Source organism: Girardinichthys multiradiatus, chromosome 7 (assembly GCF_021462225.1).
Source record: "Girardinichthys multiradiatus isolate DD_20200921_A chromosome 7, DD_fGirMul_XY1, whole genome shotgun sequence".
Classification (NCBI taxonomy): domain Eukaryota; kingdom Metazoa; phylum Chordata; class Actinopteri; order Cyprinodontiformes; family Goodeidae; genus Girardinichthys; species Girardinichthys multiradiatus.
In genome coordinates this window covers 40784724-41058491 of record NC_061800.1, presented here as the reverse complement: position 1 = coordinate 41058491, position 273768 = coordinate 40784724, and the positions used below count along the sequence as shown (strand labels likewise).

The window sequence follows — 273768 nt, the reverse complement described above, 5'->3', positions numbered from 1 at the left end:
CATATTTCAAATGAATGTCCTATACAGTTAAAACAATTTATTTTATTGTTTTATTTTGATCCCATAAATACAATCAAAATTGGCAAATATGTATGTAAAGCACTTTGTTCCACCTCTTCGTCTTCCCTTAGACAATCATATAATTAAGTAGCCAAAATAAAAGTTATTTATTTTATACAATAAAAGATACTGTCTAATAATGTGGTGAAAAACGAGTCCACATTTTATGAAAGAATAACATTTTGGTGTTTAACCCTCTCATGACCAAACCTATATTCACTAAATTCCATCTGGATTTATTTTAGATTTTTTTTTGGAGGGCTGTAAAACTTCTAAAAATGTGCAGTGAGTGACAATCATGATCTGCCTGTGTTAGGGGTTTTGAGTTTGAGTTCTGCTTACTTTTTCTGCACTCCTGTTATTTATGTTTCAAATTAGATTCATTCTGGTGTTTAGGTAGTTGTTACTTCCCTTGATTTTTTGATCTGGTTCCTTCCTGTTTATTTTCTAGTTTCATTGTTTACGTATTTGTGTTCACTTAGATGTTTTCTGTTGCCTCCCTAAACTCCCTGATCATCTGTGTTAATTGGCCACCCTCCCTCAGCGGCCTTCAGTCTCTCTTCATCCAGCTGTTTCTGTTAAAAACTTATTAAAGTCCTGTTCTACTCACCATGCGCCTAAAAACATGATGCGCTTTATGATAGTGAGTGCTTCTGCCCGTTTTTCCAAAACAACCTACATTTTTGATATCTGGCAGTTTTCAGTGTTGCTGTGTGTTTCTGACCATGCAATAACTGTTTAAAAGGCAAAACAATAAAACCCATGCCAAATCCTGTCAGCGCTGATGGGAGTGTTGAAAGTGAACGGATTTACAAAAAAATATGCTAACATTGCTAACAAAATAAAAATACAGAAATATCTTTTTCAAGCAGGGAAAATTTAAAAAGTTTGTTTTTTTCTGCTCCTTGCATCATATTGTCTGGAGATGATACATGGCATTGTTTTGGTGTGTGAACTGGTGAGCTGGTTTATGTGCACCATCTTTTTGGTCTTCATCAGCGAGAAGAGTTGTTTGCACTGCAGCGAACACGCAGAGCATTCCAGCAGTTTGGAGTCATGCTTCTTACCTTGGTTCATCATTGCCTGGCAATGAAAAAAGTTTCTGTTTCTGACTTTTGCCATCATCTGCTTGCAGACTCCTGTCATGAGCCACCAACAGCTGTTACTCTGAATTGTGGGATATGCAGAGTGACTGGTATGAGCACTGTACGAGTTGGCCATTAATGTCAATTATAAAACATCTTATGGGCGGATACAATTGTATTGTGTGCCAAATGTGGCTCACGGGCCTTGAGCTTTTAAAACATCTCTTGAAAGATGTTTTAAAAGTATAATTAATGGCAGATTTTGACTTATAACTAGTAATATATTGTAATATATTGGCTTGTATTGGAGTGTTGATGGAGTCTCCTCTGTCAATCTTTATTAGCTCTACAGTAACAGAGTGGGCTACATTAAAGATAACAGTTTTTATAACTTAATCACAAGAAATAAAAGTCATAAAGGAGATAAAGTAATGCGCAGGAATGGAGATTGTGCTTTCTCTTTCTTGTGTCAGAAGCAAGACCATAAATTAATAACTAAGTTAAATTTGTTGTGTCCAGCGCCTGAGTAAAGGTCAGAAAACTAGAAACAAACCTTAAAAAAAATCAAATTTGGCTCCATGCTGCAGGATTTCTTCCTATTGTTGTGGAGGGGTTTCTCACAGACCCTGAACGGTGCTGCATACGTCAAGCATGTTGTCCATTATGTATCACTGCATGATGTAAGCATAGGCCCTAGAACTGGAGCCAAGAAATGCATTTAACAATCGTTATGATAAACCCAGTAAATGATGCAATTATATTGCCCAGATCAAAGACATCAGGACCTCACCCTGAAGCCAGGTCTTATGCAAAGGCTTGTCAGTGAGTACCAGCTTGTTGCCCCAAATCTGGACCCTACCTCCTGCATGTGGTGGGGATCAGATTATTTTGCTGGGTAACAGCCTGCAGCCGTTCTCTGGTAAAGCTTTTAAGTTCCTTTAGGTTTGAAGGCCTTCTAGCATCGTCATTCATTGGCAGTTCATGCAATAAATTACCAAATGGATTCAAGCCAAGGTCAGCCAGGAACAGTCACTTTGGACTTGTGGAGGTAGTTCTTCACCTGCAGAGATGTGTTTTCTGTTCCTCCTTTACTAATGGCCTAAATCATATTCTTTATGTCATGACATATGTCTTTGTGTCAAACATGAAGGCTGTATGAATGAAATGGGCTATGGCTGTAAAGGTTTTTGGTCTTTGGAACCAACTAACTTTCCCTTCTGTTTTCTGCTTTTTTTAAGAAACACACAACACCACTGGAAATAAAATTGACTAAAGTGAGAAATGACAGGATTTAACAATCTATTGTATTGTTAAATTTCAAAGGATTTAATACCTGACCATGTTCAAAACTGTGAAAGGGAAGGGAATTTGGTCCCATTTACAGTCTAATTACAGAGTGGCAGAAATATGGGAGATCAGGTTTAGTACAGATAGGGATATGCCTTTGAACTAAAAGGTGTACACGTTCCTTTTAATGCGTAAGCAAGCTATTTGTGATTTAAAATTGAAACCATGACAATTCAGAACTATTTTCACATTTAATACATACATCCTGTTCAGTTTAACTTCAAAAGGAACATATCGTTAGCATCATAACTGCCTAAGTCATATTTTGGCTTATATGACTCAGCCAATTATGCTATGAGGCTAACGATATCTCAAAATAAGTATAGGAAAAGAAAAAAAAGCTGCGGTAACCAGGTTGCATAAATGTACAAGCTATTTATAATATATTTACCATGAAGATACGTTGAAGATAGTCATCAATAAGTTGAAACAATCTGACATTCAGCAAGATTGCAAAAACTGCATGTTGCTCCAAACTGGGTGAAAAGGATTCATAGAAACTGGTCAGACAGGCTGCCAGTAGGCTGAGAGCAATGTTGAATGAGCTGCTGGAATTTCCAACAAGTTCAGGTTGTCCTCTCGGTACATGTGAAAACTAATTTAGTGTAATCTTTATATATGTTTATTCTGGTAAGTGGGGTCTTTTATTAAGAAAAATCAGCCAGATTGGCTGAAACTTTTCCAAGACTCATATGATTGGCACAAAGACAACATTGTGATTTAAAAGAACCCACAGTGAAATTTGGTGATGGCAGCATCAAGCTCTCGGGTCACATTTCTTCAGATAGATCTGGATTTCTTTAAGGGGGTTGAAACCTTTATATGTCTTTTTATTTATTTATTTTTAAATGTGCCCTGTCTGGCAGAATTGTTGTCTGAGTGCTGAGAAGAAGCCCAGCAGATTTACTTTCACAAGTGGAGCATTACAGCTAACACTATAATGCTCTGCTTGATATATATTAAATAAACTTTATTGTGCTTTTGGGATCATTTCAATTGCAATGGACTGAGGGATGGAAATGAAAAAAAACAAACAGAGAAAGCCAGAGAGGTCGGGCTAAAAGGAAAAGGGAGAGAAGGAGAAAAGAATAGAGGAGATAAAGAAAGATCAAGGGAATACTACATACTTGAAGAGTGCTTCCACACATAAAGAAGCATATATAACAACAGCTACAGTTACCAAAAAGTGCATGGTACTAATGAATGCAAGATGTATTTGGTGGTAACTGAGGCACAATGTAGAACATCAGCAAGCAGATTTTAGGTTTTTCTTCAGCAACATAAAAGCTGTGTAAAGGTTTGAAATTTTAAAAATAGTCCTCAGTGAAATCCTCTGGACTGCATCATAAATCAGATATCTGCTAATTTATGATGCGTCAATAAATGCTTTTATTTGGCCTGCCAGACTTGCTGTGTCATTAATCTGTTAAATGATTTGTCATTGAAAGCCCTCCTGCAGTGTCTTTGTACAACAGTAAAAATAGTTAACATCATCAAAAGGAAGGTGAATATCTGCTTGAAGATAAAATTAATTTTATTGCAATCAGTGGAGGCATTTATGAGACGCTCCTAAAACCTGAGTTAATATTAACATTTCATGTTATAATTACAGGCTGCAGTTGGTAGCACTGTTGCCTTGCAGCAAGAAGGTCCTGGGTTCGACTCCTGGCCGGGGTCTTTCTGCATGTAGTTTGCATGTTCTCCCCCTGCATGCGTGGGTTTTCACCGGGTACTCCAGCTTCCTCCCACAGTCTAAAGAGATGGCTGTTAAGTCAAGTCAACTCAAGTTTATTTATATAGCGCTTTTCAGCAACAAGGCACTCAAAGCGCTGTTAGGTCACTCTAAATTGCCCTTAGGTGTGTGAATGAGTGTGTGCATGGTTGTTTGTGTGTTGCCCTGCGATGGACTGGTGACCTGTCCAGGGTGAACCCCGCCTCTCGCCCATAGACTGCTGGAGGCACCAGCTTCCCCGCGACCCACTATGGAAGAAGCAGTATAGAAAATGACTGACTGTTATGATTACGTCACTACTTGAGTTAGTAGTCTGTTTAAACATAGAATTACAAGGTAAACACTGAAATGTAAAAATAATTTGTTACTCTAATAGTAGCTCCTGGGATTAAACATCAAATATTACAGATTATTTGAACAGGGAAACTCATGTGATCAGAGTTAGGGTTCAACATCATATAGTTTGTCAGAATAACCATAATCTGCAGGAAGAATTTACCCCACAGTTCTCTAATATCAGTACGTGTTTATTTTTGCTGTGAATATTCATGAGATTTTTTTCCAGCAAATGAGAAGTGCTCACAATCAGACTAATCTGAATGTTATGCTGGCGCCCAGATGATTTTGACCTTTCTTGTGTACTGTAAATAGCTACCTTCCTGAAATTGCTGTTGACATTTTAAAGACACTCCCAAAAATGTTATAAAACAGGCAGTCACTGCAGGGTATTTTTATATTCTATTGAAAAGATAAACTTGATTGTATGCTGTCGTGTAGGAACCCTCCAACAGCCTTTGTGTTTTTCTAACATATTTGGACATGTGGGTATTTAACATAAAAAATCAATATACAATAGAATTACCAGTTCTGGTGAGGAAAACATTTGAAAATCCAAAAAGGAAACTCTTTTAAATCAAAAAATGGCTACAATTACAGACAGACGTATTAGTTGAACACGATGACAATATTGTTGCTTAACCTTTAGCCCTAATTAAACCTCAGACATTTACTTTGTTGTACCCCTAAGTGCTGAAGTCATAGCACAACTGTGAGATGAAAATAGCTGTCTGAGGCCTTCAAAAAGAAGGCTCTTGCAGCATTTGGTCTGGTAAGATGTCTATAGAAGTCTCGAAACAATTTGACATCAACCAAATCACTCTTCCAAAAATAATTAATACATTTAAAACATCTGACAAATATGCCCAGGCTGTCAAAGCAAATTCACGCTGAAAGCAAACTCCCCTAAAATGGACCTACAGCAGGTTTTTGCTACTGTTAGTAAGAAAGTTCATGCCTGTATAGTCAGAAAGAGACTGCACAAGTTTGACCTTCATGAAAGGTTTGCAAGGAAGAAGCCAGATTGCTAGACTGAGTTTTACCAGAGGAAACTATGAAACAAATCTGGAATAATATTCTTGGGAAAGATGATTTATGAATATAGTATGACTGTAAAATCCAGCTTTACAATTATGTGCTTCTTTTTGTTGGTTCATCATACAACCCAGTAAAATAACATAACATTTGGTGCTTGTAACATAGAAAAATATGAAAAATCTAAGGGGTACATACAGTTTTAACAGCTATCGATGAATGTTCTCTCAATCTGGGGCAATCCCACACCAGATAACACAAGGTGTCATCTAAGCGCTTTGCAAAAGGATCTGCCGTGTCAGCCTGACTGGAGTACTGTTGCTTTTTAGCAGTCATCTTTACAGCAGTAACCTCATTCTTACTGATTATAGTTTGGAGCTTTAAGATTTGCTTTTTCTTGTCTCCAATCAGTTTTATGTTGGCTCTCCTGAGTATCCACTTTCCATGCCAATAATCTATCAAGGGCAGAAAATGTTGCTGTTTCCCCCTTAAAGATTTCTTTTGGTTTTGCTTTTTTTTTTCTTTTTTTTTTTTGAATGTTGTTTACAATCATCAAATTGATTTTAATAATCGACAAAAAATAACCTGATTAAATGCAAAAAGCTGTTTGAAATGATGATTTTATTAAAAAATAGAAAAAAGCTATTCAAATCGACATGGATATGTAAAAAAAGTAAGTGCCCTCGTTGTTAATGAACTGTGATTAAACCACAATTCTTAGAAAGCCGAGTTCAGTTTCACAAGCCAAATCCAGGCCTGATTGTTACCCAACTTGCAGACATAATTAATAACTTAAATAAAGCCTCTCTGTTGGCTTAACAATTTCTAAAAGCTACACATCATCTACATAAGTCGAAAACAGTAGCTAAAAAAAGTGTGTCATTGTCACCTACCAGTCTGGAAAAGGTTACAAAGCCATTTCTAAGACTGGGAATCAAGCCAGAACTACAATTCACAACTGGAGAAAAGGACCTTAAACCCAATCACACTTTGGTTCTGCAGCAAGACAATGAACCAAAGCTCAGTAGCAAGGCCACCTCTGAAGACTCCAAACAACCAAAATTAAGTTTTGGAGTAGCTTAGCCAAAGTCTGGATTTAAATCTAATTCACATTCTGTAGTATGACCGTAAACACAGCGTTCAGACTCGAAAACTCTCCAATATGACTGATGTAAAACATTTTTGCAAAGGAAACTGGGCCAAAATTTGTCAGTAGTGAGATTAAAGACCCATTCCCAGTTATCACAAACTCTTGATGTTAGCTTTTGCTGCTAAGGGTGGCACAACTAGGTTTAGGGCAGCGACGCCAGATTTATTTTAGAGGTGGGGGGACCGTGGGGGTGTTGCGTCACACATACTCAATTTTGTCAAACTATAATATTGGTGCGTACTCAAGGGGCGTTTTTAGGGTCTTGATATATTGGGTGTTTAGTCCAGAACCCTCCTTCCTCCTGTTTCCTCTTTAAAACTTGCCCTTTAGAGTCTCTGTTTGTGTATTTTGACCACTATGTTTATTCCTCCTGTTACCTGCTGAGTGGGGCTCACCCCGGTCTCAGTATAAATGATGAGACCGGACAAGCGGTTCCCAAAGAAGACGTTTTTTCTTCAGCCTTTAGGAACCAGTAAACCCCAGACCTTAAATGGCTGTGTCTATTCTCATAGAATCTGGGGTTATGTAACCCCAGATTCGTAAGAGAGAAGCGTAAAGAGAAGCGTAAAGGCTTCGAGTGCGTAAATACGCAGTCAGAGGCACTCTGTGCAAATGAACAGGGAGGATAAATAATCTCATCAGAGCGGAGGCTGACATGACAAACCTGCTGCTGTTAACAGTGAGGACACAGCTTAACAAACTGTAACAGTCCAGAAAAGCAGGAGCAAAACATAACAGAAGGAAAAACATCAGCAGCTGGATCATAATGACGCAGCACAACAACATCCTGCGTGCTTCAAGCGGCCAGAGCAGAGGGCATCTGTTCGCTACACGGGAAAACACGCAGCGTCAGGCCAGCTGTGGTTCTCACTGAGTCCACAGGAGGATCCACCGTCAGGAGTGGACGACTTACCTCACAGTCCAAGGCCGAAGACGCTCCTTTGTGGTTTTGCTCCAGTTCTGCTGAACCTGCAGCCTCTGGATCGGGTCACAGTTCCTCCTGCAACCCATCCAGGAGCCGCAGGAGCAGCGGAAAATAAAGAATAATTTTAGATAATCAAATTTGACCTTATATGAAATATTTGGTTTTTCTTGCTGTCATATTGTTGAACACTATTAAAGCATAATTAAAAGCTTTTAAACCAACAGTTTTAACTGAGTTAAAAACAATTAAATATCAGTTTCTATATTAGGTTCATATATTTGTACCGCACGTCACTGAACTGAGATCCAATATAGCCCGGGAAATACCAAATATGTTCATGTTACAGGCTATTATTATATCACAAATAATCCCAACAACAATTTATTAAGAACAATCATTAGGCCTACATTGATACACGAACCGGTAGAATAGTGATAAAGAGGGGTGTTTTCATTGTAAATCTGATTTGTCAGATGTCATATTTTCTTATTAAAATAAAGAAAATTAAAACATAAAATGAAACATTGTTTTCCGTTTTGTCGTTATGTTGTTGAACAGTTTTTGCAGAACTTCTGCTGACAAAACAACCGTTTTTTTTTCCTTTTTTTCATATTAACCAATATTGTCTTTAATAAAAGAAAAAGTCAAACAGAAGTTCTCCATTTATTAAAAACGGTTTCGTGCGTCCTGGTGTCTGGAGAGATTATGTGACGGCCGTTCCTGACAGACAAAGCATTCAGAAAACGAAACAATGACTCCGACAGGCTGCCACAGGTCCTGATTGTTTTATTCTTTTGTTATTTCAAATATGTTCACAAGAACAGAGAAGGTCATTGCTGTTATTTTCATCTGCCTGCATTTTCTCCACATAGCGACCTGCCATCGGTGCGCACTGCGCGGTGCTGTTGCAAATGGCTGCTGCCTTTGGGACACGCATGGATGACAGACTAATAATGAACTATTTCCAGTTTTGGTGAGTTAATAACACTGCAGGTGTTATGCAAACATATTGGCATTCTCTCTTCCCAGAATTTGATAACTTGGCGCAGAAACGTCCGGTATTCCACATACATTAAGGCAATCGTGTTAATTGGACAGGGGTGTTTTTTTGCGCTTCTGATTTTATTGCCCACGTAAGTATATATATAAAACACTGCACGTGTTTTTACGGATGCTGTCAGGTTTCAAAATATGGCAAGCCAATTGTGCCACAAAACGCCACTTTTACCACGCGTCTGGTTAAAAGGTCATGCAAAAAACGCCATTTTAAAAGTCAGAGCGCCTTAAAATACGGCGAAAATCCCATCAAAACGCCGTTTAATGCGGCGTTTTAAGAGCACCCGCAGAACGCCGTAAAAAACGGCGTTTTTCTGGTCACTGAACGCCGCTTTTTACACGCGACGGCGTTCAATGTCCCGAGAAAACGCCATTTTTTACGGCGTAAAAAGTGTCACAGAACGCCGTAAAAAATGGTGTTTTCTTAAATTAAGCAATGCCCTGCCCACACTCTTCTTATCCAGTAAATTTAAACTCCAGCCATCCAATAAGAGAAGTAGAACTGCAGACCCCACTAATTTATAACAGATCAAATGTGCTGAAATGAGATCTGATGTTTCTTTCTGATAAATGTCATATATTCTCCAGCACTCAGTGTCAGTGTTTGCTTCTGTAATTATCTCAATATTAATTTTAATGTCTTTAAAATCAAAAGAAGAGACAAAATACACAATAACTGTCTGAAACAAGATCGACATGCAATTTTGAAATCCGAGTTGTAGCTGTAATACTATTCTCCTCCACCAGATGGCATCGCACAGGACCTAGTCTACAGAAACGCGATCTGTGGACATTTGGTGGTTGTAATGTTATTAAATACAGAAAAATTAATCTTGTATTCCGTGTTTGCTGTTATTTTTCTATGAACAATTACTAGAAAGATTCTTAATCTGTAAGTTGGCATGAATAAGAACCCTAAAATAGAAATTCTCTATCGCATTATTTTGTTTTTTATACAACTCAGAAAAGGTCCTAATAAAATGATCAATACAACTATCTGATGTTCAATAACACAACTATTTTTTTAATTTTTACTAATATAATGACCAATTTCCATATCTCATTACTGGAATTATCATGTTACATATTTTCAATCAAAGCAAGACAGCCCAAAAAGACATAAACCTGCAGTTCCTTCTGCGTGTCACAGTCCTAAATAATTATCCAGGCGCTCTTTATCTTTACTCATACATGTCTCTCAAAGTGCAAATACAATACTACAGTACACATATCTTTTCATCTACACATTTATTCCCTCACTTGTACATTAAGTAGGCCTATTCTGTTTTTGGTTGGTTATAATCTGGTTAAATACAGGAATAGAAATTTGTGTTGTGTTATTATTTTTCTATAAACAACTTTAGAAATATAAAGGTTTTTGTTTTGCCTTTTTTTATTTCCCACTGTTTATTTCTATGATTTATTCATGTATTGTGTATTTTTTCTCCTTTAGGGGGCAATTACTTGTTCACATTGGGCTAGGTTGCTTTTTCCCTTCATGAATACATTCATCATCTGAAAACTTGTTTTGTATTTAATCAGATAATCTTTATCCAATATTTAAATTATTTTGATCATCTGAAACATTTAGATGTAACAAAACAGCTGAAGAAATCTGTAAGGGGGCAAACACTTTTTCACATGTCATCATTGTCTTGTAAATCAAAGGGATCTGAGACTTCTTACACATACCAAAGGGGGATAATGGGGGTTCTTCTTATTGTTTTCCTCTGTTGGGATTGTATGAAATGCCAAATATGTACCAACTATCAATCTTTACTTTAAAGAACTGGGTTCATGTATACTGTCCTCAGGCCTTTCAGAAATCTGGAATGCAAAACAGTTTTATTGGGAGACGTACTGGTCCCTGTTCAGTACTCAGATCCACTGAGACATAAAGCACATCAGACAACATGAGAGCAGACCAGTAAACAATCACACGATAACACTTTATTTATACAACACTCTTCAAAACAGGATGAATGACCAAGGTGCTCTACATAAAAGCAGAAAAAACAGCTCTCACATTAAACACAGAGTAATAATTTTGGTTTTTTTTCTATCTTGAATAGTGTTTGTATTGAATTATTTATTGTTTTTTGTGTGCAGCACTTTGGCCAACAGCAGTTGTTCTGAAATGTGCTATATAAATAAATTTGATTTGAGCTTTAAAAGCAATTAGATGGTGTGTAAAAGTTCAGCATTTCAGAGACTGGTTACTCTGAAAAATATATCCTTGGGTGAGATTGAGTGCATGGTTGTTTGTCCTGTGTGTCCCTGTGTTGTGACTGGCGACCTGTCTGGGGCGTACGAGAGCTGGGGAATCAGATGACTTCCTAAACCAGAAATCACTAAAACTTGCTTAGTTAACCTGGAATCCAGCATGAAAGAAAATGTAACAAAAATGGATTTGGCCACAGAATGTGAATTTAACATCTTATAAGCTGTTAAAATACAGTATTTTTAAAACTGTCAGTTATAGATGCATTTTTAATTGATTGCAAAATCAATTTGACTTAATCAAAGTTTATGCAACTTGCATCAAAAAGAAAAAAGTTAAATAAAATGTAATGCTTGTAAATCAGTCAGATTTAAAAAGTAACTGTTCAGGCAGCGTTGTAATTTCTTGAAACGTCCTCTGGAGGGCGACAGTGTATTGTTTTCTTTGCAGACTGGCTGTGACTTTGCTTTGACCATGGAAACAATCATATATGACATAACTAAGACGGTGCTTCATAAGGATGTAAAACAAATCATTTTTCCCACAATCTTTGCAAATATTCATCGTGTGTGCTCACTTCATGCGCTCTCTCTATAACTCTGTTACTTACCCCTGAGGGCTTTAGGTTCCTCCCTCAAACCATCCCGCCTTAGAGAAGCAAACTCAGTAACACGGTCCACATAAATGAGAGCTGACAGCGCTAACACACCTCCTCAGCTCCCACCTGCTGGGCTACCCACTTCATGGTCTGCAGGTTGACCTGCCTTCCCAACAGGTCGCAGCATTAACTCACGGCAGGAGTCTTTTCTGCATGACCTCCCTCTCCTAAATCCTCAGCGACTGCGATCAACAAGGGGTCTGTTCAATATCTGAAACTCCAGAGGCTGTCACGGTGGGGGTGTGACTCGGGCTCCAGGGAAGCACATTTGTTCCAGTTTCAAGAAAGGTTTTAAGGTCAAACCGAATAACTTGCATAAAAGTTGAATGAGTTGCACATGTAGCATGCTGAGGCAGGAGTTACACCACTTTGCACAAGACAGCAGCCACTCAGATGATGTAACTTATATTCATTTTAATTACTTAATATTAAGGTCAAAACATACAACAAAACATACAACCCTTGGGTGCATACATCAACTTCAGCCTTCAAATTGTAATCGTTACAATACTGCAAAACCAAAAGTACTAGCAGTACTTTGTTCATGTGTGAAATGTAATTTCTTAGTTACTTTAGTTCAGGTGGAGTGAAATAAGAATGCACTGGTTTTACTGGGAATTTGAACATGGTGGTTTGAACAGGATCAGCAGTCATTCATTAGGAAGTTTTCTCATTGTAAAGCAGAAAACAATTAAGAGATAAATAAATAAAAATGTCTTACATTGAACTACTCTTTTATATAACTGATGTCTACCTTTGAATTAAAGAGATGTGCTGTAGATACAGAAATTTGGAGTAAATTTAGTTTTTTTTCTGAAAAATTACCAAGGGGGGAGAAAATAAATCAGATTCAAACATTAGTAAAACTGAAACTGTCCAATACATCGCTCTTATCATTATTGTCTGTTTCAAAAAACATTTGCTAACAGCCTAATGTCTGCACCTAAAGTGCCTGGCCGGAGAAAGGAAGCAGCCAAAAGGCCCATAGTAACTCTGGAGGCGCCACAGCCATGTAGGGGGCAGAGCAAACGTGTGGAAGAAGATGTTCTGGTCAGATGAGATCAAACTGATCTTTGTACCATGCATTTTTTGGAGTAAAACACACCATCCCCATGGTGAAACATGGAGGTGACAGCATCATGCTGTGGGGATGCTGATCTTATTATATTCTTTGTTTTTTAATCTCTTACAATTACAACAAACTCATCATCGCTTTTAAGGTTTTCTGTAACATCTGGAAATAAACTAATTTCAATTCAATTCAGTTTTATTTATATAGTACTAATTCACAGCACATCATCTCAAGGCACTTTACAAAGTCAATTCAATCAAATCATACAGATTTCAAGTCAGGTTCATACATTCCAATTAATTCTAACCATCAAACAGAACCAGGCTCGGTGTGAGCGGCCATCTGCCATGACTGATTAGGGGCTTTAGAGAGCAGAGCAGAGACATAAAAATAGTACAGAAGCACTAATCCAGTAGTACTTTCTATGGGAAAGAAAGTGGCTTTATCTAGGAGAGAAAGACAGCTAATCAGATCAACTCTGAGCCAGTTTTCAAGTCTAGAGTATGAAAGAGAGCACATAGAGTTAGTCACAGTAGAAGCTCAGCTAGTAGCTACAGGGGTTGGACAATGAAACTGAAACACCTGTCATTTTAGTGTGGGAGGTTTCATGGCTAAATTGGACCAGCCTGGTAGCCAGTCTTCATTGATTGCACATTGCACCAGTAAGAGCAGAGTGAAGGTTCAATTAGCAGGGTAAGAGAACAGTTTTGCTCAAAATATTGAAATGCACACAACATTATGGGTGACATACCAGAGTTCAAAAGAGGACAAATTGTTGGTGCACGTCTTGCTGGCGCATCTGTGACCAAGACAGCAAGTCTTTGTGATGTATCAAGAGCCACGGTATCCAGGGTAATGTCAGCATACCACCAAGAAGGACGAACCACATCCAACAGGATTAACTGTGAACGCAAGAGGAAGCTGTCTGAAAGGGATGTTCGGGTGCTAACCCGGATTGTATCCAAAAAACATAAAACCACGGCTGCCCAAATCACGGCAGAATTAAATGTGCACCTCAACTCTCCTGTTTCCACCAGAACTGTCTGTCGGGAGCTCCACAGGGTCAATATACACGGCCGGGCTGCTATAGCCAAACCTTTGGTCACTCATGCCAATGCCAAACGTCGGTTTCAATGGTGCAAGGAGCACAAATCTTGGGCTGTGGACAATGTGAAACATGTATCGTTCTCTGATGAGTCCACCTTTACTGTTTTCCCCACATCTGGGAGAGTTACGGTGTGGAGAAGCCCCAAAGAAGCGTACCACCCAGACTGTTGCATGTCCAGAGTGAAGCATGGGGGTGGATCAGTGATGGTTTGGGCTGCCATATCATGGCATTCCCTTGGCCCAATACTTGTGCTAGATGGGCGCGTCACTGCCAAGGACTACCGAACCATTCTTGAGGATCATGTGCATCCAATGGTTCAAACATTGTATCCTGAAGGCGGTGCCGTGTATCGGGATGACAATGCACCAATACACACAGCAAGACTGGTGAAAGATTGGTTTGATGAACATGAAAGTGAAGTTGAACATCTCCCATGGCCTGCACAGTCACCAGATCTAAATATTATTGAGCTACTTTGGGGTGTTTTGGTGGAGCGAGTCAGGAAACGTTTTCCTCCACCAGTATCACGTAGTGACCTGGCCACTATCCTGCAAGAAGAATGGCTTAAAATCCCTCTGATCACTGTGCAGGACTTGTATATGTTATTCCCAAGACGAATTGACGCTGTATTGGCCGCAAAAGGAGGCCCTACACCATACTAATAAATTATTGTGGTCTAAAACCAGGTGTTTCAGTTTCATTATCCAACCCCTGTATGTCTAGGAGAAAGCCAGCGTTTAACACTGAAAGACAGGGCAAAGTGTATCATCTGTAGAAGGTGAGCATTAAGTTGTTGGCAGTAGCAGCGTGGCCGATGTCCCCCTCCAGGAAGGTGCCACAGCTAAACATCAGCAACACCCACACCATTACACCATCACCGGCCTGAACTGTGAAGACATGGCAGATTGGATCCATGCTTTCAAGATGTTTACTCCAGATTCTGACCTTATCACTAAATCTTCCAGGTTGTCCGGTATTGTTTAATCTGATGTCAATTTGGTGTTGTTGGGCTGCGTGAACTGTAGACCCCGGTTTCCTGTTTTTAGCTGACAGGAGTGCCCCCCGGTACGGTCTTGTGCTGCCATAGCCCATATGTTTTAAAGACATTGCATTCTGCAGACCTTGGTTGTTTGTACTGGGCGGTTGTTGGAGCTACTATTGCCTTTCTATCGTCTTGAACAAGGCTGCACATTCTATGTCAACGAGTTTTTGCTGTCCACACAACTGTTTCTCATGGGATTTTTTCCTGGACCGTTTCCCATAAACCTGGGAGATGGTTTTGTAGGAAAATCCCAGTAGATCAGCAGTTTCTACAACACACAGACCAGCCCATCTGGAACTTACAACCACACCACGTTTAAAGTGTAATTCCAGTTTTACTCTGTTTATTTAAATAGTGCAGCTTTAAAACAAATGTTGCTCAAAAGTTCTTTACAGGACCAAAATATCCAGTCTATAAACAGAAATGTATTTTCACTTCAGTCCAATCAGACATAACTTTAATCCCCTTTTGTCCTTATTTCGAGGCTCAGTGTGAACTTCAGCAATTAATCTTTACCACATCTAGATGCCTGAATTGAGCTGCTGCCACGTTATTGACTAATTTACCGTTCACTTTAACAAGCAGTTACACAAGCGTACCTAACAAAATGGCTGGTGTTTTCTCCTGAACACCTACCAATATCAGGTCTCAGAACAAAAATTGTCAAAATTACTGCACTGCTTGTTTTGTTTTCTGGGCTTATGCAACAAATGCATCGACTCGGGATCATGATTTTGGGTCCAATTTCAGTTCAATAACCCAAAATGGCAGTGAAAAACCTGTTACCTACTGACTTCATCACAACAACTATTTAATTAGCAATAACACACCAAGTCATGTCTCTTTTGTGATCTCCTTTATTGTATATCGCACCAGATGGAGGATGTTTCCTCATTATGTCTGTATTAGCCTCATATGCACAAATAAATAAAATAGGGAGACCATTTGCTGCTCTACAGAACTCCACTGATACAAAAATTCAACTTGATGCTCCACTGTGGCTTTAATTAAATCCTTGCTGGGCGAGAGTCTCCCCTTTGAGCCATGAAAGGAGAATGATTGTAATTGCAAACCACAGCATCCCATTTTTTTTCTCTGTAACCTCTGCTGAGCAAACTCATGATGGAGCACCTACTCTGGTGAGGAGTTTATGTTTCCACACAAAACCTCTGCTGTTGCTGTTTTTGTTGGTTCTGTCAGTCCTTACATTTTAATATTTCTGATCCAGTTAAACATAATAATGCTTTAAAATGCAAAATTGCATCAGTTCTTGAGAAATGTGAGAGTAGGAGGTTGGATACTGTATCCACATATGAGCTCAGGAAAAGATTATTGTCAAAAGTGGATGAAAATCTGGAATTACATACAAGCAAAGTAAGGAGGATTTTTTTCATTCCAATAATAGAAATGTGATACTGTAGCAATGTTTCCAGCTGAATTAATGGAACCAAGAATTTCTGCTTGACAGATTATACGGATACATTGGATGCACGTTCATTTCAAATTAATTATTTTTAATTAAGAACAGAGAAATGTAATCAATTACAGTAAGACAACATTTTCATTTCCCTGTTTGAATTAGGATAAACCCAATAAGTAGAAGGTAATTCAGCTCTCATGTAGGAAAACATATTATTTAAAAGTGTTTAGACACAACAACAGACAATATAACAACTAGAATCCTTTTTGAAAATATGTAGCTTGGATTCGGTTGTTATTTTATTTTTATTACTGGGGCTCAGTGGGTAATATAGTCGTCTTACAATCCAAAAGTTATGGGTATAATTTCAGCTTCCTCCTGCCACATGCCAAAGTGCCCCTGGGCAAGGCACTTATCCCAAATTTGCCTACCGATCTGCGTATCGGTGTAGGAATGTATGCGTTTGTGAATGCAATTGGATGAATGTGCCTCTAGTTGAATGGTCAGTTTGACTAGAAAAGCACCATATAATTTCAGTCCTTTTACCAAATTATTGTTGTATTTTTAGTCTGTCTGTCTCTTTGCCTGTCAATCTACTGCTGATACACAGAAATGTTCCCACTGAAGGAACAATAAAGGATTACTCCGTTCACCTCGCAGTGGCAGATACATGAGCATTACCAACCTTTTTAACATCAGTGCTTATCGCATTCTTCTGCTTTTCCCATTCATCTGCTTTATAGGCAAAAAAAAACTCTGAGCAAGACGTTTGCTCATGTCTTGTCGGCTAAAGACGGTCGCAAAGGTTCGTTTTCAGATGTTTTTTGCCATGTTAGCGGAGTTTTAAACTTTCTGCAGCAGCTTACTGTTTTCTTTCTCATCCATGGTCGTTCAGGTGAGCCTCTGAAAGCAATAGGCTGAGTATCTGTGTGTCTTCAGTGCTGCTGTGTGAAGTTGCAGAACACCTAGGGGAGATAAAAATGGTTCAGTTTGAAACAACTGTAATGCAAATGTGTATCGTTAACGAGTAATTATAATTAGCAGTGACTATATTCGAAATATAAATGATGACAACCCTAAATCTAACATGTTGACAGAGTCAATATCACATATTTTTAACTGATCATGTTTTCTAAAATAAAGCCCACAAAATGCTTTTCTTGGCTCTTTTGGCTTTAGGCTACTAAACAATTTTCACATAATTAAAAGATTTCAGCAGCAAATGTCGAAAAAAGACTTGTGAACGACACTGGACATTCTTGTTTTAATCTAAATGTATAAAACAACAAGATATAAATAAAACAATAAAATGTAAGAGCAATAAATGTTTATTTTCTGGTGTTTTGTGTCTGATTTGTATATCCTCTTAATAATGAAATACACTCTGGGAGAGTTAAGGGTGAACACTGAACATTTCAATTCAATGACTGAATGAATTCTCTTTTAACATATTTTTTGTCTATCTAGTCAAGTCAACTCAAGTCAAGTTTATTTATATAGCGCTTTTCAGCCACAAGGCACTCAAAGCGCTGTACATAAGGAAAAACATTACAATGATACAGAAAATCAAACACTGAAAAACAAATTGAATGACATTAATAATCCTTGGGAGTTTACTGGTAAGAGCTGGTTCTAAACCAATCTTTCTAATAGAGGTAATTAGCTCATTAAGTCCTCTGTGGTAAGGAATTCATCCTGTGCTTGAAGAAAACTGATAATATTAATCCTTGAGGTTGCTGGTATGAGGCAGTTGTGGTCCCATCATTCAAATAAGCTTGGTCACTGGTATAAATATTTTAGTCCAAACGTTTTAAATACTAATAACGTTTGGCTTTCACTGGTATGAAATGGTTGTAATACAATCCTTCAAAGGAATCTAAAAATCTCTGGTCATTGGTGTAAAAACAGCTTTAGTCAGATTTTCATATACTAATAATCAGGGACGTGCACAGATAGACGCTAGGTGGTGCTAGAGCACCTGCACTTTTTTCCTTTGGAGAAAAAAGTGCCCTCCTGAAATCATTTTTTTTTTTTTTAACAGTGTATAGTGTGGGGCCCAAGGTAACATCTCTGAATTTAAAGGCCTATAAAGGCCTATAATACCATTGCCCCACACACACACATCCGTGTCCCGCCTCGTGTGTCTCTCAGCGGAGATGGGCTGCGTGCAGAGAGGAGAGTTGGACCTGCGCTGGTCCGGCTTACCTCTTCTCTCCTCCCCTCCACCGTCAGATAGAGCCCTGTCCTGCCGAGAGGCCGGCTAACCATCCAGGAAACAAACAAAACGAATATACTTGCTTCCTAAACTTCAGATGAAAAAGTTAAAACTTCACCTGCCACCATTTTATCTAAACAGAACAGGCCAATCAACAGCCTACCTTTACCTGCTATGTCTTCTATGGCCGCCACCAGGCGCCAGGTGAATGTCTATGATTTAACTCTTAGATTAAATTAGAAGAAACAAATAAATTCAAATCTATCTCATAGATGTCGGTATTACATTTGCTATTATGGTCCATGATGACTTCTGTTTGACTCATGTTTTTTTTTTTATTGCAAATACGGCCAAATAAGCTGGTTAACATTACAATTTATACACAACTAAAATACCTTTAATAAAGTTCAGTAAATGTGGAGCATGTAGGCTAAGTTGTATTTTCTACTGTGTGTAAAAATGAGGATGTGATGAGAATATTTTATTTTCTAAATAGTAGACATCTTATCAGTTCTCAGGACTTGTAATCTCATAAATTTGTATTCTCTAAAAATAATTTCTGTCATATATCACACTGGCTACATGCAGAAGTATAGATGATTCTTCTTATGATTATATTCTCTGATGTTGGTTTCATTTTGACTATAAAGATTTTATAACTCATTTTCTGGGTATAGTTGATTTATGCTGTGGAATGGTCACTGGTTACTCACATTTCTGAAGATAACTCATTTAGTGTGACCTACCTGGTAAATTTGGCAGTGTAACCTGCTTTGCTACAACATAAGGTTATTTGGTGCAGAAGACATTTTGTGATAAAAGTACAGAATTATATAGTCAAGACAAACACGTTGTGCTCAGTGTGTAAAAAGAAAATAAATGAAGGATAACGTAAGTTTTAAATTTGACTCAGGAAGTTCAGGTTGTGAATCAGTAATCTAACTTTAAATCAGTCTATGATAATTTTGTTGCCTTATTAATCTCAAGAATTTTGTGAAATGCATTCAAATGTTTTGAGTTTTTTTTTCCCTGGGTGGTCATTTCCCTTCAACCCACAGGACAGTTTGGTTTGGGGATGCTTAGTAATACATATAAATTATGTTCATGTTGTGCCTGTAATAAATCTCACACTACAAAGGCAACCGACAGCTCCATGTGCTGCACAGGGTGTCCTTTTTTTCCACTTGAGCACCTGCCCCCCAAAATGTCTGTGCACGCCACTGCTAATAATGAAATCTAGTCTTTTAGTCTTTTTCTTCTGGTTCAAAGCTACTGACATACGACTTGGTGTCTTCCAACCCCCTTGTGGCATAATATCTCATTACATCCAGGTTAGACCACAGGCCTGCCTGCCATTGAATATGAAAATTGCTGCACATTCAGATTAAACACCATAAAGTGTTAAACCTTTATGTGGTGTTCTGAAGAGCAGTTATTTTTTTTTTTTATATCAACATTAAAATTTGGCTGCACGATGGCGCAGTTGGTTGCACTGTTGCCTTGCAGCAAGAAGGTCTTGGGTTTGATTCCCGGCCTGGGGTCTTTCTGCATGGAGTTTGCATGTTCTCCTTTTGCATGTGTGGGTTCTCACCGGGTACTCTGGCTTCCTCCCACAGTCCAAAGACATGCCTGTTAGGTTAATTGGTCTCTCTAAATTGCCCTTAGGTGTGTGAATGAGTGTGTGCATGGTTGTTTGTGTGTTGCCCTGTGATGGACTGGCGACCTGTCCAGGGTGTACCCCGCCTCTCGCCCATAGACTGCTGGAGATAGACACCAGCTTCCCCGTGACCCACTATGGAATAAGCGGTAGAAAATGACTGACTGACATTAAAATTTGTTTTATTACAGGGTGAGGCTTTTTTCTGGAGAAGGCAGACATGTGTTATAAGAAACTTCTACAACTGCAACAAATATTCAGTTAGCCAGAAAGTCTTGCCTTATGAGCTACACACGTGGACAAAATTGTTGTTACCCCTCGGTTAATGAAAGAAAAACCCACAACGGTTACAGAAATAACTTGAATCTGACAAAGGTAATAATGAATAAAAATTCTATGAAAATGAACAAATGAATGTCAGACATTGCTTTTCAAACATGCTTCAACAGAATTATTTTAAAAAATAAACTTATGAAACAGGCCATGAAAAGGGAGATGTTAAATTAAGGTGTGTCCATTAATTAGCATCACAGGTGTCTACATTCTTGTAATCAGTCAGTGGGCCTATATATAGGGCTACAGGTAGTCACTGTGCTGTTTGGTGACATGGTACCACACTCAACATGGATCAGAGGAAGCGAAGGAAAGAGTTGTCTCAGGAGCTTAGAAAGAAAATTATAGACTAGCAGGTTAAAGGTAAAGGTTATAAGACCATCTCCAAGCAGCTTCATGTTCCTGTGACTACAGTTGCACATATTATTCAGAAATGTAAGAACCATGAGACTGTAGCCAACCTCCCTGGACGTGGCCGCAGGAGGAAAACTGATGACAAAACAAAGAGACGGATAATATGAACGGTAACAAATGAACCCAGAAAAACTTCGAAAGAGATCAAAGGTGAACTTCAAGCTCAAGAAACATCAGTGTCAGATCAGTGGACTTAATGAGAGACGACCAAGGAGAACACCATTGTTGAAAACAAATCATAAAAAAGCCAGACTGGAATTTGTCAACCTACATGTTGACAAACCACAAAGCTTCTGGGAGAATGTCCTATGGACAAAAACTGAACTTTCTGCCAAGGAACATCAGCTCTATGTTTGCAGACGGAAAAATGAAGCATATGAAGAAAAGAACGCTGTTCCTGCTGTGAAACACGGAGGAGGCTCTGTTATGTTCTGGGGCTGCTTTGTTGCATCTGGTACAGGGTGTCTTGAATCTGTGCAGGTATAATGAAATCTCAAGACTATCAAGGGATTCTAGAGACAAATGTGCTGCCCAGTGTCAGAAAGCTTGGTCTCAGTTGCAGGTCATGGGTCTTGCAACAGGATAATGAACCAAAAACACACAGCTAAAAACACCCAAGAATGGCTAAGAGGAAAACATTGGACTATTCTGAAGTGGCCTTCTATGAGCCCTGACCTAAATCCTATTGAGCATCTTTGAAAGGAGCTGAAACATGGCATATGGAAAAGGCACCTTTCAAACCTGAAACAACTGGAGCAGTTTGCTCATGAGGAGTGGGCCAGAATACCTGCTGAGAGGTGAAGACGTGTCATTGACAGTTATAGGAATCGTTTGATTGCAGCGATTGCCTCAAAAGGTTGTGCAACAAAATATTAAGTTAAGGGTGCCATCATTTTTGTCCAGGCCTGTTTCATGAGTTTATTTTTAAAAATAATTCTGTTGAAGCATGTTTGAAAAACAATGTCTGACTTTCATTTGTTCATTTTCATAGAATTTTTATTCATTGTTACTTTTGTCAGATTCAAGTTATTTCTGTGACCATTGTGGGTTTTTCTTTCATTAACCGAGGGGTACCAACAATTTTGTCCACGTGTGTAGCTATAAACTTGTGAGATTTTTGTTAATAAATGTATCTACTCCAGAATTTGAGGCCACTGCTGCGTTAGGAGGTACACCTCCAGAGGGAATCCTTCTATCCATGTCTGAAATTCCTCTATGCTTTTATTGAGATCATTATCACAGATATTGCCTCTGACAGAATAAATTTCCTTGTTTTGAGCTCTGCAGTGGCGTATCTGGTAAATGTCGGATTCTTCCTCTGAGAATCCCACTTTGCAGGCCCCTGCACAGAATAAAGCAGGGATGGAAAATGGAGCAGGAAATTGAAAAGAGAGTTCCTGTTGTGTTGTGGAGACTGCTGTGCCTACTGCTATTTTCTCGTAACATGCCAGCATGGTGGATTTGCCAGATGTATGAGTTTGTGCCCCATCTAATAACCCTAACGGCCCTTGAGGGGAAAATTCTGGTCAGAAACGTTCTGCTGTAGTGTTGCCGCTTCAAAGCTCCATTACATTTTATAGCTGTGGCACTGACATGGTGTGTAATTTGGCATCTTTGGTCCACCTTGGCTGCTTCTGTGCAGGCTGGTTGGCTGCCGCACTTCAAAGGACATGAAGGAGGATGCACAGAGCAGCTGGCATGCAGCTTGGTGTTTCCATGTGGCTTACAGAGCTCGCAAATGTTTACTGGAGGCCTCAAATGGTTTAGAGCTTCTGTTGATAATAACACTTCATTTTTAGAAGCGGAAAGATGAACTAGCACAATCTGTTTTTATCAGTTTTTAAGCAAACAGAGAAAGCCACAAAATGAGAACAAGAATAGAAAAGGATCAAATAAAGAATTCATTTAAAAATTGAGTTGTTAAATCTGATCTAGGCCTGTAAAAACTCTCCCTGAACATCAGGTGTGCACCTACACACACTCACACAGAAAAGGTATGAACAGCTTTGTCTGGAAGGTCGACTTTGTTAGACACTTTTAATTAGGCCTAGCTGTTTGGTGTGCCGCTGGTCTCCTGGAGACAATTTGCAGCAACTCCACAATGATAGGATTTAGACCTCCATTCTCCCACCAGGCCCACTCACCCTGCTGAGTAAAACATGTGCCTCTGGCTCCTCACGTTGCAAAACAAACCAACAAACAGCATCTTCCAGGCTCACAAGGTACAGATGCAATTCATTCCTGCCGCACATCCTGTGGGATAAACTTAAAGGCTTGCAAAAGTATTTTTCATATATGTAACAACAATAAACTAGCTGTGTCTTTCATGACTGGGCATGTTAAATAAAAGCATTCTCATCTTGTTATTTATGTACTACTAAATATAATATATATCCAGTGTAAGTAAACAGTACATGCATAATGTTCAGTGGGGGATTAGTTAAAAAAAAGCTGCTTCGATACATGTATGATAACAAAGAAACATAAAGAAAAATAACTTCAGCAATAATTAGTGGTGCTACTCTGACACAGCACAACACTGTATGCTGTTTACTCACAGATGTGATCCAAAGCAACAAGTTAGTTTTATAAAATAACATTCATCTGATTATTTTTCTGGGGTGCCAGGTCCTCTCCAGATCAAGTGTAGACAGAAGCTGAGTTACAAGAGTTCTAATTTTACTAAGTGAAGCACTTATTTAATCAGCGACAAAGGTGAAACCTGCAGGGAAACTGGATAAAATTTACTTGAGTGCACTTAGTTTTGTAGGTCAAAATTCAAACCAAATAGAACTGATCTGCTGCGACAACTTTTACAGCTAGAATGATAGCTTCTAAAATGTTAAATACTGTTCAGGATGTTGACATCCAATAAATAAATCACAGATGTTATTCTGGGGTGTTTCTGCATTGAGTTTGAATGTTCTCCCCATGCATGCATGGGTTCTCTCCAGGTACTCCAGCTTCATTATGCAGTCCTTAAATATGCATGTTAGGTTAATAACATCGATACAGCAAGTGAAGTCGAGATCATATTTCTAAAAAAAAGGCTGAATACAATTTTTTTTAAATTCAAAACATGTAAAACCATCTTTCTTCAAATTACATCAAACAAATCGTGAAAGGTGATCAGTTTGACTGAAGCTCTCTCCTGACCTTCTGATGATGAACAGGTGGACAAAATCCTTCAATAAAGCACAATCCTTTTTAGTTCTTGGTTTCTTCCTTCTTTGCTTTATTACTGAAATCATGCGTCAGTGAACTACTCTAGAGCATTCTCTCCCACCCAAACCTATACTTAGCGTGGAAATTCCCTTTTCCACCTGGCCGCCAGTCCCTGAATTTCCTTTTGTTGTTGCGTTCAAGTGTTAGAGCATTCTGTTAGCATACAGTTGCTGAACTCCACATCTCATTCACTTCCAGGTGTTTTTAACGGGCATTAGTGAAGAAGTTTGAAGTCTGGAATACAGAGATTATTCAGGTTTAAAGTGCCATGGAATATTTAGAAAACAGTATGAAGTTTTACTACCACAAACACTACAATTCATTAACACAAAATGTTAAATCTAAGGTAAGAACCCCACAGTTTATGATTAAAAGGAGGATTTGGTGGATGACTTTGGAAGAAAACTGCATCACTTGGATCATAGTTGTCTAAATTTAATCACTCTTGTGACACGCGAAGACCTTGCACATACATATGGCGCATATAAATTAAGAAAAACTGCAAGCTGGCACATTCACAGCAACCCTTGTTGTCTGGGGACTCTGATGGAATCCCTGAAGCTGGACACATTTGAGCTCCTGTAGCCATGACTGGCTTGGTTTAACAGGATTGTCTGGCATTTTGTTCCTTAGATACTGTTAATCCTCCTTATCCACTCGCTGCACCTGAAACTGTGGTGGAGAGATCTTCAGGGTAGCAAGCTGTTACTATCTTCTGTTGGTTACGCCTCCTTTAAACCTGTTGAGAAAGAAAAGGAAAGGAAAATATTACATTCTACTTCCTAAATCACTTTTACATGTTGTTACGTGCTTTTACTGAAAACGGACTGCACAATGGGTCTGCGTTGGTGAAACACCAACTGCACAAAAGCACAGAACCTATAGTCTGTTTGGGTACTTGTACATCCCACTGCCTCCAAGTTGGGCTTTCAGTGGCAGTGCATGAGCCTTCAGGAGGTAAGCTTGTTTGACTAACCTTCTGTGGTGTATATGAGGCATTTCTTCAGGGTCATTAACAAGTCCTGCTGCTTCTGCCCAGAATATGATTATGGAAGCTGAGAGTGGCCAGTCTAAAAATTATTTTTCATGGCACTACCCTGAGTTATTATATAATTTTGCTCGACTTTTTGGCAATGCAAAAGGGTTATCTCTGTCATTTTCTTGAGAGATAAGAATTATTTTTTTTTATCAAGAAAAGTTTATTTTCTTATTGCAAGTAGAAATTATTTTGAAGTATTGATATTTGTTATTATTATTGTTGTTCTAGCCAATATTTAATGTTATATATTTTACTAACTCATCTGCTTCAATCAAAGAACCCACAATCCTGTACAGCATCACTATCACTGTCACATGACCAAACAAATACCACAGGGCCGACCTCCTCTCCTCTAAAACTTTTCTTTCAGGGCTACCTGTCATGGATAACCTGTCGCTGCTGCTAGCAGCCCCTCCATGCAATATCCAGATCCCAGATATGCTGCCACCAGGATAACAAACAACCAGGATCTCATCATGGAGGTTTTGTGCATGCTCTAAACACTCAGGGAACTCTTACACATAATGAAGAGTACAATGTGTTCTTGATACTCCCCAGAAGACCTCTGCAAGACCCTGTAGACACCATCTACATTCTGGTGGATTTCTAATGCCGCCGTCTTATTGCAGTGTGTAGGAGCCCTTTGCACAGGATTGTCCAATATATGTGAGAAAGAATATACGAAACAAACCTCTAGAAGTGCAACAACAATCAATTTCATTTCATCATGACTCTTAAAGTTTACAACAGGATATTAAAGACAATATTTTTTTTACACTGCATAACTCTTTTGTGATATTTAAAGATTTTGCACCTTTCAGATACTTTCGGTGCTAAATCGAGGCGTAAATCCTACATTTCAGCATCTTGGTGGATTGTTTGGTGTGATGGAAAATTATCTCTGTGTTGTACAACGTAATTCAATCGATCAGTGGACAAAAAGGACTAAAACCCTGGGCGCTAATTAGGTTATCTGTGCACAAACATTCTCAATTATAGCTTTTTTCCCTTCTCTGGGTAACTGAAATCTTACAATTGAATAAGATAACGGCAAATAGGAAGATTATTTGATTATTCCTAAAGGATGCAAGTAAAGTCCTGTTGTTCTCGCTGCAATTTGTGGTCGTTTCTGCAATTTCCCATTTATTATCATGTGTGCCACATTTGCATAACAGTAGAATCCAACCCCAAGCATTTCCTTTCCATTTTCATTACATTAACTTACATTTTTTGCAAATGTTCCAATGTTGGTTTATCTCATGAAAGATAATACTGTGCTCTCTGGAGTATGTTCTGCTATCACTTCTCTGGAAGAATGGATCTTCCTGTTATAATGTGCAGGAAATCCATCGAATGCTGTCAAAGCAGTTTTACAATGGGGGCACAGAAAGGGTGTTTCCTGATGAACTCAGGTGACTCAAACATGATTTGGTTGTCAAAGTGAAGCAACTATGTTAAAATGCCTCTATTCTATTGAGTTAAAAAAATGATTTTTACCAGAACTGTAAATTATGTATTCATTTATAAAAGAGCCAATCATGATACTGCTGTTTTCACTCATCTCCCACCCAACCACCCATATGGGGCCCATTATAATAGAAAATAGAACCTACAAAGGTTTGACATGGGGCAACTGTAGGTGAAAAGTGGGACCCATTCAGGTCATAGATGTATTTGCCAGATTCAAACTAATTTTCATAATATAAATTTGTGACCCAACTACGACCTGCACATGGGCCCCGACTGGGGCCCTGACTGGGACTTTGCAGTGTAGATTTAGTGAATCTAATCAGGTCCCGTTGTGAGCACATGCCCCCATTGTACCCATGCAACTTGAGCAAAAACCATATGGGGCTCGAAATACACATGTTGGCTGAGTTATTGAATTAAACTGTAATGCATTGATATTTGTTTCATTGTGTACATAGAGTACATCAAATATGCATAGTGGTTAGCAATATTCATTGTTCAAATCTTGGTTATGCAGGCCTCTCTGTGTTGGTTTTACTGTCTGGTTGAGCCAATGTGGGTTTTCTCTGGATATGCTGACTACCTCCAATAATCCTGAATCAAACATGTTCAGTTAACTGGGGTTTCTGATTAGTTACATACATGGCTTTCCTGTTCCCCTTGTACAGCAGTGGGACTTTTTAAAAGACGATTTTAACCTGAAGAAGCAGATTACATGATACCAGAAACCGAAGGTGTGTCCAATCAAACTTTCCAAGACATGTTGGTGCAAGGCTTTAATAAGCTAGGGGTGAAATAACCTCTGGGACACAAATAATTAAAGCAATTGTCTCTCAGTAATTCTGGTTGCTGTCAATCTATTGTACTAATGCACCAGCCTCTGTACTTCTAAAGGTATAGTACAATAAGGCCACACTAGATAAACCATCTGAATGGGAAACAAGCTCAGAAAAAAGGGTTGGTTTCATAGTTACAATCAGTAAACGTGGTTAAGCTACTGATCTACCTGGAGCAGCTCCTCTTCCGTGTCTACTGAATAGTAGGAACATTACCTAATAAACCCAAATTAGATGACCTGACCACACAGGTTTGTGACCTACCAGATAGTCTCATATTGCTCAGAAACTGTTTAGCTCAGTTTTAGTCTTGTAGCAAATATACTGTAGTTGGGGCATTTGTTTGCAGAACCGTTAAATGAGAGACAAGATTACAGTCTTTAACTGCCCTGTTTTACAGAGCTATAGACAAATTTGGAACAATACTAATTATGTTGTCAGTGGAACGTGTTGCTGGGTTGAACCGTCCCATCTTTGGCTTTCTTCTACTGCGAATGTGGACAGGCTCAGTTGAGAGGATACTTATTAAATTGTCAGTGTGTTGTTTTTTTTTCCTCCAAAGAACTTTTACTGAAGGCTGATTTGTCCTGTTTTCTGATCAGATGAGTGCCAGTGTTTATGTAATATGTTTTGTTGCTGCTGCATTTGTGCCAACATCAAGTTCTTCTTCATGCCTGATGGCAACCTAGTCTATTCCCAGGTGGTTAACCTGTCCTCAGTTACAGAATACCGGGCTTAGGAGAATCGGTTTTGTTAGCCTGCAAAGTTATTAGTCCTTTGACCCTTTTTAGTTTTCCTTTGCTTTGATCTGCTTTGATCATTCATCCATCCATCCATCCATCCATCCATCCATCCATCCATCCATTCAGAGGTACCTGGAGGGAAACCCAGGCTGTTCTCAGAGAATCGCCCAGGGGAGGCACCCAGACCACATCCTGACAGTGAGCTCCTGTCAATACAAAGGAGCAGTGGATCCACTTTGAGCTCACGCCAGATGACAGAGCTCAGCCTATATCTAAGGGTGAGCCCAGCCACCCTTCAAAAGAAGCTCGTTTCAGCCACTTGTATCCAGGATCTTGTTCTTTCAGTCATGATCCATAACTTATATATGAGAATCAGAACATAGAAGGACCAGTGAATGGAGATCTTAATTTTTGACTCAGCTCTTTTCTCAAAGTAACAGACCAGGGCAGTACCCTTCTTACTTTAGATGAGGCTCAAATCAGCCTATCTGCTTCATCCCACCATCACTTGTCGACAAGGCACAAAGATACTTGAACTCCTTTACTTGAAGAGTAGCCTGACGCACAACTTGGAGGGAACAGTCCATCATTTTCAGGTTGAGAACCATGACCTCTGACCTAGATGTGCAGACCCTTACATTTGCCTAATGCTCAGCTGCAAACCACAAACAGAACCACATTATCTGCAAAAAGCAAATTTGAGACCCCGATGTTCCCAAATCAGATGCCTTCTTTTTCGTGATGACTAAGCCTTGAGATTCTGTCTATTAACACTGTAAACAGGATTGGTGGAGAAGAACAGCCCTAGCGGGGTCTAACCTGCGCTGGAAACATCTTCGCTTTGTGCAGAGAAAGAAGACACAGGTCATGCTTTGGATCTACAAGGACCAGAGGACCCTAGAAGCCTTCTGGCCACCCTGGACCCCTGCAGCAACCCCACATAATTATTGTCATAACCCTTCTCCAGATGCAGAAAACAAATGTTGTATGATGATTATTGGAGGAGAGGTCCAACCATGAACTTTGGATCATGTTTTCGCTCCAGATTAAAAACTTATGTTTTTATAATAGTGAACAACAGTGAAAATAGACTAATTTCTTTAAATATTTGAATATTTGCCAACATAAAGACTGTAATGGTTTCAAAGTAATAGCATAGGCTTAGAACCAGCTGGATAGAGTTCATTTTATTTCAGTTTTATTTCACTCATTTCATTTAAGCATAAATATATAAATATATTATTCACAAATTGAGATTCAGGCCAGTTTAAAATAAGAATAAAGTTATAAATAAAATTCCCCAAGTAAAAACAGAAAAGAAAAAAGAATCCTGTATAATCTGCCTTCTCATATTACAATGTTATTCAGTAGGTTTGCATTACGTTTCTTTCTTTATTGAGTTTATTTTAAGTAACAGGTTAACAACTTTCAAAGTCATTATCTAAATTATTCCACAGTTTAACTGTGTTTCATTACAAAACGCTTCAGCAAATTGTTTTTACACTAATTCCATTCGAGCTTTGTACATGACTATTTTTATAGCTATTCACTCTTTAAACTTATGTGACTTAATAGAAAGTAAAAAAGAAAAACATTAGTATAGACCAAAGGTGTTTTTGGACCTGATTCTTGATAAATATGATTTTTAAGTTAATGTCCATAAAGAAGTTAAGGAACTACAATTAATTTGATTTCAAATGTATGATTTTAGAAACAATAAAAAACAGAAACTTTTGGATTGAGGGAAAAAATACACCTCAAGGTAGAATGAGGCCTATTTAGTACTTACAGACTGAAGAGCTACTAAAAGTAGCCTTTCCTTTATGATTAACATATTAAGTAATTGTTCATTTTTATGCCACCTTTAGTAATTACAAGCCACTGTGGAGAGGCTATGGAGCCCCTTGTAGCTCTTGGAGCCATAGGTTGCATACTTCTATTATATGCAGTGAATCATAGGAGAACAATTACTTATAATTATAATTTTACTTTACGACTATAGTTAATTAAGTACATTTCAAAAATGTGATTAGTATTTAAGTTGTTAAACGTGCATAAATTCCAATCAGAAATATTAAGATCTACTCAGATGTGATTAACGCAAACAGTATCAGCAGTTTTATTTGTTAAACTCTGTTTTATTAGTTTAGCGGCCTGATAACATTTAAGACAAGCAGAATAAGAAATAAAACCAGAGTAGACCCAGACTGACGGGCTTCATTCATGGATCCTGTGTGATTGTTAGTGGGCGGAGCCAGCTGGCCGCAGACCCCGCCCACTACGGAAGCACGGGAGGCTGTGAGACACGTGATCGATTCAGCATGGAGGATCTGTCTGCTCAGCTGTCTGAATGAGTTTATGGTTTTACACCGACGGCTCCTGAACGGCGGCTCCGTGGATGCTTCAGGGAGCAGCGGGTGGAGAAGCCGAGCAGTCCGCCTCCAGGTGTGCCCTGTTGCTGTCTCTAAGGAGCTGCCTGCTCTGCTGTCTCTGCTCAGGTGGCTGTTGGGCTGACTTTCTTCCTCTCCGCTTCGACTGCTGCTCGAAGTTTGCGTCCCTCTTTAAAGTCAGCAAAAAGGCGCAGTTGTTGCGCAATGCGCCTGTTGGTACCGGTTTGCAGTTAAAAACAAAGAAATGTCGGCTGAAATGTGCAACATTGTATCTGCATGACTTGAATTGCGTCATTTTAAGCACCAACCTCAGTGAAAGTCGCAGGTTTTTATTAGGAGAAACTGGGACTGACCTGTTTTTACTGGTGTTGGAGCACAACGCCCGGTAGGTTCTGATATGTTTGGCGGTGAAGTTTGACAGAGGTTGTTTGGTATCCATTCCACGCATTTCTTCTCCGTCATGTAAACCCAGTGATGTGTGTGTGTGTGTAAGAGGTAGAAAGCTGTGTTTGTGTTGGGGAGCTTTGGGTGTAAACTTGTCTTCTTGCAGTGTAAACACAGGGCTGTGTCTCTGCTCCGTTAACGCTCCTCTTTAGCCTTTTACAAGCGGAAAAATGCTCCCAGACTCTCGCCTGTAAACTCCAGACCCCACAGGAACAAAATCACTGCAGACCTGCATGTCTTCAGTCTTTCTGTACTGGCTGCAGATGTTTACAGACGAAAGATTCAAACGAAGTGCAAATGAATCCAAACAATGCAGACATTTCTTTAATGAAAAAAATTAAACAACTTTAATGCTTAATCTAGAAGATCTAGTTGTTTGAATGATTTTGTGCTGCCTTGATTAAGAAAGCTATGAATCTAGGCCTGCCAGCATAGAGAGGAGGACACTTTTTTTCTGAGAAGTTGAAATCTTTTTAAAACAACATTTTTGTAGCTACAATACAAACTATTGATCTTTAATGGATCCCATTTTTTGCTTTCATTTCAAGTTTGTAGTAATTTGGACGACAAACACCTTCCACTCCAAAGCGAACTTCTAAGCACTGATTCATTATACTTGGTTAAATTGAGCTACTGCTTTAAAAGAGAGTGACCCGTGTCCTGCTGTTGTTGCTAAGCATAGACCATTGTCTAGAACAGCACACTGAAAATCTAGGAAACTGTCTTTTTCTTTTAATAAAGGAAACATGCATGACCATGGAGCAACCCTTTTTTTTTGCTGACATTGCTCTAAGGTTGTTTGTTCCTATAAAATATCGCTTGTTTGCTGCATGTTTTTTTTTTTTAGTTTTGCATTATGAAATAATCATAATAATGTGGCCAACAATCATTTTTTAACTTGATGATTTGGACGCCACTGGACTACAGTCATAGCGACAGACTGCTGACCTGGCAGTTGTCTGGCAGACAGTCTCAAGGAGTCTAAGACAGAAAGAAAGGGAATTAAAGGCCAAAGATAAAGAGAAAAAAGTTGATCAAAATCACACTAAAGGTTAAATCAAAAAAGATTAGATGAAACTTTAATTGCATCAGATGCTGCTTTTACACTTTCAACTGAGACCTGGACTGAAGGAATAGATGTATAACGGTAAATAAAACTACAAAAGGACAAAAGAAGACGCTTCTGGCCTAAACAACTTTCTCCAGCAGCTGCACAGTATCTGAAACTTAGTTAATGGATCATTTCAACCCTACATAATTTGAAGTAATATTTGTGCAAACTTTTAGAGTTTCCCACACATATTTCCTAGAAAATATGAGACCTCTTCTTAAAACGCTAACCTTTCAAGCTTCAATTGTTTTTTTAAATGTTCTTTTTTAAAATTGGGTTTAGTTCAGGTTGTTTGTTCTAATTCCATTAACAAGATAATTTAGCTCAGTTCCACTGTGTTTGGTCTGGTCCAAGCTGGCACTGAGGAGGTTTACTTGTTTGTGGACAGATTGTTGATGTTATCACACTAATGAATTCTAATGGGGTCCGTTAGTGCCACTGTTGTGCTCTGGGACAAAAAAGGTGGCGGTACTCTGTCACCCAGCAGGAATTTGTAAACAGCTCACCATACAGGATATTATAGTATCTTTGATTTCTCTCTGTTCATCTGTCTGCCTGTACCTCGATTACACGGAGTGATTTAGAAGACGGTCTGGGTGACATGTTGGGGAATCTCTCAAGTACCTGCAGCTCTTCCTACTGGTAAAAAACAAGTATAAGATGGTCAGTAGGAGCAAATTCCCTTGGGTTACTTTGGTTTTTGGACTGGGCTTTTATCCAAGGTAGTGAAGAAAAGGAAACTGGACATCAGCCAGAGATTCAGTGAAATTAGACGAGAGGAAGATCCAAGCAGTAAAACCGTCTCAGACCTTTTAATGAGCAACTATACGGAAGCTCTCAGCCTCAACTGATCTGATTTGAGTCTATGTTGAGGCCTGATCATCATTGTTAATCATTGTAGCCATCCAATAAGTTTGTGGCTGCAAATCATTCTCCCTCATCCAGCCTTTTCCATCATTTTGGACTTCACATCATCAGTAATAAACCCATTTTAGCTCCTTTGTTATTGGTTGGTGGTTTGGGAAGGTGACCTCACATTTAGTTTGATATGGACGTACAGAGCTTCCTGTCATTTTTGTTTTACCATTTTACCTCTTTCTTACAGTATTACTTTCATCAAAACTGACAAAAATCTAATCACAATTTTTTATTTATTTAATGTGATTGTTCTTTACTCCTCTGATTTTTAGAGATGAAACATATTTAGTATGTAAGGCAGTAGTGATCATCCATAAATTTGTGTAAACCGTGTTAAATAAATACAGGGCAAGCAGATTTTAGTAGGAGATTTTCTTATCAAGCAGATATGAACTGCTGATTGACATGAACATGGGTCACAAATTGTATTTTGTTTCAAATCACGGGCACCACATAGGAAGCAACACCCATCACTCATGCTAGGACTATCTTACAACTATAGTTGGCAAGCTACAAGCAGCATGTCTGTTAAGGAGGCAGGCTACCAGAGCAGATAGCCCAACTAATTAACATGCTAATATTAATGTGTTGTGTTTGTGTTACTCCTTCAAGAGCAAAATAGTAAAAAGCGACAATATGCAATAACCTACATATTTCGGCAAGAGTTGGAGTAATTGTTGATTGTTCTTTTCTGTTCTAAATAAAATGAATTTAAGGTTCTTTGTGTAAATACAGTAATACTGTATTTTCTCTCTAGGTTAGAACCCTAACACCAGCCCATGCCTGGCTTCATGTAGTTTTTTTTACCTCACTCTATCAACACTCAAGCTATTAAGCAGAAGGAGAGGATCAGAAAACAAAAGTATAATTGCTGCTCATTAAAAATCCTGACATTGAGTTGTTGTTTTTTTACCATGAAAATCTGTCTTCAGTTGTAGATGGTTGTGTGTTGTATGGAGGCTGTTAGACATTGTGTTAGTTGTTTTTTGTTTTATCAACTACAGATTTTTGAGATGTCTTGCTTTTATCACTGGTGCTATTTTAAACTAGCAGGATGATAACGATTTTTGTGCCTTCTTCATTTTAGCCTGCAAAAAACAAAAATCAAGAACAATTCAGTCCCTGGCACACAACCGATGCGCAACCAGTCCTCCCTCACCAGCTGAATTATTCATACTCAATCAAGTCTGAGAGGTTGAAGAAGTCTTCTTGGCACACATGCGTTTTCAATGATTCATTTCATAAGCTTTGCTCGGGGTGTGCTTAATTGTTGTTTACTGCTCGCTATCCGACCACATGTTATTTTTATGCCATGGAGATTACTCCCGACAGCACTTAGAGTGCCTGGGAAATAAAGTCCATTAAGAGGTTCTAGAAGCTGTTTTTCTGTCAAGCATCATGAAACTTTACTTCAGAGAAACACAATAAATCCTGTCCAGTTTAAAGTTCCAGCCTGTGGAAATGGAGAGTTTGAAGAGATGCCAAAAATGTATTTAATGACTCAGTGTTGCTCGGGGGAAAAACACCTCAAGTACTAAACTCAGATGTGCTTAGGGAACATCCATCCATTGCCCATACCCGCTTATCTGTGAAGGGTTACAGGGGTTGCTGCCTGTCTCCAGCTGTCATTGGTCAAGAGGCATAGTACACTCTGAACAGGTCCATCAGAGGGCAACACTGCTCAAACAACCATGCACACACACCCTCGTACCTGAGAGCAGTTTAGACAGACCAATTAACCTAACATTCATGTTTCTAGACTGTGTGAGGAAGCTGTTGGACCACATTAGAACCCACGCACGCACAGGGGCAACATGCAACAACTCAATTAAACTCAAAGGGCCCAGACCAGGATTCAAACCTAGAACCTTCCTGCTATGAGACAGCAGTGCCAACCACTTATCCACATGATTGTTGAACAGCACATAAAATATGAGAAAATGGGAAGTCGTTTAGTAGGTTCAGTAAAATTTGCATCTTCAACAACGGACTGGGTCATAGGTGTCAGTAATCTCCCAGTCTTCCCTCTGAGCTGCATGTTTATATTAAAATGGAGATAGTAAATGCCTGGGGTCATTGCTTACATATTTCACAAGGTTGTATATAAGTGTTTTTGAGAAATATTTATTACCTGGTTGTAGATCACTGGCTTCCAGAAACGTTTCCTTTCTGTCATCAACAAACTGAATAACAAACTGATGAAAACTGGCAACATATAATCAAAAATTCAACTAAAGTTTGCTCTCTTGTTACCTTTTCTTTGGGTTAGTATTAGAAACCTGATATCCAGGTTTTTATTAAACAGTGGCTCTTAGAAGTGGAAACAGCCCTGTTAAAATGCCAGACTTATGGAATGTATAAAACTGAGATCAAGATAAATAATTTCAAAGCTTTTCCCAACTTTAATTTGTCATATTCTCTCATTTTTAATTAACAAACAAATCAGATTGTGGGAAAAAGGTAAGAACTAAACAAGCTGCAGTGGCCTTGTTGCATAATTGAGCCCAAACAAATGCTTTGATGAAGCACCTTTAGATTTCATTGAAGCATTCAGAAAATAGCTACCATCGATTATAAAGAATCTGATTTAACCGAAACTTAAGTTAAGCTGTTCTGGCAGGATTTTCCTGATTGTTAAATTGCATCCTGTTGTTGAAGCCAGAGTTTGATCTACATAAATTAAAGATGGAAAAAGTTTTGAAATGATTTATCATGGTCTCATTTTCTTGCATCTCAAAATCTTAACAGGGGTGTGAACACTTTTGTACCTCAAATTTCTGAGTTTTCAATTAACGCCTTTGTGTAACAGTTTCAAAGTGTTTTGGCTGAAGAAAGGAGATTTGACAGATGCTGTCAGCAAAATCCTTCTCTATGAAGAGGCTAAATTATGCGACGGAGAGTAAACAAGCAGCTTTGACGTCACTTCAAAGACCTTTGCTTTTCAACAATTTCCATCTAGGAACATATCTCATATCTCGCTGTCCCAAATTCACTTTGCTGTCATGTTTTTTTTTTCTTCTTTTGTTTGGTCTGTTCAGGCTCATTCTTTCTGTTCATACATTACAGTAAAAGAGTAATTTTTTATTTCTGTAAGGACAAACCTGTCAACATGTATTAACAACATTTTCCTTCCTCCTAAAAACTCTTTCACAATCACCCTTTTGGTGCTACACTCAGTTCAGTTCAAGTTGTTTATATGATGTCGACTCACAACATCAAAACTGGCTCATTAACATTGGATAAAATGGACTTGAGTCTGGTCCAAATTCAATTCAGAATCTAGTTCAATCCAAGCATATAGTCAGATTCAGATCTAATAACATGTACTCCAAATCAGTCCAGTTATAATACTGCCAAATTCAGGTAATAAAATAAATACCAGGTGGTTAAAAAGCTGCCTGTTCAATGAAGCCGAAACGTTTTAATAGTCGTTTACTCTGTGGAAAGCCTACATCCCGAGCAAGCATGTGGCGACAGTAGAAAGGAAATAAACTACAGTGGAACGAGGCGCACTGAGCACAGATTATTAAAGACGGGTTTGGATTTGGGCGCAGTAATGGTTGTAGGACTTGTTTTATGTTTTTTGCCAATCCCAGCAAACGAAAAAAAAACGGTGTTGCTAAATTCGGCAGCTGGAAACAATCGTAAATTAAAGACTACTTCTCTATTTATTAATAGTTTCAGTGACCTTGCAACAACAGCACTGAACAAAAAATTATGGACAAACTAAAAAACACACAAACGTAGTCCCTCACACAGATAAAGTCTCTGTGGATAAAGATCATGTCATGCTCTGCAGAGCATAAAATAATCCTGACTTTCTGTAGAACTGCACAAGCCGTAATTGTGACACATTCTCGACATGTGCATCAGACTCTCATCAGCTGATCAAAGATAAACCCATCTCGACTTTAGTTCCCTGAACTAAACTCCACAGTTGCTCTTGTCTAAATGTCCGCTTCCTCAATCTCCAGCTGAAAGGTTCACTTCGTGTTAAAAAAACCACTGGTTGAAATCTGCATGTACTTTTACAGCTTTGGATTGACAGGTCAAACCTGCTTCTAGATTGTTTCCTAACTTTATAATCACACCCATTGGAGGAAAAAAATTACTTGATGGCCACTCAGCATTAAAAAAAAACCAATCCGTTCAAACAAGGAAACACACAATCTTAATATGTACAACAAAACAGTGATCATCATTGATCAACTATAACTCACAATAAACATAATCCCCTGAAATATCGCTCTGTATATCATCAGATCATTTTGAAATAGTATGGACTTCTAATTCTGTGATAAACTTTGGCTTTTCTCTGCTGCACAATGGATCCAAGCTCATATTTGCACACAGTATATTCTGTGCTCACTTCCAAAGTGATACATCCCAAAATGAAAGTAAAAAACCCCAAACACTAACTTTTCCTGCCATATACATGGGCGAACACGAGATGCCATCTGCTGCAACAAAAAAACTGCAAACAGTAAGCAATGAGCCAGCAGTGTAGGAAAGGGAAAAAAGGAGGGGGCACCAATGGTAATGACTGCAATGGCTCTTTATGTCCTGATTATAAAACGAAACACAATGGGACCCAGACTTGGCCAGGCGTACTTTCTTTTGGAACAAAAACAACTCGTACTCGTCATCTTCCACTTTATCCGAGACTGGGTCCCTCTTACCAGACACCTCCTCCAGCTCATCCGGGGGGAGCCCAAGGTGTTCTCAGGCCAGCCGAGAGACATAGTCCCTCCAGCGTGTCCTGGGCCGTCCCCTGGGCCTCCGCCCGGTGGGACGTGCCTGGAACACCTCCCGAGGAAGGCGTCCAGGAGGCATCCGGTATAGATGCCCGAGCCACCTCAACTGGCTCCTCTCGATGTGGAGGAGCAGCGGCTCTACTTCAAGCCCCTCCCGGATGGCTGAGCTCCTCACCCTATCTCTAAGGGAGTGCCCGGCCACCCTATGGAGGAAGCTCATTTCCGCCGCTTGTATCCGGGATCTCGTTCTTTCGATCATGACCCAAAGTTCATGGCCATAGGTGAGGGTAGGAACGTAGACCGACCGGTAAATTGAGAGCTTTGCTTTTCGACTCAGCTCTCTCTTCACCACAACGGACCGGCACAGCGCCCCCATTACTGTGGCAGCCGCACCAATCCGTCTGTCAATCTCCCGCTCCATTCTTCCCTCACTCATGAACAAGACCCCGAGATACTTAAACTCCTCCACTTGAGGCAGGAACCCCCTAACCTGAAGAGGACAAGACACCCTTTTCCGGTCGAGTACCATGGCCTCGGACTTGGAGGAGCTGATCTTCATCCCAGCCGCTTCACACTCTGCTGCAAACCGCCCCAGTGCATGCTGTAGGTCTTGGCTAGAGGGGGCCAGCAGGACCATGTCATCTGCAAAAAGAAGAGACGAAATCCTCTGGTCCCCAAACCAGACCCCCTCCGGCCCTTGGCTGCGCCTAGAAATCCTGTCCATAAAAGTCACAGGACCGGTGACAAGGGGCAGCCCTGCCGGAGTCCAACATGCACCGGGAACAGGTCCAACTTAGTGCCGGCAATGCGAACCAAATTCCTGCACCGCTTGTACAGAGACCGGATGGCCCCTAGTAAAGAGCCACCGATTCCATACTCCGGGAGCACCCCCCACAGGGCATCACGAGGGACACAGTTGAATGCTTTCTCCAGGTCCACAAAACACATGTGGACCGGTTGGGCAAACTCCCATGAACACTCGAGTACCCTGTAGAGGGTATAGAGCTGGTCCAGTGTTCCACGGCCGGGACGAAAACCACACTGCTCCTCCTGAAGCCGAGGTTCAACTATCGGCCGGACTCTCCTCTCCAATACCCTGGCGTAGGCCTTACCAGGGAGGCTGAGGAGTGTGATCCCCCTGTAGTTGGAACACACCCTCCGGTCACCCTTCTTATGTAGGGGGACCACTACCCCAGTCTGCCAATCCAAAGGCACTGTCCCCGTCCGCCACGCAATGTTGAAGAGGCGTGTCAACCATGACAGCCCCACAACATCCAAAGACTTGAGGTACTCAGGGCGGATCTCATCCAACCCCGAAGCCCTGCCACCGCGGAACCTTTTAACCACCTCGGTGACTTCAGCCCGGGTGATGAAAGAGTCCAACCCCGAGTCCCCAGCCTCTGTTTCCACCAGGGAATGCATGATGGCAGGATTGAGGAGATCCTCGAAGTACTCCGTCCACCGGCCGATAATGTCCCCATTCGAGGTCAGCAGCTCCCCACCCCCACCATAAACAGTGTTGGCGAAACACTGCTTCCCCCTCCTGAGGCGCTGGACGGTGTGCCAGAATCGCTTCGGGGCCAACTGGTAGTCCTTTTCCATGGCCTCACCGAACTCCTCCCAGGTCCGGGTTTTTGCGGCACGCTTGGCTCCACGGTACCCGTCAGCCGCCTCAGGAGTCCCACAAGCCAACCACAGCCGATAGGACTCCTTCTTTAGTTTGACAGCGTCCCTTACTGCCGGTGTCCACCACCGGGTTCGGGGATTGCCGCCGCGGCAGGCACTGCAGACCTTACGGCCCCAGCTACGGGCAGCAGCATCGACAATAGATGCGGAGAACATGGTCTACTCGGACTCTATGTCTCCAACATCCCTCGGAATCTGGTCAAAGCTCTCCCAGAGATGAGAGTTGAACACATCTCTGGCCAAGGGGTCCGCCAGACGTTCCCAGCAGACCCTCACTATGCGCTTGGGCCTGCCAAGTCTGTCCGGCTTTCTCCTCCCCCAGCGGATCCAACTCACCACCAGGTGGTGATCAGTGAACAGCTCAGCCCCTCTCTTCACCTGAGTGTCCAAAACATGCGGCAGAAGGTCTGATGATACGACAACAAAGTAGATCATTGACCTCCTGCCTAGGGTATCCTGGTGCCAAGTGCACTGATGGACACCCTTATGTTTGAACAGGGTGTTCATTATGGACAATCCGTGACTAGCACAGAAGTCCAATAACAAAGCACCACTCGGATTCAGATCGGAGAGGCCATTCCTCCCGATCACGCCTCTCCAGGTGTCAATGTTGTTTCCCACGTGGGCGTTGAAGTCCCCCAGCAGAATAATGGAGTCCCCAGGAGGGGCACTATCCAGCAACCCCGACAGGGACGCCAAGAAGGCCGGGTACTCCGCACTACCACTCGGCCCGTAGGCTGAAATGATAGTCAGAGACCTCTCCCCAACCCGAAGGCGCAGGGATGCGACCCTCTCATCCACTGGGGTAAACCCCAACACGAGACGGGGGGCGACAAGCAAACCCACCCCAGCCCACCGCCTTACCCCGTGGGCCACTCCAGAGTAGAAGAGAGTCCAGCCCCTCTTGAGGAGATGGGTTCCAGAGCCCACACTGTGCGTGGAGGCGAGCCCGACTATTTCTAGTCGATATCTCTCGACCTCCCGCACCAGCTCAAGCTCCTTGCCCCCAGCGAGGTGACATTCCACGTCCCTAGAGCCAGCCTAAGCATCCGGGGATCGGGCCGCCGAGGTCTCCACCTTCGTCCGCCGCCCAATCCTCTTTGCACCGGTCCCTCACGGTTCCCCCTGCAGGTGGTGGGCCCACTGGGGGATGTTCTCGCATCTCTCATTCAGGCTTGGCCCGGCCGAGTCCTGCGAGGAGCAACCCAGCCACCAGGCGCTCTCCGACGAGTCCCGACCCCAGGCCTGGCTCCAGGGTGGCACCCCGGCTCCGCCGTACCGGGCGACATCACGTGCCTCGATTTTGTAGTCGTCATGAGGGGTTCCTGAACCGCTCTTTGTCTGACCTGTCACCTAGAGCCTGTTTGCCATGGGAGACCCTACCAGGGGCATTTAAGCCCCAGACAACATAGCCTCTAGGATCATTCGGGCACTCAAACCCCTCCACCAGAACAAAAACAAGTTGTTAAATAAACTGATTCCACTAAAATAGCCTCAAGAACTGGAATAAATAGAAGTAAAAAAGCATCCGAAATAAAACCCAGAACAGATCTTCAGAAAACATGGAGAACTGTTAATACAACTTTTAAATAAAAGTCTGGCTTTTTGGAAAAAAAATAGGAAAAATTAAGTATAACTTGAGACGTGTTAAAAAAAAAAAGAGCACAAAGTTCATTCTTTGTCTATCTCAGACTGATGAAATACTGACAAATTAGCAGGACTGATTGAATAAGAATCAAGTTAGTCACATTTCTGATAAGCCTTCAGATTACTTGATATTGTAAGTGAATTAACCAAAGAATGCCAGAAGCATGTGGTTGTGATTGTGTTTATTTCTCGTATAAAAGAATAAAAACTTTTCCTCATCTCTTTGGCATGGGATTCATAAAAATAGCATATCTAAGACTTCAGGAAGCCCATTTGTGGATCTAATTAAGTGATTACCACACATTAGAGCCTTTTAATTATCCATTGACCTCCTGAGCTGACCTCTAGAGCTCTATTGGTAATGCAGTCTGTGTTAATGTGTCAACAAACATTAACAAATCTTTCTCTGTACAGATCTAGGTGGAAAAAGTCCTTGTAGTGATAAGTGTCTATCTAAAAACACTTTCCTGTATTTCCCCTCACAGTCTGGCAGTTTGCTGGAAGGAATCCAACACTCCTGAGAGGTCTCCTCCTGAATGGGTGGAACATGATGATCACTAAATCCACCAAAGAGGTGCACTGACACCCACACTTCTCTCCTCGGCTTTTCTGCCAAGTTGGCACCAGCCTGTAAAATGATGAACTCTCACAGTCACCAAGGTAAGATGTAGAAATACTGTTTTTGTACTAAGAAATTATTCTCTGAGGCCATGTAGCTGCTGGGAAGAGCATTCACTTTAAGAAAAGGTCGAGTTTGGCATAAGAGATTTTGATGGTCCTAATAATCCAATTATAATTTGCATAGCCAATAGTGATGCTTGACGCACTTTAAACTGCTTGCTTTGGCTTTTTGACTTTTTTGGATGTTTTGACGAAGAAATATAAATTTCATCTAAAGTTTATAATAGGAGAAAGTTGCAGCTGTGTTGTACCTATTTTCTCTTGTTATCAGAGCTGCATTAGAGCTGTCCAGGTTTCCAGAGTTTCTAGTTCTTGTGAAGCTTGAAATGTTCTGGTCAGCTCTTGCCACCTGAGTGGACACAACAGATTTCTCTGAACTTTGGTTTTCTGTATTGGCCTTTGATCCTTATGCCCCCAAAAAAGCAGAAAGTAGATTTCTTTTTTTCAGGCCCGAAGCAGTCCAAATGTCATTTCAGAATCAGAATCCCTTTATTATCATTGTATAAAAAACCACTACAAAATTCAACAATAGTAGCTCATAAAGAGAAGTGCAAGAGAAAAACAAAGGTTTTGTTTTCACAAATAGAATGAAGGTTTTATAAATATCCAACAGTAGTGAAAAACTTGTGTAGTAAAGAAGTGTCCAGCTGAGGTTTGATCGGTCTGTGTTTTTTAGATTTTAAACCAGAGTTGATATAAATTTAATCAGGATTCTTTACAATAGTCCTTTACTTTAACTGTGACTCAGATGTGACCTTTAGCACTACTAGCTAGTCGTTTGTGTCTCTGTTCTGTCACTGTTTCATGTTTCTACCTGATACCCAAAATGTTGCCGCAGTGAAAGATAGTTCAACATGCAGGTAGCTTCATCAACGCTAATTAAGCTAGGTAAAGTCAATCGTTTGGTAAGCATTCAGGGACGATGGTTCTAGATAGGTTGAGCGGATAGGGTTTGACAGCAAATACTTTGGTGGATGTGTAAACCAGAAGGGATCACGAAGTAATTGGGGCAGAAAATAGTGCCTGCAGTTGGATAACTCCCCTTAGCTTGCTAACGTTAGCATGCTAATTATTATGAGTGATTTGTTGAAAATACTCGAACCACAAAATGTTCCCAGATATGATAAACTGTTAAGCTGCTTATCTCCTCTAAGAATCGGATAATAAGTGCATTCTAATAAGTGGATTTGTACTAAAACCTTTTAAGTACCATGAAGTACCATGGCATTTAAGTAGTTTTCACAAGGCAAAAACAGCTGGTTCCAGTTAAGGAGTAACTATTTTGAACCAGTTAAGGAGTAACTATTTTGAACTTGTTATTTTACCTTTGAGTGTTTGGATGCAGCTGAGCAGATTCAAATTGGGAGGCATTTTTTTAAATCTCAGGATGTATGACGTCTAACATGCCTGTTTAATGACATTTCAAGGTTTCTACTTTTACCAGAAATCTTTGACCTTCTCAGTTTTTCCTCTTTAATTGCAGCCACGACTGAGAGATTCCTGCTGTTATGTTCCTCTTAATTCCTCTAACGTCATGTTACATAAGTGGAACAACGATGTGGGCCATATTTCCCTCTTTTCATGTCCCTCCCTGTACTAATCACTTCCATGATTTCCTTTTTCTCAATTCTCACTAGCTGCTGTAACTTTGGTGTTGATTTTAACTTTATATTTACTTCATAGAAAAAAAAAGATAAGTCCACCATTACTGCAGGGATCATGACCTCTGTCTTGTAGAGGTGAAAGAGGTTATGCTTAAACTTTGTGTTAAGCATAAAGCTTTAGACCGACTCTTCTATTTTGGTACCTCAGAAACTGGTGAACAAGCTCTCACTTCTCAGTCTGACTTCGTGTTTGTGGCTCATTTTCTTCTTGTCGCCTTTAAGTTGGAGCAATACTGCTAAGCCCTTTTCCACATTTGACAGATCATAATTTCCTTTTCCAAAACCACCATGTCACAGCCCTAAAGAGCCCTTTTGTCAGATTTAGACGTGGGTGGCAGTTCCTACCATGTTGTCATGCTTCTTGGTATTTTGGAGAAGGGCTAACGGCCCTGGAGCCAGCATTAAAACAAAAAGTCTCATCCCCATAAGACCCCTGCTCCTTCTGTCCTTTGCTCATCTTCTTTCTTCAGCAGCAATAATCGCTGTCTTGTCCTGTCCTGTCTGTGCAGGGAACCTTTGTTAGTAAAGTTCTCATGCAGAGCAGAGGGCTCAAACAATGCAGAGCTGTTGCTGGAGACCTCAATTCAGGGCTTGTTTCCCACAAATGAAAAAAAAAATGTTGGGTTTTATTGATGTTTCTTTTATGCATCTTGATATTAGAGACTTCAGTAAGTTGTTGCACACTCCAGCTCTATAAACATTGTTCCAACTTTATTTAGGGGCATATTTAATCATATTTTGATGCCAGGCAACCTAAAAATGTTGACAGTACTAACATGAAATAAATGGCAACCACTCCTACGGATTTTCAAAGCAGACTCATAAATGCACTTTTTTAACCCTGTGAGAATCTCTGGAGTGTGTCCTTCATAAAACAGAGTCTACATTATATGGAGTGATGACTGTAGAGCACGATAGCACCTTGTTTTAACTCATTTTAGGACAAGCTTCATAAATTAGCATCAATCCTATTCTGAATACAACAAAGGTATCCAGACACCTTTATGCCAGACCCACCGCCTTCCCAGGGCAACACCCAAATGCCCAGTCTGCCTAGAGACAGCACCTCCCTGGCACCAGCAACCACATACCACCCAGTGACCAATGCTCAGGTGGCAATGCTAATAGTATTCAATTATAGGAGACCAAACCAATTTGAAGTTATTCTGTTGTTTTTTTCTTACAAGCAAACATTCTCTCCATAGAAACAAATTGTAATAACATATTTTCAAAATGTACTCGTACTCGTCGTCTTCCGCTTATCCGGGACCGGGTCGCGGGGGCAGCAGACTCAGCAGAGACGCCCAGACGTCCCTCTCTCCAGACACCTCCTCCAGCTCCTCCGGGGGGAGCCCAAGGCGTTCTCAGGCCAGCCGAGAGACATAGTCCCTCCAGCGTGTCCTGGGCCGTCCCCTGGGCCTCCTCCCGGTGGGACGTGCCTGGAACACCTCCCGAGGAAGGCGTCCAGGAGGCATCCGGTATAGATGCCCGAGCCACCTCAACTGGCTCCTCTCGATGTGGAGGAGCAGCGGCTCTACTCCGAGCCCCTCCCGGATGGCCGAGCTCCTCGCCCTATCTCTAAGGGAGTGCCCGGCCACCCTATGGAGGAAGCTCATTTCAGCCGCTTGTATCCGGGATCTCGTTCTTTCGATCAAGACCCAAATTTCATGGCCATAGGTGAGGGTAGGAACGTAGACCGACCGGTAAATTGAGAGCTTTGCTTTTCGGCTCAGCTCTCTCTTCACCAAAATGTTATTTTCAAAATGTATTATATTTAAACTCTTTATTTTTCCAGTTCGTAAATACTGTTTTTTTTAGCAATGCTGAGAACTACAAGAAGTATGAGGCATCTATTTGTTTCCAAATCCACCTTCATGATGTCACCAAGAAAGCGAAGTGAGGGGCAGATTGGAACTGTAAAACCTTGGGAAGTGATAGGTCTTCACTTGCTGTTAGCCTGAAGCCGCAGTCAGGCGGTCAGTTCCAGAGAGCATCTACATAGTCATTAGGTAAATCTTCCATGTGTTCAATGAAGGAACACACAACACATATTGTCAGCTGAAGGTTGGGATCTTCTGTCATTCTAAAAGCCTTTAAGCCTTTACTCCAGTTATCAATATCTGTACTGGTAGATAAATCAGCTTCCCATTTAATGATAGTGAGATTGTTAAAACTACTTCTGAAAGTTTTCTGTACGTTTTACTTTCTTAAGCTCAATTTAAACTGGGAGCTGGTTCTGCAGGAGAAGAGCCTGAAAACTGAACATTTAGGCCCTCAGTCTATGTTTACTAACTGTAGAAACCACCAGTGGGCCTGCAGTCTGACAGCAAAATGCTTTCTTGGAAAAACATATGGTTGAGTTTGGTCATTAATAGCTTGATAGGAAGTATGCCAAACTCTGTTTTAGATTTAGCAGGAAGCCAATGAACAAAAATAGGATAAATGTGATTTCTCCGAACATTTCTTTCTAATAAAGATTTAAAATAGTCAAGCCCACACGTAATAGATCCATGAAGATTACAGTATTACGTAGAATCAGAATATGTTTAACACAATGTTGAATTACTGCTAATAGGAATGTTCATCAGAGAGACAGCCTGTAGAAAGTAACTGTCTCTGTGGCAGTTGGTTTTGGTAAATATCGCTCTGCAGGGCCAGCCTAAAGGTAAAAGTATCAACAGTTTGTGTCCAGGATGTGTGGGGTCTCCAGAGATGTTAGCTGCCCTTTTAGCTGACCAGTACAAATCCTGGATGGAGTGAAGTTCAGCCCTGATGATCCTGTCTGCAGACCGGATTGTTCTTTGAAGTTGGACCTGGCCTATTTGGTGGATGAGCCAAGCCACATGGTGATGGACAAACACGGGACAGACTGATGGCACAGTAGAAGATGACCAGCGGCTCCTGTGAAAGGTTGTACTTCTTGAGTTACTGCAGGCAGTACAGGCCCTGCTGGGCCTTCTTCTAAACATTTTCTATGTGTGAGGAGCATCTCAGGTCCTCAGAAAGGGTGGTTCCTAGGAACCGAAAGTGGTCCACAGTAGATAGGTAGACGAAGGCAGTCTTGGAAACCTGGTTTATTTTGGACTTTAAGGATGTTTCTTGGTCAAATATAATTCTGTTGTGCTTATTGGTTCAGAAAGCCCATGTAATGTCAACCATGGTAAACATTTCACTAGATCCACAGACAATTTCAGTTTTGTCTCAATTTAGAATTAGAAAATTAACAATCATCCTGACTTTTAAAATATTCAACACATTCTTCATCACCTGTTTGTATTGCATTGAAGATGTTTTTTTCTTTAAAGGAATTCATGTCTTAAGCACTCAGGCTGCTGTTTAAAAGCTGAAGCTTTTCCTTTTTTAGTTTTTGATTTCTTTTTTTTTTCACTTGACCTTCGCGCCCTCTTCTCCATCACTCCCACTTTCAGTCAGTAGCTATATGAATTCACGGCGGGAGCTATCAGAAGCCTGCGGTGGTAGATTAAAGGAGATCAGTTAATGTCTGGAAAGTGTAGCATAATCTTCAAAAGGAAGTTTAACACCTGCTGGCCCACACTGATGGCGCCTCATTCTGAGAGGCCAGTCCATCGAGGAAAATGCTGAGTGTTAATTGAGGGATTTTAGTGTGAAGGTTTTAAAAGCTGGAGGTAAGGATGATTGAAGATGACGGAGGTGAAAGGCAAACTGAAGTTGAAAGGAGCACATTAGGAGAGGGATTTAAAAGAAAATGTGACACTTTTAGTTGGATTCATTCTACTTTTTCCCAAAATAGCTAGAGCTGTACAACTCACCTTCTCCAGTCTGTGTTGCAGTATGGCATAAATATTATCTTTCTGATTCATCCGTGGCTCTGCCAACATTCCTCGGTGGAGAGATGGATTGAAAGCAGTTGATTAAGACCTAAAAGAGGCCTTTCTGAGATAACAATGGAAGCTTCAGTTGTTAAATTAGATTACTGCTTTATCATTGTTTTCCTTTGCTCAGTTTTCCAGAAGATTCCACTCAAGTAATTGCATTGTCAGATGAAACTGTGCAGCAGGAATTCTTTGGAAGAATTTGAGGCACTTAAAGCTTCTTTGGGGAGAAAAACTCCAAACTGAAACGTTTTCTGCTAAGAAAAACTCCTTTCCTTAAAACATTGTAATTGGAAAAGAGGCTCTATTTTGCTTTTTTAATTATATGCATTTTGTTTTTTCTCCATCTTTCTTGGCACTACTTTATACCATAAGTTTGGATACCATGCAGAAGCTAGAAAACATTTAGTGGGCTTTATAGTCTTTACAAGTAAGGCTTTGGATACTACACTATAGCTTCTATACAGTGCCGTGCAAGTATATTCCTAACTTGTGAAACATTTTCACATTTTGGAAATCCAACACAAAGCAGTTCATAATTATAAAACGGAAGGAAGTGTGGGTTGTCTTTGCATTCTGCCTCTCTGACTCAATACTTTGTATTTCTGCCTTTCACTAAAATTACAGCAGAAGGTTTTTTGGGGGGTTTGTTTTTACCATCTTTCAACATCTAGAGACTTTTCCCCATTTTTCTTATAAACAATTGTCCAAACTAACTGATTGGACGTAGAGTGTAAATAGTCATCAGTTTTAGACTCTTGCCACAGATTTTCATTTGGATTTACATAGTTCTGGACTTTGACTGGGCCATCCTAACACATGAATATGCTTTGGTCTGAACCATGTTCTTCCAGAATTGCTACCTAGCTAGCTCTATCCATCGTTCTATCAGCTCTGGACAGTTTCCCTCTCTCTGCTAAAGAAAAAAGCATTTTCTGTGTTTGAGGGTAAGGATGGTGTGTTCAAGGTGACACACAGTGTTTTGCGAGTAGCACCTTCTTTCATATGTTTGCCGTGCCCCCTACATGGCTTGTGAAAAATGGAAACTACTAATAGCTGACATGTTAAACAGATTCTCCCACCTGAACTGTGGATTCCTGCAGCTCCTCCAGAGTTATCATGGGTCTCTTTGGTGCCTCTCTGATAAATGCTGTCAGTTTTGGTGGACAGCCATGTCTCAGTAGGTTTGTAGTTGTCCCATCGGGTGAATAGTGCTCTGTTTGGGGTATTGTTTTATAAACTAATTGTGCTAAGCTGTGTCCCTTGGTCCCAATGATGCCATTTGTTCACTAATGTTCTCTAACAAACCCTCTGAGGTCTTCAGAGAACAGTTGTTTTTGAACTAAGCTTGAATTTCACACAATAATATTTACTTGACATCTGAGTTCAAATAACTGTTGAGGATTTATTCCAGGGGTATCCGATTCAAAGGGTCTGAAAACAAATGCACACCAAAGTTTTCAAAAATGTATTTGTAAACATATTTTCTCCCACTTACACACTACTTTGTGTTGTTCTATTACCTGAAATATCATACTAGTGAAAAACTTAGATTATTTAAGGATGTAGACTGTGTCATAAAATGGGCACAAAGTTTAACATGCATGTATTCACATCTCTTGTCTGCTTACAAAATAAATTAGATAAAAAATGGCTCTGTTTCTGAGAGTTTACCTTGGCAAACAATGTTGGTAAAGTAACAAAAAAAAAAAAAATTAGAATCACTGTATTCCCATCTGGGTGGGAGGTTTCAGTCAGGTGTTGGGGCTGATCACGGGACAGAGACGAAGAGAGGGAGCCTGGTCAGGTGGGGCTCTGAGTGCGTAATCCTTCTGCTTCTATAAACCAAATAAAATATAAAGTTCACAACAGTCACACAATCTCTGCGGAGAAAGGCTCAGTACAGCATGAATCTCCAAGGGCTGAATGAACTTTTGCAGGAATTAATCCGAGTTCAAGGCTTCAAACAGAGGCCTTTAAACTCCCCTGCGTGCCACACTGTGCTAGAATGTTTAAAATGCCTCTTGGAGTTGTTGGTATCCCCTGCTGGATGCATGTCAATTAAAATAACTTGAATTCAGACAAAACGGCTTTAAATGATGCTTTGTTTAAATAAATGAATCAGGCACGTGGATATATCCTTGGAGGTTGGCTGAGAGAAATGGATAGAGAGTAGGGACGGAAAACATTTGAGGAATATACAGTGGCCTGTAAAAGTATTCATACCCCTTGAACCTTTCCACATATTATCACTTTACAACCAAAAACATAAATATATTTTATTGGAATTTTATGTGATGGAACACTCCGCTTATTTGCTCAAAGGCTGCAATAAATGTGTTGCAGAGTTAATAACAGTATTGAAAGTATACCTTTACTATTTCTGGATGCCCAGAGTAATAGGTATTGCTATAATAAATCCCATAAGCCTCCTTCACAACTGTGAGAGTGTCCATATTGCAGGCAGTGAGGTTCTCTGCTGATTTACAGTAGAACTTTTTGTTTCTTGTCTACTCAAATGATCATGATTGGGCAAAATATTTCCTCACTCCAAACCATTTTCACTTATTGCTCAGGCTGAGCAGGACTGTAGATCAGTTTGGACTATCAGGGAACCTTCAGCTTTTCTAAGCATCATCATATCTCAAATCAGTTTGCTGGTTAGGTCCACCGTAGATGGTGGGTGACTCGACTATACTGATGTTGAGGATTTCAGAGCAGCATTTTTTATCATTGTGAATCAACCAGGGGAATCAGACTTGTTTAAGTGAACATATAATATACCCTCCACTCAGCGAGACTTATAAACTCCTGCTGCTCCACCACAGAGTTTCCGCTGCCAGGAGCAGACTCTTGTGGCTTCCTTTGGCAGCTTGTGTGGGATTTGAAGACTTTTTTTATGCTATTTTTGTGTGGAAAATGTTACAGCTAGAGTAGGTATCTTTCAGAATACTGAATAAAACTGTTGCTTTTCTGTTTCATTTAAACCATAATTCACCTCAAGTGAAAAGACTCCCTCCTGTAAATGTTAGGCCTCAAAGCTGATAGTATTTATCAGGATAAAGTACACAATATATTTAACTGCAAACCGTATTGCAGTGTTGATGTGTGCAAAAGCACTATTGTAATCACTGCTTGATTGTAATATTTGGTGAGCTTTCACATTTCAATAGTTAGGCAATCAATTTCGTCTTACCAGTAATATATTTAGTCAGTTAGATGGACCTTTACTGTCTTACGACTACACCTGATATACAGTCATGTTAAAAAATTAAAACAACCCATTTAATATTTTGGTTTTACTTCAGCAGGGTTTCTTGCATGTTCAGATTGTTTCTACTCTCCCCAAAGCATCTCAGTGAGATCAAGATTTGGGATTTGACACAATTTCAGAACTTAAATCTCAGCCAGTCCTTGGTGGATTCACTGGTATGTTTGGGTCAATGTCATGTTGCAGGATCTAGTTCTGCTTCAGCTCTAAATATCCTCTACAGATTGCCCCCATTTTCTCAGGACCCTCTAATACACACAAGAAGTCACTGTTGATTCTTTGATAGTGAGCTGACTAGGTCCTGCTGCAGCAAAGCATTCCCAAACCATGACACTTCCAGCTCTGTGCACAGTTGGTACTGGGATCCTTTCCTGGAATGTATAAGTTGGTTTCATTCAAACATGTTCTGGTGTTCAAATAATTTGATGTTAGACTCATCTGTCCAAAGAACATTATTCCAGAGGTCCTGACCTTTGTCTATATGCTTGCTGGAAAACTTCATTCTGGCCTTGATGTTTTTTTCTCAAATTAATTTTGTGCATGATCTCTCCTTTCGTACAGACCTGTACTTTCGTATTTACAACAGCAACAATGAGCTTATAGGTCTCATGATGACATTTTAAGGTTTTTGGGTCTTCTTTCAGCATTTTTCTGCATGCTATCCGGACGAACCTGCATGGACGGCCAGACCTGGGCATGTTGGCAGTTGTTTTAAATAACTTTGACTTGTGGACTATTTTCCAAACAGTTGAAAGACTCAGGTCTCATCAAATTAACCCGAGACCCAGGCGAATGAAAAATCATATATGTTGACTTTAGTTTTCCCTTTTAAAACTTTAAATTTTAATCAGCTTCCGCATTAATCAAAACTAAAACGATTTTATTAATAAAAATAAAAATAAATTACATTCTAAATAGTACAAACTTAAACACTGAAATGCATCTTTGGGTTGTTATTTGGTTGTTGTTCTAGTTGCTTGTCACTCTTTGTTGTTTAGTGCTGATGTGGTTTGCTTATGCAATATTATGGTTCTGGTTGGTTTAAAAGACTGAAACAAAGAATGAAATTAAAATTGTCAGAGTGTGGTTTGCCTGGCACTCCATTTGAAGAGTCTAAACCACTCCAAGGCAGAAACAAAACCCACGTGAAACAAACACCATAAACTTTAGGAACAGTCCTGCAGTTAATTATAGCACTGCTAACTCTTTGTGAGGGTTAAATAAATGCTAAGAGCAAAAAACAATTCTTAGTTAGTAGAGAACCTAGAATGTCAGGCAACAAATGTAAGCATCATGATTCGAGAAAGTGAGCACTAAACTTTAGAGTTCACCTTTTAGAACTGAACCCCCCCCATCCGAAACAATCCGTTGCAACTGCATGACTTTGTTTGGTCTGATTTAAAAAAAAAATTAAACTGAAGGTGTGCATTTTCTCACCTTTACAGTTCTCTGGACCCAATCCCTGGACAGGGCCAGCTGTGTAAATGCTCTCTTAATCAACTGTACAGCTTTGTCAACTCTGGATCAGCACGTATCATTTAAAATCTGCTCTAATAGCATATTTTCACACATCTTGGACATTCCTTGACTTTTAACGCATAAATTCTCTAGAACAATCTGGTAATGATGCTGCGTTGATCTGATTTTATGGATTTAGGTTAATTTCTGTATCTGCTGTTTATCTCTGAAAACATGAACATCCTGCCTCTCAGTGTCAGCTGATGTAATTTATGTATATACCTTGTTTTGGACCCCACAGTGAAAAAACACAGCTGATGGCCCGGGCAAAATAAAACGTTCTGGATAATTAAGCTGTAGGAGGTCAAAAGACGCCTTTAACTCTGCAAAAGTTACCAAGGACACAAAGTACAGAAGATCCTGAATATATACATTGGTTATTCTGATGTTGAATTTTGAAGGAATTTATACAAATGATCTTTTTGTGGTTCTAAATTGTAATTTGATTCTGAAACTCAAAATGCCTTGTAAACATGAGAAGTCTGAAATGTACAGACATATATGACCCACAACAGAGACATTATCACTGTGTTTTGAATAAACATGTGCTTTTGTGGAACCTATGGATAATCAAGTGGGTATTTTTTATCTCTAAATGCCAAGTTTATGTTTCAGGTTTATTTATTGTACTGTATAAGACCTCTGAACTTTTAAACAATCAAATGAAGATAAAAAGCCTAAACAGAGAGGGTAGTTTTATCAGTTCTTGAGATACCTCAGAGAGAAACAAGAACAAAGTAAAAACAGGAGGCAAACACCTCAAAGGGTATTTAATATCAGGCATTGGAGGAATAATTATTCTGCTTTTTATGCTTTCTTTGGTGATAATGATATTTGGCAACCCAATTTTCTCTGGTCTACCATCACTGATTTATTCATGTAAGCTCAGCAGGAGATGTTATCCTATTATGATAAACTGTTTCATGTTGGTTTTAAAAACAGCCAAGTATGAGTTTTGTGGTTTCAAACTACCAACGGGTAAGGGACTGGATTAAGGAAAGAAACCAGCTAATTGTGTAATGACATCCTCTGAGAGGTTGTAAGACAGAAACAAAACACAATTCTGAATCCCTTAATCTTCATTTAATTTGGAAAACACATTGATATTATGTTGCTAAAGAGATTTAAAGTAAACTTCTGTCAGACAGTCCTTATTTAGAAAAAGACTTCAGTCAAAAAATGACAATATAAGGAAATCACAGGAAGGGTTGCATTGGGGTCATGGAATAAAGCTGTAAATTAGCTTGTTAAAGACTAACATGTCAGTCTAAAGTTTAGCCTGAACCAGTATCCTTTCATTAACCAGAAATGTTTGTCTGCGATGAGCTGTCTTTGCTACTCTGGTAGTGCGATGACAGGCAAGCACAGCCCAAAGTGAAACATATGTGTGTTCTCTGGAAGTCCACCGTCATCTCCGGCTCAAGACGGTGGAGATGATGGTGGACTTCCGGAGAACTCCCCCCACACCCCCTCTCCTCCCCATCATCACCAACACTGTGTCCACTGTGGATCACTTGTAGTTCCTTGGAACCACCCTTTCTCAGGAACTGAGATGGTCTTCACACATAGACACTGTTCGGAAGAAGCCCCTGCAGGGACTGTACTTACTTCTGCAACTGCTGGTCATCGTCCACATTGCCATAAGTCAGTCTGTCCTCTGTTTATCCATCCCTGTGTTGCTTGGCTTATCCACAAAACAGGACAGGCCCAAACAGCAACAAACAATTAGGTCTGCAGAGAGAATAATTAGGGCTGACATTCCCTCCATCCAGGACTTGTACAGGTCTAGGGTCAGGATAAGGGCAGCTAACATATCTGCAGACCCCTCACATCCTAGACACAAACTGTTGATACTTTTACCTTCAGGTTGGCTCTGCAGAGTGATTTTTAAAAAACCAGCTGCCACAGATACAATTTCTAAGGTTTCTCGTGTGTTGGTGCGTGGGTGTTTGTATGTGTGTGTGGGTGGGTGAAGTTGTGTGTAGAAGAAAGTGTGCTTGTGTTGAGTGGGTGAGTGTGAGTTTATCACCCAGAAGTATAAATGTGTCGAGAACGATAGAAGGCATGTGATTCACAGCACCTAAGAGCAGCAAAGGGCAGGTAGACCCAGTCCACAAGGCTGGATCAGTCCCAGGCAGCCAGACATAAAGCATCACCCCAGTGCCTCTTTAATCTTTAGATGCACTACTTTCTGACCAATACAATATTGCTGCTGAAATAAACGCCTGCTCTGACTTTGGCAGGAAGGCTCACACCCTGAACTGAAAGGTACACACGTCCCGAACTAAGACGGGCTTTCTGAAGAATATTTTATTTTCTAATGTACTGTTAAATGTTTATTAACCACATATTTTAATATTACATGTAAGGAATCAGTTAAAAACAGTATATCAGGTGATTTTACATAACCATTTAGGTTAGTGTTGATCTTCTTTTAAACCACATTTTCCAAAACGTGTCAGTCAGATCATTATTGCAAGCTGTATTGAAGCACAAGCATTTTATTTTTTCTCTTCAATGACCTTTCCAAGCAGTTTGTTGAAGCTGCTTTGTATAACAGCACTGTTTAATACACTTTATTCTTGCACAGCCTTTTAAAAACCTATTTAATTTATTTTCTTTTTTTTCTTTTTTGCAGACCTCTGTGTTGTTAAAAGCTTTGCACAGCCACTGCGACCTTTAGAGCCCAGGTTAAAAACATTGTGTGAAAAGCGATTGTGTGCCACCTTTTTTGCTGTTGTGAACATTTCCAGAGCCGATTTCTAAATTACTGTAAAAATCTATGCAAGATTGCTGAAGTCAGCTGTACTTATCATCAGTCAAATGGCAGGAAAATTAGGTTTGTTGTCCTCCCACTTTGTTTTTGCCAGACTTCTCCTTCATCCATTACCACTACATAGTGAGCTAATTTCTCCAGCTTTCAGAGGCATTAGCCTCTCAGATGGATTAAACAGCAGACTTAATCCTGGGAAGAAAAATGAGGTGGTACAAAGCAAGCTACTGGACTAGAATAGATATAGCTCATTGTGAGCTGTGATTCTAGACAACTTGTCCTCAGTGATATTTGGGATTTGTAAATTCTCTGTCATATATGGCTCTGCCGAGTGGTCACACAAACAACACAAAGATTAAAATACAGTCTTGAACTTTCAGATAAAATAAACTTTAAATTCCAGTCTTTTCCCACTGGCTGCACTGGAGTATCCCTGATGACCAAATGGACCTCTACCATCTCCTCGCACATGATTGAACCGAGAGCTAAAACTCTAATGAGCATCCGTGCAATGACGACAAGCCGCTCAGCAAGCTTCTGGGTCTCATGGAAATGGAAGTTGCTGACACTCTGTTTAATACACGCAAACACTGGTCCGTCCGTGGGAATGTTTATTTGACCTGACAGAGATGCACGCTCAGGAGGCTGGAGTGACTGAACATAGTGGGTGCGGAAAGGAGAAGCAACATTTGGGACGCTTCTGCAGCCTCGTTTCAGTGTATAAAGAAAAATATACTTTAATAGTTTGGCATGCAGTCACAACATCATTACTCAATGTTTAGCACATATCTTCTTTTTCTAAAAAAAAAAAAAAAAACTATTTCTTTTAATATCGTTCCCATCAACACTATGTATTAGAAATATTAGATATAAAACAAATCCTGTAGTCATGGTCTAATCCTCCTCTAGCACAGACCAGTAACGACTAAAATGTGAGCTACGTGTTAAAGTCTACCACAATTCATGAGGGCAAATACTTTGCAAAGGTATACATATTTGTTAAATGAACAAGGGGTCATGGGGTCTCTAGAGCTGCTACTTTATTTCCATCCTCTGCATCCTCCTCTATCATGCCAGCCTTCATCTCCCCTCTCACCACGGCCAGCGTCCATGACTAATTGTTGAGAAATATTCATGCTTTCAGTCTATTTATAGACACTATTAATAGATGCAGAAAGGGGCCCCCGTCCTCTTTTTGTCTGCACCAGAAGCAGGGTTTTCTACTTCCAAAGAGGCAGAAACAACATAACAATACGTACTCCCAAGTTTGCTAGTTTTATTGTTTTATAATCGCATTGAGCCAATGTCAAATTGTACAGTAGCTGGCGATCATTTTTGTACCTCTTGAATTCTCTGTGAATTTTATTGGTGGTTTGAGATGATCCAAAGTAGTAAATAAACTGTGAAGTGAAAATAAAATGTTTTGTTTTTAAAGTTTTCAAAGTAAAAGTCTGAAATGTGTGGTATGCAGTACTTAGTAGAACTACCTTTCACTGCAAGTGCAGTCCAGACACTGAGGTTTTTATCAATGCTTTGCAAAATAGTTGAAGCTCAGTTGGATTCAATGGAGAGTTGCAAATGAGAACTAGTTGTCAATTTTTTTAGCTGTTTAAATAAAGGTTAATTGAAATGTGGGCATCTGTAAACATATTTTCATGTCTTGCCACAGATTTTCAATCAACTTTAGGTCTGGACTTTGACTGGACCATTCTAACACTGAATATGCTTTGATTTAAACCATTCCATTGTAGCATCGTTGCATGTCTGGGGTCATCTTGGTTTCGTGCAGTGATTGTTTTCTGTCATACAGAACATTGTGCATGTAGGTCAACAAGTTAGGTTTTGGTGGACGCTTCCTATCTTGCAGCTCCTCCAAAGCTACCAGGGGTTTAAAGGCTACTTTTATGATTAATTCCTTCTTTGCCTTGCTTGTCGGTTTAGACAGATAGCCATGTCTTGGTAGGTTTTACCATTTTCGTATGAAGGATTGATCAGTGCTCAATCCTCTGACCCCTCTGCTCTATTCCTTGGTCATTATTTGGCTATTGGTCAACTTATTTTCTTAAACATCTGTAGTATATTGTAGTAGTATATTATATGTAACTTTTGGTAATGGTTCATTGACGAATGCAGCCATAAAATACGGTGATTAAAAAAACTGAACAGGGTAAAATTAGAAATCTGTTTTATAGAAACCAGATTGTTCTGCTTTTGAACATGGAGTGCTGTATGACCTATGTATTCTCTGAGGTTTTGATTAAAACTATGACATTTATTTTGTGCAGGAGTATATTAACAGATTTTATTGTGAAACGCAACCATTTTGGTTCATTCCAAGTTTATAACAGTAGTTGCTATTTCAGGTCAATGTTTCTGTTATTGATTAGCATTTCGTCTAGAGCACAAGGAACACAAGTTTACCTGAAAGTTTACTTTAATTATTTTTTAGTCAGAACAAATACATCAACGAGGCTTATGAGCTTACAGTTTCCCCAAATATCCTGACCTTTTTGCTTCTGTGACTCACTTAGCATGGTGCATTTGAACCCACAACCTCTCAGCTCCTGCATGGCATTGCTGAACTAATCTACTTATATGCTGGCCAAGGAAGAAACAACTCTCCATCTCCGCTGACACGGGTCCTTGCTATTGAAAGCCCTTTTGTCATCGTGACCACAACAAACAAGCGAGCCATTCTCAGCCTTGGGGTCGCTGTGGTTAGACTGCATGAAAACAAGCGTGACTATTTTAATTGTAATCAGACAGAGGGAGTACTGATGTAAAGGCTGAGCCAACTGTAGGCATCGAGTTATTGCATGTGTGTATGTTTGTGGTGTTCCACAGTGAGGATCCATTTTTCTGTGTGCTTTTCCAGGGTAAGTACAGTCAGAAGCCTGTGTTAACCTTTTATGTGAATAATGAAGCTATCATGGCTCACACTTCATGAAATGGTACTTCAGAATCTCTTAGTCAAAGGCTGTGAGTGTTGCGTGCTTAGTCATAGGTTTCATCCATCACTGAATGTGAGAGTGTTCCGGGGGGGGGGGGATTGGGGGGTTGTTCTTCCTTTATTCAGTTGCTGCTTGTTGAGCATGACACATTTTAACATTTCATCGACTGCGCAACAACTTGTTGTTACAGCAGGCGCATTTAAGGAAAGTTCAGCACCGCAATGAAGATTTTAGCAGCGTTATTATCGGTACCCCTGCTGAAGCTGTAAGAAAACCTTCAACTAAATTCATCGTCTAATATTTATACATTAGAAAAACAATCTCACCTTTAGATATGTAATTATTTTCAACATCAATTAATGGCACACTTGGTTTTAATACTCTGTCCAACTTTTTTTTACTGCATTTAATCCTCTTCTTTAACATGTTTCAAGATTTGAGCAAACTGAGAGAGTGATCCTTGACTGATCCTTGACTGTAGTCGGATGTACACTGAAAAAAAAATGCATTGGATTTACTCAATGCAATAGTGGACATTGGTTGCACACAATGTTTTTACTTTGGCAGCAGTCTATTCTGTTGTGTTCATTTAATACAAAGTTGTTATATTCAGTAAACACAAGTATTTTATGTTGCTACAAAATGATTAAAATGTGTTTGAATAAATTAAGTTCTGCAATCATTTCACTTTTGTCATTTGACTTCACCACAACTCAATCATTTTATTACAACACAATTTGATTACTTAAATTCAACATAAATTTTATATTCTAATGACACCTTGATAATGTTAGGGTTAGTTAATGTTATTTAATGATGTTAGTTAATAATGTTATTACTTTAATATCATTAACAATTTCAAAATAATTGTTATTCCAAAAACATACATTATTCTAAATCAAAAACAGATTTTAAATGTAAATCAAGTTAATTCTATTTTCAACATCCTGTTAACCACTTTCTCCCCACCAAATAAGTTGATGTTTAGAAATAATTTTGAAACAATAAAAGCTTTTATTCAATGTCTTGGAAAAAGTTAAAATGGCCCATTTTACAGCCATAATAAATGGTGTATTGATGAAAATAAATTGCACCAAAACATACAACAAAACTGGTATCTGGACCTCCACAAACATGAAATGTCACTTTGTTTTTAAATGCAATGGCTCATTAACAATTATTGCATTGGCTCATTGGTGCAGTCATTCTATTCCATAACCTGGAAAAACAGTCAAACTGGCACAGCAATACATTATAAATCATGTATTGATGCACACATTGCTCCAAAATGTACAACAAAACTGGTATCTGATCCCCTGCCCCTCCCTCCCCACACAACATTTTATTCTATAACCTGGAAGAACAGTCAAAATGGCACATTTTACATCCATTATAGAACAGCAGAGTTTGATGCACACATTGCACCGAATGTCCAGGAAAACTGGTATTCAGGTTTTCCACTGACGATAAGTAACATGAAATGAACATGTGAATGAATGTCAACTTGAAAAAAATAATACACTAAGACATTAACACTTACTGTATTGGCTAACTGTTGCAGTCATCTTTGCTTAACAAATACTAGTGGTGGAAGAGAACAAGCCACATCAGTTTTTTCAAAAACAGGGATTGGTCATTACTGATGCATTTTAGCTTTCAGGCTTTGCACCTTTTTTGAAAGTTGGGCTGCATCCAACTCCATTATTATTTTTTGAAAAACCTCAAAGGTGTAAGGAAGTTTTTGATTTCAGCTTTGGATCGGGGATCAGCAAAGTCCCATTTTTTCTGAGAGCCTCATGCGCCTTTTCAAGCTTCAACTCTTCATCATACGAAAAATGAGGTACAATGAATGTATCAGGCCATAAAGACCGTGAAGAAGTGGACTCTGATGTCGGAATCACAGCACAGCCACCAGAATCAGATGTCATGTCACGAGCAGGAGTGATGGCTGAACAGGGAAAACTAATAGCACCAGCATCTTGAGCTTCGGCGGTTGTGTATATCACCTTGACTGTAGCTTTGTCTTCTATTTCGTCCATGGAAGTTAAGTTCATAAACGAATTGTCAAAAAGCGTGTCCATGAATTGCAGACGAAATGGTTCAGAAAGTTAGCAATTAGTTTTTATCTCATTCTGCAGTTCAGGCACAGTTGTAGGAAGGCCAGTAGGAAACACCACCCTTTGGCAGCTGTCTGGCCCCAGGATCACTCTGAGGACTGCTGAGGACATCGTAGTGTTCATCGTCTGTCAAAAATTTTTTTTACGTTAAGTCAATCATGTTTTGTTCCAGAGGAATACATAACCATCAAAATCTCACATGTTCAATGAGAAGCCTGTGTCTTTGAAGGATTACTGACTTAGTGTAATATTAGTTGAACATTAAGGTCTTGCAATGCGCAAGCCGTTAAATTTGTTTCCTTACCTCATTACACAGACTGATCTTTTTAAGGTCACCATCCGCGCACACCGAACCAAATAGGAAGCCAGGGGATACTCATCCATTAGTTCACATATTTCCACAACAGCAAATTCTCTTGTTGGAGATGGAGTCAGCTCAAAAGCACCATAATGCTCACAATACCACCCACACAGCAGTTTCAACACAAAAAAAATTCTCTGTTCAAAAGCACATTTCTGCAAATTCAGGCAAGCCATCTTCAGACCCATGGATAACTATCATACCTGCCTTGTAGCTTAATCCTTTGCTGCGAACGTGTTTTGCAATATGTATGTTAGATACATCAAAATATTGACGTTTAAAAGCCTGAGCTACTTCTTTCTTTAAAAAATCTAAAGGAACAGTAGACACACTTGAGACATCCAGCATTGGTTTATCAATATTTGGTGAGGACAAGTGGTACCCAATCATGAACTGATGTTTGACAGCCAGAGAGAGGGTAACGTTTTTGAAGCAACTTGTGTGTTTAATTACGTTTTTGAAAAAACTGTGCTTTGCTTTGACATGGGTTTGATGTATGTCCTTTGTGCGCAGGCTGAAAGAACCCTCTCTAACCTCATGTGATCTAATTTCTGAAGCTGTTGCAGTACAAAAGCGGCAAACATAGGGGCCTGTGAAATTTTCAACAAAGTCCGCTATTCCATGAGCTCCTAAGTTGTCTGCAGCAACAGTCAGCACTGTGCCCTTCAGTGTTGTACCTAGTTGTGGGACAAAAATTCCATCAACTTCCAACGCCTTTAGATCACGTGTGAGTGGCTCTAAAACCTTATCATAACCATATAACTTAACATGATCCGTTTTGCAAAGAACAGCCAAGTAAATCGAGGACAAAGATGAATGAGACCCTGGCGGCAGGTTACTCAGCACCCAATACACTCCACAAAGTCTGTGGGTTTTACGGGAGGTGCCTAGGGGGTTACAGACCTCAAAGTCATCAACATACAAACCAATAGATACCCTTAACTCTTGCCGTGAAAAAAAATGTTTTGCTTACAATACAAACCATCCCAAAAAGACTTGTACACAACTTCTTCCTTCTCTGTTTCACCTTGTTTTTTGTAACAACACACTATATTATCCACAATATCTTTCCGACTCAACAGCAATTTAAGGGACTCAAGAATGGGGATGTACTGAAAGGTTCTCTTTTCTGTAGCATTTAATATATATTCCACTGGTTCCACAATATTAAAATTTGCCTTGTAATATTGTTTTCTTTGGTATGCAGAACTCAAAGGACCACCCTTCTCTATGGCTTTATTAATAGGGTTCCCTTTGCACAGAGAAGCAGTTATTTCCCCTATGATATCTCTGTCAATTTGGAGCCTGTGCTTATGAAAGATCTTAGCCAGAACACCATCTGTGTGGGCTGCTGAGACAGAACTGGTTAAGTGGTGAAGCTCTTGCAAAAACTCATCGATTGCTGTGCTTGGAACGTGGTTAAAATGTTCTAACTTTAACAAAGTGCCAGCAAATGTGTACTTTATTTCATTTGGAAGGTCAACTGGGGCATCAACACTGCAATTTGGTTGTGCATTCAAGAATGCTTCATTACTGTCACTGTCATCAATAGGGGTTTCCACAGATTCCAGTGGAACAGCATTAGCTATTGTTATGATTCCAGGCTTAAAATTTGTTATTGAATAAGAATTGTGTGTTCTGCTCTTATGGGATTTAAATGTTAAAAAGATATTCGTTTGAAAATTGCAATCAAAAAATGGGCAGGTCACCACCTCATTTTTCTTCAAGTGTGCATAAATATGAGCCCAATAATTCCTTTCAAAGACAAGATCTTTACAAGGACATAAATGGCAACTAAATATACAGCCCTCTGATTGACAATGGCCACATAAAATCTATTCAAATGAATCAAAAGTGCATTCCATGTCCTAAAATTGCATGGACAGCTTAAATGAGGACATAGAAAATGATGATTATTCCCATGATATCTATGTTTTACTCTATAATGACTTAATACTTTAGACCTGCTTGGTAAAACTGAGGGGCAGGCTTTACAGGGCCACATTCGCAACATCATTCACTGAAAAGAAGAAAAAGGAAAATAATGGATTAGTATCTGATAAGAAATCCACAACTTTTTTATTTAATAATGCATGACAAGCGGCTAAAATAAGTCTATATATCAGAGATAACAGTAGTGAACAATGAGGAGCTAAAAAGTTAATGATTTTTTTTTTATATGTTCTGTCATATCTTGAAAGGTTAGTTAATTTATTAACATACTTGAGAGGGTAGACAATATCAGGAACACTTTTTAATATAAAGCACATATGCAGCATCTATTTATCTTCCTGACAATGAAAAAAAAAACTGTTTCTAAAAGTAGAATTCATGGCACATCTTTTACATTGGATTACATAAGAAAAACTCAACTCACCACCACAAACACTAGAGCCCACAGCAAAAGACTTGACAACAGGATATCAGGAGATGGATTTGGTCTGTCAATCTGCAGCAAAAACAGCAACACAAAAACAATGCAGAGAACGGAACTTTTACCTTTCCCTCAAATCCACAATCCACCAACCCAAAAACGCTGTCGTGGAAAAGTAGTGACCTACATAATTACCACGCTATAAAATAATACTGTAACATTACGAGACATAGTTGTTTTCTAGCCAAAACCTAAACAAGCTCAGGAAACAGAACTTCGCACAGAACCTGAACTACATTACAGAGACGGATGCTGTGCGGAGGGATTTCAAAAGCGCGGGTGGCGTACAGCTACACCCGTCCTAGGAATGTAGTTATGAGTATTTGCTTCATGTCTCGTAATTTTACATAATTATACGTTATTATTTCATAGCGTGGTGAATGTGCAGGTCAAAGTGTCCACGACAGCATTTTGAAGTTTTTAGATTGTGTATTTGATTATTTTTGAGGGAACAGCGAGAGTCCCGTATCCATCCGCTTAGAGAGTACCTGATCTCAAGCCAGAGCCTTTGGTGATGGACGTCTTTTTCCCGCCCCTTACTAATATGACTGCAGCCAACGTTAAATACATGAGCAAACGAAAATGTACTTTGCAGCATTCCATTAATGGCCCCATTAAGTAATCTCTGTACTGTCGGAAAAAATGGCCAAAAACACTAGATGTGCTCTTGGTTGTCCAACAACGCTAGTCCTATATATCAAATATTTGAGAGCAGATGCTAATTTAGCAGACAGCATTAGCATGGTGAAAAACTACAAGGGAGCCACGCCTTAACGTTAATAATTATGGCACAGCTTATTCATACTAAGTCATTTTTTCTGCCGGTATATGTCCTAGTCTGTCAGATTTAACAAGTTAGGAACATCTAGTTAGGAACATAAAGTTAGCTTGCACAGAAAGAGGTGCATTTAATGGCAGCTGAAACTCTGGATATGCCCATTAAACAGCACGACAAGAATAGATCCCTTAAAAACTGGTCTTCCATGTTGCTATCCGAGAATATTTTAAACATCTCTGCATAGTTAATACTGAAATAGATTCCATACTTACTGAGCTGAGCTGCACCTCGAACCTGCTTCGCTGGGGATGTGAAGGAGTCAGATACCGTTGGGCGGGATTTTTTAAAACTTTCTCGTTTTAGGAGAGCGATATCGCGAGAAACCTTGTATTAACATGACTGATTCACTTTATCCCAAGATGAATTGAACATGTTAAAACACAAACTATGTATATTATATAGTATACACACAATGAAATTACATTTTCTTTCACTACATGAAACAATCTAGTTAAAGTTAATAAAGACGTTTACATAGATTCAACAGATGCCAGTTTCCTTTTTTTCAGTGTACTGTGAGCAGCGCATACTCTGCACACACTGTCCCTGGCTTCATAGTTGAGCGTTCCAATTTCCTATATTTCTGGTGAAAAATTCCTACATTGCCCACACTTTCTGCAATGACGGGCAGTGAGGCAGAACTAATTCTCTGTTTAGCTTTGGAAAAACGAAAGGAGGTGGTGTTAAAGGCCATTAAACCAGACTGGGGATGAAGAAGAGGAACACACTTGTCTGTGCAAAACAGAGACAACTGGTTGACCTTCTAATTAGCTTCTACTGGGTGGTATGGAGACTTGGTGACCCCAGAATACCACTCTTTAGGGGTATTTCGACTATGGGCCCCTGAACGTTGGTTTCTTTTCTTCCCACATCGTAACTTCCTGGAACCTTTAATTGACCTTGGCTGGTTTTTAATGTGCTTTTGTGTTGTGCGGTCTGAAAGCCGGGGCGTTTATCTATATTATATCCGCTGACACTAAGTGGGTCCTTCTCCGGCCGGATTGGTGCTGTTTTAACTCCAGTCAAGAAGGACAGCATGTAAGCTCCACAAGAAAAACTCCAGCTGAGATTTGGATGTACAACTGTCTTGCTGGGAGGCAACAACCGCTTTACACCCATGCAAGCTTAGTTGCTCCGCAAAAGAGGACTTCGCACACCACTGCCTTCAATTCATCTGGCAAATGTCCGCTCTCTAAATAACAAGATGGACGAGCTGCTTCTCCTCACCGGTAGAAACACGGACCTCCGTGGATCAGCGGTTCTCTGCTTCACTGAGACATGGCTGAGTGAAAACATCCTGGACCGCGCACTGCTGATGCCAGGCTTCCAGCTGTTCAGAGCGGATCGCAGTGTGGAGCTATCGGGGAAGAGGTGAGGAGGCGGAATCTGCTTTTATAAAAATGAAGGTTGGTGCAGAGACATAAAAGTGCTGGGGAAAACATGTAGTTTTGATCTGGAGGCATTTTATATAAACTGTAAACCGTTTTATTCGCCGAGGGAGTTTTTCTCGTTTATAATAATTGGCTCATATATTGCACCGCATGGCTGCACTTATGCCGCTGGAAAACATCTCGCTGAGCTGATTACAGACGTGGAGAAAAAATACACGGACTCTTTCATCATAATACTGGGAGATTTTAACAGTGCAAACCTCACCTATGAATTCCCCAAATACCGACAGCATATTAAGTGTCCCACCAGAGACAAAAACACACTGGACCATTGTTACACAGCTTTAAAGGACTCATATCATGCTGTTACCAGGGCTGCTCTGGGTTTTTCGTATCATTCTCTTATCCACCTCATCCCAACCTACAGACAAAGACTAAGAGCTTCCAAACCCAAGGTTCACACTGTTAAGAAGTGGACTGAGGAATCAAAGCAGATGCTACAGGCCTTCTTTGAATGCACAGACTGGACTGTTTTTGAAACCTCAGCCACTGACTTAAACCAACTAACTGATGTGGTGACATCATACATCAGTTTCTGTGAGGACATGTGTGTGCAGACCAAGACATTCTGCACCTTTGGGAACAACAAGCCATGGTTTACTCCACACCTCAGGAATCTGCACAGGGAAAAGGAAGAAGCTCACAGCAGTGGAGATTGGGCAGGCAGGTCAGGAACAAACAAATAAAAGAGATCAAAGCAGCCAAGAGAAGCTACAGTGAGAAGCTGAAGAACAGCCTTTCTACTGGTGATAATTCGGCTGTATGGACTTGTCTGAGAAACCTGACTGCCTACAGGAGCCCTCCCCCACCCATCCTGAACAGAATCCTCGCCGGGCAAACCGTTTGAATGGCTTCTACTGCAGACATGACAGGAAGCCATTCACACCTCAAACCAACTCCTCCACATCCCATTCAAGAACAAGTTCTTCCCAAGATGTAAACAGGCTCTTTCAGCGCATAAAAACAAAGAAAGCTGGAGGACCTGATAACGTCTCCCCATCATGCCTGAAAGCCTGTGCAAATCAACTCGCTCCGATCTTCACCCGGATCTTCAACAAGTCACTGGAGACATGTGAGGTCCCCTCCTGCCTCAAAGTATCCACCATCATCCCGGTGCCCAAGAAACCCAACCTTCCTAGGATTAAATTACTACAGGCCTGTAGCCCTGACGTCTGTGGTCATGAAATCTTTTGAGCGGCTGGTGTTGAAGCACCTGAAAGACAGGACCCCCTGCAGTTTGCTTACCGAACAAACCGGTCGGCAGATGATGTTGTTAACTTAGGCCTATACTTCATCCTGCAACACCTCGACCGTCCAGGGACGTACGCCAGGATCCTGTTTGTAGACTTCAGCTCGGCCTTCAACACCATCATACCAGACATCCTCCACCAGAAGCTCACCCAGCTCAACGTCCCAGCCTCCACCTGTCAGTGGATCAACAGCTTCCTGACAGACCGACAGTAGCAGGTGAGACTGGAGAGCATCCTCTCCGGAACCAGATCTATAAGTACTGGTGCCCCCCAGGGGTGTGTTCTATCCCCACTCCTCTTCTCCCTGTACACAAATGACTGCACCTCAGTGGATTCGTCCGTGAAACTCCTGAAGTTTGCAGATGACACCACTGTCATTAGTCTGATTCAGGACGGTGATGAGTCTGCATACAGACAGGAGGTGGATCGGCTGGTACACTGGTGCAGTCAGAACTACCTTGAACTCAGCCCACTCAAGACTGTGGAAATGGTGGTGGACGTTCGGAGAACACCACCCCCATGCACCCCACTCACCATCCTCAAAAACGCAGTGTCAGCTGTGGACCACTTCAGGTTCTTAGGAACCACCATCTCTGGGGACCTGTTCGAAAGAAGGCCCAGCAGAGACTGTACTTCCTGAGGCAACTCAAGAAGTTCAACCTTCCACAAGAGCTGCTGGTCATCTTCTACACTGCCATCATTCAGTCTGTCCTGTCTTCATCCATCTCAGTGTGGTTTGGCTCATCCACCAAACAGGACAGATCCAGACTGCAACGAATAATCAGGACTGCAGAGAGAATAATCAGGGCTGACCTTCCCTCCATCAAGGACTTATACAGGTCAAGGTTCAGGAAAAGAGCTGGAAAAATCTCTGCAGACCCCACACACCCTGCACATAAACTGTTTAGAGTTTTACCTTCAGGCCGCCGCTACAGAGCACTGTTCACTAAAACAAGCCGCCACAGAGACAGTTTCTTCCCCCAGGCTGTTTCTCTGTTGAACATTCAATAGAGTACAGAACAACAACATGCATATGTTGCAAATGCACTTTTTTATTTATATATGTGTATATTTGTATTTTGTATATATGTATATTTTTTAATGAAAAAAACTAAAACCAGAGAGCAAAGTGTACCGGAGTCAAATTCCTTGTTTGTATGTACGAACTTGGCAATAAAGCTGATTCTGATTCTGATAAAGTTGTTTGGTATTTGATTTAGATTTCCTTACCAAGCATAAGATATTTTTAGCAATTTGGTTTTATTCTGGAGGTCAAATCTATGGAAATGGGAGGATTGCATGTAAGTCTTGCAAAGTGGTGCAGAAAATTAAACTACAAAAAGATAAACATTCTTCTAATAATTTAAGGGTTGAAGATAAATGACATAAACTGTAAGTACGTGAGCTGTTTAAGTACACTGCACTGCTGTTTTTTACACAAACACTTTATGCTTCTAGAAATGGATATACATTTACTAAAATTGTTGCGCAGTTCCATTTATCCTTTAACCTCTCAAAACTGGATAAAATGTGTCTTGTGTTTCAAAGAGACTTTGCATTTCCCTTTTACTAAATACAAAACATGAGCTCATTCAACCCACATCCCTACAGTTTTACTTAGTCAAACGATTTACGTCTAATTACCGGGTGTATGCTCCGTTCTTCCTCTAAAATGCTCCATATTAGAAACCAAATCTTATAATTAACCCATCCGCTCACATGATGGTAATGGCAGTGCTTTGGCTCCGTCAGAGGCCCATGTTGACAGTTTTGACATCTTAGAGCAGCCCTCCCGAGTACTGCCACCCGAAATATGCCAGCAGTTAAAAGAAAGATGAGCTCTTAATGGACTGCTTACCACCGGGAAGGAGTGAAGAGATTGACCTTGAGGGGTTTTGATTAGATAAGTTGTCTTTTAGACTGCAAAGGTGCATGCTATGGTGCCATAGCTGCAGATGATCTTGCTTCTGTGTCCAAATTTACATTTCAGATGACTTTGACGTAATATTCTTCTTACTTTTTTCGGCACCTTTATAGACAAATTTAACCTCCGTCAGTTTTAAGTAACAATAAATGTCAGGCATTTGACAGCACAGTTAAACGAGATGAAATAAAAGAGGGTAGTAATACATTTTATAAGGTTATATAAACAACATTTGTGTGAAACTTGGCAGTCTCGGTTTGGTGCACCACTTACAGATTATGGGAAGTTTTAGATGTGGATTAGTGTTGCTGAAGCAGTTTGTTGACATCAGATGGCATGGAAACTATGAATCCACACGCACGCACACACACACACACACACACACACACACACATAGTGATGAAGATCGGGCAATCCTACACTGGGCACGTAGAGAGACGGTGGTGAAAAACAAATAAACTAAGCCTGATGTAAATATCCCCACAGTTGGACCGTTACCATAGATATTTGGTCAGGAAAGAGGATGAATAAGAGGACCGTCTGCTTATCAGTGAAAGTCCGAAATAAAAACCCACTAATGGGAACAGAATGAATAGATTCATTGTAGAACACTGAGAATGTTTAAGTATGGTGTATCCATTAAATCCCACAATCCTGTTTCAGTTGTCTTTTTCAGGAATATTTTTCTCATTGTGTGTTTATTTATTTAGCCTTTGGAGCTTTATACAGTGCCTTGCGAAAGTATTCGGCCACCTTGAACTTTTCAACTTCTTGCCACATTTCAGGCTTCAAACATAAAGATATAAAATTCAAATTTTTTGTGAAGAATCAACATCAAGTGGCACACAACCGTGAAGTGGAATGAAATTTATTGGATGTGTCAAACGTTTTTAACAAATAAAAAACTGAAAAGTGGGGCGTGCAATATTATTCGGCCCCCTTGCATTAATACTTTGTAGCGCCACCCTTTACTGCAATTACAGCTGCAGCTCGCTTGGGGTTTGTCTCTATCAGTTTTGCACATCGAGAGACTGAAATTCTTGCCAATTCTTCCTTGCAAAACAGCTCGAGCTCAGTGAGGTTGGATGGAGAGCGTTCGTGAACAGCAGTCTTCAGCTCTTTCCACGGATTCTCGATTGGATTCAGGTCTGGACTTTGACTTGGCCATTACAACACCTGGATACGTTTATTTGTGAACCATTCCACTGTAGATTTGGCTTTATGTTTTGGATCATTGTCTTGTTGGAAGATAAATCTCCGTCCCAGTCTCAGGTCTCTTGCAGACTCCAACAGGTTTTCTTCCAGAATGGTCCTGTATTTGGCCCCATCCATCTTCCCATGAATTTTGACCATCTTCCCTGTCCCTACTGACGAAAAGCATGCCCAAACCATGATGCTGCCACCACCATGTTGGACAGTGGGGTTTTGGTTACATCTGACCAGAGCACCTTCTTCCACATGTTTGGTGTGTCTCCCAGGTTGTCCTATGGACAGACTCTCCCACCTCAGCTGTAGATCTCTGCAGTTCATCCAGAGTGATCATGGGCCTCTTGGCTGCATCTCTAATCAGTCTTTTCCTTGTTCAAGATGAAAGTTTAGAGGGACGGCCGGGTCTTGGTAAATTTGCAGTGATCTGATACTCCTTCCATTTCAATATGATTGCTTGCACAGTGCTCCTTGGGATGTTTAAAGCTTGGGAAATCTTTTTGTATCCAAATCCGGCTTTAAACTTCTCCACAACAGTATCTCGGACCTGCCTGGTGTGTTCCTTGGTCTTCATGATGCTCTCTGCGCTTTGAACAGAACCCTGAGACTATCACAGAGCAGGTGCATTTATACGGAGACTTGATTACACACAGGTGGATTCTGTTTATCATCATCAGTCATTTGGGACAACATTGGATCATTCAGAGATCCTCACTGAACTTCTGGAGTGAGTTTGCTGCACTGAAAGTAAAGGGGCCGAATAATATTGCACGCCCCAGTTTTCAGTTTTTTATTTGTTAAAAAAGTTTGACACATCCAATGAATTTCATTCCACTTCACGATTGTGTCCCACTTGTTGATGCTTCACAAAAAGTTTGAATTTTATATCTTTATGTTTGAAGCCTGAAATGTGGCAAAAGGTTGAAAAGTTCAAGGGGGCCAAATTATTTCGCAAGGCAGTTACATTCTTGGACCAGAAGTAGTTTGTCATATTCATCTACAGTCTTTTTTTTAAAACTACAGCTATGCAAACTGGAAATATGTTTTGGTTTTTTATTGGTACTGTGGTGCAGATACTAGAGCTGATTTTTAATTGGTTCTTTAAAAGGTCTTGTAGTCATTCAATCCTGTGATGGTGAGTCTATCAGAGACCAGGGTGATGATGGAGCATTAAAAGCAGAAGGGAACCTTGCTCAGCTCCCTGCAAACAGTTATCCTAATATCACCAGCTTGCTGTCTTCAGGTTATTTTTAAACAGTGTTTGTGACCCCTCGTACTCGTACTCGTCGTCTTCCGCTTATCCGGGACCGGGTCGTGGGGGCAGCAGACTCAGCAGAGACGCCCAGACGTCCCTCTCCCCAGACACCTCCTCCAGCTCCTCCGGGTGGAGCCCAAGGCGTTCCCAGGCCAGCTGAGAGACATAGTCCCTCCAGCATGTCCTGGGCCGTCTCCTGGGCCTCCTCCCGGTGGGACGTGCCTGGAACACCTCCCGCGGAAGGCGTCCAGGAGGCATCCGGTATAGATGCCCGAGCCACCTCAACTGGCTCCTCTTGATGTGGAGGAGCAGCAGCTCTACTCCGAGCCCCTCCCGAATGGCCGAGCTCCTCACCCTATCTCTAAGGGAGTGCCCGGCCACCCTACGGAGGAAGCTCATTTCAGCCGCTTGTATCCGGGATCTCGTTCTTTCGGTCATGACCCAAAGTTCATGGCCATAGGTGAGGGTAGGAACGTAGACCGACCGGTAAATTGAGAGCTTTGCTTTTCGACTCAGCTCTCTCTTCACCACAACGGACCGGCACAGAGTCCCCATTACTGCGGCAGCCGCACCGATCCGTCTGTCGATATCCCGCTCCATTTTTCCCCCACTCGTGAACAAGACCCCGAGATACTTAAACTCCTCCACTTGAGGCAGGAACTCCCCTCCAACCTGAAGAGGACAAGACACCCTTTTCCGGTCCAGTACCATGGCCTCGGACTTGGAGGAGCTGATCTTCATCCCAGCCACTTCACACTCGGCTGCGAACCGCCCCAGCGCATGCTGTAGGTCTTGGCTAGAGGGGGCCAGCAGGACCACATCATCTGCAAAAAGAAGAGACGAAATCCACTGGTCCCCAAACCAGACCCCCTCCAGCCCTTGGCTGCATCTAGAAATCCTGTCCATAAAAGTTATGAACAGGACCGGTGACAAACATGCACCGGGAACAGTTCTGACTTAGTGCCGGCAATGCGGACCAAACTCCTGCTCCGCTCATACAGGGACCGGATGGCCCCTAATAAAGGGCCCCCAATTCCATACTCCTGGAGCACCCCCCACAGGGCATCACGAGGGACACAGTCGAATGCCTTCTCCAGGTCCACAAAACACATGTGAACTGGTTGGGCAAACTCCCATGAACCCTCGAGCACCCTGTAGAGGGTATAGAGCTGGTCCAGTGTTCCACGGCCGGGACGAAAACCACACTGCTCCTCCTGAAGCCGAGATCCGACTATCGGCCGGACTCTCCTCTCCAATACCCTGGCGTAGGCCTTACCAGGGAGGCTGAGGAGTGTGATCCCCCTGTAGTTGGAACACACCCTCCGGTCACCCTTCTTATGAAGGGGGACCACCACCCCTGTCTGCCAGTCCAGAGGCACTGTCCCCGTCCGCCACGCAATGTTGAAGAGGCGTGTCAACCATGACAGCCCCACAACATCCAGAGAGTTGAGGTACTCAGGGCGGATCTCATCCACCCCCGAAGCCTTGCCACCACGGAGCTTTTTAACCACCTCGGTGACTACAGCCTGGGTGATGAAAGAGTCCAGCCCCGAGTCCCCAGCCTCTGTTTCCACCACGGAACGCGTGATGGCAGGATTGAGGAGATCCTCGAAGTACTCCTTCCACCGCCCGATAATGTCCTCAGTTGAGGTCAGCAGCCTCCCACCCCCACTATAAACAGTGTTGGCGAAGCACTGCTTCCCCCTCCTGAGGCTCCGGACGGTTTGCCAGAATCGCTTCGAGGCCAACCAGTAGTCCTTTTCCATGGCCTCACCGAACTCCTCCCAGGCCCGAGTTTTTTCCTCTGCCACTGCCCGGGCTGCAGCACGCTTGGCCTCACGGTACCCGTCAGCTGCCTAAGGAGTCCCACAAGCCAACCACAGCCGGTAGGACTCCTTCTTCAGCTTGACAGCATCCCTTACTGCCGGTGTCCACCACCGGGTTCTGGAATTGCTGCTGCGACAGGCACCGCAGACCTTACGGCCGCAGCTACGGGCAGCAGCATCGACAATAGATGAGGAGAACATAGTCCACTCGCACTCTATGTCTCCAACATCCCCCGGGATCTGGTCAAAGCTCTCCCGGAGGTGGGAGTTGAATACATCCCTGGCCGAGGGCTCCGCCAGGCGTTCCCAGCAGACCCTCACTATGCTTTTGGGCCTGCCAAGACTTTCTCCTCCTCCAGCGGATCCAACTCACCACCAGGTGGTGATCAGTGGACAGCTCAGCCCCTCTCTTCACCTGAGTGTCCAAAACATGCGGCAGAAGGTCTGATGATACGACAACAAAGTCGATCATCGACCTCCTGCCTAGGGTGTCCTGGTGCCAAGTGCACTGATGGACACCCTTATGTTTGAACATGGTGTTCATTATGGACAATCCGTGACTAGCACAGAAGTCCAATAACAAAACACCACTCGGATTCAGATCGGGGAGGCCATTCCTCCCCCGATCACACCTCTCCAGGTGTCACTGTCATTTCCCACGTGGTCGTTGAAGTCCCCCAGCAGAATAATGGAGTCCCCAGGAGGGGCACTATCCAGCACCCCCGACAGGGACGCCAAGAAGGCCGGGTACTCCGCACTACCACTCGGCCCGTAGGCTGAAATGATAGTCAGAGACCTTTCCCCAACCCAAAGGCGCAGGGATGCGACCCTCTCATCCACTGGGGTAAACCCCAACACGAGACGGCTGAGCAAACCCACCCCAGCCCGCTGCCTTACCCCGTGGGCCACTCCATAGTAGAAGAGAGTCCAGCCCCTCTTGAGGAGATGGGTTCCAGAGCCCACGCTGTGCGTGGAGGCGAGCCCAACTATTTCTAGTCGATATCTCTCGACCTCCCGCACAAGCTCAGGCTCCTTCCCCCCCAGCGAGGTGACATTCCACGTCCCTAGAGCCAGCCTAAGCATCCGGGGATCGGGCCGCCGAGGTCTCCACCTTCGTCCGCCGCCCAATCCTCTTTGCACTGGTCCCTCACGGTTCCCCCTGCAGATGGTGGGCCCACTGGGGGAGTGTTTGTGACCACTCTTTACAAACCACACAGCCACTTCCGATCATCACTTACAGGGGTTGGACAATGAAACTGAAACACCTGGTTTTAGACCACAATCATTTATTAGTATGGTGTAGGGCCTCCTTTTGCGGCCAATACAGCGTCAATTCGTCTTGGGAATGACATATAAAAGTCCTGCACAGTGGTCAGAGGGATTTTAAGCCATTCTTCTTGCATGATACTGGCCAGGTCACTACGTGATACTGGTGGAGGAAAACGTTTCCTGACTCCTCCAAAACACCCCAAAGTGGCTCAATAATATTTAGATCTGGTGACTGTGCAGGCCATGGGAGATGTTCAACTTCACTTTCATGTTCATCAAACCAATCTTTCACCAGTCTTGCTGTGTGTATTGGTGCATTGTCATCCTGATAAACGGCACCGCCTTCAGGATACAATGTTTGAACCATTGGATGCACATTGTCCTCAAGAATGGTTCGGTAGTCCTCGACAGTGATGTGCCCATCTAGCACAAGTATTGGGCCAAGGGAATGCCATGATATGGCAGCCCAAACCATCACTGATTCACCCCCATGCTTCACTCTGGGCATGCAACAGTCTGGGTGGTACGCTTCTTTGGGACTTCTCCACACCGTAACTTTCCCGGATGTGGGGAAAACAGTAAAGGTGGACTCATCAGAGGACAATACATGTTTCACATTGTCCACAGCTCAAGATTTGCGCTCCTTGCACCATTGAAACCGACGTTTGGCATTGGCATGAGTGACCAAAGGTTTGGCTATAGCAGCCCAGCCGTGTATATTGACCATGTGGAGCTCCCGACGGACAGTTCTGGTGGAAACAGGAGAGTTGAGGTGCACATTTAATTCTGCCGTGATTTGGGCAGCCGTGGTTTTATGTTTTTTGGATACAATCCAGGTTAGCACCCGAACATCCCTTTCAGACAGCTTCTTCTTGCGTCCACAGTTAATCCTGTTGGATGTGGTTCGTCCTTCTTGGTGGTATGCTGACATTACCCTGGATACCGTGGCTCTTGATACATCACAAAGACTTGCTGTCTTGGTCACAGATGTGCTAGCAAGACGTGCACCAACAATTTGTCCTCTTTTGAACTCTGGTATGTCACCCATAATGTTGTGTGCATTTCAATATTTTGAGAAAAACTGTGCTCTTACCCTGCTAATTGAACCTTCACACTTTGCTCTTACTGGTGCAATGTGCAATCAATGAAGACTGGCTACCAGGCTGGTCCAATTTAGCCATGAAACGTCCCACACTAAAATGACAGATGTTTCAGTTTCATTGTCCAACCCCTGTATGTTCAGTCCTGAACGCTGAAACTACATACTCTTTGCTAGCAGGATTTGTTACACACAGCATCCTAATATTGCAAGCCCCGGCAAAATTTATAAACTGAGTTGCAAACTGGATTTATAGATTCAGCTGACAATAGCGATTTGGATCTCAGCTCTGTGCAGTGCAGTACCTACATTAACAATGTAAGGAGCATCATAAATCAGCAGAAAGATGAGACTTTTGATTTGAGTTGTTCCTAAACTCACCAGAGTTGTCATGACTGGTTTTTGCTTTTGTCTTATATTAAGCTGAAAGATAAATAATGCAGTGTTTTACCCATGATGCTCCCAACCTTTTGAATAATTTTGGTCACATAGAGCCTCCACCCTGAGCTCCTCTGGCCAAGCAAAGTGTTGCTGCTGAGATAGAACCAGAAAGAACCTCTGTTGAGGGAGCATTGGCACTGGTGTAATAGTTAGGTGGAAATAAAACCTATTGTGTCATTTAATTAGGCTGTTAGTAACACAGTGTCCAAAGATTAATTGTAAACTTGATATTTAAATCAATGCCTAAGTTAAAATGTATGTTTGTTACATAACACTACTTCATTCATGGAGTTCAGATGCCTTGTTAATGCTTAGGTACATGGACTGAACTTAGAAAAGATAGATAATTATAGATAGAAAATAATCAAATGACCAAAGAAAGATAAAAAAAAAAGCCTTCAAAAACACCGAACAACCTTTACCTTGAACTACTTAAAAGCATACTTTTTGGGGGGGTTCCTTCATGTTTTTGGTTCTAAAAATACGGTGATTTAATGAGGTGTAATATGATCCATTTCCCTAATGGACACTGGCAGCAGCATAATGGCTGCCTTTTTGTTACCACTATAGATACAATAACAAAACTCGTAAGACAGAAAACCTTTATTCTGACAATGTTTTCAAGGCATTAATAGTGGTTTTTCTTTGTATTTAGGTATGCAATCCGAGAATACTTTTATAGCAGGAGGCTGGTGCAAATGGGACTCTTGGTAGAAATCAAACACACAGTGTAAGCCAGACCTCAGCATGAATATTAATAACCAGCACTACAACACAATCCACTCAGCATCAGATTGCTTTTTAATCCCGCTGTAAACTCTTGCTAAACCCAGAGTGAGTCACTATTATTATAAATAATCTCTCAGTGTGGTTTGTGAGATGTTCTGGTAAATGCCTGGTGCACAGACACACACACACACACACACACACACACACACACATCCGGGTTTTACTATCTTTATGAGGACTTTTCGGTTACTTCCATTGACTTCCATTCATTTTCCTTGATTTTTAGTGCCTAACCCTCACCCTAAACTCACCCTAACCAGTTAATACCTAACCCTAACCCTAACAATAACTCAATTCATACCCTAGTCCTAAACCTAACCCCTATCCCAAGAACGGAATTTGAAAAAGCGAGGACCAGGAAAATGTCCTCACTTTGTCAAAATTTCCTCACTTTGTGATAAAAATACAAAAAATGGTTCCACTCAGATCACTGCAAAATGCTGATGGCAGTTTCCGTTTAATGTTTACTGTTTTCGCCATGTTTCTTTCTTTCTTAACCAGTCACTAATGGGCGGTAAACAACAAAGTAAGCCCCTTCCAGTTTCAACCTTTCACACACACTCAACCCCTTGTTTTTATCATTGCTAATTAACCTAAATAGTTTAGAGCTGTTCTTTACATGTTTTAAAGCCCAATATAGCCTCACCATTTTAAAAGTTGTTGCTTTTTGGATTTTTTTCAATCAAACAAAGAAGAAAAACCTTTCAGCTGCTTTCTTACAAGTTATTTAAAGTTTGAATAATTTGCAAATCGTTCCATTCTGCGTCTTTTCCAAAACTTTTTTTTTTCACAGGGGTTGCAGTTTTGCACATGAGCACAAGATGGAAATCTAATCTCAGTTCTAAACTTTATTTTGAAGTTAACCTTATCCCTTTATCATTGAGATTTTTACTCTAATATTTTATAGCTTCCACTGGCGACTAACTGTTTTTGTGAGATTTATTGTTATGACATGAGTGATAGTTGAACCAAGTAATTTCCCAATAAATGGTGCACTGATATTGTTTGGTTCCAAGTAACGTTCTTTCACTCTGCAACTTAGACCGCCAGCAGGTTGCTGCTCCAGAAAATGGAGGCTTGATCAGAGTGCAAGGGATGATTACAGATGATTACCTGTATTATACTAAAAACTACCTCATTGAGTAAGGATTTCATGCATCCATTAGAAAAATTATGATAATATAAGATGTGGACCATTCCTTAAATACATGCTTAAAAGAAAGCCTTTCAGGTTGTATTGAAATAATTAGAAACCCAACTTAAAATACATATTTGTCTGTTTTAAGGCAAGACATGATGTCTTCCTAACCCTAAGTTAGTTGTTCCCACATCAATCCAGTTTTGTTTATGGGGACAAGCAAACAGTCTAAATGCCGTGAGCTCCATGTTTTAAACCTCTGAGTTACTTTTACTTTTAATTACTCTACACTAATTTAAATGAAATGCTGAATTTCCACGTTAGCAAAAAGTCAGATTACCCCTACAATGACAACAATTTTCTTTCTATCATCTTCCATTTCAGGCATCTGCTGTTTATTTTACATCATGATTTATTTACACCCTAATCTATGAACACTGTAATTAGCATTGCTTATAAATGTTACAGTATCAATATTTCTGTTAGATATTATGAAAAGAGCACTGGAACGCTGACTGTTGTTTAAAACAGCATTTATATATCTTGAGTTGGTTATAATGAGGCCTTTTTGCAGGGATAACAGGAGAAATAGTAATTTATTGTTGGTAAACCTCCTGCCTGCACTACGATCCTCTACAGAAGATGAATCAAGTATCAAAACTTTAAGTAATGTGGCACCAACTTGGCTGCCTGACTGTGGCAAATACAACGTATTTGTTTTTTTTTCTTGGAACCCATTAGCTGGCTTTTACACCAGACCTGGTTTAATACTGGATCAGCTTCAATGGGAAAACATTAGAGTTTTTCTCTGTCTAAACCCATCTTTATAATTTTTCCCTGAAATATCAGGCACCTTTTAAACTGTGAATCTTCTACTCCGTACTCTCAGCTTCTCCTCAGTTATGGCCCTGTCTTGCAGATCCTGTAAAAATAACTGTTCTGGGTCATTAGGGAGTGAGGGTTTGCCCCTGCCAGCAGATAGGACTGCTGAGAACCAAACTTCTGCCCAGCAGAATTTTTTTATTGCAAAAGTATGAACATATGCTGAAAGATTTAGAAAAATCCAACTTTTAATTTGAGTAGATATATTTGGTGGGGAAACGTATCTAACATTATTAAATAATTCGTTTCTGTTGCCACACTTACTAGCATCCATAAAATAGGTTTATTTGGAGGCATTTATTAATATATAAATGTTTTTAACCCATCTAGTGAATGGGAAAATGCAATTAGTAGTTGTGTATGCTTCAATAATAAAAAAAAAAATTTATAATAAAAAAACATTGATGTACTTTATTAATGACCATAAAATATCTAGATTTCAACATAATGTTCCATCAATATAAAATCTAGCCGGTGTACAACTGGCATTTGGTTTAATTGTGTCAATTAATTAAATCATTATTTTTAGCTGTTTTAATATAGACAGAATAGACAGTATAGTGTACGAGTTGTACTTGAATGCATCCTGGAAGCACATCTGGTGGGGAAACATGGACAGGCAGACGGACTCCTTTTGACACAGTACCAGTGTGGAGGTTTCTGTTTATCTAGATGTTTTCCTCATTGCTGTTGAAAAATGTTGACATAAAGCTTAGGTTTGGTCCATCTTATCGTGCATCGTATCATCACTGTTCCCAGACAGCAGACTAGTGAAAGCTGGGAGTCCTCTGCTTTGTGTTGGTGCTGCACAGGAAAGGAGTAGATTCTGCACTTTGTAGACGTTCTTCACGTGTTCAGATTCAGAACAACGCTTTCTTTGTTTGGTCCATATGTGTGCCATACAGAAAGAGGTTTACCAAGATTTTCTGTACGAGTACATGTATTATTACACCACTAGTAATTCGTTAACCATAACTTCCTGTTTCTTTGGGCTATAAACATGACATGATGCAGAACCACTTCTCTAATATCCACTCTTCAAAATGGGTAAGACAGATGTATGATGATTTTCATCAGCCAGGAATGGTTAAACTAAACGGCCACTATGCACAGCTCAAGTATATCTACAGTGACATCAATAATTTAAAAATTATGACAAAAACAGAGTAAATTAGTGTACTGTATTATTATGCTCAAAAAATCTTAAACATCTTCTTAAATAATAAGTCCATACCCATAAAATACTGTACTGAAGTACAAGTGAAACAGTTTACTTCATTCTATCAGTTTTTTTCCTTAATGATCAAAGAAACCCCTGCCTCCTACCTAAAGCTCTGGTAGCACACAGATCCAGGAGGTGTGCCAAGAGCAGCCTAACTCTAAACACACTCGGAGCCAGAGCAGAGAAAGCAAACTCTGGGAAGGTACAGGATTGACGTCAGAGAGAGCCACATGTAAGAAATTCCTTCCTAATTACCAGAATGCCGTGGGTTTACCGTTTAAAAAAATCCCTGTCATATTCATCTTTTATTGCCCTCCCTGCTTTTATACTTCGTCTACCTTTGTGTCGTAACAGTTGTCTCTGTTTTCACAGATTAGCCAACACAAAAATTTTAAATCCTCTATTTTTTTCCTTTCACTTTTCTCCCCTTTCCTTCCATCATATTAGCTAACCTTCTTTTTCCTCCCTGCCGCTATTTCTTATGCTTCTCTGCATCCTTCCTTTCTTTTCCATTCCCTACTTGTGGCAGAAATGTTAAAATGACCCTCGGTCGACTCTAGCAGTACAGTTTTTTTCTTGTGACTCGTGTTTATTTCTGCTGACCTACTGAAGTTGGATCTGCAAATTGTATTTCTCTTTCCAGCAATGTACTGGAAGGAGAAAAACTTTCAGGCTGCCCCTTGTGACTGCCTTTTTCACTTCATTCTGTAACCTGCCTATTTTTTTATATCCTTCAACAAGCTGAAACTAAATGTTTAGAGTAAATAATATTCCTCTAAAATGATGGGTCTGTAGTGCCAGTGGGTCTGCGTTACTGTCCCTGAGAAAGCAGAATTTAGTTCAGGAGATAAATGATCAGATTGGTGACCTTATGGCAGAAAATTAGCACTCCCGTCAGTCCAAACTGCAATCATTCCCCACATTTCAGTCAGTAATTAATCCTGCAGGATAAATAGTTTTATATGGTGCCAGGTGCCTTTGGCTGATTCTCATTTCTTTGAAAAACTACTCGACATAAATTATTTAGGGCTAATCACGCTGTTGTATTTTCTTGTTACATTTGATTTTCCTACCTCACTCTTCTCTAAAGTTTTACATCAGAGTTCTACACTTTTATTATCCTCTATTCTTATTTTTAATGTTTAATAGCCCGTATCCTCTTTGTTTTGTTTTGCAGTCAAGGAAGTTAAGGGAAATGTTAAAACATTTTTTTTATTGCAAAGTTGTATTATTTTTGTTTTGTTTTACAAAAACAGTTCAGAGAAACCATGAAGCTCCCCAAAAGGCAGTAAACATATGCTTACTGGGTGGTAGAGGAGTAAATACAGGCCTAAAAAACATCTGGACCTCGAGATTTTGTTCAATATTTGAAGGTAACAGAAATATTTTCTGAACCAATTGCTGTACATCTGAATCACTTTGACTCAGTCACGGTATTTCCACGGATCACTGTACAACTGAAACAAATCACATAACCACACAGTCTGGTGCCTATTGGGAAAAATAAAGGGTAACACACATAGGGTCTGTACAAGGGCTAATTATCAACATAAGAAAAAGAGAAAAATGCTAGACAGTTATAAGAAATAGTATATCCAGATCTGCAACTGAGTAGGATGATTTCCTAGATTTTCTAGGTTTCTATTCTAGTTAATAATTTAAAAAAATGTACAAACTGTGCTTGAATATTTGTGCATAAATACACAAAAGTATGGAAAAAACTGTGCGAATAGCAGCAGGAATAGAAACAGCTTATTTAGTTTTAGTTTGCTGGGAGCAGTGATGGTTATAAAGTCTAACAGCTGCTGGGAGGAAGGATCTGCGATAATGCTCCTTTGTGCGCCTAGGATGCAGCAGTCTGTCAGTGCAGGGACTCTCGCGTTCTGGAGCAGCTTCATGCATGGCGTGGGGGACATTGTGACGTTTTAAATCACTAACCATTTAAAAAGCATTATTACCTTTAATGTGGCATATGACCATTTTATTTTTCAGCATTACTAGGAGTTTAAGCATGTGTCAAAATCAACAAACGAACGACCTTACCATGTAGTTTTAGAATGGCCTTCTCAAGTTCAAACTAAAACTGGCATCTATGACAATCTATGGGGTGATCTGAAGAGGGATGTGGACCAGAGATGTATAAAGGTTGTTTTTGAATCAGCATGTTCTTCAATGAAGTATTGATTAAAGGGAATGGACACTTCACAGTCTGTTTATTGCAACTTTATTTTTAATTTTTTCATATTTCTAAAAACCCAAAAATGTGATATTTTAACTGGGTTAAATGACACATTAGAGAGCCAGGTATGTTTGCATTTGCAGAGTTTTTGTCAGAACAAGAAACTGGATAATTGTTTGTATTCTGCTTCAGTTTTTATTAGTGCTTTACTTAGGGTGCGATTGGTTTAATGGTGAAGGACAAACTAAATAAGAATGGAGGACTGTGTTATGGTGAAATGACTCATGTGATTGTTGTGGATGGAAGTGAAATACAAATTAACACTTTTAAAGATCTAGTTTGAAAAGCTATGAACATTTTAACATAAATGCTTCAGACCCAAAAGAAAAACAATCAGTCTGAGCATTTAACGACACACTAGTCACTTTTGGCAAGTTTCCCTGAATCCCTGATCCCTGAATGTGAAATTCAGATTCTCTTAAGACCACTATGGCTAAGTAATGTGCAATTTATTACAAATAGCTTACATTATCATGACTAAGTCTTCTAGATTGTTGCATTGCCTTTTAGTTCTGTTGGTGGTATCAAGTTAGAAACGTAGAAAACTTAAAGGTTTTTGGTGAGTTTACCTTTTTTAATGATTCCTCATTAACGTAGAGTTAAAGACACAGATGTTCCTTCGATGCAGTTACTACTTTAAATACTGCCTCTCTCTCTCGTTTGCATAAACATAGCCTGTTGAGTAAAAGAAATAAATCAAGGAGCTGACGAACTTGTTCACAAACACTCTCATGGTTCAGCAGGACTTGACATGCTTGGACTCACACCCAGCTTCCAGGGATCATCGTACAATCAATACAATTATTTGGAATTGCCAGTATAGATTTTCAGCTATCCAGGTTATGGTATTCCTTATTGCTTGATTATGTACAGGAGTTGGACAATGAAACTGAAACAGCTGTCATTTTAGTGTGGGAGGTTTCATGGCTAAATTGGACCAGCCTGGTAGCCAGTCTTCATTGATTGCACATTGCACCAGTAAGAGCAGAGTGTGAAGGTTCAATTAGCAGGGTAAGAGCACAGTTTTACTCAAAATATTGAAATGCACACAACATTATGGGTGACATACCAGAGTTCAAAAGAGGACAAATTGTTGGTGCACGTCTTGCTGGCGCATCTGTGACCAAGACAGCAAGTCTTTGTGATGTATCAAGAGCCACGGTATCCAGGGTAATGTCAGCATACCACCAAGAAGGATGAACCACATCCAACAGGATTAACTGTGGACGCAAGAGGAAGCTGTCTGAAAGGGATGTTCGGGTGCTAACCCGGATTGTATCCAAAAAACATAAAACCACAGATGCCCAAATCACAGCAGAATTAAATGTGCACCTCAACTCTCCTGTTTCCACCAGAACTGTCCGTCGGGAGCTCCACAGGGTCAATATACACGGCTGGGCTGCTATAGCCAGACCTTTGGTCACTCATGCCAATGCCAAACGTTGGTTTCAATGGTGCAAGGAGCGCAAATCTTGGGCTGTGGACAATATGAAACATGTATTGTTCTCTGATGAGTCCACCTTTACTGTTTTCCCCACATCCGGGAGAGTTACGGTGTGGAGAAGCCCCAAAGAAGCGTACCATCCAGACTGTTGCATGAGTGAAGCATGGGGGTGGATCAGTGATGGTTTGGGCTGCCATATCATGGCATTCCCTTGGCCCAATACTTGTGCTAGATGGGCGTGTCACTGCCGAGGACTACCGAACCATTCTTGAGGACAATGTGCATCCAATGGTTCAAACATTGTATCCTGAAGGCGGTGCCGTGTATCATGATGACAATGCACCAATACACACAGCAAGACTGGTGAAAGATTGGTTTGATGAACATGAAAGTGAAGTTGAACATCTCCCATGGCCTGCATAGTCACCAGATCTAAATATTATTGAGCCACTTTGGGGTGTTTTGGAGGAGCGAGTCAGGAAACGATTTCCTCCACCAGTATCACGTAGTGACCTGGCCACTATCCTGCAAGAAGAATGGCTTAAAATCCCTCTGACCACTGTGCAGGACTTGTATATGTCATTCCCAAGACGAATTGATGCTGTATTGGCCGCAAAAGGACGCTCTACACCATACTAATAAATTATTGTGGTCTAAAACCAGGTGTTTCAGTTTCATTGTCCAACCCCTGTACATGGCAACTGAACTTTTCAGTTTATTCACCTTATTTTAGATTTCTGCAGCCCATCTCACATTTGTCAAAAATCCTTTGCTTTTGGGAAAATATCGTGTGGACTGACGCAAAAAGTGTCATTTTTGGAAGGCGTGTTTTCTTATGGTTTAAAATTAATACAGCGTTTCAGACAAATATTATCATACTGACGGTCTTATTTGGTGGTGGTAGCATGATGGTCTGGGTCTGCTCAGGCCTGGATGCCTTGCTGTGATTGGTTGATTGGTGAAACCATGGATTCTGCTCTCAAGCTGAAAAATCTAAAGGAGAATGTCCAACCAATGTTGGTCTGGATAATTGTTTTTTCCTTAATAAACCAAACGATTGCTTGAAAACAGTCTGACAAAAACTGATGACTTAGGTCGTTGTCTAATATTAAAATAAATTTGATCCTAAATTTTAAATGTTACAAAATCAAATAAAGAAATCTTTAATGTTATATATACTTTTTCATAGTACAGTACCACTTCTGACCTCAAGGTGCTTAAGACCTGATTATGATTCAGAAGGTATAGAAATCATTTACAAATGGACTGCTGATGCAACATGACACATTTATAGATTCTGTAACACCAGCTCTACAAATGCTCTTGGACTTTCTGAACTAATTTACAACTAAATAATAAGTTTAAGATCTCTCATTCATAACTGAAATTAAATCCTTCTTGGGGATCTGCTGCTACTCTGCTACATGCTTATAAATCCCATTCATACTTAGACCTGTGTAACTTTCATTCACTGTTTGCATTTGGAGTAAACAACATGCCGCCTGCGCTGAGTGTGGTCTATGGGAACCTGTTATATACTCAGCATAACTCCTTAAAATTGGGTCAAAAATTAACATTAAGATAATAAAATTTTGACATTTGTTAATTGATTAAGAATGATCCATATCTGCATCCATCGAACTCTTGATTTTATTCCCATCTCCTATTATGAGCCAAAACACGTCTTTAGTTTGAACAAATCATTAGAGTTTGCAGAATCACACACAGACCCATCCATGGGTATTGTATGTTGTCTCTGTGGTTCCCAACTTTGAGATGTTCACCCGCCTAATAAATGCTCTTCTGGTCCATGGTGGGACTGATTGTAAAAGCAGTTCTGGAGGAGAGGCAAGTTGCACAGCAATCGCTACAATCATTGGCTCCTATGGTAGAGATATGTCAAAACATGCTATATTGCATTATCATGATCACAAACTGAAAACATTACAAGCTTCAATAATAATGTATGGAAAATAATATTATAACACTAATATTTTCTTTTAACTGTCCACCATTCTAAGACCTAAATCTAGACAGCAAGTTGTCTCTGGGGCCCTTTGGAGAAGAAACAGGCCCACAGCATCACTGATACTCCACTATACCTAACAGTGGGCATGAGGTGTTTTTTGTTTTCCAAATATTCCTTCTTTGTTTACACTAAATCAGCCTGAAGTATTTGCTGGAGAAAAAAAACTTTTAGTTTTTCTCTGAACTAAGCACACAGCTCCAGTAGCAAACACTACACAGTTGTGTTTTTGATAGTAGGACAGAAAGGTTTTTCCCAGCCTCCCATGGTGTTTAAATGTTGTTATTGAGATCTGGTTAAATAAAGATGCCATTGTTTGCTTTTTTTAACCTCACGTACCATCCACCTGGTAGTAACATAAATGTCATTCCTTGTTCAGGCTTGTGTGTCACAGTTCCTGTTGTTAAAACACCTTTTAGGTGTAATCTACATGTTCTCTTGTCTGTCTCATTTCTAAGAGATGCTAAGAGAAATTGGCCTGTGTCAAACCTTGTTTATACTCCAAGGAAACATGGAATTAATGGATCATTAATTAAAAGAAAAAGAACTCTGAACTTAAAACAGCTTAACTTACAAAAATGTTTCAGTTACATTTATTTTTTAGGAATTAGTGTGAGTTTGGCACAAGTGATTTCGTAAAACAGACAAACAGAATAAAAAACAGTATAGCTTATTAACATGTGCAAATTCATAATCTTGCTGTTTGTCTTGCCTGTACATTTCATTGCTCAGTTTCTTTATTTTAAGAAAGTGAAAATAAGCATATGTTTGAAAACTTGTTGTTAATTTGCATGGAATAAAGATTTGTACACTTTTGGTTGCACTGGACTCCGTAGACCAAACTGCTCAGCTTATGTCAGTTTTTGTCCTTAGTCCTATATCTTTTTTTGTAGGTTCAGAGTACACCAGGAATGTTGCATTTGGGAAAAAATATGTTTGTAATATTTTCAGAATCTCGGCCACATGTGGAACAATTTTTTACTTTCCTTCTTCTCTTTGCCGTCGCATTTTCAGTATATGCAGGTTTCCAAGTATTTCCCCCTCTGCTTAATTGTGGACATTCTTAGCCTGACAGTTTAGTGCTCTGAAGCATTTGTGTTATTGTGGGTGCTGAGAGAGAAAAGGAACTTGACTTATCCGAGGTTACTTCTGCCATACAGCTGTATAAATTGAGATTCTTGCAATCCATCGTGTGACCTTTAACTGTGGTCTTTCAGATGATGTTCACATGTGATACTCGTACTAACAGAGGGGCCCTTTCTCTATGCCCGCTGATCCTTTTCCTCTCCTTCAGATGTCTCAGTTTCTTTTATTACATTTTCATACTGTTCCCGTCTTGTGTGTCAGTGGGATCTCCCATCTCCCTGTGGACTCACTTACACAGCCTGCCTGCTGCCAGACCACATGGCCTCTGTTATTGTGATCAGTGACTGTGACCATGTGTGGGAGGCACAGGGAGGGTGATAAATTATAAGCCAACATTATCTGACTTATATCAAAATGTTGACCTTTAACTACGAATGTGAGCCTGAATATAATCCTGGTGGCTATTTTATTTCATGTACTGGGAAAATATCTGCTACTCCTCAATATATTAAAAGAAGTTATTTAAAGTAGTCCTGATATGAACCAAAGATAGTTTGTCAGGAGTATTACTCCCTCTGTATGCCTTCCCTTTAGATTAGTGATTCAAAATAAAGAGGGAGATAGAGAGCTCAGAGGAGGCACAGAACATTAATTGCATTAAATGAACAAAATAATTCAGATTCATGACTCAGCTTAGGTCAAACTTGCACACACAGAACTTTGAGTGATTTTCTGATATCTGCTGAAATATTTGCTTCTGAGACTGAACAGCAGATGCAGTGCCCTGAATTGAACAGTTAGTTTCAACCTGGAGGATAAAGTTAGAAAAATGTCATATGTGGAAAAACACAGAAAATTAATATTAACACAACGCCTCCTCATCAAAGAAATAAGAGGTTGTGCACTGCTACATGTAAGGACATATAAAACCTCATCTGTGGAGAGCTCACATGTCCTAAAGCTGATTCTGAGTGAGATAACAATGTCCAGACGGATGATCTGCCGACGTTTTGAACAGCGGGGGGAGTGTGTCCACACTGACCAAACTCTCCTGGTATCAAGAAGGAGGGATACCAGGAGAGTCTGGTCAGGAGAGAGGTTGGTACCAGGAGAATGGTTGGTACCAGGAGAATGGTTGGTACCAGGAGAATGGTTGATACCAGGAGAATGGTTGGTCAGCACCGATTAGACATTTGCTGGATAGCACATTAAGAATCCAGCATTAGGTTTGCTTTGCAATGCTACTGGAAACGCTTAAGAGCGGTTCAGGCCATGCAGATATTGGAAAAGATCAAGTCTTTTTTTAATAAGAAATGCTGTATGAAATACTCGATAAGCAGTTTCAGACTAGTTTGTTTATTTTATTGTTTTATCTTTTGCATCAGTTATCTCTGTAGTCATTTTAAATGTGTGTGCAACATTTCTGAAAGTTTATGATTCAGGTGAAGCTTGCATAAATTTAAAGGTACTATCATGCAGTCTTTGCACATTGGTCCATAAGCTACCCAAACTTGCCATATATATGATAATTTTGGGGGTTAGGATGAAAGGGTTCTAGGAAAAATATGAGTCAGTTACAAGAAAGGCAAACATATTGTTATGACTTCAAAAGGTGAAAAAGTTTTTTACATATTTGGACAAGCAAACACATGTGTTGCAGGTACACATAAACAACATTGCAAGGCTAAATTACATCTTGGGGTAATAGTCTATAGAGGTGATTGGATCAAAGATATTTATGTTGTGGTCACTGTAGGACCGAAACAAACTTTGTTTGCACAGAAAGTTGTACAGTGCAAGCAAACACAGAAACATGCAATCCCAGGCCGACAAGTATGAAAAGGTTCAGTACTAAAAATAAAGTCAAGCGACATGGCTTGGAAAATGCCCACATGAGGAGTGGAGTAGCTGGTAAACATGGCCACAACATCAACAAGTGGCTTGTAGCAGAGCAGCGGTGGGAATTTACTCAGCACACAGTCCACAACCAAAGCCGTCAGTATATACCCATAAATAATTCATTTTCTGATTTGATTTTATGTTTTCCATAATTTAATTTAGTTTCTGTATAACACGTAGTATACATGGGAAGTCTAACAGATGCTCTAGTTGGTGAAAGTTAATCTGTGGATGTTAAAAATGTGAGATAATCATATTGGGTTCCAGGCTATAAACCCTCTCAGGATGCTGATATTTGGTCACAAGTAAACAATATTAGAGACAGTTTTAGGCAGGTCTGGACTTGGTGCTTTTTGACAGTGTGGGAAAAAAATCTGTTTTGTAAATGAAGTCGAACGTTATCCAAATGAATTACGGTAATTCAGTCTTTACTTAAGGTAAAACATACCAATGTAAACAATTAACACTTTCTTCCATTTTCTTTATACCACTCATGAGAATTGTTGAAGCAGAAACTGTTCTTTGTATGTTAGAAACAACTTTGCACAGGTGTAGATTTCTCCATTGATAAAATTCATCATTAAAACATTCGAGTGTCACAGAACCTGGAAGTTACAGTGTTTCATTTGTTGCATAAATTCTTTACAAAGGTTACCCTTTGTGGGAAGGAATGAATAGTAAACATACATTTTTGTTTGGTCCTATGGATATTTAGCATTTTTATCCTTACAAATAAGGACTGCCAGTAGTTATAAAAGCTCTTGATGCCACTATAAAACATAAATACTCATCGATTCCCAATCAACTTTGATAAATAAATTATCTTTTTTAGGAGAATGCATGCTATCCATTTGCTGTCACAAGTGTCAGTTGTTTCTGCAGTCAGTGACATGGATATCTAATTTTGGAGTGAATCTTCTCATATGCTGGCTTCCCCGGCAGATTATCTTGTGGTTTAGAGTTGCAGTGACAGGTTGGTGTTGCTGGCACTCTATTGAGGCTGGCTCGGAGTTTGGTTGTAGCAGAAGGACAATTTTGGTGGAGCCTCAGCAGACAGGATGGCATAGTTGGCAGAGTGGAGGGTGGCAAAGCTCTGAAGCTGATACTGAGAGCTGGTAATACACCAGACTGGGCTGTAATGGACCAGACAGGTTGGCGTGGCCCGCTGTGTTGTGAACTGTTAGTCGTGTTGAAGCTGAGTCGGACCGAAAGGTGTTTCCTGATTCACGTGTTTGATTGTGCTTCACTTTGTTTCTTAGGACACAACTCTTACAGACATCCATATACTCCCTAGAATGTGTTCTTTTTAATATGGAGGGATTCTCCTCAGCATTGTAGGAAGAGGTTTACATCCACTGAACCAGACACTCCTGCTTCCTGCAACTCTCTGAGCCAACTTGTCGTCTTGCCAGCCATCGGTAACTTGGCATCCCCCCTCTTCCTTTTTCCATGTGGTGATCACGTATGTCTATCCACAAGGAAGTCTGTCGACGCATCTCGGCCCTTACGAATAAGATGTGACACATGGAAACAAAACAAATCCCTTTCCTTCGAAATCTCACAAGAACAATTAACATTGAAAACTTGAATATATATTTAGAAGCCGTATGTGTGTTCCTTCATGACGCTGGGGAATACATGCTGAGATGCTTCCATATGGTACAGGTCACATAGGTTAAAGCATTAAAGTATCCATCACTTGCTGTTTTCCACTGTCACGGACTTGATGTCCATGTGTCCATAGAGCAGAAAAACACATTGCAGGACATTTCTTGTGTTTAAAAAAGATTGTGTAACATAAAGCACAGCCAACCTGCCTTCTAAACAACTTTAAGAAGTTATTGCAAATATGTTATGTTCCATAGCAGTTTTCTTTCTTTGTTTATTTTTTTGTGTTTTGATTAAAACTGTGGAACTCATTTTAGTGATTTATTACATAAAGAAGTATTATATTTGAAAGCATCTTTCTTTTACATTTATTTATTACAACTTACAGTAAAAATTCAATGTTTGGAAATTTTTAAACTACTGCATTCTCGTTGAGTACTGTTTTTTGGCATATTACTGGAAAGTTCAGTGGAAGGAAAAAATTGTTAAAAGAAAAAGGTTCACAAGCAAGTAGCTAAGGGGATACAGGTGCATCTCAGCCTACCATCTGCCTAACTAAGTTCTGAGTACTTACAATACCATACAATACTTGGACATTATTTTCTTTTGGTCAGCATTTTTGTACTAAAACTCCTTTTTTTGGAAAAAGGTGATTTGGAAATAGTTCCAAATCATGCATTTTCTGTAACTGACAGACAAGACGGAGGTTGATGGACCAACTTGAATTTTCCTGGATGGAGCATAGAGTAACATAGTGGTGCCCCTCCTACTGCTGATGCTGTGCACTGCCATTCAGTTTGCTTGAAGAACATTTTTTTCTTTACTTTCAAGAAAAACAAATTTGGCTGTTTGGAAATATTTATGTTTGCTGAAAAGAATGTCAGTCATGGTGTGGAAACTAAATTAGCCCCAATCATCGCTCTTAGTAAGTTAACTCTGTTTAAAAGTTGGTGCACTACAGACGGACATAATGGGCGACCTGCAGGCTCTACCTCTAATAGCCTCACCTGAGCTGAATTCACCAACTGATATCAGCTTTTCTGTCAGCCAGCTAGCTAGTCAGCTATGTATTTAATTAACAAGCTCAGTCTTATTGAGCCAGAACCTTTCATTCTGTGGTGACTGGACTTTTGCTGCATGTGCGGGGCATGGTATAAAACACTTGGGCTATTTTGTGTACTTGTACCTTCGCCATATATACCAGGAGTACTAGAGTTAGCCCTGCTGCTACTCGTTGGAAAGGAAGTACTGCCATCAAAACAAAATACGGCACAACCATAGATGTCCTTGCCTTCTTTCCAGGCATTAATAATAATGCAATATTTTAGTAGCTGTACAAAAAACAGTATTTCTCATTTAAATCATCATGTTATAAATTTTTGTTTGAAATCTTTGTGAAAATACCATAATATTATGAAACCGTGGCATTTTTATGTAACTATTTAGCCTTCCTATATATCTGCTTAAAGTGTTGCTCTCCCTCGGACTAGATTAATGATAGACGGGTCTCACCATGTCAAAGAAAATAACTTCTAAATCTAAACTTCTAAATTAACTTCTAAATCTGCAGTCAGTTTAAACACCACACGGATATCAAACAAAGGTAACTTTGAGTCTTCTTTGCTCGGTCATAGGGCCCACACTAAAGAGTGTTGTTGTCAGCAGGATCTGGTAGAGCTTAGTTTGGTGTGTTCACTGATGGAAAAATATTGGAGTTGTAAGTATTTGTCTCGTCAAATGCTCAGATTCCATTGACCCATTAGGTGCATTTTAATTTTTAAACTTAAAAGAAATGGATCTGTGAGATGTGTGGTATATATTCCCTGAGGAAACAAGAAGTCATAGTTATAAGTTCTTAGACATTCTCATCAACCTAAAAAGCAAAAGACAAATTATTAATATACTTCAGTTTCATGTATCTTAGAGCTATTTTAGGGTGCCAGTAGCTGATGCACTGCTAAAACCATTCCTAAAAGCTGTGAATGTTAACCTTTATAAACAGTTATGCTGAAAACACATAAAGGAGGATGAGGTAAGCCTAAGTTCTGCACAGTGAACTGTGTCATCCATCTTGCATACAGTAAAATGTGTTAACATTCTCCAGCCCTTAGACCACATCGTCTCTTTATTGCATTTATTCAGGCTGCAGTGCTAATTCTAGCAACATGAGGTTGAAAAGAACATTATTCTTCAACTGTGGAAGAATGTGCTTCTCCCACTCTTGGGATATTTGTTTATTGTGGTTCCCATGGAGATTTTTTCACATCACAGTGTGCTTGAGCACTGAGCACTCGACCTGCCTCTCCTGCACAGGAGTTACGTATCGGTCATAAAGCATCACGAGTCAGTGAGATTTCTTTAACCTTTGCTGCTTACAGAATATATTCGAGTATTTTCATTGTTTGAAAAATGCATCTTGCAATCTGTATAACCCGAAGTACAAATACGGGAAATGAGGGTGACAGAGAGTTAGATGCATGATGCTCTCTTACACTTCCAGCTCTTTCTTTGTGTGTTTGAGTGTGTGATTCCTTGGCCTGCCTATTGCCCGTTAAGTCTCTGTGTCATCTTTCTGCCATCTGCTGCTGCCACCTTACCAACACTAGCTCTATCATTTATAATACTTGGTCATTTCAAAACTCCTCTCCTCTCCTCTCAAACAAAAGAAGCTTTGTCCACAGTAGAAGTTTCAAAAAATGCTTTTGGTGTGCGTTTTTTGTGTACGTCATGAATTTTTAATTGTGCCCCGCCTCTCCGTCATGTATTAGTCATGGAGCAGTCTGCTTTGGCTGAAAATAGAGCCTAGCAACCCAGAAAAACAGAATCTATAGTAGGTGTGGGTATGCAGCGCAGCTCATTCAAGTGTGACACAGCACACGCTTTCTCCGTTCACATTTTTTTCCTCCCTGCAGTGTTTAATTTCCTCTTATGTCTCCTCTGATTTAGGAATAGTAATGACAATTTTCTGATGTCTTAGTAAGACACTATTCAAGCCATATTTTGTCTTTTATTTTTATTTTTCACATCAGTGCTCTCTGCGTTTAGGTAATATTTTTGTGTACAGCACACATTAGTAACCTCCAGGACCCTCTCTGTTCAAAACTGAAAGAGAATAGATAAAATTTACATTCAGCGTTTGTAACTGCCACATCTCTATTTCTATAAGTTTCTGTGTATTTTTAAGTTAATTTTGTGAAGCGTCACAAGGGGGCGCTGTGGTGTCAGAATAGACATGTGTTGGACAGAGATAAGTCAAGAAGAAGCGATCTCAGGAAGAAAATGGGAAAGAATGCAGAAAGAAAAGAGCATGGACATAAAGGTTTAAGAAAGGAAGCAAAACCAAGAAGAAAAGAAGTATTTTCCTAATTCCTTACTCAGTACTCAGCCAACAAGGTGTTTTGTCTGTTTTTATGCTGTAAAAGTAGTTTATTTACAAATTGTCTTTATTTTAATCAAGGTAGTTATTGTCTTTTCTGTGTTTTAGTTTTCACGGTGTGTTTTGAATCTATACCAAGATGGATTCAATAAATTCATCAGTTAAGAAAACCACTTGCGTCTGTCGGTACCTGGAGGAATTATAGTGAAAACTCTAACTGATCTGGGCGGGTGGAGAGCACGAGTGGGGCGGCATGATCAAAGGAGCAGCAGCCTCATCAGAGCGTGATCAGCAGTGCACAGTGTGGAGCCGTGAAGGGACACTTGAGCCAGGAGCGCATGGGACCAAAGTTATGCGGTTGAGGAGCAACATTTGAGATAAGGCCATAAGGAACTTGGACACTCAGAAGTTAAGAGTTTGTCTAAATAAAGGATACAAGTTTAAAGGTTGACTAAGTGTACAGTAAATAACGGAGGTACCTGGTTTCTGCTTTCAAGCTAATCCCAAGTTTTAAGTTTAAAGGCACATACTGAAAGTTTATGTACTTTTATTTTACTTATTTAGACTTTTTAACAGTCAAATTAATGCTGTATACTGTTTGAACGGTTTGAAATCTGATTAAGTAACATTTGGAAATATTTTGGGAATATTTAAGATGACATAATAGCTCTTTAAGTTACTCTACTAAGCTACTCTTAAAGTTTATTGTTTATTAAGCTTATAAGGTATTATAGTTTATATTCTACTTTTTTTACAACCCTTAATAAGACATTTATATTTTCAAGGACCTTATTTGCAGTTTAGACGTAATTCACTTTAGTGACAAGTTACGTTACAAGCCATTACTATGACTGAGACCGGTGACTTCTCCGTTGAGCCTGAAGTTAGTGCAGACCCTCAGTTGCAGTCTGAAGAAGAACAAGCCACTGTTCCTAATGAACGGCAAGAACAAAGAAAACTAAGGAGAAGTCAGAAAGTGAAAACGCTCACAGAGAAAGGAAGAGAAATGCAGGAGGAGAGGATTCAAGGACTCCAGCAAAGATTTAACTATAACTATGAAAAGTGGCAAACACGTGCCAAATCATCCAAGCAGCCCCTCTCTCAATCAGACACATTAAGTGAAGACTTACTTAAGGACATTATTGGTGATGTTACAGGTCTTCGTGCAGATGTTACAAAGGTATATGAAGAATTAAGTAAGCTTACCCCACCGGATCAAGTGACACGCCACAGAGTAGATCTGTGTGTGGAGATCTCAAACTTCATTGTCAAGAAAGCGACTTTTCGATTGGATGGGAAAGAAGAAAACGATCAAGATTGCCCAGATGCAGGCTCCCTCTTTCAGACAACAAACCGCAAGTTGAGCTTCTTTAACACAAGTAGGAAACTGTCTGAGCATTCAAGCAGATCTTCTGTTAAACATCAGGAAGAACGGTTAAAGATCTTAAAGCAGCACAAGCGAGAATGCAGGCGTTTGACCAGAGAACTGTTAAAGAAGAACACAGGGTAGATGTAACAAAAATCAACACAGAAGTTAAAAGTGATATACATGTAGATGAACAAGTTGCACCACAAGCTATGGCCACACTGCTAAGTGATGGTACATCAGCTCTTGTTAAAGTGCTAGGAAGTGCACTAAGTGCCAGCTGCATTCCCTTCCTGAGCCTGCAGTGTTTACTGTGGATCCCATAAGATACAGCGACTGGAAACATTCATTTGAAACCCTGATTGACCAAAAGAACATCCCGGATAAGGAGACAATATTCTACCTTAGGAGATATGTGAGTGGACAAGTTAAGAACGCACTTGAAGGATACTTCCTGCTTGGAACAGAATCCACATATGCTGCAGCATGGAAGATTCTTGACGAAAGATACGGAAACCCATTCACAATTGCAAAGGCTTACAGAGATAAGTTACAAGCATGCCCAAAGGACGGTTTTGAGCTCCGAGACTTAGCAGATTTCTTGCGTAGTTGTGAAGCGGCAATGGTTCATCTCAAGTCCTTGGAGTTTCTTAATGACTGTAACGAGAACAGAAAGATTCTTTCCAAGGTTCCAGATTGGCTCGCTGCTAGCTGGAACTGCAAGGTCATGGAAATAGAAGAACAAACAAGTCAGTTTCCCACTTTTAGCCAGTTTGTTGCATTTCTAACAAGAGAAGCTAAGATTGCGTGTAACCTGGTTACATCACTGCAGTCACTGAAGCAAGGTGAGTCTGATAAAGCAGAAAAGCCGAAGCCCACAAGACAGACAAATTTGAGCTAAAACACTGATGATAATTTCCTAAGAAAGGATACCACTAACTTTTTTACGCATATTCTGTAAAATCAAAACCCAAGCACAATCTACACAAATGCAGAGGTTATCTGGAGAAAGCTGTGGCAGACAGAGTTAAGTTCATTCAGTCAGAAAAGTTGTGTTTTGGTTGTCTTAAATTAGGTCACTATTCGAAGAACTGTACCAACCGCAACATTTGTGAGAAATGCAGCAAAAGGCATCCCACTTGTCGTCACGAAGATAGAGTCAACAATAAAGAAGGAAATAAACAACCAGATAAGTTGAAAACAAATACTGAACCAAGTCAGAACAATGAAGTTCAAGAGCAAGTTATAGCCTCGGCTACAACAAACAGAGTTGTAAGCAAAGAAAACAACACACAAACAGCTGCGATCATTCCTGTGTGGCTGTCATCTTCAGCAAAGCCTAAATAATTCCTTGTATATGCCTTACTGGGCTCGCAAAGGGACACTACATTTGTACTAAGTGAAGTTGCTGATTCACTTGGAATAAACCAAGAACCTGTCAGATTAGAGTTGTCTACTATGTCTTCTAAGACCACAGTTGTTCAGTCATGCAGACTTCAAGATCTCCAAGTTCGTGGGTTCAACTTGAGTAAGAAGATAACTTTAGATCCAACTTATACACGAGAGTTTATTCCAGCTAACAAAGCTCACATTCCAACTAACGAAACAGCCAAAGCTTGGTCACATTTGGAACACAATCAGAAATCGCACCTTTGCGAGATCGTCAAGAGTGTCATTCCAGAACTCAAGCCTTCTGTAACGCTTCAGAAAAGTGTTCATTGTGTGGACAGAACAAAGATAAGAGATGTTACTCCTTCAGATATTGTCAAGGCGCTAGAGGCACATTTCTCTGAAAAGGCTGTTGATGATAATCCTATCTCGTAAGACGATTTGAAGTTTCTTACCAAACTTAAAGGAAACATCAAGAGAAATGAAAGAGGTCACTATGAGATGCCATTACCATTTTGAGATGGCAGACCCAAGTTACCTGACAACAAAATATGTGCATTTCATCATCTCAAGTGTCTGGAAAAGAGACTTAAGAAAGACAAAACATACTACATTGACTACACAAATTTTATGAAAGACATAATCTCAAAAGGTGACGCAGAAAAGGGAAGATCAGAGTTGTATTTAATGCCTCTGCCAAATACCAAGCTGCCAAATACCAAGATACCTCTGTCAACGACCATCTGTTGACCGGTCCTGACCTGACAAATACTTTGGTGGGTGTTCTTTGTCGTTTTCGTAAAAGTTCTGTTGCATTCAAGTGTGATATAGAACGAATGTTTCACCAATTCCACATCACAAAGGCAGATCAGTATTATTTAAGGTTTCTATGGTGGGACAAGGGAAAGCTGTAACTGACACCATCAGCCTACCAAATGAAAGTTCATCTTTTTGGAGCAGCGTCTTCTCCAGGCTGTGCCAAATTCGGTTTGAAACAGCTTGCGGTGAGGATAGCTTTCCAGAGAACGCAATACGCTTCATACAGAGAGACTTTGATGGCTCGGCAAGCATTTGTACTGAGAGTGAAGCCATTTAACTTATCAAAGACTCAAAAGAGTTGTGCTCTACAGGGAAGTTAAGACTTCACAAGTTTGTGTCCAATAGTGAGAGTGTTAGGTCCACTATTCCAGTTGAGGAGCGTGCCACAGTTAAGGACCTGGATATATCTCTTAGTTTGCCACGCATTGAAAGAGCTCTGAGAGTTGATTGATTCATCACATCAAACACTTTCAAATTCAGAGTTCAAGTCAAGTCAAATCCATTGACAAGGAGAGGAGTACTTTCCAATGTAGCCTCTATTTATGATCCCCTTGCCTTTATTGCACCGTTTGTCCTTGTAGGCAAGCAGATTCTCCAGCAAATGTGTCAGAGTTTGGGATCAAGAGCTTCCAGGACATTTAAGATTCCAATGGGAATCTTGGATCAAAGATCTTTCTGGTTTAGCTGACATACAGGTCCAAAGATGTTTTGTTCCATGTGATTTTGGACAAGTCAAAAACTATGAGTTACATCACTTTGCAGACGCCAGCGTCAATGGATATGGTGCATGTACGTACCTGCGAGTCATTAGCCAAATAGATCAAGTCCATATTTGTTCAGTAAAGAGTCAAGAGTCACACCTTCTAGTGTCACAACTATCCCTCGACTCGAGCTCTCAGCAGCAGTTGTTGCTGTTAGTGATCTACTCAAAACAGAGCTTGAAATCCCAGACATGCAAGAGTTCTTCTGGACAGACGCCAGAAGATTTCAAGTGTTTGTAGCTAATCGCATTCAAAGAATCAAATCAAGCACACAACCAGAGCAATTGGCATATGTTATGTCAGAGCACAACCCTGCAGACTATGCCTCTAGAGGTTTAACAGCAGAACAACTAAAGTCCTCCGATTGGTTCACAGGATCAGCCTTTCTCTGGGAAAGGAACCTACCTGATAGAGATGTCAAGGTGGGAGAGACCAAAGGAAATGACCCGGAACTTTGCAAAGTCTTTGTGTGTACTACCGAGGCTAAAGAAGAGTTAACTATTCTTGATAGATTTGAGAAGTTCTCAGAATGGTCCAGATTGATCAGAGCACTTGCGGTCTTGAGGAAAAAGGTCAAGGAATTTAAGGGTGAAGTACAGAAGAGTAAAAAGGGAAAAGTTTAGAAGAGAGAAGAGAAACAGAACTGTTCATCATTAAACTTGTTCAACAGAAAGCTTTTGCTGAAGTAATAAACAGTCTGAAATCAAAGAAAACAGTTTAATTAGAATGACCTTTACATAAGGTTATTGGTTTGCTAGAAGCAGAATAATGTTTATTTTATTTATTTTTACTGTTCAGACTCTGTGTCCATTTGAATTTGTGTTATGGAAATCTCACTGTTAAGAGTGAGATTTGGTTGGAGTGTAACTGCCACATCTCTATTTCTACAAGTTTTTGTGTATTTTTAAGTAAATTTAATAAAATACTATTTTATTCATGTTTCTTTGCCTAAAAAAACAAAAACAAATGTCAGGACCTATTCTAATTTAAATTATTGAAATAGGTGAGCTTCACAAATGGTGGTTACTGCAAGAAATTCTGGTTTGATTAGAGGGTCTTGACGTCTCCGATTTCATTCCAGTCAACTGTGCCAAATGTGTACCAGGACCAAAATTAATAGGAATAGAGTTAAATACAAAATATTCAAAAAATTATATGGAATTGAATCACAACTACTCTTAATATTTGAGCAGTTTTTTATTTTATCTCCATTATTTATGAAAATAATACATATATAAATAAACATAAAAGGAAATAGTTTGTTTACAGTGGCGTGAATTGACCTGGAGTCGTCAGCTCCTTCTCCAAAATGTACAGGTCCTTCTCAAAAAATTAGCATATTGTGATAAAGTTCATTATTTTCCATAATGTCATGATGAAAATTTAACATTCATATATTTTAGATTCATTGCACACTAACTGAAATATTTCAGGTCTTTTATTGTCTTAATATGGATGATTTTGGCATACAGCTCATGAAAACCCAAAATTCCTATCTCACAAAATTAGCATATCATTAAAAGGGTCTCTAAATGAGCTATGAACCTAATCATCTGAATCAATGAGTTAACTCTAAACACCTGCAAAAGATTCCTGAGGCCTTTAAAACTCCCAGCCTGGTTCATCACTCCAAACCCCAATCATGGGTAAGACTGCCGACCTGACTGCTGTCCAGAAGGCCACTATTGACACCCTCAAGCAAGAGGGTAAGACACAGAAAGACATTTCTGAACGAATAGGCTGTTCCCAGAGTGCTGTATCAAGGCACCTCAGTGGGAAATCTGTGAGAAGGAAAAAGTGTGGCAGAAAACGCTGCACAACGAGAAGAGGTGACCGGACCCTGAGGAAGATTGTGTAGAAGGGCCGATTCCAGACCATGGGGGACCTGCGGAAGCAGTGGACTGAGTCTGGAGTAGAAACATCCAGAGCCACCGTGCACAGGCGTGTGCAGGAAATGGGCTACAGGTGCCACATTCCCCAGTCCTGGGCTACAGAGAAGCAGCACTGGACTGTTGCTCAGTGGTCCAAAGTACTTTTTTCGGATGAAAGCAAATTCTGCATGTCATTCGGAAATCAAGGTGCCAGAGTCTGGAGGAAGACTGGGGAGAAGGAAATGCCAAAATGCCAGAAGTCCAGTGTCAAGTACCCACAGTCAGTGATGGTCTGGGGTGCCGTGTCAGCTGCTGGTGTTGGTCCACTGTGTTTTATCAAGGGCAGGGTCAATGCAGCTAGCTATCAGGAGATTTTGGAGCACTTCATGCTTCCATCTGCTGAAAAGCTTTATGGAGATGAAGATTTCATTTTTCAACACGACCTGGCACCTGCTCACAGTGCCAAAACCACTGGTAAATGGTTTACTGACCATGGTATCACTGTGCTCAATTGGCCTGCCAACTCTCCTGACCTGAACCCCATAGAGAATCTGTGGGATATTGTGAAGAGAACGTTGAGAGACTCAAGACCCAACACTCTGGATGAGCTAAAGGCCGCTATCGAAGCATCCTGGGCCTCCATAAGACCTCAGCAGTGCCACAGGCTGATTGCCTCCATGCCACGCCGCATTGAAGCAGTCATTTCTGCCAAAGGATTCCCGACCAAGTATTGAGTGCATAACTGTACATGGTTATTTGAAGGTTGACATTTTTTGTATTAAAAACACTTTTCTTTTATTGGTCGGATGAAATATGCTAATTTTGTGAGATAGGAATTTTGGGTTTTCATGAGCTGTATGCCACAATCATCCATATTAAGACAATAAAAGACCTGAAATATTTCAGTTAGTGTGCAATGAATCTAAAATATATGAATGTTAAATTTTCATCATGACATTATGGAAAACAATGAACTTTATCACAATATGCTAATTTTTTGAGAAGGACCTGTACAACTCAAAATCTACTTCCTGTCTTTCTTCAAAGTAAGAGTCCCAAACATAGATGCAACAGCATAAAACACACAGCTTCATATAAAAGGCTCCTAATAATAGCATTAACTTATTTCCCCAGACAGTCACATGCTGAGAGCAACTGGATAACACTCGGTGAGACAGACGTCACTTAAACGAGAAATACCACTGTCTTTTAAGAAGACCTTTACATGAGATCTCATTGCTTCAATGTATTGTCAACAAACGAATAAGACCATTTTACAAATAAACATTTGTAAAATACAGTTATTTACTTGTAATTCTTTTTTTTTTTTGGCTGCATGAATAACTCCTTTACCTCAGTATTTGTATTCCTGATATAAAGATTCCAGCTCATAGTCATAGATCTAACAATGTATCAAATCCTGAACTGAAGACCCAGATCTTATCTAGGACTTTGGTATTAAGCCTTTTGTAGCTGGACATTATGCATGTTAGTTTTAGATATGTGAGGAAGTTTTGTTAATTTCTTACAGCTGTGTATGCATATTCAACTGCCACACAAGAAAAACACAAACCTTTAAACGTGTGAACTGCTTTTGAAACTGTGTGCAAGAATGGCGCAAGAATTGCTAAAAGAGCTAAAAGGCTGTTGCTGAAAGGATGGATACAATCAAAACAAACCAAAAGAATGCAAAAAAATGGCTCTACCATTCTTGAAGTAGTAAGAAGAAATACTGCATAGTGTCAGACATACATCATCTGTAGCTGTTTCTCAACTCATGCAATCTATACCAGGGATCTGTGATTAAAATCCTGCTTAGACTTAACGTTTATTACTGCTTCAGTCCTCACAACTGACCTTGTTTTTTAGTACCTTTAAGATCAGATTTTAAAGCCTGACAACCTGAAGTGTCTTTCTGCAAAATGCTCTCCAGAGTATTTTGCTTAAATCAGATGTGTTTATTACTTACTTTGAATAAAATTATATATAAAGGAAATATTTTGCCATCAGATTATGTTGATAGTTGTAGTATTCTCATTGCCATGGCCATCTAAAATACTCACTCAGTACAAACTGATTGATCCAATCCTGCCTTTGGGTTTCTTTTTGTGTAATGCACCACAGATGATTACAGAACTTAAGTGCTCAAATGGGAATCTGGTGTTTGTGGTTGCCTTTGCTTGCTAATGTATGGCTTAACAATGCAATCTGTCAACGTCTGTTTGTGAGCAAGCTTATTATTTCATCCCAGGCATGTAATAATGTCCACCAGCTGACGTTGCACATTGTTTTTAAATACCTGACGATGTATTATTCAGTGAGCGACTCGGTTCAGAATTAGCTCCCTGCATGTCAGCGTGCATGTACATTTACGTGTTCAACGGGCAGATTTTGTTGGAACTTAATGTTCTTGTTGACAGGAATGTAGGATGATCTCGCCACATCAGCCGGTCATCAGCCCACAAGCGGCATGTTTGTGCCATGTGGCCAGATGAAATGCTGATGCATCAATGATGTCACGCTCATGGACGCTGAAGACGTGCTGCTCCGGTCTGCTAATAACACGTTTCACTGCCTGTATAATGGCATAAACATACAGCCAAATACATCCTGCACCATTGGGCTGAATGTTTCATTAAATTGGATGGTGATTCATACGTACCCATGAAAATGAACTCTATTTTTAAATTGAACATCAGAGGCAAAAACACTAATTAGAGTGTTGACATTTTGTTCTCATTTACATTAAAATTGAAATCAGCTGATATGCAGCTCTTAGGGGTTAGGGTTAGTCAACAGACTGATGTTGAGTCATTCTTATTGTCTAATTAGTGGAATCACATTAGTTTAAATTTTAAATTAAGATCCTAACTGTAATCTACTAATTCAGAGTCTTCATGACTGCAACGACAGGGGCAGCTGTGCAAGAGACTGTTCTCCCCAGAAAGCAGCTAAAGTTAGTTCAGTGACAGGTTAAAAGATTACCTCCATGTTTTGTTCTGATAAATGATAACAAATGTTTTCTTCTTCTGAAGGGAATGAACCAGTTTGGACAGTTTGTGTATTTTTGATTCCACTTTCTCTTATGTTGGTGCAAATTCTCAGTCATTTGACACAGGAAATCCTAAAGAATTAAATAGGAGGCAGCTGGACTTCTATTCTAATTTCAAAAAGCATTTCACCTTATATGTAAAAGGCTTCTTCTGTCAGAGTTAGCAGATTTGTTTAGATAAGAGGTCAAATGTCCTGTTTATGTACCTCAGATCACTGTTTTTCTGCAAATCAGAATCAGCTTTATTCCCAAGTTTGTACAGAAAAACAAGGAATTTGACTTCGGTACTCTTTGCTTTCAATAATAAAGAGTATACACTGCTCAAAAAAAGAAAGGGAACACTCAGTTAGCACGTCCTAGATCTGAATGAATGAACTATTCTCATTGAATACTTTGTTCTGTACAAAGTTGAATGTGCTGACAACAAAATCACACAAAAATCATCAAGGAAATCAAATTTATTAACCAATGGAGGCCTGGATTTGGAGTCACACACAAAATTAAAGTGGAAAAACAAACTACAGGCTGATCCAACTTTGATGTAATGTCCTTAAAACAAGTCAAAATGAGGCTCAGTATTGTGTGTGACCTCCACGTGCCTGTATGACCTCCCTACAACGCCTGGGCGTGCTCCTGATGAGACAGTGGATGGTCTCCTGAGGGATCTCCTCCCAGACCTGGACTAAAGCATCCGCCAACTCCTGGACAGTCTGTGGTGCAACGTGACGTTGGTGGATGGAGCGAGACATGATGTCCCAGATGTGCTCAATCGGATTCAAGTCTGGGGAACGGGTGGACCAGTCCATAGCTTCAATGTCTTCATCTTGCAGGAACTGCTGACCCACTCCAGCACCATGAGGTCTAGCATTGTCCTGCATTAGGAGGAACCCAGGGCCAACCGCACCAGCATATGGTCTCACAAGGGGTCTGAGTATCTCAACTTGGTACCTAATGGCAGTCAGGCTACCTCTGGCGAGCACATGGAGGACCATGCGGCCCTCCAAAGAAATGCCACCCCACACCATTACTGACCCACTGCCAAACCGGTCATGCTGAAGGATGTTGCAGGCAGCAGATCGCTCTCCACGGTGTCTCCAGACTCTGTCACGTCTGTCACATGTGCTCAGTGTGAACCTGCTTTCATCTGTGAAGAGCACAGGGCACCAGTGGCAAATTTGCCAATCCTGGTGTTCTTTGGCAAATGCCAAGCGTCCTGCACGGTGTTGGGCTGTGAGCACGACCCCCATTTGTGGACGTCGGGTCCTCATACCATCCTCATAGAGTCCGTTTCCAACCATTTGTGCAGACACATGCACATTTGTGGCCTGCTGGAGGTCATTTTGCAGGGCTCTGGCAGTGCTCCTCCTGTTCCTCCTTGCGCAAAGGCGGAGGTAGCGGTCCTGCTGCTGGGTTGTTGCCCTCCTACGGCCTCCTCCATGTCTCCTGGTGTACTGCCCTGTCTCCTGGGACCGCCTCCAGGCTCTGAACACTACGCTGACAGACACAGCAAACCTTCTTGCCACAGCTCGCATTGATGTGCCATCCTGGATGAGCTGCACTACCTGAGCCACTTGTGTGGTTTGTAGAGTCCGTCTCATGCTACCACGAGTGTGAAAGCACCACCAACATTCAAAAGTGACCAAAACATCAGCCAGAAAGCATAGGTACTGAGAAGTGGTCTGTGGTCCCACCTGCAGAACCACTCCTTTATTGAGTGTGTCTTGCTAATCGCCAAAGATTTCCCCCTGTTGTCTTTTCCATTTGCACAACAGCTGTGAAATTGATTGTCAATCAGTGTTGCTTCCTAAGTGGACAGTTAGATTTCACAGATGTTTGATTTACTTGGAGTTATATTGTGTTGTTTAAGTGCTCCCTTTATTTTTTTTTTTGAGCAGTGTATATAAATGCTGACTTTTCCAATTTTTTATGAGCACTGAAAATAAAAGGTAATTTGAGAGGCTGTAGTTGGTATTCAAAGTAAAAATTAAGATTAGGTCATAAAGTGTTTCCAGTTCTGATATGAAAATATGTAAATGTATCTTTAGAAGTCAAATCAAATTATAAATGCTTGCTTATAGCATATTGTTGTCATTATGGCTGATTGAAAAGTCATAAATGATGCAAAATAGAAGAATGCAAATTAATGCCAATTGTGTTTTCATTGTGTTAAATTGACATATAAGAAATGTTTGGAAACACATCAAATTCCACACCTTTGATCCCAGTACACATGTACTCTTCAACATGGGAGTGCATTAAAAGCAACATGTGTACTTCAAAGATGAGCTGCTTCATTTGGTTATCTTTAGACATTTGTAAGACGCTTTGTTCGATACGGCAACATACATGACAATATAACAGCAAAAGTTTGGAATATTTCTTTGATGATCTGTAATGTTATTGCAAATGGGATTAAGTAACCAACATTTGCAAGGCCCTTTTCACTTGAGTTAATTACATTAAGAAGTTTGCCCTCAAGCCATTGTCAGATAAAGGGTTTCTTAATCACTCTGTTATTAAGTTGCTGTTTTTTCCTAAATCACAGACCTGCTCTCTTTCTTATCTCATAGTTTTATGAGGCCAAAACCACTGAAAGTGGGATAACATGAGTACCAGTTTAGTCTTATATTTTTATCAACCTCAATGAGCTGTTCAGAAATGTCTTCAATCAGGAGGGAGATAAATATGTTTATATGTAATAATTATTTTTAGATATTCTCTGGGTTAAACCAATAATTTATCACTTTTATTCTGACAAAGCTGACACACTTGATATATTTTCCTAAACCAAATACGCTCAAACCGAGCAGGTTCATCTGTCATCTTAAGAGGCAGAAACATTTGTTATTGTAGCTGAATCTTTTAAATGTTTAATGCTTATTGCTAATTAAATAGAGAGACAGACGAGAGATCTCCTTACACCCCATCTTAACATTAAAAGTCAGTCACACCAAACCCCTGTACCTAGTAGGTCTGCATATCAGGAAATCATGTTATACGATGACGTTAGAGAATGTCACAGTGATGTTATAACTTCAGATAAATTACTTAACTGAGCATTGTAATATCTTTCTGCTTTGGGTTCATTCCAAACATAAAATTGTTGTATTTTAATTATTATGCTTAGTTTATAAATTAGTATAAAATTTGTAACTAATTATTAACATTTATTTATTAGGTGTTTTATTAAGTGCATTGGTCTGCAGCTACTGTTTTAGCAATGAAATACATTCAGTGCGTAGTATTATTATTATATTTATAATAATAATGTTTCTTAAAGACTTAACGTCTTGTACCTCCAATATGACCTTTTTAAAAGCAGGTTCTGCATTTACACATGTAAAGAAGCCAAATTAGATTATTTACTCTCTACTCGTTTGTTAATAAAAGTTAAATCTCTTCACTTTTTGAAGAGAAAAATGCTTTTTTCAGCTCTAAGAATAACAAAATATTCAAGTACCTGCCAGAAAAAGGACAGCAGGGTTTTATTGGACTAAACACACTAAAATGCTCTGCTAACACATTCATTAGATGTGTTAGAATGAATTAACTGGGTGCCAACAGCAGCAGTGACACTCCCTCTGTGTGTTTAGTCCATTTTGACTCAGACCTCAATGAGACATGAATGACTGCAGTTGGCAAAGTTGACCTTAAAGCTACCAGCCAGACCGCTTGTGTTTTATTTTTTTCAAGAAGATAGGCCGACAACTTGACTGATCTCAAATCAATTTGAAAGATTGATGCTGCTGAAATTTAAAAATGAAGGATAAAAGCATTGAGACTGAGGATGAGGATGAGGAAGACTGATGCAAACAGATTTGAGTGCATATTAATTACGATGACTAAATTGCGCTCAGGAGGAAGTACTGTAAGAGGAGGCACCTTTGAGGATCTGAATATCGGAATCGAGCATCTGCTGCTATCTGAATACATGTGACATTAGGAGAGGGGGTGAGAATTATGTACTAAACAAACATGCATAAATACGAGCGTGTTTGCGTAGCAAGTCAGTCTGTGTGTCTATCCATCAGTCCATCCCGACGCACAGGCTAAACTGAGCTTTTTTGCCTCCATGAGCCAAAACAGCTTTCTCCCACTCTGCACAAATTAGCAGCAGCCCACGCTCCACTCACACATAACTGTCAGAGCACAGACGCTACAGGAAGCGAGGAGGAGGGAGGGGAAGGTGAGAGAAGCAATGATGGGAGGAGGAGGAAAAGTGGAGAATGGTAAAAACAGCGGAGGAGAGTGGGAGAAGGAACAGAAGTGACAGTTACTGGAGACCACAAGTGGTTTTTGTTGCTCGCAGAAGGGCTTCATCATGGATCCTTGACAGTTGTTGATTTTTTTTGCGTTTTTCTTTTCTTGGAGGGCTTCATGCACATATTCTGTTTGCATAAGTCTTGATATGAAAGGACAAAGAGTGATTCATGGTGGGAGCAGACCAGTTGGCTGTCTCCTCAGCTTTATCTTATACTTCTACTTGTCAATAATCTATGAGCACTTAAAAACCTAAGAGTGGGTTAGACAGAGAGAGCAGGAGTGGGTGTAAATGTGATGAATGGAGATTTGTGGGGGGTGGGTGGAGATGCTAAAAGCAACAGAACTGCAATTTTAGGAGGAGAGGGTCTGAAAAAGCAGGAAAAAAGGAGGAATGGCACATTATGCAAATATCATCAGCCTCATTACCATTTCAAAACTCTGGAAAGGAAATCACAAAAATGGGGAGAACCATTTCTTTGGACTAAACCAAACTCTTTGAGAACTGGTATCTCCATTTCTAAACATGCTCTGATGGGTTATAGTTGACATAATCTAGACATAAAACCTAATTGTTGAATCCTTTCATTGCAAATGCTTTCAGAATTCAGTCCCCATTTTGAAAGATCAAATGTGACACATGGACAGAAAAGCGAGGAAGTGCAGTGGAAGAGAGGAAAGCAGGAGTATTAAAAGGCCAGAGACAGAGAGCGAGGTATGTTCCAGAGGACAACTGCTCTGGAGGTCACAACGACCAGACGCTTGTCTGCCGGCCAGCCCTCCGTCGCCTCCCTCTCTTCTTGCTGAAACATGGCTGAATGCTTTACCGTAATCCCGACTTTGGCATTTTCATTGTATGTGTTTGTGTATGCTCATGTAGTAGAAACTTATTAAAAAGCTCCCCTCTGTCATTACTTATATTCTTGATTTAGGATTTTTACTCCAGTTAGTGCTCAGACTATCACAGATCAAGGAGAACATTGAAGAAGCAATGTATTTTCTGTGGTATGGTGCTTTTAAAGCATTAGGCATTATTAATTAATGTAAGAGATACATTATTTACCAATATGACCACAATGCTTACTGCATATATTGAGTTCTGGATTACAGCAGTGACACTGGCAATCCTTAACTCAAATTCACTCCTTTTTACCAATAGGAGAACACCTGTTTTGTGCACATTTTCACCATGGAGCCTTCAAGGCTGCCGACCAAGCCCCACCCACCACTACTCCCTGACCTGGCATGGGTAACCCTACTTACTGCCAGTTTGGTGTCGACAAGAGTTATTAAGCAGCAGCCACTTTCCTGTTGTGCCACAGTTACACACATAAATTTACTGGGAAAAATGAAGAACATCCTTCCTGCATTTGGAGGATTTAAGGAGGAAAGGACAAGCAAGATGTTGCTAGTTAAAAACACCTGATTAGTTAAGGATCAGCACCTCAAGGATCAGACCACTACCATTAAAACATGAGTTTCTTAAATTCGGCTGATCTGGACCATGCATATGTTTACTTATGTTTACAGCAGTCTCCTCAGAGATGCAGTTTTTGCTGCCCAATCTGGGAGGAGTTTCATACCTTTTCCAAATGATTTGAAGTCTATCTTACTGCAGATATGTGAAAAGTGGGAACTTCAGCAAATTTAATCTGTGCAATGTTAGAGAAATTGAGCTTTATCTTGGACTCTAGGTAGACTCAGTTATCATGTGACATGTTAAAGTTTATGGCAATACAATTATAAGAATCTGAACTAGTATGGTTTGGTTGGAGTAGTGTCAAGGAGCAAGCCTTTTATCTCTAAAATTAATATTGCAACTCAACTTAACTTATCTGAATGAACCAAAAGACTTCTGGAACAACATCCTTGGGACAGTGGTGGAGATATTTCATCATGTTTTAAAGAAACCGAACACATCATATCAGCACAAAAACCTCATATCAGTTATCAAGCACGATAGTGGAGGGGTAATGATTTGTTTGGTAGCCACAGGCCCTGGGTCACCTTGCAGTCACTGAGGGAACTCCTCTGTACATCAGAGTGTTCTAGAGTGGGGTCCTCTGTCTGAGTGCTATTATTCTGCTCAAAATAGGTCATCATCAGGACAATAATCCCACACCTAGCCTCAAATCTGCAACAGAATGACTGAACAATGAACAACTGGAGTGGCCTAGTCAAAGTTCAGACCTTAATCTTATTGGCAGGACCTGGAGAATGCTGTGCAGTAACAGTTATGTGAAAACCTCAATAAAATGAAGCAATGTTGTGAAGAAGAGCAGGCTAAAATTCCTCCTCAACAAGTTGAGATACTGCTAAACTGTAACAGACAACAACAACTTCAAGTTATACCTTCTGAAGATGGGCCTACAAGCTACCAAATCATGAGGGGTATTTTGTTTTTCCCATGACTCTATCTGCAGTCATGGATTCTGTCTTCTTACAGTGACTGTGTGTTCCAGCAGTGTCATGACTGTGGGTGCAAGCCTTCAAATTAATCAGTTGAACTTTTGCTCCGCTCAAATTCAGATCAATGTCCTTTGCTTCATCCTCTTTAGATATTAGTTTAAGAGGATGAGGATGCAATGTTTCTAATATTCATTAGTTAAATTGCATTAAATTGAATGAAAATAATTGAATTAGGTTTAATTTAATGAAAAGGATATCAGGAAGTGCATGAGTTGCACCCTATGAAAAAAAAACCTGCATGAAAATTTGTGGTGAAAGTAAATTAGATTCTAACAAATAGCCAGAGGAGCACTTTCTAATTACATTTAAGGATATAGACTTGCGGTGTAGTTGTCACGTCAAACCATTTAAAAAGTGACACCACTTTCACATTCTGGGTTAGAAAGTAAGGCAGAGTCTGGAGTCCAGCACATTTTGTGTTCCAGTAGAGCAGACGTTTTAACCTACTTTGTCTGCCTGGGGTCCATTATCCCAACAGATACACCAGGTTCTGAGATGGAGTTTGTCTGGATATGGTGGATGGGAGAAGATTTTTAACATGTTACCAGGTTATAAATATTGCATGGGGTCTGGTGTGTTTTGCTGTTTTTGGCTGGCAGGATCAGCTTTCACAAATGTATTGGGAGTCTGCAGAGTGGGCTATTGTTAGTCTGTGGGCTTGAACACAGAGAGTGTTAATCTGGGTTATTAAAACAACCGGATAGATCACCAAATAGTTAACATTTAGGAAAATTACATTTTTGGAACATTACTGCAGCACAAACACAAATCACACATTAACCTGGCTTCTGCTTTCATATCTATTTCTTTTTTAAATCACAGTCATATTTTGTCACAGTTTACCAACATAAAATCTCTTAAACCAAAGGATAAATAACCTTGGTTAAAGTGGATTTAAAAAAAAATATTTTAGCATTTTGCATAACTTTACCTACCTGTGTGAGATTTAATAAATACATTGGCAAAGTTAAGACTTCAAGTACTCTCTGTCTGAAACTCATTTGGATAATCTGTTGCTGATCCATCGTATTTCAGTAGTTTTGAAATATTAGGGGAAACAAACGTGTAATTCCAACAGTTACTTATATCAGACTGTTAAGTACTTTTAAACTTCAGTAAAGTTGGTTAGTTTGGGCTGCACGGTCGTGCAGTTAGCAGCACTGTTGCCTTGCCTAAACGAAGGTCCTGTGATCGATTGCCCTTCAGTGTGTGTATGCATGGTTGCTTGACCTTTGTGTCTCTGTATTGCCCTAGGATGGATTGGTAAACTGTCGAGGGTAAATCCTGCGCAATGACCGCTGGCAGGACCCCCCCCCCCCCCCCCAACTCCCCCCCAAAAAAAAAAAAAAAAAAAGAATCGTACCAATGACTAAGTTTTGTATTTTAAAATTACGGCTGATTTTATTAATCTTGTCAGAGCTAGCATGGAATACCACTCATGCCATGCCTTCCTCCTAAGCTGAAATGCTTTTGCAGAGGTGAGCTTTGTAAAGGCTTTTAAAAGCTTTACCATGACCAAATGTGTCCACAAGAATCATCTATCTATTATAGATGACTCCTTTCAAGTTCAGGCCCATTGCTTTTTGCTCGAAAGGGCCCTGACACCATCTTAACCAGAGGCTAGCATTCCCTTGTCCGGGAAAGGGAAGTTCACTAAAGACGGGCTGATAGTCTAATGGCCATAGCATAGCTTTCAGTGTATTTTACCACAGTCTCATTCAAAGAAAGAAACAGACAGTTGTTTGCCATCTTACTTTGCCTTTAAGAGTTTTCTAAGTGAAGTGAAGAAGTTCAGACGGATTGGGAAGGAGTTGGATGTTTATATATCCATCGTTTGTCATATCATGATGGATTAGACGAGTATAAACATTTCTTACAGAAAAGAACAAATCTTTGCATGAATGATGTGCAGTCACGTTTATTTACAGTCTGAATGTTATTTTCCTTATAGAGCATTCATCTGCCTCGTACAGAGCTGTGAAACAGTCTTCGCCGCCTTACAGATGTCTACTGTCGTTGCTTATTTGTCACAAGTTTGTAATTCAGATTGCCAAACAAGTTTTCATATCAGACAAAGACGAACTCAGTTGCAAACTGCAGCTTTCAAATGCAAATCTGAATTATGAAGTAAAAAAATGTTGCAGATCCGTCCCAGCATGACCAGTTTTACCACCTTAGTGGCAACAACTGCCATCAAGTATGTAAGGCAACTAGAAATGAGTCTTTTACATCCCTGTGGATGGATTTTGGCCCACTCTTTGCAGAACCATTTTATTTCAGCATCATTGGAGAGGTTTCAACTGTTTTAACTTTACGACACAACATCTCTGTTTTGATTGGACCTTTTCAAGGTCAACTTGGTGGTGTGCTTTGGTTCATTGTCCTGCTGCTTTTTCAAAGTGTGTTTTAGCTGTCGGTCAAAAACTGATGGCTAGACATTTTGCTTCAGCATTCTGGTTGAGTGGACAAGTTGTCCAGGTCCTGAATGCAGCAACACACACCCAGACCATCATACTACCACTGCCATGTTTGACTGTCTGTGCAGTGTTCTTTTTCTGAATGCCCTTTTTGGTTGTACTTTGTGGTTTTCACCTTGGAATATTCCCATGGATGCAGTTTTTACAAAGTCTTTTCTTACTTTTGAATCATGAACACTAAAGTAAGTATCCAATTTGAATAAATAACTGAATCCGCCTGCCCTGTTCAATGGTTAGGACTAATTGGAATGTTTGTACCTGACTTTTGTGAAGTGTATTGAGACAACATGTGTTGTGAATTGGCGCTATATAAATAAACTGAATTGAAATTGAATTGAATTAAGTGAGAGCTGCAGTGCTTTAGATGTTGTTCTCTGGTGACTTCCTGAATCAGTCATTGGTGTCTTCATTGAGTAATTTTGGTGGACTGCCCACTTTTAGGAAGGTTCACCACTGTTCCGTGTTTTCTCCATTTGTGAAAAATGGGTTTAACTGTGGTTGTTTGGAGTCCCAAAGTCTCACATCTTTGTAGCCCTTTCCAAACTGAAAAATTCCTTTTTTTTTTCTCATTTCTTCTTAAATTTCTTTAGATAAGCACATGATGTGTTGCTTTTTGATGTCTTTTAGCCTACTTCATACTGTAAGAAAGGTTCTGTGTAAGAGATTTCATGAATCTACTTGTCTGGCAGTACTTGGGTCAGGGTTAAAGTCTAAAAATGTGAATAAGCATGATTAATAAAGGGGACAATAATTTTTTTTCCAAGGTTCAGGTTGGTTTGGATACTTTTTTCCCTTAACAAATGTAAATTTAAAAAGTTGTTATAGGTTCATTTTAAGACTGGCAACATGTCCAAGGTACCCTACCTCTCGACCCGATGGCCTCTAGAGACGGGAATCAGTGCCCCTCCCCCCGCAGCCCTGCACAGCTTTAGCGTGTATAGACAATAGATGGATCTGAAATATTTATACGTGACAAAAGCTAAAAGGAGAAATCTGTAAGGGTGCAAATACCTTTTCAAAGAACTGGTTTTATATGGAAGAAGAGGGTAATGCCCTGATGAACTGATCTGATTGTTTGACTTGTTAGATTTGAAGAGCACAGGCAGCAGTGTGGTGTGCTGGCATCTCTTATAAGTTCAGTTTCACATCACTCACAGTTAATGGCTGTGCGTCTGCTGCGAGCCGCGCTGCAGACGGGAAAGGCATTACCAATGAGATGGAAGGAGAGGATGTAAAATATGAATGAAAGGAACTCCCCGCTGCAGGCTACAACTTGAGTAGTCTCATCTTGTCACATTGGCTGGTGTTTGGGAAGCCTTGATGTTTCAAGGTGCTCTTCGGGACTGTTAGATTGATGTTGTTACATTTATTAAAGACCTTCCATCCCAAACAGACCTGAACTATGAGACTATGGTGGCTTCAAGCAGAAATGATGGAGGATTGTTTTTATTTTTACATTTATGTTTGATACCTTTCTCACTCCAGGAGAAAAGCATGGGTCCCATTGTAACACCACAATAGTTTGTTTTGCAAAGCGCTTGTAAAGTAGCTGCTGTAGTATGATGTAGTCTTACCGAGTAAACCTAAAGTATTAAAGTAATAAAGTATTTCTAAAACACTTTCCAGTTTTTGGTGAGGTTTTCAGTAAACTGCAGTTATTTTTGGTGAAACAAATAAAGCCAGGAAATTTGAGAAAAATGTGTCATAAAATAACATGTTAGATTGAAGCATTAGTTTAGTTTGGGATTGATATTAAAGTCGAAGGGATTGCATACTGCAAATTTAATGTAACTAAGATAGTTTTGTTCCTTCAAAAAGAAATGTTTTAGCTGTGTGTTTATTTTTTGTATAGATAGTTTTGAGTTGAGTCATATTTTGTTTCTGCACTATGAGAAAACCAAAATACCAAAGTGTGCTTGTGTGTGTTTTTGGTTTTGTGTGGAAGAAGGGGGTAGTGAGTGTCTGTATTATAAATAACCCAAATTAATAATAAACGACGCAGATATTTAGAGTCTGGTCTGGATTCTTCTGAGGAGATGGAGTCTTCTTTCTCAGTGAGGCAGAAGACACAAACACAGGCAGCTGAAAACATTGGAGGTGCCCTCTTCTCCCCCCACAAGTCTGAACAGACTTGTGGTTATGAAGTGGGTGTGTGTACGGGAATGTATGTATATTACGAGTCGGACACTGCGCATTACTTATTCATCAGCAATGTCTGCCTGCTTGCCACAATGTGTATTTCAGCATGCCTTGCAATCATTATGCCACATGTATTATTTAAGGCACACGTGTGCGCGCTGACTCTAATGCAGATTGCTACATGAGCTATTTTTCCCAGATGCACTTCCTCCGACTGCTGCAAATTAATGCAAAAGTCTTCTTTCAAATGCAGTCATTTCCTTGTCTCTGAGGTCTTATTGCCAAGACACCGTCGTTCGTTCAACTTTTTTTCTCCTGTCTTTGAGTGTCTGTTTTTTTTGATGACATCGTGCCTGTAAGATCTAGAAGTTACCAAGATGTGGAAAGCAGTGATGGAGCTGAGTGATCTTTTGTAAGCGTTTCTGTTTTGGTGTCCTGTTCAGCTTTGGTTTAGGAGCCAAACCAAGCAACCAAACTGCAAATTATTGAACTTTGGAATCTGCATTTGGGATTATTCAGTCCAGATGTCACTAATCCAAGTGTCAAAGTACAGCTGATTCAAACATCCAAAAATAAACAAATAAGTGAGTTCCCCTTCCCACATGGCTGGATTGGAAACCTACCTCTGCAATGTGTTGTTCCATGATTTATGGAAAATACAAATAATAAAACTCAGCTGGAAGGTTTAGTCCAGCAAAGTACATCATTTTGAAACTTTTAGCAGCTCTGGATAGTAAAGAATTACATCTGGCTACCAGTCAAACAAGACGTTTTATTAAATGCATGCCCCGTGTCTTCTGTTGAAGTCACAGGCCAGACCTTTTCTGTAAGATCAGCCAAAATCACTTAAGATATCGTTTATCACTAAAACAATAACATTTCATGGACAGTTTATTTTGTTTTCTACTTTTGTTATAATTTGTGTTTTCATCAAGATAATCTGCCCTCCCTAAAACAAGCTTCATGTATTTGGTGACTTCACTTAAGAGATTTACTGCAGCCGTTTTCTGAACAGTTGTAGTAAAACACTTCAGCAGTATGTGACAACACTGCATTGATTCCTGGATAATTTGGCTACTGTAAAATACATGGACGCGATTTGTAAAGAGGACCAGAGCTGATTGGACTAGTCAGCTTGCAGAATAGACAGTGCTATGACATATTAAAAACGCTTATTGATGTTGGTGTGAAACATCAGCTGTGAGTCCAGTTCAGTTAAACATACAAATTTAAAAAACACAGAAAAAAAGAGAACAAAAGGCCTGTTTAAGGTCATGCCACAGCATCTCAGCTGGATTTAAGTGCAGGCTTTGACTAGACCACTTCAAAACCCTTTTTTTTTTATTCTCTTTTTGTCATAAATGCCGTTTTTTCCCAGTCTCTCTCTGATTGTTGATTGGCCACTCCTGGAAATGTTTACCACTGTTCCATGTTTTCTCATCTGTTCATTAATTTCTTGAGATCAGACATGATGTGTTTCTTTTTAGCCTTCTTTATGTTTTCAGACGGGCTCTATTGAAATGTTTTTGCGATTGTACTGGTCTGCCTGTAATCATGCCTGGATGTGGCTTGTGAAATTCAATTCAGCTTTTCTAACAATGGGGCTAATCACAGTCAATTTAAGACTTAACAAGTGGTGCGTTTTTTTTTTCTTACATAACGCCTGGGTGGTTTGAATCGCTTTTTTGCCCTTAATGACATTTGTTAGAAAAGTGAAAATACACTAGTGCGCAGTGTTTAACATACCTCAACAGTTATTGGTCATCAAGGTAACCTCAATGACAGTCCTGAACAAGTCCTGACATCTTTTAAAAGGAAGTGTTATTTTTTTGTGTGACAGGTTCCTGCCTTACCACCATTGCTCTCTGACCGTGTTTCTTGCTCAGCAACCCATGTGCATACATTGATTGTTTTTTTTGTTTTTTTTTTGTGTTTTTCTGTGCAGAGTTCATTTGGTTGTCTTCTGCTCTGCATGGCTGCCCTCCCTGGGGGTGATTCTCCCTGATCTAAAAATGAAAGATGTGTTTGCCTTTGTGTGTTTGTGTGTGCCATTGTGGTTTGGGATCACCAGCATTAGCTGTTGTCGGTGTCATGGCTGCACGGAGCTCAGTTAAGCCTTTGACGTCAATGCCTTACAACAAGCTGATAACACAGAGCTTTATCGCAGCCAGGTGTGTGGGTGTGTTGTCAGATCAAACAAAACTTGGCTTCCTGGATTCTGCGCCGTACTTCTGAAATAGCTACCCCAAACATACATTATCAGACCACCCAACATCCACATGCCTACTGAAATCAAACAGCACAAAAAGCTATGTGTTGTGACCTCACTAATAGTAGTTCTATCATCAGATCAATCGACTACTTTTCAGAATATTCGTTGATTTTAAGCAGAATCTATTCTTCTTATGTGGAAAACTCCTGAATCGTTTGTTCTGGCTTATTGAAACTTCAGTCAAACCTATCTGAGACAACTGTTTTGCTTGTTTAGCATCAGTTCATGTTAAGTAAAGTTAAGTTAATGGACTGTGGGATCATGGTTTTCCTGGACAGTCTTTTCCAGTTTGTCTTTGGGTCTAACCTGCTGATTCCAGTTTTTTTTTTTCCAAGAACTACATGCATTCTGCAAGTTCATCTATACATAAGTACACAGAAAATAAAGGGATTGCAAGATCATTTCCATTTATGCATCAAAACAAACTCCCCCCTAATCTTTGTATAATTTTTATTAAGTTAACAAAATAAGTGCAGCAAAGCCCACACTGTTGTTCCATGTATATATGGACTGGAAATGGTTGGAGTTCTTAGTCTTGATGCTTGGTCTGGCTTATAAATTGGTGCATCTCTAGAAGGGTTGGGCATTGTTGGAATTTGAACAATTCCAGTTCCTATCGATTCCCGATTCTCAACCCTTTTTTCATAATTACCCTTTTGACTGTAAAGAACACCCCCACAAGGTAAACTGATCATTTGAAAAATATTAATAAATAATGTATTTAAATCCTGGGGAAATTGTTTTTGAATTTATTGAGTCCACATTGGCTCCTGATGTTTATTGTTTTACACAACAGCACTAACCGGGCCTAGTGTAACCCATGGCTGACTAAAGTTAAGCACAGAATAATTCAAACCCCCAGCAGATTTAAATGTTAAATTATTTTAGGTCAACCAAGGAATTTGTTTCTGAGAGGACAAGAAAAAGGCATCTACCAAAGGATAATAAAGCAGTGCAAAAGATGCTCAGATACATTTTTTTAAAGTTATTTGGCATTTGTAAATTAAAATTCAATCTTTTTAGACTTATTTAATGATTTACTTTAACACTTTATTTAGACTAAATGTGGAAGGTTCAGATTATAAATGAAAACGATTTGAAAATAAGGAAGTTTTTTTCTGATGAAGCAGGCATCTCTCGAATGGTATGAAAGCAATATAAAAGAAAAATATAATTTCAGCTTTTTGTTGCATTTTATTAAAACAAATCCAGTTTCTTTAGACTGTTTTGTTTTTAATTTGTTTGGAGGATTTTAAAAATGTATACAATCTTTATTTGCATTACAGCAATCAAACACATCTTATAGTGGCTGATGCTTTTTGCATATTTCCTCTAGTGTTTTAACAATTTATATTTGGTGATGAGCTCAGGCCTTAGAGATTGGCAGGCCTCCTTGCCATCACCCTAATCTTTAACTCCCTCCAAAGATTCTCAACCACATTCAGGTCAGGAAGCTGACAGGATCACTCCACATGGTTAATATTAATTCCAGTAAGGGCTGCAAAATATAAGGAAATCTTGTGATGGCAATACTATTAGTGAATATATAGGTGTGATATATGCTTGATTCTTTCTTTCCTGTCCTCCTCGTCTTTGCTTTTATCACTGTGTGACCTGCAGCACTCTGGGTAATGTCATTTGTGTCCAATGTGATCATCTGCTGCCATGAGACTAAATATTACATTAGCATGTGAACACTAACTAGTTCATAACACTTGGAATATATTAGTCAACAATCATTACACTACAACCAGTCCTTTTCAATATGGATATTGCACTCACTGATCTGTGAGGGGTATGAATAGATTTGAGCTCAACTGTAGGTTATTGGTAGACATTGTGCTGTACTAATCTGCTGTGTCTAAACTGCAGCTTCTTGTTTTGTGACATTTGCATTATTTAAACATCATGTCATTTTTTCACAAAAATAAACATGTTGGAACTGATCCACATCACCTGTAATCAGAAACGGTCCAAATAAGAAAGACAGAAGTTTATCCCAGTATAAATTATTGAAACAAAATGTATTGTCCCACAATCATTCCAGTCTATAAAAGTTCTAGAGATGTCCAACAGGTGTGCCATCACCCTAAGTGCTTGTTGCATTCACAAAGTCTCTTTTAAGCTTTCATTCTTTGACATTGTTCCTGTGTTTGTTTCCATGTGGTGTTGGTTTGGACTTGCCACCTTGGTAACAGTTCAGTAAAGGTTTTTCCACTGTGGAAACTGTCCATCTTATCCTACAGCCTTGTGCAGACACTGTCTTAGAACAACAAAATCTTTCATCTCCATTTTGCTGCTGTTTGGGTGGACCTGAGACTCTGCTTGGTGTTTTCATTGGTTGATCCAGGTGGTTTCGGGTCCTCCTGGTTAGTGTTTGGGTTTGGCTGCAGTTAAAGTTATAGATGCGTGTGTTAAACATCAGCTGTGAGTCCAGTTCAGTTAAATATAAAAACAGCCTGAATGCTTGACAACAGGTGAAGAGAGACCACACTGCAAATGGCTTGAGAATGAGATTACAGGCTAACTTAATGTTGAAGCATTTATTAGTGGCACAATAAAGTAAAATTGGTTTCGTTTTATAATTTGAGTTTTGTCCTCTCGTTAAGAAATGACATGTTCTTAGTTAGATTATTTATGAACATGTTTTATCCGTGCAAGTCCATGTGGCAGACTCCATGCCAACTGGGTGCTTATGTTTCAGATCATCTTCTTTACTACTTGAAAACTGAAAAGGTTGAATTCTGTTTTTTGCTTTGTTTATGTTGTTTTGCATTTTCAGCTTGTAAAGCGCTGGAGAAAACTGTCTTCATATTTCTTTTCTTCCCCATGAGAATGAAAATAACCATAATCATCTGCCATTCCTCTTACATCGGAGGACATTAGCATAAACCTTTACAATCACCCAATGTTCCACTGTGCAGATGTCTGGAGTCATCGCTGCCTGCAGTAACGTGCATTTCACAACTGGAGTCCTCTCACTTCTGCATGACTGAAAGCCATCAGAAAGCAACCACTTGTCAGAATGATTAACGGCCCAGATCTGTGAATGTTTCAACAATTATACTCTCACTGAGGCAACAGCTATTCGTTCTGCAGGCTGTCCACTCTTCCAGGTTTCTTTCTTTTTTCAGTTTGAGGGAAAAATGTATAGAATAATCAATTAATAAATTCATCACAAAAGTTAAAAAGCATTAAAACAAAACTGTGTTTGAAATTAAACTGGAACCTCTTAATTCGAATGCATCTAAATAAATTTTTTTCCCCCCCAAATACGAACTCAATTATGGGCTTTTTTAGGATGTTGTTAGGAAGCCATCCAGAGCTTTAGTCCATTGCACACCTCTCTTGACCCTTGGTTTGTTGTTTAAATACAGTGTTTGAGAAATCTGATGCTTCTGTGCGCAACATCACCTGAACAAAGCTGTCTTACATGCCATAGCTCAGTACAATAACAATGTTGTTTGGCCTTTTAAAAGATTTTGAGGCATATGGTGGAGAAAGTGTCACTGAACTGATTTCTTTTTAACTCAGAGATTTCTGACAGTTCTTCCAAGCAGTATGGAATGCCAGTAATGCCAAAATTTGTCATCATTGTGTTGTGTTTTAGGCCTAGTGCAGAATGCTCTAAGATGGAGAACACTAGGATGGGTTTCTGTAAGTCATAAAAGAAGTTGTTTCACTTTACAAAAAATAATAATAATGATAATAAGGTCATTGAAAAACACCTTTCAACCATGTCCGAGACAACCACCTGTCTGACATGATTTCATGTCCCGGAGAAACTGTGTTCATTGTTTCAATGTTTATAGCAATGTTCTAATATGGGATTAATTACTCTGTTGGGTTGAAAATCACAGGTTTTCAGTGCTGTGCATGTTTTGGTGGGGTTGTGGTCAACAGGCTGGAATAATTTTTTAATGTCCACTAGAAACTGCTGTTGAAATGAAATAAATTTGTATTTAATGCACTGGACAAAATCAATTGTTTAGTAAAAGAAAAAAAAGAATAGTAAAGAATTTCTTAAAAAGCATTAAAAATCGTAATGGTACGTGTGTATATATATGTTTGTGTGTATATATTGTAATGGAATTTTCTTATCAAAGTGGGAGAGAAATTTACTCTAATAAAGAGCAAAACCAGGCTTTGTCTTTATAAGTTTTATTCAAAGGCATTCAGCGTTTGAATGACTCTGTCACTGAGCAAGTCAGTTAAGCAGAGCCACGAACACCATTTACACACAGTATTTATACCAAACATGACAGTGTTATCTCAACTTCAAAGAGTCTGTGTTTTATGGCCCTAGACCCTCCTCGGTTCAGAGGTAACAAAGTTATCTAGGAACAGACCATCGGCTCTTCCGGAGGCATCACCCTAAATGATGGGTTTAACCTCTGATAATGGTTTTACAGACCAACTCCTCTAGGGTAACAAAACACAGAGGTCAGAGGGGAGAAAGGTAAGGGAAGTTCAGAGGATTGAAAATAATTTTCCACAACAATATATATATATATATATATATATATATATATATATATATAATTTGCATTCTTAACATCTCCAACTTCTGAGTTTTAAGGCGTTCATATCTTCTGAATCTGTTCCTGTTGTGATTCATCTTGTTATTTTTATACTCCTATTTTCTAAGAATTGCTTCATTAAATTGTTCACAGCACCTTAATTTATTGCAATAAATTAAGGTAAGGTCTGCCCCTTGTTTACCAGTAAATGAACTCCGAGAATTAGTTTGCACTGTTTACAGCAATAATATATTTAGTGGTTGTAAAATGTTTCACTTGCAAGACAAAGCTGCATCTATCGTTGAGTCAAGTTCACAGCAGCTATGTGTGCTGAGTTCCTGTTGTGTAGGAGGTTTCTAAACAGACAAAAGCCAGGAATATGTGTGTGGTTGTGTGTGTGCAACAAGTAGAAGATTAAATGTGAGCAAGTGCAACTCCTCAGTCAAAACATAAAGAGGCTCTGTACAAAAGCCCGAAGTTTGTTTGGCTGAGAATGTGGCCAGAAGCTGACGCTGCCTCTTCTTTTTTTTTTTATGGTCAGTCAGTGAATTAGGAGGTAATGAGCGAGTGACGCTTGTAAAATCCTTAACATGCCTGAGACTGCCCTGTGATGTCACTGAGGGAGGGAGGGAGAGTGGGAGGAGACCAGACCAACAGAGAGAGAGAGAGAGAGAGGCAGCTGGAGAGCAGAGCAAAACACACTCAGTGAGAGGAGGCAGAGAGACCAGACGGACCCTGTCAGACATTTGTTCCTGCTTCCCGTCTACAGTGGAGTGGAACGTTGCTCTCTGTATTTCTTTCACCTAAGAAAACCTACTTTTTTAAAAATCTCCTGCGCTGATCTTCATCTACACTGTCACACCAACGTCCAACACGTGGACAGTAAAGCACAACTGATGGGTGAGAGCTTTTTCCTGCAGTTTGACTTCTCCACAAGGAGTTTCTGTTTTCATTGCTTTGCAGACTGTTGCTTTTTTCACTGCAGCCTTTTATAGAGCTTCTTTTATGCTGAAATGCTTTTATTTTTTAGTGCATATGTTACCGTGTATGTATGTTCTGTTGAGAAGAGTGTTTGTGGGTGTGCAGCTTTGAGTGGTGACAGCGTTTATTGAATGGTACTGATGTATGGACACTCAGCAGCCTTCGGCTGAATGAAGCAGATGGCTGCGCCTGTCCCTCCATACAGTCTGCTGTGCACTTATGAGGCTGCTTGTGTTTATGCCTCAGTGTGCTGAGATGCATATGAAAGGTTCAAAAAGTTTATCCAGTCTGATGTATAATTTAGGTTGGAGAAAAGTACACAGAATAGAGTTTATTTTACTAATTTCTTGTCTGCTCCCATTTTTTCTTGCTTTTGACAGTTAGATTTACGAGTGCAATTATTTAGCCAGCTGCAAATACCCGTCTTAGACACTTTTTTGAGTGTTTGAGTCAGACCTTGGGAGCGCTGGCTTTCTTTCGTCATAAAAAAAGTGAAAACAGATGAGAAGAAAACAAGGAGGCGGTGGCGCACCATAACACTTACTATCACAAACTACCCGTCCCAGGCTTTAGATGTTGGGCTGGAGCTTAAGCAGCACATGCACACTGATAGTGGAGTTGAACTAGTAGCGCACCATCATTGGTCAACCCTCTACCTAAGGCCCTTCCCATACTTCATTGTCCAACCAACCGCTGGCTACAATCCCACTAGTCACCATGGCGTTTGCTTGCCTCCATCCTCCCTGAGTACCTGGGCTTTGTTTTTTTTTTGGGGGGTGGGGGGGTCTTATGTCAGCGATCATTGTTAATTCTCAATCTGCAAGGTTTTCTGCACGCATTGTGTTGACATTTGTTCCAAGTGTATTTGAGCTGTGACTAAGTGTGCAGACTCAGATTTAGAGTCGCGGTGTGTAAACATGCAGAGATTTTTCTGTGAATGCATGGAGACCAGGAAGGCCGAGCATCTCCCCCTGGGGATCCTGGTCTATAAATAACCCTGCCTGTGTGATCCATAGTCTTATGCTGAGAGGAACATGGGATGGGCTGAGTCAGAGATGGAGTGATGGATGGACAGAGACACATGATTAGGGCCCTGACATGTTTTAATTTTACTGTCTCTGATGTCAGCTTCCTTTTGCATTTTAAATAAAAAAAACCTTAATGAAATTTACCCTAAAGGAAAGCCAGTTTCCTGCCAAGTATTGAACATATTTTGTTTCTCACATCCACCTTTACTGACTTTAATAATCTCAGCTGCTCACACACATACAGGTGCTGCCGTTTACATTCTTTTAGGGGAATCTCCGGCTGTTCATAGGGCTTTATGCAAGCATATTAATGGAAAGTTAAGTGGATAGAAAAAGTGTGTTGGAAAAATGTGCACAAGAACCACAGATGACCACAGCCTTCCAAGGATTGTAATGCAAACGCTATTCAATTGCTTGGCATAGATCCACAAGGCATAGACCGCAGCTTAAATCAGTGCTTTGAAAACCACCACAGACATATCCAGGATATGGACTACAGTTCTCACATTCCTTGAGTTAAGCCACTTCTCAACATGAGAGGATATCAGGAGAGTCTAACCTGAGCTAAACAGAAATAGGACTGAACTCCTCTTTCCTAAACCCCATAGAGGCTCAGCAATGCAGTCAAGCTGAAAGTCACTACTAAGGAAACCTCATCAGGCTGATCACCTCCATGCCATCCTGCATGGATGCAGTAATTCTTTCTAAAGGAGCCCTAAGTTAGTATTGAATCTATTAACTGTACAGTATGCAGATGTACTTTAACTTTTCTCTATTAAAAATACTTTTGTAATGTAGATTTGCACAATATGCCAAATTGCAATCATAGTTGAAATATCAATGTGTGCAATATCTCAAGGGCAAAGGGCTGCTTTTTCAGGTTTCATAAATTCACCCTGTGCATGTTGATGATATCTGTCCAGGTGGATGGACTCTAATTGCCCTTAATGCCCAATACTGAAGTATAGTTTTAGTGGAGCTCATGGAGATTGGTGGTGACATTTTTCAGTGTTGAACAAATCATTAAATCATCGTTCATTATGTATGTAATGAGACTAAGGTTCACTTTTTGAATAATTTACTGAAATAAAATAACTTTTCAATAATCTTATTTATGGAGTTGCACCAATAAACTGCATATCTGACTCAAACCGACATCAAACCTGAGTGCATCAGTTGTTATTCTGAGGTTCTGAACTGTTCCTGCAGCAGGAGTGTTTGTAATACCAAGCTCAGCACCTTCACTGTGAGTCATCTTGTGCGACCCCCTGCCCTCATATCGGCACAGCAACATTAACCTTATGTTGCTTTCACTGGGGGCTTGTAAACTGGGCTAATATGCTCCCAGGCGCTGGTCACCCCGCATGTCTGCTGCCTTCAACAAAGCTATGTTTACTGTAAATGTGCTCCTTGAGGTTGTTTTTCAGACAGTTGCGGTCTCTTCAATCATTGTGCCTAAATGAAACAAATGTGTCCAGTGTGCTTCTGTAAGACAACGTGTCCATATTTATTAATCAAACAGTTCAAATGCTGTGCAGCTTTATGTATGAAATCTTGGTTTTTAACTGATTTTCAACTGCAGATTGTCACTCTACATCTCTTATGTTTTCCTAATTTATAGTCTACCTCTTTCATGGTCAATGTTTATGTTTTTGAGTTCAAAGATAGAACGGGGAATTATTACTGATGGCTTTGGACACATGAATTTGTTTTAGATGGTGTGTTTGTCTCTGCTGGGATTTGTAAAGCCATTTGTTAAAAATTAAGCCTATTTTGATGTGTATATTTTGCATCACTGTAATACAGGCAGTGCAGATCGCTTTGTTGTTAAGAAAATAAAATTATTAGAGAAACATAGGCTGAAAGGGTGCATACCATTTACAGGCAGCAGGTTAACAGTTGCATGTAAACTCCAAGGTAATTAGAGTCTGCCAAATGCAAACATCATTTATATTGCTTCTTTTGACAGGAAGCTAGGTTTTGCATTTTTCATAAGCTTGTTGTCATAAAAGGAAAATGCCATCACCGAACTTTCAAGATGCAGTTTATGTTTTCATTCTAGCATGACAGTAAGACTGAGTGGCTGAATCGAAGATTACAACAGTTGTTTTCCAACCAGTAAGCTCCACATTTAGTCACTTCAGCATACTTGTTACCTGTTACAAAGACATTAAATAGGGATCTCACTTTGTCTCTTAACAGGCTGTTAATTAAGAAGAGGTTAGTAGACGTAAAAAGGCCTCAGAATAACCCGACATTGCACCTTTTAACTATCTTTGCCCCATTTACCCTCTCCAATATGGCCCGGACTGGGAAGTTGCAACTGATTTTGCCGATTGAAACAACCAGCAAGCTAAACCAATGTAACTACATACACGGACGTTGAACAGCTGGACAAAACGGCACCAAAATGTCACTATGGTATGTTGTGAATTTCTTAGACTGTTAATATTTGCTAACATAGTTTTATATCCCAAATTGAGGTCTTTCCTAAAATGCTGTCCACTGTCTGTCAATATATGACATTGTGTGACAAAATAAGTGTTAGCTTATTGGCATTTCGGTGTGTGTTGACACCCTCTGTCTCTATTTAAAACTTTCATTTGTACTAAAAAAGAAGTTGAGTTGCCTTGTTGTGTTGATAAAGTCAGCTAATACGGACTTCTCATCGGTCTGGCCTTAGTATAGCCATCTTAGGGATTGTGTTGCTGTACAAAGCGAGCTTTTGGAGGATCCCTCTTGCAACATTTGTTTTTATCAAAAATCAACTGGCAGCAAGTTTAGTAACTTTTTCTCTGGCTTTCATCAGTTTGAGGTGAAAGCATGTATTCTTACCTTTCTCAACTAGCAGTGCTTGCCACTGTGAGCAGTTCACCCCATCCCAAAGCACGCACAGGTGTCCCAGTCTTTAAGCTCCAGTCCCTCCCAGCTGCAGTCAGAGCAACAGATGTTCACCCCTCAAATGAATTGCATATTTCCAAAGCTGACGGCATTGTTGTTCTTGTTTTCAGTTCCTTCAAAAACAACAATGACTATTGTGTACAGATTGGCACTCAGCCTATGGGCAAACAGACAGTTTTATTTGTTTGATCTTGCTGTTTTAATATCCGTTAGCTATCTGAGTGAGCACTTGAATGGCATATTTGGACAATATGTGCAAACTATGAATGTTAGAGGTGATGAACTAAAATTAATACATGGTTAACTGAAAACAGCCCAGGTGGTTGGCACTGACAGTGACAATGACAATAGGTGAATTCTAGTGGGGAGCTCTCTTCCTTTTTACCACGTGTTGGTCAGAGGTGCTAAAGTCAAACAATTTTAAGCCTTGACTGACTTTAGTTAGCCCAGCATTTTTGGGCATGTGTGATTCAGCTGTGAAGTCTAGAGAAGTAATGTGTTCTGAAGAACAAATTCTTCTAATGTCCAGCTCTCAGACAGGTCCTAACAAGCACAGTGATATGCATCAACAAAGCACCAGCATGTCTGGCCTGGCCACACCCTTTCTTCACTCCCTGCTGTCCCGGTGGGTGGTGTCAAGTTTCCCTTCAGCACTAAAAACCTGCCCGGTACCAAAGATGTCATTGGCTACCTCAGCAAGTTAGCTGCCCCTCAGTTTGCCACCTCATTGGTCACTGGGGACAGCGAGATGTGCATGATAGGCTCAGGATGCTTTGCACTGGTTTTGGAATATTGATCACTGGCAGAGGGCTTAGCTCAGTGGAAGGTGGTTCTCCACAGAGCAGAGATTGATCAGGAAACACTGACAGCAAGTCAAGACTTTATTTGAGTTTGTGAATCTAAAGATTGCTCTCACCTTGGGCTCCAAACTTTAGTTTTGGCTGTCATGTTCATATGTAAATCTTGCAGTTGCTAGTACATGTGCTAAGGTATCGTACAGATCAAGGCTTTAAACCGGGCAAGGAGTTTGTGTTTTTATGTTTCTCTAATGCTGTGTGTGTTTGTGCAGCATTTTAAGCTGCTATTTTACTTGTTGGAGTGAAATAATCTGATTGCATCACTCCTCTAGTTGTTTGCTCCTAGTATCGCTGTTTTATGGATTATTCCTATAAAGCAGATTAAATGTGGCAGATTAAAAAACCCAACAGGGGACGGAATATAAACTCTACTTTAAGTCTTTATTCTGTGCCAGACTTCTTTTATTTTTATTATTTGTTGTTCTACAACAAACATCCTAATAAAAGGCTGTTGATTTATTCTGATAAAATATCTCATTGTCTTTCAGACCTCAGTGTCACTGACCTTTCTTCTTTAGTCTGAATATTTCTTTCATTTGAGTTTTCTGTTTTTCTATATATGGAAACACACAAAACAGAAATATTTAGAGGCAAAATATATCCACAGATTTTTTTCCAGCCTGTTCAATGTTAATCTTTTCCGAAAAGGTTTATTCTTTGGACGTATCCATAAGAATAAGAATAAGGTTGACATTATCATAGTTCTCTTCAGTTATGTAAAATAGTTGCTGTTTGATGGTTCAACCTCATGTGTTTCCACTCCTTATTGGGAATTTCAATATTACATAGAGCCAGTCAGTCAGTCATTTTCTACCGCTTATTCCATAGTGGGTCACGGGGGAGCTGGTGTCTATCTCCAGCAGTCTATGGGCGAGAGGCAGGATACACCCTGGACAGGTCGCCAGTCCATCGCAGGGCAACACACAAACAAACATGCACACACTCATTCATACACCTAAGGTCAATTTAGAGGGACCAATTAACCTAACAGGCATGTCTTTGGACTGTGGGAGGAAGCCGGAGTACCCGGTGAGAACCCACGCATGCACGGGGAGAACATGCAAACTCCATGCAGAAAGACCCCAGGCTGGGAATCGAACCCAGGACCTTCTTGCTGCAAGGCAACAGTGCTACCAACTGCGCCACCGTGCAGCCCCTATATATATTACATAGAGCATTAAATATATTCAATATATGTTCCGTGTGTTCACTGTATACATAGTTAAATGTGGATATGGATTATCTGCATATATATTATGCTCCTGATGTCGCTGATAATATTTTTAAATAAATTGTCCATTCATTGAATTTTATATATATATATATATATATATATATATATATATATATATATATATATATATATATATACAGGGGTTGGACAATGAAACTGAAACACCTGGTTTTAGACCACAATAATTTATTAGTATGGGCCAATACAGCATCAATTCGTCTTGGGAATGACATATACAAGTCCTGCACAGTGGTCAGAGGGATTTTAAGCCATTCTTCTTGCAGGATAGTGGCCAGGTCACTATGGATACTGGTGGAGGAAAACGTTTCCTGACTCGCTCCTCCAAAACACCCCAAAGTGGCTCAATAATATTTAGATCTGGTGACTGTGCAGGCCATGGGAGATGTTCAACTTCACTTTCATGTTTATCAAACCAATCTTTCACCAGTCTTGCTGTGTATATTGGTGCATTGTCATCCTGATACACGGCACCGCCTTCAGGATACAATGTTTGAACCATTGGATGCACATGGTCCTCAAGAATGGTTTGGTAGCCCTTGGCAGTGATGCGCCCATCTAGCACAAGTATTGGGCCAAAGGAATGCCATGATATGGCAGCCCAAACCATCACTGATCCACCCCCATGCTTCACTCTGGCCATGCAACAGTCTGGGTGGTATGCTTCTTTGGGGCTTCTCCACACCATAACTCTCCTGGATGTGGGGAAAACAGTAAAGGTGGACTCATCAGAGAACAATACATGTTTCACATTGTCCACAGCCCAAGATTTGCATTCCTTGCACCATTGAAACCGACGTTTGGCATTGGCATGAGTGACCAAAGGTTTGGCTATAGCAGCCCGGCCGTGTATATTGACCCTGTGGAGCTCCCGACGGACAGTTCTGGTGGAAACAGGAGAGTTTAGGTGCACATTTAATTCTGCCATGATTTGGGCAGCCGTGGTTTTATGTTTTTTGGATACAATCCAGGTTAGCACCCGAACATCCCTTTCAGACAGCTTCCTCTTGCGTCCACAGTTAATCCTGTTGGATGTGGTTCGTCCTTCTTGGTGGTATGCTGACATTACCCTGGATACCGTGGCTCTTGATACATCACAAAGACTTGCTGTCTTGGTCACAGATGTGCCAGCAAGACGTGCACCAACAATTTGTCCTCTTTTGAACTCTGGTATGTCACCCATAATGTTGTGTGCATTTTATTTTGAGTAAAACTGTGCTCTTACCCTGCCAATTGAACCTTCACACTCTGCTCTTACTGGTGCAATGTGCAATCAATGAAGACTGGCTACCAGGCTGGTCCAATTTAGCCATAAAACCTCCCACACTAAAATGACAGCTGTTTCAGTTTCAGTCCTGACTTATTTCTGTTTCTTTCCGTTTTGCTTCATACTTTGTTTACTGTAGAGCTTGATTCATCTCAGTTTTGTTGAGATATAGTAATTGTTATATTTAAAGCATCTGGCTTCAGGAGATATTGTTATCAGCTTAAACTTGTGTACCTTTAGCTCAGATTCCTGTAAAAGTCATCACATTCTGTGTGCATTATGCCTAATTTGGATGGTCGGTACAGAACCATGTACATCCTCTCAAGGCTTTTGCATCTCAGGCATCTTACCTTGTATTTGCAGTTATGAAAATAAGTTTTCTTTCTGTCACATGAAGACTAAGCCTGCATGAATGTCAGGAAATTCCTACAGCAAAACTCAAGCTGCTGAATGTTGTTGGTCCTTATGATTTTTGTCAAAACTGTACACGCATGTTGTGTTTTGGTGTTTAGATAATGCTCTTATCTACTGTGTACAAATATGACACAGATATAAATTCCAAGTAGGCCAACGCTACAAGTGACCACTCTACTGCAAACTCTAACTCCGGGTGCAGCTGCCAAAGCGGCTTTTTTCAGTGTTTTTTCCCAGGATTTGGTTCAGATGTTGGGTGTTTATTCTCCCAATATCTCTGTTATTTGTTTAGTGGATGTGAGCACAGCGGCGCTCCCCTCGCAGGTTCCCTCTGTCACCTCAGCTATCCTTCCCATGGACCTGCGTGTTGTCGACCACCCTCACCACCACCATCAGCAGCCTCCCTTCGGCCTGGTCTCCCAACCCCACCCCACACCAGCCCCCTCCACAGCCTGCCCTGCATCATTTGAGCCAGGCAACGGGCCAGTCATTGGTAAGTCCTAGAGATCCCCCCGACTGATTTCACCAAACGCAGGTCTCTCTCGACACTCTTGAAGTAAATGCGGTATTTAACACTTCCACTACAGGCCGTCAGGACCAGCACCCGCAGCAGGAACTGGTGGCTCTGAAGCACAAGCAGGAGCTCCAGAGGCAGCTACTAATTGCTGAGTTTCATAGGCAACACGAGCAGCTGTCACGACAACATGAAGCCCAACTGCAGGAACATATTAAGGTGAGGCGATAGAACAGGAGGAAATGTGTGTGAGCTGTGGACAGAGGGTGAGGTGGGATTTCTTCCTTGGATACAGCCACAGCACCACTGTAGTCAGCACCTTGTGAAGGGCAAAAGAAAACAAATGTATGTGTTCGTTTTAGAGGGTAAACCGGTGTAATTTGATCTGTTGGCAGCAGGAGAACATTGGTCCCATAAACCCACTCTATGTGAATTTTATAAAAGAAAAACTCCCTTTGGCTTTACTGGAACCACACAGCCGTGCAGCCAGAAGATCTGATCAGTTTAGGCCCAAAATAACTACGATGTGTTTTTAGAGTCTCTGCGATTTACTGTTTTCATTACTGCACCCACACTCTGCTTCATTTCAGTTGCTTCAGCTTAGATCTTTGTTGCCAGTTGTTTGTCTGCAGCATCCTATAACTCCTTTATCGTTTTTCCTCCTTCTATAACCCATTTGTGCCTCTCCCTTCCAGCATCAACAGGACCTGCTGGCCCTCAAGCATCAACAAGAGCTGTTGGATCATCACAGGAAGATGGAGCAGCAGCGCCATGAGCAGCTGGAGAAGCAGCAAAGGGAACAGAAACTCCAGCAGCTGAAAAACAAGGAAAGGGGACAAGAAAGTAAGTAGCAACTCTGAAGGATGCAATCAAAACAGCATTTTTGGAGATTCAGTGTAAGTGTGGAAGCATATGATTACTTCTCTCCTGTTCACTTCAGTGCTGAAATACTATGGAAAATGATCACAACAGGTGTCAGACAGCTTGGCTCCTTCAGCCCCTGTGTCACAGCACCTGCAGCCAAGGCACAGTAGTCAGAGCAGTCTGACCTCACTCATTCACCACAGGGAGGATCAGAATGAGATGGCCGAGGCAAGGTTAGAGGAGCAAGACGCTGAAGAGGCAAACATGAACTCGGTCTTCATGTTCAGAATCAGCTTACATGATAAAATTTAAATCGGACTGTTTTTTTTTTATTTTCATGGTGTTGTATTTCCTGAACAGTCGGAATGTTACATATTTGGGAAAAAAGCAATGTTATTCTTTTGAAGTGGGCTTATGTGGGAAATAATGAGCAGTCAATATTATACTTCTGCAGTAGAAAGTAGTCAGGGAGCTCTTAGATCTTAGGAATCATTAAAGGATTGTCCGTCAGGAGTCAAGCCCCTCAGAACAGGACAAATTCAATGAATCTAAAATGTTTCAGACTGAGCTGTGCACCTGTTCAACCAAATGTCCATGAAGTCTGTCACCTTTTGGTAGGAGACTGCTACCTTGACATAACTTTCCTGTTCAGTTCAGTTAAGTTTAATTCATTATGATTATTTTTAATTCATTTCAATTCAATTCAATTAAGGGGATTTCAGTTCAGTTTTAATTTAGTCCAACTCAGTTCCATCTAATGAAGTTCAGTTCTGTTAATTTTAGTTTCAAATCAATTAATTTCAGCTAATTTCAGTTTATTCCATTCAGTTCAGTTGATTTATTTCAATTTAGATCAGTTTAAATTTAGTTCAGCTCAAATTCATTTCAATTCAGTTCAGTTCATCTATTTTGCATCAAATAACTACAAAGGTCATCTAAGTGCACCTTACATAAAAACAGTTTCGATTTAACTCTATTTACAGTCAAGTAATGTATTTTAGTCTCAACCGTCATATTTGCATTCAGTCCAATCATAAACACTGTAGTTTGATTTATGTAAAAGTGATTCTGAACAATAGGATTTGGGCCCAATGGTAGCAAAGGGAGGCAGATTATCTGGTTCCATAATAACCAAGCTTGAATAGTGAAAGCTCTGCCTCCCAATATACATTTTGACTCTCATGAAAGTGGCACTGCAGTCTGAGCATAAAATGCTCTGTTACTGTTAAGAAGCTTTTTAAGTAATTCACTAAACTGTTAAAATATATTAATGATCAGCTGAGTCCACACAAAGTTGTTCATTTCAAAGACTATTCCTCCTCTTTACATTCTGGCTCATAAGATATTCTTGCATCTAATCAGAAATTCACTCTTTCACCTTCCCTGATGAACCCAAGAGAACTACGAGTTACTGCAGATTGCTGAAAAGATTGGTTTAGATGGTGGAAATTTAATATTTTATGGAAATGCTCTGAGTAGCTTGAATGTAATGAGAATTTGTCCCTGATTACCATTGGAAGATACTGACTGCTTGTACCTATGCCGCAGAACCTCACTTTAAAAAAGAAGCTTAAAAAACTGACACTTTAAGAAGCTGTTGTCCAAAAGAGGAAGAAAGTGGAACCAACACAGAATTTCAAACAATGTGATGAAATCCAGAAACTAATACAAGGTGTTACAAACATCTGTTTTTTCCTGTTACAAACTCTGTGTCCTGGAAATCGATTTCATGTCATTCCTAGATTTCCTCAGCCAACTTTGCCAAACCTATGCAACCAAAGTAATACTTTTTGAATAAGTCATGATTATCTGACTGCTGAGCTCCCTTACTGTACTTGGATTTACAGGTTAAACACGATCTTAAGTTGACACGTAAATACGAGTCTGTGCTGCTACGTTTATTTCCAGTAGGAAAGACGTGTCATTCAATATTCTGAGTACACTGTAGTTAATAGATTTCACCAGTAAAGTCTATATTCTGCTCTGGGCAGAGGGAACATACTGTTTGACGTCTATGGAAAGAGCTTTGGGTTGTAAACAGGAGAAGCTTTGTTAAGTACTGCACTAAATTGCATAGAAGGCAGCCTCATAAAAGCCAATTTGCTTCAGTGGGGAGGCGCACGAATTGGGATGTCAGCACTTACAGCTGCAGCATGATTTAGAGAACATATTTTAGCCCTTGTCACTTTCACATGCTGAATTTACCACTTCCTCTCTCAAGCCTGACACATCACCTCTTGTCACTCCCACTGTCATTTCCCCATAAAAGCAACCCTTTTTGAGCTTTTCCTGCTCTCTGAGATTTCCTTTGCCTGTCAGGTCTCTGCTTTTCCTTCTCGTCTCTCACTTCCTGGATAATTTGTGTGTAAAGCTGTGAAATAGGAGTGGGAACTGAGGAGAGCACTGGATGGGAATGAAGCCCCTGATTTGTGTCTAGTTAAGATGGAAGTTGTTAAAACCTTCTAGTTTGTGTCAAACACTAAGGCGGAGGTATGATTCACTAGCTTTTCTGAGGCATTCAGGTAGTACACACCCCTCCTCCTGACAATAATTCAGTTTTGCAAAATTTCTGGGTGGTTCTGGAATCATATTTTGGGTATTTAACACTACTGTTTGGCAGTAATGTTCAGATATATTTTCTCATATGCTCTTTATGTCCTGATCTACAACTCTCTGTCCAGGTGCTGTGGCCAGCACAGAGGTAAAGATGCGACTTCAGGAGTTCGTCCTGAACAAGAAGAAAGCCCTGGCTCAGCGAAGCTTAAACCACTGTCTGCCCAGTGACCCACGCTATTGGTATGGGTAAGTGTGACTGGCCACCTCTCCAGAATGTCCAAGAGGATAGTTCAGATTTGTTTGGATCACTTGTTCAGATTCTGTGAAGTAGTTAGTTAATCTGAACTAGGTGCTGTATAATAACATTGAGTAAAATTTATGACATGATCTAATTAATTTTATTTAAAACAAATCGACCTTTTTTCTTTATTTTTTTATTTTTTTTACATTTTAGTGGCACTAGTTACCTTTATTTTGTAAGTTGACCGACAGGAAACAGGGTGGAGAGAGAGGGGAAGACATGCAGCAAAGGTCAGTGGGCCGGGACTCCCGTGACAACTGCGTTGAGGACTGTAGCCTCTGTATATGTGTCGCGCTCTTTACCCCTGCGCCACCACCGCACCTGTCAACGATTATTCTCGCTACTACTAAATTATTAGAAAATCTAGATTATTACAGTTATGTTAGCTACTATATTTATTTATTGTTATTTTGATTTTGATACATCGACTCTTGTCCAAGCTACCTCAGATTTGCTACACTGACGGTCAAGACTTTATTACTCAAGCCGCAAAAAGGAAGGATGAAGCCCTGGGGTTCCAAAACCAGGGGGCAGTCCTGGCAGAATCCATTTGTGTCATACTTTGGTTAAACAGCCCTTAAAAGCAAGCTGAGTGTCCCATAGTCCTAAATCAACCCCCATAAAATATCCTGAGGCACCCAGTCCTAAGCCTTCTCCAGGTTCAACAGTCAGCCAAAAGCCTCACTGTGCATACCCTCTAAAAATTAACTTGCTTTAAATTTGGTTGCGTCAGTGGCGCAGCAGTAGAGCGCGCGGCCCATGTAAAGACAGGTTTCGGCCTTCGGACGGTTGTCCCCTGGTTCAAGTCCCGGCCATGAGGACGAGTGCTGCTAGAAAAATAACCAAACAAAGGCCACTAGTGTGGCAAAACAAAAATGATACATTGTTTTTTTTTTTTACTTTTTGCATTCATTCAAATTTTCCTTGAGTCGGTATGTGGAACCTTATTTTGCTACAGTTATAGATGCAAGTCTCATGAGGCTTGTCTCTATCAGATTTTCTTTTAGGAAGATTGAAGGTTTTGCCCATTTTTCTTTGTAAAATGGCTCAAGCTTGGTCAGATTGGATGGAGAGTGTCTATGAACGTCAGCTTTCAAGTCCTACCACAGATTTTAAAATGAATTTAGGTCTGGACTTGAGACTGGAGCTGGACAAGGAACCACATTTATCGGGTTCTCTTCCAGGATTGTCCTGAATTTAGATCCATCCATATGTCCATCAACTCTGAAAAACTGTCCTGTCCTTTTTGAAGAAAAAAGGACAAGACTCTCCACCATCATGTTTCACAGCGGATGACATTTTATTCCTCAAATTCCACGTTTCTGTCTGTCTTCTTCAGAAGGAGAAGGCGCCATGTCTTTTATAACATAAAAGTTCTCTTTATCAAGGACGGTATGTTTGATAAAGCTCTGATGGAAACCCTTTGTTGCCATGGTGTATTGGGCAGCAAAATAAGCAATGTAAAATGTTTCTGTTTATTCTCATTTGACTGTGATCAGCACATAGAGGTCTGTGATTTAGCTGCTAAAACTAGAACATAAAGAATCATTTTATAGCAAAATATATTCTAAAACTTCAAAACATTCAAAAAATTTGTCAAATCATGCACCTTTAAGAGACTTCAGCCTCTGAGTCATCATCCGTGTCATTTGAGGGGGAATAAAAGTCCCACATTAGAGAGAAATATCAAACGTAAAATCCGTTGATGACAAAGTCTCTCATGTTCATGGCTTCACAATCACAGTAAGCTGTGTGGCTCCCCGAACCCCTGTTGTGTAGGCGCCTGTCAGCTGCGTGCTTTTGTATACACATCAAATCGGCAACATCGTCGTTAGTCTCTGAGTTTAAACGACAGTGAAAGTGCTAAAATGTCTAGGCTTTTTCTGCACATCAGTTGGCGGTGATTGACAGGCAGTTCTGTCTGAGGTGAATGTTTGAAGTGGGCAGTTAGGAGAAAAAAGACAATGGTGTCTCTTGCCATTTAAAAGGGGTTGAATGAGTCAAAGATTGTGCCCATGCAGGAGAAATGAGTGGTTGTACATCATTAGTTTAATAGAGTTTTTTCACCCTGTTGGGATTCTCCTCACTTTCTGTTGTGCCCTCTCTCTCTTCATCTCTCCTCCCATCCTGCACCTCTCTCATACAGCCGAGTCAGGAAACTGAAGCTTCACTTGAGGTGAATTAGTCCCTAATTCTTTATTCATTGTCACTTTTCTTTTCCATCCCCCTAGCTGCTCACAGTTTCTTGTGTCTTTAAAATTCCTGGCCTTGAAAAAGGAGATAGAAACAGTCTTTTTCACTTCCTTATGTGTGTAGGTGTGTGTGCATGAAGTAGGTACAACTGTTATAGTAGTACTAAGAAAAGTAGTCATATTGCATAATATGCTGTATATTATTGCAAATCTTTCATTTTTCTTCGTTACAGAAAAACTCAGCATAGCTCCTTGGACCAGAGCTCACCCCCTCAAACAACACTGTCAGCGTACACCCATCCAATGCTGGGAGCATTCGACTCGAAGGACGACTTTCCTCTGCGGAAAACGGGTAAAGAAATAAGGGCTTCGATTTTTCTTTTTTTTTTTTTTTGTTCATGCAGGAAAATTGGCTTATTAGAACCCAAAGCTGAAAATATAAGTTAGGAGTTCTATTAAATAAAAACTCAATACAGTACATTAAAATGTATGGTCTGATGTGACATAATTTTAAATGTTTCAAGGTGTATGAAAGTTTTTCAAGGTCCATTCAGTCACTCTTCTTTACAAGCCTCGTTCTGTGAGCAAAATGGTTCTCGACCACCCTGGTGCCCTAAAAGGCGTGGGAAAACAATCACTCATGCTTTTTTGGACTCATCGACTCTGTCCATCTGCTCGCACTAAGGCCAGCCAAGCTGCAGCTGTCCAGCTGTCTGTTTTCACCACTGGAGGCCAAACACTGTGTACTCTGCACTGTGGCCCACCTGCTAAGATCAGGGGAGAGAAACCTCTAAGTTTGAACTTTCAGGAATTTTTCTCTGAGATATGTTTACAACACACATGGTATCATTCTTCATAGATTAAAAAAAAAGTCTGATACATAAAATGTATAAACTGTTCCTGGAAGAAATTTGCTTTTGATTTGTGTCTATTTACAGCTAGCTGTTGAGGAATCTGTATAAATAGTTAGCAGACTGATCATCTTCGGCTGACCTACAGAGATATGAATCATGTTAAAGAGGAAGTGAGTGACAGCACTCGTCACAATTGAGCACTCCTCGCGTCATGCATGACGCTTTTTCCCCAGAGTTGGTCTTTTATCTGTGCAAACTCTAAATGTGCACTGAATGCTCTGCATCTGTGCAGTGATGATGCACACAGTTTATTACAGCAGGGCATTGTCATAATGACTCTCGGTGCACAGAGGGCCACTTTGAATGCTGTGACAGGAAGTCTGCAAGGCCTTCATTACAAAGACATACTTGTCATGCTGACCTTCCTTCTGCTGCTCATACATTATTACATGCAGACATTACCCTTCCACTCTTTTAAAGTGAGCGCTAAGATCATTGAAGACTTTAATGTTTTTGATGTTCATCTGTGGGTGCAGTAGCTTCACATTTGACTCTTTCTATTTTAACCTTTGCTCTGGCTTTAAACTTAAACCATCTCAGATTTGTATAAATTTCGTTGTTCTTAATCGACAACCGGCCTCTTATGATCTCTGAACGTTTTAGATACTGTCTCTGTCTAACTAAACGTAGGATGGTAATTAGTGGTGGAAAACCATATAAAGCTAGACATACTGTTTGGTGTTATCAAGCTTTAAAGTACTTATTTGAGAGCTTTGAACAGTGTTAAAGATCATTTGCATTAATAACCTCCTTTATTTCTGGGGGTTTGGGATGTGGGCTTTACCAGGTGTTAAAATTAATTAACTCCATCCTCAAGTGTATAAAAAGACCCAACAATGTCTATCATGTCATGTCTTATTTTTCAGAAATGAAGCCTAAATGGAAGAAGAGAAACTAAGTACACCTTTGCTGTTTCTATTGTTTCTATTTTAAAAGGGAAAGTAGCATTCAGAACAGCCATTGATTAGCTAGTCATCTGCAATAGTTACCAAAACAGCAATTGTGATATATTACAACTCTTGAGCGAACAAGTGTGTGTTAATACAATGGCAAGATGAAAGACATCAGTAGTGACCCGTAGCAACTGTTGCTACGGGTCAGTCTGCCAAGGATGATAAGATTTGAACAGAGAGGACGTTTATTCACCAGTGGTTTTAAGATTGCTGCCAATCTTCCCAGATGGAACGTTCCAGCAAACTCATTCCAAGGTTAGACTGGACAAAGATGTAGCACAGAGCTCCACCTCAGATTCTACAGGCTTTAGTTAGCAGGTTAAGTGCTAAAGCTCATAACAGGACAACTAGAAAAAGACGGAACAAAAATGGCGTGTTTGGAAGGGTTAGAAGAAAAACCGTAAATAATTGAAAGCTGCAGCAACAGAGAGAAACACACAGGGAAATAAGGCTAATGAGAACTTCTGATCCGAAGCCAAATCCAGGACCAGGTGTTCTGAACTGTGGAACGTAAACAGAAATATTGCATGTGCACTGTGGCTGTCTATACCCCATATTCTCGAAACTAATTTAAGAATGTCTCTCCTCAAAATTAAAAGTGTTCCCATCCCTTAAACCACATGCTTTAATGAATTTTATGTGATAGGCCAACACCAAGTAGCACATAATTGTGAAGTGGAAAGAAAATTATGTTGTAAAAATATTCATATATCTGAAAAGTGTGGCATGGATGGGTATTCAGCCCCCTTAACTCTGATACCCCTAAATAAAACCCGGTTTAATAACCTCCCTTCAGAACGACCTAATTAGTCCACCTGTTTGTTGGATAACATTAGTGAGCAAACAGTGTCAGGAAGACAGCAGACAGGTTATGGACAGAATGGGAAGGAAAAAAGCCATAAGAATTCCCATTCTAAGTTTAACACACGTCCTGTAGGGGACACAAACATGTGGAAGACGCTGTTCTGGTCAAAACAGACTATGAATTAACCTTTTTGGCCTACAGGCAGCACAGGAGGTGTGGTAGAAAACAAAAATTACACATCGCCCTAAACACACAGTTCCCATGGTGAAATATGATGATGGCAGCATGATCCCTGAATTAAATTAGGACATGGTGAAACATTTTTGGTTGTTCTGACATTTGATAGCTGAGTAGAAAAATTAGAATTAGAACTTGATTTTAATATAATCACCGTCTACCAATTTCTGGTCACCAGTGCTTTGACCCACGTCGTGACCCGGCTCCACCCAGGAGGGGGGCTCGTTAGCTATAATCAGTCAGCTCTTGGGACATGTGATTACTTTAACTTATGTTAAATCCTCATGTTTTACACTAATCTCTTTAATATAAAACCACTGTTTATGTTCTGAACAAAATGTCCATATTAGACTAACTCATCTGTTTTTCTGTATGCATTTCTTCCTGCTTCTGTGACTAGTCCACTTATCTAATGTATCTTGCATGTACGATGTTTCTCGGAAGCTCTGCTGATGAGTTTCAGCAAATGAGCTTATTGATTTCCATACAGTAAATCTCCCTCCCTTATGTTTATTGGCAGAGCAGCAAGACTTTCCTCCTCACAACCTTAAAGGAGCTCGGGGCTTCCCCCTGTCAAACTGATAAGCAGCTGATCAATATGCTTTCTATCAAAACCAGTTTCCTCATCAGCTCTCTGTCAAAACATTCAGCAGCACTTAAACAGAGGTTTAATCTCAGCCTAATACCCTCTCTTAAATGCTTTATTGTCATGTAAGAAAATGAAATCCTGAAAGTTTTTATCATTTTTAGCATTTAGTAGAAAAAATGTAAATTGAATTCAGCTCTGTTGGGAGCTTTCCAGGCTCCTTTTACTTTGTGTGCCCCTTCAGCCATCACAGTTACAGGACCACAGAGGAAGAGGACATAAATTATCAAAATACTACTTAGTCTGGGTCATAAATGTTGCAAAGGAGGACAGTGACCTTTGCTGTAATGAAGCGCTATACCCACCCTTGCCAACGGTTGCTCACAATGTGCCCATAAAGGCTCAACAATGAAGGGGAGAGGAACTAATTCCAGAATAAAAGAGAGAAGTGGGAATTTAGAGGAAGTGAGAGAAAGGAGGGCAAAGGAAGAAGTGAAAAGGTGGGGGGTAGGAGGGGTCTGCAGCGAAATGCCAGCATCAGCAGTAAAACCAGTCTGGGCTCTCTGCAGCGAGCATGTTTGCACGTGTGCAAACTGTCGTGCTTCTGCCCAGTCGGTATTAACACCCTTCAAAGTCACTGTGTCCTGAGGTGAACGCCCCACAGTGACCACTGCCCTTCAAACACATACTTCCATGTCTGTCTCCTTCACTCTCCTTCTGTTATCCTCCTACTTTCAATAGATAGATTATCTTCTTCCACTCCTGTTTCGTTTTTTATAAACTCCCAAATATTTATTTTTTAGATTACTTTCTTGGTTCACAAATAAATAAAAATAATAATGAGCAATAATTATTGTTATCGGTAGTAGTAGTAGGAGTAGTAATATATAATGAATATGCAAACTGATTCTCAGAGAAAGAGCGAGGAGACCGATATAAATTGTTTTGGATTAAAGTTAAACCAAAGGCAGAAGGGTTTTGTGTAAAACTAAGGCTAACTTTACGAATACATTAAGTTGCAACCAGATGTTACTATGCCGTTGTTCTTGATCAGCTGATAAGTGATCTGCAAATGTGGCCACATAAATGAAAACAAACATTTTGGCAGTTTGCTGATCTGGAGCACCCAAGTGCGTGTCAGTACAAAGTCAACGATGAATTCAGGCATGTTTAAGAAGCCCATCAATCTAGAAATGTTTATGAGGCCAGTTACAAACTGTTTAGAGTCAGTCATTTTACTGTGATAAGATTATTCACAGAGGGAGAACGTTTAGCTGTTGCAAATCTTTCCTGAGTAAAGTTTTAGCTTGTTCAACCCGAGGTCAGACAATGAAAGTCAGGCCTCAGTGAGCATGTTAAATATAAAGTTCATGACAGGCCAACTTGAAAAAGAATAGAAATGTAGTATAACTTGTTTGAAAGGGTTGACATTAGAAAGCCTCTTCTCTCTGAAATGAAAGAGGCAGCGTGACTTCGGTTTGTAAAGTTGCATCAGAATGAACCACAAGACCTCTCAAACAATTTATTTTGCACAGAGTGGACCTATGTAGAGATGTATGAGGTACAGCTTATCAGCACAGACACATTATATCAACTGTCAAGTAATCATATGACCTGGGAACCTTGCAGACATTAAGTCGACACAGAACTCCAGTGTATACCAAAGTATTTTTGGCTCAGATTTGCGGCTTTCTCTTCAACAGCTGTAGCTTGGCCCAAACAGGGTCATTAACAGGACAGTGATCCACAATACAAATGCAAATCCATAGCAAAACGGCTGCAAATAAACAGAATCAGTGTTTTGCTTCAGATCTTAGTCTGATAAAGAAATTCTGTCACCTTAAACAGACCTCAATAAAGATATCTTACTGGTGTAGAATAATCTGGTATAGGTTTGACAAATCATGCATTGCAGGTTTTACAATGGTATTAATGTAGGGTGTTCCTCATGCCCAAAAATGTTAAAAAGGCAAATTCTTTCTCAGAAACAGAATAAAGGTTTGAAAAATGTCAGGTTCATTTAGTGTAGAACCAGGGTTGTCTAGTCCTCTAGAGCTGCTATCCACCAACGTTTAGATGCATCCCTTCTTCAACACACCTGAACCACCTGAATGACTTGTTACCAGGGCTTCGCAGAGCTCAAACGCAGTCAAGATTCCTTCATAAAACTATACTAAAACAGCCTTTCCATTTAAAGCCTAATAGAAATTTCAAATTAGATACCAACTTCGGTGTCACTAGCCAGCCACTTTGTATTTTCTTACTTCCATCAACCCCATTAGACTTGACATCAGAATGAGCAACATAAACCTTGCTTGGGCCACATTGACAAAATGTTTTTTATTTTTTACAAGCAACTATGTCGCCCCTAAAATGCTGGCGCCCTGGGCAGTGAGCGATGTTGTCCATTTGCAAAATGTTAACTTCTGTTGGAGACCAATTAGATCAGAAATGGTTACTTCCAAACTCCTAAAGTTGGTTGTAAAAGATTTTAACTTATGAGTCTACAGTTTTTTTACTTGCTGGTTTTTAATGTTGGCTTAAATAAATGTTGACACATTATTATCTGTGGTTTAAAGAGCCTGATGAGGAGCAGATGTTTTTAAACCATGTAATATTTTAAATCTTACAGAAAGCAAAATAAATATTGTCAGTACACTTATGAAATTCACTTTGGAAAACATCTGTTATAAATTAGGTGATCAACTAATTGAGAACATCTGGGTTATACAACAGCCAAAAACATCCTAAACAAAAAGCCAGTGCTGATTATATGTTGTGCCTGCTCTACACTGCAGATGTTAAATGTATTTTTATAAGCTGTTGTTTTTATTTGCTTATAATAAAGTAAAAAAGATTGTCATCTATTCTTTCTAATTAGTAATTATCTTTGTGGTCGGATTGTGTTAACCATAAAATATCCGACTGAATTTAACGTTTGGCAGCTTAATAAGAACTTTAATGTGGAGTTCTGCTTTTCTCATGGTCTCAGACAGTCGGGCCCAGTGCTACTAATGCATAGCATTTTTCCCTGACTGACCCATCCCTGTTAACAAAGACTGTTGAGGAGTGCACTCCACGTATCGGGAAGCCATTTTTTTTTTTGATAATAATTGAGTTTCACAAGTTCAGCTGCAGTGTTCCCCTTAAAACAGTGTATTTGCACTTGGACAATAGGTTTTCTCATCCCCTCTTATGTGAATGTATAATGAGAGCTTTGCACTTCTTTGAAGTACATAAAAACTTTGGTGCTTCTCTTTGATTGTAATGACCCAGAATAAATCTTGTAATGTTGAATAAATCACTACTGTACACAAAGAATCAATTGCTTCCACTTGGTTATACCAAAATGCTCCACCTCCTGCTCCGAGGCTAATGAACGTAGCAGAGTCCGCTTGATACGAGGTCATGGGACGAGCATTGGGTTAGCTGCGGGTCAGCCCTCCAGCTTTAACTAAGTGAGGGAAACCCGTGGGGGAGGGGATGAAACTGCTAGTGTTTGGCATTGTCTGGCAGAGAGACACCAAGGCAAAGGTTGTCCTGAAAAGGCCTTGCCCTGTCCATGACACGACTCCCAGACGTCACCTTGTGCTTACCTCTTCTGTCCTCTGAGTGCGTCTCGCGCCTGCCGCAAGGAATCTTTAACATCACCGCCTGTTTGCAGGTTTACACCCTTAAACCTGGACCTCAGCTTACTTATTCCTTATTTGTACAAACCTAAATTTTTCAATGTAATTGGAATTGTCTGAAATTAACAGTGTTCATTAGCAAAGCATGAAGGTGGCATCATTAAGCACAGGCTCAAGAAAGCTGCCATTTGGCGGCGTTCTCCATTGTTACAGTGTCTCCCACTGTCGCATGAAGATGGTTAACCTCTGCGTCTGAATCTGTTGGCTGGCACATACTCGATGGCCTATAGGGACAAGCTCATTAGCACCAATAGATGCTAACAAACAAGATCCCACTGGTGCAGTCCTGCTATCTACAATACATCTGAGCAGCAGACCAACAAGTTCAGAGAGGCTCTAGTTTTTAGAGATTTTTTGGGCTATTCACAACAAATATATATTATTAGAATCAGAGTCTGAGATGCATAAATAAATCGACTTTTCTCACCTATGTTTTACCAACATATTCAGACACATTAAAATGTTATTTATATTTAAACTGTATAGAGAAATTAAAGAAAGGAATAAGTCAGTCAGTCATTTTCTACCGCCTATTCCATAGTGGGTTAAACAATAAACCTTGAAGTATCAGCAGGAGCTGTCCAGCTCATCACAATAGAATCCACCATAAATTCTCCCTTTTACCAGAGGGTGTTTCAGAAAACTGTAAGATTATTTCTGAAAAAAATGAAGGTTAAACTGAAGATGTTTTTTGTTTTGAGATGCTGCTAGATGTACATGAGAAAACCCTCAAACATCTCACAACTGAGAGCGAGGAGTGGGTCAGACTTTCCTCAGACTGACGTCAGAGACTGATAGACGGCTAAAACAAGCCTTTCACTGAAATTATTTCATTTAAAGCAAGTGACATTCAAGGGTAGGGTGTCCCTTTTTCCTCAGCTATAAAACCCATTTCTGTTTATTTATGTAAAACAAGATTAATTTAGCTGTTAAAGCACTTTTTCAGATATATAAACATTGGTATTAGACATCAATATGTGAGAATTGTCTTGAGAAAGAACTGAATATTTATTAGGGTGTCCAATTTTTCACATGACTGTGGATAACATATTTAGAGTCATTGTAAAAAGAACATCCTCTATTTCTATTTTAGGGTTTACATATCTGGACAATAAAATATTCTGGTCAAAACAGTTTCTGAAAGAATGGTGAAACCAGAATAAAAAAAAAAACTGTAAAAACTGCACCCTTCTGCACTTTACTAAATCATTATTATTGAGGTAAAGCAGGCATTTTGATAATTTTTGCTGGTCTCCAACCTACAGGTTGTTGTTAGCACAATGGCAAGGCAGAAAGACATCAATGATCTTCCATCAAGAGAGAAAGAGATATGCAGCCATTTTAAAACTATTTAATATTCACCATGCTGTAGGTCTTGGCTAGAGGGGGCCAGCAGGACCACGTCATCTGCAAAAAGAAGAGACAAAATCCACTGGTCCCCAAACCAGACCCCCTCCGGCCCTTGGCTGCACCTAGAAATCCTGTCCATGAAAGTTATGAACAGGACCGGTGACAAAGGGCAGCCCTGCTGGAGTCCAACATGCACCAGGAACAAGTCCAACTTAGTGCCGGCAATGCGAACCAAACTCCTGCTCCGCTTGTACAGAGACCGGATGGCCCCTAGTAAAGGGCCCCCGATTTCATACTCCTGGAGCACCCCCCACAGGGCATCACGAGGGACACAGTCAAATGCTTTCTCCAGGTCCACAAAGGACATGTGGACCGGTTGGGCAAACTCCCATGAACCCTCGAGTACCCTGTAGACGGTATAGAGCTGGTCCAGTGTTCCACGGCCGGGACGAAAACCACACTGCTCCTCCTGAGCCGAGGTTTGACTATCGGCCGGACTCTACTCTCCAATACCCTGGCGTAGGCCTTACTAGGGAGGCTGAGGAGTGTGATCCCCTGTAGTTGGAACACACCCTCCGGTCACCCTTCTTATGAAGGGGGACCACCACCCCAGTCTGCCAGTCCAGAGGCACTGTCCCTGACTGCCACGCAATGTTGAAGAGGCGTGTCAACCATGACAGCCCTACAACATCCAGAGACTTGAGGTACTCAGGGTGGATCTCATCCACCCCGAAGCCCTGCCACCGCGGAGCTTTTTAACCATCTTGGTGACTTCAGCCTGGTTGATGAAAGAGTCCAACCCCGAGTCCCCAGCCTCTGTTTCCACCAGGGAATGCGTGATGGCAGGATTGAGGAGATCCTCGAAGTACTCCTTCCACCGCCTGATAATGTCCCCAGTCGAGGTCAGCAGCTCCCCACCCCCACTGTTAACAGTGTTGGCGAAGCACTGCTTCCCCCTCCTGAGGCGCCGGATGGTTTGCCAGAATCGCTTCGAGGCCAAGCGGTAGTCCTTCTCCATGGCCTCACTGATCTCCTCCCAGGCCCGTGTTTTTGCCTCTGCCACCGCCCGGGCCGCGGCACGCTTGGCCTCATGGTACCCGTCAGCCGCCTAAGGAGTCCCACAAGCCAACCACAGCCGATAGGACTCCTTCCGCTTGACGGCGTTCTGCCGGTGTCCACCACCAGGTTCGGGGATTGCCGCCGCGACAGGCACCGCAGACCTTACGGCCACAGCTACGGGCGACAGCATTGACAATAGATGCGGAGAACATGGTCCACACGGACTCTATGTCTCCAACATCCCTCGGAATCTGGTCAAAGCTAATCCCTAATCAAATACATCCCTGGCCAAGGGCTCCGCAAGATGTTCCCAGCAGTAATGGGGGCACTGTGCCGGTCCATTGTGGTGAAGAGAGAGCTGAGCCGAAAAGCAAAGCTCTCAGTTTACCCGTCGGTCTATATTCCTACCCTCACCTATGGCCATGAACTTTGAGTCATGACCGAAAGAACGAGATCCCGGATACAAGCGGCTGAAATGAGCTTCCTCTGTAGGGTGGCCGGGCACTCCCTTAGAGATAGGGTGAGGAGCTCGGCCATCCGGGAGGGGCTCGGAGTAGAGCCGCTGCTCCTCCACATAGAGAGGAGCCAGTTGAGGTGGCACGGGCATCTATACCGGATGCCTCCTGGACGCCTTCCTCGGGAGGTGTTCCAGGCACGTCCTACAGGGAGGAGGCCCATGGGACGGCCCAGGACACGCTGGAGGGACTATGTCTCTCGGCTGGCCTGGGAACGCTCTGGGCTCCCCCCGGAGGAGCTGGAGGAGGTGTCTGGGAGAGGGACGTCTGGGCGTCTCTGCTGAGTCTGCTGCCCCCGCGACCCGATCCCAGATGACGACGATGAATATTCACCATTGTACAAAGAGAAAGATTACCTACAAAAACTTCATTAAGTATTTTAAATATGAAAGTTCATGACAGGATAATTAGAAAAAGACTAAACGAGTTTAGCTTTCTTGACCCTTAAAATGATATGGCAGCATTACTTTGGTTTGACAAGTTGAGGCTGAATAAAACAGAAGACTTCAGTCATTTAGACAAAATGTCTAAATGATCTTTGGCCATAAAGCTGAGCTCCAAACACACCATATGAGCACAAACAAGCACGGTGGTAGAAGGGTGAAGATTGTACTGGTTTGTGAGCCACAGGACCGAGGCAGCTTACAGGCATTATGTCAAGAATTAGCTAAAACAAATACCAAAGTATTCTAGAGTCAAATGTAAAGCCATAAGTTCGAAAGCTGAAAGTGATTAACAATCCATTAATGATCTTAACTACAGTAGCAAATCTACAAGAGAATGACAAAATCAGTCATTGGGTAAAATTGGCCAAGTCAAAACCTTAGTGTGAAAATTAAATGCTTTGGTGGCACGTTAAAGGAGCTCTGCTGAAACAAATGTCTCCAAATCTCAATGAACTGCAGCAAAATTTTAAAGAAAGTGGGCCAGACCTCCTCCACAACCATATGAGAGATTCATACAGTCAAGCTGTTGCTTCTAAAAGTGGTTCTGCAAGGAGCAGGAAAATGTGAAGTGATTAACTTTCCATTTTGTCTCATTTTTATCCAATAAATCTTGATTTGCTATTTCTTGTGTGATTTGAACAGTTAAGGTCCAGTTTAAATAATCTTATAACTTGAAGACCATATCTTTTGTAAAATGTCCTAATATGTAAAACCCTAGAGTTCATAGAAGGATATACCCTATTTTTACCATTACTATATTACTTTCTTCATACCGTGTAGGAGGTTTGAAGTAGTATTAGGTATAGAGCTTTTCTGGGATGTTACTACTCTTCTATAAAAAGTATTTTCTCTCTTTTTTTTTTTTTTACCCCATCAGCCTCGGAGCCCAACCTGAAGCGTCGTTCATGGCTAAAGCAGAAAGTGACGGAACGCCGAAGCAGCCCTCTGCTCCGCAGGAAAGATGGACCAATCACTAGTGCCAAGAAGAGATCCCTCGATATAGCTGGTGAGAGCACTTTCTCAGACAGAGTACTCCAGAGATGAAAAATGAAATCAAGTATACTGAATAAGCTTAAGTACAGATCTAAACACAACCAAAAACTTCAAACTTTCTATGGATTTGAACAGTTGATGCTCTGGTTTTGATAAAAAGAACAAAATATCACAAGAAATAGCTGAACACCAGACTAACAGCTCAGTGAGGGGGAGCATAGTGAGGACAACGCAGGCCTGGTGATAAACATGGCAGCATAATGGCTTCCTGTGGGCAAGATGGTGAGGAAGAGAAGTGCAGCCACAGTAATTCAGTGAAGAGAACGGTAATACTGTTGTCAGGACACACGAGCCGGTGCAGCTATACATCTGTGAGCCACAACAACAACATGCTTGCTGAATAAACAGCCTATGTATGCAGAGGATCCGCTGCCCGAGCAAAGAGGCTGGTATATTTTGTGTTCTTTCTTGTATTTTAGGTTAGGTGAGATGGGATGGGCATTTTGTAGGAATAAGCAAAGAAATGTTGTTTTGGGAGTTCGTTATGATTTTATTGATGTCAATGTGCTGCATTGGTGTCCGGGGTCATGATGGATAGTGTTTGGCTTGTGTATTCTCTCACCACCCTTGTTTCCACAAAGCCTTCAGCACAATGTTTTGGCATATTTCCAAAATAAAATACAAGCAAGCACGCTAAAAAAAATGGTTTTAATACTTCCTAAAGAAAAAATTCACAAGCCCTACACACATCACACTGCAGTTTTTAGATGTTATATAGTATGAAATGTAAATAAAAATAGATTTTTTAATAAATGTTTTTCATTTTTTTGCTTCCTGTTCATTTATATTTGTGTTTTGGTGAAAGAATTTGAGATAAAACCTCAACGAGAAAAAATATTATTTTTCACATACAGCTAGGAATGCTCTTTAGCCTATTTTTATTGTACATTTTTGGCCATTGCAGGTTTAATATATTAGTTAAAAAACATTTATTTTTGAGAAACTCACTTTCAGCCTGCTTTGGTTAATGTAGTGTCCAATTTTTTGCAAATTTGCTAACTGGATTAATCTTTTTTAACAGCATGTCTGAATGAGGAAATGTTTCCTCCAGTTCTTAAAACTCCATTAAAAAAATTAATGTTTTAGTATCCACAATCCTTGGACCCAACCCAGTAGATATAAGGCAGAGATGATGTGTAGGGATGTCCCGTTCAAAATGTTTTTTCTCCCCAGTACATTTAAATATGGCATCTGCTGATAGCAAGTCTCAATCTGATGCTACCTTTAGATTATTACAATTAATGCTGTGTGTTACAGAAAAATCACGTGCTTTAAAGTAAAAGTAGAATATCATAAATCAGTATTACATTGTCTACATTTGTACTGGGAATGTGTCCCATTTAAGTCCCTCATTAATGACATTCTGGACACTACAGGATCCATTTTTGATGACAGCAATATTTTGTCCCATGCAGGTGAACCTTTATACGCTGTTCCAACACAGGGTTAACCAGGTTATGAAAGCTACTCTAATGTTCTGAAAAACACATGGCTTTATTATTTGTTTTTAAAGATTTAAATCTCTTGAAACATACAGCTAGTCTCTGCTGAACTCACGCTTTACTACTAGTGATGTTGTTATTCTTAGCAAATGCTAATCTAATGCTAGCATTTGTACTTTTTTTGTTGTTGTGACCCTTTGATAATTCAGCACATATTCCCCTGCTGCTTCCAGTCATATGTTTGCAGATGTATCTTGCAGAAAAAAATCATTACCATGCGTGATAAACATAGCACTCTGTTGTGAAAGTCATAAAATTTAAGGACTGGTGTTTCAGCTGCTTTTTGTGCAAGACCCCGCTGCTCTGACAGCTGTATAAAGTACAAAACACACAGCATCATATGACAGAAAGCTACAGCAACCAGTACTGTCACACTTCACTGTAAATGTCACTGTAAAAGGTAAAAAAATCACTTGGGTTGTTAGATAAAACCCAATTTTGCTGTGAAACCTTGTTCATGAATGAATGCACTTATGCAAGCCCTGCACACAAAAACCGGGTTTAAAACACTGGCTGCATAAATGGCAGCCACATGGGGGGCTGGTGATAAAACACATTTTGGAAGTTGAGTTTATTTAGGAATTCAGAGCTTTCAAAAATAATCTGATCAGAATCCTGATCCAGTACCGCAAAAATCACAAATTGTAGTCATAGATGTCATCATCAACGGCATTTTGCTCAAGGTAACCAATTGCTAAACATAAATGCCTGTTTAAAATGATGAAACCATTTTATATTGTAACTGAGTGCCATCACTGTAGTTATAAAGTCTGTTATTATTATTTGTTGATTTAAGGTTGTGACGTGCCGAGGATAAATTACTAAACAATGATAATATTATTAAAGCAGAGCAATCTCAGCAGATAGTCCGCAGGGAACCCCAGTAATTAGATTCTGTCTATCAGCCTGATATCCAGTGACATATTGGTTTAAATTGAATCATTTTCCAAACATTTCATACTATAATTTATAATATTTGGGTTTAGCTTCTAAAAGTCGGATTATTTCAGGGTGAACTCATTATTCAACAGTTAGATGCTTGTTAGCATATAAAACATTTGTGTCGACCAATTTCTTTGCTGTTTGTGTTACAGACTCTTCATGCAACAGTGCACCAGGCTCTGGCCCCAGTTCCCCCAACAACAGCTCCAGTAACATCCCCAGCGAAAACGGCCTCCCAATCTCTAGCAGCCCAGGAGAGGTAAACAGCATGGCTGCACATGTATGCATACACACACACACACACACACACACACACACACACTATAGTTATAGTGACCAGACAGTCATTATAATAATATTATTAATATTTATATTTTTACTTTCTATGCATTTGTAAAACTAAAACCAAGAAATGAAAACCACTGGAGGAAACAATTCTCATGACTTATTCTTCATGTTTTATAATATTTTACAAAATCATAATTTTTGTGGTTTTTGTTTCTCTTAATAAATGTTTCTAGAATAAAGCAACATTTTTTGCAGCAGGTCAGAGCAGCTGATGCACGTTTAATCATAACATCTGTAGCCAGTTCCTTTTCAGTCACATTTTCTTTGCAACATAGCCTTCGATTCTGGTAGAACTTATAAATCCAACAGTTATCTCAGCTCTGTCCCTAACCTTTATTTGATTTTTACCAAACCTAAAACTAATTGCATCAGATGAATTGCTGTTTGTTGACAGGCAGAAATGGGGAGTTTTGCATTTGTGGCATTTGGTGAACATGACAGAAAAAACTCAGATTGTTTACTATTTGGCCCGCCTAAAACCTGTCAGAGCCAATCATGGGGAAATGGGCTGGTTTGGATTAGTGTCCAACAGTTCCAAATCATAATAACATCAAATCCAATTTGGTTGCACATTCAGATTCAGATCAATCCAATTCTTTCCTCTACATTTCAGTCATGTAGTCAGATTTGGACCCAATTACATCCAGTCCTCCTATATCACAGTCAATATTAATTGGTCACATAAGGTCAGTTGGTAATAAGCTGTCCAAGGAAGGTCTGTCTGTTACGTACATATTACATTTAAAGTCCTAGGCAGTCCCGTTCAGTAAAACCTCTAGTCCATCTTCACTGTATCTCCACATTTTCTAAGGAATAATTTTAAATCAGTCAACAACTGTCTTGTCTTTTCAAAATGTTCTTATGGTTCCAGTTTGCCAGTACATATTGCAGAGGAATTTTTAAATACATCAGTGATGTTCTACGTTTTGCTAGAACCTCAGGTAAAACAAAGAGGCTAAATTGAACCCATTCAAGTCCACATTCTTAAAGGTGTACTGTATTTACCTCTTCTCCATCCTTACCTGGAGGCAACAACCTGTTTTAGTCCAAAGAGACAAACCAGTTCCCCGTTGAGTGAAATAAAATATGAATATTACGTTTTGAAAAAAATATTTTTTAAAATAAAATTCAAGATCCAAAACTGTGTTTATTTTTTTTTAAAGACTTTCTTTCATTGAATGAAGCCAACTGAGTTATTTCAGTATTTATGTAAAATATTGTACTTATATAAGATATATATAAGATATAATAGAGACGTTAACCGAAGAAGTGACCTTTCAGGGATATAATTAAAGCATCACTTTTGGACTCTTTGTAAAGACGTTTTTCTTTAAATGTAAAGAAGTACACTTGGCTGTTAGAGAAGTCAAAAAAATAGCAGACTCCTCTTTTCTGGTTTCAGTTCTCTTCAAAACAATAAAGTGAACGTAAATAACTGGTAAGGTTTCTATTAACTGAGTATTATCTGATTTATTTCAGGCCTCTTTGATTCAGAGGCTGGCTACCAGGGAGGGTTCAATCAGCCAGCTGTCTCTCTACACATCACCTTCTCTGCCCAACATCACTTTAGGACTGCCTGCCACAGGCCCTGCTAACTCTGTGAGTATACACATTCAAAAAATTAATGACCCATGCATGTCACCTACAAACATAATTGGAAAAAAGGAAACTGATTTAGCTTTTTGCTGAATTATTGGTTGCTGAAGCAGTCGTTGAATTGTATTTTCGGCAAGTGGGTGTACAGTATATCAGATTTTTGGCATTAGCGTCCCTTTCCATCTTTCTCCATCTCACTGCCCACATGTCACATTTGACCGTTCTCCCACTCCGACTGTCTGCCTCCTTCTTTTCTTCTTCGTCTTCACGTCTCTTTCCTACTCTGTCTCTTTGTAGGTGGTATCGGGACACCAAGATGGCGAGAGTCATCTGGCACTGCCAGCAATACAGCCGGGCATTCCACTGACCCCGGCTTTTCTGCCCACCTCCCACCTGCCGTCCTACTTGGCCACTTCAGCGTTGGACAGGGAGGGGCCTATAGGAGGCGCAGCTGGTCACAACCCCCTCCTCCAACACATGGTGCTAATGGAGCAGAGTCACAACTCAATGGGTCAGCAGTCATTTACAGACATTTACAAAACCTTCTTGTTCTTCATCTTAAAAGCATGCATCCTTATTTTTTTGCCATAACTATATTTGTATTTATTTCCCTGTTTAATACACATACGTGTTTTGGGTAAAATGATAAATGCAGGTGTATCTCAGTAAATTAGACAATCAGTAAAAGGTTTATTTATTTCAGTAATTCAAATGAGAAAAAGTGAAACTTTGTGTAGATTTATTCCACAGAGGGTGATAGTTTTCATCTCTCCGTGGTGGCTGTTGTAGCTCTGACTCCAGCTGTATTCCACACACTGTGAATCCCCCCTAAACTTTTGAAATGGGGTTTGCTTCTCAAGGCAGCAGTTATATATGAGGCTTCTGCGATTTTTCTCTGCCGCATTTTTTCCCTCCGCTTAACTTTCCATTCATATGTTTGCATACAGGTTATTTACCAATGAACGTTAACTTGCAATTATGTATTGGTTTGTTGATCTTATGTTTTGTGAGAAACTGACTTTTAAGTTTTTATTAGCTGTAAGCCATTATCATCAAAGTTAGCATAAAGAAATGCTTAGAGGTGGCGGTGAATTTTATTAATTTTTTTCTGAATCAGAATTTCTGACACAATATAACTTTGATGATGAAATCTTTCATTTTTAAGCACCTTCACAGTTTAAATTCAAGTATATTTGGCTTTACGATCCTGGGAGGAGTTTTATTCCATCTTTTACCTGGCCCTGAAATGCAGTGCAACTCAACAAGTGTTCATGCATTAAATACTTGTAACAATGCTTTTTAATTTCTCTATGTGGTTGCCGCAGTTGGTCTGGGTGGCCTGCCTCTCCCATCTCCTACCGTCTCCAAGCTCGTGCGGGGCCACCGTCCACTGGGAAGAACCCAGTCGGCCCCGCTGCCCCAGCAGCCGTGTGGACAGGCGCAGGCCTTGCAGCAGCTGGTGGTCCAGCAACAGCACCAGCAGTTCCTGGAAAAGCACAAACAACTGTTCCAACAGCAGCAGCAGCACATCATCAATAAGGTATCTCACCATGTGCACTTTATCAAAAAGCATTTAAACACCAGTGCAGGACCGATTTATCAGCAAGCTGTAGTTGTGCAGCTTCAGTAAATTGCTGTTTCACTGGTTTTTAAAGGGACCTGGACAATATTCCATCACTTCAACTTTCTTTGTATTTTCCTCCCAATCAAATTAGTTCTCCAGGCTCTCTGAAGTGTTCTCATATTTAACATGAAGGGAAAGAAGAGACCTTTAAATGGCCCGAAGAACATGTGAACAAGACTGCATTAGCAGAAACTGGCTCTTCTGGAGCAACATTTACCTAGAATTAACTGGAGGCTTTTACACGACACTATATGTACAAGTGCATTTAAATCACCTGCAAAAGATTCAGTTAATGTGCTCGATCTTATCTGCCATAAGCAGGATGAATCAGTCATCAATCAACAAGTCTTTAGTCTGTTTTTATTTTCTGTGTGCCCGTGTCCCTGCATCTCCTCGGTACCGTGGCAACCCTGCGTGAGGAGGAAGCTGCCTCCATATAAGCTCAGGCAGGAAATATGACTCAATGCATCACTGTGGAAGTCTGTGTTTGTGTGAGGTGTGATCAGAGAGATGCGGCGTAGCAGAATGGGTATGTGTTCTAATGTTCCTCAAGGAATAAGCTCCATCACATGTTGTTCTTTGGCTGCATGGTGCTCCCTCTGCATCCAGACTCAGGGTTGTTGTGGTTCAACCTAATCAAGTGAACATCAAGTGCAATTTAAGGTTGTTTTTATGCAGGATTAAAGGGTCTCAATGCTGTTTCTCCACGCTCAGATCCACCTTAAAAAAAATCAAACATGTTTAACAGCGATTGAGGTCGGATTGGGTCGGTTCCTCTCACACACTTGCAGACTCCACTCTTCACCTCCTCTGACACTAACTGGTTTTGTTCCAACTTGCCCTGCCGTCTGACTGCAACTCTGCAGACTGATGCAGACTTTCCTCCACTGGGAAAACTGGAGTTGGTTTGCATTGCAAACTGTCCAAACTGTGTCCCTTATGTTTCCCAGAACTTAAAGCATAACTCATCCGCATCCTTTCTATTTGTAGGGGCACAAGTCAAGGTAGCAATAACAAGGGGTGTTGGGTTAGGAGGTGGGCTGTGGGACTAAAGCAGTCGATCCCGGAACAACCTTCAACATGAACTTGCTTTCCACCATTAATTACAAGTGAGATTGATGTGCAAGTGCAGGCCTGTTAGAGAGATGAATATATTGAGTCAACGAGTGTTAAGTGTTTGTGTATAAAATCACCTCCTCTTTCCCCTGCATGCAGTCCTCATCTTCCAGCTTATTTAACAGGCTTATTTAATGCCTGCCCCCCTTATGCTTCATATCCCAGCAACTATTTTGTCCAGTGGGGCAAAAAAAAAACGGGGGTTGGATGAGAAAAAGGGAACAGAACATGAAAGAAAAGAAGAGTGAGAATCAGTGTGGCAGCACTGGTTGAATGTTTTTAGTTTGTTTGGAGAAAGGGGACTGGGATGAGGCAAGAGCCTGTTCTCTGACGTCAATAGACTGTTCCCTGGGCATTATGCCAACCAAGTGTGTGTGTGTGTGTGTGTTTATGTGGATGTGTATGCGATCCCTGCACACAAACTGGTCCAGTCCAATCATGACCTGCACATCAAGGTTGAGTTCTCTGACGACAGCGACGGGGACAGCTGCCACAACAAGATTACAAGATTCCCCCCTCCACAGTTCCTGCAGTTCGCTCCTTCTTTCCCTCGTGCCCCTTAGCTCAGTTTTCTGAGTTCAAACAAGGTGACCTTAGAAATCAAATTACAAACAGGCAAAAGGATTCCGTCAGAGGGTGAAGAACAAACAATTGACTTACGCCAGAAACACATTTGCCTTTAATTACTTCTTAGGAGCCTTTCCTCGCATATTTTGTCTGTTTGGAGGATGTGTTTTGCACGTCCTGCAAACATTTCATATAAACAAGACAGAGTATGTAACTGCTAAGATTCTTGAATTTGCTGAGTAAACTACACCCTGTTCTAGTTTCCCAAACTTCACCTCCTGGGAGTTCTCTATATTCCGACTCTAGTATGCCCTCTAGTGGACTTTTCTAGTAATAATTGGTGCACAGAGGGGAACACAAAAAGGCTCTCAATCGAACCCGTGTCCATGAATCTGAGGTTATAGAGAAAGTTTATTTCTGGGTCTGGGGTTCAGAGTACAGAACAGGTTTATCTCTGTCTGTTTAATGTTATGTTGATTTAAACTCAAGGTCTCCTGTGTTTTTGTACTTGGCCTCATCGATCAGCTATTTTTGGATTGGAAAGATTATCGGTGGACACGTAGTTGTTATATATGTCTTTTTTGATGCATTTTATTGTCAAATATTATCTTACATAAAAAGGTATATTTCGTTTTTTGTCAAGAGATCCACTTTTAAATAACGCTTGTAACTTTCTTTTTGTAGCTCCTTACAGATGTTTGAGGGAATTTTTTCTCTCCAGGTGTACCAGGTTTATTTCAAGCACCCTTAAGACTAAAATCGGATCCAAACCTTACCTCTCTTGTCTCCTCATTCTCCAGATTATGTCCAAGCCCGGTGACCAGGTGTCAGTTGCAGGTTCCGGAGCCTCTGTGCCAGGTAGGCAGCATCAGAGTCACCCAGAGGAGACGGAAGAGGAGCTCAGGGAGCACCAGGGTCTCACCTCATCTTCGTCGTCGTCATCCACTTCTTCTGGGCCAGAAACAGGGTTGATACGGGGTCTGATCATTAAGCAGGAACCTCCAGACCTCCAAGAGGAAGAGGAGAGGGAACAACTGGATCAGAGGGAGAGACAGCCTGAGCAGGACTTCATGTTCAAACAGGTGAGATATCAGTGGGTGTGACAAACTTATACTCAAAGATGGAAACTAAGAAGAGAGAACGTCACAATGTAAAATGTTTTATCTGCATTTAGTCCGAAGCCATCATTGTTCAGACTAGTTAGTGTCTTATGATGGGAGATATTTGGTTGATCTTAATTGCAAAATGATTGACTTAGATATGATTATGACTGTTCGGTTTTGTTTTTTTAAATCAGAAAGAGTGATTTAAATGTCTGGTCACTAGAGAATCGGAAGAACTTTGAAAGCTGCTATGTGCTACAACAAGGTTTATTCCCGAGAAAACTCATTGTGGAGAAGATGAACTGTAGAATAAGAAACATTTCCGAACTTCAGAACACTTGAGTGTCAAAATAGCAAGACAGAACAATAAACCCACTCAATTAGTCAGATAATATAAATATAAATCTAATGAGGAACATTGGAAATATGATACATGCTCAGAATATTACAGAACTAATCAAATTTTACAAATATAAACAAGTACGACCAATTAATGAGAAAACATGGATAAAAATAAAGGCATCAACTAACGTCCGAAAAAAATAAATAACCAAATTGTTACAAGCAAAAAATATATATATAAAATCTTAGGAATTGACATTAATACTTTTAATTCAACAAACATGTTTCCTCTAACTGGAATTAATATTAACGTTTTCAAGTAGTCAACCAGATTCCCAACTGATAGAGAATGTGTGAAGAGAGTTAAAGATAAGGGTGATGGCAAGGAGGCCTTCCTGCCTCAAAACCTGGAGCTCAACACCAAAGATACAGGTCCTTCTCAAAATATTAGCATATTGTGATAAAGTTCATTATTTTCCATAATGTAATGATGAAAATTTAACATTCATATATTTTAGATTCATTGCACACTAACTGAAATATTTCAGGTCTTTTATTGTCTTAATACGGATGATTTTGGCATACAGCTCATGAAAACCCAAAATTCCTATCTCACAAAATTAGCATATTTCATCCGACCAATAAAAGAAAAGTGTTTTTAATACAAAAAACATCAACCTTCAAATAATCATGTACAGTTATGCACTCAGTACTTGGTCGGGAATCCTTTGGCAGAAATGACTGCTTCAATGCGGCGTGGCATGGAGGCAATCAGCCTGTGGCACTGCTGAGGTCTTATGGAGGCCCAGGATGCTTCGATAGCGGCCTTTAGCTCATCCAGAGTGTTGGGTCTTGAGTCTCTCAACGTTCTCTTCACAATATCCCACAGATTCTCTATGGGGTTCAGGTCAGGAGAGTTGGCAGGCCAATTGAGCACAGTGATACCATGGTCAGTAAACCATTTACCAGTGGTTTTGGCACTGTGAGCAGGTGCCAGGTCGTGCTGAAAAATGAAATCTTCATCTCCATAAAGCTTTTCAGCAGATGGAAGCATGAAGTGCTCCAAAATCTCCTGATAGCTAGCTGCATTGACCCTGCCCTTGATAAAACACAGTGGACCAACACCAGCAGCTGACACGGCACCCCAGACCATCACTGACTGTGGGTACTTGATACTGGACTTCTGGCATTTTGGCATTTCCTTCTCCCCAGTCTTCCTCCAGACTCTGGTACCTTGATTTCCGAATGACATGCAGAATTTGCTTTCATCCGAAAAAAGTACTTTGGACCACTGAGCAACAGTCCAGTGCTGCTTCTCTGTAGCCCAGGTCAGGCGCTTCTGCTGCTGTTTCTGGTTCAAAAGTGGCTTGACCTGGGGAATGCGGCACCTGTAGCCCATTTCCTGCACACGCCTGTGCACGGTGGCTCTGGATGTTTCCACTCCAGACTCAGTCCACTGCTTCCGCAGGTCCCCCAAGGTCTGGAATTGGCCCTTCTCCACAATCTTCCTCAGGGTCCGGTCACCTCTTCTCGTTGTGCAGCGTTTTCTGCCACACTTTTTCCTTCCCACAGACTTCCCACTGAGGTGCCTTGATACAGCACTCTGGGAACAGCCTATTCGTTCAGAAATTTCTTTCTGTGTCTTACCCTCTTGCTTGAGGGTGTCAATAGTGGCCTTCTGGACAGCAGTCAGGTCAGCAGTCTTACCCATGATTGGGGTTTTGAGTGATGAACCAGGCTGGGAGTTTTAAAGGCCTCAGGAATCTTTTGCAGGTGTTTAGAGTTAACTCGTTGATTCAGATGATTAGGTTCATAGCTCGTTTAGAGACCCTTTTAATGATATGCTAATTTTGTGAGATAGGAATTTTGGGTTTTCATGAGCTGTATGCCAAAATCATCTGTATTAAGACAATAAAAGACCTGAAATATTTCAGTTAGTGTGCAATGAATCTAAAATATATGAATGTTAAATTTTCATCATGACATTATGGAAAATAATGAACTTTATCACAATATGCTAATATTTTGAGAAGGACCTGTATATAATCAGAACACCAGAGGAAATAAGTTATGAGATTTATTTTTAAATGTAAATGAAAACATTTTTTTTTCAAAATGTATGTTTTTCACTGGTTTTATCATTTTTTTGAAGATTCCCAGGGGAGTTAAAAATTGTTGTTTATGAATGGATGGATGGAAAAGTAAATAAGTAAATCCGTTTTTAGGACTCAATGAGAAGCTAAATAGGAGAAGTTTGCCCCCAGCCTCCCTCCTGTCCTCAGGAAGGCCATAGCAGAGCCATTGTAGCTAAAAGATGCCTTTATGTAGGTTTTTGTTTTACCTTTCAGGAATGAATGATTCTTGTCTAGGCAAGCAATGTAGTGCTTCTCCTTTAAAGCTTGTGAACATGGTGGATTGAAAACTTCACAAATATTAACAAGTCCCATTCCATCCGCTTAGCATTCAAACGGACATTTGTTTCCTCTCTTTCCAACATTAATTCTGTTAAACAGCACAAACAAAGCAGTACACCACAGCAGCTGGAATAGTAAAATTACAACACACTCCTCCTGTTAAGTTGTCCTCTGACTTAAGCAAGTATGGAATATAAATACTGCACACCCACACAAACTACTGTTGTACCCTGTCATCAATGTTTCCTGCTCAGCATTATTTGTTCTCGGATCTCTCCAACGTACGTTCCTAATCTCTGTATTACTCAGACTATTTGTGACCACGCTCCCAGGCAATCAGAACAGGGCGTCCTCATCTGTCCGGCCCATCCCTGTTTTCTGTTCAGCCAAATTCAATCAGGCACTCCTCTCACTGTCACCATGGCGCCCGTACAGTAGTGCAGGCAGACACGCCCATCACTGCGATGCAGCACTTAGGCTGAGAGCGAAAAAAGGAACAAAAATGTTCACATGAGGTGAATATAGATACTTTTTAGTCACTTTCATCCAAAGCTGTTAAGTAATTTCCGAAGAAATGTTGAATGATCGATGGTTACTCGATTCTTTCCTTGGTAGGCATTCACACTCTCATCAAACATGAAAATCCAGGGGTTATAGACAAACATTATTTGGGATTTTGCTTGTATGTAGAGCTAAAAACTTGTTTTGTTACAAAACAACAGAAAACCTCTGTGCAACATTAAACGGTTATCTGTAATGTGAAGGTGTATGGTGCCCCCTTCTGGTATGAGACATGTATTGCAGTCCAGCTGTCATGCAGAGTCTATAAGAGTGTTTCTGTGTGTGAGAGCAGCAGGCGATGCTCTTAGAGCAGCAGCGGATCCACCAGCTGAGGAGCTACCGAGCCTCCATGGATGCAGCCGGGTTACCAGTCAGCGTTGCTGCACATCGTCCTCTGTCCAGGACTCAGTCATCTCCAGCCTCTGCTTCCTTCCCCATTGTAGTCCAGGAGCCTCCAGTGAAGCATCGATTTACTACAGGTCAGTAGGAATACACAGTCCCACCTAAATACAGTCTCTAGGGTGTTTTTGTATCAGGACATAAGAAAAATCATGTGTCTAACCTTTAAGTGTACAAAAACACAAACAATTACAGTATAATGTTATAATGTAGTCATCAGAAAGGAAGTCAAAAAGGTAAAGTACTTGCTTTCTGCTTCAACAAGATTTAAAAAAGGGAAAGTAACAGCCAAATGTTGCTAATTAAATGCATCAGTTAACCAATCGTCATCAGTATCACAAGTTTTGAAAATAAAAAATCCCAGTAAATTTCCCCTGAGGTCAGGCCGTGCAATGCTCAGAAAAATCCCTACAGCTCCACCTCAGACTCAATTGTCCTCTGTTAGCTTGTTAAATATTACATTAAAAAACATCTGAACCAGCGCGGCTTCATTAAAAGAAAACCTCTTCACCCTAACAACAACATGGCTGCTCAATTTAACTTTGCAAAGTTGCATTTGCATTTGAATAAACCACAAAGCTCCTGGAACTATGTGTTTTGGACCGATGAGACCAAAGTAGAGAAGTTTAGCTACAACGCATAGCTTCATGTTTGGAGAAAAGAACCACAACATTTCAGTGCAGAAACCCCTAGATAGCTATGGGGTATGGTGTTGGAGGTGTGATGATTGGGGCTTTTGCAGTCACATGACCTTGCATCTTTCAATCATTAAGGCAGCCATGAACAAGAGCAGTGGACTAACATTCCTTCACATTCAAGTGAGAGGGACTAAAAGCCATAAAGAATAACACTTATGGCTGCTAATGGCTTTTTCTACACATATTGAATCTGTTTTGTGTTTTTGTGAACTTAAGGGTCGGTTTAGATTTCTTTTACAACCTGGTGAAGACCAGAGGAGTTATTTGTGTCCTGATATGTAAAAACACTGGAATTTATTACTTAATTGGTGTCATAAATGGAGAGTATTTTATGCCTTTCTTCATGTTCCAGGTCTAGTGTATGACTCCTTGATGCAGAAACATCAGTGTATCTGCGGCAACGCCACTATTCATCCAGAACATGCTGGTCGTATTCAGAGTATCTGGTCCCGGCTGCAGGAAACGGGCCTCAGGGCTCAGTGTGAGGTGAGTCCGATTTTGGCCTGAGGAACTAGAAAACAATCGGATATGTATATCAAATATATATACATGCATCACATTATTGACTTTATGTAATAAAAACTTAAGTTTTAAATTAGTCTATCTTTTCTTTCTGTTATTTTGGTATTTAAATGGTGTATATTGTGCATTTTAATTATTAATAGTTTTTAGGTTATTAGTTTTTAACATGAGAAGAAGATGACAAGGATGATTGTATTGGAGTGAGGATGCTTTCCAAATAGTACTATAAAATTTCTATTTTGCCACATTAGGCAAAATTTGCCACATTAAGCAAAATTAAACAGAAACAATTTAGATTTTTTTTTTTAAATCATGTCGATTAGCAGAGACAGAGCTGCTGTTACAACTTTCTACCAGAAGAGGGCAGTGTTAATCTGGTTATCTGACATTTGGCTTTAAGCAGGATACCCCAACCTACACACTTTAAAGTTTAGGTTTTAAGCATGTTACTCTGTATTTCTGATACCATTTAGTCATATATTAATTGATGCTGCACATATCTGCTTCTCATCAAAAATCAAAGGTTCCATGTTCAAACCCGATTCTTGCTCTCTTTTCAGTGTATCCGTGGTAGGAAGGCCTCACAAGAGGAGTTACAAATGGTCCATTCTGAGGCCCACGTCCAGCTGTACGGGACCAACCCGCTGCGACAGAAACTAGACTGTAAGACATGCATCTTCACCAGTGCATTCAAACACTCGTTCTGCTCCTGAACCTGCAGAAAAGATTGAACCTTAGTTTAATCTAATAAATTACTGGTGACTGTGTCACTAAAACAAAACAAAACATTATTATTGTGGCTAAATGTAATACACTCAACAAAAGGTCCTGTAACTTTGTCAAATTGATGCTAATATACCACCACTACATCTTAGATGCTTTTAATCCACAGTTTCTGCTGAAAGAATCTGTTTTAATGCTTAAACCACCCTGAAACAAAAGGCCCAATCTAATAAAGTGGTGGATGTGTAACAATAAAGTCAGGACCCTCTAAAGCTGTTAAGTTAAAAGTCACATAAGCTGCTTTGTCACTTAAGTCTGAGCTCAAAGTGCAGATGGAGCCAGAGAGGTTGGTGTGTGTGAGATTAAATACATTTATAATCCAGAAACCGATGGGGCAGATCCCAGTGGTGATCTTAACTTTCATACCAGAGGAAGAGTTCAGATCTTCTTACACGGCTTTATTACCAGATACTCTGAGACTGATCACATCGTTGGGATTAATATGCAAACTGTGATTAAAACAGCAAAGTCTGCTACGAATGATAGAAAACGTGCTAATGTTTAAACTACTACATGTAGAAGGGTGAAAATAGCTTCTACTTATGATGTTAAAAACATGAAAATAAACGTACCTTTTATAGCCACAGCATTATCTCAACTTGAAAACTGTAAAATATTGCTTAAGCTGAGTACATTTATCATGTGGGGTAAAAATCACACATTAATAAAGACATTTTCTCCTTTTAACTAACTGGGGCCACACTCACTGGCACCCCTAAAAGTTTATGTAAAATAAAAGTAGCTAAAGTTTTTTAAATATTTTACTTGATCATTTGACCAGAGTATCAAGAAAACTTTTGAAAAATCGTACATGATTTCTCTTCACTCTTCAAAACCGGAAAGAAAACACGACATTTAGGTCCATAGGGAAATGGCTAGAAAGGTGTCAATATCTACGATCAGGACGACAATTAAAAAGTTTCAAACAAGGGGAACTGTGACAAACAAGGCTGGATGAAGACCCACGTTTATCCTGTGACGGTACCATCACAAATTACAGGTTGCGTTTTCCAGTGTGAGTTTATGGTACTGCATTAAAAAGGCCTTTTTATATATCTTTACCACGATTGCCAGTAAGTGTGGGGGTGCTGTGTACCAGTTACTCTGACATGCAGAATAAGGGTTGTTGAAAGAAGTTGTCGTCATTCCCAAACATTTGTTTGGAGTACAAGTAAATTAGCCGATTAATCTTTGTTTATTGACCTTCAGTGACAGAACAGAACCCTTTCTGGTCTAATCCCAGAGGAGACCCTTGATTGTGAGGTCAATGAGATCTTTATTTCTTGCCCTGTTCAAATTAAAGCATCCACCCTGTGTACTCTTGCTGTTAGATAAGGTCAGAAAGTCAAATGTGACGTTTTAGCGGGTCATGTGCTCATTTGGGCCTTTGTGGCCCAAAACTTTCCTTTTCACCTGCTGACCTTTTTCCTTTTTACCCCCATCTCATTTCTTAAATCCATTTATTCTCCTTCAGGTTCTGTGAACCCCATGTTTGTGAGGTTACCATGCGGAGGCATCGGGGTAAGTGACTCTACAAACATTCGCTGTCTAATTAAAACGTTTTAACTTGCAGTATGTGGGTGATGTTTCTCTCTAACTGGGTTTTTAAGCCATGCCACTTGATTTAGTGGACAGGCTGTCATGTTTTTGCAGAAGTGTGATCATCTGATCATCAAGTGCTTGACTCAGGAGTTCAGCAAATAGTTTCAGTATCATCTGATATTAGTGAGACATCCCAGCAGCCTTCGCCCACGCTCTTCTCTCTCTGCCCACGGATTCAAATATGCTCCAATTTGTGTCTCTCACACACACACACACACACACACACACACACATATAAAACCACCGCCCTCGAGGACTAGAGGCAAACAAAAGCTGTTACTTGCCTTTCCGCTGCATTTAAAATTATAACCAGATGTTTGGAGCTCTGTGTGCGTGTGTGTGTGCTGGCGGATTCGGTGATTGTGTTTTTGTGGATGTTTGTGTGTTCTCGTGGTGATTTCGGTGCATGTTTGCATCTCTGAGAGTTCTCTTTTTAAAACCAAAATAATCAAACTTTATATTTCCTGTTGTTTTTTTCACACGGTTAATAATTTTAAGGCCTATCAAGCCTAATCGTACCTCCAGGTTATCTCTTGCTAAATTTCACTTCCTCTATACTTTGGAATGAAAAGGGAGCTGAAGAGTACCATGCTGCTCTGCTTTTTATAATGGCAAATGGGATCAAATTGTTGTCTTCCTGTAATACACTCACAAGTTATGCACACAAACACACATATGCTTACAAATGAAAGGTGGGCGGGGGGGGGCTGAAATTAGTCTGTCAGACTGCAGAGATCCGTCGTTTCATTATTCCCTCTCCTTTAAAGCTCTGACACAGCTTCCCATTTCAGCTTTTTCCTGCACAGTTATCGCCTCAATTCCCTGCTGAAAGCAACATCAACATGGGAAACAATAAATTGTCTCCTTCATTCATGTTCAAAACAGCATCATTACACTGATTTGTGTTTTAAAATTCACTTCCCTTTTCTCTCGCTTGGTTTCTCACTCAGTCATTGTCTGGACTAATAACACACACAGTCACGCTGCTTCCGTTGGCTTGAAGAGGGAAAGTAAGAGCCAGGTGCTGCTGTTTGAATGCACATGATTTATTGATCATCATTAGTCCGATCACCTCTATAAAAGCAGGAGTTTTGATATTTGTCTGGTCTGAAGCACATAGCTGTGTGTGAACACAATGCCAGGATGGAAAGATATCAGCAATGAATTTAGAGAAGCAATTTATGCCACCAATCAATCTGGAAAGGCTTATGAAGCCATTTCTGAATACAGTATGATGATGCATCCAGCTCACGAAAACAGATCGAGAGAATTAGACAAAATTTCAGCCATTTTCAGAACATATTTTTTGAAGAGCGTGTGGCGTGGCCGATGTCCGTTGTCTTTTGCACTTGCAAAGTTGCATCTGAAAGAACCAAAAAACTCTTGGAATCATTTCCTTTGGATAGATTAGACTAAAATAGAGATAAATCTAAAAAACAGAACTCTGACATCTGAATAGAACCGGTTTGATAAGTATCACAAGGCACAGCACCATGGGGTGTCAGCCGCCGCCATTGAGGGTTGTATCAGAACAAGCAGCTAATATCAGATGTCAAGTAAGGTGTTGGTCTTCTAATGGTTTGGGCTTATACTGATTCTAAACTCAATATGAATATGACTTTTATCTGTGTAACATCTTAATCGAATGGCTGATGTTGGGTCATGCAAAAAATGCTTCATGAAGAACAGTTGACCAAAATTTCTCTTTAACATTTTTAGAGAAAGACAAAGCTGCACAGAAAATTACTGCTTTAAATCATTGCTGCTGAAGGCCATTGAATTATGGGGTCAATTAAATTATTCCTATCGCCAACATGCTTCATTCACTTTGCATCCCTTAGATTCACCCAAGCAGCTCCACTCTCTTACTCCTTCCTGTGTCGTGTTTCTTTAGACCTCAGTAAAGGCTTCACAGTTTCATTTCATGACAGTGTCTTTCGTGGCGCAACTAAAAAGACCTGCTTTTCTTCTCGGTGGATGTTATTATGGAGCAATCATCCACACTTGATGAGGTCCATCACTGGAGATGGGAGTAAAGACGGGCCGACCGGGTTTAGGGCTGGCCGCTGATTGGTCGTGTGACTGAGCAGCTGAATAAATGGCAAAGATTGATGTTTAGCAGAGGCTATTAACTGTATGGTAAAGCTAACATAATGAAACTGGAAGAGCTTACATCGGATGGTCTTCGCAGATCTTCTCCTTCTGCCATCTGCACGTGTGACACGCAGACCTTCTGGTTTCTTCTTTTCTTCGCCCGCGTCTTCACTCTGTTTATCACCCGCTCCATCTGCCTGCAGTATCTACCACGACTGATGGAGGGAGTGTATATTATCCTCTGTGCAGCCCTGTGTATAATCAATCACCGAGCGCATTGTGCTCCACTTGACTTAAAAAGCTTGCATGTACATGCGTGCGTATAGTGGCTGAGAGCCAGGTGTGCCTCAGCATTAATCAGTTTTGACCTCTGAATCGCCAACCTGAGGCTTAGCGTCTTCCAACACAAATGTGCTGCACGAACAATCAAGCTGGAAGACTTTTTGTTGAAAAAAAACAAAGTAAATAAATCCACCATTTTATAGCAGTTCTCATAAATATGTTCACTGTACAGCACAACTTCCAGATTTCTAACTCATTTTGTGGTTTATATATATAATGAAACCCTAGCGGTTTTTTTTCCATTTAAGCAACAAATATTCTTGAATTTGTGTGTTTGCAGGTGGACAGCGACACAATCTGGAATGAGATCCATTCGTCTACAGCGGCTCGTCTGGCCGTCGGCTCTGTGGTGGAGCTGGTTTTCAAAGTAGCGGCAGGAGAGCTGAAGGTGTGTTTGGACTTAAGTTCTGCCTGACTGCTTGCTGGTGCTGGGCCTCATGCTGTGGTATGGTAGTTATGGTAGTTTACAGATACATGTTAGTAGGGAAGATGATAAATTTAATACATTTATTTATAAATAAAAATTCTAAGTAACATATTGGAAATACAGGAGTTGGACAATGAAAGTGAAACACCTGTCATTTTAGTGTGGGAGGTTTCATGGTTAAATTGGACCAGCCTGGTAGCCAGTCTTCATTGATTGCACATTGCACCAGTAAGAGCAGAGTGTGAAGGTTCAATTACTAGGGTAAGAGCACAGTTTTACTCAAAATATTAAAATGCACACAACATTATGGGTGACATACCAGAGTTCACAAGAGGACAAATTGTTGGTGGACGTCTTGCTGGCGCATCTGTGACCAAGACAGCAAGTCTTTGGGATGCATCAAGAGCCACGGTATCCAGGGTAATGTCAGCATACCACCAAGAAGGACGAACCACATCCAACAGGATTAACTGTGGATGCAAGAGGAAGCTGTCTGAAGGGGATGTTCGGGTGCTAACCCGGATTGTATCCAAAAAACATAAAAGAAGAATGGCTTAAAATCCCTCTGACCACTGTGCAGGACTTGTATATGTCATTCCCAAGACGAATTGACACTGTATTGGCCGCAAAAGGAGGCCCTACACCATACTAATAAATTATTGTGGTCTAAAACCAGGTGTTTCAGTTTCATTGTCCAATCTGAACTTTACAATCTGAAAAGCAATACACACCCAGCTTCATATTTAACTGTTAATTTGCAGTCACATTAATTTTACTCCAACAATGTTCTAAAATGTAAAATAAAACTGGTCTGGTTCCGGATGTGAGTGGTACCTACATCTGAACAAAGATGTGGAAAATGTTTTTCTAAAAAGCCCTGTCTGTGTCCAGTCTGTCCAAGTATAACCAGCACCAGTTACATTTTTCTCTCTGTTGTATGAAAACTGTACTTCCTGATTGTTTAAATGCTAGTCCAACTGTTTCAGCCTAAATATTGTTTTTTGTGGGGTTTCAACAGTTTGATGCAACGAAGAAAACAAAAAGGCATTTTGCTAAGAGTCTTCAAATGCTTATTTAAATGCTTAGTTATATAATGCACTCTCTTTGTGCACCTGGGGTAACATGGTTTCAGCATCTTTTCAGAATCTATGCTGCACATAGTCACACCATTGCTCCATCATTAGCCCCTTCCAGACAGACATCCCCACCCTGCGATGCTGCACCCCCCTCCCAGCCAGTCTCCAAGGGTCTGTGGGAGGGGCTGCTTACTTTTTGAACCCAGCAGGGAGACCCGCGCGCAGGCTCTGCAAACGCCAGCAGGCCCTACTAACAGGCCTGCTTTATTAGTATTACACCGAGGCCACCTGCAGAGCAGCTGACGCACAGAGTGTTAACTTAGCACCAACACACCGCAGACTAATGACATTCCTGAGAGTGAGACAGTAGCACGCCATGCGGAGACCCACATAGTTCTTTCCCTGGGACAGAGATCATTGAAACCTCGCCTTGTGGGTCTGATCTGTTCTTCTGCTCAGCGCTTGGCGATATCAGATTGAAATGAAATGGAAAGTTATGTTTTTCTTGAAAGAGAAACGGCTACATTTGAAGTTCCAGGGTATGGACTAACTTGTGTACACACATTCCTACTTAAGTTTTCACTCAAATGTAGATGGTCCTCCACAGGCGAAGTTCCACCTGTACCAACAACTTCTCTCTCACACACACTCAGGGATTCACCTTACATCTGTCGCTCTCCATGCCTATTCCCTCGTCTCAATGTGGCGATTTATGCACTGGGAAGCAACCCCCTTCCTTCTTTTTCTCACATCTACTCCAATATTCGTACAAATGTTAAAATGCTGATGTCCTGCAACCAGCTGAGGAACTTGTCGCCACAGTCATCATCCGACTGGCTGCTAATGCCCAGCAGCTGACTCAACATCATTAGCCCAACTCGCCTCGCTATGCATCAGCACAAATGTCTATCTCCTGTCCCCAGTAAGCAATGCGAGACTTCCACAACAGTTGAGTGGTACCTCCAGAATTTGACCCAAATCAGTCTGTGCTGCAGTATGTTTGAATGCATACATCTGCTCTCTGATGAGCAGTTGGAGGCCATCCCTCTAAATTTTAAGGACCGTATCTGTCACATCCTGACCACCTTGCTTCTCCTTCCAGAACGGTTTTGCTGTTGTTCGACCACCTGGACACCACGCTGAGGAGAGCACACCCATGTGAGTAGTTGTCATATTTTTTGAAAGGAAAAACAAGGGTTTGGTTTCATATTTTAAATATGATAAAACTGTCTCGTTTTTAATTTGTAGGGGCTTCTGTTATTTCAATTCTGTCGCCATTGCAGCCAAGCTCCTGCAGCAGAGGCTTAATGTCAGCAAAATCCTCATAGTTGACTGGGTGAGTTTAACCTGCAGAAACAGTGAGAACAGTAGGTTGTTTCTATATGGAAAAGTAACCTTTGATCGGCTCCCTACTCAGGATTTAAAAGCTGTCTGTGCTGAGCCCGGTCTACTTGTGGGGAATCTCAACTTTGTATTTTAAAAGAGTAAAACTTCTGCAGCATTCAGGAAGAATTTGTTCTCCAGTTCCGACCGTCATTGTTACTCTGATGCATCAGCAGCTGTCAACAGAAAACATGTATGTAAAACACAGCAGCAGTAAAGGGAAGCAGCTAAAAGGCCCACTGTGCAGTAAAGTTTTACTAGTCAGGGTTGTCCAAATTTATTTTTCAGGACGCTTTCTTGACATACATAGCAAGAGCAAGGGCTTAAAACAACACACTGTTTAACCTGATTGGCTTCCTGCTTCTTTATTCGCTGCTGATTCACCGCTCAGGTTATCTGTCACTGCTGAGGCATGAACCGTCCTCATTCTTGGGTTGTGAATTCTTGAGAGGCTGGATCTTTGGGGAAAGTAAGAGCATTAACCCTTCAGCTCTGGTTTTCCATATGATGTGACATTGCTCCTTATATGGTAGTGCACCTGTAGTTTCATAAAAACCTTTCTCAAAAGCATCTCGTTCTGCCAGAATGTTTTTAAGTTTAACAAACAGAGGAAAGGTGCACTGTGAGTTACGGGCAGTAATGTAAATCACTGGTGGCACTGTCACAATTTGTAGCTTTTCTACCACTAAGAGATAAAGAAATATATATAACATGTCTGATGATTGCTAAGTACATTTTTACCAACTTGTGCAGGTCTTTTATAACACTTCATTAATATGAATGGAATCAAAAACAGCACTTCCTTCCCACTCTTCGGGTCAGATCCTCTCCTTTCAATAAAGTTCTGACAAAGGCCACCTCCTGTCCAGGAGCGTAACTCCTCGGCTGGCCATGGTCATTCCCTAAAGCCCTTTGAAGGTCCCTTTCATTTCCTCTTTGTCTGTCACAGATGGAGCGTAGCCTCGTTGTCATGCTGCTCGCCTCCAGCTGAAGGGACATTTTTCAGAATCTTGTGTTTTAATACAGAAGATGAGATCATTTAACCGATGCCATGTTGTTGGCGAGAGTGAGCAGCTGTTGAAGAGTTTATTGAAGCCTTGTGACCATTTCAACAAGCCACAGCTGAAGTGTGGCACCTGCTCTCTCTGGTCTTTAGTTAGTCCAACTGTAGGTGCAGCAAGTACTTGACTATTGAATGCCCACCAAGCTCTGCAACGTGATCCTTAAATAACCCATAACCCATCCCAGAGAAGGTGGGAACTACCATGGCAACCGTTCAATAGGGTCCTTGGTCCACACTTATTTTCCGCTCTGGTGAAGATGTTAAAAAAAGTCTCAAATTAAGCAATTTTTTCAGCTCCCACAGAAGTAAATATTTTTATTTTATTTTAATTTCTTTAAAGAATATCATTCACAGTTTATGGTTTTATTTAAACAAGTGTTCTGGTATTCAAAGAGGTTTTGTCAATCATGAAGTCTAACAAGTTTTCTAGGCTCTTTAGAAGATAAACAGGCCCACAGCATTACAGATCCTCCTCCATACTTGACAGTGGGCATCTGCCTGGGTCGAGTGCTATTATTAGTCATTGTATGATGGCATATCATTCATGTCATTTCTGTCACATTCACTGTTTTATGTTTAACCATGTTCATTATGTTTCCCTGTCGCATGTAAATAAATGAGTCACAGCATTAAAGGCTGGATATTTAAAAATCTTCATTGTGAGATTATGGTGGTGTAATAAAAAATTATTGTTATAATAGATTTGTTTAAGGCCTTTCTTCCCAGCATAAGGATGCCAGCTAGATTCTTTTAAATCTGTTATTATAAGTGATTGTTTTTTTCCACTGGAGTCAAAAAGCTTTAACCTACACACTTCTCATTCCAGGATGTGCACCATGGTAATGGCACCCAGCAGGCCTTCTACGCAGACCCCAGTGTTATGTACTTATCTCTGCATCGCTATGACGATGGGAACTTCTTCCCAGGCAGCGGCGCACCTGATGAGGTCTGTTTTCATTGTCTTCGCTGTCTTCTCTGTCCACAGGTTTCTTTAGATTTCTGCTCATTAAATCGTGTTTATGCTCCACAGGTGGGCAGCGGTGCAGGTGTGGGCTTCAACGTGAACATGGCATTTACTGGAGGCCTTGAACCTCCCATGGGGGATGCAGAGTATCTAGCTGCCTTCAGGTAAATCCTTGACATTACCTTCAACTTTACTGAGTTGCTTTTAATTTTTTTTTCTTGGATCTGTTTCTGAGAAAAACAAAGAATTGCCAGCTGTAGGATTTAGTATTTTTGGCACTGGCTTTAAAAAAATCACCACAAGTTATAAATGAATGATCTGCTGGGAGCCGTTGAATAGGCAGGGGGCTTGTCCTCGTGCCAAGCCTGACTTCTATTTGGACACCTGACGGCTGCTAAATATAAAACTTCTCCAGCTCACCCTGAACACATCCACACATGCAGACACACACACACACACACACACACACACACTGTAGATGTCGCTTACCCGTTTTGGATTCATGCATCTTGAAAGCGGCGGGACTGGAATCCTTCCAGGGCTCTTTGAAGGCGAATCCATGTTCTCAGCTGTGCGTCCATCTGATCTGAAGCCGAAGCATCAAACTGACCGGCCTGACCGTCTTATCACAGCCTTCTGCACGCAATCTCCAGGAAGCACACCTCAGCCTGTTGATGCACATCAGAGCCCTGTTTGCTCTCACTCACCCGCCTTTTCACTCTTCCCTTTCTGTCTGATCCCGGTCTTTCAACCCCTCTGTCTGCATACCATCTGATGACAAGTGATATATTATGTAATTTATACTGCTGACATGTTTGGAACGCTGAAGCTAAAAGCTATTTTGGGTTACCATACATTTATGTTAATACCAAATCAATGAGGAACATTTAAAAAAATTAGATAAAAGAACATCGGCACTAAAGGTTTTCTTTTGAAGTTTGTGTTACAGACAGGTTTTTGAATTTTTATCCAAAAGTATTTATACCTCTTAAACCGTTTGCATTTTTTCATGTTGCTACAACAAACTTCAAGGTATTTTATTAGGATTTTATGTGGTAGACCAACAGAAAGTAGCTCAAAGCTGTGAAGTGGAAGGAAAAGGATACAATTCTTTCCAAAAAATCTAAAAAGTGTCTTGACACCTCACTTTAATAATACCCCCAAAGAAACATTAGAAGTCAACTAATTAGTGTGTGTAATTTATTGTTGGTATAAGTGCAGCTGTTCTGTTTCTGGCCTCTGAGGTTTGTTAGAGAACATGAGTGAACAAACAGCATCATGAAGACCAAGTAACACAACAGACATGTCAGTGATTACTTACCGAGACATGGCTCCCCACCTAACCTGGCCGGCTGGTCGCAGAGAGCATGAATCAGAGAAGCATCCAAGGTAACTGGTGGCACTGCAAAGATCTGCACCTTCAATGGGAAAATCTGTCGACATCTTAACTATAAGCCGTGCTCTCCAGAAATCTTTATGCAAGAGTACCAAGAAAAAAAGCCATTATTGAAAGAAAGGCGAGAGAAGTTCTGTTCGCAGTTTACGGCTAGCGAACATTTGGAAGAAGGTGCTTAGATCAGATTTGAGACTGTGGCGGAGGTTCACCTTCCAGCAACACCATGACACTAAACATGCACAGCTACGATGGAATGGTTAAAATAAGAGTACAGTCATCTATTAGAATGGCCTAATCAAAGTACAGACCTAAATCCAATTAAGAATCTTTGGCAAAACTTGAATATTGATGTTTACTGGTGCTCTTCATCCAGTCCGACTGAGCTTGAAAGAAAAAAAAAGAAAGAGAAAGGTCGTTCTTCAAAGTATTCACTCAGGAAGACCTAAAGGGGTATGAATACTTTTGTGATGCTGTGTGGAAGCACAAACAGAAAACATGATACTTTCAATCCATTGTTTATCTGTGTATCTCGACTCTCCTGCTTCTTTCCTCCCCCCTCTGTCTCCCGGATGGGGGTGAGTGCCCTGCAGCCGGCACCTCTCCATTCCTCTGCTGGCCTGCGCCACGTTGCATTTACAGGGAATCAAGTGTGAGCCTCCAGAAAGCACAGAGAGAAAAAAGATAAGAAAATTGGTCCTAATGAAAACCAGAAGCACCGACTCTCTCTCCTTTTTTCTCCCCCTCCTCCTCCTCTCTTCCAATCTCCCTCTTTACCATGAACTTGGCGAGAAAAGAGAGCAGGAGAATTAAATTTAATTCAGAACAGCTCTCTGCAGCAGCAGATGACAGGGCTTTGAAGTGTAAGCGTGCGTGTGTGAGTTTTTCACTCTCTTCATTCTTTCTCTGCTTTTTTTTTCTTCTTTTTTTATGAACGAAGAGGGAAAGCCTTCAACCTCTGCCGTTTAACCTTTGGTTTGCTGGTTTGATGCAAACTTGCATCTACTGGACAGTTTATGTTTCCTTCAGACGAACTTTCAAAGGGTGGAGGAGGCTGAACGTATCTGATAACGTTATGAAAATATAACTTCAGTGATGTCATGATCTTTATGTCAGCTTTGACTGTTTTTATAACCTACACCCTGCTGAATTGATTTTTAGGTTTGTTTTTCTGGGTTGTGTATCCAATTACTAGTAAACATTATGTTTAACTCTCTATCCACACAAACACAGGCCTCAGATAACTAATGCTTACCTGTTGCTGGGTAAACCAAACAACACTAAACAACAGATGACGCTGCATAACTGACAAGTGACTCTAATCACAGTAAAATCAGATTGAAAGAGAGCCGACTGCTCTGAATGTTGTAACCGTTTTTCTCAGGATGTCCCGTTGCTTACGCCTGGGTCGTAAACTCTCCCCTCCATCTTTTATTCATCTCTGCATACATAGCCTCTGATTCACACCCAATTAGTGCTCCTCAGAAACCACTGGCTTCCTTGTTTTGCTAAGCTTTTAATTGATTACCACGGCTTTTTATTTCTTTAAATGTCAGGATATTTTTCTAGAGTTTGGGGTGGGGGTGTTTGGGCGAAACAGATGACACCAGCAGTATTCTCCTTCAGAACCAGACCTGTTTCTGCACATTGCTCAAGGGTGAGCGAGGAGGAGGTGTGGAAGCCCCTGGTGGTTTAGGTGTCCTTGGTAGTCAAGGTTTTCCCTTAACAGCGTCTGTGGCTGACTGCCTTTATTAAATGCGGGGTCCTTTAGGGCTCATATCCTAATAGACCAAGGCTGTGGCTTTATGTGGGCTGATTATTTCACATATCTGCAGAACTATCATCAGTTTTGTGTGTGTTCTCTTTCCAGATAGTCCTTCTCAATGAAACTCGTTTATCTCCTAAGCATGACGTCTAACCCTGAAATGTTGCCACATGCTCGCTGGAGCACAGTGACGCATGCGCTGCGTGTATCCCTGCTGTCTGGGACTCCCGAAAACCTTGTAATGCTATCTCCTGCCTCTCCTTTCGCCAGCTGTGTGTATGTTATAGTGTTGTGTTGTGATGGAGGGTGTGCAAAGCTCAGGGCTGTAATTTGGTGGTAAGCAAGAGATGGAAAACCCTGTGGCCTCCCGAGTTCAGGGCAAGCTGCCTGTCCACAGCCAGCTAACCGGCACCATGTTCCTGAGGTCAGCAAAGTGCAGGGGACCTACAACAGAACCTTGTGGTACTCCATCAGTCAGAGACCTCATAAAAATGCTGTTTGCCCAAATATCCCAGAAACCTAAAAAAAGTGAGTAATTCCACAGGGAACTGGGGAGAGACTCTTGTTTTATTATCTGGAGAGGCCGGCTGTTCATGAGCCAAATCATACCTGCTAAATTATGTTAAACCCACATGTTTCTAAAGGGTCGAATACTGTTGCTCTTTGGTTTTTAAAAGTTCACTGGTTTGAGATCAGATTTTATTCTTTCAGGGCCCTAAATAAACTACTCTGGATCTACTTTGCATCTCTGGATTTCCAATAAAAAAAACACTACAATACCTTTATTCTGGCAGTTATGGCGATAACCTGCCCATTGACACCAAAATAAAGACAAAAAGATTTTAAAGTAAGCTCAAAAATTGCACAAACACAACTTCTTCCAAAGCAATCATAGCTTGTGTTTTCTTTTACAATATTTATCCTTCCTTTTGTATAATTAAAGCCTTCATCCAATGTTTGACGTTTAAGGGAAACAGAATCAGGACAAAGTGAGACAAGTTTGGAAAAACCCAGAAAAACAATTCTTTTGTTGTTTGGGTTCCTAGTACAGTAAGTGATAGAAGCATGCATGAAGTGTGCCTTTGCATAATCTCTTCTGTTAATCTCTGGGTATCCAGTCCGTACAGACACACCTTAGACTTAAAAATCATTATTTATTCGAGTTTGTTTCTCATCATAAACTCAGCTTGGAAATGAATGGGAGGTGCAAAGCAGCAGAAAATCCTTAGTGATGTAGCTACTTGTAGGAGCTGTCCACACTGACACTTAGATTTTTAGATTGTTTTGCTCCGTTTGGTGAGAAAATATTAGACAGTGCTGCCGTGGTTTTTTTTTGGCTCAGACTACCGTAGTTTTTTTGACTCGCCGAGCCATTCACTTCATGTTCCACTGTCTCACTGCAGACTATTTACTTGCAGTGTGGACGATTTGGATGTCTTAATTCAATATTTGCATATTGAATAGGCACCTCATGTGCCAATCCATATTTACACTCTGAAAATCTTTCCAGAGATCCCCAGATCTTGGGGGAAAACTTCGAGCATGCTCTCAGTTAGTTTCTGTGTCAGAAAATTGGAGTGTCTTTTATATTGTTTTCCATAACTTGAAGGAATTAATGAATGGCATGAATAAATAGTAAAAAGTTCTAAAGAAAATACAAGTTACATTTGTTTGGAAAGAAACTTTAAGGATCGATGGATTCATTGCTATTTCACGCTGTCTGAATGGGAGTCAGTGCAACTTCTGGGCTGTTCGATGCAATAAAACATCAACATAAGAGAGTAAATGTGTTTTGTAACATCATGCCAGACAGGGCAGACACTTGTGATGCAGCTGCTGGTCACTAATGAGTTTTTAAAATCATATTTTTCTCACCAGTAACTCATTCTGGGTGTGTATAATGATTAAAGGGAACAACTTCCGTCACCTAAGCCTGTCTCTACTGATGAACAATCCAGGCAAGAGGAAGGAGGTCTAATTCTGGACATGTATTACAACTTTACTGAATTTCCAGGGGATTTAATAAGACCTACCAAGCTACTTATGTTCTATAAAATATATATTGTGTATCACATAATAATGCAGTTTATAAATTACAACTTAGAACTATACTCCTTTAAAGAAAAAGGATTAAAAACCACATTGTAAGCTTTTACTGTTTTAAATCACCTCATAAATGTAGTATGTAATTTAAATAAATAAATTTAAGAAGAAATAATAAATTACCTAAAAGTTCAGAAGGTTTTTCTATGTCTTCTGATAGCGCCACCCTCTGGCTGGGGTTGATATAGTTACGGACCTTCTTCTCCATTTACGGTTGGTTCTGTTCACTGATTTTCAGTGAACAGAACCAACATCTTATTATTCTTTAACTTGCTTGCCATGATGTTTACACAACTAAATGGCGTAAAAAAACGCTTTTTTTTGGTGCTTATTTAAAGCTTTTATTGGACCAGACACGACAGCAGTTGCATCAGGTTTCACCAAAAGGACGTGTGGAGACTGTGCTAGAGTGAAGTACCCCAATTTATTGAATTCATCTTTGTCCAGGATCTTCTTCTGTCGAACTTTGACACTTAATGTTGACATAATCACAACCTATTAGAACTTCATACCACATTGATGCAGGTTAAAAAAAATATCTAGACACTAAACACTGATAAATTGAGATTAGTTTAATATTTCTTTGCATGTACTCATAATGCAGCCTCTTTTCTTCCAAACAGGGTCACCATAGAAACCTCCCTGGATTTTCCAACCACATTTTGCAGTGAATCATTGCACATTTTCCCCACCGTTGGGGATTATTTATTTATTTATGTGTATTGCGCCTGGTGTACACGGGCACTATGTGCTAACCAGTTGTTTACCGAATTAGGTTTATATACAAACAGCCGTCAATCACCACACCCATGCAGTGTTTGAGGCATCATACATAATTTGCAAACATATAATTACATATGTCCTTCTGGTTCTGCTTTTGACTTGACCATGGGGTTTATTCCTGCCACCAAATTTCCAGACTTGCCACTTCAAATAGGATGTGTGGTAATTATTCCTGTCACATTACTGTACATGCAAACATACTGAGTGGATGTTTGGTCTGAGGAACATGTAAATAAATGAAAGGTAAGGAAAGGTAACAGAGCACAACCTTTTTAGTTTTATTAGAAATGTTTTTCAATGATATTCTGAGAAAATCCAGTGGATAAAACTAGAGAAAACCAGCTGTTGCTTCACAGATCTCTGAACACCATTTGCTTTCATGCAAAGATAAACTTGCATGAAAGGTAAAGCAGAAAGTTTACAGCTTTAGAACATGCCATTCACTTCAACGACACATTTTTCTTACTGCAGAACGGTGGTGATGCCCATCGCCAACGAGTTCGCCCCAGATGTGGTTCTGGTGTCCTCTGGCTTCGACGCAGTTGACGGACACGCCCCACCCCTGGGAGGATACAAACTGACAGCCAAATGTAACTATTGATTATAATAATAACTGATTACTTTACTAAACTGTACTCTTTGTCAACTAACACTCTTAAACCAGTTTTGATCACCACTGAGTTACATTCAGCAAGGAAACACTCATTGTGTGCAGCTGATTTTTTTCACTGGATATCCTAAATAAGAGCAGACGTTCTGGTTGTTCAAGGGGCTGAAATAGGTGGTTTACAAAGGATTGCAGAAAGAGGAGATGGGTTACAATTTGGGCAGAATGAAGTAAAGCTGAATGGATTTATTCATCTCTGCTCCTTACTGAGAGGAACAACATCAAAGGCTGTGACCACAACTAAATGCAAAGCTGTGTTTATTAAAATTAAACCTGGCTCATATAAGGGCTGGTTCTTGGCCTTCACTTACTCCACAGAGCTCTCTTTCCCCATTTCTTCCTCTCTCTCACGCAGTGACTCTTTCCTTCACCATTTTTTGTCTTTTTGCTTTAATCAGAATCCCAGAGGAAGCTGGAAGCTCAAAAGCGGGTCTCATTCGTTTCATTTTTTCTTTTCCTTTACTGTGATTTCCTTTGTCTTCAGGCTTCAGCTACCTGACCAGGCAGCTGATGGACCTGGCCGGCGGTCGCTTGGTGCTTGCCCTGGAAGGGGGTCATGACCTCACAGCCATATGTGATGCCTCTGAAGCCTGCATTTCTGCTCTGCTCGGCAATGAGGTAAAAATTGCTCACCCGCCTTTGGTGTGGGAATATTGACGACTAAAATTTGATGTGAAATTATTCTCAGATGATGATCCCTATTTCAGACATTAAACTGGTTTTATACCATCTTAAAAAAATATTCATACCCTTTTTCAACGTTTGCTGCAATAACAGCTACAGATCTTCTAGACACTGAAATCGTGGCCCATTCTTCTATGTAAAATACTTCAACATGTCAATTGGGATGTAGAGTGTCTAGGAACATCTGATTTCAGGTGTTGCCACTTATTTTCAACTGAATTTAAATCTGGACTTTGACTGGACCACTCTAAGGCATGAATACGCTGTGATCTAAATCATTCTGTTGGAGGTCTGGCTGTTTTGTCCCGACGGAACGTGAACGTTCCCCCCAATCTCAAGTCGTTTCTATCTCCAACTGGTTTTCTTCTAGGATTGTCCTTATTTAGCTCCATCTTCACATCAGAAAAGCATCCGCAAACCATGATGCTGCCTTCTCACTTCAACACGGGAATGTTCCAGGGTTCTTTCTCTGCTACATAGCGCAGTCCAAAAAATTCAGTGGTTTCATCTGTAGAACTTCTTCAACGTTTTCTGTGTCGCCTACATGACGTGAAGCTGCGGAACTCTGCTGCTCCTCCAGAGTCTTTGTCTGCTTCTCTGGTTAAATATCTCTTTGTCAGACAGCCTGTCAGTCTTGGTTGATGGCCATATCTTGTTAGTTTACAGTTGTACAAGAACTCTTTCATTTTCAGATGATTGGAGAGAGCTCAGAGAGATGTTCAAAGCTTGAGATATTTTTTTAGAACATAACCCTGCTTTAAACTTCTCCAAAACTTTCTCCCTGATATGTCTGCTGTGTTCCTTGCTCTTCATGCTGCTGTTTATCCTCTAATGTTCTCGAACCTCTTAGGTCTTCACAGAGCAGCTGGACTTATACTAAAAATATATTACACACAAGTGGTTTGGGATTTACCAATTAGGGGACTTGCAAAGATTTTTTTTATAAATAAATAAGAGGACCATGTGTCATTTTTCTTCCATTTTACAATTCTAGACAACATTGTGTTGGTTTATCACATAAAATACCAGTGACATACATTAAAGTTTGCTAAAATGTGAAACATTTTAAGCGGTGTGAATACTTTTGAAAGGCATTTGTTGGTTGCCAGATCAGGTGTTCAAAGCTGGTCAAAGACAACAATGTTTTAAATAAATTAAATGCAGATTAAATAATTAATCTTGATGCCTAACTACAAGAGAAAGATGAAAAATAAATATTAGGTGATTCTGTTGTACAGATATAAAAAAAGAAAAGAAGAAAAGACCCAGAAAAAAATGTTCCTATTACTGGATTAGCGGTCCCCGTTTGATTTAACCACATCTTGTCCTCATGTCGTCTTCGTCTTTCTTCACCACCACTGAAACAGGACATCAACACACACACACACTGCGCGTCAGAGGGCGAGGATTTCCAGGCATAAAGAGTAATTAAGGGAGTGTGTGGGCCGATCTGTGGCCCTCAACAAACATTGGTGCTTAGTGACGCAAAGCAGAACTCTTCCTCCTTTAAGCTCATTTATTTAGATGCTGGAGGGTTTTTTGCAGTTCGTTCTTCTAAAATATGTAACCTTATTTATCCTTAAAATGTAGTGTTGAGAGAGGGAATTTTAAGCTGTAGAAATTTATGTTTCTATAACTATAAAAGTTTTTTTGTGTATGTCAACTGTACAGGTCCTTCTCAAAATATTAGCATATTGTGATAAAGTTAATTATTTTCCATAATGTCATGATGAAAATTTAACATTCATATATTTTAGATTCATTGCACACTAACTGAAATATTTCAGGTCTTTTATTGTCTTAATACGGATGATTTTGGCATACAGCTCATGAAAACCCAAAATTCCTATCTCACAAAATTAGCATATTATTAAAAGGGTCTCTAAACGAGCTATGAACCTAATCATCTGAATCAACGAGTTAACTCTAAACACCTGCAAAAGATTCCTGAGGCCTTTAAAACTCCCAGCCTGGTTCATCACTCAAAACCCCAATCATGGGTAAGACTGCCGACCTGACTGCTGTCCAGAAGGCCACTATTGACACCCTCAAGCAAGAGGGTAAGACACAGAAAGAAATTTCTGAACGAATAGGCTGTTCCCAGAGTGCTGTATCAAGGCACCTCAGTGGGACGTCTGTGGGAAGGAAAAAGTGTGGCAGAAAACGCTGCACAACGAGAAGAGGTGACCGGACCCTGAGGAAGATTGTGGAGAAGGGCCGATTCCAGACCTTGGGGGACCTGCGGAAGCAGTGGAGAGAGTCTGGAGTAGAAACATCCAGAGCCACCGTGCACAGGCGTGTGCAGGAAATGGGCTACAGGTGCCGCGTTCCCCAGGTCAAGCCACTTTTGAACCAGAAACAGCGGCAGAAGCGCCTGACCTGGGCTACAGAGAAGCAGCACTGGACTGTTGCTCAGTGGTCCAAAGTACTTTTTTCGGATGAAAGCAAATTCTGCATGTCATTTGGAAATCAAGGTGCCAGAGTCTGGAGGAAGACTGGGGAGAAGGAAATGCCAAAATGCCAGAAGTCCAGTGTCAAGTACCCACAGTCAGTGATGGTCTGGGGTGCCGTGTCAGCTGCTGGTGTTGGTCCACTGTGTTTTATCAAGGGCAGGGTCAATGCAGCTAGCTATCAGGAGATTTTGGAGCACTTCATGCTTCCATCTGCTGAAAAGCTTTATGGAGATGAAGATTTCATTTTTCAGCACAACCTGGCACCTGCTCACAGTGCCAAAACCACTGGTAAATGGTTTACTGACCATGGTATCACTGTGCTCAATTGACCTGCCAACTCTCCTGACCTGAACCCCATAGAGAATCTGTGGGATATTGTGAAGAGAACGTTGAGAGACTCAAGACCCAACACTCTGGATGAGCTAAAGGCCGCTATCGAAGCATCCTGGGCCTCCATAAGACCTCAGCAGTGCCACAGGCTGATTGCCTCCATGCCATGCCGCATTGAAGCAGTCATTTCTGCAAAAGGATTCCCGACCAAGTATTGAGTGCATAACTGTACATGATTATTTGAAGGTTGACGTTTTTTGTATAAAAAACACTTTTCTTTTATTGGTCGGATGAAATATGCTAATTTTGTGAGATAGGAATTTTGGGTTTTCATGAGCTGTATGCCAAAATCATCCATATTAAGACAATAAAAGACCTGAAATATTTCAGTTAGTGTGCAATGAATCTAAAATATATGAATGTTAAATTTTTATCATTACATTATGGAAAATAATGAACTTTATCACAATATGCTAATATTTTGAGAAGGACCTGTATATGAGAAACTGCAGATTCTAGCAGCCACACATACACAGACAATCTGCTTTAATTTAACATAAAACTATGCTAAACCGGTCAAGCCAAAGGAAGTCATGTGAAGCCGCACAGACAGTATTTAAAGAGGGAATAATCAGACTAACATCATGTGTAGAAACTGATCGCTCTGATGATTTGCTGCAGGCCTAGCTGTGTACACCGTCAGAGTTATGAGGGAGCCCTCTGTAATCGCTAAAGCTGTTTTCCTTTGCTGAGTGACTATTATGATTTATAAAAAGGCATAAACATTTACAACTGTTCTGATGCTGTCATGTGGCCAAACATCAATGCTTATAATGGCCATGTCACATCGAAATAAAGCCCAGAAATGATTTTTTTGTTTTTTTCAGCCTTCATTTTACACCAAACTGTGTTTATGTGAATATAACAAGTCAATTGCACAAGACCTATTAACAAACATTAAGTTATAAATCAAATTCCATTATGACAACTTGCTTCCCTCCAGCAGATCTTTTGAATTATGTTTTTGACATTAATAATAAAAATAAAAAAATGGTCCCATGCTGGAGTTCAAGCCAAACAAACAACAATAAAGGATCAAACTCCATAAATCCTTAAAACTGGAACATTTAGATCATAAAGTAAGACTGGACTTACTTTGCTATTTTGGCTTGATTGTTTTATTATATAAAAATATTCATTTGTGCCAAACCTGTTAAAGAATCCAGAACTTCAAGGATCTGCCTGCAGTGTCATTACCTCACTGCTTAGTTACGCTGTTTAGGAACTTTGCTGCTGTATGACTTCCCTTTTAACTGGGTTAAAAATATATTGCCACACAGAGGGCCCTTCTCTTCGCGACTCTTCAAATTAGGAAAGACAGGAGAAGATGTCCTCTTAAAAGGGGTGTTTGAATTTCTCCTTGGATAGTTGCTTAGTTTAGTCGGGTGTGAAAGCTCATCTCAGCTCTGCTGGACGCCAAACAAGGGAGGACGTGACATATGATTAGGGTATATGATCAGGCATATATGTGTTGTAAAAACCACCACAGCCCATCATGATGTTACCCTCCCCACTGTGTAGCCTCCTGCCTCACCTTCCTGTGATAGCACACCAAATCATTTCCTGCCCAACCAAAGTCCCAAAGACTTTCCTGGTGAGAAAACATCCTGAAATCAAGTTTTTCAGCAGCAAACACTTTAAAGGGATACAAAGAATGAATATGTGGAAAAATCCCTCATGCCCACTGTTAAGTATGGTTGAAAATCTGTGATGCTGTGGGCCTGTTTCTCATTTACAGGCTGTTGAGACTTACAGATGCATGGCATCAGAAAGTCTTTAAAATCCCAGGACAGGACTGAGTCTTTTAGTAGGCTAATAATCCAAAACATATGACCAAATCAATGAAATTACACAGAAATGTTTCAGCTGACACAACGATCTTTCAAGGCCATCTCAGTCTCCAAACCTAAATCCTAAAGAAAACCTATGGGGTGAGCTGATGAGAGGACCCAGGACTCTGGATGATCTACAGCAGGGATGTCTAAAGCCTGTCTTTGAGCCGGTATGCTGCATCTTTTAAATCTTCTCTGGTTCAACACAACTAAAACATATGATGGCTCTTTATCTGGCCCCTGAACATCTAAATGACATGTCAAGAAGATCATTTCAACCAGTTGTGTTGGAGCGAGGTCACATCTAAAACCTGTGGACCACCAGCCCTGGAGGACTGGAGATGGACACCACTGATCTAGAGAAGTTGTGCCAATACTATTGGTCAAAGATGCTCTCCATTACTGTATGTTCCAACCTTATAAAATGTCACTGGAGATAAGGTGTCCAACAGGCTAAAGGGGAGTTTATACAATATTAATCAAATTAATGGTTGAATTTCTTTGTGTGTTTATTGTGGGATTATTTTTGCACAAATTCAACCAGGTGTGCCTAAAAAAGGTTTCACTGTACTTAGAGACCTAATGTAATACCTCTGCATACTGCTTCAGTTCATGACAGCACAATGACATCTGGAAAGGCTTCAGAAACTCAAGGACGCCTTAGAGGGGCTGTTTCTTTTGCTGTCACATAGTTCAGCTGCCTGAACCTCCAGTTTGAGAGACTGGATTCTCGTTAATCACTGCACCACACTGCAGCCACGTAATGAAGTATGCCAAGGGGCTTTGCTTCTAATGTTTCAGCAGCCTGCTGGTCACTTCTGCCAACAAGAGTTTGAAGGAGGTCCCTGGGTGGGTGCCATATTGAGCTGAGAACTTGAGAATGGGCAGGAGGCAACAGGGGGCATTCATTCCCCCTTCCCTGCAGTGCAGTGCTCTCGCCCACATCTGAAAACGCTTACCCTCACACCTCTACCAGCAGGGTCAGCCCGGGTCCAGGGTTCAGATAGTTAAAGGAAACAGAGTAATCATTTGAAGTTGGGAAGGAGGAAACTATTGTAATTCAGCAGCTATATAATGCTGTATATGTGCAAGGTGAAAATGTTTAAAATCAGTATTAAGGCAAGGAAGGCTATTATTACTCAAATTAATATTAATGTGCATTTATTGAGGTTAATGTCTAGTTTGGCATTAAAAATCTTTTTACAAAATCATGAAAAATTGTGTCTTTTCCTGAGAAGTTGTCTAGAGAATGTTACAGAAATTGCAGGATTCCTGGTATTGATTGCAGTCCAAGGTTTTCCTGACTTGTCCAGCTGGGAATAATGACATCAGCTGATTGAACAAAACCAGATCTTTTAGTTGTTTGGATCTTTGATTGCTAAGGGCGACAGTAAAAAAAAAAACAACAACTTAAATATCTAAATCAGATTGAATCAGCAGGAAGAAAGCATTTTTATGCTCTCCACTAAGGTCCATGTAATGGCTTTGGAATGTTGCTGGGAAATGTCGGTGCAGTATGAAAATCCCACTCTGTTATATTTGTTTTGATCCATTTTTGTAAGAGTTGCTATTTGAGGCTGAAGCACAACTTTAGTGTGTGTGGCTGCTACCTGGACAACAGCTTTTAAACATGTCCGCTGAGGGAGTTTTTCCTGCAGAATAAGCCTTAGTTCTGGGCTAGATGTGTGTGTGGCAGTGCTGGATGGGTTCAGACATTAAACCACAGCTGGATGAACTGGTTCACTGTGCTTTTGTTTATGGTGCATTGAATCGTCTGACGCTTTGTATTGTCTGGGAGCCTCATCGACCCACAACATTACCGCAGTAGAAAAACAAATCTCCGATCCAAACATGTGGGCTGAATGTCCTGTTCTTTGTTTTACAAGTTTTTGAACTGTCAGGTGTGGTGCCATATGGTAGGTTTACATGGGAGTTTGGCATTTTTAAATAAAAAGATTGTGATTAGAAGTGTAATGATCAGAATTTTCCGCCTGATTTCCAGTCTAAGCTTTGACCTGCTGATGCCAATTTACATTTTTACTTAAGGACTATAAGAGGATATGAAAGCAGCATTCAGAATAATTTTTTCTTGCCTTTTTACCTTAAAAGTAACTAAACACCAAATCAACAGTTTTTGCAGATAAAATGTATAAATTGGGCCTTAAGGGTACTATCTTTATGCTACTGTGCATTTTGTTTTTTTTTACATTTTCTTGTACACTTGTTTAATTCTGCAACATTTGTCCTAAAACCATCTTAGTGCTGCCCTCTCTGCTTTGTGGTGGTCACTGCAGTTGAATTTTCCTATTGGTTCATGTCTAGGTCACAGCCCAGCGTTCAGGTATAAAACCATCTCACTCAGACACGCCCTCGTAACGAGGCAGGAGTTGGAGTTGCGAGGATTGATCATAGCGTTTTATGCTTTATGCCTTCGATCATATGCTTTACTTTAAATAATAGAAATCTACATGTAAATGTAAACTTTTTGAAAGTTTGTTACTGCTTTGAACATTAGCCCATATTAGCTATGATGCTGCTAACTGCCACTCAGAAACTTGACCCATCCTGTCTTCCACTGCCTTGGCAGCGCCTTCTTTGGGCATCACTGAGTGGGGTGAAAATCCTCCACCTCAAAGATCTATCAGTGGCGAAACTACCAGCGTCGCTCTGCTCACTCTCCATGTTTCAATATGTCACCTCACCCCCCGCTTAACCCCATGCGCTCATCCCCCTACTTGGCCACGCCCGAGTGTCTCTTGGCACTGCCCACTTTGATGGATTTTTCAAAATTTCTCTGGGGCGGGGTTATGCCTTTCTTTTCATTGGGTTTAGTTCCACTTTAAGCAGCCGTAAGCTTTCCAGATTACGTGCCGAGGCGAAGCTACGCTGCACATGTTGCTGTAAAAAGGTTTTTACTGTTATTTAAAAAACAAAATAATCACAGGGTTGACATTTTAAGCTGTCTTTAGCACCTTGTGTTAGCAACTAGTGGAATTAGCATGTGCTGTTCCATAGAGAACGCAAACCCTTCCCTAACTCTGAGATTTCTAAAAGCCAATCAGCATTTCCAAATCCAGACATGGCAGACAGAGGTTGAAAGCTAAAAAGGTTAAAGAAAGCAGCGAAGCTGTTTATCCTTCCTGTTATCTGCTACTGACTCGCTCTCTTTTGCTCTCTCAAACCCTGAATGAACCACAGACAAGTTTTTTAGTTCCCAAACAGAACCAAATCACCACGTGGTTTTTAGGTGCATTTCTAACACCACAGTGCGCTACTCCTTTCACTTAATTTCATCGGTAGAAAAATAGGTTTGGTGATCAATTTAAAATGCTGTAGACTAACACACTCTATTAATTATGTGGCCAACTAAAAAGGAGAAATTTACCCAGATTGGAACCAGAGCATCCTTTCATTCCCTCCTGTGTTGCTTCTACAGTCAGTGTTTTAAAAAATCCTAAAGCTGTTAATTATAAGCTATTAATTAATAATAAGCAATTTTTATTAAAGTTGCTTATACTAGCTTAAAGAAAATGGAGGAAAATCAACAAACTCTGCAGGCTCCTTTTGTCCACCTTCTCTGTAATATTTAATCACCAATTCAGTCTCCTTAAATAGCTCATGAATGATGCATTTGCAACTATGCTTGTGAACTCTGAACTCGGGACTAATTGATGATTGCTCGCATGCAGATGTTGGCCAACACAAAACCATGGTTGTTAGCAATTATTTGATAAACAACTAGCTAATATGCTAATTGCTGCCAGTCGTCCATGAGGTCATTAAGCGTGTTTGCTCTTCAGTTACAGTAAAACTGCTCGATTTCACTTGTCGACCTTTGGGTCCGACTGTTCCCCACAAAACAATCCAAGGAAAAACCTGCAACCCTTATCTGAAAGGGTCACCCGCTTTGCATAATGCACGTGATTACCTTGTTCAGTTAGCGTAACATAATCAGACAATTTTGGCAGCTGTTAGCATGTGCAGACGGACAAAAGAGTAAACAATGGATGCCTTGTGCACTTTTTATTTTGCTGAACAAGTGGAATTCCTCGTCTTTCCACTGTTTTGCTTAGAGCCTCCCTTAGGAATGTTTTTACCGGAGCACATTCCTCTCTCTCAGCTCATGGCTTTGCACGGTGTCTCGGTTTTGTTGGCCAAGTCGTAGATATCCTCAGAGATCATTTGAACCCAACATCTCTGTCTGACTTGCTTAAAGACTGCGATGCATTTGATGTGTAGATAAAAGCAGCAAAATGTATCGATGCCATGGATGATGTCATAGATAAATGCAGGCTTGTTTATATTAGTCCTTCATGTATTTTGTTCAAATGCATGTGCGTCTTTAGCGTACCTCCTGAGTTTGGGCCCCTGGGGTACCATGACAAGAGTCATTAAAGTTTATAAGTGTGCGACCCGGCTGTCAATCAAACTGACAAGCTGCCCCCATCCAGCTCTGCTCTGAGCTGAACTCCAGCAAACCCCGAAGAACCCCTGACCTCGCTGTGGCAGAGAGCTGAAGAAAGCTGGATCAGCATGGGCTGAAATTTTGTGCTCTTTGACTGAAAGATTGATGATCAGAGTCTCCTGATGTGGATGATGAAAAGGTTCTGCTGTCTCTCACTCAGCCACAGTTATAGGAACGTTAAGCCACTTTCAGACAGCATCCATTTAATTTGCGTCACTTTCAAACTCGAGGACCTTTCTTGGCGTCCTGTTACCAGGCTTTTAGGCTCATAGATTTCATTTTATTTCTTGTGGCAACAGAAATCCTAATTTTAACTCCTGAAAGCAACCCATTCTTTGTTCCCAAGTGCTTGATTGTATATACCTGTGATCTGTGTGACTGGAACACCTGAATTCAATGATTTGGACAGGTGTCCTGATACTTTTGGCAATGAATACCTGCAGCATTAATGTGATTCTGCTGTTTGAATAAGAGTCGGTCATGTAACAAGTAACTTGAAGGACCTATGCACAAGCTGAATGTGATCTGTTCCTAAATGCATGATGTAGTCTGCCGTGCCACAGCAGGATTAAAGTATCCATCTCGCCCCCGAACCGCCTTGTTCCCTCGGCCCCCTGGACCCCTCCCATACACTGTTTGGTTTAATTAAAATAAAACTTTCAGTCTTGGCCAGGCCAGATCAACCGTCAATGACTTTTTCCTTTTTCTCTCTGGCATCCTGCTCTCTAAATGTCAAGCCAAACCTTTTTTCCTTCTTTCTAACTCTGCATGTCTCTCTTTACATGTTTCCATGTTGGCGTGCTATTCCTCAGAGGTTATGACAAAGCAAGAACGGGGATGTGTGCCGTCTGTGGTGGAATGTGGAGCTGAATGAGCCTGTGTAACGAAACGGGATGAGAAAGTGTTGAACGAGCAGTCGGCCAAAGGGGAAATTAAATCATTCCGGGTTAGGAAGGCACTTTGGGGAATAGCTCTTGTTTGCTCTAAATTGTGGCTTGGGAGTTTTTCGCAGAATTAGCCGTACTCACAGAGGTGTATGTGTGAACTGGTTGTTTCCAGGTTTATGCATCTGTGTTTCCTTCGAGTGGGACTCAGAACAAAGCACTCAGTGTAGTTTGTGTCAAAGAGTAGCAAAGCTGTTGAGGAGTGGGAAGAGGCGTGCATCTGCAGGCGGGACTTTTTTTTATTGTGTCAGCAGCTTGAGATTGTTCCCAACCTTTTGGATTGGCTTAACAGTGGGTTGTGGTCAGCATTTCAAAAATGATCCTGTAAACCACAAGGGGACCGCGTCGGGTCAAATGGGGTTTTGGAGAAAACGTTCTGAACACCTGTGGAGCACATTCACAAGAGTATTTATCAAGCTGCAGCTATTATTTCCACAAATGAGAGGCACAAATGTTGATGTAGATGTTGTGCTGCTGTCTGTTCCAACATACAGAAATTACATTGTAGTAAAAGCCCCTTAAATAACGTCTGAGTTGTCTAGTTGATCCTTCAGAGAAATGAAGACATTAAGCTAGAAATGTTTTAAACCTCTTTTTTCTGTCTGTTTCAGTTGGACCCCATTCCTTACGAGGTGCTTCAGCAGAAACCAAATGCCAACGCTGTGCGCTCTATGGAGAAAGTAATCGAAGTTCAGAGTGAGTAGTCCACTCACACTAACCCAGTGGCTTATACACATCTCTAGTTATACGTCCAATGTTCTTAAACATGTGTGCCTCTAAAATCCCAGGAAAAACTGATAAAATCAGACTTTTTAGTCAGTTGTTTTAATTTGTAGTTGAAAAATGCACAGATAACAAAGCAAGCAGTGCTATAAGCAATGACATTTTTCAGTTAAAGTGAAGAAAGCTGTTTTTGCACCACTTTTCTTTACTAATGCTGATCCATTTTAAAATGACATGAACTTTAAAGCTTGTTTAGCCTTCTATGCCTCTATTTTGTGCTCCACCTGTTTCATAGCTGCCAGTTGTCTAATAAATAATTTCTAAATTACTCAGTCAAAGAAATGCTTACCAGGGAAATAATGTATATAAACTTGTGTGATTCCTTTTAACCAACCAAAAAAATCAATGAATAAATTGACATATTTTCTCCAGATTGTTTTATGAAAACTACTATTAATAACTTAGTCTTCACCATACACTTACCACCATACAGAGCAAATGTTCATGTATTTCCTAAATGTTTATGTTTTTTAAATGCCAGTTTTAGCAAAGTTGATCTGAGTTTTTATTTTTTGTGGAGCATTGTAGGAAACTTAATCCAAAAGTTGACTTTATTTTCCCCATACTATATTTGCAGTTTGGTTAAAGTACATAAAAAATGTGTTCATATGACGGAAACAAATAAAATACAAAATTCTTAATGGATTCTACCACCAGGAAATGGGGAACTAATTAAAAACAAAAATTTAAATTGTAATGGTCCTTTGATTAAGAAAAAGGGATTTTGAATGAGTGTCAGTGGCACAAAATTGCCAGAGGGGCTGTTTACTTAAAAAGGCTTATTAAAGACACAAAGAGCAAAAAAATAAGAAAAATTTGAAATTTCCTAAATACACAACATGGCCAAATTTTATGCACAAACAGAATCAACATTAAGCAAAACTAAAATAAAAACAATCTCAAAGAAAACCTCTTAGGAAGGTTAAAGTTGCACATTTGTAACATAGAGTTTAAAGGTGAAACAGCTTTTAAATGTCCGTAGACTCTGCAGCTCACATGCAGAACTTTTTATTTCATTGAACATACGTTCTCTAGATGTCTTCTAGATGGACACCGTTTGCATCGCTCTGTTTTGCTTTGCAGGTAAATATTGGCGCTCGCTGCAGCGTTCTGCCTCTACACTCGGTTGTTCGCTGAGCGAAGCGCTGCAACGCGACGCGGAGGAAGCTGAAACGGTCTCAGCCATGGCTTCATTGTCTGTCGCTAACAAGCACATCGGAAAGAGGTCTGTGGTGTGGCCTCTATATGGCTATAGGTGAAATTACATGAATGTATTTTAGTAAAACACAGTTTATTATTTAGCTCACTATAAACTCATGCAACTCTCTAGAAACTCATCACTTATCGTAGATTTCTGTTATGTAATGGGATTAGGTATCTCTGGATGATGAGATCAAAACAAGCTTGAGGCCTTGTTTTCTCTGGACAACATGAAAATAATACAAACCAAGTTTAATATTTAATCTTGACATAAGGACATATTAAAGATTATCATGAGAAAATGAGCCTGAGATCTCATAATCTCAAGATAATTAGATAATAAAACTGTTGATGCAAGAAAACAAGCACAGTCTTATTATCTCAAGATTATAAAAAAAAACATTTTATGTTGTTTTCTCAACATAATGAGATATTAAATGAAATATTAAAATTATCTTGTGAGCATGAGATAAACAACTTTTCCAGATAATGCCTTGTGCAGACATTTCTGCTCATGGCATTTGGGGTTTTATGCAGTTTATGCTATAAGCCAGAAGCACTGTAAAAAATTAAAACCAATAAATTTTTTTCACCTAGATGTTAAAGAGAGGCTGAAAAAGGCCTGAGATATTTGAAAAGCCAAGAAGAGGGATAGAAACTTTGTGTAAAACGTTCTTCCTTTCATTGTGATGTTCTCTGTTTTAGGGCTGAAGAGGAGCCGATGGAAGAGGAAGTTCCCATGTAAAAGACATGGTTAGTCTTCAGCTTCCAAGACCAGTGTTCAGCTTTGGATGGGTCCTCATCCTGCCTGTCAGTCTGGACTCCCAGTAGATTATTTGTCTCACTGCTGTCGGACCTGATCGGACCTCTCTCTTTCTGAGATGTTGGCAGGAGCTGATGAAAGTGGCACTTGCACAGGAAGCAGAAGACAGCTGGAGATGAGCTTAGTTGCACACAGGGCAGTTAACATTAATGTGTTGGACACAAGAGCCAGTTTTTCCACAGTCAAAGCCTCCAGCGCTTTTAAAAAACACTAAACTTGTACAGTTTGACTGCCAGTCTGAACCGTACCGAGACATAAAGCAGTCGTCTACTTCTCATATTTTATCTGGTTTTTTGACTTATCCAAACCACCTGAGCTATTCTTCGTGTGACTCTGCCCTAAAGGACGGATGCCTGCTTTTCTAAGGTATCCGATTGAGAGGAAGAACGGTTTTGAATATCCTGCATTTTTCCGAGGTAAAGTTACATAAATTCCAAGGATTCGGACAGTAACAGACAGTAAAGTTTGTGCCTTTTTTGTTTTTAAAAATGGTGGATCTTCTGTTGAGCTCCACTTAAAGAGCTTTGCCTTAAAAATTGTTTTTGGAATCTTTTCACTATCCACTCAGACGTTTCTGTCCTGGAAAGATATGAGCTGCCTGCGTGTTTCTGGCACATAGACTCGAGAACATTGGCATGTTTACCTGTATTATTCTGCTAGCAGTCTACTGTCTCTCCCTCCATTTCTTGAATTTTTCTCTCCTTTTGTAACATCTCGAAAGGTAGTTCTCAATCAAAAGCGGGTGATGAGTTCAAGAATATTTAAAAGGAGAAGCCATCATGTTTTTGTGGATTATGAAAGCTAGAATCATCTTTATTAGACAGTACCGCATCCATAAAGGGAGACCGTTGGGTTTTTGCTGTTTCAAACATACAGAGTGGTACACAAAGGGTTGGCAGTGACCGTTTCTACAGTAGAATCTGTGTCACTTTCTAAAAATATTGAGGGGTGTAATTATTTTCATCTGGACCAATTTGTTTTTACCGTCCCACCTGGGATTCTGTGGAGGGGTGTTCTGGAGCTGCCGTGGCCCTCACAGCTGGTTATACATCTTTAGGTCCTGGTTAGAAGCACATCTGCTCCCCAAATGTCAGGTGCTGTGAAGGTGGGCGAACATCCCCGTCTGTTCACTGAAATACAAGCTGTTCTTCATCAGTATGAAGCAGTGTACACACTAATAATGGGTTTTTATGTATAACCCAATTTACATATTAATTAGTTTACATTTCCTTACACCATTTTTTAATATCTTCAGACTGCGCCAACATTTGGTACAGATATGTTACCACTGAAACCCACAAGGGGGCAAACTATACACTCATTCGTGCCTTTAGTGGCCCCATTATTTTCTTATATATTAGGAAGATGCAGATTCTCGACACCACTCTGAGACCCAACACCACTTTAAGGCCAAAACCCTTTCTAGTTTATGCATGATGGAAAAAAGTGCTGCTTTACTTGTTCTGTTGGTTGCAATCTGCTAGTTCACCACTAGATAATTGGCAATAAAATACTCCGCTGAACCGGAAACATTTTGAAATCCAGGATTATGGTTAGTTTGAGCATTATGAATGTGGGAATATGTTATAATAATAATACTTCACACACATTCATTTCAAAACAATGCATGGTGCAGCTTTTCCATATTCATTTGTAATCATCCATCTAACTTTTTCTCCAGCTTCTGGGAAAACTACCTTTTGACCTTTTCCTGATTTACTGAACTGTGGTTGTTTTCTGAACATAGAACTCTGATCTTCTGAAGATTCCTGCCAGAAACGTCATCCATTTCATTGATTTCGTTGCTCTTCAGTGACACGATGACTGTTTGGGCACACCATTCACACTTTCTCCGTTTCTTTGTAAAGCTGTCATACTTCACAGCAGGTGAGGGTTCAAACTCTGTTTTGTAGTGAACCTTGTATGAAAACATTTCCAAGTTCATGGATTTTTTTTGGTGGGAGTGCGGGAGTGTTGGGAAATGTTTCTACTTCATAAAATTATGGAAAATTGTGTATTTACTGTCTGTTTATAGTAGATTTATATATAAAAGAAAGTATATTATATATCTATACATACTGAACACTTTGATCTTGTTTAAAAAGCAACACTGATGGTTTCTATCGGTCGTATGTGCAGTGGGTCCATTTTAACGCCATTACTGAAGGCACCTTGGCTGTCCTTGGTCACTGTTGATGTTTATTGCAGCGTTTTCTGTCTGTTTTACTCGTCTTTAACAAGTGATGATTTATCACTTTTATTTATCTGATGGGTACCACAAACACTGTTACAGTATGCCTCATGCACATATCTTTACCATTCCATGTTTATGATGCTGTATGTTTCGCTGTACTTGTAGGAAAGCTCAGATCTGTGGGGGACATTTCAATTTAAAATTCTGTATTTTTTTTTTTCCCATATTTTACTAAGATTTTTTAAGCATTGGCCTTTAGAGGGGTGTGGGCAGTTAATCCGACCTGCAGAAGATGATGCTCAAAAATCAGCTGATTTTTAGGTAAATAATCATCTAGTGTAAACTTGAAGACCATGGTAATGTTTATTAACTACAGCCAATATAAAAAGTGGATACTCCTGTTAAGTTGCAGGTCTTTCTGAGACCTTGAAAAGTCATTTACAAACTTTCTTCTACTTTAATGTAATGTACATTCTGTACAGTTCAACTGCAAATCAGATCTTTTTGATAATTATTATAATATAATATAATATAATAAAAAATTGTCGTGGGGGTACCTGCTTGCAGAAATGTGCACACCTTTAAATTAGACCATTCCAATTTATTCCTCTTGTGCTGAAGCCATTTTTTGAACATTTTCTACCACCAGGTTTGGAGGCGTTTTATCCAGGCTTGGATGTTCGCTTTGAGAGGAAAAGTATTTGAGTTGCAGCTTTATTCTTTAGTCCTGACAGATCAAAGATGCAGGAGAATGCTGTCATATAAACAACACAACCAGTAAGAAGCTGCAATGTGTTCAGCTTCTTCGGTGTTACCGTTAGCCTCTCTAATCAGTATTTATTTCTATATATTGAATACTTAATATAAAAAAACGCAGTGGATTTGTTTTGTGTTCCACTCTTCACTTTTGTACAAATTAGTTAATTTTGATCAGAGAAATAAAAACGACAGCTGAACTTTATTTAGAATTGTGAATTGTTGGCAGGTGTGAACTCAGGAAGACTGAATGCTGAAATTAAATCACAATAATGTTTTGCAGAGTATTAGTTCAAGGATCTGCACACTTATGCAATCAAGTTGTTTTTCCCCAAATACCAGGTTTTTTTTCAGTTCAACAGTTTAGGAAATATCACACATTACAGGTGGAAAATGTTTGAAAATAATAGTTGCTTTAGTTTCTTTGGGACATAAAACCTTATAGTGACTGTTTAGAGACACTGTAGGTTCACAGCATGAATCAATGCAGTTGCTTTAAAATGGTAGAAATTCACTTTGTTCTTGGCTCTGTGCTGACTAGCTCTTAGCTCGTCTGCATGGTCAGATATTTGTTTTGATCATTTATCCAAACTGGGGTCATTTAGAGAGTTGCCTACTGCAGGAAAGATACTAATTGCTCATACCCTCTTTACAAAACCCCACTGAAAATAATCTGAACTGAACCTTTAAGGTTTATAAGATCATCCTCTTTTGTAGCTTAAAATAATAATTGATGGGTCAATTTGTTCTGCTGCATTTTGTGATGATACAATGGTTCTGTGTAATCAGTGATTTGCTCATCACGATATTCTGAGCCTTAAATTTAGATAACTTTTGCTACCTTTGCAGTCATTTATTTCCTATGGTTGGATTTTAGTTCTCCGGTCTAAAAGACCCCAACAGAAGTTTTTGTCTAACTAGCAAAAACCAAAACAAATATTTTTAACTATGGGATGTCTGCTGAGTGACTTATACTTAACAAAATTTCAGCAAACCTTTTCTTTGCATTTGGACTGATTGTATTTGATCTCCAATGGCTTGAATCAAGCCTGATTCTGGGAATTAAGCTTCATGCCCTAAAAAGAAGAAGACAATAAATATTCTTTTCATTTAACCTCAGAATATGAACTCAACATTATCCTCATGTTGGGTCCAAATTTTCGAAGGGGGGGGTCGATGGGTTGAATCACAGTTTAGATGTAAATAATTTTCTATAAACTAGGAGGAGAGCTGAGAGGACATTCGCAGTAGGGCATCGGTAGACATGCATTTTTCTATTTCTCTTTTCATTCCCTTTTTAACCAAAACACGCACACTGCTTTGCAGTCTTCTGTAACTCTGGGCCTGTTTATTGAGTGCATATTGAATGTATACAGAGGTAACTGAGGTTAGGGTGAGGTGACGTGACCTCATGCTGAATCTGAGGACATCTCTGCACACGTTAACTCACTCAAGGAGAACCTTCCCAGAACTCCCGTGGCTTTCCTGCTGTTTGATGTTTTGGTTTCCCAAACACAGCCAAAACTAGCAGCGTCTGTCCTCACAGTTAGTCTTAAAAACAAAGTCCAGTTACTGAAAAGAGAAGGGAAAAAAAATCAGCTTTTCTTTTTTATTTGAATGTCCATTTATTCAGAAGCAGACCTGCTTTTATTTTGACTCTTAAAGCTCAGAGAACTGAGAGCTCATTCGGGGGGTCTGAGCGAACTTCACTCCGTTCTTCTTTTCTCTCTGCATGATGTTTGTCTGCATGCACCGCCTACCTGTCTGTCCGTCCGGGGTCACATACCAGCACTGAAGGACATTAGTACTTTCACTGTACCCAGTCTATCTGAACTGTCTTACTTCATGTTCAGGTGGAGTTTGGGTGCTTTTTACCTGTAGCATATGGAATCGTCACACCTGGACTTGTAGAACCAGTATCTAACACATACCATAGATTTGATTGTATTTATGTAGAAGCTGTTTTAGTGGGGCGCTTTGTAAACCGCAGCAACAGAACGGGATTTGTTATAAATGTGGCTAAGATGTGGCATTCAGAGGACAATTTTAACCGTTTGAGTCCAGTGATGACTGGGTTCTGTGTCACATCTGGACTTTTTTAAAGGGGTCCATCCTGATGCCCGGTCCTTGTTACAGTTCTAGTCCATTCCACTAAAAAATGAATGGAAAAGCCAGTTTTCTGTATATGACCACTGTGCTTCATAAACAAGCTGTTCCAGGTTTACACATGTATAAAATGCATTCTCTGTTTTTTTATCGGGTATGATTTTGACATGTTCTGCTGTTACAGAAATAGTACTTTTTTTTTTCTGGGAAAACCTTTACTCTAAAAAGTTGTCTTTGACATGTACAATATAAAAGTATTGTTTTTGAAAAAAAAAAAACTGCATTGTGTGTTTTTTAAAGTGATCAAAAGTGATGTAGTGAATGTGCACATCCTCACGAACCTTTATCTTTTAGTAAACGTTTACAGTGCCGTGAACAAGTATTTGCCCACTAACACATTTCTTCAGATTCAAATGTTTCAGATCCCAAAAACAGCTTGGATAAATTCAAAGCTTAATGTTCAATTTATTAAGAGAAACAAAAATCTGGGGCAAGAAGCAGGCCTGTTAAGTTCATGGCACATCATTGCAAGAAGACGTCCTGACTTTGAGTAGGCCGTTCAAGAACCTTTATTTCCTTCTTTTTTGTTTGAGGCTTCAGTTCCTCGTCCTGCTTGAGCTTAAGGTCACAAACTGATGGCTGGACCTTCTCCTTCAGGATTGTGTGCCTAAAAGCAGAGTTCATGGTTGTATCAATATGGCAAGTCATCTAGATCCTGAAACAGCAGAGCAGCCCCAGACCATCACACTACCACCACCACCAACACATTTGACAGTCGTTATAATGTTTTACGTACAATTTAAAGGGATGTAAACCTTCCAGAAAGGCACACCTTACTGTCATCAGTCCACAGAGTTTCTTCATCAAAGCCTTGGGTGCCTTTGTGTTCGTTTTGATCAGCAGTGGTTTTGACCTGGATCTTGCAGTTAGATGATTGTTTCACTAGATGAGCTGCAGATAGATGATGTTCTATGTACTTTTGTGACCCCCACTCTTGGTGTAATTTTGATGAGTTGGCCACTTACTGTTTTAAATACTTTTTAAATAAAGAGAAAAACATGCACTGCTGTCACCAACACAACATGTTTCTAGAGTAAAATAGGTGAATGAGATTTAAGCTCATTCTGAGTGATTCGTAAAGAAGACAGTAAAAGATAAACATGTCTGAAAACTTTAAATAACCTTGTATTGTCGTGGCATTACTGCACAATTTCTTTTAGGAAATACAACATTTCATTTGTGAGAAAACATTCCACACTTAGAAATAACTGGTAAATAATTGAAACTGAAGCAATTTTAATATGAAGCTTTTTTTAAGTTGAAACTTAACTTGTTGATGCAATAATTACTATGATGTTCACCAAAAGAACAATTTGAATGAGGACAAGGACCTAAGTTCATCTTATCACTATAGACTGTAAGCAGCTCGCTTTAAAAAAAAATTGCAGCAAATAATTGCATCTTGGTGTCTCCTAGACAAACATTTTTTGAGACATTTCTACACAACTTTAAAAAGAGAGCTAATATTTGTGGAGCGTACTTCATGTAGTAAATGTGGTGTAAAGAATTCCTTTCAGACCGATGCAATGCCTGAATTAAAATACTACCTTGATTCTGAAAATGATTACTTGTTTTTTTTAGAAAGTTGTGTGAATTTAATATTTCTCAAACCCAAATGTTTTGAATGTTTTTCATGCTTTTGTTTTTGGATTTTTGACTCAGATTCATATATAATTTGGAGGCAGACCAGAGATGGGTGTGTAAACATGTCATTTGCAAGGAGCTGGTACATTTTGAACAGGCACCAGTGTTACAGGCAGTTTCCATATCAGCCGACAGTAAATCAAAGACAGTGAGGGAAGGTCACTAGACATGCATTCACACAGCTATAGGAGCTCTTTTAGGATTCTATGAGGCTGGGTGGTTGTATTTCAGCAGTGGTGCTCCTTACAGTTGCAGAGGGAGTAAACAACATGGTGAAACTAAAAGAGCTGTCTGAGGCCTTTGGAAACAAGATTGTAGCAGCTTATGAGTCTGTTCAGGGATTTAAAAAGGTTCCATGAGATTCTATGCTGATGCAGCGCCTGGTCAGCTTACAATCACTAAACCCAGCACCATGTAAAAAAAAATGAACAGAACTGGAGCCTTCAACAGGATAATGGCACAAATATATCAGTAAATCCATTAAGGATTGGCTGAGAATTAAGGAATGGAAAGTCCTGGGCCAAGTCAAAGTCCAGATCTTGGTCTTACTGAGAAGCTATTTGGTGACTTGAAACAGGCTATACAGGAAAGAAATCCCTCAAACATCTCACAGCTGTGAGGAGTAGGGTTAACTTTCCTCAGCCTGATGTCAGAGGTGACTAAAAGGAGCATTTCAAATTAAGACTAGTTAGTGGCTAGGGTGTCCTAACATTTTCCTAAAATCATTGAGATATAAAAAATGAGATTAGACATCAATATGTGAGCATTTCTCAATAGAGAACAAAATATTTAATCCCAATGTTCTTTCTTGACTAACTTGTTTGATCTGTAGCTTGATAAGAAGAAACTGAGTTTGACTCATTGTATAAAACTGTCGTCTACATGTAAAACTGTTCATTTCTCCAGAGGGAAGAATTATTGGCAACACAGTAGCTGTGAGCAGGATTAGCCCCACATTTAGAGAGGTCAGGGGTCAGACCTGGTGTCTAAATAAACACCAGTGAATCCCTGTTGGTGGTGAGGCTGACGCTGAGACAACAGCCGAAAAGCAAACAAAACCAATCCAACCTTCCCTCCCCTCAAATAAACACATTCTTCTGCTTTCAGTCAAACGCTGAATTTAGAGCGTAACCATGTAAATAAGGCCGTCGCTGGCTTTTGGTTGCTTTGTCACAATCTCTGTAAATCACAAAGATTTGAGACACCACGCATCAACGAAGGCAAACGAGGAAGGGCACGTCTCGAGGTCTTTGGGTGAAAAAGGTTAAATGGAGACCTGAGGGACAATATTTACCATCCTGCAGAGCTCTGAGCACAGTAAAGCTGGGTATGTGCTCTTTTATGGTTCCTCTGTTGCTGCAGATGCTCTAACATCAGTGAGGTGACTGCCTGCCTCACCTTTAGTCCACTGTAACTCTGCCTTGTGGCACCCAACCCCGACGCCCAGGGTCAGATTCAGAGAAGAGGTGGAGCCTTCGTAGTTGGAAATTTACCCCCGCACTCGCACAAGATGTTTGCCTCATTCCCCACAACAAAAAAACCCCCAAATATCTATTTTATCTCTGCGCTGACCACAGTGACATTCGGGTTTGTGGCGGCTCTGCTCATCCTCCTGCAGCATCAGTCGTTATCAGTTAGCTCTGTTATTACCCAGCCACTTGGGGGCAGGGATCTCCCAGATGTGCTCATCACCACACGTCTTAATTGCAAGTTGGAGTAAATCCCTAAAGGGCTCGTGGGACTTTGGCCAGCTGCATGAATGACAAGCCAAACTAATTATAGAAGAGTTATCAGGATCAAATTTGGATCATCGACACTCGGAGACGTAAACAGATTCTTTTAAGTGTTGCAGCACACATCCATAACAGATTAGTCGAGATGGGTCAGACAAGGAACCAGTTAGAACTCTTGGATTTTTATTCTCAACTAAGAATAAATTTTTGCAATTTACTTTAACTGTTTTGTTTTTATTTTTTTTTACCTGAGTCTGAGTGGAAATGTGCATCAGTGACCGAGAGCACTTTGCTGGTTTTTCCACTGGATCCACTGGCTGGTCCTCCAGTCCAGTTTGGATGTTTGATGCATATTAGAACTACGCTGTGCTGAATTTGCTCATGTTGCTTCTGTGGCTGTTTAGGCTGCACTTAAACCGGCATGGACCCACACAGCCACATAGAGCTGCTGCAAACACATTACGAAATGTTGAGGGTCAGCTGAGGTACCGAGTTCACAACAGCATATTAAGGTTAGATGATGGTCAGCAGAACATGCTTTTGATTGAACCCATCTCATAACTAACATTTACACTGTTGTGGAAAATCTTCAACCATCCTGCCATGTTTTCCACACAAGGATCGATGGGACTTCAGGCTTTCTGAAGGACACTGGCTGTTTTCTTACTCATTCTTGGTCCAGTACCTGGACTTCTCTCATTCAGTTGAATCTGAATATAAAGTGCCTTGCAAAATAATTCATACCCCTTGAGCTTTTTCATTTTTTTTTTTTTTTATAAGACCAACACAAAGTAGTGTGTTGTTATGAAAAAGAATAAAAAGTATAGATGGTATTTTTTATTATTTTTTTCTACAAGAAAACCTGAATTGTGTGGCTTTTGTTTGTGTTTACCCTCTTTACTCTAAAACCCCTGAATAAAGTCATGTGCACCCATTTCCTTAGGGTATTGAATAATTTGTAAATAGTTGTACTGTTAGTTATTAGTCACCAATCTGGGGGGGGGGGGCGGACTTAGATGTGACACACAAGTTATCTCTGTAGAAAAAACAAATACTATATAATTTTCATCCTGTTTTAGACAAGCTAAGGGCAAGTGAGAGCAGCCTGTCGGACCCTGAAACAGTGCATTACAATCTTTAAGGTGTGTGGTAATAAAGGCATAAATGATTTTTACAAAATCCTGCTTTGACAAGAGGTTAAATCTCAGTGGCCTTGCTCCACCTTATCTCTCGGACTAGCTTCACCCATTCTCTCCTTCCCCATGAGAGATTCTCTTTGCAGTTTGCCACAAGCCATCAAGGGTACAAAGCTAACGTGGAAGAAGCTTCTCTGATCAGATGAGACCAAAATATTACTATTTGGTCAAAGCACATTGTTTGCCAAAAAACTAGATGGTGGTGGTGGCGGCATCGTGCTGTGGAGACAAGGAAGCAGGCCAGAGTTGTTTGGAAGGTGGAAGGAGCTAAATACAGGGCAATCTTGTAAGAAAAGCTGTAAAAGGCAGAAAAAGACTTGAGCTTCTCCTTTCAGCAGGACATGGGATTACCTAAAACATGGAGGCAGCAGTACAATTCAATAGACTGGTTTAGGTAAACACATATTCATGTGTTAGGATGGCCCAGTCAAAGTCCAGATCATAATCCATTTGAGAATCTGTAGCAAGACTTGGAAATGTATTTTTTACACTCCGTCCAATCTATAGGAGCTTGAGCTGTTCTTCAAAGAAGAATCAGCAAAAATATCCAACTCTTCACGTGCAGAGCTGGTAAAGTCTCACCCCAAAAGAATTTACAGTGCTAAGGAAACAAATGCGTGCCACATTTTCAGATTTTTGATTTGAAAAAATGTTTTGCAAACCATTGTTTATTTTCCTTCCACTTCACAGTTACGCATTACTTTGTCTAGTTCCCTCACATAAAGCGATTTGCATTGAAGCTTGTAATTAATGTAATTAATGTAAAATTTCAAGGATTTAAGTTTTGTAAAAGACATAACTTTTATCTGTTCGGCATTTCTAGCTTTGAAACGCTTTTTGTTTGGTCCTTCACTATTTCACTTATCTCATTTAAACCGCGGAATGCTCTCGTGGTCAGATGTTGGACTGAAAATGAGTAAAAGAGCCAAACAAAAACTATTAAAGACCTTCAAAAAGCTTGGAAGACTACTGACCTTATAACAGAAAACCAGCTTCTGGGAAGGCATGGGTCAAGAAACTAGGGTTGGTTTTTACACAGTTTTGTATGTTCTCTTTAGTTGGACAGATGCTGACCCTTGCAGATGTAAACGTTGAAAAGGTAGCAATGCCTGTTCACCCCTTCAGTCAGGTAACAATCACATGCAATCCATCTTTTAAATGTCAGTTATGTTCAGTAAAGTTTAAAGATCTAATCTAAATGCTGCATATTTCAAGCTCTGCCACTAGGAGGCTTTCAGCAGCAAGCCAGGAACCATAAACTATGCTTTTGTTATGACTTGAGCTAAATACTCCAAACTGCCCAGCTGAATCAGCACACTACATTTGATCTCTTTCTGACAGCTTTAGCCATCTGTTAGATCAATACTTCATCCTCTATCTTAGTTGAGTTTCTTTCTCCCATGAGGGAGGTGAAACCTACAGATTCCTGAAGTGGCGTGACCTGGGAACCTCTGGTGACCCCTGCAGTCATCACTTGTATTAATGACCTGCGGAAGGGAAAGTTGGCCTGTTATTTTACACACATATACCCCCTACCTGGGCTATAGTTTGGCCTAACTGGCAACAAATCCTTCTGGTTACATTTTCTTTTATTCTGTCATTGAATTTTTGCATCAACATATGATTTGCAATGTTTATCCTACAGGACTGTCAGGCAAGTAAACACTGCATGCAGGTTAGTCAGATTTGATTGTAATTTCTGTGTTGTTAACCTGTCAAACAGTACAGACTTGGAAAGATTGTCTGGTAAACGTTTCCCAGCTGCCCTTTGTTTAACCCTTTCTTCCCAGCTGCATTTATTGTTTCAGTCACATCCCTGCAGCACAAGTCACATTTGCTGTGTTTGTGCACACTGATATGTCATCATGTCAGTTTTGGTCTTTGATTCAACAAAAACACGTAAAAGTAATTTATTTATTTATTAATGAAACATACAGTATCTGAAAAAAAGTGAGGACACTCTTTATATTTTTGTAAATATTTTATATCTTTTCATGGGAAAACACTGAAGATATGACACTTTGACACAATGTATAGTTATTGGTCTACTGCTTGTATAACAGGGTGTGAATTTGCTGTCCTCTCAAAACAACTTAACACACAGCCATTCATGTCTAAACCACTGGGAACCAAAGTGAGAACACACCTAAGAGAAAATGTCCAAATGTGCCCAAAATGTCAATATTTGGTGTAGCCACCATTATGTTCCAGCAGTGCCTTAACTCTCCTGGGCATGGAGCTTCACAGGTTGCCACAGGAATCCTCCTCCGGTCCTCGATGACCACATCACGGAACTGGTGGATGTTAGAGATCTTGCGCTCCTCCACCTTCCCTTCGAAGATACCTCACTGATGCCCAATAGGGTTCAGGTCTGGAGACATGCTTTGCCAGTCCAGCACCTTTAGTCTCAGTTTCTTTAGCAAGGCAGTGGTCGTCTTGGATGTGTGTTTGGGGTCTTAATGTAGGAATTCTCTCTTGCAGCACAGTTTCCGAAGGCAGGGAATCATGCTCTGCTTCAGTATGTCACAGTACATGTTGGCATTAATAGTTTCCTCAATAAACTGTAGCTCTCCACAGCCAACAGCACATGACACTCCCACCACTGTGCTTGACTGTAGGCAAGACACAGTTGTCTTTGTATCCCTCACCTGGTTTATCCTTGTCTCATCCGACCACAGGACATGGTTCCAGTAATCCATGTCCTTGGTCTTCTTGACTTCAGCAAACTGTTTGCAGGTTTTCTTGTGCATCATTTTAGAAGAGACTTTCTTCTGGGATGACAGCCATGCAGACCAACCTGATGCTGTGTGTGGTGTATGGTCTGACCACTGACAGGCTGACCCCCAATCCCTCCAACCTCAGGTGCCATGTTGGACTTCCAGTGACCAGTATGAAACAGTGTGAGAGCAATAACACCAAATCTATCACACCTGCTCCCTAGTCACACCTGAGACCAATTTTTACTCTCAGCAGACACAAAATATGATCTCATATAGAGATATTACAAATGTTGTTATATGTGCCACTCAGATATAAAAAGAAATATCACTCTTGTTGTGCAGATTCTTTACAGGTATATAATTCAGCCCAGTCATCTGAAGAGTCACCAGACAAGGCTTGGGGATGACAGGATGACTTTGTATTCCAGCGTTCAGTGATTTCATACAGTCAGCTTCACAAGGCGGGGGTAATGTGGAAACAGCAGATGTTCTCTAGGGAGAGCATAAAAATATAAATCAACTCTCTGTATGGGAGGTGGAGATGTGTCGTCCCGAGTCCCCATGCACCTTCTTGCATTGCTTTGTTGAAGGGTAAGGATGTTTGATAATTAAGTACTGCTGTGTAGTTTAAGTAAAGCTGTGGCCTATTTTTTCAGATCTCTGTCCATAAGTAGTCTGGATATTAAAATCTGTAAACCTTGAAGAAATATTCTAGGTGGGAAATTAACAGAAAGTTTGCATTCAAAGGTTTGTCAGCATCAATATTTCCCATCAGCGTCATGGACATGAATGCTTTATTTTATTGGTGTGATACTAATTTAGTTTTCTAAACCAAAAAATGTAATTTATTTATGTTATCTAAAATCCATACAGGGACATGAGAAGAAAAAAAAAAGATTAAAGATTAAAAGCATAAAATTGTGAGTTTATTGACTTTTTCAACACTTTGTAAAACTAGATTGGTCCAACAATCAAATTCTATTAAGAAACTCCATCCAACTAAACTTTCCTCTGAGACCAATTTATCTTTTCAGTAAGATATAATCTAGTTTCTAGCATGTTCCAGAAAGAAGCCTGTAAGCTCCAGAAGAGTAAATCCCAGGAAAGTCAGCTGGGAGTTGTGGAAAAAACCTTGTAGGTTCTGAAAAATAAATTCTGACTCCCAGAAAAGTACATTTTAACCAGGTAAGAAGATACTGTCTATTAATACTCAAGCTTTTTTATGAATATGTCATTTTTAGTCACAGATTCCTAAAAGCATTATCCCCGAGAACAAACAAAAAGGAAAATAATGAGAAGATGGACCCTTAAGGTCAGTCTGAAGCCTGCATGTATGGATGTAAGCTTTTTGTGAAGATCACCGCCAACACAGCTGACTTTCAGCTCTGCCAGCTAGGCAAACTAACCGTGTTCCTCAGGCTCACATCAGCCTCCAAAGTGGTAGAAGGTTAACCTTTGGTTGTTTTTTTTTTCGCTGAACCAAGCAAACACAGAGCACCATCAATGACACACAGAGCATAAACCTTTACTTTATTCCCCCTTTTTTACAGCAAATTAAAGTTTTGTAGCTTTTTCCGTCTGATTTTACGGGAAACATCTGGATCGCCCGCACCACTGGAGCGCTGGCCCCAGGGTGATTTTGAGCCGCTCAGCTGCTAGGGCCCGAGATAATGAGCTGGTATCAAACGGGCTCCTACGGATAAAGCTGGCCTTGGTAGGAAGGGCTGTTTGGCAGCATCAGAGACCACCAAGCTGAAAGTGACTGCGGACTATTGCATCTGTTCATCTTTTATAGGTGATTGTGAATGAATTCATTGATGTTTTTTCTTCTTCTTACAACATAAACTCTGGTAGGAAATACAGAAATAAAGCACTGTAGGAATAATTGCTTCCTATTTCTGAGGAAATCCCATTTTTTTATACTTCCATCGCAAGCAGAGTACATTCAGTCATATCTACAACACTTAACCCGTCTCCATCCAGCAAATGCTACATCATACCTGTAAGACATTATATTAGAATAGTTGGAAAATGTAGATGCTTCAAACTAAAATATATCATTGATAAATCAGTGCATAGTATAAGTTTAGAGAACAAACGGTCAAAATAATAGTCCAAGAACCAAGAAAGGGACCATCACAATCTAGATTGCAAATAAAAACAAAACATCTTACAATAAATCTGTTTTCATTTCCATTTCAGACAGAGGGGGAAAGTCACAGAACAATAAAGCATGGATGTAGAGGAAATGCAGGAGTGTTGGAGCAGCAACAGGAATCTTTCCTTTTCTCCAGCAGCTGTAAGACTGTGCAGCAGAAAATGATCCCAACAGACCATTGCAAAGCATAGTAAATTTGAACAGCATCTCCCTACTCTGTGCAATGTACAGCTTATGTGCAACAACTATTATATTGTCTTCATTTTACTTCCCGTTACCTTTCCTTAGTCACTGGACCATATTCCATATTTTACATCCCTACATATCTATAAGCAGTCTTTACATACTTGGACATTTTTAACCAATAAAGTGTGTTTTTTTTAAGAGTTGTGATTTTACTACCGTGGGATACGTAAAGGAATATTCTTTTCATATATTCCCTAGATAGATTACCTGATATTGATTGCATTGTATAAAAATTATGATTCAGTTTCACTGTATATTATTGGATCTGAATGAGATGTATTAAAATAATCGGAACTGATCTCAACTGAATTTTAACTGTACTGGAGAACTGTATGTGAGCTGGGCCTGATTGTGAACGTCTCTGAACAGAAATATTTAAACATCTGAAAGCTGAAGGACTGAGAAAGATTTTGATTCTAACTGTTGCCTTTTTAACCAACAGCTGATATAAATACTTCACCTCAAACGTTATTGATCTTCCTAGAGAGCATTAATGTGTTCAAGTTGTACAACAAACATTTAGCATCCCAGCGTGTTTATTCATGCTGTAGAGCTGCAGACAAATGCATTCAAAGCACCCATAAGCATGTTTACGCAGCAGAATATATTTATATATTTTACAGCAGACGTTGGGGGTATTGCTGTCAAACAAGAGGCCCACAGCAAGCCAATCTCTGTGCTTTGTTTTATAAAATTCCATAAATCAGTTTAATGTGCAGCTCTTGGTTTGTTTAAATTGTTTACATGTTCAAACATCTGCATTCTCACAAAAGCAGCAAGTGTGAAAAAGTCTCGGTGGTTACAGGTGTTTCCACCCCGAGAGGTAACACACTTTTCGGTCCCAGCTGGATAATAAAGAATTTTAACACAACATTATTATTCTATCTCAGGCCTAAATGAGCTAATATTAGGGGGTCAGTGTGAGGTTTTATTTAAGCATCGGTCCCACAGAGCACCGGTTTTCTCCAACAGTCCCTGAAAGCAGCAGCCCGTCGTTTACAATGGGCTCCTGTTTTACGCGGAGATTGCATCTAGAACCGCATCTGGGAAAACTGGATGTAAACAGTCGAAGGTTTGAAATACAAAATAATTTATTCAGTCGTAGTTTAGTGGTCTTTGATTTATTTTTATTTTTTTTTAAGCCTCAGGCGGAGTTATTGTCCTTATCTGCGGTCGAAGGAATCGCAGTTTAAACACGGATTGGCTGCTTCTAAAAGCGCACAAACAATTTATGTGGCTCAGCTTTATTCCCTGCGCTCTTAATGAAGCTGGATCTTTATGGGCTCTACTTTTCTTTTTTTTAACGGGGGTTTCTTTTCATAACAAGCGCAGAGGGGAGGGGAAAGGTCAACTTCTCACACCCAACACAGAGGAGAAAAATATCCCTTTAACGAGAGCTGGGTCTTATTTAAACTTATTAGACCACACTTTTTTATGATTACCTAAATATATTTAAAATAAAAAACACAGAAAAAGCACATTTTGCTTAAAAAAAATACCCGTTTAATAAATAAGCAAAAACAACAGTGGGAACTGGACCGAACAGAAAGATCGTTGGAATAAACCCCATGCAGCGAAAACACTCCGAATTGCATTGGTCCCTTTACAGGATATAGTTACACAATTATGTACAATATGCTTTCATATATTTATATATAAATTCATAATCTGGCTTAAAGTCTTTGAAAAACAAAATAAATCTCCATGTTTAGGAAAGGAATGGCTTTGGTGAGAGTACAGGCCGTAAATGCGCACAGCATAGATCTGTGGCCTGCTGCGCACTTTGCACAATTCTGTCCTCCGCGGTGTGATGAATCTGCGTCCACACACACTCACTCACACACACTCTCCGTGCGTCTGTAGGCCTCTGCTCCATCCTTGACCTCTGAGGTTGATCAGTTCTTCAATAATCTCTTTTACATTTGGAAGCAAACAGTCTGAAATATTAAACAGAACAGAGAAATGATTAATCAGTCGTTCACATTCACTGAAATGCGCACAATCTGAATTGAACTTTTCTCTCAAAGAAACTGGGAAGCCGTTAATGAATCAATTATGAACCCCAAAGCTGAGTAAAACCACATGGACCGTTGGTTTATGTAACTGGTCCAGCTGCATGTTTAGTAGGAGGCACCTGAGACACAATCCTAAAACAATAGAAACCAGTTCACCTTAATGGTCTCACAGAAATAAACAAATGCGGTCAGAGGCCTTTCTTTTAAGTAAAAACAATTTGTACGCACCAAAACAACAATGCTTTTTATTACATTTATCAACAATATTATTATTATTAATAATAATAAACAGTAAAATACAAACATATGCTAAATTAATAATAATAGTATTTTTGTTGGTCTTTAGACATAATCAGGCTAAAGACAGTCAGAAATATAACCCAACTTTATACTGGCTCTATAAAATCCTGCTTGTTTTTGTCACTAGACATACACCATTTAAAGTCATCTTCGCTAGTGGGATCATCATATGTGATTTTATTCTAAATACACGGCGCACCTGACACTTTCTGACCCTTAGCACAGGCAGGTGTTCTTAAATAGACCTGTAGACTACACTGCCTATAAGAAAACATGGAAACGTAGGTTAAAAGACGTCTAAAAACGTGCAACAGGCTTAACCAAGTCTGACTCTTCATGCTTTTATAAAGATCAAATTTGTGCAGTTCACATGGTATAAAAAAGTTCAATTTTTAACTGTTTTTTGGCTAAATGTAAAGACAAAAACTGGACAATCTTAAAAGACAACAACACGACGGCAATGAACATCTATTTATGTCACTGCTAGGTCATCGGTCCAATTAAAGTTTCACTGCAGCTAAAAGCGACAGTAAGAGGACAGATGATTTTAAGGTCCTGTCATAAGGGAACACTCCAAGCATGAACCAAGCAGGCTGCTAACCGCAGGCCGACTGCTCGTTAATGAGTCCCTCTGTTTTTATTATCTTGCATCTTGAACTCTTCATGTCCAGCCGAGCTGCCCATTCCTGCGGTCTGCGCGCAGGAAAAGCCTCTATTGCGGATATAAATTAGCCGTGATGGCACCACAGCTGCTGCCCTCCTTTCGGCGCACCCCTCCATCCTCCCCAAAGAACAAGTCTCAAGTTTAACGCGATTTAGGGCGGATAATTTCTGACCTGAGCATCTGACAGGATGCTTACGGGATTGCAAACAGCGCAGGTCGGAAATGGTTCTGTTCTGCCAGAAGCTCAGAAGCTGCAGCAGTCAGACGCAGAAGCGTTACAAAATGCCAGTGGCGGTCAAAGGTTGAATGGGGCCTTGAGCAGAATTTCATTTTGGGGGACAAGTCCTTCACCCACCAAGCACCACAGCACACTGATGTCTGTTTAGTATTCATCATTTCTGTGATTCATATTCAACATGTTTTATCATTAAAAAGTGATCTTCAGTCACATTATTCACTGAGGTTATTTCTCGACTTACTTATTTGAACCTTCGGCTGAAGAAGTAAGGGATTAATCAGTACCAGCAACTATTTATTGACATTTTATTGAGAGTTTGTAAGAACCTGACGCCTTTTCCCCAAAATACATGAAAAGTAAAATATAGAAGGAACCTGGAGCTTTGCTGTATTTAAATGGAGTTGATTTAATGCAAACCCATCTACAGACTATACATGGACACTATCTGAAGTTTTATATTAAACGGCTCATTAAGGCCTCTTTTGACTATTTAACCTGCACTGACAGCATGAATACGTTTATCTATTATGTTTTATCTGCAAAATTTAAACTAAGACACTAACATTACTTCATTTTTGATCATTTTCCTTAATGTTCCTTTCAGACATATCTATTTTTATTAATTCATTTACCCATTATTTTTATTCATAATCAATATTTTCATCATTCCACTTTTGTGCAAATTAACCATTCATTTCTTAATTAAATATTCTTCCTACTCACCTTACATGTTATTGTTTAGTACTGAAGAGGCTCACTTGTAACGCTGTTAGGACTCACCACATATATTTGATCAAGTCTAGCGAGCATTTGACCATTGTCATGTTTTCAAACTTGTGCTAATTTTTAGCTAATAATTTAAAGTTAAAATAAATAAAAAAAACACCAGAGATAAATAAATAAATGTTTTCTTTTGCTCTTCAGAGTTTTCAGCAAATCTCAGTGAATTGAATGCAATGTTTTAAAGTGACTGTTCCAACAAATGTGATCTCCGATAAAAAGTTAAAACTAATCCTGGTACGTTTTTAATTACATCAAAACCAATGCACATTTAAAACAATTTAAAGCATTTTTTTTTTTTTTTTAAATCTGAGTGAATTTAAAGTATGACGTTATGAGAAGTCAAGTCCTGGGGACCCTGCACGTTTGGAGGCCCTACGTGTCTGCTTAGCTCGCTTGTGCCTCTGGCTGGATCTATAAATGCTAAGATAAAAGCTCTTACAGCTCAGAGATGCACTCAGCATTTTTCTGATGTGCAGCACAATTTTCCTTTAATATTGGTATTTGTTTCCAAAGCACGTCTTAACATATTTTAGAGATAATGAATTTCGAAATGTGGAGGGAATCCATAGAAACCCTGGTTAGTTTTAACACGATAAGCTGCGTGTTCTCAGGTCTCAGTATACCCACCGCTTTGGCATTGTGAGTGTTGGTCTCTGACTGCTAGTGGGATGCTGACATAGACCAGGCGCCCTCCATCCTCCACACGGAGAAGGCGTAACTGAGTCTTTCGTGCGCGACGTAGCTGCAGCTGGACATCTTGCTGTCCATCTCGTCGCTCTGCAGCACCTGGTACAGGAAGTCTATGTATCTGGAGGCCAGCTTCAGCGTCTGGATCTTGCTGAGCTTGTCCGACGGCAGCGTGGGGATGATTTTGCGCAGAGACGCGAAGGCCTCATTCAGAGACTGAGTCCGCTGGCGCTCCCGGACGTTGGCCAGGACCCGCTGGTTCTGCAGCTCCTCGTACGACTGGCTGCTGTTCGGGCTGGGCTTCTTGCCCCGCTTCACCGGACCGGGACCAGGGCTGCTCCCGCTGCCGCTGCCGCTGCTGTCCTCTCCGGACTTCTTGCTGTGCCTCCTCTTCCTGGAGAAGCGCTTCTGCTGCCGCTCCGGCTCCTCCTCGCTCGTCACCAGACTATCCACAGGGGAGACCGGGGAGCTGGAGCCCTCTTCCATCTCTTTCTTGAAGAAATGTAGAGACAGAGAGGAGAACAGGGTGTCCACCTTCGAAGCCGTGGTTACAGAATAAATGTAAATCCTTTAAAATGAGGAGGAGAACTTCAGAGATGCTCTTCTTCTAACAAACCGAGCTCACTCTGGCTGCCGGCCTGGCCCTCTCCTCTCACAGAAAGTTTTTTTGAAAAGATTTTTTTTGGGGGGAACTTTGTCCTAACCTCGGATGCTAAATAGTTTTGAGTGCAATGGGAGTGGTTTGGTGGGCGGAGGGTGAGTCCTGGGTGCGCCTATGTCCGATGAGCAGGAGGTTTCATGCATCTAGATGATTTACGGTCACAGGCTGAAGATCCTCCTGCTTTGATTTGATTTGTTTCTGCCTCTGCAATAAAACAGAACCGATCATTTTTTTTCAAATCCCATGATCCACCAAAATAGATTTAAAAGATATATCATTCGGCTTTTAAAAGCCTATTTATTAAAAAATATATCAGATATTAAAAGTTGCCTTACTGGTAGCAGGTGTTACATCTAGTTTATAACGTTTTTTAAATGTTTTGTTTGTATTAAAATAGTCAGAAAACCCGCATTAAATCCGTTTGCTCCTGCAAGTTTCTACCACGACCCAACCATCCCCTGACCGCTTTCATAAAAAGCATCCATGCATGACTGGCCCATAACCAAAATGTGTTTTAACGACAGGGTGCAAACCTTGGAGACCAATTTCCACTCGGCTTCTGGAGGAAAGCAGCCAGGATTTTGCCTAAACGACCTAAAACGATAAATGGAAACAGGATGGAGGCTTTGTCGCCAAGCAGCCTGCTGTCTCTGGTGTCTGCGCACAAGCATCCAGCCTCTTCATCCGTTGTCCCTGCAAAGGCGCGCAGGTAGCTTACATTACAGGATGTGAAGGTTCTCAACACGTCTTCAAGGTTTTATCACATCAGCTGACTGCACCTGTTTGGATTCTGTCTCTATGTTACTAAGGACTGATTGTGCGCAAGGGACATCCCTTCCTGCGGGAGCATAATCTCATCCTAAAATGTTTAGAAAATTACACAATTTGATTTAAATACATGTATTCAGCAGGGGAAATATCCCACATTAACAAATAATTGTTTCGAACAAAATCAGCACTGGCATAATTGCTATCTCTAGTCCCTATAAAATATATCCAGCAAAAGCATTTTTTTGTTTGTTTCTTCAATATTAAAGAGACTGTCAATAACCTATCCACGACTTGCTCCTTCCCAAAGATATCAATATGACGTGAAACAGAGGCCCGTTTCTTATAGTCACCCTCCAAAATGGGAAATACCTGAGAACGTGTCATTCAGGTAAGATAAGTGTTGCTATTGGTAAGTTATTGAATGGCCACGAGAAAACAGCTGCTTGCCTAAACCTAAACTATAGTCAGAGCAATAATTGAACAGTTTTAAAAAACTGGAACTGTAAGCATGGCAGGATGAGGATCCATATTTATCTTGCCACCACACAAACTGAGAAGGATGTTAATTGATTTAAAAAACATCTTGAAAGCTTACTGTTAGAGAACACCACCCAGTCTCAATAACAGTCAAAAGAAGTTACCTACGTGGCAGCTGCTTGTTTGCATGGCCAGAAAAAGCCTTTTCTGTCCTACAATTGCAAACATAAACAGGAGGAATTACTAAACTCCACTGGAACTTTAGATGGAACTGTGTGCTTTGGTCAGATGGGTCCAAGACTGAGCTTTTATGTAAACCATTTTAGGTTGCTCTGGTATAAAACAAAGGTTGGGTATGTGGAAAAGCACCTCATGCACACTCTTAACTACACCAAAGGATCTGTGATGCTGTGGGCCTGTTTAGTGTTCAAAGGCCATGGGAACCTTACTGTAGTGCATGGCATCATGAACTATTTGCATTATGAGATGATCCAAAGCAAATAGCAAAATCAACACTGGTTCACTGGACATAAAATCAACCTTTTTCTGTGGCCATCTCAGTCCCAGGTCCTGAATTTTTTTGCGTTTTCTCCACCAAAAGAACTCTCATCCTTGAACCGCTTCGGTTCGTGGGCCTTCAAACTTTGGTGCTTTGTTGAGCACCATTTCCACCAGTTTTGCAAACCGGGCATTAGGCATCAATGGTGGACATTACACAGTGAGGGTGGGGGGGGGCACACCATGCAAGAACAATGGTATATGTACAATGTTTTCATTTGCATATGTTCAGCATCTGCGAGTGTAACAGAAACCAATAGTTATACAATAGGTGTTTAGTGTGTTTTTGCAAACATAAATAATGTTTATACGGTTCGTTATTCGTCTTCACCGCCGTACCTGCTGCTTCAATTGTCTGCGACTTCGACCCATCCCCAGGTGACATTACGGTTTTTGCAGAAGAACCAAGTATTCTGCGGAGTTGAACCAGAGTTCGCATTTTAGAACTTCTTTTTGTTGGTGGAAACACGCGTCACCGATTCGAAATCACATTTAGAAACCGGAACGGGCTCTGAACCGCGTTGGTGGAAAAGGGGCATTACAGAAAATTTGTGGGCTGAAGAGAAGAAAGCATAAGACAGGCATAGGGACACTGGACCATCTAGAGACATTGTGCAAAAGGAAACTGCCAAAGATCCGGGGCTCTGTACAATCTAAACTTGTGAAATGTTACAACTAAAGTTCTGCTCTATTGTCAATAGGGGATAGACCTGAGTAATAAGAGCAGGAGTACCAAAAATTGTTCTATCAATAATTTTACAGAAAATATTTAATAACATGTAACATTTCCCTCACTGAGTAACTGGGTATACTCAGATTAAAGTTTTTTTTTTTTTTTTTTGCAGATTTCAGTGTGAGCTTATGTTCCTACAACAAACGATAAATTTACTTAAAGACGTTTTACCATCTTTACCACGGTTGCTAACAAGTATGGCCAGGACTGCATTTTCAGACAACCAATCCTTTCATGTAGCAGTTAGCTTGACAATGCCTTAACAACTTTTTGTCATCAAGTTTTTCTAATAAAGGTTAATGCGTTTGTTGAACTTTATAATTTTCCTATGAAGGGAAGATACAAGTGAATCTATTATCAGTCAGAACTGTGTTGAGTAACAGGCCTGTCTTAGTAAGCAATTTGACTAAATTACACTCCAAGAAAAATATGTGAAAAAGATCAAATGTCAGTGTCAGTGTTGTGTGTTTTTATACATCCAGGGGAGAATGCTTGGCCACTGCAAATGAGGTGGAACCCATCACCTCCTGCTTGTTGTGCAACACAGTTTGAACCCATGAAATGCATGCTTGCTTATGCAAGAAAGCCTGGTCTGCTTTGCGTTTCAGGCTACACTTACTGTCACAGCGCTTTTCACGCAGCGCCGGAGCAGTGATCCAGACTACGCCGATCTGCAGGATACAGCCTCATGGTGGAGACTGTAATGCTTCACATGTGCCAGGAGAAAAGTAATGCTCAAGTATATGCACACTTGCAGCATTAAAGAAGGAATGTGAACTCACAGAATCTCACGCACACATACACACTTTCCCTGATTGTGACCTCTGATCTTCAGCTCCACGGCTCAGCTGCAGGAGGCCTCCGAGCTCAGGGGAGAAGGTCCTGACTTTGTACAAAGCAGAGTGATCCTGTGCAGCATCTGTGAGGCAAGCTCACACATACCAGTGACAACAGTGTGTAAAAAGACCTATTTTCCCTCACTGTCTGACATTAAATCAAGCTAAACATTTCCTTTTTTTGGGTCAGTTAGGATTATTACTTTTATATCTATTTGCCAAAAGCCAGAATAATAACAGACAGCTATTTTCTTGGTGAATTTGTATTACTGTCTTTAGAGTCAAAAGTTTACAGCTTGGGGAGAAATGTACGTATTAGCTCCAGGACAAAAGTAAAAGACCTTATGAAGATGTTGACTGAAGTCCTGTACCAAAATGTACTGAAAGGCCACTCAGACAGGAAGAAGCCATTACTACAAAATAATATAAAAAGCTCAATTACAGTGTGCAAAAACAGTCAGGGACAAAGACCGTATGTTTTAAAGACATGTTCTAGTATCTGAAGAAACTAAAATATTAATGTTTGACCGGAACATTACATCAGCATCATATTGTGTGGGTGTTTTCTGCAGGAGGGACCAGTGCGTTCGAAACACAAAATAAGTGCAATCATTAGGAATGAACCTATGTGGAAATGCTGGAGCAGTATCTGAAAACATCAGCCATGAAGCTAAAGCTTGAGAACAAGCCTTAACTTTATTATATAGACAAAGTAGTTACAAAGTAGGGCTGCATGGTGGTGCAGAAGGGCTCGACACCCGGCCGGGAGGTCTTTCTGCGTGGAGTTTGCATGTTCTCCTCATGATTGCATGGGTTCTCTGCCTTCCTCCCACAGTCCAAAAACATGACTTTTGGGTTTACTGGTCTCTCTAAATTGCCCTTAGGTGTGAATGGGTGTGTGCATGGTTGTTTGTCCTGTGTGTCTCTGTCTTGCCCTGCGATGAACTGGCAACCTGTCCAGGGTGTACCCTGTCTCTCTCTCGCCCCTAGAATGCTCGAAATAGGGACCAGCTCCCCCACATCCCTGTATAGAAGGAGCGGGTATAGAAAATGGACAGATGGAGTTACAAAGTGGCTTAAAAATAATACAATCTATCTTTTGGAGAGACCATAACAAAGTCCCAGTCTTTAGTCTATGTTGTGACAAATCTAAAAGTTGTGTGTGAGCAATGTGGCCCACAAACCTGACTCAGTTTGATCTGTGAAAAAGAATTGGCCAAGATTTCAGCAAACTATTGTAGGAAGCTTGTGGAGGAAACCCAAAACATTTGACCCAAATAAAGTAAAAAAAACAAATCTTAATAAAAAAAAGGAAAAACATTAATTACTCGGATTAATGTCAGACAATGAGGAAAAAGGTTATCCTATATGTATATATGACTATTACAGTTCAGATTCACATGAGCTCATCACAGCCATTAATTTAAGTTTCATACTTAATTTTTGGCTTTTACTGATGCATTTAAACTGTTCTGTTTTTAGGGAAGAAAGACGACAAAACACACTTTCAGTGAATAATTAAGAAAATATACATGTGTGACCAAGTATGAACATATTACCACCTCTTATGTTAAACGTCCCTTAGCAAGTTGCACTTTGACAAAATGCTTTTTTAGCCATCAACAACTTTCTGGCATAATTCTGGCTGGATATTTGATAGCTATGCGTGGCACAAATAGCAGAGCCTTTTCAATTCCCTGTGGATGCTGGTAAGTGATTCATGTTTATCTCACCCGATGTTCTTTGGAGTTTAGAGGGATCTTCAGTCTCCAAACCCCCCCCCCCCCCCGTGAGGAATGGAAAGACATAAAACGAGGAGTATTCACAAGAGAATGAGGTGAGACAGAAGAAAAAGAGGGATGGTCTGCCTCACAGATCAAAGATGAGCTTCAGCTGTAACTCAGCAGAGCGGGGTGACGTACCTCTGTCTTGTCTGATACCTCTGAAATGGGCTCCACATGGGTGGAGGGCACCATCTAAATGAGTGTACATCCTCTGTGTTGTCACAGAACCACATCCTAGTTGCACGTACCGCCATCAGCCTCCAGAAGACAAGACAGAGAGATGTCTAGTAAGGCTGAGAGGTGATGAGAGGCAAGAAACAGGTTTGATATGGAACAAGAGAAAGGGATTAGAACAAGTAAGAACCGGCCAAATGTGTGGACCTGTGAGGATTTATAGAAAGCTTTGATCTGACACGAATGTGTGATTTGTTAGAGAAACTTTACTGTGCGTGAGGCTGCCAGGACCAGTCACCTTTGACTTCCACCACCTCCACCAGATTGCTGCTCACCCCAAATAATTTTCATGAGAAGAACCGAAGCACGTCTGCTTGTATTTTTGCATCTGCCACAAACTCATGTTCAAAGTTCACCGTCATGTTCACCGTCACTGTCATGTCCTACATCAATGTGTCTTACATTAATCTCTCAGTCTGTGCACTTGCATGTGCAGTGCCTTGCACAATGATTCATGTTTAAACTTCTTCAAAATTATGTAAAACTTCAATGTATTTTAATAGGACTTTTTGTGATAGACCAACACAAAGTAGTTCATAGTTGTAAAATAAAACAAATCCGACACATGAAATGAAAAATAAAAATCTAATACCTCTAAATAAAATCCACTAGTCTTCATAATTCACCTAATTAGTCAACCTGGGTGTAATTTAATCTCAGTATAAATACAGCTGTTCTGTAGAAAACAGAACAGCTCTGGTGCGAGAATCTGTCAACATTAGTTGTGAATTTCACAAATCAGGCTTTAATGGCAAAGTGGCAAAAGAAAAGAGCTGTTGAAAGAATGCCACAAAAAATTACCATTTGCAGTTTGCCATCAGTCATGTAGGGGTCAGATGAGACCGAAACTGAACCTTTTGGATGGAGCTAAATGGAGGCCATTCCTGGAAGAAAACCTTTAAGAGGCTACTACAGACTGTAGACTGGTGTTTATCCTCCAGCAGACCCTAAACAAACAGTCACAGCTACAATAAGGGGTTTAGAACAATGCATATTGATGTGTTAGAATGGTCCAGTCAAAGTCCTGTCATAAATCCAACTGAGAATCTGAGTCAAAACCCTAAAATAGTCATTCAAAGATGCTCTCTATCCAGTCTGACTGAACTTGAGTCATTCTGAAAGAAACTTGCATCTGAAACCGCAGCAAAATGTGGTCCATAAGGGGGCTGAATACAAGCGCACTCTTAATTATTTATTTGCTGAGAGATTTGAAAACCTTGTATCGTTTTCATTGCAAATGACAATTATGTGCTACTTTGAGTTCTTCACATAAAATCAAAATAAAACACAATAAAGTTTGTTGTTGTAATGTAGAAAAATGTGAAAAAGTTTAAGATGTATGAATACATCTTAAACTTAAAAGCATCTGAAAAGCAGTGAATACGCCTGTATCTCCATGTCTGTCTGTGAAAATGTGACTCAAGAGGGACCAAAGATGCTATGTAGACCCAGCTGGTTTCTATTGCAAAAAAAATAATCTGTTATCCACAGCAGCACGGTCACTTTCAAAGGTCCTTGAAGCTTCACTGCTTTCATTAGACCAACCATTTACATAATAGTGGCACCCACCTCTAAAATGTGTGACTAAGCTGTTGTTAAAACTAACAGGCAAGAGTTTCCAAAAGCATTATATTGTAATATATCTTCTCTAAATTATTTCATCAGTGGCTTAAATATTCGTAAAGTTAACCATGTTAAAGTATTGCACCTAATTGTTAAGGAAAATATTGTATGCTATTTCACCTGTCTGTCAACAAAGAATTTTTGCATTTTTAAAGGAGTGAATTGATGCCAATATTAAAAAAAAGGAGAAAAACTCCACATGTACGTCTGGTTTATTGCACAGCTCAGTTCCAGTAAATTGTGAAACTGTGACTCATGCTACAGCTCTGAAGAACAACGTGTCACACTCGATAGGAATCCACATTTGGTGTTGAAAAAGTGTGTGCAGAAGTATATTTTTTTATGTTTTGCTTGCAGGGAACCATTTTTTTGTTGCTGTTATTGTTTAAAAGAGTCCTGATCCATAGTTCTGTGGGTTTTCTGTTGTCTTTGGATTGTTTTGTTTTTTTGCTTTTTTCCACTCATTTTCAGTCTTGTCCTGATACTTGACAAAACATTGATACATGACTGTATGCAGTGCTTTTGAAAAATTTGGAAAGTGGACAAGTAGGAGAAGAACACAGAAGGGTCATGCACAAAACAAATGTCCAGTAGATCAGTAGCAGGCCAATATCATGTCTTTAAAAAAATCGGACAAAAACCTGACAGAAAACAGGAGGTGCATCATCCCTGAGGCAATCATTTACTGGATGCTGATTTTCATCTTATATCACTATGAAAATCACCTTGAAGATGCTAAAATTAGGGTCTGTTAAATTTGTAGATTCCACTTGAAAAAAAGGAACATATTGTATGTGTGGAACAGATCCCACCTCTAGTGGGCCCTGTACAATATATTGGGTATATTTTAGGATACAGTTTGTGTCAGAATATGATTTGGACCAGAGGTGTCCAAAGTGCAGCCCGGGGGCCATTTGCAGCCCTTGGAATGATTTTATGTGGCCCCTGACCACAATTTCATAATGAAGCGAAGTGGCCTGCCAGTAGGCGGTTTATACAGATGGACTGTGTTTTCAGTGTTTTAGGATGACATTTTCAAAAATAAAAAAAATCTCCTTAAAATAAAAAATTGTTAGGTAAACACAACTCATTAATCACATTTCTGCATTCATCTTCATCATTTTGTAGTGTATAGACTACAAACCTCCAGCAACTTCATGGCCCTTGCACCTGGAACATGGCAAAACGGCAGAATAAAAAACCTATGAGATGAAATAATAATAATAAACGATAACACAATAAAATAAACAATAAAAGGCAGAATATGGTGCAAGGACTGGCTCTAGAGTTAAAAGCCAGGGTAAAAAGATATGTTTTTAAAATGTTGCTTTCAGCAGAAAAAAAAATTACAGATTAAACACAAATAAAACCTCAGACGCCTGTGGCAAACACAGCGAAAGCTGTTATTGGGTTGAAAGCTCCCTTTCTCAGAAGCTGGTTTGAGCTAAGAAAACAATTAACCTAAAGAGAAAACTGTATACCAACAACCTTTTATGTTTGGGATCTACAATGATTTACAGATACATTTTCAAAAAAATATCTGAAAACTTAATTCTTTAAAAGAAAAATGTCAATAACGCGGTGTTCTTGGAAATGGAAGCTGGGCAAGAGAGCCTGAACAACCCTTGGAGCATAAAACGGCTACACCGCTGCTTCCCTTCTTCTGCTTATGTTAGTCCCCTGAAAACAAAATGGGTTACTGTCCACTGAAAGTACACACACACACACACACACACACACAGCATGGGCACCTGCAGATAAGACAAGGCTGTGCTTTTGGTTTTGACTCTTTTGACCAAATAACCTCTCTAACTCTGTAATCCAGTCAGATGTGTTAACCATGCTGGAAGCTAAAATATTTTTCTGCAGAGAATCAAACAATGGCTCTACTGTGGCACCACCTGGGTAGAAGCTCAGAAAAACTCAAAGTCGCTCAGCACTAGAGATGGATATGGAGTTGACGTTTTATCACAATATTTTGTGTGAACAACAAAATTAACAATCTCAATCATACTTTCATTTTTTGGGTTTGCAAATATCAATTAAATAGGAATATATTTTTTTCAGTGTAGGTAAAATGATTAGATATTGCCTCGTTTTCTTGGCACCTAAATTAGCGCTAGTAAACAATCTCTGTGCTTAGCGGGTCCTTAGGATTGCCTTACTCTCCATATATGGTAATGAGTGTTTTGAGATCCCAGCCGAAGCATTCTCACAATACCAAGAAAAAACAAATTGGTTTTATACTTGAGCTTATCTAAGCTCAAAGAACTTCTAGATATTTCCATTTCATGCTTCCACCCATATTTTTGTCCATCAAGGAAAATGAAGACTGATATTAGTTTGACATATTTAATTCAGTTTATTTATATAACGCCAATTCACAACACGTCATCTCAAGGCTCCTTACAAAGTCAATTCAATCGAAGTCAGGTTCATACATTCCAGTTATTTCTAACTATCAAACAGTGCAGTCAAATTCAGTTTATTATTCAAATTGGTTAAAAGGTTTTTCTCTGTAAGGAAACCCAGCAGATTGCATCCAGTCAGTGACTTGCAGCATTCCCTCCTCCTGGATGAGCATGTAGAGACAGTTGACAGTCACTGGCGTTGACTTTGCAGCAATCCCTCATACTGAGCATGCATGTAGCGACAGTGGAAAGGATCCAATCTAAATTTGGTTTTCTCTTAATGATAGGTTTTTAGGAGCCGTTCGTGCCTTCAGAGACCTAAATAAACAAATAATGAGGGAAAAAAACGTTTAATTAAAAAAGAGTTGATATCCTTTGCAGAAACCCTGAAAATCTGTCCAGACCCTTTTTAAAAGATTAATATCAGATTTTCTAAAAGCAAAACATTAGAAAAAGAGGTCTGACTCAAAGACTTACATATTCTCTTTAAAAAAAACTACATTATTTAACCTAAATTGAAACAGAACAGTTTTCTTTGCCACTATAAGCTGAAGGATATTCTCCAGTAAAAATGCATGCATTGTGACAAAGTGCACAATAACTTTTATATGAATTAAGCTGACTGGTGCTCATTTCCAATAAAAACCTGTGTTTAGTTTTGAGGTAAACATTAGGCTATAAAACCATAGGTATACATGCACTCAGAGAGTGGACCTGCAACTCCGAGAACCTGCTCATTCTTTTACCAACACCTCTCCATTCTGTTGCCCTGAGGCCGATGACAAGGTGTTTCTGAAATCGCATTAGGGGCCCTTTCATAGAGGTTTCACCAGGGAGTGTGTTACAGCTTGAAACATTTAGGCTTTGTTTAATGCGATACAGGCTCGCTGCGCAGTGCCTCGTCTCCTCTGTGAAAAGGGGGCCTGGGATGCCAGAGACCCCTACTGTCAGAGTTTGCTTTGATATCCGACAGTGGAAGGAAAGCAGGGCAGAGTGAACCCCCATCCCTCAAAAACTGTAATCTCAATACCTGAGCCGGCTCTGCTGCCTTGTGAAGTTATGACTGTCAAGTGAACAAGTCAAGCTTTGAAGTGCAGCTCTCTGAGACTTAACAATCTGAAGATGTGAGTGAAGAAAAGATGCCATGATTTACAGTCATATGTCCATTTCAGGCTCAGACTGGATCTGGGATATTTAGAAATGCTGCATTCCATTTCCCCAAGAGGTCGCAAAAGGTGAATTTGCAATATTATCAATACTTCAATTATGATGAAACCATATTTACCTTTTTTTCCTTCATCATGACGTCCCCACCACTTCCCCTGAGCTTCTCAGTCACCTAAATTTTAAATCAGGTGTGGGCAAGGGCAGGGAGAGTCCATGTTACCAGCCAAATACTTATATCAGTGGCTTGCAGAGCACCAGTGGAGCTGATTTTTGAAACAAAAAAAAATCCAACTTCTGACAACACTGTTTCAATAGACTATAAAGTGTAGAAAATGTTTCAAGCTTAAATGGTTCATAGCTCAAAGTTAACAGGCTTAACAATCACACACAAAAATCGCTGTAAAAAACGGATAGGTACAAGAGTGAAAACATAAATAACAGCCAAACTCTGTAAACAAAACCTGTTCCTACTGAAGAAAAGCATCCCCACAGCATGATGTTGCCCCCACCATGTCTTACCATGATAATGGTGTGTTCAAGTGTTTGTTCCACATTACACAGATAGTTTCCAGAATCAGAATTTTTTTATTTATTGTTTTTATTGATCAGTTTTGTTCTATGCACCACAAATATTTTAGCTTTTGTCTCACCTGACTAGAGTACCTTGTTCCACATGTTTGCTGTATTTCCCACCTGCCTTGTGGCAAACTGAACTTCTGATGGCTTACTTTTAACAATATCGAAATATTCTCCCACCTGAGTTGTGGATCTCTGCTGCTCCTCCATAGTTACCATGGGCTGTTTTCTGATTAATGCTCTACATGCCCACCCTGTTAGTTTAGGTGAGCAGCCATGTCTTTGTAGGTCTGCAGTTGTGCCAGCCTTTTTAGATGATGAATTGAACAGCGCTCTGTGAGATGTTCAAAGCTTGATCTGTAGTTTTTATAACCTTTCCTTGCTTCCACAACTTGATCCCTGTTAGTTCATGAATGTTCTCTAACAAACCTCTGATGCCTCCACAAAACAGCTGGATCAATACAAAGATTAAATTGCATACAGGTGGGTTCTATTTACCAGTTAGGTGACTATGGAAAAGAAACAGGTTGTGCTAAATTTGGTTTTGGGGTGTCATAATAAAGGGGACTTAATACTAATGTATGCAACACTTTTCAGATTTTATTTGTAGCAACTTAATTATGAATCATTTTTCTTACTTCTCGATTATGCACTATTTTGTGTTGGTTTATTTAATAAAATCTCAATAAATTCGATAAATTTGTGGTGATGATGTATCAAAATAGGAAAAAGGTCCAGAGGATATGAATATATTGCAAAGCATTGTACAAAGTGAACAAACGCATTACTGTTTTAGGACCAGTTGTTTAATTGAACGTTCATGGTCAGTCCAAAGCAGCTGAAGCAAAGTTTAGCCATACTTCTCTTAAATTCACTTCACTAACTTGACAGTTACAAAAAACAGTGTTACCCAAGCAATTATATAGACTATAACACAATTATATTCATTATGCATGCGCTACTTCCAGAATCTGGACTTTACTAAGAGAAATGGGGGGGTTGGTCGATGTTGATGGGGGTCAGAGTAAATTTGCTGAACAAATGAGCAAAGCCGTGCACTTGGGTGCCGATGGACCGGCCTCTTCCACAAATACTGCAGCATAATTAGGGCTGCACTTGTGACCCTGGTGCCAAGGTTAGCAGGAGGGTTAGTCCAGGTTCACAATGATGTCTCAGCCAGGTGGCCTGACTGGTCTCAGCGATCCTAGGCTGGGCTGGGCAAACAGTTGTAGTGTTTGTTCCTCTGATTGGGTCAGGACAGTCCATGGCTGTCAACAAGAAGAGGGGAGTTAACAGTCTGCTGTCGGTGACCCACTGTCACCTGTGTCACCAGTAACATCCCCACCTCTCCCCTGGACGCCATTAATCCTAGAAGAGTGTAAATCTTGAAGATGTCTCTGCGAACTGACTTTGGAGAATTAACACTACCACGATGTGTTTACTACAACTTCTGCAGGGGGGCTTTAGTTCTAATCTCTGAATGCTCTGGTACACATCTGAGAAGGTTTCAAATATGCAGAGGCTGTTTTCTGATCGGGGCTTCTGGGACACGCACACACACGCTCTGATCTGAAAGATCAACTCTAAGGCTAAAAGCAAGACCTTCTGAAGCTGAGCAGTGATGAGAAAAGCAGATGAGCTTAAGTGGAGTTTCAGAGCAATCAAAGTGAACACAGGTCTGGATCACCATGAGGATGAGAGCTGGAAGGATCGAAGGAAGTCCTTTACAAGAAGAAAGTGCAGTTATTCTTTAACTTGCTTAAGGTATAGCAGGAGGCAAATTCCAACTTATAGTGCAGATCAAACATTGTGTCAGTCAGGTAAAGAAAGAATGGATGAAAGTTCATTTTTTGAAGCCCAACAACCAGACTGAGCGTGAAACTTGCAGTCCAGGAAATCATGTCTACATGATCATTCCTAGAACTGCACCTTTTCTAGCTACCTTCCTCAGTAGGAAACAATTTTTGCAAAGCTGCTGCATGTTCTTGTCTCATTACACACTGGGTGCATAATTATTGGGTTACTTTTTTTATGATTTATTTTACTATTGAATAACCAGTACAATACTAGTCAATCCAAAATGTTAAGAAGCTTCAGACCTACAGTAAATATTTAAGGGATATTTTGGCTTTGTTAGGAGAATATCTGTTTGGGCGCAGTTGTTGGGCAACTATTTGTGTGAAGAATTATTATGCAACTATTTGAAAAAGAAGGATTTCTTCATCTGACTTGTTTACTTTTATCTGTTAAAGTGGGAATGCAATAATAAAACAGAAATCTGTGAACAATAGCTACCATACTTTCCTATAACAGTCCCAATCCTTCCACTCTGTCAGTTTTTTGATCTACTGATGATAAACAACCTCAGCCTCCCAAACACTGCTCAGAGAGGTGGACTGATTTCCTCTGCCTTAAATCTCCATCTAAAGAAGGTTCCACAGGTTCTCAATAGGGTTTAGGTAGCCACGCCATAGAGTACTTGGTGTGTGCAATGGAGCTTGTTCTGCATAAATAGGACTTTGTGATGTCTGCAGACTTTTTCCTCTAGCACTGCTTGAAGAAAGTGTTTTCTGATAACTAGTAGTTAGTTTGGGAGTTGATTTTGAGTCCATCTTCTACCTGAAAAGGTCCAGTTAGCGTATCTTTCTTATTACCAGCCCATACCAGTACCTCACCTCCACTTTGCTGGTGAGTCTAAGAGGAGTTCTGTGACAGCCACAAGCCCATCCACCTGGTCTGAAAGAGTCACTCTCATCTTATCAGTCCATAAAACCTTAGAAAATTCTGTCTTCAGATACTTTTTGGCCCAGTCTTTATATTTAAACCTATTCATCTTGTTTGGTCACCATGTCTCTGATCACAGAAGACCTTGTTACTTTGGGCTTTCCAGGTTGGCTGTAGTTCTGGAATATGACTGCACTGGAGAAGAATGGATTCCTGGTGATTTCACATTAGATTCTTCTTAAATCTTTGTTAATTTGGGTGCTTTATTCTCAGCACGTTTCATGTGGCCCTGTTAACTATTGGAAACAAAAAATGATGCTTCTAGGATCACACCACAAAATCAAAGCAATTTGCTGCATCCGTGCAGAGTGCTGCATCCCTTTGAAAAAATATTGTATTTTCTGACTTTTCAGAGTTAGTTAAATCTCTTATTTAGCCCATCTTGGCCAAGAAATAGAAGCTACCTAATAATAACACCTAAGGCCAAACCCTCCCTCATTACACAAACACACCTCACCTGACCTGATTAAATCCCACAAGCAATTAGGTTTCTACAGCCTGGAGTAGGAAAACATGCATCAAAATTTATGAACCAAAACATCCATGGCCTAATATGTTTGAACACTATATACAAGCAGAAAGGCAGGGAAAGTTTATTTAAATAGCACCATTCAAAGCACAAGGCAATCTAAAGTGCTTTACATCAAATCAATGGATACACAGAAAATGAATGAGAAGCATAAAAAGAGGAGGGGAACTGTTTATTTACTGCACTATAATAGGTGATAATATGCCTCCTATAAGCGCATTTTTTATCTTAATTCTTCACTATCGTAAGTCTTAAATGAACTTCATTAAGGATCTGAGGACACAAATGCAAGCCTTAAAGGAGGTGACAATCTAGTAGACTTTAATGAAGAAACAAGGTGCTGCAAATCTAAAACATCTACTGTTGACAAACAAAATTCCCACAACAGAACATGACTTAAGACAAAAGGTAAGTGAGGCAACAACAGTGGATTTACAGGGAGGAGTGGTGAGAAGAATGGATGCAGCTGAGTAGAGAGGAACCAGGATCAGGTGCTGAGATAATGACTGAAATCAGGGAAGGATAGCTGAGAAAATGTAGCATAAATAACAGGAAAAATGAAAACAAAGATGCAATAAATAAAACTCATTAAAAATACCCAACAAGAATTAAATCATTTTACAAGAACATATTTAATCTTTGTCCTGTAATGGACCACATACTATGATTTTAACTGAGATACAGTCATTATTTTGACTTTCAAGTTTACAATTTTGTCATAATTATGTTTTCTATTATTATAAAAGTAACAGTTGAAATTTTGACTTTAAATATCAAAATTTGGACTTTCAATGTCAAATTTATGACTGTATCATAGTTATGGATTTAACTGTCAAAACTACTACATAGAATCTCACAATTATAACATAAAGAGTCATAATTATTACTATAAGTAAGTACTATATGTATGAGTTTGAGGGTCAAAATAATGGTAAAGTCTAATAATTATGACTTTAAAACTTATAATTTTGAATTTGGAACTCAAATTTGTTATTTTGAAATCTATAACTACTTCTAAAGTATCAATTACTTTGTATTTTATAATTCTGAGTTTGAATCTCAGTTTAAATATCATTGTTATGATTCTACATCTCATAATTATGAGATTAAAATTGTCGTTGAAATGGAAAATGACTTGTTTTCATCACATTATAATGAATTTGAATCTCATGATTGAGAGGGGTGCCAGTCCTTCAGAGTTACCATCCTGCAACGGTTAGATGCGTCCCTGCTCCAACACACCTGAATCACATCAATGGCTCGTTATCAGACCTCTGCAGAGCTGAAATTCAGCCGTTTGAATTCGTTCAGAATAGTAGCTCTTGAGTACTGGACTTGGACAGACCGGCCCCACAGACTATATAATCTGTTATTACAGACTTGATCTCTTCAAATCATTGAATGTTACCTGTGTGTTGTAGTACCTGAAGCCCCCACTAGGTGACAAATCAGCTCGAGATCTGTAAACTTGTTTTCAAAAAAAGCCTTTTATCATTTAATGAAACCCAGAACTGTGCACTCATGTTTGTTGAAAATTAGTAAAAGGTATAAAGGATCAGTTGATAAAAGGCTTAAAATATCCCTTATTTTTCATTTTTATTTTATTTTTACAGTATCACACTTATATTTGACCCCCACCTTATTTCCTGCCCTTGATATAACAATAACAATTTTTGATGCCTAAGTTTCCAGTGGTTTCTAATAAGTTTCCAAAACTCCACTTTCTTTACTCAGCAAAAATATTTCAAATCAAATAAGCTGAATAATGTTAGTTTCTGATACCATTTGGGGATAAATTACACTGATGCACATTAAAGAGCTTAAAGCTTATAAATCAAATGGATTTTCTTTTAACAAAATGCTCTAGAAGCCCTGACAGGCATATGCTGTTAATACTGCTACTGAGAGCCTGGGGAGCTGCGTACACCATGTATTTTTAGTGGATTACACATCTGGTAATATTGTGTTTTAAAAGGTTACACACCCAGGTCACCGAGCCCTAGTGTTAAATTAATGATGTTATTCTGCTGTGAAAATTCTGTGGACTTAATTCATAAAATCAAACATTAAAACAGCCATTCATTTTAATATATACAAACACTGTTTGAATTGGCGTTATTATTTATGTTAAAATTACTGGGAGCCACAGAGAAGCTGCATGTTACAGACTTCTGACTTAGTCCAATTGTTAAAAAATGTTTTTAGTGATGATTTTAGTCAGAATTAGATGATTACAGGCATTCATTTAAAATTTTGTGTTAGGAAGTGCAAATAATATAAAAACATTTTTTATATTTGCTTAGGTCATTTAAAGAATATTATATATATCAAGAAAGGTTTGAGTGTATAATATAGGGTACAGATATGGTATTATTGTTGAATTGCCCCATCTTTTTTTGTGTGACTAAAACAGGTTTAAAGAGACCTTGTAAAAACAAACAAACCCTTCAAATGTATTGGCACTTCTGATAAAGATATGAAAGAAAAGTTAATTTCAGGACATTTATTGATATGGAGAGAAAAGCTCATATTTGTTTTCACAAAATTACCATAATTATTGCACCAGCAATCCCAAAAAAGAAATGCAAATGAAGCATTTGTATTTTACATTATCTTGCCAAAAGTGTTTCGCCTCTTGCCTTCACACACACTTAAACTTCAGTGGCATCCCATACTTAATATGATGATGTTTAAAATAATGTGGCTGACTTTCCACAATGTTTAGGAGTGAGTTGAGTTTTTTTTTTGCCATCTTCCAGAAGCTTATTTGTGAGGTCAGACACTGATGTTGGATGAGAAGGCCTGGCTTGTAGTCTCAGCTCTAACTTAAAGGTGATCTATCAGGTTGTGTTCAGGAATCTGTGCAGGCCAGATAAGTTCCTACACATCAAACCCACTTATCCATGTCTAAGTAAATCTTGCTTGTCATGTTGAAACAGGAAGGGAACAGTTCCACAAAGTTGGGAACAAGAATTGTTCAAAATGTCATGGTGTGCTGAAGCATTTAGAGATCTTTTCACTAGAACCACAAGGTTGAACCCAACCATAATGCCCTGTGCACCAAACTATACTTGACACAATGAAGTCAGGCAGGTGCTGTCATCCTGGCAGCTGCCAAGCCAAGACCTTTCATTTTGGCTTCTCAGACAGATTTGTCACTCCAGGAAAAACATTTCCTCTGCTCTAGAGTACAGTGGTCACATCATTGCATTCAACCCTTTGCATTGCACTTGGTGATGTAAGACTCGGAGGCAGCTGCCAAGCCCAAGAAACCCATTCCATGAAGTTCTACTGTCCTGCAAGTTGTAGATGCATCCCTGCTCCAACACACCTTAATCGAGCGGTTGAATTTCCTCATCAACATTTAGTCTTTCAGCTATGCAGAGTCCTGGTAACGAGCCATATATTTGATGGAGGTGTGTTGAAGCAGGGATGCATCCAAAAGCAGCAGGATAGTAGCTCTCAAGGACTGGACTTGGGCACCCCTGCTCTTTATGCAATGTTCTTGAGTTAATCTGAAGGCCACTTGAAGTTTGTAAGTCTGATTGTACCTCAGCATTGGCTGACTCAACTCAGTGGTTTTATGTTGCCTACCTTTCCAGTTGAGTTTCTGTCGCTCCCAATCACTCCCACTTTATTTGTTATAATACCAGTCTTTAACTTTAGACCGGGGAATAGCTAGTAGTGAGGAAATTTAATGACTGGACTTACTGCACAAGTGGTTTTCCATCATGGTACCATGCTGGAATTCACTGACACCCTGAGAGCGACCCATTCTTTTGCAAATGTTTGTCAAGGAGTCTGCATCCTTGATTTTATACACCTGCTGGCATTGAAGTGTTTGCTAAACCAAAGTTTAGAGGAAATTTTAATGTGTTGTTTTTGAATTGTGTGCTATAAATATGATGTGATCTAGAGGCTGATTTCTTTTAACCATTTTAAGGGGGAAAAATAACTTGTATTGATATTAATAGGTCATGCATTGGTGACATGAAAATAGCAACTCAGCTAAATTTGCCCATTGCTCCAGTCAGACTAAGAATTTGAGATTATACGACTGCAACAAAATTTCATCCTTTTATGCTTTTCAGGTATTTTTGACAAGGGTACCGCTAACCGAGGAAAGCTGTACTTGCAGTTTTATCTCCACAGTTGTTTGTAACAAAATCACCAAATTATTCAAATCTACCATGCAACTATGTTTTGACCTTTGCACAAAACTGTTTTAGATTCAGATTTAACCCCACACCCTCACAGGATGTGATGCACTGATTATATTTACAAGTGCAATGCCAGAGACCGCGGAGCTCCTCTAACACGATAAACATACCTGCCAGCCGATAGCAGAACAGCCTCTTGGCGTTTGTCAGAGCAGGTTGGCCGGATGTTAAATCAATAAACCACCTCAGTGCAAAAAAAATAAATAAATAAATAAATAAAGTAAGGGGCCTGATGCAAGCCACAGACTGGAAGGATCTTACTCATTCTGGCCTCAAGAATTTTCCCCTCAGATGACTAAATCATATCTCATATGAATGGTATTCTGCTGGGTCAAGATCGCTCTGAAGATTAGGAAACACTACAACAATAAAATAAATCTGTTCATTAGAATTCTAGAAATGCACTGAAAAACAAAGAAACAAAACAAGAGATTATAAAATATCATAATTATATTTGAGATTTTGGTTCAGTGTCGAACTGATCCTTTTTCTGGTCTCCTGTTCTGTCTTTTGGAGGGTTAGTTTATTAAACCCAGCAGTTTCTACCAGCTCAGGCAACATCTGTGAACTCCGCCTTTCTGAAAAATAAGTATTTATACTTCTAACCCAATCAGAGTGATGAAGAGAGACGTCACACATCAGTATCCTCGTGAGACTTGAAGCTAACCTTAACCGTCCTCATCATTCATTGCAGTTTATTTTTAAAACAACAATTTTCTGATAATTAATCTAGATTTAAAAGAAAGAAACTGTTGAAACTGTAAAACCAAATTGTGAAAATACATAGCAAAACTGTGCCTTGCTCTGTTTTTGTTGCTTGATTTTTTTCCAGTCACCTCAAATATAGATATGCAAAAGCCTATGGGAAACACAATTTGCTACTAATTGCGTTAAGAAGATGCTTAAATCACTGTCAGCATTAAAGCCGAACACTCTTGTCAATAGAGCGTCAAAGAGTTTAAAATCTCTTCTACAGACAGCTGTCCAACCTACGCAGAAAACACTTCTCCAAGACAAAATAAAGCCACATTTCATCAGAATCAGAATCAGAATCAGAATCAGAAAAGCTTTATTGCCAAGTACGTTTTTGGACATACAAGGAATTTGTTTTGGCGTAGTCATGGTTAAATATTTTAAGACAAATAAATATCCCTATTATTGTATGACAAACAATTTTATAATCCAGTTTGTTAAAAAATATTAATGAAAATCACAAATAAGACACAATTAACAGCTAATTAGAGTTTTCCCATAATTCAGTTTCCAGCCACTGTTTCTGCTGTTTGGAGACAGCACCTGACAAGCTCACCCCACATCACCCAAGCTTTTATTTACAAGACGAAGGCTGTTTTTAACACATCGACTTGCAGCTTAATGAAAATGAGTCCAGAAAACACTTGAGCTCAGTGTGCAGAAGTATGAGTCTTTGAGTTTGATGCCAGCATGCCTCTCTGTGACAAATGGCATCCGTTTGGGAAAGCTGTGCTGTGCCAGCCCTCCTGATTTCCCCTGTTTCTGAAACAATGGCTCTCAGTTACCAGTTAACAGTAAATTAAAATATTAAAAGCTACTCAGGACAAAGTAGTGAGGAAGGCTGATAAAGGCGGAGGTGTGTGACCTGGTGAGAAGTCTGCAGATGTCTGTCAGCAGGCAGCGCCATGCCTGCAGGCCTGTCCATGTTTGACATGTAGCTGCGGTCTGCAGACTCGGGACACCCCTGTGATTCCCAGCTAATCCCACTTTATCCAAGAGAGACGGGCTGTCAGATCTGGGAACGGAGCCATGGGGGCACAAAGGGACAAAAGCAGGGCAAAGCCATGAGTTTTAATACATTTTAATGACAGGTTAACAAGTCTTCGGTCTGGGATTCAGGAAAAAAGGTGCACTTATACATGAGAAGCTACACTGAGAGCCTTACCCAAAGAATTAGTTAATTAAGACAAAGAGGCTCGTAAGAATACAAGCAAACTGAGGCTCATTTAAGGCCAAATGCCTCTGGGAACCACACCTGTGGATAAAAGTCTAAACAGAACGCACAGAAAGCAACTCAAGGTTGCATTTGCCTCATGGGATTGAAAATACTCTGTCCAAAACTGTCTGACTAATTCCTTAATTAGAGTGAATTCAGATAATATTCACAGCGTTGAATTTTTTCCACATTTTGTTGCTACAGACTTACTCCAAAATGGATTGAATTAAGTTGTGTCCTCAAATTGTTCAGCACAATACCTCAAAATGACAAAGTGAAAAATGTTTGTTTGACATTTTTAAAAATGGATGTCAAATAATAATCACACCTTCTTGGGTATGTGTTTAAAAGCTTGCCAAACCTGTTTTGGGGTATTATCTACTTTTGTTCTTGTTGCTAAGTTCCCGCTGCAGACAAATATCCCCATGGCATGATGCTGCCACCACCATGCTTCACAGAAGGGATTGTGTTACCAAGTGATAAGCAGTGCCTGTTTTTCTCCAGACATTAAATGTACAGCTCAGGCCAGAAAGTTCAGTTCTAGTTTTAGTAGCCCAGATCATTTTGTGTCTCCTAGTCTGAAAATCTCTCTTGTCCAACTGGCCACTCTAATATGAAAGCCTAATAGCTAAAGTGCATTACCAGTGGTTGGCCGGTAGGATGTTTCTCCTTTCACAAGGGAACACTGGAACTCTGTCTAAATGACCATTGGGATCTTGATAATCTCTCTGACCCAAGACAGTTCTTTAGAGATTACTCTGTTTGTTCGGGCAACCAGAACTAGGGAGGGTCCGACTCATTCCAACCTTTTTCTGTTTCCAAATAATAAAGTGTTTAGTGCCATTTTTATGTCCTCTGGATTTGTGCTCGGACACAATCCGGTCTCAGAGGTCATCAGATAATGTTTTTGACCCTATTGCTGGTTTCCACTCTAATATGCAGTGTCAACTCTGATACCTTAGATCAGTGTGTTTCTTTCCAAATCAGGTCCAATCAACTGAATTTAGCAGGTGGACTGAAATCAAGTTGTAAAAACATCTAGAGGACGAGTTGTTAAAACATGATGGTATGGCGCTCAGGGTAAAAACAGTCAAGTTTCTCAAATGTGTGAAATGAACATAGTCTATTTTGGAATAAGGCTGCAACACAACAAAATGTGGAATTAAAGTTCTGTGAACAGTTTTCAGATACACTGTAGCAAGATTACATTTTTACCTATTCCCACGTTAGGCTGTAAACCACTTCTTTAGCTGACATAAGAAACATAAATAAATGAAACTGCATCATAAATATATTAAATTAAAAGATGATACCTACATAGGAATATTTGAATATGTTTAAACATTTTTTTTATTGATTAGATGCGTCACTTTGTAACTCAATCTTTAGTTTCTAAAAGTTAAAGTGAGCTCACCGCTTGTGTTCCAGATTGCGTCGCTTTGGTTCTTGTAGCCATTCTTCATGCACTCATCAACGTAGGATTTGGGGTCAGAGCCCGACACGAGGATTTCCCTCAGGAGGGCAATGTAGGCTATGGCCAGCCTCAGAGTGTCTATCTTAGACAGGCGCTTCTCATAAGGAAACGTTGGGACATGGCAGCGGAGCTCCTCAAAGGCAGAGTTGATGCTCAGCATCCTCTTCCTCTCCCTGATGTTGGCGGCATGTCGCTGCACCTTGTACGGCTGGTGCACCACCAGCCTCCGTGTCCTGCTCTTGGCTGCCTCCAGAGGTTCATCTGCGGGGCATCCTTCGCCCTCAGCACAGACACCAAGTCCTGGTGACTGAACGTCCAAGTCGGTGAGGGTCAGCTGTGCGTCTGAGAAAACTGACTGACACCCGAAAGTAGACCAGGGGGAGAGCTGACCGCTGGCTGCCTGGCAGTCCATCAAGAAGGATTCCAGTTGGGTCTGAAAGTGGACGTTCTGGTCCATCTGTCCCCAACATGCGAAGTCTGTGGAACCATCCTGATCGAAGTCAAAAAGAAGTCCAATATCTTCCATATTTTACCCTTTATACCTTAACAAGATCTGATAACGTAAAGAAGTGAAGGGAAGAGAGACAACAGGGAGCCTGAAATCTACCTGAGTGAATCTCTGGTGTGCTTCAGCCGCATGGGAACATCTCGATTAAATAGTGCCCTCACGGTTCTCTGTGGGTCGCTGTGACCAAATTCTAAAGGCTGAAAGGGAGCTCTTAAGGACTCCTCACCGCTCTTCATTGATTGTTCATTGCTCCAGCAACAATAAACAAAGAGATTAACAGATCTCTGAACGACTAAGAGCTCAGAAAACACGTGTCTAATTATAAACTGTTAAATAAATTGTTTCACCTATTATAGCTCAGCTGACAACAACCACTGACAGAAACACATGGAAGGCCTTTTTAGTTCAACACATAAGAAGATTTGAAAGTAAAATTGGAATATTTAATGTTTTAATGTGGCCTTCTAATGGATTTTATATGCTGAGATTATACAGTAGTTTTCAGAAAGTCCAACAAAATGCTAAATATTTCAACAAAATTAACTCATCCAACGTAATTTGAGTAAGGAGGCCACATTAATACATTCCTAATTTGCAAATGACATGACTAACTAAAAGGCAAACAACCAAGGAGATGCACGCTGTAATTATGCTGCAAATAAACAAGGTCTTTCTTCGGGTTTGGATGGAGGGATAGGGTCTAATTCAGCAAAGATAAATGTTTGCAAACACATGGTTTGGATTTCAGAAAGTCCTTTGGGATGCTAATTTAAAGGGATTCTGCTTGTTGCAGTAAACACAGTCAGCATGAGAAACTTTGATACAGAGAGAGGCTGCAGATGATCTGATCAGAATGATCCACAATGAAACAGGTGAATTATGGGATCAAGTCATTTATGAAAAATTGGATACAGAGGGCTGTTTGCTACTCATAAAAAAAACACTGAAGATTTCTTTAACCCGTTTGCTGGGTTTATGCTGTTAATGTCAATGGGTTGTGTTAATGAGGTTATTTTAGTAAAGATAGCATTAGCTTTTTACCATTTAGTGCTAGTTATGTTCAGCATCTCTAGCTTCATCATTCCTCACACACCACCATTTTCAGCTTTAAAACAGTCAGACTTGACTGACTGGAATGCAATAAGAAATGGTAAGAAAGAACTAATGATACAGCCAATGTTAACAGGAAATAAATTTATTTTTACCTAAATATTACTTGTTTTGTTATCCAGGGCATAGGTGTTATTTTTTTCAACTTAATGATACAGATTTGTCACTTTAAGCCTTTTTGGGGTTAAAAACCAACCCAATATTCTCAGCCCAGACTGGATTGCTCAATATTCCCAGTCCCAGGACTGGGTTAGCAAAGTGACCCAGATAGGCTTGTTTTGAACCCAAAGGGGTTTCGAGATCATCAGTGAAGCAAACTATTTATTTTTATTCAAACTAATGCTTCAGGTACTGTTTCCTGTGATATTAAATACATCTAAAACTCATCCTGGTTGTTTAGGTGCAGTATTTTTTGAAATAGACTAAATAATCCACAAACAAATTAATTAATTTTATTTATTCAGAGTCATTATTAGAAAAAGAAGCTGCAACAGTCATGAATTTAGGGCTCATTGTTGCAGTTTTATTAATAATACACAGTTATAGAAGTCGCAGTTATAGAAGCCCTATTATTGCTCGTTTGTAACCTAAACTTTACACTTTAAATGTTCGGTAGAATTTAGTAAGACTTAATTTAAAAAAAAAAAAAAAGAAATTTCTACCAACTCAAAATTATTAAAATGAACCATTGTTTACTTCCATTTACTTACATAAAGCTGCTTTCATAACTTACAAGTGAAAGAGGGGTTTACTATGTTTCTGACGATAATGTGAAATGGCCAATTGAGTGTTTAACCTAAGATTTAAAGGCCTACAATAAATGAGCAGCTTCAGAAATGCATCATTACATATAATAGCACCATCAGACTTATTATCGCTAATTGTGTGCATAATCATCAATGTTATAATTCAATTCAGTTTATATATATAGCGCCAATTCACAACACATGTCGTCTCAAGGCACTTCACAACAGTCAGGTACATACATTCAAATTAATCCTAATCATTGAAAATTCAGTTATTCAGTTATTTATTCAAATTTGATAAAAAGTTTTTCTGTCTAAGGAAACCCAGCAGATTGCATCCAGTCAGTGACTTGCAGCATTCACTCCTCCTGAATGAGCATGTAGAGACAGTGGACAGTCACTGGCGTTGACTTTGCAGCAATCCCTCATACTGAGCATGCATGTAGCGACAGTGGAGAGGAAAAACTCCCTTTTAACAGGAAGAAACCTGAAGCAGAACCAGGCTCAGTGTGAGCGGCCATCTGCCACGACCGACTGGGGGTTTGAGAGAACAGAGCAGAGACACAAAGAGAACAAAGAAGCACTGATCCAGGAGTCCTTTCTATGGGAAGGAAAAGTAAATGTTAATGGATGTAGCTCCTTTAGTCGTTTCACCTAGAAAGAAAGAACAGATAAACTCTGAGCCAGTTTTCAAGGTTAGAGTCTGAAAGAGAGCACATAGAGTTAGTCACAGTAAAAGCTCAATCAATTTCCATGTCTAGGAGAGAGAAAGGGTTAAACACTAAAAGACAGGGCCATGTGGATCATCGGTAGAAGGTGAGCATTAAGTTGTTGCCAGCAGAAGCTCGGACAATTCCCCTCTCCAGAAAGGTGTCACAGGTAGACACAGAGTCAGGGCAGGTGTAGCTTCTAGGAAGAGAAAAGAGAGAGAAAATTAAGTTAAAAGCTGAAATAACAGCAAATAATGCAAAATTGGAGAGTAGTGTGAGAATGTAGCGAAGAGGGTGAAAGTGGTCATTTTGTCCTCCAGCAGCCTAAGCCTATAGCAGCATAACTACAGAGATAGTTTCAGTTTATTTATTTATATAGCGCTTATTTACAACAATGTCGTCTCAAGGCACCCCACAAAGGGTCTGGAACAGTGCGGGGCCGACGGGGAGGCCAGACCAAACCACCGAGTGCCAGAGCCCGGCCACGTGTAGGGGCACTAAGTTAAACAATAAACTGATAAAGTTTGTCCATCTAGAGCCCATTGATGGCCATTGTTATACTAAAAACCACAAGGATTGGGATACCTCTCTCTGTCAGATTAATTATAACCATTGGAAAAGAGAAGAGGGTCATAGAGGTAGCAGAAATGGAGGGTGTGTTTGCACCTCAACCATAACTGAGCCGGTTAAGGCTAAACTTGACTCCCCCTTACTCCATCCAACAGGGAGGAAGGAAGGCGGAGGTAAAAAATAAGGAAGATAGCTCAGGGTAACCTAAGCCACTCTAACTATAAGCTTTATCAAAAAGGAAAGTTTTAAGCCTAGCCTTAAAAGTAAACAGGGTGTCTGCCTCACGGACTAAAACTGGGAGCTGGTTCCACAGGAGAGGAGCCTGATAACTAAAGGATCTGCCTCTCATTCTACTTCTAGAGACTCTAGGAACCATCAGTAAACCTGCAGTCTGAGAACGAAGTGCTCCGTTAGGAACATATGGAACATATGTTGATATAGATTTCAGTAGATGAACCTAATCAGATGGCATCGGTGGTTTGGCTTTGCAATTAGTAAGATAATTGTCTCCTAGAAGGCCATGTCAGGGCCAAGCGCCGACTGCCAGCAGCAGATCTCCCCCAGCTGACAGCCACAGTTTGGTTTGCTGCCTGCTCAAGAGATGCGCCTGTCAGATCCAGATTCGCCTTATTGTTAACACAGGCACTCAAGTGGTCTGAACAGTTTGAAAAGAGTGAAGGGACTCTTAAAGGCTGAAACAAAAAGAGTGGTGGACAAACGTCCTTAGAAACATCACCATATTCCCATCAGCAAGGAAACTTGTTCAGTCCCAATTGTGATTCAAATTGATTTATTGAAATACATCCTACCCTAGATGTGTCGTGAGTTCCTTTCCAGGAGTTAAATCCAGCCTGGAAAAGTCCGGCATGCTGCTAAAAGGCTGTGCAAAAAAACACATGCTTCCAATTAGGCCTGTGGTTTGAACCTGTTTCCCACCTGGGAATTACAGTGTGGAAAACAAGGAAGTTAATGAAACTGTGAATCAAACCGGCATCGTCAATATTGATCTACACACCTGTTCTTTCATGTCTTTTGTAATATTTTGATTTGTATATCAGTGACAGGTTGGAGAGAGGCTATGTCACTTCCTCCAGATGATTTGTGCTGCTAAACTCTGTCAGGGATCATACAATCAAAGCCAAAAGGCTGTGCAGCAGCGCTTCTGCACATCTTGTCTGTCTTTTACTTTTATTGTTTTTGTTTTGTGTTTTTCTTCCTTATCCTTTCTGTCTTCATTTAAAATTTTATGTCTTACTCAGAGTAATTTATTTCAAAATGTTTATTTCGTTCATTATTCTTTAGATTTCCAAGTAAAACCTGTGATATAAAACCTGTGTGTATATAACTAAATGTGGTGAAAAAGAGACTTTGAAATATACCTCATTTCTTACATGATGATGGGATAAATGTTGCATCATACAGCTGTTAGCTGTTAACTGAGTGTGTAACTTTACAAACAGTTGCCCAAACCTAAAACTGGAGTAAATAAATGAAAATTGAGTTTCCAACTTAAACATGGTTTAGTTGTGTTTAATGTTATTCCCAGATCCAGGCTCCAGCTTCAGAGGTAAGTTGCACTTTGCAGTGGTAGTTTCCAGCACTTTTTAGTTTACTCTCAACTGCTTCAATTTCTCCTTGGGGTTCTTATTCTCATAATCACCACTGCCTAACTCTGTATTATGTAACCCAAATTCCAATAAAGTCGGAATGTTGTGTAAAACGTAAATAAACACAGAATACAATGATTTGCAAATCCTGTTCAACCTATATGCAATTGAATCCACTACAACGCCAAGATAATTAATGTTTAAACTGACAAACTGTATTATTTTTTTGCAAATATTCACTCGTTTCAAATTTAATGCTTGCAACATGTTCCAAAAAAGCTGGGGCAGGGGGAACAAAAGACAGGGAAAGTTGAGAAATGCTCAGAAAACACGTTTGGAACATTTCACAGGTGAGCAGGTTAACTGGAAACAGGTGAGTGTCATTATTAGGTATAAAAGGAGCATCCCTGAAAGGCTCAATCGTTCACAAGCAAGGATGAGGCGAGGTTCACCACTTTGTGAACAACTGCGTGAGCAAATAGTCCAACAGTTAAGAACAAAGTTTCTCAATGAAATCTCTGGAGACAGATTTAGTTCTAGGTGCACAAATACCCACACACTGAACTCAGCAAAAGATGCAATTTGAACCACGCATAACACAAAGAAAGATTACGTTTGCATGGCTGTGTTCAGTGACGCACATCTTGTTTATTTGGGTATAGGGCCGATAAACATCTGGGATCTGAAAACCTCTGGGATTTCTTCTGGCTGCTATGCGGGAATGGCAAGTGTAATCTCCAGCCCTGACCACAAACAGCTCTTTGATCCGTTCTGGGACCGAGCCATTAGAATGTCACGGCACATTGAAGTGATAGTTCAGAGCAGAAGCTGGCCATGACCACTGATCACCATCCAGATCGCTCCAGGGCATTTTTACCTTTAAAGGTAAAATGCAATAATCTTCAATGCAATGAATAGTATGTACCCCAGCATCACAGAGCATAGCAGAGAGCAGAATCAAAATAATGCACGAAATACCTTCAACAGTTGCATACAAATCTCTCTTGCAGGGAAGTGTTTTTGGATTTTGGGGGAACATTCGTGAGTTAGGCCAACACTAGATGCTTTATGTGTGGAAATCTGTAATGCATCTAAGTATAGAAAAACTGGTTATTCATTAAAATCTGCTAAATGTAGCCTAAATCCTAAAGTAAAGAAGTGCAGTTCTAGTTTTGTGCCACTTCTCTGTCTTTCAGGCTCAGATTGTGTCTGGAAAAAGCATCATGACTATAAAGTGAGGCTTAAGCAAACACCCCTCTGGGAGCACCACCCCCCTGCTTGGACTTTTAGGAGCCTGAAGCTGAATCTCAGTGCTCAAATTGATTTAAAAAAACTTGAAAAGACTGGGTGTGTTTACACTGCATGACTATAGGTGGTACTTAGATAACAGGACTTCATCACATATTCGTGTAAGGAAAATAACATCATAAGATTTGTTCTCATTGCTCAACAACCCAAAATGGTACAATAATTGAGATCTGTTAAAGAGACCACAGAACTGAAAATGGGTGAAAACAAGGGAGTGTGCAAACTGCAGTAATTAGTGGTGATGCCTATAGTGTATAACAAATTACCTTAAACTCTCTGGCATCAGAAGATTTAGTTCCTTTTTCGTCACTGACACATTGAAGATCCAAATGATTTCAGCACATTTCTACGACTCAAGGACAGTGAAAACCCTGAAAAACACATTTAAATCCTCAGAGCCAAAAAGACTGCCCAAAAGAAATTTGTCAAGAAAAGCTAAACAGATCAATTATTTTGTATGATACAGACTAACGAGTTCATAAAAAACCCATGCTGGAGTCCTCTCAGCCAATCTGAGGTCCATTTCTAAATTACCTTTCATTTAAAAAAATCTTAGAACATTATGTGAACGACCAAATGATTTGATTAAGACCAATCACTTTTTTTTTTTTATAAAATTGCACTCAACAGAAACTGCTTAAAGTGTCCAGTTACATCATGATGGCCACCGACAGAAATGTATAGTTTTAGTTTCTTAGTGCTTTTAGCAGCCTTTGACAATGCCAATCACACTGTCTAATGCAGCAGATATAGTTTGGTAAGGATTTTGGGACTGTTTTAGAGTGGTCCAGATCCTGCATTTTAAACAAGAAACTTCAGTGTCCGTAAAAATAACACCATTTTAGATTGTCGTACTCATACTCGTCGTCTTCCGCTTTATCCTGGACCAGGTCTCAGACGTCCCTCTCCCCAGACACCTCCTCCAGGTCCTCCGGGGGGAGCCCGAGGCGTTCCCAGGCTAGCCGAAAGATATAGCCCCTCCAGCATGTCCTGGGCCGTCTCCAGGGCCTCCTCCCGGTGGACGTGCCTGAGCCACCTCAGCTGGCTCCTCTCGATGTGGAGGAGCAGCGGCTCTACTCCGAGCCCCTCCTGGATGGCCGAGCTCCTCGCCCTATCTCTAAGGGAGTGCCTGGCCACCCTACGGAGGAAGCTCATTTCAGCCGCTTATATACGGGATCTCGTTCTTTCAGTCACGACCCAAAGTTCGTAGCCATAGGTGAGGATGAGAACCCTAGACCGACTGGTAATCGAGAGCTTTGCTTTTAGGCTGAGCCTTATCTTTACCACAACGGACCGGCACAGCGTCCCCATTACTGCAGCAGCCGCACCGATCCGTCTGTTGATCTCCTGCTCCATTCTCCCCTCACTCGTGAAGAAGACCCCAAGATACTTAAACTCCTCCACTTGAGGCAGGAACTCCCCTCCAACCTGAAGAACCATGGCCTCTGACTTGGAGGAGCTGATCTTCATCCCAGCTGCTTCACACTTGGCTGCGAACCACCCCAGTGCATGCTCTAGGTCTTGGCTAGAGGAGGCCAGCAGGACCACGTCATCTGCAAAAAGAAGAGACGAAATCCACGGGCCCCCAAACCAGACCCTGTCCGGCCCTTGGCTGCACCTAGAAATGCTGTCTATAGAAGTAATGAACAGGACCGGTGACAAAGGGCAGCCCTGCCACCATGCACCGGGAACAGCTCCGACTTAGTGCCGGCAATGCGAACCAAACACCTACTACGCTTGTAAAGAGACTGGATGCCCCCCCCCCCCTCCTCCTCCTTGCTTCTACACCTGCAGAAACATTCAGCTTTTTTACTAAAAAGTGCACTGTACTTATGAATGCAAGATGTATTTAGTGGTAAATGCTGCTCAATATTGAACATTTATGTTTCTGTTAACACCTGAATCTAAACACCTGTGGGTCTGAGTGTGAGTGCCCTTGTGTATACAAGGTTTCTCCATAAAAATATGCAATAGTGAGCGTGAGGAGCCACAGACCTGCCCCTCTGGACTCGAGACAGATATGGAGGAGATCCGAGCCATAGACATCCAAAGGCGCCCCAGAGCACAGGAACCCCAGGAGAACCATTGCCAGGACTCCCGCAACCCTTTCCAGAGAAGAGCAGGGGAGAGTCCCAGGGGAACCACAGAGCAGCCACAGTGCAGAAGCCCCAGGGAGCTGCAGCGACGAGCCCACTGGCCCCACCGGCTGCCGTCTACACCCGAGCAGATCCAGCCATGGACCCAGAGACCCGAGACCCCGGGTAAAGTGGTTTGCGTTTCATGCAGTTAATCCCTTTTCTGCACAGCTTATCTCATCTATGTTTCCTTTAATAGCAAAGCTTTCAATGTGGCTTCATGTCATCAGTAGGATTTGATTTTTATTCTTAAAAAGCATACAAAAGGAACAAAACGGGAGAAAATACTAAAAAGAAACACATAACCAATACAAATTAAATACAACTGAACAATTACCAATGAGGAGAGAATAAGACAGAGACTTTTGAAACACAGATAAATGAGGAATGTGTACATAATATAGTCTGGCCCCTTCTTAACTAATACCTTAACATATTACATCACACTATATCATCTACATTTGATTTTTTTACTTATTAACAAACTTATTTAATTTTAAACATTTTTACTAAATATTTCTTATTGATTGTGTCTGTAATGACTCTGTACAAATGTAAACATTGCCATAATGACCTTGATGCAAAATGTAATTCAGATGAATTTATGTGAATATAAACTGCTTCAGTTTCATTACAGATTTCATAACACATTTTGGATTTATATGCAGTTTCCCTGTTAGACTGTCAAATCATATCACATACTCTTATTTATTAGACTAACCACTTACATCAAACTGATTGAAATTTGTCTTGCAGTTTAAGTACACAAATCCAATATATTGGCCAAAATTTTAAAGTGCAATTTGTACAAAACCATTTTTTTATCCTTGAAACAAAGTATGAATGCAAAAACTATCATCAAGAATGAGCTGATAGATGCTTTGCCACTGTTTTCTAACATACATTAGAAAGCACTATCATAGGTTTTGTTTTTCCCTCTTGCTCAAAGAAAACATGTTCAGTCAGCGTGATGCATATTGAGAAGAAATTGAGCATGACTCATTCTGGGCAGCAACTCATTCTCTGTAATGGGAATGGTTTTAAACACCGAGTCCTAAATTTCTTACACTTCTCTTTTGTAAATTAAGTCAAACTACTAAAACCAGTATAAGTGTTGTTTCCTCATATCCCAAATGAAGTATTGGGTGGAGGGGATGTTTCATTGCTTGTTTCACAGAGAGGATAGGACCCCGGTGGCTAGTAAATTCAACATACATTTGAGCAGCCATGTTGTCTGTCTTATAGCAACAGATGCTGCATATGATTTGCCAGTTATTGTAATCAGCAGCTCCTCTTTAACAGACATTTTAATTTGTAGAGCTCAACCTTTTCATATTCGCTGTGGACCTGATGATTTTGTTTTCTAACTTTACGTACCATTTATGGGGAACACTCCTGCTCAGAGCAGATGTTAATAAGCTCCTCCTGCCACTCCACATCCTTGGAGCTGAGCACTATCAAGTCCATGGAGACGTTCACACACAGGCCTGATGATCAGGAGATGGTCTTAACAGGCATAAAGCTGTCTGAAGTCACTGCAGAGATATGCCTGTGAATAAACGCCAGCTGTCTTTAGCTTCCCTTGCTGTGACCCTGCTGAAAAGGTCAGCCAAATATTGAATGTATTCTCAGTATGAGCCAAAAAACTAAATGTGCAAAAATGTACTGTGCAAAAGTTTCAAACCACCCCCAATTACTTTATCTTCAACTCCCAAACAGCCAAACAGTCTATTTTAAAGTGGTCTTCATTCATTTAAAAAAAACCAAAAACATTTTTAATCCCAAAGTGAAATTAAATGTTTTTGTAGCTCATATTATTGGTCCTCGCGGTCGAGTTGGAGTTGAAGATGCCATCATACACCTGCTTAAACAAACCCACTGTCATCTGAACAAAGCCAGCAGCACTGTGAGGATCATGTTCTTTGATTTCTCCAGTGCATTTTACACAATTCAACTTCATTTGCTTTGTCAGAAACTCCAGAAGACTCAGGTGGAGGCCTCAACAATCTTCTGGATCAAAGACTACCTGACAAACAGACCACAGTTTGTGAGACTGAAGGGTTCTGTGTCTAACCAGTTAGCAGCACAGGAGCACCACAGGGGACAGGGGAGTTGAAGTGGAGGTGGTGGAGGAGTATAAATACCTCGGTGATCACCTCTACACTTGGACATCTGGAGTGGAAATGTAACTGTGAAGCCATCTACAAGAAGGGACAGAGCAGACTGTACTTCTTGAGGAAGCTTAGGTCCTTTGGTGTTTGCAGCAAGATGCTGCATATCTTCTATATTGACTGCCTGCTTGTGTGTCAAAAATTTGTAGAATTGTATAAAAAGGTGGGTTGCGTGCCAAGTTCTCTCTTCATTCAGGTAACTTGTTATTCTTTATGCCTAAATGATTAATAGAGCCTTTGAAAAAGATTAGGCTCTGGAGTGAAAATGACTGATAAATCAGCCAATGTTCAAAGACAAATGATGAAATACTGATCATTGATTACCTTATTAGATAACAAGAAACATTTGCTCCATGGAAACCAGACTTAAAAGAAACAAAGAGGGTTCAAGATGTTTGATACAGTAATGTTTATTGTATGGAGTTACCATTCAAGGCATTGAAAAGGGAAATGAAAGTGTGTTTGCCATTCACGTCTGTTCATTAAATAATATAAAATAATATTCAGATGATTCTCCAGAAACATAAAAGGCACACTTAGCAAACCCAAGTGAGTTTTTTATTTATTTTTATATCCAACTACAATAGACATTTATCTTTCCAGGAAATGATGAAAGTAGGTTTATTTTACAGTTTTCCATACATTACGTCTCTTATGGTTTGTTTTACAAGCAAATTAAAATAGCTATTTAGCAATCCAGGTCCTAATTGTGGTCAAAATAATAATAATAATATTAATAACAAAAATAATGAATAATAATTCAAGGTCAAGTTCATGTTATTAGAATCCAGAATTAAACTAAAGCCTGTACCTTTCTGTGTTTTTTGTTGAGGGAATTTTATTAGTTTAGATTTTGTTCTTGGTTATGTGGCACTTGTTAGGTTTGCTGTCAGTTCAATTGGAACCCCTCAGTTTATTTCTTATGTATAATTATATAAAAAGACACTATATCCAACTGGAAAAACATATCATCTTATTGGCCGATCCACTACAGCAGCAGTTCTCTATAATTATCAAATTATACCTTCATCAGAATGAAAAAAATTAAGTTAAATATTGCAAAGAAACAATGCAGTAGAGCAAAAGCATATTTTCCTTCCACCAGTCCACCTGGGACAGTGGATGAGCACCAAGCACGGTACAAATAGGGAGGGAAGGGTCGGGTCACTTCATTCAACTAACACCTTAAGCCAACTAAGACCTCAGTCTATTCTTTGAGTTAAAAATAACCAGATTCATTTAGAAACGCTTCTCCATTTACAATAACAGGACAGAAAACAAACAGACAACAACTTTTCCTAGAAAGGCATCAAAAAGAAAAAGAAAACATTCAGATTAGCAAGTCATGGCCCATAAAATCCCAAAGGTTTACATGTGATGCAATGAACAAACCCTCGAGGAAAACAAACATCTACTAAAACAAATATGTTTCATGTCTGAAAAAATCACAATAAAAGGAATGTCTATCAAAGCAAGACCAAAGCACGTGATAAAAGACAACAAGTTTCAGCTAGAGTGAGTTGGTGGATTACATCAATACTAATAATATTACACACTATAGTTATGATGCAACAGAAGTCGCTGTAAGATTCATACTGTGGTTAATAAATAAAACCACAAATCTGTTTGGGTGCAGGACAAAACGTTCAGCAAGCAATCAAAGAGACACAACATGAATATTTGGAGAAAGAGGTCTGGCATCCAGAAAAAAAAGGTCATGAAGAGATGGTCATATTTACTAAATTAGAATGTTATTGAAAAGTTATTTCATTTCAGTAACTCAGTTCACTAAGTGAAACACATTATATAGATTAATTAGACACAGACTGATGTCTCAAGTCTATATTTCTGGTATTTCAGAATCAGAATCAGAATCAGCTTTATTGCCAAGTTCTTGCATACAAAGAAGGAATTTGACTCCGGTACACTTTGCTCTTTTGTTCTGTTTTTGCATTACAGAATATACAAATTTACAATGTACAATATACAATGTACAATGCAATATTCTGCATTACAGAATATACAAATGATGATTTTCAGCTTACAGCTAATGAAAACACAACATTTAAGATTAAAATATTACATCAGTCTAATAAAAATAATTTTAATGCAGAAATGTGGGCTTAAAAAAGTCTAAGTATGTTAAGACTGGATATCTGAGAAAGAACATGTTTGATTTAATTTAGCAACGGATTATTCCACAATATGGGAAACTATTAACAAAACGTTATACCCACATTATAGATGCTGGAGGATCAAAACCAAAGTAAAAAACAGACTTCATGCAAGTGAGAAAATTCTTACATAGATCCAAGAAGTACGATATACATGTAGGTATAATTAAAACAGGTGTGACCAGAGATTAAAACCCGGTGGGGGACGAGGCCAGCGAGCAAACTAACTGTAATTGGTCAAAAAGTAAAACAAAAAGTACAGAATAAAGCAGGAAGTAAACACAGTTACAATGCAGAACATGGAAGTTAGGTGTTGTCATAGGTTTTAAAGGCTTTTTAAAATTTTGTCACATCACAGTTACTAACCTTAGTGTATTTTGTTGGGATTCTGTGTGATAGTCCATCACAAAGTACTGCAGAAATATGTTGTTGAAGGAAAACGATACATGGGACTGAACCAATTTTCACTGCAAATGCAACAGCATGTTTTTTGGGGTGTGTCTTGAATTTAATTAAAGTTTTTTACTCACTCTTCTTTGCAAAACAGCTCAAGTCTCAAGTCTTTTGTAATCCATCTTCACATCAACTCTGACCAGCATCCTTGTCCTTGTTCATTAAAAGCAATATGTTAATAGTTGATTTACACATTAATTTAGGTTTACGGTCTTAAGTTCCTCTTCCAAGGGTCTGAGAACTTTGTGTGGGTCAGAGAGGCTGGACCTATAAAACAATTCAAGACCTGTTTTTTATTCTCTTCTTCAACTTGTTTTCATCCTGCACTTCAGGAAATATTCATTGAATAGGCATAGGAAAGATGCTTTTACTTTACAATTAAACAACTGTTAAGTTTGGCTAGAACGTGGAAGGAACAAAGATGTCGAAATGAAATATCTATTGATGTCTATGTGTGATTAAAGAGTAGTCCGAACCACACACTTGTTTGTCACACCATCCAGCCAGCACTCAGACTTGCAAAAACCTTTGTTAATTCATCCCTTTATCAGTAAAATCACTTTCACAACACAATGCAAATATTTGAAAGTTATGCAAGACAAATGTGGTGAGATTTAATGCCTATTAAGTGCTATTCAGTTGAAAACAATCCAAGTTTTCTATTTATTCTTCAGTGGTGCAAAACCTTGACTTTTCTTTGACGTTTTGATCAGTCTGCACTCATGCTGATTCAGACCTCGGTGAGGCACACAAGCATTTCTAATCAACAGGCGCTGAATTAATCCACGCTTAGAAGAGAAGTCACACAAAAAGCTCTAGCATCTGAAAACAATTAAATGTCTGGTTTTCATGAGAGCATGATTTGCTAGTTGACAGTTTGAATTAGGGAAAAGGAAGGGAGGGGGATGGAGGGTCCTTCACCAGTATGTGCCCCACTGCATGCTGAAAGTATACCACCAGCACACATTATAAATGGGGCCTGACCAACTTTGAATTACAATGTCAAAAAAACAACATCTGAAAAGAAAAGCAACAACCCTGCAAATAATCGGATTCATTTACAGATGTGAGAAGAACATTGCCTCTTGGTATGCACTCACATGGCGCCACCTCACAGACCCCGTGTTTATTCCGGAACAGGATTGTCGAGCGAGAGACTTTGGCATTGTGTAAGACCCGGACATGGTCTGATCTTAAAATATAGCACTAGTTTTCTTATTTTTAGAGGTGTCTATGGAAGTAACTGGGCAATAGCTTCTTTTCTTATTTACTTTTCACAGAGAGAATATAGTGGAAGAGGATAATTCTTCAATTATTACTTCTTTTGTTTGTAATAAGTACAATGCCTCATAAAATGCTTACATTGTGTTTCTTGGGATTTAAGGAATTTAATGCAGCAAACTCAAAAAATAGCTGTAGGCATGAGTGAAACTAAAAATGAAATCCAGTCATAGAATGAAAGACATGGGACATCCGAGACAGGTTTTCAGTCCTGAACAGGTGGAACACATGATACATTCAGGTAAGACAACCATGCAAACACATTGCACCAAAGGACAATATATACTGTAGCTGATAAATAATCAAACATATAAGCGTATATCAGGGAAGAATTTCAAAGAATTTGAAGTAAAGAGCTTCTTTCTATGAGGTAACAAACCAAACACCTCTGTGTCATGTACCCTTATGAAGGTATATCAGTTCAGCTGCATATACAGTTGTTCTTTTTCCTTTTCCCTGTTGGCCAGCTCCACTTTAAGTTCAGGTCTCCTACCAGAGGCCTGGGAGCTTCAAGATTGGACGCTGAACCATAGCTCTTTCATGGAATTTGCTTTTCTTGACTGAGATCTCAGAGGTACTTCCTTGAGATTCCTGCTGAATCCACTGTCCCAGTTTGGGGATCACAGCCCTGCGTGCTTCGATAAGCACTGGCATCACTAAGACTTTGATTTTCCACATCTTTTCTTTGAGACCTTGGTTCTTATTTTCCTTCTTGATATTTCTGTTGTTTGGGATTGATTTGTTTGTTACTACTTCCCTCTTGTCCACTTTGTCCTCCACTTAATGTCTTTTATCAGTGGGACATTTGATGATTGACAGGGCATACGTATAGATTATGTTGACTTTGCTTTACCTTAAAACTGACCCTTCGGGACCTGCCTTAGTCTCTGTAGGTACTTGATCATGGTTGACTTTATTATTGCCTCTTTATTATGGAGGTTTGCCTGTTGGATCACAAGGTATCTGTAACTGCATTAAACATCTGCCATGTTTCCTCCTGGTAGCTCAAGGTATTTCAACCCGTTCTGCTGTGATCAACTTGCCTTTTTTAAATGCCAGTGAGCCAACACAGTAGAGTCTGTAATACCAAGTAAACAGAAGAAAGAAAACCAAGTAACTCTCCAGAAGAGGAAAAAAGTTTTGGTTCAGTTTAAAAAAACATTAAAAATCAAAAAATATTCCTTGGACCATTAAATCTGTTATTAAGAATGGAAAGAATCTGGTACCACAAGAAATGTGTCAGGAAAGGGCAGACCACCCTGGCTTCCAGACTAGGCAGGGCGTGAATTGATCAGACAAGTAACAAGGAGGCCAGAAATAACACTTAGATAACACTAAGAGCTGCAAAGTTTCACAAAAAAGATGAGAATTGTTGTATATAGAAAAAAAATCTGTTGAAATATTATGTTGTCAAAAATGATGGAAATCATTCAGTAAATTCAGAAGATATAGAGTCCCAATTATGACTTTTTGGAGGAAATGTCTTGTTATGGGAAAGGTTTTTTTTTATCAACAGTTTCCAGAGACCTGTTAATACTGAAGGTTAGTGCTACATACAAGTAAGTTCTTGAAGAAGAAACAGATTAAAACAGACAAAATATTAGCCTAAGCATACTGCTAAAGCATAATGTACATGATATAGAAGAAATATTTAAATAACTACAATAAGTACAGTCCAAATAACTCACTATATAATTTTTGAGAATTTGTAGCCTTTCTTTAAGGAGCAGACTTGCTTGAAAGATTGCTAATTTTTGTTGGTTTAAAGTGTTATTTTCCGCAGATAGAATGGGTAAAATTAAATAAATCTAATATACGTGTGTTCTGGGAATTAAGCCGTGTTTTGTTAGATGCTCTGAATGCCAGTGGTTAATCAATCTTCCTGCTAATGAAGTTAAAACGTTAATAATTTATCAGTTTAAATTTGCTCATCTCTCTGCTTTATGTGAAAAGAAACATCGTTTCCACTGAGCAACAAAAAGGTGCAAATGATTGTTTCAGGCTAGTTTTGCTTCCAGTGAACAAAGCTTTTCACTGTCTATTTTGCCCTTTCTTCATCTTGCAACTTGTCATTGCCATCCTTTCAGCTAATGTTCAGGATAATAATTAAAAAAGATAATAAAACAATGCAATTTTTATGTGTAGTGTAGGAGTATTTAGATTTGTCTCTCATCGAAATGTAATCTTGGCTACAACTTATTGAAAGCTATAAGTGTCTTGCTAAGTGAGGGTTTTGTAGGACCAAAGTGCAGACAAGAGTGAGGAAGCAGCATGGTGAGAAGATGAATACTTTTAATGATATGAACCGGTAAACTTATAGTTTAAGGCAGGACATGAAAAACACACTCAGGTCTAAGGACATGGAGCGTGTGGTAGCCAGGAGGAACTGGTGGAGAACAATGAAAACCAGAGGATACGTACTGAGGTAGGATGGAGAATGGACCAATACACACTGGGAGCTAATCAGGGAGAAATCAGGAGCAGCTGGTGGAGGAGGGAATACAGGCAACCGAATGAGAGTGGCTAATTAACACAGATGAGCAGGAATCCTGGGAAATAACAAAATACCTAAGGGAACAGAAATGAGTCAACAATGGGACTACCTAAAGAACATAAAACTAAAACATCAAACACATGAATCTGAAAGAAGTCTATACAAGAATGAATGGTGAATTTAATAAACGTGAATGAACTGAAATAAAGCAAATGAAGAACATGGCAGTGAAGAAAAAGTAGACAGAACTCAAACTCCAAACCCCTAACAGAGGCAGATTATGATGGTGAGAAGATTGGCCTTTTCAAAATCTGTCTTTAAATTATTTCAAAGGCTAATGTGCCTCCACCAACACCACCAAGGAACACATGCACACCACTCCCTCAACATAGATATTTGGATCAGATTGAATTGCTCATCTTGTAGGTGTTCCATTTAAAACTCATGTAGCTGCTGCCAGGAACAAAAATCCCCTCTGTCCCTGCTCAATCTTGTTTCATCTAGACAACAAATAATGAAGAAAAGTGCGCTTGCTTGAGGACAGAGAGAATGAATACTTCAGCAGAACAAAAGTTACACAAAACAGATTGCTAAACATAAACACCAACCCTTTGACTGGAGCAGGAAAAGGAAATTAGATTCCCAGGAGCTGGAGGAAGGAGTATCGATGATTCATTCTGCTAATGCTGGAAATGAATAGGGGTTTGTTTGGTGCTGCTAAATTGATGTGTGTGTACCTGGAGCCTGTTGTACAAAGACAGAGTGCTGACTTCTTGAAGAAAAACTGATTTACTTCCCACACTAGTTTGTTACGATGAGCATGCTCTCTATAAGAGACACATGTAGTCACTACCTCCCAACCAATCAATAACTCTTTGTGAGAAATCAATGTTTGAAATGAGATTTTATAAAAAGTGCCTGGGCTGTCAAACCATCTGACAGGAAAACGCTGGTTTTCACCATCTAGTTAAATGACTACAAGCCGATACAAGACAACACAAACCACATAACAGTTTGACATGCTGCAATGACATCAAAGGTTTTAGGTTAGATGTTTTTGCTGCATATGCAGAAGAAAAACAATGACTAACCTGAGTCTCTTGTTTTCTGTAGGTTTAAGAGATCTTTCTTATTACTTTATTTAACCATCATTAAGTTTAGATGTCAGGATGTAAAAATAAAAACACAGATCTTCATATAATATCACGAAATGCTACATAAATGTATACCAGTCCGCCGCACGTGTACTCATCTCGATGCCCTGAACTGTCTCTGGGTCCAGTCGAAATACATTTCACACAGAGGTTTGGTAACCTTTGACATTTTAAGGCTATAATCGATGGGTGGGTAGGTGGACCCTAACCCTAACCCCTTTAGTAAACATGCTTAATGCTAAACCTGAAGTCTTTGCATATTTCTCCCTTTTGCTTAAATAACTTGAATCTGCTTGCTCCTCAACTTTCTCTGGCATCTTTTTAAAGGTGCTATATAGAAAATAAATTGAAATTGACCTTCAAGGGTAGGTGGAGTGCCACCCCAAATATAAGTGTATAAGAAACACTGAAACCCTCCTACTATTTCCATGTTTTGTATACATGTGCTTCTCAAAATATTAGCATATTGTGATAAAGTTCATTATTTTCCATAATGTCATGATGAAAATTTAACATTCATATATTTTAGATTCATTGCACACTAACTGAAATATTTCAGGTCTTTTATTGTCTTAATACGGATGATTTTGGCATACAGCTCATGAAAACCCAAAATTCCTATCTCACAAAATTAGCATATTTCATCCGACCAATAAAAGAAAAGTGTTTTTTATACAAAAAACGTCAACCTTCAAATAATCATGTACAGTTATGCACTCAATACTTGGTCGGGAATCCTTTTGCAGAAATGACAGCTTCAATGCGGCGTGGCATGGAGGCAATCAACCTGTGGAACTGCTGAGGTCTTATGGAGGCCCAGGATGCTTCGATAGCGGCCTTTAGCTCATCCACAGTGTTGGGTCTTGAGTCTCTCAACGTTCTCTTCACAATATTCCACAGATTCTCTATGGGGTTCAGGTCAGGAGAGTTGGCAGGCCAATTGAGCACAGTGATACCATGGTCAGTAAACCATTTACCAGTGGTTTTTGCACTGTGAGCAGGTGCCAGGTTGTGCTGAAAAATGAAATCTTCATCTCCATAAAGCTTTTCAGCAGATGGAAGCATGAAGTGCTCCAAAATCTCCTGATAGCTAGCTGCATTGACCCTGCCCTTGATAAAACACAGTGGACCAACACCAGTAGCTGACACGGCACCCCAGACCATCACTGACTGTGGGTACTTGACACTGGACTTCTGGCATCTTGGCATTTCCTTCTCCCCAGTCTTCCTCCAGACTCTGGCACCTTGATTTCTGAATGACATACAGAATTTGCTTTCATCCAAAAAAAGTACTTTGGACCACTGAGCAACAGAGCAGTGCTGCTTCTCTGTAGCCCAGGTCAGGCGCTTCTGCCGCTGTTTCTGGTTCAAAAGTGGCTTGACCTGGGGAATGCGGCACCTGTAGCCCATTTCCTGCACACGCCTGTGCACGGTGGCTCTGGATGTTTCTACTCCAGACTCAGTCCACTGCTTCCGCAGGTCCCCCAAGGTCTGGAATCGGCCCTTCTCTACAATCTTCCTCAGGGTCCGGTCACCTCTTCTCGTTGTGCAGCGTTTTCTGCCACACTTTTTCCTTCCCACAGACTTCCCACTGAGGTGCCTTGATACAGCACTCTGGGAACAGCCTATTCGTTCAGAAATGTCTTTCTGTGTCTTACCCTCTTGCTTGAGGGTGTCAATAGTGGCCTTCTGGACAGCAGTCAGGTCGGCAGTCTTACCCATGATTGGGATTTTGAGTGATGAACCAGGCTGGGAGTTTTAAAGGCCTCAGGAATCTTTTGCAGGTGTTTAGAGTTAACTCGTTGATTCAGATGATTAGGTTCATAGCTCGTTTAGAGACCCTTTTAATGATATGATCATTTTGTGAGATAGGAATTTTGGGTTTTCATGAGCTGTATGCCAAAATCATCCATATTAAGACAATAAAAGACCTGAAATATTTCAGTTAGTGTGCAATGAATCTAAAATATATGAATGTTAAATTTTCATCGGGACATTATGCAAAATAATGAACTTTATCACAATATGCTAATATTTTGAGAAGGACCTATGTTTATGTCACTAGCATCAGTGGGCAAAAAGGAAATGTGGTACAATAGCATACTGTTACAATCTGCAATATTTTGAGTCTCTGTGCATACCTTGGTATGAATTTATATCTTCGTGTTCATTATGTATTGGTAGTGATTGTTTTCTGGTATAGCCAGCAGCTTCCCTCAGTATCTTAGCTCTCTGATCTCCTCAGCTCTCTCTCCTCTGCTCATTAACTCACCTGTCTGACATCACAGTGATCAAGCTCCCTTTCATAAACAGTTCTCCATTTTTTCAGTCGGTGTCAGATCCCCTGATGTTGTCACCGGCTTATTATGGTGTTTCCCTGATGTTTTTGACCATTACAATCAGTTCTTATCATTCACCTCCTGTCCTCATCTCTGTGTTGAGATCCATTATCACCAGAAATCATGACATGGATTGAGATTTTAATGAGTTTCTAAAGGATCAGATAACTATAGAAAACACTGTGGCTGTTGAGCAACTTGTCAGAGGTTCTAATGTGGATTCTTCTGCAGTTTTCCGAGTTAGTTTTTTTCACCAAAGGAATATAAATCAGATGATGACTGCAACTATCAGAAATAGTAAATGCCTGTATATACTCTCTTCTCTTGTTCTTGTAGCATTAGTTTGGGAGTTATTGCAGCTTGCTCTTGACACAACCTCTGGGCAGAAACCTTTCTTTTTTGGTGTTTAACAACATATACAAATGCTCCAGGATGAGGAACCTACAAGGACTTCCCAGAAGTTCTGCACTTGAGTTCTTGTGAAGAATGAAATGTTCTGGCCAGAGAGAATGTTGATCTTGTTCTTGCCACCTTGAGTAAAGAAGCAAATTTCTCTGGTCTTGAGGAGAATGTATAGGCCTTAAGAGTTCTATTTGGATCAGTTCAACCTCAGTGGTTTGAGTCTGACAGAGCAAAGACACAACAAGAGCACATAGCACTGATCCAGGAGTACTTTCTATAGGAAGAAAAGTGAAACATTAATGGTTATAGCCTCCTTCCGAGGCTTCATCTAGGAGAGAAAGACAGCTAAGCAGATGAACTCTGAGCTAATTTTCAAGTCTACCATATGAAAGAGAGCACATATACTTAGTCACAATAAAAGCTCAGCCAGTAGCTATGTCTAGGAGAGAGGGTTAAACACTGAAAGACAGGGCCATGTGTATCATCTGTAGAAAGAGCACATTAGGTTGTTGGCAGCAGCAGCTTGGACGATGCCCCTCTCCAGAAAGGTGTCACAGGTATACACAGAGTCAGGCCAGGTGTAGCTTCTAGGAAGAGAAAGGAGAACATTAAGTTAAAAGCTGAAATGACGACAAATAACATAAAATTGGAGTGAGGCAAAGTGGTCATTATGTCCTCCAGCAGTCTAAGCCTATAGCAGCATAACTACAGAGATACCTCAGGATAACCTAAGCCATCCTAACTATAAGCTTTATCAAAAAGGAAAGTTTTAAGCCTAGCCTTAAAAGTAGACAGGGTGTCTGCCTTACGGACTAAAACTGGGAGCTGGTTCTACAGGAGAGGAGCCTGATAACTAAAGGATCTGCCTCACATTCTACTTCTAGAGACTCTAGGAACCACCAGTAAACCTGCAGTGCTCTGTTAGCAATATATGGAACAATCAGATCTTAAAAGTAAAATTTGAATTGTAAATTATAAAACACAAACATATACTGCCTATAATGCTTTCCATAGTATATGGTATTATAATAAAGAAAAGACGAATTGACTGTCTTTAGTCATCATTTCCCAATTGTTATTTAGCAATTTCCTTAGATTATAGTTTTGGTACAAGTTTTTATTGTTTCTATAATGTTATTAAAATTTTGCTAAATCTTGTAAAACTGAAAAATCTACTCATTAACATACAATTTTATGTCCACATCTTTTAGGACAAACAATAACACTGACTGACAGAATTCCCAGCCTGACCCTTGTCTCCTGTCACCTCCCTGATTCCTCTGTCCTCGTCATTATTCTCTGTTGTGGAAATGAGCGTAATATTTTGGAATACCACCACATTTCTTTGATCTCTGGTCTCTGTGGATTTCCTGCTGAATCACTTGAAACACTGGAGCCATCTAGCCAATTTGATGAGTCGCTACATTCTTGAGGCAAAAGTCAAGACATGTCACATAGTAAATTATAGTGCATAACATCAAACAGAGCCTAATTCCACTACACCAAAAAATGGTCAAAAACAAACCTTTAAATGTTCAGTGTGGCTCATAAAGAAAACCACAAGAAACAACAAATTTACTTTTTATCACTTCATTTCTTTTTAAGAGAATATAGTTTTGGTGAGCCCTTTAAAATCATAAAAATGTTCCACTGAGACTAAAAAGTTTAATTGATGGAAAATGAAACAAAATTAAAAAAAAAACTGAAAAAAACTCCAAAGGACGAGGTAGTCTTTTTCTATAAGAGGCGAAGGAAATCAGAGTTTAGATGGGCTTTTTCTGAAGCCCTGTCCCTCCAGCTAGCCATTCACGAGCCAGAGAAACCATGAGCTGACAACCTGGAGGCTAGCATGTGGCCATACTGATAAAAGTCGCAGTGTTATGGGGCAATGAAAAATAATTTCCTCCTGAAGATGGGTCCCAGAGGGTCCAACTTGGATCAAGAGTTGAGGTGCATGAGCCATGCAGGAGGAATTCCAAGGCGGGATGAATGAGAACGTCAGAGAAATGTCAAAGACAGACGGCGGCGTCAGGCTGCTCAGCCTTGAGCTTGTTTATTCAAAGCTGATTAAAGTGCACTGTGAAGGAATTCAACATCCAGAGTGCTGAATGAATCAGACTGGCTTTAAAAATTTTACTTGCTGTGGAAATCTTCTTGAAAAAGTTTTACTGATGGAAAGCACGTGTCACTATACTGAAGAGGTGAAGCTGAGGAACAGTGCATCATTAAGACAGACAATGGAGCTTTCTTCCTGCTGATATTCGCTTATGCTTTGATTTTCTGTTTTAGTCATAAATAGCTGAAAAATTGGGTAAAGGAGACTTTAGCTTCATGAAACAGCAGAACCAACAGCAGAAAATTAGCTGAAAGGTCCGTGTTATAGTTTGCTTTTCTGTAGAGTATACCAATATCATTTTGATGTGTTAGTGGTTATGGCCTCAGTCACACAAAGATTTTTTTCTTCTCTTAAAAAATAAGATATCTGTCCAGAATGAGAGCGCAAAAATATCAACAAACCATACAGGCCTTGTAGCTGATATCTTCAAGTTACATGGAACAATATGGCTAGTTAACAGAGGTGCCCAAATCCAGTACTCGAGAGCTACTATCCCTGCAACTGTTAGATGCATCCTATCTTTAACTGGCTGAATCCCCTCATCAGCAGGTCCTTCAGCTCTGCAGAGACCTGAAAACAGTTCAGGCGTGTTGGGGAAGGGATGCATCTAAACGTTGCAGGATGGTAGCTTTCTAATGTTCTTGCATTAATCATTCAGTTTCTTCAGCATCTCTTCTGAGTGGCCAAACATTGAACATGGCTCTATAGTTCAAGTACTAACTCTGGCTCAAGTTTGTAAGACTTGGAGTAAATTATGCATCATCTTCAGCGAAAGGCTCTTGGTCTTGAAACAGATCCTTGCAGCCTGCCAAATATTATTTGAACTAGAGACTTTAACTTTTAAGCAGAATTTCTGTCATTGAGAGGGACATTATATGAGTGAAACCTGATTTTCTAGCTTTGGATTGTTTGTCCTTTTCATTTGAAAAGCAGAAGTGAATTCTAGAGTACTACTTAGTGGATGAAAAATTAGGTGTGTGAAATTAGCTTAACATTTTATGTTTTGATTCTGGCACGTCTGCTCTACCCTGTCTCCCTGGCTGCAATCAGCAGATTAGATGCACCTGGTGGCTGCTGCAGTGTAGTGCAATCTGTGGAATGCCAAGCACCTGTGTCTTCCCTGATATATACTGACTCTGAAAAGCAGACGGTGCCAGATTTTTGAAAGCCATTCATGTGAGTAGATATCCAGCGTTCCTTCCTGTCTGATCATTGTTCTTGACCTTGCATTACCTTTTGGATTTTTGCCTCTGCTTGCTCCCTGTCGGACTATTTGGATTCTGGTTGTCGACCTTGTTTCCTGCATCTGGTTTATGCCTCTGCCTGCCCCTTGCCTGACGCCTCTTGTTCCGATCGTTTACACTGTTTCTGTCCTTGGATTATTGAGCCTGGAGTCACTTCTTACCTGTGCTGTGGAGATCATTGCCTGCCGCCCACTGAGGTTTCCCCTCTGGGTTTCAAGTTCCACGCAAGACAAAAGCAGGTTAGTGGCTTTTCTGATCCCTGCAAAATCTGGAGAGACTACAAGTCACTAATCCCTCTTTCTGCCTCATTGATTGATGGAAGCTGTGAGGAGTGTTACCTGTGTGATGTTTTCCTGTGGCTGAATAAACCTTTTAAACTTTCAGTACTGTGTCTGGCTGAATCTTGGGTCCGCCTTTTTCTGATTCATAGCAGAAAAATCTGGCCAAAAATGGACTCATAGCCAGCACAACAGTGGCGCACCCACGTTGATGAGGCCCTTTCCTGGTTGGGTTCCGGCTTGGAGGAAATAATTTCCACATTACGTTCTGGCAATCTTGTCTCCGAGCCGCCACCGTCACAAAAGGAGCCACGCCTATCTCCGCCTGAGATGTTCAGGGGAGACCCAGACCAGCTGAGCTTTCCTAACTCAGTGTGAAATTCATTTTGAGCTTCAGCCGTCATCCTTTCCCACTGAACGTTCTAAGGTGGCTTTTGTTATATGTCTGCTGGCAGGAAGGGCGAAGCAGTGGGGGACTGCTGAATGGCAGAACAGGTCTGCATCTTGTACCTTCTATGAAACTTTTTCCAAGGAACTCGTTCGAGTTTTTAACCCTGTTCATTCAAGTCGTGAGGCCGCAAGAGGCTTACTGTCCCTCAAACAGGGTGATCAGCCTGTCTCGTCCTATATAATTGACTTTCATTTGTTGGCCGCAGATAGCCGTTGGAATGAGGCAGCACAGATGGATGCATTTATGCAAGGACTAAACGCGGACATCAAGGATGAGTTAGCAACCCGTGACTATCCTTCTTTCCTGAAACAACTCGAGGATCTGGCTGCTCGCATTGACATTCGGCTGGTAGAGAGAGGGAGGGGGAAGCGACATGAGGAAGGTCGCTCCTCATTAACTCAGGGTCCTGCACTCTGGCATGAGAGAAGGAGTCGGTCACCTCTCACTGAGGAAAATGAGGATTGTGAGCCCATGCAGTTGGGCAGAACCAAGATTACCCCTGAAGAGAAGGATCGTCGGAGAAGATTCAAGCTCTGTTTTTATTGTGGAGAGAAGGGACATTTAGCACTCAGTTGTCCATTAAAAGGACAGGCTCAGCAGAGGAAGGAAGGTCTCTGCTGAGCCGAAGTCAACTAACTGCTTCCTCCTTCTTGTTTCCTGCTCATTTTCAAACCTCTTCCATGTCTCTCCAGGGGGCTGTGTTTATTGATTCAGGAGCAGACACTGAATTCATGGATGAAGCTTTCATCATTAAGAACAACATAAAGCTCATTCCGTCAGCTGACACATGTAAAGTGCTAGCATTGGATGGTCACAGCATGAACAATTCACACCTCAGGACAGAGGAGATTACCTTAACAGTTGGAGGTAATCATCAAGAGAATGTAATCTTCATCATCATAAATTCACCTGAACTTCCTGTTGTCCTAGGGGCCTCCTGGTTGCAGAAACACAACCCTCACATTGACTGGAAGAGAAAGGAAGTTCTGGGTTGGTCTGAGTCATGTTCCGCTGACTGTCTTTTCTCTGCTGCTACAGATTTCATTGTGGAGAATGAGGTTGAGGAGACCTATCCGGATTTATCCAAGGTACCTCAAGAATACCATGATCTAAAGGAAGTATTTAATAAAATTAAGGCCAAGAACGCTCTGGCTCATGCTGTTCATTCGGCTCGTCATGACTGTGATCTGCTCAGAGAGCAGTATGAGGAGGAGCAGGAGGCCAAAGCGGAGCTGCAGCGTGCTATGTCCAAGGCTAACAGCGAGGTGGCTCAGTGGAGAACCATGTATGAAACTGATGCCATTCAGCGCACTCAGGATCTCGAGGAGGCCAAGAAAAAGCTTGCCCAGCGTCTTCAGGATGCGGAAGAGTCCATCGAGGCCGTGAATGTGAAATGTGCCTCTCTGGAGAAGACCAAACAGAGGCTACAGGGTGAAGTGGAGGTCTTGATGATTGACGTGGAGAGAGCTAATGCTCTGGCTGCAAACCTGGACAAGAAGCAGAGGAACTTTGACAAGGTTCTTGCAGAGTGGAAGCAGAAGTATGAAGAGAGTCAGGTCGAGCTGGAAGGAGCTCTGAAGGAGGCGCGTGCTTTGAACACAGATGTTCAAAATGAAAAACTCCTATGAAGAAGCTCTGGGCCACCTGGACACCCTGAAGAGGGAGAACAAGAACCTGCAACAGGAAATAAGTGATTTGACTGAGCATATTAGTGAAACAGGAAAGACAATTCATGAACTGGAGAAGGGTAAGACAACTGCAGAGAATGAGGTCAGGAGCAGGAACGATGCCCTAAGGTGCCAAAGAATATGGAGAAAGGCCAGGAGGTCGATGATCAGAATGTCACTGGTTCAGTCAAGAACGGCCAACCAGAGACGGATCCCTGCCCCTAAGTACCAGGTGGGGCAGAAAGTTTGGCTTTCCGCCAAGGACCTCCCATTAAGGGTAGAATCCTGGAAATTGGCACCCCGATTTGTTGGACCTTCCCAATCTCTAAGATCATCAACGCTGTCGCTGTACGACTGAGATTACCCAACTCCATGAGGATTCACCCCACGTTCCACGTTTCTCAGGTCAAGCCATTTGTGGAGCCCCGACTTGCCTCTGCCTGCTCCCTGTCGGACTATTTGGATTCTGGTTGTCGACCTCGTTTCCTGCATCTGGTTTATGCCTCTGCCTGCCCCTTGCCTGACGCCTCTTGTTCCGATCATTGACCCTGTTTCTGTCCTTGGATTATTGAGCCAGCCTAGCCCTCGGATTATTGAGCCTGGAGTCACTTCTTACCTGAGCTTTCAGTACTGAGTCTGGCTGAATCTTGGGTCCGCCTTTTTCTGATTCATAGCAGTTTTAACCCCAGGACAAAATGGCTGACTTGTTAGGTAGGCGCTGTTGTGAACAAATAGAACATAATATGATATAAGCAAATCTCAGAGACTTGAGGTGTAATTAATACGTAATAGTAAATAAAATTAAATAATAATACTACTGCACAGAATAACAAGTCAACACTTTAGTAGGTAATGACTTTTTTTAATATTTTCCAAAAACCATGATGAATTTGACCACAATAATCAGAGTAACGTTTTTTTACTATCATTATGTCCCCTTTTTAAAAACTGTACGCCTGCATGAAAAATTATGAAAAAATGTTGTTTAAAAATGTAATATTTTGAGGATAAGAATGCTGTAAAAACCTTGGGGCTGTGGTGTTGCATCTCACTGTAACGGTTATGCACATGAGTGGAAATAGTTAGTCTGGAAATCTGTTCAACCTGTTAATGCCAAACAACTCTAACTCCAAGCACTTTAACTCTGTTTTATCTCTCCTGTTTTACAGGATTCATAAGTCAGGAGACTTTCTTAGCAAAAATTGTTCCAATCCTAGATTGGAACAATTATTTGATGGCAGATTTTGCCATCAACCATGATAGATTTTCCCTGTATTATCATAAACTCCTATGTAATAAATTACAAGATGACAATTTTTTCCTTTCCAGACTATCAATCCCTGTGATTTTAAGGTCGGCATATGATTAGTATTTCTGTTGGAAATCTTATTGCCGTTCTTTAAGGAAAATGATTTCAGTTGTAGACCTTGATGTAACCTTGGAAAAACGTAAGATGACAGAAAAAAATACTGTCAGAATGAAGTATCAAATTGATTTAAGAAGGAATGTCTGCATATTGCCTACAGTATTTGAAGCCTTGCACGCATGCAGCTTTTGCATTATAGATGAAATACTTAAAAAAGAAAGTGTGTGTGTGTGGTCGTGACCTTTTACAGAAGCCTGCACTCTGCTGAATTTTGCTTCAAGTTTTCACTCTCAGACATTTTCGTTTTCACTGCCCAGACTTCAAAGAGGCTTGAAAAGGTAGTGATATCTACAAAACCCTTGCATTCATTCCCATTTACACAGGAGGTAAGTGGAGCAATGTGGTTCATATTATGTGATAAGCATCCTATATTCTCAGAGGTATTTTAATGACCTGCAGCCAGTGTTTTTGTGGTGGTGTTTACTCTCCTTTGCCACTAACCATAGAAAGGAGGTGACTGTGGAGAATTATTAAGACCTTTATGACACAATGACACCCTAAGAGTATGACGAAAAAGCTCAGTTTTATTTTTACTGAGAATACTGGTATTCATTGTGTATCTTCTTTTTTTCTCCTCTGTCCGTTTATTTTTCGCAGTCTGGAGATGTCAGGGCAAGCATACGTTCGTCCCCTACCATGACTGTACGAGTGAGTACTGTCAGGAGGGACAGATTGTGTATTGTTTCAGGTCTTGTGGCATGCCAGCTGTCATGGACGGCCTCGGCTGAGGTTTTCCCCAGGCCTCTGCTTTGCTTACGCTTGACAAGTGCAGTCTGAGGTCTTTGTCAGCTACGTCAAACCATCCGTTGATAAGTTTGGAGCAGAAATGAGGTCCTTACTGCTGATGGATTTTCACAAATTCAGCTTGGAGATTCATCTGAACCAACATAAACCAGGAACTGGTGCATTTATGTAAAGAAAAACTTCTGTTCGAACTGTTCACACTGATTACATACTTTCATACATCTTAAAAATCAACTTTTCTTCTAAAATCTTACAGATTTTTTACGAGGATGTATAGTTAATTTGCTGAAAAACATTAGCTGCATAATGTCTAGTTGTGATGTCAGAATATATGCACCCCCACTGTGAATAAATGTCCTTAAGCAAATTGCCTTTTGTAGCAAACAATGAGGTCCTAATGCTGGCTGGATATTGGCTCTGTCTTTTGGGCTTGGTGTTTTTGACAGAATTAGTGAAGCTCATTTTAAAGTTTTTGCTTCCCTGCCATAGATTAATATAGGTTTAGACCATACCAGAAGTCTAATATTAGTCTGTTGGATCTAGCGATGATCCATAATTGTGTCTAAGGTTTGACCAAGTAGCTATTGGTCTGAGGTGAAGTTAAATAATTTGAAGGTAGTCCTCCTCTTTAATTCTGTTTTGTTTGTTTTTTATATGCAGTAGTACTGCTGGCAGTTAAACAGACCATGAGCATAATGCTGCCAGCACAAAGCTTTGTAGATGGTGAGTTTGGGGCTATTCTAGAAGTTTATTGTCAGCCTGCTTTGTCCAATAAAACATCAGTTCTGATGAGGGATGGGAATCATTGTCCTCTCATAGCACCCAACCGTGTCCAAATTTCAACAATCTGAGTCAAAGCGAATCTTTGAGCTGAATTATTTGAGCTGAATAAACAGCTCAGGGTTCTGAAAAGGCCCAAATCTCAAGCACATTGAGGATTTGTAGAATGGGCTCAAAATCCAGTTTCATTCCTGGAAAACAGTTTCACTGAATTCTACCAATTCAGAACAGTGAAGCCAAGTAATAGCAGAACCTTCTTGATGAAAAGGGTATCGTTTCTTTGCAAATTGCTAGAGGACATGCTTCCAAATATTAGGGGGTGTGTTTGCATTGTTTCGGCACACAGGTGTTGTGTTTAAAATTCACTGAAGTTGCACTTTATATCATCAGTCCACCTTGAAAACAACAACAACAAAGATAATCAAACGCATCTTTAATAGGCCTAAATTAATAATGACTGAATGATAACCTCTCACCAGCACTGTCAGGTGACATTTACCATCACAATATCCACAACTGTTGAGGCAACAGACATGGCATTGTTTGCCTTCATCTGGCAACACCGCTGAAGCCAAGTCTCAGCCTCATTTAAAGGCAACAGAGTTTGTTTACTTGGATGACTTTTAGACTCATTCTGCAACTATGTTCTTTCGCAGTGATCACAAAGGCCAATAAAATGAAGGAAAGCTTGCACAAAACGGCCACACAGAAACTTCTTTGTTTCAGAGAACCCTTTCAGGACGTGACTCTTAACAAATCAAACATCCCAGTTTCAACAGCCCTCTCTGCTGTAAACCTGCCAGTTCTTCCACTGCACCCCACCAGCATCTTAGGAGTCAAACAAAAAGGACCCAGTCATAAGGCCTTTATTGTTAGAACAGGGATATGTAGTCCTCACTTGTGTTCATAATGTTTATTTTCCTGGAAGTAATACTTTGGACTATCCACATTTTCCTCTCCTTTAGTGAACAGCACGCGGTGAGTGAGGGGGATTCTTGTCATGCTGTGGCTTTTAATGTCAAATCTTACATTTTTCTGGTGGTCTTTGAAACAGACAGCACATTACCACTGGGAGTACCCAGGTTGAGTGGTTAAACTGGTTAGATTTTTTTCTCCCATAATTTCTGCTGTCCTTAGTGTGGGTACATGTTTTGTAGATTTCTAAGCTGTAACATGCTATAAATTGAGTGTAAAATGGCAGAACTCTAAAAATGACTGGATTTGATGTATCATGATTTGAATAAATTGCAGTGGCTTCTCCTGTATTTTTCTTTTCTAATGCAGTTCCAACTTGAGGGAGATGTAGCGTTGGTGAAAATCTCACATCCGCTCATTTTGGACATTAACCTCAGAGTGGTTTTGGACTATTAGAGACTTATTTGAACTGTTCTTGTTTAGGATTTGATTCTTTTTTGTTGTGTTGTTGCTGTTTTCAGAGTGGAACGGTGATTAAACAGTAAACAGACACATTCAATGTACAGAAATTGGCTCTGGGACACATGAGTTTGAATTTACTGTGTTTTTATTAACTCTCATTCACAAAGGGGCATAATTATACATACAGGTTCAAATGCACCCTTCCTAATATTGGTTAAATGTCCCTTAGCAAGTTGTGCTACAGCCACACACTTTGTTATGCCTTTAAAAGGCATACATGTGCCTGGATATTTGACCAATCTTCTTGGCAGACTTAATAGAGTTTATTGGTTGGTTTGCTGACATAGACTCATCTTTCAGGCTTGGTCTACAGTTTTTCAAACAGTTGAAGTCTGGGTCTTCAAACGCTTGGGTTGTACCTACTTTACCCATTTTAATGGTTGTTTGGGATGACCTTTCTTGTTGGAACATCCAATTAGATTTGAGTTTTAATCATCATCTGTCCCAGACTGTCACCATCAGATTTTCTTAAAAATGGCAAAAGCCATGAGCAACATTCCAGGGATCACAAAGACCAAGCTTGGCTTCAACTGGAAACTTATGGTATGTGGGAGTCAGTCCACCGGAAGCAAAATTCACATAATCATCAACTGACTGATTCCTGCTCTAAAATCTACACCTTCAAGTTCCACGGGACTTTGCAGAAGCACAGAGGGACAAGCCAAATTCCCTCTAGAGAAAAACTGAGATGTTGAAAGTGAGACTTTCAAATGTAAGAAGATTGTACCAACTGTCAAACATGGTGGTGGTAGCATCATGCAATTTGTGTTTTAATGCCAGTGGTACTGGTGTGTTGTTCATCAAACTTATCAACTTCATCTCAAATTAAATGGATAACGCAGGCATCCCTGTTCCCTGAAGTCCCTGTTCAGGACAGGTGTATTCTGCCCCCCACCCCCAGACACCCCACTCTGACACTATATGGATGGATGGATGGATGGATGGATGGATGGATGGATGGATGGAGTGTAAACCTCTGACCAGTATTGTTGACCAGAAAGACACTCGGAGGACAAATCAACTGATTTTATTTAAAAAATTTGATCTAAAACCTGTTAAAATATGAAATGTTCTGTAGAAGAGCCTCTTACTCTGTATGTGGATTTTTTTACCCAGTACCTTCATTACCAAACATTTATTCTTAATTGATTGAAAATTTAAAAAATGAAATTCGCTTCCCTTTATTTAATACATAACTAACCTTTTGGCAGCATTCATTATTTCTCTACCAAATAAGAAGTCCCTTTTTGCCTGAAATAGCCAGGCTGAATCCGGATCTATTTCTAGTTTCTCTGAGATATAAATTACTTTGAGCATTGTCCTGAGCTACCACCATCTTTCCTTGGCTGTATATTTTTGCAGATTATTGTGTCATTGTTATTAAAAAAGGTTTTCAGCAAGCATTGTTTAATGTTTTTCTGCAATCTTCCTGTTTATCACAGAGAAAACATCCCCTGCTGATGCTGCCGTCACTGTTTGCCTGTGATGATGGATTTATGAGGTGATTCTCAGTCTCTCTCCTCTCATCATTGAAGGGCAAAATAGCTTAATCAACGTTGCTTCACTAAAGAGGATTTTATTTCTAAAAGTCTTTAGCCAGTTGTTTGTGATGTGCCTTTGTGTTTAGGAGATAAATGACAACACTAAAGATTATCCCGTAAGGTAATTCCCATCCCTACAAAAGACTCATTTCCATTTCAGCCATCTGATGAAACTCTTTGCTCCCCTGTATTTCTTCTGCATCTACTAAAGTAATATCAGTTTACTGCAGAAAAAGGAAGCTGGTAATAAGGTAGTATTTATAATATTACCCCAAACCTTCAAGGTAGATTTTTGTGGAGGTATTTCTGGTATGTAAAATCTTGTCAGCTTTCTGTTTCTGACATCCCAGCTGAACTCTTACAGCTCATGTTTACTGATAACTAATCAGGGGCTTCTGTTTTCTCTGGAGACAAAGAAAGTTAATCCTCCAGTCAAAATAAAGTTATTATGTTTGAAACTATGAATGTCAGACTGTTTTTATAGCATTTATGTTTCAATTCATCTACAGAAACAACGTGAACCCATCCAGGCATGTAATTCTTTCACAGAATTTGAGCTAGGAGGAAAGAAGGCACGCTGCTGATGCATGTGTCCAATGCTTTTGGACAATTTTTTTGAAACTTTAATTGTGCAGTCTATTTTTCCATCTCTTCCACTCACTTGGCAGCTGAACCTCCATTTAAAATCCATTTAAAATCTTATTACAATTACAGGTTTCCATTGAGGTTGAGCGGAAGCTAATCAACCAACATATTCTCAAGAATTTATAGCGCCTGAAATGCATCTTCTAGTCTTATTTTTTTTTTTTACCAAAGCAGTGATATTACTGCAGGTAGTAGGAGGAGCAACCCTCTCTGTGTCAGTGGATTTTTTGTCAAAAAGTACAAAACAACCCTGGAAAGATTGAGGGTTCAGAGTTCTGGGTAATAAAGGTTAAAGGCTGCATAGCTGAAACACACCATATGTATCGTTGGATGATCAAATTCTAGCTTTCAGATAAAAAGTTTGACCAAGAACCAAGAAGTGTTTTCCAACCACTGGAAAAAATATTTTCAAGAAGAATGAATGGGGAAAATACACTTTGAAAATGTTTAGCTCTTAAAGGTAAGGGTGTATTCACACCAGGAAAGTCTTTTGGTCCGCTTGTTTGGTCCCGACCCAAAGCAGACTTTATTTTTTATTTGGTGTGGTTTGCTTTCACATTGTACTTTTTGCAAGTGCACTAGTCAAGTCAAGTTTATTTATATAGTGCTTTTAAGCAACAAGGCACTCAAGCCGCTGTACATAAGGAAAAACATTACAATGATACAGAAAATCAAAATAAAGAGAATAGAATGATGGAGAATAAAATGAAAGGAAAGTTGCACTGAAAACTTAACTAATAATGTTTAGATGGCACAGCCAAAGGCCACTCTAAACAAATAAGTTTTTAATCTTGATTTAAAGCAACTTAGGGTTTCGGCGCTTTTACAGTTTTCTGGGAGTTTATTCCAGCTTAGTGGAGCATAAGAATTAAAAGCTGCTTCTCCATGTCTGGTTCTGGTTTTGGGTATGCAGAGTAGATTTGAGCAAGAAGACCTGAGAGGTCTGGATGGTTGATCCACTGACAACAAGTCTGTAATATATTTTGGTGCTAAGCCATTCAGTGATTTATAGACTAACAGAAGTATTTTAAAGTCTATTCTCTGAGCTACAGGGAGCCAGTGTAGGGACTTTAGAACTGGGGTGATCTGCTCCACTTTCTTAGTTCTAGTGAGAACGCGGGCAGCAGCGTTCTGGATCAACTGCAGCTGTCTGAGCGACTTTTTAGGCAGACCTGTGAAGACACCGTTGCAGTAATCAATTCTACTAAAGATGAACACATTAATTAGTTTTTCAAGGTCCTGCTGAGACATTAGTCCTTTCATCCTGGAGATGTTCTTTAGGTGATAGAAGGCCGACCTAGTTACTACCTTTATGTGTCTCTGAAGGTTCAGGTCTGAGTCCATCACTACACCCAGGTTTCCAGCCTGATTGGTGGTTTCTAGTTGTATTAACTGTGGCTGTGTGCTAACTTTTAAACGCTCTTCTTTTGGTCCAAAAACTATTACTTCAGTTTTGTTTTGATTCAGCTGAAGAAAAGTTTGGCCCATCCATGCATTGATTTCTTCTAAGCATTTACCCAGCGCTTGAATGGATTCATAGTCACCTGGTGACATCGTAACATACGTTGTTCTTTATTATAATCTAAATTAGGGGGAGCATGTAGATATTGAATAGGAGGGTCCTAAGATGGACCCTTGGGGAACGCCACATGTGATTTTTGTGGTCTCTGATGTAAAGTTACCTACTGACACAAAAAAGTCCCTGTCCTTCAAGTAGGATTTGAACCTATCGAGTGCTGTACCAGAAAGGCCGACCCAGGCGCTCTAATAAAATGGAGTGATCAACAGTGTCGAATGCTGCACTAAGGTCCAATAATACCAGCACTGTGGTTCTTCCACAGTCTGCATTTATACGGATGTCATTGAACACCTTGACAAGAGCAGTCTCTGTACTGTGGTGAGCAGGAAGCCTGACTGGAAGACATCGAAGCGGTTGGTCGTTGTTAGGAAGTTAACTGCTGAAACAGCTTTTTCAATTATCTTACTGATGAAGGGGAGGTTTGATGTAGGCCTGTATTTCTGTAGTAGCAGCTTGTCCAAGTTGCTCTTTTTCTATAGAGACAAGAGGCAAAGCTCTCTTAAGGAAAGCTGTGGGTAAAACATCGAGACAGCAGGAAGAAGAGCTTAGTTGCTGTACGATTACGAGTTTTTGTAGTTTATTTGGTGAAATTGGGAAATTTTGTCAAAATCAGTTCTAGTTGGAGACAGCATTGGTACTGCAGTAAAGTGGGTACAGGGTAAAGTGGAGGTAGAAGAGTAAATCTGGTTAAAGGTTTCAGCAGCACCGTCCTTAAAGATGCGTTTTCCTATGTCTCTTTGGCAAACTGAGCCATTGCAGATGATGCTTTCAAAAATAACAGAAAAGTGGTCAGATAGGGCAACATCAGTTACAGACACCTTGGAAATGTTTAGACCCTTAGTGATGATCAAGTCCAAAAATCACTGGTTGGACAATGAAACTGAAACACCTGGTTTTAGACCACAATAATTTATTAGTATGGTGTAGGGCCTCCTTTTGTGGCCAATACAGCATCAATTTGTCTTGGGAATGACATATACAAGTCCTGCACAGTGGTCAGAGGGATTTTAAGCCATTCTTCTTGCAGGATACTGGCCAGGTCACTATGGATACTGGTGAAGGAAAACGTTTCCTGACTCCTCCAAAACACCCCAAAGTGGCTCAATAATATTTAGATCCTTTGACTGTGCAGGCCATGGGAGATGTCTAACTTCACTTTCATGTTCTTCAAACCAATCTTTCACCAGTCTTGCTGTGTGTATTGGTGCATTGTCATCCTGATACACGGCACCGCCTTCAGGATACAATGTTTGAACCATTGGACGCACATGGTCCTCAAGAATGGTTCGGTAGTCCTTGGCAGTGACGCGCCCATCTAGCACAAGTATTGGGCCAAGGGAATGCCATGATATGGCAGCCCAAACCATTGCCGATCCACCCTCATGCTTCACTCTGGGCATGCAACAGTCTGGGTGGTACGCTTCTTTGGGGCTTCTCCACACCGTAACTCTCCCGGATGTGGGGAAAACAGTAAAGGTGGACTCATCAGAGAACAATACATGTTTCACATTGTCCACAGCCAAAGATTTGCGCTCCTTGCACCATTGAAACCGATGTTTGGCATTGGCATGAGTGACCAAAGGTTTGGCTATCGCAGCCCGGCCGTGTATATTGACCCTGTGGAGCTCCCGATGGACAGTTCTGGTGGAAACAGGAGAGTCGAGGTGCACATTTAATTCTGCCGTGATTTGGGCAGCCGTGGTTTTATGTTTTTTGGATACAATCCGGGTTTGCACCCGAACATCCCTTTCAGACAGCTTCCTCTTGCGTCCACAGTTAATCCTGTTGGATGTGGTTCGTCCTTCTTGGTGGTATGCTGACATTACCCTGGATACCGTGGCTCTTGATACATCACAAAGACTTGCTGTCTTGGTCACAGATGCGCCAGCAAGACGTGCACCAACAATTTGTCCTCTTTTGAACTCTGGTATGTCACCCATAATGTTGTGTGCATTTCAATATTTTGAGCAAAACTGTGCTCTTACCCTGCTAATTGAACCTTCACACTCTGCTCTTACTGGTGCAAGGTGCAATCAATGAAGACTGGCTACCAGGCTGGTCCAATTTAGCCATGAAACCTTCTACACTAAAATGACAGGTGTTTCAGTTTCATTGTCCAACCCCTGTATGTCCTGTTTGTGCGTTTGCTGTTTAACATGTTGAGTCAAACCAAAATTGTCACATAGATCTATTGCACTTCTGTCTTCAGGATTGTCCATGTGAATGTTGAAGACTCCCACAATAATTAAACAGTCATAATCAACACATATCACAGATAAAAGCTCATTAAAATCACTTATAAAGTTTGTTTTGGACTTAGGAGGCCTGTAAATATTCAAGAACATGGTTCAGACCGGGCTCTTTACCTGGAGAGCCAAATATTCAAAAGAGTCAAATTTGCCCAGAAATACTTTTTTACACTCTAATAAATTTTTAAACAAAGTGGCCACCCCTCCACCTTTTCTTTGCTGTCTGCTCTCACAAAGAAAATTGTAGTTTGGAGGCGTCGCCTCTATCAGAATGGGAGCTTCATTAAATTCATGTAACCATGTTTCTGTTAAAAACATAACATCAAGATTGTGGTCAGTAATGAAGTCATTGATTAAAAATGATTTTCCTGACAGAGATCTAATGTTCAATAAAGCCAGTTTATATGACTTAGTTGCTGATATTAACTCTGTGTCTGGTTGTACCTGACAGTTTATGGCTTTTTTGATTGTTTATTACTGTCTCTTATCCTTTTGGCTTTGTTCTTTCTGTCACCTATAAGCACAGAGATTTTATAACTATCTCCTATTAGGGGCCCAAGTTTTTCCTGGACATGCTCATTTCTGATAGAGTTACCACTGGGGCCCAGACTGTATCACAGAGAAGTGAGTTGAAGGTCCTGATTAGGAGGAGATAGATTAGGAGGTGGTGGAGGTCTGTGGCATTTGGAAGATGTTGGTTTAGTAGCAGGGCCTCGGCCATGGGGGGTGTTTAATGGAGAAGATGTCAGAGCCATTTGGGTCCCGATTTTAAGAGCTCCTTTCATGTTATCAGAATCCAGTAAAGCAAAAAGCGGGCTCAGTGGGGAGATGGGAGAGTTCTGTGCGGTCTGGGTCGGGGTCTCCGGTAAGGGGGGTTTACCGGGGGTGTAGGTCTGGGTCTGGGTTTGGGGGGATAGGGGTACAATGGGGGAGACCTTTTGTGATGACCTCTCTTTCTCAGCCAACTGGCTGATTGTTTCTGCTGGAGCTGTTGGAGGCATCATTGTTGTTGATACTCCATGTTCTTTGCTGAAGGTCGAAGCTGCTGGCGGATTATTTACTGAATAGAAGAGATTAGATGTGAGACGTCTGACTCCTGGCTTGTTCAAACAGAAACCATCTTGCTTGAAGAGTTGTCTTTTTGCCAAAAAATATTAAAGTTGTCGATGAAGTTCACAGATGTAGTAGCACATTTTTTTTCAACCACTTATTAATCATCAGAAGTCTGGAAAAAATCTCATCTCCACAGAAAATTGGTGCAAAGGGTCCGCTGAGAAACACCTTGATATTGAGACCTCCAACAATATTCAGAAGACGAGTGAAATCCTCCTTTCAATCCTTCTGATTTTTTCTGAGCCACGTCATCCATGGCTCCACACTGTATAATAAGGTTTTCTAGAGACGGGCGCTTTTCTGTGATTGCAAGAATATTCTCTGATAAATCAGACGCCATGTTACTGGTACCAATCATAACTTCTGTGTTTTTCTTGTTGCAGAAGTTTTTAATCCCATCCACAGCTGTGTTGCCCACTATTAGGGTTCTTGGTCTGGTGGGGTGCTTTTTCTCTGGCAATTTAGGAGAAGACTGTTTAGAATGAAGATTGTTCTCAAACCTTTTATTGTTCTCAGAAGATGGATCATTTTCCTGGTTTTCATTCTGTAGTGGAGCAAATCTGTCTTGGAGGGGAACTCCATTATTTCCAGCTGTCTCACTCCTATCAGTTGTTGTGACAGCAGCTCGCTGTCGAAGTCTCCTTTTACCAGGGGAAACGGGGTAATTTCTCTGTAATTCTGGCCATTCTAATTTATTTAATTGCTGAGATCTTCCAGTGAGTCGTTCACTTTGATTTTTTGGTTATGCCCCTAAAACATGCCAGGAGGGTCTGCCGGTAGGTTTATTTTCAGTGTTCTGATTGGCGGCTGAGTTGTTGAGCTGGTTGTCACTGTTTGGGATCACAGGCAGAGTTGAATCATCGCTGTACCCCATATTCACCTCCACGTTCACTTCTAGTCGATGGATTTTCATCCCCAAAACATCCAATTTCTGTAAAAGTTTGTCAAAGCCCTCTGTGGTGAAGGGAGACATTTTGTGTTGATTAGCTGGCGTCAACTTGTCCTGCTTTCGAGTTCGATTATAAAAACATCAAAGTCCTTTAAAAAATAATAATAATAATCCTTGGGAGTCGCTGGTTAGAAGTAGTTTTAGTCGAATATTTCCGTAATTTTGACTAAGAGATAAAAAGTTAGGAGTAAAAGACTGCAAGCAAGCATGGAGCTTAGGAGAAAAGCGTCTGAGCAGGCAGAGAGGCGGAAGTAGCAGTCTATTAACCCACTATTACTTATAAATCAAGACACGTGTGTAACAGTCATTGCTCCTATTGAACAGAACTGACATGACTGACAGAGCACACACCAGGAAATGGAGGAAAATTATTATGGAAGTAAAGCTCGCTGCATTTTGTTCTGCATATTTGTGCTGTTATTAGAGCTGCAAAATCATTGTGAGCAGCTCATTCAACGCAGGTTTTGCGAAGTTGTATTTCTAATTATGGAAGGTGCCGGTGAATGCGTGCAGCAGGTCAGACGAGATGACACTCTGCATGCCCTGTCCCACAACATGCTGGCAGCAACGTTGCTAAGTAACATACAGCTGATCAGGTATGATTTCAGTTTAACGTACACTTTGCTACCAGCTAAGGTGGCTTGTTAAGTAAAACTAGACCCGTTTTTTGCAGTTGGGTCGGATCAGGGCTGGTTTGTATTCACACTAGAAGCGAACCGTACTAGAGTCTATTTGGAAGTGGACCGAGACCAGCTCAAAAAGTATGTCTCGGTGCGGATGTTTGTTCTGGACCAGGGTTTGCTTGAGTGTATTCACACCCGCACAAAAGGTCTGGACCAAGGGTGGAAACTCTGGTCTGTTTAAAGTGTCAGGTGTGAATGCACCCTAGGTTTTCTTCTCAGACACGCTTGTGTCTAAAGACAGTTTACTCTGCTTCATGTTCTGTTTTTTTACACCAAGAAAATTTTGCACTTTATCGAAAATGCTCTCTGAACAGAGTAAACATAAGTGAAGCTGAAGAGGTTTACAAAGGAAGGATGCACAGTGGTTCTGGTGTCAATCTGAAACTTATGTGTTAGTTTTGTTTTTCTTTATTTTATCCAAGTTTTCAGTTCATCATTAAAATTAAACCAGTAACCTGAGGTTGGCTGGATTATGTTAGAATGTAGGACTCGAT

At 40.1% G+C, this 273768-nt stretch overlaps 4 protein-coding genes and 1 long non-coding RNA gene across 6 annotated transcripts; 3 read left to right on the top strand and 2 right to left on the bottom strand.

The window, feature by feature from the left end:
* The first annotated feature begins 30330 nt into the window (after positions 1-30330).
* hdac4 (histone deacetylase 4) lies at positions 30331-197580 on the top strand. 2 transcript variants are annotated; one of them, XM_047370300.1, is made up of 27 exons: positions 30331-30624; positions 41615-41789; positions 129409-129609; positions 129704-129849; positions 130326-130473; positions 133176-133296; positions 135777-135895; positions 146975-147103; positions 149747-149853; positions 151422-151541; positions 151836-152049; positions 152864-153078; positions 155646-155927; positions 159558-159744; positions 160715-160848; positions 161445-161547; positions 163142-163188; positions 165986-166093; positions 168311-168366; positions 168457-168544; positions 170481-170600; positions 170685-170782; positions 177134-177252; positions 177814-177947; positions 188709-188793; positions 189964-190105; positions 190786-197580. In XM_047370300.1, exons 2-27 carry the CDS (start codon positions 41765-41767, stop codon positions 190823-190825), a joined length of 3288 nt encoding a protein of 1095 aa, XP_047226256.1. In that variant the 5' UTR covers positions 30331-30624; positions 41615-41764; the 3' UTR covers positions 190826-197580. The 2 variants fall into 2 exon arrangements, with proteins under 2 accessions (XP_047226256.1, XP_047226257.1); XM_047370301.1 differs by lacking the exons at positions 30331-30624; positions 41615-41789 and adding an exon at positions 121137-121316.
* LOC124871204 lies at positions 92908-93466 on the top strand. The gene is made up of 2 exons (XR_007038972.1): positions 92908-93038; positions 93130-93466. It is a non-coding gene; the product is annotated as an uncharacterized LOC124871204 (long non-coding RNA).
* A 7241-nt stretch (positions 197581-204821) lies between the features above and the next one.
* On the bottom strand, positions 204822-211107 carry twist2 (twist-related protein 2). The gene is made up of 2 exons (XM_047369612.1): positions 210344-211107; positions 204822-207653 (listed from the first exon to the last, which is right to left on the bottom strand). The coding sequence occupies exon 1, from the start codon at positions 210887-210889 to the stop codon at positions 210377-210379; it is 513 nt and encodes a 170-aa protein (XP_047225568.1). The 5' UTR covers positions 210890-211107; the 3' UTR covers positions 204822-207653; positions 210344-210376.
* Positions 211108-230819: 19712 nt separating this feature from the next.
* On the bottom strand, positions 230820-233867 carry LOC124871863 (protein Fer3). The gene is made up of 2 exons (XM_047371470.1): positions 233151-233867; positions 230820-231535 (listed from the first exon to the last, which is right to left on the bottom strand). The coding sequence occupies exons 1-2, from the start codon at positions 233734-233736 to the stop codon at positions 231498-231500; spliced, it is 624 nt and encodes a 207-aa protein (XP_047227426.1). The 5' UTR covers positions 233737-233867; the 3' UTR covers positions 230820-231497.
* Positions 233868-250343: 16476 nt separating this feature from the next.
* LOC124870885 (myosin heavy chain, skeletal muscle-like) lies at positions 250344-260155 on the top strand. Its single transcript, XM_047369708.1, has 2 exons — positions 250344-250408; positions 259657-260155. The coding sequence occupies exons 1-2, from the start codon at positions 250344-250346 to the stop codon at positions 260087-260089; spliced, it is 498 nt and encodes a 165-aa protein (XP_047225664.1). The 3' UTR covers positions 260090-260155.
* The last annotated feature ends 13613 nt before the right edge of the window (positions 260156-273768 follow it).

Excerpts from the sequence above, each read along its gene's own strand:
- hdac4 (XM_047370300.1), top strand. The coding sequence starts at position 41,765 with ATGATGAACTCTCACAGTCACCAAG. Across the intron at positions 151,542-151,835 it reads CCACAGGCCCTGCTAACTCT|GTGGTATCGGGACACCAAGA; the intron begins GTGAGTATACAC and ends GTCTCTTTGTAG. Across the intron at positions 170,783-177,133 it reads GAGTATCTAGCTGCCTTCAG|AACGGTGGTGATGCCCATCG; the intron begins GTAAATCCTTGA and ends TTCTTACTGCAG.
- twist2 (XM_047369612.1), bottom strand. The coding sequence starts at position 210,889 with ATGGAAGAGGGCTCCAGCTCCCCGGTCTCCCCTGTGGATAGTCTGGTG.
- LOC124871863 (XM_047371470.1), bottom strand. The coding sequence starts at position 233,736 with ATGGAAGATATTGGACTTCTTTTTGACTTCGATCAGGATGGTTCCACA. Across the intron at positions 231,536-233,150 it reads CGCAATCTGGAACACAAGCG|ATCTGACAGCCCGTCTCTCT; the intron begins GTGAGCTCACTT and ends CTCCGTTCCCAG.
- LOC124870885 (XM_047369708.1), top strand. The coding sequence starts at position 250,344 with ATGGAGCGTGTGGTAGCCAGGAGGAACTGGTGGAGAACAATGAAAACC. Across the intron at positions 250,409-259,656 it reads ACCAGAGGATACGTACTGAG|AGAGCAGTATGAGGAGGAGC; the intron begins GTAGGATGGAGA and ends TGATCTGCTCAG.